A 285308-nucleotide genomic window follows, 5' to 3' on the forward strand; every position below is an offset into this window, starting at 1 on the left:
GGAAGCCTGCTCTGGCCCGGAGAAACGTCAGAACTAGACAGCAGGTCCTTAAAGGGGCCCTGCAACATGGGTCAGACAATGGAGTATGTGGCCTTTAATCATGATTCTGAGTACTGTATTCATGTTTGTGATTTATTATTTGTACTGTGGCAGCACCCCCATCGCAGACCAGGGCCCCATTGTGCTAGGCGCTGTACAGACACAGTCCCTGTCCCAAAGAGCTGATTGCTGTTTTATGGTGGATAAAGGAATGAAAGATTTTTTTTTAAAGATGGGTGTTAGTTTCTGTATTTTTTTCTTCAGCAATAGAATAGGGTCTTCCTGCAGGCCCTGGAGATGTGAGTTCTGATGCCAAGGGGGCTGGGGTATTGACACTTCAGCAAAGATCATCTTTCTCCCAGATGTTTATTAGGCATCAGAGTTACAACAACAGAAAATATCCCAAAAGAATTTCAACTAGTCTGTCTAAAAATCCCTCCCCCTCCTAGCTGATCCCCATTCCCCAGGGAAGCCAAGATCTGGATTTCACTTTCCACTGGTGTGACGGATGCCACAAGGTATAGTGTGATATAGAATCAGGCTTCTAGAGCCCTCCTCTCCCCTCACTCGCACTGGTTTGACACTGATGTAACTCTCGCTGTGAGGTTCGATGGAGTTGCTCCTGATTCACACTGGAGGGAGAGGAGAAGCAGGCCCTGCATTGTGGACTGGTCCATATACACACAGAACAGTCCAGGACAGACTGATCCCCAGACTGAGGGGTAGCAGGAGGGGTTTTCAGGCAGCTGGGGCAAGGCTTAAGCAGAGGCAGTTGGTTCAGGTCCTCATGGTTCTCTGGGGCAGACAGAAGGTCATTTAAGGATCTGTCTGCTGGAGGCAGGGAGTCAGGTTCTGGGGTCTAGTGCAGATGGGCCAAGCAAAAGCTTTGGGCATGAGCGAGGCCCTGTCTGCACTGCTTCAGCTGGGTTAGAGACTCAGCTGGGAGTGACCATCTCCCCGGGCCTTTTGCGGTATTTTGGAGGACTGCCCAGATCAGCTGGGAGAAAGCCCCAGGAAGCCCGGGTGATGCAGCTACAGCAGGAAAGGGTCAGGTCACAGCCAGGGGCTTCACTGAGCAATGTAGAGCCGCACCAGTAAACCAGCCCCTTTGGTTTCGCACTCTTGCTCGAGATCCTGACTGGGTGGAGTAAAGGCACCAGCCCTGAAGCATGAAGGTTTATGTCCGTTCTAATTTCTTTGATCCTGTCTAACATAGCTGTGGATTTTCTCATTAGCCATAAAAATGTGTAATCCTTTTTAGAATCCTATTAAGCCCTTGAACTCAGTGAGAACTTGTGGCAATGAGTTCCCCAAGCTAACTGTGCATTTGTTTCACTTGCCATTTCATCCAGCAGCCTAAGCAGTTCTCGGGGGTTATAAAACCTCCTTAACCACACTCCCAACAAAAAAAAATCCATGACATTTGAGCTTTAAAAAGCATTTAGCACCAGAGCTTTTCTCTTGCTGAAAAATTCTTGGCAATAGACATAACCCATAAAAGGATCCTGTTATGTGTCTCCCTTCACCCTCAGCTTGCTTTTGCAGGGGAGGTATTTGTATGGATTAATTTCTTTTTACAGAGGGTGGAATACAGCTGGAAGAGACACTCGCCTGTGTATGTGTGTGAAAGAGACAGTGCCCTGTTTATTTTTTTCATATCTCCTAGTGCAGATTTACCCCTTTATCCCAGTTCCATTGCCATTCCCCCCGCATAGCGGTTCTGTGCAAACCACCACCAGGATTACAAACCCCCTCTTTGTCTACAGAGCTGCGAGGCTCAAACAATCCCAGCTCTCTCCCTCCGCCTTGCTCCTGGGCTCCTGCCAAACGCCATCTCAAGTGAAAGTAAACAGCTTGCCAGCGAGCCTATCTGCCCAGCTCCAGGTCTGCCTCCTGCTTGACCTACTTAATGCCATATATGGCCAAGCCTAATCCGCAAACTGCCATGGGATTGCATGAGGGGGAGGGAGGAATGGCTGCAAAAATCCCTTTTAAAACCCAATGCACCCCTGACCCATCCCTGGTCTCCTCTGCAGCTGGAAGGAAATGAACCAGACTCATTTCAGAGTAGCAGCTGTGTTAGTCTGTATTCGCAAAAAGAAAAGGAGTACTTGTGGCACCTTAGAGACTAACCAATTTATTTGAGCATAAGCTTTCGTGAGCTACAGCTCACTTCATCGGATGCAACCAGACTCAGTGGCTTTCATTTTTCCGTTGTTCTTCAGCGCAGCAGTGCGGAGATGGGAGGAGGGGGTTTGTAGCCACTGAAAGGTTCAATTTTCCTCCCTCATCTGCTCCCTCCCACCCCTACCCGAACCACACCTGCCCTGCCAACCCATCGCGGCTTTCAGCAGGCGTGTAAATGCCTGGTCCTTGTATCCAGGCAGAGCTAGCGCGTAATACTCCAGGGTGAGCTAGCCAATGGAGATGCTCTGACTGCATCTCCCCCCCACACCATTCCAAGGCGATTGTGAAACGGGTCACGTAGAGCGCAGAGCCAGGGCCTCTCTGCATGGCAGCGAGACAGAAGGAGAGCTCAGCGTCCTTGGCCTGTGTCATTAGCAGGCCAGCCCTGGTTTTCAGTGCTTTAGGAGGTCCTGACAAAAGCGCCCCAGTTGGGGGTGGGGGAGGGTTGAATTTCCATCTTGCCAAATTAGGTGCATGCATGACTTCCATGGAAATAGCAAAGGGGACTTGACCCCCCAAGGGCGCAGAGCCTAGTTATTATTTATGACTTGACTCGCCCTGCAGGGAGAGGAGCTCGTAAGCCAGACAGATCCTGTGACATGAGGGATAATGACACAAGGCCAAAGGTTTGGGATGGAGGGTGGCAGCTAGGGAAGGGGGAGACCAACCACAGGAAGCCAGGGGCAAAGGGAGGCTGCCCCTGGGAGGGCCCTCTGCATTTGTAAAGGGGGAGAGTTTGTTTGTTTCTAATGGGAGCGGCTGCAGTGGTGATAACATGAGCCCAATTCTCCCGCCTTGGTCACACCTGCAAAGTGGGGGTGCTAATCAGAGTGGGAGTGCATCACACCTGCTTTGCACTGGTGTAGATAAGTACACAAGGTGCAAGGTAACAGAGAATCAGGCCCCTGGTCTCCTCTGGGTATGTCTCTGGGTAGTGAGGATTCTTCACAGACATCAGATCCTGCATTACTCCAAGCCTACAAACAGGGCCTTGATGCCATGGAAAAACAGCCCAACATGCAGCTCCAGGTGGGGTTGGGGGTTGAATTCCCAAACATGCGTTACAGGGGGGCCTGTATTACGACTGCAGGCCAGGCCTCCCATTGCTACGTGGGTTTTACTAGTTACATTGAATGGGCAGATTCCATTATTGGGTTTGTATGTGAAAGGACCGTCACCCCCGAGATCTGAGGCGCTATCAATCGGTCCTTTGAATAAAGTTCCCCTCCTGCCAGGCACAATCTGCAGTGAAAGGGGCGTCAGTAATAGCCTCACAATGCAAAGGCTTTCATACAAGGTTAGGAGGCACAGGTGGGCAAAGAAAGCCGTTTGAACTCAGGTGTTGGCTCACCAAAGGGGCCTGATTTTCCCCTGAATTGCACCTTGCACGATCATTCACACCAGTCCGAAGCCGGTGCAGGATACCACAAGTCTGACCTAGGAGTGTTTTCCATCCACTTGGCACTAGGCACTAGTGTAAATGTCTGCACAAAGCACTGGGGTCTTTCAATTGGAAGGATACAGGGATTCCAGTCCCGCCATTTGACTTTCTATAGACATATGCACCCACACAGCACCCCCCTGGCCCTGGACAACCAAGAGCCAGAAGTGCTGTCCGGACTTGTAGGGCAAGATTCTGATCTCCACTCTGTTGCTGCATGTCCAGAGTTACTCCATTTCAGCCAGCATGGCTAGCCTGGATTTACACCAGTGTAATTGACATCAGAATCTAGCCTTTCATTTCCCACAGGCGCATCTCCACTGACACAAACAGGTTTACCACCCGCTCTGCTTTGGATCAGCACCTGGGCGCAGGATGGGGCGTTTCAGGCAAACGCGAGCAGCTGGTTTCCCCGACTTTAGGAGAACATAGGCACTTGCATTGGAAAGTTTACTGCAGGGACACAGGGCAATCAGTGATGTTAGTGCAGAGGCGCATCAGTGCAGCCAAGAATCTGATCCTTTGTTGCTATTTTTTAATTCCTTCTCTGTAATGAGGAGAACACATAGAGATAAACAAAAGAATGTGAGTTACAACTGGGCTTCTATTCATGGAGAAGTGAGGAGGCGTAGGAATGGGGATGGTGCAGGCTGAGATAACATTTATGGGACTAACAAATACATTATAGCAAAGGACGCTGGAACATTCTGCAAAAAGAAAAGGAGTACTTGTGGCATCTTAGAGACTAACCAATTTATTTGAGCATCAGCTTTCATGAGGATGAAGTGAGCTGTAGCTCACGAAAGCTTATGCTCAAATAAATTTGTTGTCTCTAAGCTGCCACAAGTTCTCCTTTTCTTTTTGCGAATACAGACTAACATGGCTGCTACTCTGAAACATGGAACATTCTGGGCATTCTTGCAGTTCGAGGTTCTCTGCAGTTGTGGCTGCTATCTGCAGAACCTCAGGGCTCAGTTCATTGCTCTGCTCCTTGTGTTGTCATTTGCATTTGTGTAATTAGTCATAATTTATAAACCCTAATAATGATACCTATCCATTATCGTCTGTGGATCTCAAAGCACTTTATAAAGGAGGCAAATGTTACATATTTACACATGGGGAGGCCAAAGCACAGAAAAGGGAAGTGACTTTTGCCCAACAGCCCAGTGACGGAGCTGGGAACTGAACTGCGTTGGCCGGAATCCCATTCCGGTGCTTTAGACACCAGAGTGCACTGCAGTGGGCCTGATTCTCCATTGCGCTGCGAAACCAGTGCAAAGCATCATTCATTTTGCACAGGTATAAGTGACTGCACAAGATGCAAGGCATTGGAGAATTGGGCCCCTACATTTCCTAAGATGCCAGATTCAACTCACAGAAGCATCCGCTCAGCCTTTCATTCTTCCACCGCAGATAAACTGTGTTCCTTGCAGTTTGCTGTGTGAGAATTTCAGACAGCACCCTCTTAACCTGAGATCCTATTTCCACTGCATGGACACTAACAACCCTGTGATGGTCTTCGTAGCAACTGAAGTTTACTTCTGGTGTCCTTGGTCAAAAATTTCCTTGCCCTAACATTTGTTATGCTGTATACTGTAGATTGTTGACCTCCACACCAGAGGTGGCTGCATTTCAGGGGATGTGCTTTGCATAGTTGCAAAAGCTTTTTCAGATGAAAGGTGATATATAAATAAATGTGAGAAATGGTTAGATGGTGGCGCAAGGCTGGGCTGAGTGGTGGCTGATGTTTGTGATGATGCAACCTGGCACTTCTAAAAGAGATATTGCCACACGCCCAGATGCAGGCTACAGACAATAACCTGCGTTGCTTCCCTGGGAGGCCTTAATGCCAGAACTTAAGTGTGCTGCAAGGCATCTGTGCTCTAACTACACAAAGAGCCTTGGAGAAAGAGGGCGTGGGATGTTTACCAAGATGAAATAAGATGACGTCTGACTCTGCAGGAAGCCTGGAGACTGCCAGATGTTTCCAGGGTTCCCAAGGGGATTTGATGCCTGCACTCAGCACACTAGGAAAGAACAACAGTTATTGCACCTCACCCTTCAGAAAGTCCTCGGACACAACCGGGGGAGATTACTGGCTTGTGGTGTTTTCAAGCCCCAGAGATTGGTGCTGATCTGAGGCAGCATTTGTGTTTCTATGGATAGAATTACCAGAGCGAGTAACGGTAGTGGACCTATACCAGCCCTTCTGGACCAGTGCTGCCTTTAGCACTGAAATGAAAATCAAGTTGAGCTCAAACTCAATCTTTGCTCAACACAGGGGTTCAGAATCCAAAGTCAGATCACCCCAGAACTTTGGGACGCTTGGAAGCCGTGGACCTGTTCTTGGACTAGATGCGGGAGCCACGGGGTGACACTCTATGGTCTGCATAATGCAGGAGATCAGACAATGGATTCTCAATGTGAGGGTGATGACCTGAGGTCTGAGGGATGGAGTGCAACCAAAATTCCTTCCTTTCTAGCTAGACAGGAAACTGATTTGGGACCCTAACAGGGGCAATGGAACGATGTATTAAACAGGCAAGGGTGGACGAAGAGCAGAACAGAAATAAAACCTGAGCTGGCCAAAGCCAATGGGTCTTTGTGTTGATTGGAAAATGTACTTATTTGCTAAGGCTGAGATTTTGGATGCCTAACACTCGAAGGCTTCTGCAAAAACCTGAGCCTAAATTGCTCCCGAGATCAGTGAATATTCTCCATACTCTTTGTTTTTCTGTCCTTATGGAGAAAGTTGCAAGTAGGGCGTTTCTGATGAAAAGACAGATGGCCCAGATCTACTGCAGCTTCTTCTGAGCTGTGCCGTGGGTCTGTGTCCTTCACTGAACTGTAGCTTTGTACTGTAACTTAGTAAAGCACCACTCCCGGGTAAATCACAGAGGAAATGCAGCCGCAGCAACCTCTCCTGCTACCGCAACAATGTGACTGCGTCAGGGATTTTCACCCTGTAGGGCTGGGTAAACGGCTCCCCTATGAGAAATGGGGAGGGATAAGGGACTGTTTCTCTCAGCGTGCTTAGTACCTGACACAATGCAGAACTGACTGAATATTTAACTGATGGTGCCTTAGATTCTGAATCCAAAGTTGGAGCTAAGAACGCCCACTGTTATGAAGGCAGAAGACTTCATGCAGCAGGGTATAAGCCAGCCGTTACCAGATGGAGATCAGGCAGAAATGTTCCTGATGGGCAGGGGAATATTTCACTGGGAGGAGGGGGGGGGGGCGAGAACCGGGGAGGGGGGGGGAGTGTTGGAACTTGTCACTGTCGGAGATGGAATATTGAACTAGGTGGATCATTGGTCTGATCCAGTCCAGCATTTCCTATCTCCCTAGGCCCCAAGCAATAAAGAAAAATGACCAGGTTACTGAGCAAGTTATGACTCGGCCACTGTGTGAGTCTGTGCAAGTAGCTAAACTTGCTCAAAGAAAAGGAGGACTTGTGGCACCTTAGAGACTAACCAATTTCTTTGAGCATGAGCTTTCGTGAGCTACAGCTCACTTCATCGGATGCATACCGTGGAAAGTGTAGAAGATCTTTTTATATACACACAAAGCATGAAAAAATATCTCCTCCCACCCCACTCTCCTGCTGGTAATAGCTTAAAGTAATCACTCTCCTTACAATAAGAAAAGGAGTACTTGTGGCACCTTAGAGACTAACCAATTTATTTGAGCATAAGCTTTCGTGAGCTACAGCTCACTTCATCGGATGAGAGCTGTAGCTCACGAAAGCTTATGCTCAAATAAATTGGTTAGTCTCTAAGGTGCCACAAGTACTCCTTTTCTTTTTGCGAATACAGACTAACACGGCTGTTACTCTTAAACTTGCTCCGTTCCTCTGTCAAACGGACATACCAGGGACGTCGCAAGTCTTAAAGGCCTTGGTATCTTCAGATGAAAGGCCTCACCATATAAGTGGCAAATGGCTTTACTAAGAGATCCCCCATTGCCTCCAGGGAAAATTTCAGTGGTTGTTTTGCTTCAGTAGGTAATGCTCTTCCTTCTGAGCTCATACAGAACCAATGCCAAGGAGCCAGTGGCTACTGTTGTATTCATCTTTACTAACTGTGACCCTAGTAACTAAGGCTAGAAAATACAGATGTCTTTTACTAGCATGGCTTTGTGCCAACACCGTTTATACATGTTCCATCATGACATTAATGATTGATGAGCTTCTGGAGGTTGTGTCTTACTGATGAAAGCTTAATTATTATAGTATTATAATTGGACTGATTATTTAACATTAATAGTGTACCAAAGACAGTCTGGATCAGGAAGTCATTGTGCTAAGCACTGTAAGAACACAGAAGAGGATACGGTCCCTGCTTCAAAGAGCTCATAGTCTAAGAAGACCACTTGCCATCATTATATGGCACTTTTAATCATATTAGGGTTGTTGTAACTACAGTAATTTCTGATTGGGATAACAAAATACTATTTACAATTTGTTTCAGCAGGCTAAGGTAAATATTCTTCACATCTGTCCTAAACTGATTGTTGGTGCTAGTCAAAGGCTGCCCACCCAGCAGTTGGACGCACTGCAATGGTGGGTAAAGTTATTTTTGCATAGCGTATCTGCAATTCAGTTCGTACAGTGTGTTGGGAACCTGGGATGAGAAGTGCTGTAAATCTCAGCCATTGTTATGGAAACATATCTAATTACATATTATCAGCACACATGTTATGTTTCATTGCCTAATTAATTCTATGACAACATAGAAATCATAGAATATCAGGGTTGGAAGGGACCTCAGGAGGTCATCTAGTCCAACCCCCTGCTCAAAGCAGGACCAATCCCCCATAGTTGCCCCAGATCCCTAAATGGCCCTCTCAACGATTGAACTCACAACCCTGGGTTTAGCAGGCCAATGCTCAAACCACTGAGCTATCCCTCCCCCCAACATGGGAAGTTTGCTGGGCCATTGGCCAGTCCATTACTGAGATATTCTCCTCGTCCTGATATCAACTGTCATGTTATAAAAATCGATCAGCTTGTTGCGAGGCATCCCTGATACACATTAAGAGAATTTCCTGATATGAATAGCTCAAAGTGCCAATTGTGTGGAAAAGACAAACTCGTTACATTGCTAAGCACTTGAAAGCTTTGCCTACAGAATATTATTCCGGAGAGCCTCTGGTGCATCCTCCTTGTTTATGAGCTAACGTGACATATGCTGTTACTAATGCCCTGGGGATCAGCTGGGTGGGAACAAGCGGCTGTTGAGCAAATTAAGCCTCTTGGGAGTGCAAGAAATGGGACAAGGAAACAGTGAGGGGCTATGAGAACCAGCTGGATTCTGATCTCACTGACTGGTGTAAGCCCACTGGTTTCCATGGAATTCATCTTAATTTATGACGATATAAATCAGATCAGAATCAGGCCCTCTGCTTTTGGGCCCAATCCCAAGTCAGTGGCAGTCTTTCCATTGACTTTAAAAGAAGCTGAATCAAACCTTAGGGACCAGATTCTCAGCTTTGGACAGAGCAACACTGATTTACACCAAATCAGGGTCTGTCCCTTGGAGCCTGGGTAGCAGCATTTTAAAGCAAAAAATGGACTGAAATTACAAATGAAAAATCAACTGTTACGTTAGAATAATTTAAGTTGTGTCAATTTTGTACCGGAAACAAACAATGCTTTTCAAAATAGAAGTGGTTTTTCTCCTTTAATATTCCCCAGCCATATCAGAGGCCCTAGGAACAAGAATAAAGACACAGCATTGCTCTTCTTCCTCCCCCATCCCCTTGCCATAGCACCAGTGTCCTACATACAGGAAAATGTTCTACATCTCCACTTATAAAATGGCTCCACACTTCAAGGTCACTTTATCCGCTCTCATCACAAACCAGGAATGTGGATGTTAATGTGTCTCTGATTTAATCAAAGCAGCCATGCTAGGAATTCAAGCTCAGAGCCAGCCTGGTTGTTTTGTTTCTCTTCTCCTCCAAGGGCAAAAATGGATTTGCAATCCCAAACCCACACAAGTCCACCTTCCCCAACCCCAACAAATTTTAAATTATTAGTGATTCTGATGAATGCAAAACCTTATGCAGTATTAGGTAGAATTAAAAGAAATCCATGATGGTTCCATATTTTAAGCCAAGATTTGACATCACTGTATTAAAAAGGAAGTACATGACATTTAAAATCAGCAACAAATGAATGAGTTCTTTGTCGGCAATACTGTACCACTTGTTACTGCTCTTTAGTTTTGATTATATTTATATAATTATATCTCATCATGTTCTTTTTAATTGTTGCTTTAATTGTATTTATTTATTTGTTGCTATTATTATCTATGTTGTTTTATTGCAAAGCATCTTGGATACATTTAAGCACTAAGAGAGTGTATATAAAATATATTTATATATTAATACATATTTAAAATTTGTATTAATTTGCATGGATTACTTGGAGATTAATAATTTTTGCAAATTAATCAGTAAACAAACAAAACACAATAATAAAGCAAGGTTGATGAATCACTAAACATTTTTGATTCATTTATTTGAAAAGAATACTAGGGGTTAGCTGTAGTTATTGTACTGAATACTTCATAGTACAATATACTATTGGTGGTGTATGTTTTGTAGAAGCAATTATGTCTTTCTTAGTACTGTCATATGAGACCTATAGACAGTGGTTTACTGTGAAAGCTTGGTTGAAATGTAGTGAAACCACCATATTTTTGTGTGTAGATGAGGGAAGTGAGTGTTAGTGAGATTCTACTGTATTTTATTATTACTGTACCAACATGGAAAATCTGTTTACGATATGGAACCTCAAAGCAGTTGTCAGATGAGTTCCCTTTTCCTCTGTCCACAGATCCAAAAATGGGGGGGGGGAAGAACCCAATATTTTGACATAACAACAGCAGGCAGACGATTCCTTTGGATTTGATCGTGGTTCCTATTGCTGCTTTTGTTTCCACGTCCATTAGGAAATCAACCGCATTACAGCAGCCCTGATCTAAATGTAAAGTAGAAAGCCGCTCGGATGTTTTTCTCCTTTCTTTGCTCTGACTGGGAATGCTATTAACATTACAAACAGAAGGTGGTTAGGGGAGTGGGGAGAACTCTGTGTGTATGTCTTGATCTGAACAGCAAAGTAAAATGATTTTGAGTCTTTCTTTTGCCATAACAATCTCCATCTCATTTAAAGCTCACCTGAACACCTTCTCTTTTTTCCTTTTGCTTGTATGTCTCTGCCTCCGCTCTGTTTTTTACGTGGCCCAGGATCACTTTATGAATCAGCATAACCCTTCAGTGTAGGGGGATGACTTGCTTTATAAATTATCTACCTGGGCACTAACAGGATGGGACTGGGGAGGTGGAAGTGCTCTATGGTGCTTAGATACGGACACAAGGACATGCCCTGAAAACAGAGACACTCCCAGTTTTCAGACATGTATGGTCACCAGAGTGTGTGTGTTTGTGGTGGGGTCGGGGGACAACACCAAGACACAGGACTGCTTTATAAATCAGCTCCCTGTGCCATGCTTCAGTGTGGGAGATGCATGATGTTTAAAGTGAACCCAAAGCAATTATGTCTCCCTTCCACAGGCATCAACATAAAAACACCCAATTTCTATGGTGATTTAAAATGACAGCCGGGGCAGGGCACTTAGGAGATCATCCTCTTACCCTATCCTGACAGGTTTCAGAGTAGCAGCCGTGTTAGTCTGTATTCGCAAAAAGAAAAGGAGGACTTGTGGCACCTTAGAGACAAACCAATTTATTTGAGCATCCGATGAAGTGAGCTGTAGCTCACGAAAGCTTATGCTCAAATAAATTGGTATGTCACTAAGGTGCCACAAGTCCTCCTTTTCTTTTTACCCCACCCTGTTGCTGATTCTTCTCAGCCACCCTCCCAGTCCCGCACGGAGGGAAGTTGTAGTCTAGTCAGTTTATTATTATTTATATTACGGTAGTGCCTAGAGGCCCCAATCAGGATCCAGCCCCACTGTGCTGCACCCTGCATACACAGACACCCCAGGGTTCCTTACAATGTCAACAGACAAGTGAGATATGAACAGTGTAAGCGTGTTTGGCAGGCTGCAGTTTGGGGGTACAGGGCCTGCTGGGGCAGAAGGAACTGTGGGGGGCACGTGGGGAGTAGGTGGGGGCTGTGCTTTGGGGCAGATGAGGTGTCAAGGGGCACATGGGCTGTTTTGGGGGGACATGGGGTTATGTGGGGGCTGTGCTTTGGGGCAGATGGGGTGTCAGGGGGCACATGGGCTCAGTGAAGGGGCTGTGTTTTGTGTGCACAAGGGGGTTATGTGGGCACTGTGCTTTGAGGCAGATGGGTGTCAAAGGGCAGATGGGCTGTGTTTTGGGGGGCTGTGGGGGTTATGAGGGGCTGTGCAGTGGGAGGGACCTGCAGTGTCAGGGGGCACATGGGCTGTGTTTTGGGTGCACAAGGGAGTTATGTGGAGGCTGTGCTTTGGCGCAGATGCGGGAGTCTGGGGACACATGGGCTGAGTGAAGGGACTATGTTTTGGGTGCACAAGGGGGTCATATGGGGGCTGTGCTTTGGGGCAGATGGGGTGTCTGGGGGCACATGGGCTGTGTTTTAGGGGGATGTGCAGGTTATGGGGGGCTGTGCTTTGGGGCAGATTGGGTGTCAGGGGGCTTATGGGCTGTGTTTTAGGGGGCTGTGCTGTGGGGGTTATGGATGGCTGTGTTGTGGGGTGGACATGCAGTGTCAGGGAGCACATAGGCTGTGTTTTGGGTGCACAAGGGGGTTATGTGGGGGCTGTGCTTTGGGGCACATGGGCTGTGTTTTGGGGCGATGTGTGGGCTGTGCTGTGGGGGGGACATGCAGTGTCTGGGGGCACAGAGGGTTATCCTGGGCTGTGCTGTGGGGCACATGGGCTGTGTTTGGGGGGATGTGCGGGTTATGGGGGGATGTGTGGGCTATGGGGGGCACATGCAATGTTTGGGGGGATATGCGGATTATGGGAGGATGTGCGGGCTATGAGGGGGACAGTGTCTGGGAGCACAGGGGGGGTGTCCTGGGCTGTGCTGTGGGGCACATGGACTGTGTTTGTGGAGATGTGCGGGTGGGGGGGACATGCAGTGTCTGGGGGCACATGGGCTGTGTTTGGGGGGATGTGCAGGTTATGGGGGGATGTGTGGATTATGGGGGTACATTCAGTGTCTGGGGGCACATGGGTTGTGTTTGGGGGGATGTGCGGGTGATGGGGGGATGTGCGGACAATAGGGGGGACATGCAGTGTCTGGGGGCACAGGGGGGGTGTCCTGGGCTGTGCTCTGGGGCACATGGGCTGTGTTTGGGGGGATGTGCGGGTTATGGGGGGGACATGCAGTGTCTGGGGGAACAGGGGGTGTCCTGGGCTGTGTTTGGGGGGATGTGCGGGTTATGGGGGGATGTGCAGTGTCTGGGGGCACATGGGCTGTGTTTGGGGGGATGTGCGGGTTATGGGGGGACATGTAGTGTCTGGGGGGTCAGGGAGGTGTCCTGGGCTGTGCTATAGGGCACAGGGGCTGTGTTTGGGGGATGTGCAGGTTATGGGGGGATGTGCGGACTATGGGGGGCACATGCAATGTCTGGGGGCACATGGGCTGTGTTTGGGGGGATGTGCAGGTTATGGGGGGATGTGTGGATTATGGGGGTACATTCAGTGTCTGGGGGCACATGGGTTGTGTTTGGGGGGATGTGTGGGTGATGGGGGGATGTGCGGACTATAGGGGGGACATGCAGTGTCTGGGGGCACAGGGGGTTTCCTAGGCTGTGCTCTGGGGCACATGGGCTGTGTTTGGGGGGATGTGCGGGTTATGGGGGGGACATGCAGTGTCTGGGGGTACAGGGGGTGTCCTGGGCTGTGTTTGGGGGGATGTGCGGGTTATGGGGGGACATGCAGTGTCTGGGGGGGTCAGGGAGGTGTCCTGGGCTGTGCTATAGGGCACAGGGGCTGTGTTTGGGGGATGTGCGGGCTATGGGGGGCACATGCAATGTCTGGGGGCACATGGTCTCTGTTTGGGGGGATATGCGGGCTGTGGGGGGATGTGCGGCCTATGGGGGGCACAAGCAGTGTCTGGGGGCACAGGGGCTGTGTTTGGGGGGATTTGCGGGTTATGGGGGACATGCAGTGTCTGGGGGCTCAGGGGGGCTGTCCTGGGCTGCGCTATGGGGCACAGGGGCTGTGTTTGGGGGATGTGGGGCTTATGGGGGGACATGCAGTGTTTGGGGGCTCGGGGGGGCTGTCCTGGGCTGCGCTATGGGGCACATGGTCTGTGTTTGGGGGGGGATAGGCGGGCTATGGGGGGATGTGCAGCCTATGGGGGGCACAAGCAGTGTCTGGGGGCACAGGGGCTGTGTTTGGGGGGATTTGCGGGTTATGGGGGACATGCAGTGCCTGGGGGCTCGGGGGGGCTGTCCTGGGCTGCGCTATGGGGCACAGGGGCTGTGTTTGGGGGATGTGGGGCTTATGGGGGGACATGCAGTGTTTGGGGGCTCGGGGGGGCTGTCCTGGGCTGCGCTATGGGGCACATGGTCTGTGTTTGGGGGGGATAGGCGGGCTATGGGGGGATGTGCAGCCTATGGGGGGCACAAGCAGTGTCTGGGGGCACAGGGGCTGTGTTTGGGGGGATTTGCGGGTTATGGGGGACATGCAGTGCCTGGGGGCTCGGGGGGGCTGTCCTGGGCTGCGCTATGGGGCACAGGGGCTGTGTTTGGGGGGATGTGCAGGCTATGGGGGACATGCAGTGTTTGGGGGCTCGGGGGGGCTGTCCTGGGCTGCGCTATGGGGCACATGGTCTGTGTTTGGGGGGGATAGGCGGGCTGTGGGGGGATGTGCAGCCTATGGGGGGCACAAGCAGTGTCTGGGGGCACAGGGGCTGTGTTTGGGGGGATTTGCGGGTTATGGGGGACATGCAGTGTCTGGGGGCTCGGGGGGGCTGTCCTGGGCTGCGCTATGGGGCACAGGGGCTGTGTTTGGGGGATGTGCAGGCTATGGGGGACATGCAGTGTCTGGGGGCTCAGGGGGGCTGTCCTGGGCTGCGCTATGGGGCACAGGGGCTGTGTTTGGGGGGGATAGGCGGGCTATGGGGGGATGTGCAGCCTATGGGGGGCACAAGCAGTCTCTGGGGGCACAGGGGCTGTGTTTGGGGGGATGTGCGGGCTATGGGGGATTTGCGGGTTATGGGGGACATGCAGTGTCTGGGGGTTCGGGGGGGCTGTCCTGGGCTGCGCTATGGGGCACAGGGGCTGTGTTTGGGGGGGATAGGCGGGCTATGGGGGGATGTGCAGCCTATGGGGGGCACAAGCAGTCTCTGGGGGCACAGGGGCTGTGTTTGGGGGGATGTGCGGGCTATGGGGGATTTGCGGGTTATGGGGGACATGCAGTGTCTGGGGGCGCGGGGGCGGCGTGCTGGCTGTGCTGCGGGCGACCAAGCGGCTAACGGGGGCCCGTGAGCGGCAGGCCCAGCAAGACGCGGCTCGCCCGGCAGGGCATAACGGGTAGCGGCACGGACCGTCCCTCCCCCACCCAAGATGGCGCCGCCGCCTCAGGCGGCCCCTTTGTTCCAGCAGCGGCAGCGGGCGCCGCATTGCTGCGAAGGGCGCGAAACTAGGGCAGCGCGGCCGCGGCCGCGGCCCCGCCCCCTTCCCGGCCTGGGGTGAGCCTGTGGGCTGCGCCGGGCTGCGGCTGGAAAGGCCGCAGCCAATCAACCTCTTCCAATCTCTCATCCCACAGGAACACGTCCCCTAACTTTCTCCCCCTCCCATCCAATCAGCACTTTGCCCTCCCCCCCCCCCCCGCACTCCACACCACGTGGGGAATGCGAAGCGTGCATCACCTCCCTCTCAGCATCTTATGAATATTAACCAGGCTGCGACCAATCAGGAGGCGAGGCGGTCCTCGAACAGTCGCAGTTATCTCATTCAGGCCGATGGTGATTTGCATATTCATGAGCAGGGCGGGGGGGGCCAGACGAGGGGCTATATAAGCAGTTGCGCCGCCAGCTCTCAGCGTACATCGTGCTGGGATTTTGAAACGTTGTGCTGCCCTTGCACTCACCGAGGACCGGTAAGGAGCCCGGGGAGAGGCAGGGGAGGGCAATATCGCCTCAGGCGGAGGCGCCCTCTGTAAGGCGGTGTCCCATGGGAGCGCCCGCTTCTCTTACAGGGAGAAGTGGGTAGGGTCGGTCCGCCCGCCTTTATCATCGTATTCAACGTTTTCAACCGCTGGAGTCCCCAACAGGGCGAAGCGCCCCGCTTGGGCTGCTGTTAGGGGGAAGGGCGATCAATTATCGACGACGCGCCTTCGGAAACAAAATGGCGTCCGGTCACGGCCGGCGCAAAATGGCTTCCCACATATGTGTAGCGCGCATGCGCGGAATGGGCGGGGCAAAGGGGAGAGGCGCTGAGGCTTCGCTCCTTGGCGCAGGACGCATGTGCGTCTGCCGCATCCGGTGGAGTGTTTGCGCCTGCGCCCTCCTGGGTGCCTGCAATGCCGCGAAGCTCGTGCGCTCTTCCATGGCGCGTGCGCGGGAACGCAGTGGGCGTAGTGCGGCAGAGCATCTTCATTTCGGGCTTGGGTCCTGGCCTGGCGTCGGGGTCCTGAGGCGCCGGGAGCCGTTAGGCTCATCGAATCTAGCCACAGCCCATTCAGAGGCGGCCTCATTCCGTAAGTGGCGTGGTGCGCTGTGCCATTGGGTCCCACTCTACGGCACCCGAGTGGTATCGGGCCTGATGCTAGATAATCAAAGCCTGAACGGGGTGGGCAGGGCGCTGCCTGGTATGGACCCGCTACGGCTGGAGACTAAGGAAATGGACCATGCAGCTGGATCTGGGTGATAGCACCAGGCCTGCTGTGATACTGTGTATTGGAGAACATATTGGGGGGGGGATGCTGGTCTTGGGGGGAAATGTTGCTTGGCTGCAGGGATAATTCATGCTGTTGGATAAATTACATTCTCTGTGGTCTCCTCATTTCTGTAATCTGGCTAATTTCTTGAAATAAACACTTTTAATCACCCTGTGTTTACATGGAGGCTGACTACCAAATGGATTATCTCTAGATACAAAGCTGTGATTCTCTTCTGTGAATTACACATGGCAGCTTCCTACTAGCAGTTGTGGTATTGGTATATAAGTATTATGGTCCTATTGACACTGGTCTAGTGAATTAATCCCTTGGTCCTGTGTGAGTCCTACATACTGAAGCAACAAAAAATAACTTTTCCTGTGGGATTTAACAGTTGATGTAATGTCTTTGTTTACAGAACAAAATGGCATCAGATGAGGGAAAGCTCTTTGTTGGTGGACTGAGTTTTGATACCAATGAACAGTCACTGGAGCAAGTTTTTTCTAAATACGGCCAGATATCTGAAGGTAAGAACAAAATAAGTGGTTGTGATGAGTTTTATCTTTTTGTGCTAGTGAGTATGTGCCAATGGTGTCTTTGCATTTCAGTTGTCGTGGTGAAAGACCGAGAGACCCAGAGGTCCAGAGGCTTTGGGTTTGTCACTTTTGAGAACATAGATGATGCTAAAGATGCAATGATGGCTATGAATGGAAAGGTAAAGAGATCTTGTGTTCCATTTCTTCAGAGACAGTGTATAGAGCTGCAGAATCATGGTACTATCATTTCCAGAATAGTAGCTTTGTGTTTTTCTTAAGCAGAATTAACCATAGGGGATAGTTAGAATCCTGAAATCATACATGATTCAGGAATTAAAATATTTTGGCAACATAATGGAATATTAAAATTTCTAGGAGCAGCTAAAGTAATGTATATATCTAAAAATATGAATGAAATCTAAATATGCAGACTTGCCCTTTTCCTTATTTCAAGCAATATTTTTATTTTTGAATGCTCTGTAAATAGTTAATGGTGGTGACTTGGTTGTGATTTTGGGTATGAGGGCAAATCATTGTGGACACAAATGAGTAAAACTGCTTCCAATTTGTACCTTCAGTTTGGACAGCTTATTTGGCAAATGCTGTCCTGTTATGTTTTAAAAGCATGTAAATACTGGTACAGTTTATTTTTTTTCTGTTTTGTGTTTAGTCTGTTGATGGGCGTCAGATTAGAGTTGACCAGGCAGGTAAATCATCCGAAAACAGATCCCGTGGATACAGAGGGGGTTCATCAGGTGGCAGAGGCTTTTTCCGTGGAGGCAGAGGTCGGGGGGGCCGTGGCTTCTCTAGAGGTGAGTTAGTGTAACTGATTTTCAATAACTGACTTGACACTGAGAAGTTTTTCAATGTGTTAATTGGTCCTTTATTGTGTCCATTCAAGGAGGTGGAGACAGAGGCTATGGAGGAAGCAGATTTGATTCCAGAAGTGGGGGATATAATGGGTCTAGAGACTACTATAGCAGCAGGTAAACACGATGAAAGTAGACTGCAGGAGTTCAAATTGCTGACTGTTGAGGTTTTTGTCGCGACAGTCCTGAAATAACTGTTAACAACTTGACTGGGATGTAAATTGGCTCAGTCACAATAGCACAGCAAAAGTGTAATGTGTATAGATCACAGCATGTTTCATAAAACAAACCTTTGTTACTTTTACCAGCAGGAATCAAGGTGGCTATGGTGACAGGTCTTCAGGAGGGTCCTACAGAGACAACTATGACAGTTACGGTAAGTTTTAGTTCAAAAGGGAACGAAGAATACACTGCCTTGGGAGCTCTCTAAATCGATTGACCTGTTGAAGTCTGGAAATACTGTAAGGCTCAGTTGGACCATATCACACTCTGTTCTTGCCCATAAGAACCAGTCTATTTGCAACCAGGCCTTGGAAATGTTTGCCACTTAAATTCCTAATTTTAATGCATGTGTAGGACTTGCTTGGATCTAAGGCAAAGCAAGTAGTAAATTCTCTCATTCATGAAGCTCGAGAATTAGGCAAAACTCCAAATGCCCTCTAACAAACTTTAATCAAGGGTGGGGGAAGTTCTCTTAAGCTCTAGTGAACTAGCACTAGCCTCTGAAATAATACAGGGAGTAAAATGCTAGAACTTGTCTATGCTTCGGTGCCTTTACAATTGTGCCTGCTTCTTGTCCTCAGCTACACACAACGAGTAAAAATCCTTCCTGACTCAAGATCGTCCTTCCAATGGCTGTATTTATAAAGATTTTTGGAGCTTCGCTGAAATCGTTATTGTGTAGTACATCTACTTGTATTTTCACTTTTGTAGTATTATCAGTTCTGATCTTGTCAAACACAGCCTGACAGCTTCTGATATAAGATGGTCTGATTAGACTTTTCTTTAAGAAAGCTCTGTTTCAAAGTGTTTTTAATCTTTTTGAAAGCACTACAGATTTTATTTTATCCTCTGTGATAAGCCAAGGTGTTTTTTTAAAAGTTGTGAAGTTGGGGCCCTAATTCAGTTTTTTGAGATAGAAAAGGACCTTTAATTCAATGTTCACTGGAAGCTGAACAAGCTGTGGACTTTTTTTTTTAAAGTGCATTACCTTCGTCTCTTGTAACATTCCTTTAGTGTAGCAAGGTAGGCATGCAGCCTGGGTGTAAATTGGAAGGCAAACCACCTTGATATACTTAAAGAGAAACTTGCTTGTATGTTCAACCTGCATAACGGTATTTTTACTGTATGATGTAAATTACCCAGAAATAGACTCGCAAACTTACCATAAAAGAGGTTCTTGAAAATGTTTATTTATATTGTCCTTTTTTTACTGGAAGAAATATGCATATTCCGTTGATATTGTATTTGAAGTGGTAAAGGATTCTTGTATACAGTTTTCTTTGGCTTTACGAAGCCTATTAAAAGACCGTCTGAAATGAACTCTGCTCCTGACATTTACATTTCATTGCACAACACAGTCCTTGAAGATCTTGTGAACAAGCTAAGTAATAAGGAGGACGACTCTAGAGAAGAGAGCCTAGTGATAGGAGTATTAAAGCAAGCTAGACTTACTGACCATTGGAGAGAATGTAATCTTAACTGGTCTTGACATGTGAATACTGTCAAGATGTTTTCACATAAGAATAGTCAAATTGTCTAGTGGCAGACTACTAAAAGTATACTCTAGGGAATTGTAATCACTAACTTGTTATACTTAAATCATCAAAAGTGGAGGGAAAACCCAGCTGGCCAGTTTAGTCAGAGGACAGTTCAGGATTTTCATAAAATAAGCAGACATTGAAATTTGTAGTCTGAATCAGACTTTTGATAACAAGTAGTTACTGGTTTGACACAGTGTTCCAAGGTAGACAAATTGACTTAATTAGCTAGCTTTGTCATTGCCTTACAAGTTCTAAGAATTCTCTGCTAGCGTATGGAAACTGCAGTGTCCTTGGAGAAAAGAAGTGTTGTGCCTCCAACAGAAACCTCTGAGACGAAAGCTGCTTTCTGGGCTAGTTCATATGTGGAAATAGTCCTGTAATTCGAGGTAACTCCTTTTGCTCATGTCCGCATCCTTCCTCTTGTTGAGAGCTCATTTGAAAGTCTAATGTACCTGTGAAATATTCCTCTGACAGTTTTGGTCAACTAATGGAAAATTTTTAAATCCATGCCTATGCAATCTTTGGTTTGTGGCACAACTTCAGTTCCACAGGTCAGAGTTGGGCACACAGTCATGTCTTGCCTAGTAGGTATGGAAGCAAGATGGGAAGCAGAATTCCCTGACTTGATTTGTGTTCATCTATTGAGACTCTTCCTAGACTCATTAAGTCACTTAATGTAGCTTTCTTTACCATCTTGTTGCCATTAACTTTCTCCCATAGCCCACACTGTTCCTAAGCAGCCATGTCAAAGTGGTTAACTGTTTCTGCTTAAGGATCAAATGAGATATATATTGGCTGGTATATCAAAGGCATCAGCCAGCCCTGGAATTTCCCAGACTGTGCTTCTGTGATGTGATAGGGTTCAGCGAATGGCTTGTGAAACCCTTGTATATGATGTGACTTGTGTTTGGGGAGGTGGGTGGCAGTGTAAACACCATGGTTGGATATGGCTAGTAACGCACATTTGCTTTACCAGGGTGAAGAGAAGATGGACAGTTGAGCCTGAAACAGCATTCCTGAGCATTTCATGAAAGCAGTACCAACAATCAACTTTCTAAGCAGGTACCATCTACAGTGCATTCCCTTGTAAGAAATTACTGGAGTAGAGGGGAGCTCCTCTTGGAGAAATTTGATTTTAGGTTTGGCATATGTACATGTACCAGAATGAACGTTTTGCCTTGTGCTAATATCCTGTGAGAAATAAGTTGGGGTTGATAACTTGGCTAACTCTTGGTCAGTAGCAGTTTTAGATAATTTAATATACGTATGGATCTGCTATTTGTAGAACTCATTGTCTTGTTTTATTTCAGCAGTGAGCTGCATTGAAGAGGATTGATACGGCTGACTGACCAGTGGAGTTCAAGAGCTTTGAGCAGTGTATAATATCTGATATAGATCAAGTGAACAATCTGACTTGTTATAACTGATAGAATAAAGAATTGGACTGGAAAAAGCAATGATTTTTTAATAATTTTATAAATGCAAGAAAGATGGATTTAGTCAAGGCACGATTTGATACAGATTTTGGGTTATATGATGTATAGTTTAAAGCTTTAGCACTGGAAATCTGTCCCTACTTATGAAGGTCCAGTTGATCCATAAAGGGTTAAAGATCATTGAGTGAGCCCCTGTGTAGGATTCTAAGAGGTTTGCTTATGACTGGGGGGATTGAAGGCTCCTCCTAAAATACTTTAGAATCTGTCTGTTTTAATGGCTGTTGAGGGGGTAATGATTTGGTGGCTTACCCCTTCATGACCAAGTCAGAGTTCAAAAAAAACCCTAGTCACTGAAACACCATTGGAACCTTGTATATGGTTGTTCTAGCTACATGTATTCTATCTATTTTGCATTCACAAATGTTACTACCTTCTGATAACTTGAGTTTGAAGGGGCCCTATGGTCATTTGAGCAACTACATAAACACTAGTGGTCAGTATTCGTTTCTGTCCCAAACCTATTACTCTAATAAAACTTGGAATTTTAGAAATCAGATTTACATATTGAAATTTTTGCCTTCTAGATTAAGGTTCATGTACATTAGTCTACAGGTGGTTTGTACCCTCTGCTGATGAATGTTAAAAATTCTAGGGAAAAGTGTCAAAATTGCACTAAATAGTTTTCTAAAAGCTTTTCTACCAAACCTCCATATTGGGTGGCAAATCAGAGCTAACTATTTTGCAACTAATTTTTTGCTATTTATCAATTTCCAGCATCCAAAAAGTTCTACCTAAGTAGTGCTATTACTTCTACAGATTCAACTGTAAAAGCAGTGTTTCTTTGTAGCAGCTGTTCGAGGTGTCTCATACAGTGAAGAGACTTTCACATTTGGGTTTGATTAAATATTTCTAACTTGAGTTTATGTTCAGAGATCTCTCCAAACCCTATTGTGTAAATTGTCATTTAGCAGTTGGGCTACTGAAGGTGACTCAGCACTAGCAAAACCTTTTCTGCCAATCCTCCATATCCACAATAGGAAATTGTCTATCATGGCAGTTGTCTAGTACTGAAGACCTACTAGCTGCTTTAAACTGACAATGAAACTAGTATGTTGAAGCAATACTGACCCACTAACTTACATTGAAGTACTGCAGTCAGGGAAGCTTTTCAGAAATACTTTAATGCTGGAAGAGACTTAATACAATAGTGCTCAAAAGCCTCCGTTACTTTGTAGCCCCATAGTTTTGGTGCTGTACAAATGCCTAATTTTGTACAAAAGTTTAGAATAAGGGCTAATCTAGAGGTTTTGTACTATTCATTTTGTATAAAACAGTACAACCTAATGCAGTTGTAGTTGCTGTTATAAAGACAGACATACAATAGATTAAAGCTTTTCCCTCAGTGCAATTCCCTTATCTAAATAAAGTGGTACAAAAAGACTAAATGAAGGACCAAATCCTACAGGTAGGAGAAGGGTGAGGAAAAATGTTTCACAACTGTTTAAAATGTATAAATAAAAAGATGCCAGTGGCCACCTTGGCAGTTGCCTTCTGCCAGCTTGCCATAGGTGGCATAGAGGTGGGCTTTAATGGCTTCCTAAAGGAGCATTCCAGGAGGACGTTAAATGCATAGGAGGTGGCTCCCCAAAAAGCCTGAAGGTTTGTGGGAGAAATGGACATAGTATTTGATTTAACTATCCATTTCTTTCAAAGCTTTTACAAGTGCATCAGTTTTTATACTTAGCATGTACAAGTACTTTAGAAACATTTGTCTAAAAGTATCTCAAAATAGGATCAAAAGGAATACATTGGCTACAGCCAGTAATAAACACCACCTTGAACAAAATATTGAAGACTTCTTGACTCCAGCCCCTAAAGCCAGGCAACCCAATACCTGTCTTTCCTCAAATGTGTTGACTCAACTTCTCTTACTAGCTTTGTGCTTTTCTATTAGTCTTTCCCAGCAGTCTTTCCAAAATTCCAGGAAAGGGCTACCTTATGCACTCATTGCTTTTGTTTCCTTGTACTTCTTTTTATAGAAAGGTCAAAATTAAAGCCCTGTGGGGGTAAAAAACATAGCCTTGTTTCCATGTGATCTGCATGCTAAAGTTAGTTACTTCTGCTGCATGAACATAACTACAACTTACTCTTTCCCTTGTAGCTTCATCTGGCTGGTGCTGCTCTGAGAACTTGGTTTCAGGTGTGGTTTCCCTAACTGAAACTTAAGTGAATCCTCCAGTTCGTAGCTTGCTTTGTACGTTGTTCCTCATCCTTGAAGAACTTACGCTGGTTACTCTGCTTACTGACTCTGATTTACCAGTGCCTTGCACCATGTGCATTTATTTACAGCAGTGCAAAGTGGATGTGAAATGCTCACAGCTCAGAATTGGTACTGTTTTCACCCACCTTGCACAGGTGTGACAACACACAGTGCAGAGCATTGGCGTTGAACGCCCCTACATCTGAAATCTTCAGTCCCATACTTACCCTAACATTGAGCATTCTGATCAGACTGTAATTACACTTTCTAATCTGCAGCTGGGTTCCAACCATTTGATGAAAGTTGCTTGAAGTAGATTTAATTGCCTTACTTTCATAGAATGTGCCTCATCTAGTCATACTATTTTTTCAAATATGTGAATCCAAACTCTTAGCTTCTAGAACTAAACCAACTTGAACTTGACAAAAAACAAGTCCACCTTTACAATGAGATGTCCCAGAGGCTGACTCCTCTCATTGAGCCACATTGTCTTTGTTTCCCTTTTGTCTTAGTGAGCAGTCTGGATGTAGAGTGCATGCTTGTTTTTGTTCCCATCTTAATTTTCTTCCACTGTGTTAATACAGCCCTTGCTAATTAATGAAGTCAGGTCCCTTGTTTAATCCCTTGAGTTAAATTCTTAGTTTATTATTTCCTGCTCTAAGATGCTTCTACCTGTATATCAAAGGCTCCTTTCCATTAAATATTGCCTTACCTCATTTTATTGTCTTGTCTTGCTGGAACAAGGAGGTGTCCTCAGCTGGTTTCAAGAACTTTGATATCCAATAGCTGGCTGTGAATGTTTCCAATACATCCCTTTAATTCAAACCTCACCTAAGTCTCTGCCCTTGTGGCTGTCATTGATGTTACACCAGTGCCTTGTCATGCTTAAAAGTCATAAACTAGAACTAAAGCTGAGTGCATTTCTTTATTTCCAGCTGTTTGCTGAGTTTTACCTGTATTGATCTGAAGTTCCCTTGTGCTGTGCACTTTCCATACTCTTGGAATGTGTTAGAATTTCATTCTGCTATACTGACTTCAAATTCCTTTTCAGTAGCCAGGGGACTGATTTTTTTTTAGGTGTGCTGAGCACTTACCGAAGTGGCTTCAGTTGGTTCTGGGGTTGCTCCACACTGAAAATCTGGCCCTATGCTCCTTGTTTAACTCCTGAAAAACCATGTAGCTCTGTAAGCTTACAGCTGCAAAGTAGGTTTCTGAGACTTGATAAAGGGAGGAGAGTGCTGTGTGCAGGTGATAATTGAAGGAAGAGGGTTACTGAACCTTTGTACATACACCAGATTTACAAACAAAGGTGCTAATGGGGAAACCCCATTCCCCTTCTCATATTAATAAACAATGCATTTGATCATATCCCAGCCTTCCTTTGCATGCTGCCTCATCTACCTCTCTATTATGAGATTTATGGTAGTGCCAGTTGTTAAATTCTATTGAAGATCTGCCTTTCTAAGAAAGTGTATAAGAGTTTGTACTACATGATGGGCTAGTGAATAGGGCACTAGACTAGGAGCCAGGAGATAAGGTTTCTATTCTTGACTGTACCACTGATTTGCTGTCTGACCTTGGGAAAATCACTTTTCTGTGTCTGCATCTTGGACAGATATGAAAACTTACAGGAACAATTAAAGGATTTATGTGTATACGCAGCAGAGCAAATCCTGAAGTCTACTTATCTTGTACCCCCATCAAACTCATTGAACCCAACGAGAGCAGAAAAAAACATTTAATCAGAATGTTGCCTGATGTATTTAATAATTTCTCTGTTGGTGACTGTGGGAGTTCTGCATGCCCACTGTGGTTAGTGCTGCATATGAATCCTAAACAGCTTGGAAGCCTTCATGATAAATACCCTCTCAGAAGTTAAATACACATAAAGTATGATTTGAAAAACCTGTCTTAAGTTCCTGATATGAAGAGGCCTTTGTGCCCTAAATTACTTATGCAAATAATTGTAGGTGCAAAAATGGAGGCCTGACTAAATTTGATCTACAGCATAACTGGTTTCACAGATTACAGCAAACAGATTAATGAAATGATTCCCAGAATCACTTTGGGATGAAATAGAATAACTGGCTGAAAGGACTTAATAGAAAGTCCCCTGTTCAAAAAAATCCCGGGAAGTGGTTTTGAGATGTGGAACTATAGTGACACCTAATGGCCAGTGTGAAAAGGAAGTGAAATCTTGAATTAGGGCATTTTGAAAGAGCACGCTGTAATCTTCCAGACATCCCACTCTTTTCAAGTGTGTATCCTTTAAAGGTTTCTCTACAGAGAACAGGACTATTAACAACACAATATTACCACCACCAGCCTGCAAAATCTCTTAAAATTGCTGGGGGGGGGAAAGCACTGCTAAAGTGAAATGTTTATTCATTCAATGGACTTTACTGAGATTTCCAATAAAACAATTAGGGCCAGATGTTCCAAAAGAGCTCGGCACTAAACAGCTCGCCATCATGACAAACCCAGATGTCCAAAAGACACCTGCATCTTAAACTTGATGAGCTCTTCAAAATCTAGCACTGACAGCCTGTGCTGAGCTATTTTGAAAACCTGTGGGCAGATCCTCAGCTCGTGTAAACTGACATAGCCGCACAATGGAACTATGACAGTTTATGCCATCTTGGGATCTGCCGGTGCTTCACGCAGATTAAAGTGGTGGCTTTTGTGATGTGGTTGTTTGTTCAGCAGAAGCTGGGCTGAGCCTGTGAACTCCTTTAAGCTGTCATTGGTAACAATTTTTAATTAGTCTGGTCCTGGTCAAATTCAGACCAGTGACTTAGAGTGTGTACCCACGTACGTCATGCGTACGCACATGTGAAACCAGAATGTTTATTCCTGGTTACAGAGTAACAGCTGTGTTAGTCTGTATTCACAAAAAGAAAAGGAGTACTTGTGGCACCTTAGAGACTAACCAATTTATTTGAGCATGAGCTTTCGTGAGCTACAGCTCACGTCATCGGATGCATACTGTGGATACTGCAGAAGACATTATATACACAGAGACCATAAAAGAATATCTCCTCCCACCCCACTCTCCTGCTGGTAATAGCTTATCTAAAGTGATCATCAAGTTGGGCCATTTCCAGCACAAATCCAGGTTTTCATACACATTTTAAAGAGAGTGGTCACTTTGGATGGGCTATTACCAGCAGGAGAGTGAGTTTGTGTGTGTGTGTGGGGGGGGGGGGGGGTGGAGGGTGAGAAAACCCGGATTTTATTGCCTTATTGGAAAGCTCAGGGAAGCGGGCGGGTGCAAGCGTATCTGCTTCTAAAGGCCCCTCCTGCAGCCTTGCAGGAGGGACCACTGGACCCGGGATTCAAACGAGTTTAGGGGACAACTAAGAAATAACAGGGTCAGGAGTGAAGGTCAAAGGTGCAAAACTAGGAATCCAGAAGGGGACACAGAGCGGAGAACCCCGGACAGTGTCCACTGTTCCTCAAAGGTGTCTAGGGAGCAAGCAGATGCCGCCCAGAGGAACTCTGCCTGGATGCGTGAGACCAGGGAGGAGCAGAAATAGGCCCCACAGTCGCAGAGCACCCCCTCGTTCAGCATCCTCCTCCTGGTGTTGAAGATGGTCACTTTGGCCAGGGCCAGGAGGAGGTTGACGTGGTCTCGCGACTTCGTGGGGCCACGGACAGGGTGTGCGAATATAAACAGGTGTGGGGAAAAGTGCAGCCAGAACCTCAACAGGAGGTTCTGGAGGAGCCAGAAGAGGGGCTGCAACCTGGCACATTCAAGATAGGCATGTGCCAGGTTGTCCCTCATGCCGCAAAAGGGGCAGGCATCAGGGATGGGTGAACCACGCCAGGTACATGCCCATGCTTACGGTTCCATGGAGGAGCTGCCAACCGATGTCCCTGTGGCCTTGGGACCGGGGTGGAATAGAGGCTGGCCCACCAGGGTTTCTCATCCTCCACAGGTGATAAATAGTCCCACCATTTGGTATCAGGGCGGGACATGAGGGTGAGGAAGTGAAATGTGTGGAGCATGAGTGTGTATAGTTGTTTCCTTGGCACAGTTCAAAGGAACCTGGCTGCAGGGCATGCAGCTGGCTCAGATTGTGGAAGGGAGGGGGCCCGATGAAAAGGCCTGGAGGGCCTGGGGTGAGGGGCAGGTGGGGAGCACCCTCTCGCAGTACCCGCTTAAGTAAAACCTGAGAGGTGGGCAACAAAGCTGCCCCCACCTCCCGGAGTACACGCAGGGAGGTCAGAAGGATGGAGAGCCCCATGCACTGACCGAGTGCTCGGGTGTCCATCCAGTCCCCCCCGTCGTAGTCCAGGAGGTCTCAGATTCTGGTGGTTTCTATCAGGACAACCTCCGGTGCACCTAGGGGGACTCTGCCACCTGCATACGAAGGTAGGAGTTGTGTAGCCGGGGCTCCGTGAGGAGGTCTTCCCCCTTGGTGGCCACAATGGAGCTGGTCGCCGAGAACAGCATCCAGGTCCGGAAGAGGTCCTGGTTGAAGATTGGCAGCTCGGCGAGATCTCGTGGAAGACCCCTCGGGTGGAGAAAAAAAGGGCTGCTGGTTGTATCAGAGCCCTCGGAGGTGGCGGAGGAAGGCGTGTGCCAACGTGCTCCACGCTGGACTACCTGCACCGTAAAGGATTCTCTGCAGGGCCTGGAGGGGGAAGACATGGTCCTGGCTGTGGAGGCAGACCAGGCCCTGTCCTCCCTCCTCCAGGGGAAGACTCAGGACCTCTGCAGAGACCCAGTGCAGTCCTGGCTAGAAGAACTCCAAAACTACCCTCTGGAGCAGGGCCAAGAGCCCTGGGGCTGGGCTCAGGGTGTTGGGCCAGTGCCAGAGCATGGACAGGACTAATTGGTTCAGCACCAGCGCCCTCACCCTCAGGGAGAGGCACTGGAGCAATCCTGTCAATCTCCACAGCCGCTCACGCACCCTGGCCTCCAAATCCCACCAGTTCTCCAGTGGAAAAGGATGCGTGGTGGAAAGGTAAACACCAGGATAGAGCAGTGAACCCGCACGCCACTGAATGGCTTGAAGTTCAGGTGGGAGGGAGCTCATCTCCCACCCATCCCCGACCATCATGCCAGAGCTCTTGACCCAGTTGACCTGGGCGGAGGAGGCCGCCAAGTAGATCGCCTGGCAGGACTCCACCTGCACCAAGTTGCCTGGGTTCTGGACCATGAGGAGCACGTTGGTGTACACTAACAGGACTAGCTGCAACTCCAGCTCATGGAGCACCAACCCCGTCAACTTCCGACGGAGGAGACAGAGGAAGGGCTTGATCACCAGAGTATACAGCTGGCCTGACAGTGGACACCACTGATGAACCCCCTGCCTGAAGCTGACCGGCTCCGTCAGGGTCCAGCTGAGCCTGACCAAACACTGCACGGTGGCGTACAGCCCCTGGAGAAAACCCACAAATTGGGGCCCCAAACCGAACACCCGTAGAGTGCCCAGGAGATACCCGTGGTCCCTCCCACCTGTCAAATGCCCTGCAGCCCCTTGGCGCATGGGTGGCTAGGGAAGCTCCGTGCGCTGCCCCCGCGCCCAGGCGCCATCCCCGCAGCTCCCAGTGGTCGGGGTTCTTGGCCAATGGGAGCTGTGGAGCCGGCGTTTGGAGCAAGGGCAGCGTGTGGAGCCTCCTTGGCCGCCCATGCACCTAGGGGCTGCAGGACCTGGCGGCAGCTTCCGGGAGCCGCGCGGAGCTGGGGCAGGCAGGGTGCCTGCCTTAACCCCGGCCCCCCACTACGTCACCCACCAGAGCCGCTCGGGTCCCTTTTCCAGGAGCCTGGAAACCCTATTGCTCCCCCATGGCCCCATACCCCTCTACACCCTGGGGTCCCTTTGCACCTTCCTTCTGCTTCCTGATACCCCCTGCTCCCCTCTGAACCGTTTCCCCCCTGTTCCCCTCTGCACCCTAGAGTCCCTTTGCGGGCCCCCACTGCTCCGACACCCCTACCCTACTCTGTAGCCTGCCCGGAACCCCGCGTTCCCGGAACCCCGTGGGCGGGCTCTACAGTCCCCGGCCGGACCCCAGCCAGCGCTGCGCCGGGCCGGGCCATTTCCGGTGCGTTGGCCTCTCTCTGAGGCCGAGGCGCGCGTGTCCCGGTAGTTGCCGTGCGCCCGCCATGGTCCCGCGGGAGCTCGGTGGCCTCCTGCCCCTGCTGCTCTTCCTGCTCGGCGCCTGCGCGGTGTCCAGCTCCCCCGGGCCCGGCGGGACCTCGCCGCCCCCGGGCCCCACCGCCGTCGCCAACGGGACAGGGCCGGCCGGGAACCACAGCGACGGCGGGGTCCGGGGCCTGGACCTGCTGGGCGGGCGGCTGCCCGCGGTGCAACGGGGCTTCTACGTGCTCAGCGGCCTCTGCGTGCTGGCCGCGCTCTACTTCCTGGTGCGGGCGCTGCGGTGAGTGGCGGGCGCGCGGGGGGCCGGGAGAGGCGGCGGGGGGGGGGGCAGACATGGAGCTCCCCGTATTAGGGACCCATCCCAATGGAAGGAAGCTGGTCATGAGACCCTCCCTTCCTTTCCCCTATATTCCAAGGGGATGGGTCCGCTGTAGACCCCCGCCTCCTGGAGCATCTCCTTCACTCCATGGAGTGTCTTTGTGGGGGGGTGTGAACAGGGGTGGGGTCCTTACCCCCATCTCCCCAGGAGGCAGGCTTGGGAACCTCCGTTGCTTCCTCCCCCCCCCCCCCCCCCGCCGTTCCTGGGAAGCAGACATGGGAACATCCTAGACTCACTTTCCCCTGGAATAAACACCCCTCAGCCCTCCCCTCCTCCGGAGGCTTCTGGGAGAGCCATCGGTCTTCCACGCCTCTGTCATCCTTTGTGGATTCTCTGTTTTCCCACGGGGCGCTTTAGAAAGAGTGAGGAAATGCTGGAGCCTTTTGCAATTCCTAGAAAGATTACGCCATGCCCTTAAAACACGCCTGCATTCTTCTATTTCTCTTGGGAACTCTGAAATCTTTCTCCTGTCGCTTGAGAAAGCGGCTTCTCCAAAACCCCACCCTCTTCTGATGAGTGTGGGCTCAGTGAAGGTAGCTCTGTACTTCTGCTGTAAAAGCTGAGAGGAGTCTGGAGGTTGGTAGAAAAAATGTCCCCTGAGACTCTGCCGTCCCCTTTATCCCCGTGCTGGTGTAGCAGGGACAGAGTAGTTGTTCTTTGTGCCTCAGGCCCTGAAGTGAGAGACAGAGTCCAGCATTCCACCCTCTGAAGTGTGTGATATCCTTTCCTGCCTTAATAAGGGTTTGTCTACACAGGAAAGTTTTTTTTTTACCAGTCTAACTGCCTGTATGGACATTCTTATCCTGGAATGAGAGTAGCTTTTTTTGGTTTCGCTTAAGCCCCTTTTGGATGGCTTGTCTGTATTAGAAGAGATCTGCTGGTATAGCTATGCTGGTATAGCTCTGTTAGCAAGCCTTACTGATGTAGACACAGCATATACCCATAAAAGCACTTTTTTTTGTTATGATTGTCTACAATATAGCTTTTACTGGTATAGAAATGTCAAAAAAAAAATCACATCCCTAACTGGCATTACTGTGCCAGCAAAAGTCCTAGGCATAGACCTGGTCAAAGTGACATGGAAACTGAACTGAAAAAAAGGCACTCTGAATCCGGAATAAGAGTACCCACACAGGGAGTTATACTAGTATTACTATTCTAGTCAAAATTCACTCCATCAAAAGCACCAACTAAATTGTTTCCGATACAGTCTTTCTGACTAATATCCCCCATTGGCAATGGTATGCAAATATAAGGCTGATATTTTTGAGCTACTCTACAGGTGATGACCACTGAAGCCAAACTATGTGCTATCCAGGAGCAAACCCGAGAGTATGTAATAAATAGTCCACAGACAAAACATCCCGATTCCCTGTTTTTGTTCATTTTGTCCTTTTGGCTAACCAGGCCTCTCCTGTCCTTATGAGCTCATGACATTGTATGCAAAAGGGAGCCTACATCAGGGTTTGTGAATGAAAGTTCTAGATCAGAAGTACCTGTGAATGAGCTCAAAACTGATTTCAGGTTGAAGAAACCTCAGCGGAAGAAGTATGGTCTCCTTTCAAACTATGATGAAAATATGGAGTTGGGTTCTCTGGACAGCGATGAAGACACAGTGTTTGAAACAAGAAATCTGAGACGGTAGGTGGATGTTTACAAGTAGCTAAATGTTGCTTTCAAAAGATGCTTGACGCTTGGGCACAGAATCTGCAACTGGATCCATACAGGTGAAACTCTGTGCAGGTGCAAGGGTCCAACTGTGTGGATGGATCCAATTGCAGTGTCAGGCATTTGGGTTAACAGTCTCAAGAGAACGACATTGCATAGATGGTCTTGCTTGGGATACTAAAGGGCCTTTATACATGTGAAAGTATTAGAGACATGGATTAAAAATTAGCTTTTACAAAACCTGAGATCAATAATGGGGGGGGGGGGGGGGGAAATGGGATTTTTTTTTTCTGTAACAAGGTTTCTCCTATTGTTTGCCTCAGCTTTGTAGCACGGTGCTAATGCATGAAAACCAGCAAGTGAAACTGAATAAAAGCTTACTAACACCTTCCCTAAATGAAAATGTCTAGGTTATTTTCTTCCTGGGACTGAGTGAAACACAGATAGTAGACAGATTTCAAATCCTTTATTTTAAGAATCTACTAAATGCTTTTTATAAGATAAGACTCTTTCAAATTATTTTTCATGTGATAATTCCCTTTCCTCTGCATCTCATAGTTATTTTAATTCTTCCTCCTTCCACTCTGCAATACTGAATGGACTCTTCAGTAATCAGTTTTATTTTGGTTATTTCTGCAGTGGACACAGTGCAGTACAATAGGTGATCTGTGTTAGATAGTTATGTCGCTCTCCTAGAGAGGTTGCAATTCAGAACAAACACAATGACCCAAGGTCACTTAGAACTGGAATTTATCATAGAACGGTCCTTTATAAAGAAGGAAAAGGGAGGGGGTTTGGCATGCATATCTCTCAGATTCAGTTCCAAGCATATGGAACGCAGTGAAAGACCCAAAGACTAAAGAAGATGAAGGGACTTATCCCCCCGGAAGTTCAGGTTTATTTAAGAAGTGTCTGGAGTACAGGTGGCGTGCAAGAATATGTAAGCGGGTAACGAGTGCTGCATGCTCCCACACAAAGTGGGAGACTGAGAACAGCAGCTAGAGGCAGGCATATTGTGGGTGGACTGCGTGTGAACTTCTCCCTGCACAGCTCTGGCATTGCATGTCCTAAAATCATCTTCCCTGCCCTCCTGACGTCTGTGCATTGTTCTCCAGTCTCCTTCCATCTCAAGGAATCTGCTCCTCATTTTGGCTCCTACCTTCCCTGTTCTGAGAACCAAGCAATCTTTTTGCTGCATCTAAATTAAACATTTCAGACTCCTTTGCATTTAATCAGCTAATGTCTGTAAAGCACTTTGAAGTTAAGTGTTAATCTGGTACTTGGAATTTTGCCGTTTAGAATATGGCTGACTGAACACCTAATAAAGCAAACTTGGCTTTTAACACTGAACTCAGCTCTGCACAATTCTACATTTAGAGGCGCCTCTGGCTTCGTTCAGATATCGCTTTCTCTTCATTATGTTTTGTTCTGATCTCATACAGGGGGGTAATAATACCTAGCTTTTTATCAGGAGTTCTCCAAACACTTTACAAAGAAAGCCAGTATCATCCCCATTTTACAGATGAGGAAATAGGGACATAGAGGTGAAGTGACTTTCCCAGCAGAGCAGTGGCAGAGCTGGGAATAAGCCAGGTATCCTGTGTGCCCAGTCTAGTGCTCCATCCACTAGACCACACTCCCTCCTTACAGAGTGGAAGCAGTTAGTAGTCCGATAGCCCAAACACACACTTCCTTCAGGGAGTCAGAAGCGTGTGCCGTATAGTTGCTTCTGCTAGAGATTCTAAAACCTTTCTCAGTCTTATGTGGAGGAACCAATGGTGTCCTAACTCAGAGCTGTCTTTATCCCATTAGGACACGTGTTAATTTTAGCACTTACTTTTTTGCGGTGGAGTCTTGATAAGTGGGTTTGATTCCTTCAAAGTGTTTTCAAAGAGGAAGAGAATCACATGCACACAGCCCTCCTTCATCTCCCCCTCACTCCATCTCCCTCCCCCACAGCTATTTCAAGGCATGCTAAAGAACTGTCAAGCTGTAAACGCTCATGCTGGTGCTTGGATGTCTTCTGTTTTCCAGATGATGTGGGACCAATGGCTCCAACTCCACAGACTGACCGAGAAGGTGCAAGTCCACCAGCAGAATTGCCTCACCAGTTCTTGGGTTTATTTTTTCTAACTGCTTAAGATGGCTGCTAGCTAACAGCACACAGTTTTATAGGTGTGTGTGTGGGAGGGATCTAAACCTGTTTCCCTTATGTAGGAGAAGGCAGAGTGGTAAAACGATAAGTCCTACTGCCCTGGGTGTTATTGCTTATGCAGGAACCGTTGTAACTCTCTTGATAACGAAAATGTGACTCTCTAAGGTGGGCTTTCAGTTTCTAACATTCCTAGTGATGGACTGAAGTATTGCAGCCACATCAGCCGGCCTACGAAATCTAGTCAGTATCCTGTATACATTTATATCCCACCCTCTAGCAACTATTGCAGTGAAACTGAAGTGGTATCAGGCAGTTGGATTCTGCTTGTTGCCCACACAGTGCTCTTACTTTTTACTTTATAACTGACTCCACGTCAAGCGATATCAGTCTCTGAGGTCTGGAGCTATCCCTTGCATTAGGTAATGGATCTGTACTGTAGTTCAGTCAGCTGGAGAGCGGCTGTGGGGCGGGGAGGGAGCGTTCAGTGCATCAGTGTTCTTGCAGTTGCTATTAGGGCTAATGCTGCAACCCAAAGATGGAAGCGACGCAGTGACAATACAAGTCATTACCTGACTTACAGAATGAAGAAATGTGTTTACAGCTAAGGGATATCACTGAGCCAGGAGGAGAGTCTGAAGTAGTAATAACTTGTTTGGCTAGACTGTGGGATCAACACGTGTTCAAACTCTACTATTTTGTATAGTTGCAAACCAGAGTACCTGCAAAAGACCCCTTTGCCGCAGAGTTGTTTAATATCTACCATGCTATTAGATTCAGTACAGATGGCATTGTCGTCAGACATAGAAAGTCGGAAGTACTTGTTCCCAATGCAACGCATCCAAGAACAACTGTTGGCTGGAAAAAGCAGAATAACCTTGAAGAGGAGTTGAAGCCGGATCCCTGTTGACTGCAAATCTTAAACTGAGGCAGTGCTGGTTCAAAAATAGCTGCTCTTGCGTGTAGGGAGCAGTTTCAGTCCATGCATTAGTGCTCTGGGCTGAGCCATGGAATAAGCCCAGTGAGCCGCAGAAATGTCCCGTTGTAGCCTGGTTGTGTTGATGGTCAGTGACCTGTGGTGAAGGGATCATATGTGAATGTACTAGAAGTGTGCAGCAAATATCTCCTTCCCTGTACCCTCATCAAGTACAGACCCTGCTTATACTGTGATGGAAACTGCTAGCAACAATCCTGTTTAAAGTACACTTCTTGCAAGCGTGTGGCTTCAGCCACAATGCAGATGCAGGGTGCAGTTTATTTGAAAATTAAGGGCCATACAGCCCTGCAATCCTGAAGATCCCACCTCTCCTCTAGGGATCGGGTGCCATTGCTACAAGAATCCCAGCACAGTCAGCCTGTAAGCTAGAAAATACCCTACTGGAGAGGTGCAGCTTTAAGGCTACAGGACTGTATTGTTCTCAATACAGATTGGGTGCTACATGAAGCATCTTTGGGAGAGAAATATGGGATAGCAGCTCCTTTCTCTCGGAAATGAATTCTGTCTTGTTAATGAGGGAGAAACTGACCTGTTACAAAAAGAGCGCCAAGGAGAATGATTAAAAATTGACCATGCTTAAATGGGTTTGCTGCCAGCCAGGCAGCAGAAGTGATCTCTGGGAGCTGAGCCATGCTTTGAAGTCCTGAACCAAGATAGTGTAGAGAGCACCATGTCCCTTGGGGTCATCTACGCAACAGGCAGTATTTCTTGATACCAAGGTATCCTGATTAGAAGTGTTGATTTCCTCTACCACCCCAGATACCTTAGCTCTTAGCTGTAGGCTCCCCAGCCTGCTGAAAGAGGTGCGTACTTGTTTAAGATTGAAAAACAAAATATTTTTGAAAGGACGACTTCCGTATGATCAAAGAGCACCTTGATAGTCACAAATTTCATCTAATTTGTATCTGTTAATGTCCATTTTAGCATCTTTGTATGTTTAACTGATGCAGAGATGAATGTGCTTTCTGTGTTACCCGAGCACAGCTGTAATGGCTGAGTTTGGCCGGTGATGCAGAGAGTTAGCTTGTTTTGATTCATTAGAATGGTGGTGTCTTCATCCCTTCTAGGGCGGTACTCCATAAACACCAATGGTAATGCTTGCCTTAACCCTTCAGCTCCCATCACACCTCTTTTCCTGTAAAGCATCATTCACAGGTCACTTAAGTCAGACGCTGCATTGCAGGCCAGTTAGTTAACGGTTTGGCTCAGGTTTTGTAATGTTCATTGGCCTTGCATTAGCTGAGGCAAGTTATTTTTTCATTCCTTAAGTTCTGCTTCTTTGTTGGACAGAGTGAGTTTGCAATCTTTGATTTTCTTGGGTCTGTTGGAATGAACGATTCTAAGACCGTATTGATTTTAATGTGTTAATGGTTTAATAATTCTGGTGAAAGAAGATGGGACCTATTTTATTTTTATATATAAAATTTTTTTCAATTATTCAGGTACAAACTAGGGGCCTATTATGAAAATGTTCTAAGTGGAGTTTGATGTCCCCTTAGTAATTATTAAAAATCTAGGTGAGGATAGCACTAGTGTATGTAACCTGTGAGATACCAGTTCTGCTGGTATTGAGTAGGTGCCTAAATTCACCCCATTGCAGAAGGCTGGCATGATGCCTCTGTCCCTCTTTAAACCCTCAAAATAAGCTGTGCATGGGTGAATTTTGCCCCCTGGAGAGTAGAAGCAATATTTCTGTGGGTGTAAAGGGGACGCTTGCTACCTAGGAAAAGCCTCTTGCACTTTTTGATCTGAGTCTGTTCTGGTTGGAGACTGACCTGACCTCTGGCCAATTCCATATTAAAAGCTGACTTGTGTAGGCTATTTTTTCTCTTAAGCATGGGGAATGCACCTTAAATTCTGTGTCTTGAAGTCTTTACATCAGCTTGGCTTTGCACGTCACAAGCCAAGATTATCTCCTCACATTCCTGCTCTCAGGCTTTTGGTTGCTCTAAATTATTAATGTACCTTGCGGGAAGAAGTAAAATTGATGACAACAACAAGGTAAGACTCCTTTCAGTGCAGATCTATTGCTCCATGTGGCTTTTGTGCCTCCCCAAGCTGACCCGAAAGAAGAGTGGGAGAGTCAGCACTGTGGCGAGACCCGCTTCTGAGAGCGGTGGAGACGTCTTGGCAATGGACAGTTGGAGTGAGGCCAGCATAGCCCTTGCAGGACTATTACTGATAATGGTGGCTTTTAAATCCTGGCTCTTATTTCCCCCAAAGAGAGGAGCTCAGGCTGGGAGGTGCCTTCAGTGGTTATTTTAATTTTTTTTTTTTTTAAAGCATGTTTTGGGTTCCATGTGGACACCCCGGTAGATCACTCTGCAGTATGCCTCCGGCAAAGCTTTTGGGGCCCTCCTAAAGTGCCTCTGGCAACACCCCCTCTTCTGAAAAATGGTTTTGATGTGTGTCCTACTTCCTGTTGTTCTGGGTGTGAGGGGCCACTCGCTCTGGCTGCTGCCTCTTGCCATGGGCCTTCCCAGTCTGCTCCCTCCAGACTCTTGAGCTTCAGAGCCTGACTCGGTGGTTGCCAAAGGACCTGATTCTCAGGACACCGAGCACTCCTGAAGTCGATGTGAGCTGAGGATGATCAGGACCAAGATTGTGTGATGCTTCTTAATGTTCATGCAGACATTGACCAGCGTGTGCTCCAGGTAACTGCTATAGAGTTGAAACTGTTAGGGTTGTTTAAGCCAAAGGCTAATTAACAAAATTTACATAATTCTCTCTAATCTGTTTGGGGGGTTGTATCGAGTTGTCTAGTACTGGCATTGAACTACTCACTGCTGAACTAATAGGCAAATCGTCTGGGGCTTTGGTGCGGTTAATGAGATTGATTCAAAGTGATACCAGGCTGCAGCGCTCTACTGTTAATACTGTACTCTTGTTTTGTTGCGTTTGCACATGACTTGAATGTGATCTGTAGCACTGAGTTGCTGAGAGAGACCTGTGGTCTGAACAGATTGCTTGGCAGTCAATAAAAAAGCACTCTAGTGCACAGTGGTTTCCCTCCCCCTTGGAGTGTGCTTGTTTTTAAACAGCAGCCAATCCTGTATTGATCTTCCATTTTCCTTTTGGTCACCACTTGTCTCCACCCCTCATATCTTCAAACCAATAAAATAAAACATTCCATTTCAACAGATTCCTCCTTTGTAGCGACGGTGACTGTGACCTTGGTTATTCTGAAAGACTGCCCAGTACCAAGGGCCCAGTGCTGTGCTGATCCACAAGGGGCTCTGTTCTCAAACTCTCTCTCTGCTTGGGTACTCTAAGGCTAAAAGATGTCTTGCAAGCAAGAGGGCCCAGGGATATTAGTGTAAGAGTGAGTGGCATGTGCTAAAGCAGGGGAGAGCACTGCTGTCTTGTCTAGCTACTAGCTGTCATCTGCATAGCATGACATAGCACCTCCCAATCACACATGGATTTTTATCCACGTGTCACCCCAAGAAGTATGCGCAAAAAGAAAAGGAGGACTTGTGGCACCTTAGAGACTAACAAATTTATTTGAGCATAAGCTTTCGTGAGCTACAGCTCACTTCATCGGTATGCAGGATCTGACCAAAACCACCCCAGTGCCTCCACCCCCAGACTATTTACTGCATCATGACAGACTATAAACATTTGCAAATGGGTCCTGAGCCCAAAAAGATTGAGAACCAGTGCACTAGATTATCCTTCCTATCCCCAGCTGCCTTTTAGCCACCAAAAATGGTATAGAGGCTATAGATGTGTTTTGCTTGTTACGATTTTACCAAGTGTCCCTTTACTACAACTCCTTGCTCTGTGCTCTGCTTTTATCAGTGTCCCTCATGCAGACCCTGTGGCTTAAGCCCTGCTCTAGCTTGCCCATTGGTCCTCTCCACTGATGGAATTTCCTTGCATGTCTCAGCTTAACCTTTTCCCTCATTATGAAGATCCTCACTCCCACATTGCACCTTGTTTTCCTTTTCCGCAGGTTAGCACTTACCCTCTTCTCTCCCACTCCCCCCTTCATGCATATCTAGTCCCCGCTTCAGGTAAGAGAGGCCTCACAGCGCTCCTTGTGCCAGCTTTATTTCTTCAAATACTTTTCTGTTCCATCAGCTCAGCAGCAAGCCACCTGTTTTCCCCATCAGTGAGAACAGGGCAGTTGATACCTGGACCTCTAAATGCAATGCTGGCCCTTTTCCCCATAGCTCAACGGCCGAGTTTGCTTATTTGACACCTGATGGAGCCCAAACTTAGGAATTAGTCCAAATCCAGGCCCAGAAAAAAGCTGAAATTACTATGGAATTTTTAAAATACAGTAGTCCACTAGGTGGCAGTCTCACACTGAGTGTGCCTATTAATAGGGGGATGAGGTCAGGGAGGGAATATATTGTATTGGACCAACTTCTGTGGGTGAGAGAGACCAGCTTTGGGGGTAACACAGACCTGTTAATGGGGGGTCCCTTGAGAGTTTGTTACATGCTGGTGCCACTGGGTATCAATAACTTCAGGCACTCTCCAAACACACAAAGACCACTCCCTGCCCCAAATAGCGTTCGGTTAATTATGGCAAGACAGAGACTCTATGGTGGAGAGCGAAGTAGGCTTGTGGGCCCCATTTTGTGAGTTGAATTTTGTAATGGCTGGGTATAAGCTGGGGTTGTTGCAGCCAGTGTGGCCTTGCCCAGACTGAGTTTACAGGTGTGATGTTAGCTAACATGTTTTAAGTCTAGTGTAGACAAGCCACATGGCTTTTAATAACTGCTAAACTGCTTGAGTTAAGCCCTGGGCTCCCTGCTCATACATGCTATGTGGACTTTTTACAGCAAGGGTAAAGCTTGTCTGTGCAGGAGACTGAGCTGGGGGGCTGCTCAGTCTGTGGAAGGAACTCATGCAGGAGCTAAGGGTCATCCCACATCTTCCCACTTCCTCTCCAAGTGCCGGGGTGCTTCTCTCATGGGCCTTCTGAACCACAAGCCCAGGCAACGTGGACATAACATCACCCTAGCAAAACTACACTGCATGTGCAGTTTCCCACCTGGGGAAGAGAGTGAACCACAAGTGTCAAGGTTAGTCATGTTGTTGATGCACTAAGGGAAGGTGCTCGGATACTCCAGTGATGAGGGTGGGATAAGGACGTGTATGGGACAGAACAGTGCTAACCGCACCTTTAAATTCTAGTGCAGAGAACGCCTACATAAGAGATGAGAGGGTAGTAGAGGGAAGGCTGAGCTAGAATGGAGTGGATGAAATCTCTGTACACCCTTCCTACATATCCATGGGAGTGCTAAAATAGTGAGACACCGCCTTGGGGTGGGAAGAGCCAATTGGTATGTTCTCTGGATGGGGAGAGAGACAGCCTGAGCTTGTCTGATGCGGGATTTGGTTCACACATACCAGTCCGCAGTGGTCTGCCCTGATTTTATATTAACGTCCGTTAAAGTGATCTGGATTCAACTTTCGCTGCCTGAAATGGGAACTGCAAGCCACTTTCTGAATGGCTGTAAACTCTCCTGGCTGTACTGTCATCTGTTCACTGCTGGAATGCTGTTGAAACTGACAGCAGCGCTTCATAGAGTGGAGGGGAAACTATTTTTCATTTTTCTTCCATGGTGGCAGAATTACAGAAGTCTGTATGGCAGGGCTCTAGCCATGGTTTTCATGATGCTTATGTATCAAGCGTAGGGAAGAGATGAACAATAGTTTGTGTGTGTGTGAATGTGGTCTGCTAGCAAAAACAAACCCTACTGTAATACTTAACTCTTACGAAGGGGTTTTTGTTCATAAATCTCCAAGCACTCTGTGAGGGAGGGTATATACCAAAGAATCATAGAACTGGAAGGGACCTTGAGAGGTCATCTAGTTCAGTCCCCTGCACTCAAGGCACTACTAAGTATTATCTAGACCATCTCTGACAGGTGTTTGTCCAACCTGCTCTTAAAAATCTCCAATGATGGAGATTCCACAACCTCCCTGGGCAATTTATTCCAGTGCTTAACCGCCCTGACAGTTAGGAAGTTTGTCCTAATGTCCAACTTAAACCGCCCTTGCTGCAATTTAAGCCATTTGCTTGTCCTATCCTCAGAGGTTAAGAAGAACAATTTTTCTCTCTCCTCCTTGTAACAACCTTTTATGTACTTGAAAAACTGTTATCATATCCTCTGTCTTCTCTTCTCCAGACTAAACAAACCCAATTTTTTCAATCTTCCCTCATAGGTCATGTTTTCTAGACCTTTAATAATTTTTGTGGCTCTTCTCTGGACTTTCTCCAATTTGTCCACATCTTTCCTGAAATGTGGCACCCAAAACTGGACACAATTCTCCAGTTGATGCCTAATCAGCGCAGAGTAGAGCGGAAGAATTACTTCTCAAGTCTTGCTTACAATATTCCTGCTAATACATCCCAGATTGATGTTTGCTTTTTTTGCAACAGCGTTACACTGTTGACTCATATTTAGCTTGTGGTCCTCTATGACCCCCAGATCCCTTCCTGCAGTACTCCGTCCTAGGCAGTCATTTCCCATATTCTCTGGTAGAGAGAGGTGAAGTGACCTGTCTTAGGGTCACACAGCAGGTCAGTCGCAGAGCAGGTAATGATGCTCAAGTCTTTGGCTCCATTGTCCCTATTCGCTGCCCCCACAGCCTGGCAGTGAGCATTGCCACTTAGGTTTCTGGAGTCTTGTTTTATTCTGGTGAAGGGAAGTGGCATGGTCCAGTTTTTAGGACGTGTATTCTGGAGACCTGGGTTCTATTCCTGATTGAGTGCGTGACCTTGGCTGAGTCACATGCCCATTATGCCTGTTTCCGGTTCACTAAAACTAGAATAAAAATAGTCACCTCTCAGGAGTGCCTAGGGTAAATGTATTAATACTTGTAAAGTGCTCTAAGATCCTCGAATTGGATGTTACAGTGTTACTGAATAAAAGACAGTGCTCAGACATTGAACAGGAAAATATCTGCATTTTCATGCTAAAATATTGTACTTGCTGCTCCAATTAAGTTATTACCACACACCCTTAAGGCTAAACAAAATGCATAACTTTGGGGTTGTACTAGTGCCCCCTGCAGGCTGCACTTCCACATGCACCGTCTAAATTTTGTGCTTGTAACCATTTTCACTTATGCATAAACCCCCACACAGCAAGGTACAGAGGATATTTGCAGGAGCCATTTGGGGTAGCTGTATTTACTCAGTTCACAGCCGCAAACATTGTTTCTGCAATGAACGGGGAGTATAAAATCTGCTCGGAAATGTTGGCTCGCTATGCATTGGTAATATAGACAGCACGTTCCTCTTCAGCATAAAGATAGCTGGAAATATTTTTAAAGTCTGCTGTAGGTTCTCTGTCGTCTCTTCTGTGCCACTCAACAAAGCCCCTCTCTACAGCTAGCAAGATTCTCTGTAAAAAATTAACTTTACTTAGTTGGCTTTTAGTCTAAATTCTCCTTCTGATCTTTATCTTTCTTCCTTACAGGATGGAAAGGTGAGTGGAAGTGGCATTTCATCCAGGAAGGACTCTCCCTTAGAAATGTTAATTGTTGTTTTTAAAAAAATTTGTAAAGAGGGCGGTTTTGCAGTGTGTGCGTGCATGTGTGTGCTTTTCTCCCCCTCCTCCACCCTGCTTAAGGCGCACTGGGGAATAAGAGTATAAAGGAAAGACATGAACCTAACTCCACTGGCAACAGAACAATATTTTTGTGAGCACCATCGCTAATTGGAGAAGGAATTCACACAACAATTTTTGCCATCTAAGGAGGAGTAAACATTAAAGGGGATGCTGTACTTTTGATGCATGCTAATGAGTTTGTGTGCGCACAGAACAGAGAAGATGCCCCTAAAATTAAACTCGAGATGAATGGCTCAGATGTTACATTTTAGTCTTTTATTTCTTACATCACTGGATCAAAGGCACAAGCCCAAGCCCACGTCCGAGAATACCTGTTGAGGGAAGAAACATCCAGTAGACCTCACAGGTAGTGAAATTCAGTACTCAACTGGAATGGGAGCCTGGTTCAAACCCCATTGCAATTAATGGGAGTCTTTCCATTGGCTTCAAGGGCCTGTGGATCAGACCACTGAATGGCATAATGAAGTTCCAGTCCTGCATGTGGGCAGACTTCTGCGCCTGCGTGGTGGTCCTTGTTGGCTGTGCTGGGGCAGCGTACAGGCGCGGGTGCCTGCCCAAGTGGAATTAGTTACAGGATCGGGGCCACACACTGAATTTGCACTGGATTAGCTAAAATTGTGGTTTAGATGGATTTAGTTAAACTCATGCTAGCCCTTGTGTGCCACGCTTTATAGGTCAGTCATAAACCAGTGGTGGTTCTGTTGTTGGCATTTAAATGCTCCCCTGCCCTGTTTGCAACCCAAATATTCCAACTTCCTGCTAGGTCATGAGCACCAGAAAGTGAAACTGCCTAGACTTGTAGATTTAAGGCTGTTCATCTAGTCTGAGCCTCCCCAGCGGACAGGCCAGTGATTCCTGCCTGGAGCCCAATCATTTGTGGTTAAAATAGAACATCTCTGTTAGAACTTCAGACTTGATTTAGAGTCTCAAGTGATGGAGAATTTACCACATCCATTGGTCATATGGTCCAGTGGTAAATTACCCTCACTGTTAAAAATTTGCATTTGTAACTCATGTAGCTTTGTCCGGGTGCACAACATAAGGACGGTACATGGCAAAACATTGTTTAAACTCCTTGGGTGCTTTTAGCTATAGTACTCTAATGTGGCATTAGTTAACACAGGTATGGAGTTGGGGTTTTTACTTCTTGTGGAAGGTGCTCAGATGCCGTGGTGATGGGTGATTAAAAATCTCGATAAATTACAGTGATTTTTTTTAACTTGACAGTGGCCCCCTTTGTAAAAGCAGTGACCCCTCCAATAATATCTAGTTGCATAGGTTGTGGTGTTCTTCCCCAGCAAATACAATTTTTCCATTGCAATTATTTAGGATATGTATTGTGCTGGTGCCTTAATACATTCCTCTCATGTCAGTGCAGTCTTTGTTAAAGCTTTTATGTGTGTCATGCTTAAATCTTTTGCCCGTATTCAAAGCGGTGTCTGGGTTCGCTTGTTGATATCTCTTCCTGTTGTCACTGTGGCTGCATTAAGGTTTTCATGAAACTGTTTTGGAGGTGACTGAGTATTCCACATGGTTGGGCTGGTGATCTGCCAGCTGCACGGCTTCTCCAGAACTGGCACTTTTTGCTCTGAATTGCGGATTTGCCTTATTTTTAGCCTTATTCTTAATAAACATTTATGTTTTTCGGCACCCAAAAGCCCCCAGTCAGGCTCAGAGCCTCATTGTGCTGAGTAATGTACAGAGAAAGATGGAGGCTCAGACCCTCAGCTGCTGTACCTCAGCGACTTCACTGGAGCTACCCGGATATACACCGGCTGAAGATCTGGCCCCGAATCTCTGCCTCAGAAGGTTTTAAAATCTCTGGATTTAGGATGTAGCTTATAGGATGGTTTAGGTTAAGAAATAAGTAAAAATTAGGTTGTTCTTCAAGTGATGGTCCCTGTGTGCATTCCGCACATGGGACATGCATGTACACTGTACTCCTGAGTCTGGAATTGTTTGTAAGCCCTGTCTGTTGCCTGTACATGGGCTATAGCTCTCCTTGTGCTCTAAACTGAGGGCATAAAAGGGGGTGCAGGCCCACACCTCTCCAGTTCCTTCTGAGCACTGCATGGTCTGAGTCAGAATCTTTGGTGTCCTCAGCTTCGTTTTTTACTGCTATCATTGCTGTGAGATATTTTATATAGTTAGTTTTAGAAGTTAGTGTCTCCCCCTTCCCCCCCCACCTTTTCTTTCTTCCTCACTCAGGGACACCCCCCGCCCCAGACCCTCCTAAGAAGTCCGGAATTATGCCCATGGTCTCAGGGTTCAAAAACTGTGTTTCCTGCCATACTCCTTTTCAGTGAGTGACGAACGAACATCAATGCTGCCTGGGTGAGGCTCATATTTCTGCCAAGTGTGGTATCTGCTGCTCTTTCCCCCCAGAACTCTTGGGGATAGGGAACTGAGACTCAAAAAACATCTCATGGAGAAGACAATGAAGCCCCAATCATATCTGGGCTGGAGACCCCCAGCCCCCATCTTACATCAGTTTCATCAAGCGGACAGCACTTCTCTGAGCATGAGCTTGCGAATGGAGATGAAGACTGTTAAACCCAAGGAGAGGGCTTCACTTGAGAGCAGTGGACACTCCCATAGACATAAGGACAAGTCGTCTTCGTCTAAAACTGCCCTGAAGAGAGAGGATACTTCCCAACTCTCCTAAAGGATATAGGCCTGAGTAAATCTTTTGGATAGGAGAAGGTGACACACATGGGTACGGATCTGATGGTTCTGACGTTGGGTCAGATGGGGAAGCCTTGGGATAAACAGCTCCTACTGCTCCCATCTGCTTCTAGAGCCGATGTGGTACGTTCTCCTAGGGCGCTGACTGCCCCGTTGACCAGGGGAGCGCCAGTTCTGATGGCTCTGCCAGTGGACTCTTCCCAGGGCGATCAGAGACCTACGTCTCTCTGGAGGCCATCTTCACGCTTCCCTATCTGCAATCACCCCTCCCATTGGGATCATCTATTCTGGGGTGTTGTGACACCAGAGGAAGAGACCATCCCGACGAGGCAGAGTCGTTCTCCCATCCTGCCTGCCAGCCTTGAGGTGCAACCATTGGTACCATCGGTTCCACCAGAGAGAAGGGATCCGGCTTTCTCTTCAGATGAGCCAGAGGCCTTGCAGGAGTCTCTGTGGCAGTGGGTGGAAGTGGCATGAGACAGGAGCCCCAGAAGATTAGGGTTCCGGTCTCAACCAGATATGATTGGCCAAGAGACAGGTGGTAACCTATGCCATGGGGTTCTTCTCCACCAGTTGATCCATCCTACTGGCAATATTGGGGACTGTGGGAGCCTTACTCTAGATTCCCAGGATTAGCGTTGGAGTCCTATCTGCTATCGCCTGGACACCCACAACTGGTCCTGCCAGAATGTTCGGAAGAGGAAAGTGAGCTGGGTCTGATAGTTCCGGGAGCAGTCTGATCATCTTCAGATGAGGCGGTTCCTCCAGCCTCTCCGTCTCCGCTGGACAACTTTAAACAATATCAAGAGGTGATATCATGCCCGAGGTGACTGCAAAGCTACAGATTTAGCTTGAGGAAATCCAGGAGCCTCAGCACTGTCTACTAGACATTCTGCAGCCTTCCGGTCCCAGTCGAGCAGCCCCTCCACATCAACAAGGATATCATGGACCCAGCAAAGACAGCTCCCCAAGAGGGCTGAGAAGGGCGACTTTGATTTGCTCAAAGAGAAGAGTTTTTGTTCTCTCAACCACCACTTAGGTGCAGGTGGCTACAGAGTGGTCCAAGCAATGGTATCCAAAGGCTACTCCTTCTGTTAGGGGTCACAAACCACTCAACCTTCTGTGGAGAAAAGGTCGTCTTTTCCACCTCCCTCCAGTTCAGGATCTCAAATTATCAGGCCCTCTTGGCCAAAGATGATTTTATTAATTACAATAAGTTTTTGGAATTTAAGGACAAGCTCCCTGAGAAAGGATAGGGCTGCTTCCAGGCCTTAGTGGATGTGGGAAATTGCTGGTCAAAACTTCCCTCCAAGCCATGGTGGACACAGCAGATACTGCATCTAGGGGGATGGCTATTGTTATGAGGGGATACTCATGGTTACAATCCTCACATTTCCCTAGAGAGGTGTAGAGTGCTATTCAAGATCTGCCCTTTGATACCATCAGCCTCTTCCACAAGAAGATGGATGTGTCTCTCCACTCCCTCAAAGCCTCAAGGACAATGGTTTGTTAAGTGGGCGTTTATATCCCTTCTCTGAAGAGAAAACACCATAGAAGGGTAGAGGGTTAGACTACTGTCTCAGCTGTTTTACCTCCAATGTCCTTAGGAGTCGCCATGCAAGAGACAGAGGTTTTTTAGACTCAGGAACCCAGGCTCTGCAACATCCACCACCACATCATGCTCTAACCCCATGTGAAGAGCGTCTTTGGATGGGACTGTTGAGACCTTTATTTTATCCTTTTATTGATGTTGCTTCATTCCCCTCCGCTGATATTCAGAGGCTGGCTTACCCAATTTGCAAAAAACCGGAGGGCCCCAACTACAGATACATGGGTATTAGAGATTATTCATGGCAGCTATTTGATCGAGTTTCTGGTTCATCCGACCCACAAACCCCCCTCCTGGTTCCTGTTCAGGGACCAATCTCATGAGGAGATTCAATGACAAGAGGTAAACGTCAGGGGAGCTATAGAAAGGGTTTCACCTCAACATCAAGCAAAGGGATTCTATCCCCCTTAATTCCTGAACCCTGAGAAGAATAGGGGATGGAGGCCAATTCTCTATCTGAGACAGCTGAAAACCAAAATTCCGCATGATCACCTAGATAATTCCTTCATTAGAGGAGAGCACGTGGTTTGTGGCTCTTCATACGAAAGAGACACATTTTCACATAGACAACCACCGAGCCCATAAGAGATTCCTCAGGTTCCTCTATGATCAAGAACATTACCAATTTGGAGTCCTCTCCTTTGGTCTAGCTACAGCTCCCAGGATGTGTACAAAGGCTTTTTCAGTAGTGGCAGCTTGGATGAGAAGAGAGGGATTTGCAGTCTTCTCCTACCTCAGCTGGCTTCTGACGGGCGGTTCCTACAGGGAGGTACAGTGGGCAGCCAGTGTTCTTCTCAGCCTTTCTGCCTTCCCTAGTTGTCTGTGTCAATCACAAAAAATCCACATTGGCCCCCATGAGGGTCATATATTTTATAGGGTCACACTGGACTCGACTACAGTAAGAATATATCTCCCCCTTGAGCGGTTTCAGGCCGTGAGTGCTCTCCTACATCAGGTCACTGTCAGTGCCAGGACATCCATCAGAATTTGTCTTTCCCTTCTCGGCCACAGAACGTCATGCACACATGCGGTGCTGTTTGTCAGGTTTCATCTTCGCTGCCTATAAGCCTGGCTTCTCTCCATGTACTCACCAGAGAAGGGCAACATAAACGGCAAGGTCAAGGTGACAGTTCTGTCCGAAGTTTTGGACTTGATCTCATCTGGCAAACAGAACTGGAGAATGGTTTGGGTGGGGATCCCTTTCTTCACACCGACTCCTGATTCAACTTAACTGGGAACATTTCCGCATGAAGTTTACAAGAGATTACAAGAAGCAGCGGACTCCCAGTGGGAGGAAATGTTAACATTGTGGTGCCCACAACAGGCAGGAACTGTCTGTTGCTATAGCACAATAGGATCTGGGGGTGGTCTTTGGGCACCATTGTCATATCAATGTCAAGAACGATACGTAGAAGTTACAGCAGGAACCAGGGATCGATCAGTTTAAATACCAGGTACTAGTTTCTCCCATGGACCTTTTCTTACAGGGTACTTGAGTCACTGTGTTGACCCACTTCATAGCAGAAGGCAGACGGACCAGTTTTTCTCTTCTACACCCAACACTTCCTGTTTAAAGGGTTGGGGTGTGTTGGGTTCCTGCCCTTTGTGATGTATACAGACAGTTGGAAAGGTTAGTTTTTCTCAGAGGGTTTTTAGGCTCCCACCCATCGTAAACGTCAGGATTGTCAAGTCTCATGTTCCCTTTTATTGGTGGATGGCTTCTTAGCTGACTTAAGTGCTTTCGGAGCTCTCTCAGCTGTTCTTAGAAGAGGCAGAAATGGTGCATCCTTAACTAAGAGCCTCCTTCCCTGCCTCCCAAGTGTTTGAGGTAGATAAATTTCAGTAAAGACCGTTCTGATTATGAATAAAATCCTTTCCTTTCTCGGTTAAGGTTATGTTGTGGCAGCACCTAACGGCTCAAACTGAATCCCAGTTGGGCTGGGCGCTGTACAGACATGAGAGACAGACCCTACTACAAGGAGCTCACAAAGGCAGTATTATCCTTTTGTTACAATAGATGGGGAACTGAGGCACAGAGGGATGAAGTGACTTGCCTTAGCCTCCGCAGGGAGGCAACAGCAGAGCTGGGAATTGAAACCAGATCTTTTGAGTCCCAGTACAGTGCCTTTGCCATTCTTCCTCTTTCCAGTTCTCCAGTCACCCGCGGAGTCTTCCAGAGAAGCCAACACCTGACTTTCTAATGTAAAATCCTCTTTTTGAGGGGTAGTCTGGGGACAGATTCAGGCCAACTTCATATCACAGAGCAGGGGACAAAGAAAGCACTAGCATATTCCTCACTCCCTCATCTTTGCAGGTCACCGTTAACACAATTGGAGATGATTTTTCACCCCTCCCCCCCCCCCATGCATACACACTGTTTTTAAAAGCACTCTGCTCTCCTCACTTTCCCACTGCCCTTCTCCCAGCTTCAAAAGGTTTACTAATTACCCTAATGAGGTCAGGAGAGACCAAACGCTTCTGTCACTTAAAAGAGGAGGGGGGAAAGAATATCTTGACTTCTGCCCAAACAGATCTATCTATAAGAAGATTGTGTCTCTCTGTATCTCATAACGCATTGCCTTCAACTCTCCCCCCAACTCCCCCATCTCCAAATCTCCAACAAAAAAAGAAACTATGGACAGAAGATCTCAAATGTATCAAACAGCTTTTAAAAAGAAATTCCTTTTGACTGTCAAAAGAACAAACAGATACACCAAAAACTGTCAGAATTAGTGTTGGAGTAATTGCAGAAGCTCTCCAAGGTTAATGCTCCATTAGTGAGCAGCTCTCACACAGCTAAAAGCCAGGAAGAGACAGGTTGTCAAAGGCTTGTTGGAGATTAAAGAGCTGCGTTCCCAGCCTAAACTCTCTTGTGTGTGTTGTGTAGGGAGGATGGGAAGATGAAGATAATAGCAGCGTTGGTTTGTGCTGTGTGAAGCCACCCAAAGTATTTGACAGCAGTGTCAAGGGACAGAAGCAGACTCAGAGCTGAATTAAGGCTCTCTCAGCCCATGGCTCCCCCCGGACCCCAAAGCTCCCTGGGGCCACATGATCATTGCAGGATCTTAGCTTTCATTACAGAGTAAATTAAAAAAAAAAGTTCTCTAGCCCTCATGGATGCAAAATTAAGCAAAGCTTAAAAACTTGACCCGAGGATACCTTGATGCCTGTCTGAGTTTGCAGACAGCCTAGAGGGATGGCTCCAATAAGTGTGAACTGCCCCATTTATTTGTACTTTGCAATATGCTGCTGCCCCAAAGAGCGAGGGGCCCAGGCAGGGATGGGAGGCAGAGGGGTGTGCCTAGGGCCCTGGATTGCATTAATTAACCCTGAAAACAGACCACATGGGTGCCACCTGAGCCCAGTGGGCAGCTCCAGTGAGCAGGGCCTCAGTTTTAAATGTCACTGGGGCCCAATTCCCCTCTTGGGCCAGTTTAATGCTGTTGGTTTTAAATCCAGGTGACCGTGCTGAATGACTGGAGCATTGTGCCCTGTCTCCCAGAGCACAGCCCCGCTGCCCCTAAATGCACTGTGGTGGGGGCTGGGGCAGCTGGAACGTGGAGGGCACGGCACCACTTGCTGAGCCGCCATCACCTTTTCCTGCTGCAGCCGCCGGGTGGTCCGTGGCGGTCTCCCAGTTCAACGGCAGATTTATTGCTAATACCGAAGACCAGCTCGACGTGTTACGAGAAAGGTACCTATATGAAAATGCAGCTTTCTTGGGAGCACTTTAGCCGTGGGGTGTGTGGATTTTGGATCGTCCAAAGAATTGGGTCTATGAAAACAACACAGAGAGACCCCAAAATGCCATGCTACCAAACAGCCCCATTGCAGCTCCCCTTCATTTAAACGAACACGTGCTCAAAACTAAACCAGCAGACGTTTTCAGAGCTGCTGGTGAACTAAGGGATGAGTCTGGTTTGACTGGGCTCTGGGGCTACTCCAGCGCCGGTGGGGGGTGGATTTGGGTTTTAAATTATTTATTTGTATTATGAAAGTGCCTCCTGGACTCCCATTGTTCTGGGTGCTGTACGCACCCACAGTGAGAGAGTCTCTGCTCTGAAGAGCTTACAAGATAGACAAAACGTGTGAGGGAAAACAGGCACAAAGGGTATGTCTACACTGCAAAAGAAACTCAGTGGCAGCGTGTCTCAGAGCCTGGGTCAACTGACTTCATAGAATCATAGAGGGTTAGTGTTGGAAGGGACCTCAGGAGGTCATCTAGTGCAACCCCCTGCTTGAAGCAGGACCAATCCCCAATTTTTGCACCAGATCCCTAAATGGCCCCCTCAAGGATTAAACTCACAACCCTGGGTTTAGCAGGCCAATGCTCAAACCACTGAGCTATCCCTCCCTCGGGCTCCTGCGGCTTGCGCTGTGGGTACTAAAAATAGCAGTGTTGATGTTCCCACTCATGCCGGAGACCCTCCTCCCTTGCTGGGTTTCAGAGCCTGAGCTGGAATGTCTCTGCTGCTATTTTTAGCTCTGTAGCGTGAACCCCATCAGCCTGAGTCAGCTGACCCAGGTTCTGAGACTTGCGGCTGCAGGGTTTCTCTTGCTGTGTAGATGTACCCTTTGTGCCTGTTTTCCCTCATACGTTTTGTCTATTTTGTAAGCTCTTCAGAGCAGAGACTCTCTCACTGTGGGTGCATACAGCACCCAGAACAATGGGACTCCAGTAGGCACTTTCATTGACCTGCCACATGACTTTGGCAAGGCACTTCCTCTCTTGAAAGTTCAAGGGGTGACTCGATCATGGTCTATATCTACGTGAGATGATTTCTGATAGTAAAGGGTTCTTTGGTCCAGTGTATAATGACATAACGTTGCTAAGTGGCTGGAAATTGAAGCTAGACAAGTTCAGACCAAAAATAAGGCTCAACTTTTAAACAGGATCAGTAACCTTTGGAACAACTTACCAAGGGATGGGGTAGATTCTCCATCACTAAAAGCCTCTAAATCAAGACTGGGTAGCTTTTTATAAGAGATGCAGGAATCACTTCGTGGAATTACTAATATTTTTTATTTGTATTAGTGTGTCAGGGACCAGGCTGCCACGGTGCTAGGTGCTGTACAAACTCAGAATAAAAGACAGTCCCTGCCCTGAAGAGCTGACAATCCCTGTGGGGTGAAACTAGATGATCATAATGGGCCTTTCTGGCTTTGAACTCTACGGGTGAAATCCTGCTCTACGGATGTCAAATGGGGCTGGGATTTCACCCTATAAATCTTATGAAATAGTGAAGAAACCAGGTTTCCTGACTCCTCGTCAGGGGGTTCCATCTGCTGCACCATGTTGCTTCTTTAAAGGATCAAACATGAGGAGGGGGAAACAAACAATGTCATAATTAGAAAATTAAAACTTACTTATCCTTTTGCTGTCTGGATAGAACTTGTAATTATTAGACTTAGGGTACAGCAGAGCCAGGCAATGCAAGAATATTTTGGAACAGCAAAGAAAGACTGCTGCTCAGACCACATTGCTTTAGTGAGTTGATTTGCATTCATAATCTTCGTTTGGGATGATTATTTTTTCCCCTTGTGCTTAGCAAGTGATATTAGCATAAAGTCCCTTTTTTCTTGTTTTCTATACATGCTCAAGGTCAGAGACTTAGCGAGACACCACGGAAAACAATCTCTTCCTCACCCTCTTTTAATTCTTTGCAGAAATGCGTCCTGGGGATTTTAACATAACAATTGCTGGGAAAGGGGAAAAAAGGACCTGAACAGAGGGCCCTTTCTGTGTTGGAAACAGGAGCTGCCCCAAAAAGAGACGCAAATCCACCAGAGGAAGGGAGGCGGGATAGATCCCAGAACAGCGCCAGTCCTGTCTTATTTCTCTGACATGTGTGGGCTAATTTAGCGATTGGAAAGGCAGGGCTCGTAGCGCTGATTTGGAGCAGACCTGAGGCTGGTGGGGGGCACATAAGCAGCTTCTCTGTGGACAGCTTTGCTGAAGCACCTGGTTTGGAGCCCTGCCCTTGCTGTTCCACTGCTAGGCTTCCCCCACTTCCACAGTGCTTTGCCCATACCCCTCAATCTCAACCCGCAGCCCTGCCCTTGCTATATCCAGTCCTGGGCTCTTTCTTCACCTCCCCGCCAAGCTTTGCAAATACCCCTCAATCCCAACCTGCAACTTTCCTATAGTTCCAGTCCTGGGCTTTCCCTACACGCATAGCTTTGCCAATGCCCCTCGATTTCAAGTCGCAGTCCTGGGCTCTCCACACACACAGCTCTGATGATGCCCCTCAATCCTGATTGGGACCTCCCCATACAACTCTCCTATCCATGTACCTTAGTCTTGACCTGCTGCTAAGACTCCACTGGATGGTTCCTGACAGCTCCTCGAAGCTTTTTAAGTTAGATGTCTTCCTTTTGGTTCTGCTAGTGTCCACCAGGGGCGGCCATTTCACTGGGGCAGGGTCCTTCGGTCTGTCCCTTTTCTCGCTCAAAGGCCGTACTTGGGAGTGATCCCGCTGGCCAGGAGAGGCTAAACCAGGCGACCCGGGCATTCCCTCACCACACTGAGCATCAGAGCGATAGAATCAGCACCTGCTCCTTCTGCAGCTGAGCACACTTAGCCTGCCGCTGCCAGTCGCTGTCGAGGTTTAGTGGTTAGAGCCAGGGCTCCTGCTGGGTTCAATTCCTGATTCTGGGAGGGGAGTGGGGTGGGTCTACTCACTTGAGCCATGGGCATCGTGTGCTGCTCATGCAGATTCTCTGTAAGCCAACGGGAGAGCGCTCCCCTCAACTTAATTACTCCAGCCCCTGTGTGCGGTGGTAGCTACGTTGCTGGGAGAAGCTCTCCCGCTGGCATAGCGCTGTCCACACTGGTGCTTAGTTCGGTATAATTTATGTCACTAAGGGGGGGGTGGCTACTCAGACCCCTGCGTGACATAAGTTATACCAACTAGTGTGATATAGCCGTGAAAGCCCTATGTTCTTTTCATGCCTCTGCTGCCAATTTGCTGTGTAATGCTGGGCAATATTCGTAATCTCTCTGTGCTTCGGTATCCCCGTCTGTCAAACGGGGATAACACCACCAACTTAGGGGTGTTCTGGGGCTTCATAATTAATGTTTGGAAAGCAATCCAAAGGCAATAGCTTGAAAGGTCGTTTTTACTGTTTCACTGGGAAAGGCGAGGCAGCGGATGACGGAGCAGCATTGACTCTTCCTACTGGTTCTTGAACAGAGTCAAAAGCACAGCATTTTCCAAGCACAGAAAATTAATCTTACCGACTCTCAACCCTGCTCAGGAGCCGGCAGGGGACTCCTGTGTGTTGCCTCTGGGTTTGTCTACACTGCAGCTGTGCTTCCCAGCCTGGGTAGATGGACACGGGCTAGCTCCACTCTGGCTAGCTGCCCAAATCCAAGCCCATCCCATTCCCTGGGTCCAAGCTTGGGAGGCCATGCTCCATTGTTCACACTGCTGGTTTTAGTGCACTAGCTCGAGCTGGGAGACTGTCTCCTAGCTTCATTGTAGAGGTACCTTAGTGCCCTGTGCTGCAAGAGACAGGCCCTAATTGGAGCCACACCCTAAGGCATGGTTTGTACATATATAGCAAGGCGCATTTCTTCCTGGTTTTAAGTCAGAACTGTATAATCAGTGAAAAGGGCAAGGAGGGAAGATTTACCTTTAATAGCTTGAGATAGTTAAGGTTCAACTTTTTGGGGGGGGAGGGGTGAAGGGTAGGAAATTGATTCTTTTTGTGTAGTCAGGCTGTGATGGTTTTAAAAAAGAATCTATATTTTATATAAATCTCCCGTCTTGGGTATAGACTTCAAGGCAGAATGATTTTCTGTTAAACTACATGTGGGGGTTGGGTTTTGGCAGGTGGCAGCTGCTTTTGCTAATGGCCCAAATGATCTGAGCAATCTAGCCATAGGAATATTGAGAAATTGACTGCAGAAGCTGTTAATTAAACTTCCAACAGCCAGTCTGGAAGTGGAGATGGGAGGGTTGCATGCATCTGAAAGCTCAAGTGTTGTTTCCTAGTGCTAAGAGGTTTTCATGTATATTTTCTTTTGTAGGATTAGATGGTGGGGTGCTTTTTTTTTTTTTTTTTTAAAGGATGCTCCGGGGGGTTTAGATGCTATGATATGCAGTCTGAGTGTTTTCATGGCCCCTGTAACACGCCACTAAATAGTCTGAGATGCTGTCTCTTAATGCCCTAGTCATGCCGCAAATGCGGTAGAGCTGGGCAGAGCAAGCAAGAGAAATGGGAATCGATGAAAAATGAGCACAAGAGAGGTAGAGATAGAGGGGAAGGATGGTGGGGAAAGACTAAAACGGGAAGGGACTTCCTTTCCCATTCCCTGTTTAAATAAACCAGCCAACCACTTTGTCTTGTGGGCAGAGCAGTGGAGTGAGGGTCAGCACTCCTCGGGTCTGTGCCTGACTTGGGGAGAGGAGTGTTCTAGTCCACTGGTTCCCCGCTTTTTCCAGGACCCCATGTTATGGCAGAAGAAAGTTTTGGGATCCTCCTCCTGTGCAGTCATAAAAGAAGGGAGGAAGGTTGTGAACCTAAGGCTGAGAACCCATCTCCTGGTGCTTAGAACGAGGGAGTGACTTCTGTTCCTGCCTCTGGGAAGGAGCATGGGCAAGTGGTTAGAGTTGGAGAATTGGGAATCCGGACTTGTGGGTTCTATCCTGACTCTGGCAGTGATTTGCTAACCATGTCTAGCATTACAGGCACTCCAGCAGGGCTGCTAGAGCGTAGATGCTTTCAGCAGTGACAGAAGGGGTTTCTCCGTTGCTGTAGTTAATCCATCTTCCATCCAGCTACTGCCATTTGGAGAGAATTCTCTAGCCGACCTAGCCGCATCTACCCCAAGGGTTAGGGCAGCTTAACTATGGCGCTCAGGGCTGTACATTTACCCTTGAGCGATGGTGACCTGGGCCTTGTGACCTTGGGCAAGTCACTTCCCTGTTCTGTGCCTTGGCTTCCATCTCTGCATGGTGAGTGCGGTGAGCTGATGGGATGCTTGGCCCATAGTACAACACAGTATTGTTCCTGCTTGCTCAGGGACTCGGGAGCTGTCTGCTAGGCAGGGCTATTTTGGGTGCATATTTTTTTTAGAACAGAGACATTTAAAAGGTGGAGAATGGGGGTGGGAGGAAAAAGATGAAAAGTTTTAATCTAACAAGGTAAAGTTTGTGTCTCTTCCCAATGGCAACTGAGGGGAGTTGTTGGCTCTTGTGTTGTTAATTCAAGTCATTAAATTTCCTGCACTCTGTGTATTTCTCCACAGCACCACTTGCCCCGTCTGTTTGATCTGTAAGTACCAAAAGTACAGCCTAAGGCGGCGACATCAGCAACCTCGCGGTCGCCATAGGAACCAGAGTCTCCTGCTCCCGTATGCCTTGGTCTCTCGTGGCCCAGCTCCTGAGGCTGTGCTGTAATGAGCCTGTGAAGTTTAGCTTATAAAGGCCCGGCTACAAGGCCCTGGAGGCCTGCGTGCTCTGCAGCAGGCTGTTGCGAACCTGAAAGGTAGACTTCCTTTCTAAGCAGAGCGGCACAAGGGCAGAGGTTATTAGCGTCCGAGAACTTGCAGATTGAGAGGCTAAACTGCTATAATATTCTCTTGACTATGGGGCGGGGAGGGAGAGGGGGAGAGCTCGCACAGCGAGGCCCAGCAGCCTGGAGCCAGAGCCCGTTTCCTCAGGCTGGATAGTTCTCCGCCAGGGGAAGGTGATGAGTTATGATCTACAGTAGGCAGGGTGGTGTCATGGCCCTGGACTGGGATTCAGGAGGTCAGTGCCTGGCTCTGCCAGAGAGGTGTGACCTTTGGCAAGTCCCTGCTTCTCTTGAGTCGTCAGTGCTGTGCCTGTAAAATGGATGTAATGATCCATCCTCCCCTGCTTTGTCCATCTGGTCTGCCTAGAGTGTAAACTCTTTGACAGCCCTTGCCCTGTCTACTACGTGTATTTAACTGTGGCTAAACTAAGGGAGTTAGGCACCCAACTTCCACTGAAGTCAGTGGCTGTTTGACACCCAACTCTCTTGGATGCCCTTGAAAACCAGAGCCCATTTGGTTTTCACTGGCTCCCAGAGGCCCTAACCAAGCTGTGCTCAGTTCTGCACAGACATGGAATAAGAGACGTTCCTGCCCCAAAGAGCTGACAGACTAAATAGACAAGACAGACAAAGGGGATGGGGAAAGGGACTTGCCCAAGGTCATCCAGAAATCAGTGGCAGAGTTGGGAATACAACCCATGTCTCCTGGTTCCCCCTCTAGTTCCCATAAAGGGTTTAGTAAGGTAATCAGGTCCTAATCTCAGTGGGCGCTACCATACAAGTCATTGATGATGATGATAATAATAATCTGTGTATCATGTCTTTGGCAGTGTAGTATCCAAGCTCTAGAGATGGTTGAATAATATTGGCAGTAGAGGGGGTGAATTTTTTCCATCCATTAACTAAATGAGGCAGCATGGTCCAGTGGATAGAGCACTGGGCTGGGACTCAGGAGACCGGGTTCCAGACCTGACTGTGTGACCGTGGCAAATCTCTCTGCCTCTGTTTCCCCTTTGTCTATTTACACTGTACGCTCTTATGGGCTGTCTCTTTGTCTTGTCATGTGTCTGTACAGCCCCTGGCACAGTGGGGCTCGGATCTTGGTTGGGACCTTTGGTACAATGGTAATACAGATGATTCCTGTTAGTGACAGTTAATAATCTCCCCTTCCATATCTTGAACAGTTCTGCTATACTTCAAACCCTGTGATGGCAGACCGGGCCCTGAGCAGGGCCCTGGTGGGCTTGCAATCCAAAGGCAGCTGTCACTCCCCTCCCTTTGAGGCAGCTGCAGAGGTGCAGTCCTCTTGGTCCAGAGCTCGCTGCCTCTCTCTCTCTCTCCCTGATTGACACCCCCGAGCAATCCTGACTCCCGTCTATAAACACATACACTTTCTAATTGCTGACAGTTATTTACTGTAAAGAAAGGAACGCATGCACCGCCAACCTTGACATTTCATGTCAAAACCCCGCAGGAAACAAAATAAATATATATATATATATATATATATATATATATATATATATATATATATATATATATATATATATATTCCCCCTCTGTTCCAAACAGTCGGATATATTTCCCCCTTCTCTTTGTCTTGTTACCTTTTGACAGGTGAGCTGTACCTTGGGGTCCCCCCCCATGATAAAATCCAGTCCTGGTGAGGTGCTAAGGAGGGGGAGGAATCTCCCTTCTAGTCCCTCACCCCCTAAGTCCATGGCTGACTGCTCTCTGACAGATGGGTGCAAACTTACATACAGTGAATTCTAACTCACGCCTACTTGTTTATTTGCTGTCTGTTGGACCCTCTGTGTTCAAACATAATTGGTTCTGCTCGGAGCAGTAAACAATGATGTGCAATGCATCACTAATCCCTAAACGGCACCTACATGCAATTAAAATAATTGGGCCCGTACCTAGGTCTGATTTCTCCCCCACCCCCTTCTCTCTTCATCTGCTCTTTTTCATGCTTTCATTCCATCTTGGCAACGCATCACACAAACGCGCGCCCCCTACCCTTCTTTATTCCTTTTAGCCCTCTAAACCAGGTGCAATCACTGAATCTGTTTATGATTGGTGAGTGTGCAAGGAGGTGCATTGTAGAGCACGGGGCGGGGGACGTGCGCGTGCGCGGGAGGGATGGGGGTGCGGTTTGGAGGCTTATTCAGCTTGGCCTTGACACAAGTGCAAAGTGAGTTCTCGAGCACTGAGTGAGAGAAGATATTCCAGTCGAGGTCCATGAAATATAATGAAGGCCCAAGGGATTGTACCAGCTCCTTGGTTAAAAATGATGCTGTTATATTTAGACAAGGTAACTAGAGGCCCCTCTGGACACAGAGGAGTACAATTTTTTGTTTAATGATTCCATAATCTGATATAATGTTGGGTCTGTAAGACATAATGAAGACCTGGGGGAGTTTACATCTTCGCTGCTTTAAAGGGCCCGCACTGGGGGCTAAGCCAGGTGGAGGTTTGAACTTTGGTGCAGTCAAACATGTTTTTCTCTGGATTTGTTTGACGTGATTGAGAGAGAACCTGGCAGCTGTGGGAAGGGGGGAAGACAGCTGTAAACACGGGAATGTTTAAAACCAACCCAGGCAGCTGGTTTGCTGGCGTGTGGCTACGTGTGGGGTTTGTGCCTGGAATGCTTTGTGGCCCAATTTGGAGTGTCCTAACCCCTGGGTGCTTAAGAACTCACAGGATCACCATTGTTTATGGTATGGTAGTGGCCCCAGCTGTGACAGGGAGAAGGGATGGGGAGTGGCAATGGCTCGGCGCGGCACAGACAGAGTCCCTGCTCCAAAGACTTTACAATCGAGACAGGTAAGGAAAACCCTAAAAGGGGCTGATTATCCCCATTTTACAGATGGTGAATTGAGGCCCAGAGGGATTAAGGGGTTTAGCTTCACCAGGAAAGAAGGTGTGTTCGTAACTCATGTTAGCCATACACCTGGTAAAATCCCAGTAAAGATGAAGCAGTTCGTAGTTTTCACATATACTGAGGTCTAGGTAAGGACTGAGGGGGATCCTTGGGGTTTGTCTCAAACTGCTCACTCCTGTGAAACTGACCAGCTGCCTTATCTTTGCTAGGATTTTACCTCAATTTAGCTAACATGAAGTAAGGACACCCCTTTTTTAATCAGTGAAGACCAGGCCTAAGTGACTTGATCCAGGTCACAGGCACAGTCCATGGTAAAGCCAAGAATTGAACCCAGGACTCCCAAGTCCCCCTTTTGGTGCCTTTAAACACAAGACTACAATTCCTTAATCAGGCCCCATGGTGGGAGGCAGCTGGAGGAGTCAACGAAAGGCAGGGAACTTGGTCCTGCTGTGTGTGTTATCAGCCCATCTGCAGGGTTCCAGCCATCTCATCATTGGGCAGAGACATTCCGTCACCGTCTCTGATCAACACAAGAGATGACGGTAGGCTGGGCCTGAACCAAGTTTGGATCCAGACCCGCAAATTTGGGAGGGTGTGGAGGCAGGTTTTGGGGTTGGGTTCATCTCTAGACAGGTAAGGAATCGGAGGGGCACTGCAGTGGTAGGTTATGCTGCACTTGTTACGCAGCGTCCCTGGGTGGGTTCGTGTCGGGGATTGAACCCTGGATCTAAGAGCAGGTGCTGTTACTGCCTGAACCCATGCTCCATAGCTCAAAGGCTGTGGGAGGGTCATGCCCCTGCACACATGGACTAGCTCCTAGAGAGGGGCAGAAAGAGAGGCTGTTTAGGGATGGTGACATCCGCATCACAGCAGGGGATACAAAGTGGGAGACCTGGACAGGGACTGAATGGCTTGGGGAAATAGTCATAGTGCCTTTAGGTGGCCAGTCCGGTTCCAGCCCAGGGCAGTGACTGAAAGTTACCATTGGATAAGGGGTTGGTGGCTCTAGCTCAGTTCCTCAAGGGCCAGTGTCCATATCGTGCACAAAGATCCCCCAGTTGGTTGGTCGCCTCAGCAAAGAGGCCGAGGGCTGCCTGGGCTACGAAGACTGAGCTCCTCTCCCATCCACAGAGGTGGTCACCCTAGCTCAGAGTTGAAGCATGATGGCGGGATGGTGTGGGCAAGGGAGCCCCAGACCAGTGGCTAAGTGTAGGGCTTCAGTCTTCAGAACTGTCGGCTGGCCACCGTTCACCAGCATTACGTTTGTTAAGGAAAAGCTTCTCACTAAAAAATATAAACAGGAAAGAGAGTGGGGTCTAATAGGGAGAGCTGGGGGAGAGGAGATTGGGAGTCAGGATTCCTGGGTTCCCTCCCAGCTCTGAGAGGGGAACAGGGATTAGTGTTTAGAGCAGGAGGGAACAAGGAGGCAGGGCTCCTGGGTTCTATTCCTGGCTCTGGGAAGGGGTGTTCTATTGTGGTTAAAGCAGAGGCTCCTGGAAGTCAGGATGCCTGGGTTCTGTTCCCAAATCTGCCACTGACATGTATGAGCTCAGGAGAGTACTATGACCTCTTTGTGTCTGAGTTTCCCCATATTGTAAAGCAAAGATGATCTCTCCCAGGGGTGTTGTACTGAGAGAAGGAGCAATGTGAGTGGCCAGTAGGATGATAACAGTGATATGCTCCTGGTCTGCAGGATCCCACACAGGCAGAGCAATCCTGTACTGGGAGATAAAGATGACAACCACCCTCCCCCACCCCGTCTAATATAACCAGTTTGTGCCATCTCCCAGATCATCTCCTCCCCTCCTTGTCAGCCTGGGGAGTGGGGATTTGGAGGGACACAAACAACATGCAAATGGCAAAATCCCTTTGCTAGGATACACTGTGATAGAGTGAGGAGCATCTTGGGAGAAGGTGAGGCTACAGCTAAAATTTACTCCCATGGATTATAACGAACCACCAGGTCTGCTCTAGTTAAGGCTAAAACCTACTATCTGTTTAAAGCACGACTCTTTTACGTGCTCTAAAGTCCACATGGTTATTCGGTTTGCCTTGAAATCCACTTGCAGCTTCTGTTTTCCATTGACACTCGTTCTTGGGGGGCTGTATACATTAAGCTGTTGTGCAGGGGAGCACAAGCCAGAGAAACTACAGTGATGAGCCTTATATAAGCTAGCCAGGGGTGTGGTTGTAACATGGTCCTTGCTTCAGTGCTTGGTCCAGGCCAGGATTTAGAGATACCTAGCATGGCGGCACGGGGCAGCATAGGCTGTGTAAATCTGGGAACCAGAGAGGACCTCAGGGTCTGTCTGTGTCCAACAGCTTATATAAAGAATCCCCGATATATTTGTTACAGTTGTCTGTTCTTTACTGCTGTGGATGCACCAGGGCTAGTTTTGCAGCAGATTCTCAGCACCTATGGCCTAATCCAATGGCTAGTGGAATCCATGGAAAGACTCCCATTGACTTCAGTGAGCTTTGGATCAAGGACTTGGAGGTTATCATTAATCTGGAATAATCCCCCCTCCTTCCCCGCTTTCACCAACCCCACTGATTTCAGCGAGAACCGGCTGCATGCTGGGCTGAGCGCACTGGGCCCTTCTGAACTCTGTGGCTGGCTCAGGTTTCAGCATTTCGAAAATAATCTAATCCCCTTTAGGGTATGAGAGAGCCTGCAGATTCCTCCATTAGGAATAGCCCCTCTGGGGGGGGAACTGTAATGAATTCCTATCATTCCAAGTTTTTCCAACACAAAGGCAGCTTGGCAGAAGATATGTGGGTCACTGACCTACTATCCCCTAGAGACATCAGTTGTACACCAGTGATTCTGTGCTCCTGACAGGCAATAGCTCAGAGCTGCAGGGAGGTTAGTGGAGAGCGGAGAAGCAGGACTCTCACTTGCTGGCTCGCTTTCTTCTTATTTCTTTTTTTAAAAAACTTATTTTCTGCCTAAACAAAGGTTATTAAGTACCTGACTGGTGCTGCATTTTCCAGCCCCCACCGCACACTCTGCTCTGCTTGCGAAAGTGCACCCGAGTTATCTGCACAACATGAGGTGGAATCTCATATACCGTGGCAAACTCATGGTGTTCCAGCATGGTGCAAATTATGGTCATGTGCTGTTGTATTATTTATTTGTGTCCCAGTAGCAGCTAGAGCCCCTAACCAAGATCAGGGCTCCATAGTGCTAGATACTGTATAGACCAGAGTAAGAGACTGCCCTGAAGAGCCTACACTATGCATCGGCAAGGCAGGCAATGGGTGGGAAAAAGGAAGGATTATTATAATTGTTACTTTGGAGGACAAGTCACTTTGTCGCTCTGTGCCTCAGTTTCCCCATTTGTAAAATGGTGAGAATAATTGCCACTTCCCTGGGATGCTGTGAGGCTAAATCTGCTCCTGCTTGCAAAGTGCATTTGAGATCCTTCCTTGCTATAGAACAGGGGTTCTCAAACTTCATTGCACCGGACCCCCTTCTGACAACAAAAATTACTACATGACCCCAGAAAGAGGGACCAAAGCCCAAGCCCCTCCACCCTGGGCAGGGGGTCCAAGGCCGAAGCCTGAGCCCCGCACCCCCTGGGGGGGTGTCAAGCCGAAGCTTGAGAGCTTTAGCCCTGAGTGGGTGGGGGCTGTAACCTAAGTGCTGAAGCCCTCAGGCTTTGGCCTCAGCCCTGGGCAGTGGGGCTCGGACTTTTGGTTTCAGCCACAGGCCCCAGCAAGTCTAACGCCAGCCCTGGTGACTCCATTAAAACAGGGTCGTGACCCACTTTGGGCTCCCGACCCACAGGTTGAGAACCACTGCTATAGAAGAACAAACTATTACCCTTCTGTTTCATGTGGTCGTTGGGAATTAAGGGACAGACGCTCCGCCCTAGGCTGTTTGGAGAGAAGGCGCCTGTGCCCCTCCTTGTGTTGCTAGAAAAGTTACTTCCTCTAGAGCGCCAGGAAGTTCTCTGATCTGGACTATCAACAGCAAAGTAGTTTGATCCTTATTCTGAGCAAATCTGCCTCCAAGGGGGAAGGGAAAAATCAGATGCATAATAGAGGTGGTTGGTCTGCGAAGGTTGGACGTTTCTGTGGATAAGAAGAGTTACAACAGAAAGGGTTAAAAGAGAAAGAAAGAGGCTATGACCCCTCCTGGGTGGGGACTATGAAGAAACGGCCCGTGGGTAGGTTATTCCATAGCCGTCCACTAGGGGCCAGACTTTCAAAAGTGTTTGGTAGAAGCAATGAGAGCCGGATTTTCCCAAATGCTCAACACTTTGCGGCTCCCATTGGTTCTCATGGGAGGGGGCAGTGGGGATTTTCCATCATTCCCACTGAGGGCAGAGCGGGATGGTCCATTGTTCTCTCCTGGGTGCAGAGCCCTTGTGAAAGTACTGAGCTGTTGGGTTTTCTTGCAGTGCTGGAGGCAGATATTGGCGAGGATAGACCCCTGTTCTGATCCAGAGTAGCAATTCCGATGTCCCGCTGGGCTTGATCCTATAAGGTGCCAAGTGCACGGATGTCTATGCGACATGCAGGTCCTAAGAGTCATGAAAAATCTTGTCAGGGGCTTGTACAAACCCTGTGTCAGTCTGGGAGAGAGGGGGATTGCATTTCTCCACATATCTTTGGGGTCACCAAGCACATTCCTGCCAGCCGGTGAGCCCACAGTGCATGGACCCTGGCCCCCCAGGGACATGCCCCCCCTCACTCAGGGTTTGTTCCATGTTTCTGCTCTCCCGTTTCCTCCCTCCTTCCCCTCCCCCCCAACATGAAAATGAAATAATGAAACCTGTCCCGTCAGGATGCTCTTTAATATGGTTCCATGTCTCGGGCTTGGATGTTTCACCTCAGGAGCTGCCACTCCATCTCTGTCAAGCTGTCAGATGCAACGTTTGCGCTTTGGCTGAAGCCAAGTTGCAATTCAAAGTGGATTAACTGTTTGGGCTGCCTCCCGCCCCCCCCTTCCAATTCCACTTGGGTGGGTTCTGGCCAAGCAGAATGTGTTTTTTCTTTCGCGGTTTCCATATTCAAGAGGCCGAAGCACAGAGTTAGACACTGGAGGGGCTGATTCTGCTCTCGCCTGTGTAAATCAAGAGTGATTCCACAGCAGTCAGTGCAACCCTATTAGTGTGAAAACAGCACCAGTGAGAGCAAAATTGAGCCCTAGCAGCTTCACTCCAGCATCAATTCTGCCCATTGTATCTTGCCATAGTCACACCCATCCAACTCCATGGACCATAAGAATTCAGTTGGAACGCTGGGATTACTATTCCCCTCCTCTTCTGATACATGACGGTGAGCCTTTCACCTCCTACAGGGATGTTGAGCCAGATCCTCCAATGGTGTAAATGGACACAATGGATGTGCATTAATTGACACAAACAGAGCATCTGGCCCCGTGTTCCTATCCCTCCCTCTGTACGTCGTTCCTGGAGAAGCCAGCCACACAGTTTAAAAGTTTTTGGTGCACAAACTTGATTGCATTTGGTGTGGGGATGGATGGGGGAGGCAGCCTCAAAGGGGCCATCAGGCTTCTGGGGTCAATGCAGCGTTTGGGTCTGTCCAGGTTCATAGACTGTGTCCATCAGTGCAAGATCTGACTTAGACCTAGCCTGTTAACAGGCACATCCCAGCCATTGACTAGGTAAGAGCTGAGAGGGTGGGAAAAGATCATGGCCACTGAGCGTGTGCTTGTGTGTGTATTCCTCATGGGCTTTCATATGGCAGTATCCACAAGTAACATTTCCTACCATCTCCGGTGGGCTAGGAGTCTCCGTCCCATCTTGGCGGATGATGACCTGGCCTTGGATATATATTGGCTGGCCTACTGCAATGCAGTACACCTAGGTACTTAGGAAACCCCACCTGGTGCAGAATGCTGAGGCGCATCGTGTCCATTGTCCGTGGTCTGTGCCAGTTTCCTGTAGGATAGCGAGTCAACTTCAAGCTCTCTGTCCTTATCTTCAAGACTCTGCATGGCTTGGGCCCAGGAGATCTAAAAGATCAATTAAAGCTCAGGGATGAAGACCACGTTGACAACTTCACTGCTCTGCCACAAAGGAATTCTTGGTGATACTGGGGAAGCTCCCAGAACTTCCTCTGGGGCCTGTCCGAGCCAGTGCAATGAACTCCCCAGGCACTAAGGCCCATCGCAAACCTCCCCCCCCGCACCTTCCTCTCCAAGCGCAAGATGCATTTTTTTGACCTGCCTTCTCTGCCAAAAACATATAGCAAGGGGTGTGTCTATACCAAATAAATAAAATCAAAACACTCCACTGCATATGCTTCTCCCCTCCTTGCCCCCCCCTTCCCTGGAAGAGGAGGCGGGGACAGACACATGACAGATGTTTGTCATATATACTAGTGGAAGGTGCTCAGATAGTTCAGGAATGGGTGCTGGAGAAGAATCTATAGAATGGATTTGTACCGGCAGGCAGGTGTTTAGAAAGTGGGGTTCAGGTCTCAGCCATCCTTGTCACATGGATTCCAACATATCCTGCTGTTCTGTGGCCTCCTTTAAAAAGGCCCTCCAGGTTCTTTACCAGAACTCTAATTCTGACAATGCCCCGTGTGCTACAGTAGATCAGTGTTATCCCCGTTTGACAGGTGAGGAGCAGAGAGAGGAAGTGGTTTCAAGTGCTCATGGTCTTACTGCAGGTCAGAGGCAGAGCTGGGAATAGAACCCAGGAGTCCTGGCTCCCTGTCCTCTGTTCTGCCACTGCTACCACAGACCCCCTGCCGGAGTGCTGCAATGTAGGTTTCAAATGTTAATATCCCCATTCACCCAAGACTGTTAGCGCCAGCATGGCAGCTCGCTTCCCAAACTTTGTGATCCTCTTTCCCCATAACTTTCAGTTCAGGTTTCCACAGCAAACAAACGAAATCTGCAGATGTTTGCACTTCATGGGCTGTTTGCCAGGGACAAACTCAGCTTAAGAGGGTGAAATTTGCATCCATAAATGCAAAAAGCCCCATGTGTGCCCCTCAGAGATTCCAGTCTCTTCCAATGTGTGTTTACAAAGCTCCTCTGGACTGGAGAGAAACTACCTTCTGAGCAGGAGGTGGGGTATTCTCTCAGTGAAGCAATTATTACAAGGGGGAACATAACACAGAGCTGCCACTAGGGGGAAGTATTGTCTAAGCGATTGTGTATGTCAGTTACCCCCTGCAGAAAACCAAGGACAGGTTCTTTGTCTTCAGCTGCAGCTTTGGTTAAAAAATGAAATCAAAACTGTAGAAGAATATAACTTTGTATTTTATTTTTTGAAACAATTTAACATTAGTCAGGGAATCACTTCAGCTTGGCAAAGTACATTTAAAATTTAACTTTTTCTTTTTCTTTCTTTGTCGTATATCTCTCAAATTTTCCCTAATACATTATTTTATATATAACTAAAACACCCCTCTACTCTTATGAACTAAGATCTGGATGTGTTGCTGCGGAATGAGGGAGGTATCGGAAAGTCATAGTTTGTGAGGCGAGATTAATTGTTTTCCCCTAATGACGGCATGGCAAATCGCAGTGTTTTGATTCCACCTTTTCTGCTGTGTATAGTGAAGAAGAATAAAAGTGTGAGAATCCCAGACTTGTTCAGTAAATTTGGGTCTCAGAGGATGGGACAGTTCGGGTATAGCTCAGGGATTGTTACTTCTGCTCTTTGCTTGTTCTAAGTGGCTGTTAAGAGCGTCATGTAAAGAGCTGCTTTCATGAAGCCATTGGCAAAGCACATTTGATTGGTCTTACAAACCCCTTATCTTGAGCGCCCTGTACTGGCACCGTATCTGTTAATTTAGAGCTCTACATACCTCTCTCATTTAGAGACCATGTTCATCACAGTGGGCAGAACTTGATATGGGACCCTCTAAATCCCAAGGGAGGTGTTTCTGCACCCTGCCTACCATTGGGCACCGTATTTTATCCTGACAAGCTTCATTTGGTGCCGCTCCCTTTCAGGGGCTCCTGCAGCGTCACACACTGCTGTAAAAGCGTCCGGCTTGTCTGCCATTGGTCTGAGTTATGCTCGCTAAACAGCGAGGATAGCCATTGGTTCCCTCCCCATGGCAGGGAGGAAAGGCCTCATAATTCTTGCTGTCGTTAAAATTAATTGGGTTTCTTCTGCCATGGATATTCATAGTAAAACGCTCATAAAATCTCCACTTGGTTTAGGATTTATTGCTTCCCCCTTCAGAGAACCTTTTTAAAGAGGTGAGTCTAAGAAGGCTGAGATGGCGGAGGTCTCACCCATCCTGTTCTCCAGGCCCCTGTCCCCTGGGAGCTGCCCAGAGCCTGCTGGAGAAGAGAAGCTGTGAGCAGGGCGTTAAATGGAGTGTAGGAAATGTCTGTCAGACCGTGGGCCCAGTGCATCTGCTACTTGGCCTTTGATAGCTGCTCCTGCCTTGTAATGATCCTGAGAGATGGTGCCATGGAGCCTGACTGCACGTGTTTTAGCATCTTCAACTTGATCCTAAACTGGAGCAGCCTATCTGAACCCCCAACTTTGAACTTTGAGCAAGTTTTAAGCTAGAGCCCGATCAACACTTTGCAGCTTTGGACTCATCCTATAATGAATGGGTCAAAGCATAACACTGACCCCCCCCCCAGCACCCCTGAACCTTGAGGAACTTACGGATCAAAGCCTCTTGGCTCTGATCCATCACCCCGTACAAGCCTGGTAGGGTATGTCTGAACTGCAATAAGAGACCCATAGCACATTGGATCAGCTGACTCAGGCTTGGGCTGCGGGGCTAAAAATTGCAGTGCAGACCTTCAGGCTTGGGCTGGTGCCTTGCCTCTGAAATCCAGCCAGGGGGGTGGGGCTCAGAGCCTGGCTGAATGCCTACGCTGCAATCTTTAGCCCCACAGCCTGAGCCCGAGTCAGTTGACCCAGGCTCTGAGATTCGCTGTTGTGTAGACGTCCCCTTAGTGACCAAACCCTGCAGGACGGGACCGGGAGCCCTGAATTCTTACCTAGCTTCTGAAACCTCTGTGGAGATTCCCAAAAAGAGGCTGGAGATTCCTACCCAGGAGCTGGGACAAGCCTTTCTTACACATTTATACCCAGTGTCTCTCACTTCCATCCCATCTAGGACATGCAGGTGCAGCCTCACCCCTTTGTCCTAGGCTTCCTTATTGTCCCCAATAATGAATAATGTCACCCCTCTGCAAGTAGTTGTCATTTTGAGGTGGCCTTGCAGGTCTGTTTTCTGTTGGAGAAAAAACCAGTGATGTGGAGTCAGGTATTTTCGTAGTATAACTTGTTTGATTTACACAAATCCTGGGACAGAGCTGGTCACAAACACCCCTTAGGCACGCCCCTTGTTCTGAACTCTCCGCCCAAACACCAATGCCCAGTTCCCAGGAGGCAACTCTCTTGGACTCTCGCTAGAGATTAAGGCTGGGAGCAAATGCTCTTGCTGCTTACAACAGCTCCCCCAAAAGGGAAACTTCATCACAAAAGTAACAGCCCCATGCTCTCGCCATTAGACCACGTTTGAGTCTGAATCTTGGCCCTCCATAGGGCCTCCGGTCCTGGGCCCTTTTTCACCCAGGAGAATGAGAGGCACCCATCAGGCATTAATGACCCACCATGGCAGCACTGACTAAAGAGCGTGGCTCAGTGCCTCTGTCTCCCTGTTGAAATATAGTCTGAGCTGACCCCTCTGCCCTTTGTAACAGCTTGGAAGGATGGTCTAAAAAGTTGCCTTCAGTGGCTCCCAGCTTCGACAGAAGCTGCTGTTTCTTCTCTCCCAACATGCACCATTCAGCACTTTGTCTTAGAAACTGCAGGACACATTTGTTGCAGGTTTTGAAGCAGCCGCCCCATCTAATCTGGGTGGATGCAGGGAGCCCCAGTCTGGAGTGCTGGCACGTTCACTGCTCACACAGGCATTGCTAGCGCAGAGATCCCAAGTCTTTTGAGTCCCCCGGTGCTGGCTTCATGGCTACGCTTTCCTTCTGCTTTTATATTTTGGGATCAAAATTAGTGTCCATACCCTGCTCTGCACCTTGTTCCTGAGCAGTAGCCCTCTCAAGCCTGCTATTTCAGTTCTGTGCTACTCCTCCCAGCTCTGTTGATGCCACTCAGTCTTGACCCTTAGCCCCTCCCATGGGTGGTGGAACAATTTTTATGGTGGGGGTGCAACAGAAGCTCTGATAAGCACCCCTAGTTCCAGCATCTGTGGCCCCTTCTGCTATTCCAGCCCTGGCATCTCTGCAAAGTCCACATGGTCTGTCTTACTGTGGTTTGGCAATGTGGACTAATGCTCACTAGATAAGATTACCAGAACAGTTTCACTTGTAATTTAAGCCTCATTTGAATCCCTGTCTCTGGCAGTAAGAAGGTTGCATGCAACCCCTGACCCCCAACCTCCCCACCTTACAGTCTCCTCTCTGCAGCCCTTACAACATGTGACTCTTGAATTCCCTTCCATCCTCGCCCATAAAAACGGGGAGGCTGATCTTTTAATAATCCCTTTTACAGAACTTTTTATAAAATCTCTGAATTAAAGGGAACACCCCCCCCCCAACCCTCTTCAATGTTTTATGGAAATCCCTTATTGCATGGAGTAGACTGTCTGTATGTGCAATAAAATGCCTTTTACTGTCCACCTTATCCATAATGCATTATTTTATGTCCTGGGAAAATAGACCTCAGACTGCTATAAACTTCCACTGGCAGGAAGCCTTTGGATTAGGAGCTGGCATGGTATGGATAGAGCCTTCTAGCACAATCCATATCTGTGGGAGTTAGGTACCTTGTGCGTAGTGGTGTCACGTGGCTGCAGCTGCTGTTTTTGTGTGTTACTGTAGCACCTAGAGGCCCAGCTGAAACTGCAGCCACATTGCGCTGTGTGCTGTACAGACACCCAGTGGGTCTGCTGCCAACTCAGCGCTGAGTTGAGTTATCTACACTCAAGTGGCTCCTCTTGTGTTAGCCTCGCTCGCTGCTAGGACCCACACTGCGCAACAGCCCGCGAGTTGCTGCAAGCTTAGCTGGAGTTACTGCCCCCCCTTGGGGGTGGAGGCACGGCTTGCGGGGCACATCCCCTGGTTTGTAGCATGGCGCAGACGAGGCTGCCCTAGGATTTCTTTCGCAGTGGTTTGTGGGAGGACGTGTTTGTCTTTTCTGGGCACCTGGGAGGAAATGGTGTCGTCCCAGCAACTCCCTCAAAGAAAGTGCTTCTGGCTTGGCATACTGCAGATGGCTGTCTGTGACCTCCCTTCTAGCCGGTGGGTAGGCACAGCGCCTACTCTGAACAAAGTCTGGTGCTCAGGGCTAGCTTAGGTAACAACCTAGGTGAGTTTCAGTTTTGGGAAAGGAGGCTGATGCAGGGCCCAAGATGCAGCGGAGGGCATTGTAATCAAACCAGAGATGAGGTTTATTATCCCCATTTCACAGAGGGGAACTGAGGCCCAGAGACATCAAGGGACAGGTTTTCGCAAAGAGCTCAGCTCCCTTTTAGGCACCAAAGTAACTGGCGAGATTTTACCCCATGCTGAGCATGCTTTAGTTGGGGATTGGTCCTGCTTTGAGCAGGGGGTTGGACTAGATGACCTCCTGAGGTCCCTTCCAACCCTGATATTCTATGATTCTATGCTTGAAAATCTGGGGTTTATCTATGGGCCTATATGAGAATATGACCGTTGTGTGCTGAGCTCTTGCAAAGTTAGCCCTCGGGCTCTTCAGGCTTAGCTCCCATAACCTCCTTTGAGCCAGCCTAAGAGGTTTGCCCAAGATCACCCAGGCAGCCTGTAGCAGAGCCAGGAACTGAACCCAACTCTCCTGAGTCCCAGCCCGCTGCTTTATTCACAAGCCCCTTCCTCTGGCTGGAGCTCCCTCAGTTGTGGGAGAGAGGGGGTGTAACCCTGGTAACAACAAGACCTTCCTTCCTCTGTAGCCAGCCCTGGAATTTCTCAATGGCTCCTTTAGAAACTCAAGACAAACAAACCTGGGTGTATAGAAACAGGAAAGGCTCCAGAGTGTGCATCCTACGGGCAGCCAATCTGTACCCAGCAGCCCAGATTTCTCCCCCAGGTGACTTTCCTGTTAGGATGGGGCTGGATTCATGAGCAGATCTGATCCCAGCTCCGATAAGGAATGGTCTGGGGTTTGTCATTTTGTTGGGAAATTGTTGCTCTTAAATGAAGCTTTAGATTCTGAAAGTAACTGACCCCTCTAGGGGGTTTGCCGGCTGCCTGGACAATGCTACAGGGGCAGGAGATTTAAGAGCATTGAAGAAATGGAAGTGACTTTCATAAATAAATAAAGCCACACAGGGCTCTCTGAGCATGGCTGATGGACAGCAGCAGCGTACACAGGAAGGGGTATTTACTTGTGGTTAGAGAGCCGGACTCCTGGGTTCTACTCCCAGCCATGAGAAACATGTGCTCTAAGGGTTAGAGCAGGGGGCAGGGAGTCAGCTTTGGGGCAGGAGAACACACTAATACATGATGTGGAACTGAACACCAGACTCCTGGTTCTACTCCCAGCTCTGGTACTGTGTGACCTTGGAAGAGTCACCGCCCGGTGCCTCAGTTTCCCCCTCTGTAACAGAGGGATTATGTATTGAATTGCACATACAAGGCGTCAGTCACTTTTGTAGCTAGGCAATATGGGGGGATAACTTACCTACCTCCCTGGGAAGGGGCTGAGGTTTAATTAATGTTTGCCAGTTGCTTGGGGAACTGCTGCTAAGAGGGCCTGGGATATTAGCAGTGTTTGTGAATGGCAAAGCTTTTTCTGCAGGAACATCTGCTCAGACGGAGATAAAACACTGGTTAATTTCGCTGCACACCGTGGGGGCACCATGCTGAGCCCTATGGAAAAGGAGCTTCGGGACAAATAAGGGGTGATCTTGATCAGTTCCCAAGGGACCACCCTCCAGGTGTCCTGGCTAAGAAAGCTTTAGGAGGGGGCTACGAGGCAGGGGGCTGGCTGCAGAGTTTTGGGGGTGAGGGAAGGGGAAACTGGAAGAGGGAAACCTAGAACTTCTGACCCCCCCTCACCTAGAAAGGTAGGTAAGTCTGGGGATCTTCTGCCAGAGGCTCCTCTCAGCTGTCCCCATCTCTGTCCATGAGACTCTGCCCTTCTTGCCATAGAGATGGGAACCTGACACAGCATTGCCAACCCCCAATGTTAAAAAACCATGAGTTGGGCTCACCACAAATCATGAGACTGGCTTTAAAATCAGGAGATGATGTAAAGATAATGAATTTGGTGATCTTTTTATTTCCCTTCTGCTTCATGATCCTTTAGGGTGCTCCCAGGTCACATTTTGAAGTTTTCTCCACAGCCATGAGGGCTAGAAATGTACTTTTTCTTTAAGACTGAAGGCTGAAATCATCACTTGACTCCAGGAGCTGGGGCTTTAAGGAAAACAAGAATGATCATGAGACTCATAACAGATGGCAACGCCACCTACATTACCCCTTACTAAACTGAATTCCTGCTGAGCCTTCCAGCTCCCCCATTTAGCAGAGAGAGGCTGAATTTGCCAGCTTGGAAAGAAGCCCCACCACCTTCTCCTCCCAGAAGAACCCACTTCCCACCTGCCCATCGGCTGCCTGTAGACATTCTGCACCATCCACTCTCTCAGCTGGTGCTCTTGCTGGGAAGCCCCTAGTCTGGGATAGGAACTGACCACAACAGGGATGGGATCGTGGTGAACCCCTTCACTGGGGCATGCACTGATGCTGCTGCCTGGAGGATTCCTCCACAGCAATCGCCCCCCTCGGGGAGCACACGGGGTCAGACGTATCCCTGGCTGACACAGATCAGCTTTGCTCCGTTGAAGTCAAGGGGAGCTATGGTCTCTCTCAGCAGATGACGGAAGGTTTTATATGTAGCTGGATTCCTAGGACTGGCATTTTAATGAGCATCGGGCAGCACAGTTCTTCCAGGTGCTGCATTCTGAGGAGAGAATCATAGAAGATCAGGGTAGGAAGGGACCTCAGGAGGTCGTCTAGTCCAACCCCCTGCTCAAACAGGACCAATCCCCAACTAAGAGAGAGAGCCTGGTCCTCGCCCACTGCACTAGGACAGCAGCAGTGTGTTTCACTTGCTTCCCTCCTCTGGCATGGAGGCAGGCCTGTTGCCCCCTGATTACTGGGTCAGAGCTGTATTTTGTGGGCATTCCAGTCTGGCTCGCCTTTCTTCAGGAGGGCGAGGACAGCCTTGTAGTTAGGACTCCGGAGACCAGGGTTTAAATTGCAGCTCATGCTGCGGTGGTGTAAGTGGCAGGGTTTTGCACCGGGGCAGATCCCTACCCCTGTGGCTCACATTTTGTGCAGACCACTTGAAATATTTTCATCAATACAAAGAAAATCACAGCCCCAGCAGGTGGGTGTGAACTCTCTCTAGGGGGATGGGACAGAGAGAAGGAGGCTGCCCACCCAGCCTGCCTTGGGAAGATCTGTTTCTTATGGCTTCTCCTGGCAAACTGCACCCAGGTGTTTTTTACTGCTGGCTGCATCCTGCTGTTGCCCTTTAAGCAGAACTCTCCTCTGAAAGCTCCGCTGCCAATGGCCTGGGGTTATTCGCTCCCTACTGCTGAGTCCTTCCTATGCAACAATCAGTGCGAATGTGTCTCCGAGGGAGTTTTGCTGATGGACAAAACATTACAAGACAAGACATTACACGTCTCAATCCGGGCCAGCAGCTCTGGGTCTCAGCAGCTGCTAGCCCCTTGTGTGCCGGGTCCCTTGTGGCAGCACGGGTACCAACTGGAAAAGGGAATCTCTCTCTCCAGACTGCAGGAGAGAGACAGATCCTGTGGCTCTCTCTGGGTTTCTAGTTCCCAGCCTGTGCTGCCTAGTGTCACCATATGGAGTCTCCCGAGGCTGGCACCCAGCTGTCATAGACAGGAAGGGACCGCTCACAACCACGTGTGATGGGCAAAAAAGGCTTGTGAGCATTAGCGTCTGCCGCTGGCTGGCTGTGTTTTCCAGACTGTTACCTGGTCTGACCTCCTACATAACCCAGGCCAGAGGATTTCACCCGGTTATCCCTGTATCGAGCCCACTGGCTTGTTTGACTAAAGCATCTTCCAGAACAGCAGCCAGTGTTGATGTCAAGACTTCAAGAGATGGAGAATCCACCGCCACTCTCGGTAGTGGGTTCCGCTTGTTAAAAGTGTGGGCCTTATTGCTATTTGCCTTTAGGAGAGGAGGGGCAGTGGTTCTGTGCCAGCTGATCCCTCTTGAACTGGGAGTGCAGATACTTCTCATGCTGCCCGGTGTGGAGCGAAGCTGTTACAGTTCAGGACAACTGGCCTCCCAGCCCGGCGCGGCTTAGGGGAGCGGACAGGCCTGAGCTGACAGGGGATGCTAATAAGCTGGCAGTAATGTACTTGTGGTTGTTCATTACTTTGGGTTTCCTGACATTTGGGTGAGTTAATGGATTTGTCTCTTTCCCTCTCTGTATTCCTCCCCCTCCAGTGTCTGCCTGGCCTAGTTGTAAATTAGCCCTTAATTTCCCACATGTGTCTTCACTTAACTAGCAAACTCCACCCCGCCCTGTAAACATTTTTGGGTGAGTTTGGTATTCATGAAAGTGAGGGACTAAGAGCATTGGATTAAAGCCAAGCCTAGTGTGGGCAGATGCTGGGAAAGCTACTCCCCCACTGCCCCAAATCACACACAGCCCTGCCAGTTGCAACAAGCCCCTGCTGTTTTGGTCCTGCCCTGCCTCCCCCAGCTCTGGTGATGCCCCTCAGTCGTGACCCCTAGTCCACCCTGATATTCCAATCTTGGGTTTGCTGCGCATACCCAGCTCTGCCAATGCCTTCAGTCCTGACCTGCTGTCCCCCTTGCCTGCTACTCCGGTGCTAGGCCCGTTCCTAATACTCCTTCCAAAGCTTCTCTGTCCTGACTGCAGCCCCCCTGCTGTACCAGTCCTGAATCTCCCCCTCCGGCCTGCCAGCTCTGCAAATGCCCCTCAAACCTGACCTGCCTCACCCCTGTCATTCCCATGCTAGGCTCCCACACACACAGCTTTGCCAATGCCCCTCAGTCCTGACCCACAGCACCCCCTGCCATTCCATTTCTTTCCCTCCCAACGCAGCTTTGCCAACGCACCTCACTCTTGACCTTCTGCAGTCCTGGCTCTCGCAGTCCTGAATTTCTCCTGAGCAGAGCTGCCAATCACGTCCCAAATCTGCAGTCATTTTATGGTGCAGATCAACTCCTCTAGGGGCCGAGGCTCCCCCTTCCCCCACTCAGACATACTCATGTCCTGCTAAGGATTTGAATCCAGGTTTGCAAAAACTCCCAGCAAGTCATAAGAGCCCTCTTTTAACTGTTGCGTCTAACAGGCAGTAGCCATATGTGTTATTAAAGAGACAGATTAGTTTCTGTGCCACATTTCACTTTCTTTCTTCCTTTTTTTCTCTCTTTTTCTTTTTCCCCACTAGCAAATATTTTTCCTGTTCTCTGGACCAGCTCTGATGAAGCTAGAGCAAAGAGGTGTAAATTACACTTCCTTACAACCAGCCCTGGCCCCTAGAGTAGCAGAAGGTTGGAGATTTGAGAACTGCCATAATTAAGGTGAGTAGGGGGTGTTTTTCTTAATTAGCATCGTTACAAAGAAAGAAAGAAAAAATCGTACAACATGTTTTTCTTCCAATTACAAAGAACTAGCAGAGGGGAAAAAATATCAAGATATGAAAAGCTGTGGCTGAGCTTTGGGCCTGACGAGGGGACACATAGAAAGTAAAACAGAACCTCAGAATAAAGTAAACATTCGTCTCTGTCGCGGGAGACTGCTAACAAGGAGAAAAGATTACCAGGGCTGTTTCTTGTGTTCTCAATGCTTCTCTTCTTACAAGCCATTTTCCAGTAAATTTGATCCATGACTTTCCTGAACACTGGCGGAGCTGGGTAACCTGTCTGCCCAGGTGCGACCTGGCAGAGCTTCTCCGAACCAGTGTTGTCTAGTGGTTAGAGAAAAGGACTGGAAGTTAGGACTCCTGGCTTTTACTCACAGCTCTGGGAGGACAGTGTGGGGTTTAATGGTTAGAGCAGGGGACAGGGAATCAGGACACCTGGGTCCCTGTTCCCTGGTCTAGTAGAGCAGGAGATTTGGCATCAGGACTCCTGAGTTCTGTTCCTGACTCTGCCACTGACTCACTGCATGACCTTGGACAAGCTGGTTAGCCTAAATTTTCAAAACTGGCCATTAATTTTGCAAGCTTTAATTTTGGGGTCTTAGCTGGGCACCCAAAACTAGTGGCCACTATTGAAAATATTGATGTAAACCTCTCAGTGCCTCTGTATCTGCAGCCACAAAAAAACAGATTAATCCCAAGGGATGCTGTGAGGCTTAAAAGTGTATTAAGTGTCATTATTAATGTCTCTGTTTAGGGGCCTGATCAATGGGAGTCTTTCCATTGATGTCCTGAGGTTTGGATCAGGCTGTAACTGCAGCTGGTACCATAGGAAGTGAAAATGTGCTGAACAATTGAGAGTCCCTGCCCCAGAGAATTTACAGGACAAACCACAGCTGCTGTAAGTAGGTTCAAATCTGTGCATGTTCTGTAGTGTTGCACCCTCACACCCCATGTCTGAATTTGGCTCCCATCTAAGGCACCAGCTGGCACAAGGCAGAGTCCTGTGAAGCTGGACAAAGTGTGTGTGTGTGTGTGTGATCCTGATAGCTGGAATTCTGGGGTTGGGAGCAGGCACGTCTTGAGGAGGAAATGAAGGTCTCGGGGTGGCTATTAAATGGCCAGCTTATCCAAGCATAGCTAACGTTAGTGCGGAGCTGGAGATGCTGGAGAGGAAGATATTGTAGAAAGGCGGGCAGCTATCAGTAAGACCTGGGTCTTTCCACCGCTCCTGTGTCTTTCCAGACAGGGTTTCCCAGTTGCTAATGCTGCTGTTTATTCCTTCAGGGGCTCGGGTTACCTTCTGAGCATCACTGCTGGATTTTCTGTATGGAAACAAGACTAAGGCCTGCCCTCGCCCCCACTCCCCATTGTAACCATTAGCCAGACTCCAGCTGACGTCAGTGGATGAGAGTTGGGCTCCATGTCCTTTTCCTCCAGCTCGCTGTAGCCCCCTGGAGGACGGGGAAATGGGGCAGGTAAGGGCTGATCTGCTGCACCAAGGCCAGTAGGTGACTCAGCTTTTCGAGCAGCTGGTCTCCTGCCCTCAGCAAACCCTGAAGAGACCTTGCGTTTCTGCCAGGGCAGGGTTAGGTATGAACTGGCCTCATTTCGTCTGACCTCCCCGAGCCAGGGAATGTCTCCTGGTGATTTCTGCGTTGAGCCCCAGTCCCTAGGGTGTGACCCAGACCGAAAGTCGCTAGTCCCCATCGTACAGAGACAGAGGCCCAAACAGACCCGCCCGCCCCACCTCCACATGGAACTGTTCTTTTAGGGACCACTCCGCAAAGTGAGCTCCCCCTGCAGACATGACCTAACGAGACCAAGCAACCAGCTCCCCTTGCAGCCAGCCCTGCAGACCACTCTCCTGTATCCCAGGGAACGATTGCGCCAGAGCGAACATTTCCTCTCTTAATAGCTTCCTGCTGACCTCGTGGCCCCAGTCCTCCTGCCAAGGGAACACCTCCGCTCAGATGCCCCTAAACCTGCCCAGACCTATAAAGCAGCAGTACCCTCCTTGTTCAACCCCAGCCCCACTGACTCCACCAAACCCCCCACTCCTTCTGCCAACACCTCCACACTTCACACTTCTGAAATCTGCCAGAAGCACTAGCCCCTCATCCCACATCCTAGCCCACTCAGCCCAAATGTCCCAGCAGGATGGGCCTGGAATATACAGGGGCAACAAAGTGAGTAGGCTGAACTATTCAGGACCCCAGTCCCTCAAAACCAGCCTAGTTACAGTCCTCCTGATTCAGCTGCCTGCATACACCCCAGCAACCCTGGGGCCTCCCCCTCAGGTACTTCCTGCCAGCATCCGCTTCCCTCACCCATTGGCTGGTGGGAAATTGCTACCACACATACTTGTTTCCTCTCCCCCCTTTGCACTGGGTATTAGGTTCCTTTGCAAGCTGTGAGCAGTTTGCTGTGGACTCAACTATTCTTTACCCATCTGCTTGCAGAGCACTTAACCCTTCTCCTCTGCATCCCATTAGCATTTCTGTAATTGGAGCACCACCCAGCCAGCTCCAGGCCAGACCCGTGCTCCTAGACCTCACCCTGCTCCCCATCCAAACCACATGGTGGCTGACCATCTCTGTGGGCTTCTCCCAGACCACAGACCACGGGTTCAATGGTGATTGTGGGGGTTTCAAGTACAAGTTTCAGGCCCTTTAGGGCTAACCAGTATAGAGCAGGGACAGGCGGTATGGTCTAGTGGGCTCATCTCAGGGTATGGAGCCAGGACTGATGAGGTTCACTAAGGACAAATCCAGAGTCCTGCACTTAGGACGGAAGAATCCCATGCACTGCTACAGACTGGGGATTGGCTGGCTAAGCGACAATTCTACAGAAAAGGACCTGGGGATTGCAGTGGATGAGAAGCTGGATATGAGTCAGCAGTGTGCCCTTGTTGCCAAGAAGGCTAACAGCATATTGGGCTGTATGACTAGGAGCATTGCCAGCAGATCGAGGGAAGTGATTATTCTCCTCTATTTGGCATTGGTGAGGTCACATCTGGAGTATTGCATCCAGTTTTGGGCCCCCCATTACAGAAGGGATGTGGACAAATTGGAGAGAGTCCAGCGGAGGGCAACGAAAATTATCAGGGGGCTGGGGCACATGACTTATGAGGAGAGGCTGAGGGAACTGGGATTGTTTAGTCTGCAGAAGAGAAGAGTGAGGGGGGATTTGATAGCAGCCTTCAACTACCTGAAGGGGGTTCCAAATAGGATGGAGCTCAGCTGTTCTCAGCGGTACCAGATGACAGAACAAGGAGCCATGGTCTCAAGTTGCAGTGGGGGAGGTCTAGGTTGGATATTGGGAAACTATTTCACTAGGAGGGTGGTGAAGCACTGGAATGGGTTACCTAGTGAGGTGGTGGAACCTCCATCCTTAGAGGTTTTTAAGGCCCAGCTTGACAAAGCCCTGGCTGGGATGATTTAGTTGGGGGGTTGGTCCTGCTTTAGCACGGGGTTGGACTAGATGACCTCCTGAGGTCCCTTCCAACCCTGATATTCTATGATTCTATGACTCCTGGGTTCTATTCACAGCTCTGCCACTGACTTACTGTGCATCCTCAGGTAGGTCATTGGCCCTCCATGTGAGTGTTTCCTCATCTGTAAAATGGAGGTAATGGTACCTACCCCCCCTACAGGGGGTGCTATGACCTGAATGTTGATTCAGTGCTCTGGGTATGTAAAAGCACCCTAGACAAGCTGAGTAGTAGTATCATTGTATTCTATTTGATGTCTGGAAATTGCCGATAGGTCAGAAAAAACAAGCCGCTCTGATGGGATTTCACACACAGCCAGTTTATTCTCCTGGGTCCCTGGCATTCTTTGTCAGTCTCCACTCATGTGACCCTCCCACTGAAGTGTGAAGTCAGTGAGTGTTTGCTTGGGTGAGAACTGAGCAGACGCCCCCGCTTTGGCCCCAGAGCACGGGAAATCAGTGCTGTCCTGGATTGAACAGTAACTATTCACTGGGCTGCGACTTGGAGCGGTTGGAAAGTGAAAGAGTTATTATCAACAGCAGCGTTATCGAAAGCACCAGCTGGCTGTTTTGGTGCCTTCGTTTTTGGGTGGCCTGACCTGATTCACCCCAGGTCTGATTTTCAAAGCTGCTCAGCACCCATGTCTCGAGTGGAACTCGGGGCTTGGGGGCGGGTGGGCAGCACAACCCTTCCACAACGAGGCCCTGGGGGTTTCCCGTCGAGTGCCCAGAATCAGTGACCACTTTTGAAAACACTGGTCTGAACCCCTTCAGGCTTCATTGCTTTATTCAAATATTAGATGCTGCTACTCCTAGGTTCTTTTCTTGACTCTGCCACTGACTCACTGTGTGATCTTGGGCGAGCCAGTGATGGTCTCCAAAAGTGCTCAGCACCCAGGAGCTCTCATTGGCCTAGATTTTCACCAGTGACGAGTGGTTTGGGGTGCCTGACTTTAGGTACCATAAAGTCACCCGATTGTCAGAGGGCAGGTGCTCAGCACTTTCCAGAAACCAGGCCCCCACAAGGGGTCTCAAGTTGGACCCCCAAAGTTGTTAGCTGTTTGGAACGTTTGGACAATGGGGGGTGCTGGCTGCTGAGCACTTTTGAAAATCTGGCTGCTTCAACTAAGTGCCTAAATGGAAACTGAGCTGTTCTGGTCAGCTGGCCGTTAATCATGTGGTGCCTCGGTTTCCCCATCTGCAAAATGGGATAATAGTCCACTGGCTTTGGAGAGCATGTGAAAGACCTATGGATTTAAAACACCTATAGAAAAGCTAGTGGATGGTTTCTGTCTCCAGGGTTATCCCCATATGTTGCTTTGGTGGTTTACAGGGGGCAAAACTGTGCCATGAAGAGCCAGGGGCAGGCAGGGCCCTGTGCTGTCCTCCTTACAAGCCCTGCCACAGGTGGCATGCCAGGGGTGGTGCTAAAGGTGAGAGGGGGAGTCTTCGTAGCACATGCTGTCCTGGAGTTTCTGTGCTGTTCCAAACTGCAAAGTGACCCGTAGCCAGCTTTGGGGATCTTCCTGTACCCAAGAGCTCCCGGGGGGCTGCTTTAACTTATGCAGGGGACATGGTTACGCTAGAGCAGCCCAGAATGTTGCAGGCACAAAGGGTATAAAGCCCATCCCCACTTCTGCTTCTCCAGCACCTAAGTATTATTTTATTAGAGGCACCGCATGGACTGCACCACACCATCGCCACACATGAGCCACATACATAGGGACAAAGCATCTTGGATCATTGTTTCCTTCATATTGCCCTCCCCTCTCTCCTCCCAGCACTCAAGTGCGTGCGGAGCTAAATTCTCCCAGCACACAACATCTTCCCCCTGTAGGAACATTAACAGCACAGGGCCAGATCCTCCACTGGTGTAAATCAGCATCCCACCATTGAGGCTGATTTATACCAGCTGAGGATCCTGGCTCACTCTGTTTTTTAAAAAGAAAGAATACACCAAAAGAATAGAAGGAAAATACACCAGAGAAATCTGATGTCACTTGGTGATGCTCAGCACAACAATACGTACATGTGTGTTATCCGTTAGAGCCATAGGGCTTGGAATGGGAAGTCTCCTCCCTTTCCCATTCCTTTATTGTTCATATTATAGTAGCATCTAGAGGGCCCAATGAAGATCATTGACCCCATGGTGCTAGGCACTGTACAAACACCTTGCATGAGACAGTTCCTGCACCAGGAGCTTGCAATCTAAATGTAGTTAGCTGCCCAAAGTCATTTAGCAGATCAGTAGCAAAGCCGTGAATAGGTGGCTCAATGCTTCCCATTATAAGATCCTGTTTTCCGTCACTTATAACTGCCAAACTTCAACCATTTGGGCTGACATTTTCCTTGCTGGGTGTCTGTCTGAGGCCGAATTACTCTGGAAAATTTCAGTCAAAACAATTAAGCCATTTCAAAGAATCTGCCTAGGGAAAAATACATTGTTTTGCCCATGCTAAAAAATTCTCGCAACCTTTCCTTTGAAAAGCTTTAATGTCCCCATACTTTAGAGCAGGGACTTGAAATTTGCCAGGCAGTGGCCGTTGTGTCAGGGATGTGCCTTTAACCATCTCTGTGAAAACCTGCCCAGATTTGGCCAAGTTATAAAGCTTTGAAAAATTGCAGTTTGCACATGCTCAGCAGAGCCTTCCTAGATTTTTAACTGCTAAATTTCCCAAAGATTGTGTCTCTAGCGCACGGGGCATGCTCCAGCTCAGGGCTGAGCAGGACTTTCCCTGCAATTGCATCTCTGGACTGCTTCAGGCCATGCTGGTCTCAGTTTGAGTTGTGGCACCTGAACTGCGTGCAGGGAGACTGTCTATCCTGTGTTCTTGATGACTCTCCTGCTGGGCCCTGCAGCATGGAGGAAGAAGCTGTTTAATTCAAATATAGAGGGGACAAAGGCTGGACCTGCAGGGGAGGGAGTGGGGGAGGCAGATCTGATGAGGGGAAAGAACTGGGATTGAGTGGGCCAAGAGACTGGGACAAGGAGCTGGGGGGGGGGGGAGATGTCGGGAAATGAAACAAACTGAGCATAGACAAAAATCCTGGGGAGGGAAATTGGGACTGGAAGCCCGTGGGGATGGGGGAGAAAGACAAATAACGTGAGGAGCTGGGAATGGGGGAATTGGGACTCTGGAGGGGTCAGAGATTAGGACTGGCTGGACAAGGAAACCGGGACTGGGATGAGATGCCGGAGGAGTGGAAAGTGGGACTGGGACAAGGACAGGGTAACGGAGACACAGCAGGACGGGTCAACATTGGAGGGAATGAGTAGAAGACTCTGTGCCCACTCGAGCACGCTCCCCTCCAGGGCCTGGAACGAAACCCAGGATTCCTGAGACTCGCCATTCCTCTGCTGTCAGCAGATATTGGTGTACCTCATCAGCGAAGTGTCCCCCCCCACTCGCTGTAGAGCTCTGTGTGGTGGCTCTGAAGGTTCCAAGCCTGCTGATGAACCGTGTGGGTGTCAATGTGGCCAGGTCTGTACTGTAGAGTTTTGCTGGCATAGCTGTGTCGGCCAGGGGCGTGAAGAGGTGTCAGAGCTGGTGTAGGTGCAGTTACATCAGCAAAACTGCGCTTTGGCTGGCTTACATGGCCCTGGAACTGCACCTCTGACAGTGTAACACCGACACACCCCAGTTGTCGGTGGGCCCGATCAAACCTGGGACCTCTGGAGCTAAATGCATGAGCCTCTACTGCAGGAGCTAAACGCCACAGGGCCCTTAGCTAAGGCAATGGAGCAGACTCATTAATCTCTAAGTGGTCTCGGTGCCACTAGATGGGACAGAACACCACCCCCAGGAGGTGTGTGGATTACACCAGTTTCAGGGGATGGGGGAGGGAGGTGGGGCCTTGTAGCAAACATGGGCAGGGCCACGGCCTGGGCTAAGGAAGGCATAGCCTGTCCTGGCCTTGGATACCCACTGCCCATGCTGGCTTAGCTGATTTCACGCAGAGGTGGGGGAAAGGGTTGGAATGAGCTATGCCAACAAAATTGCAGGTACGAGGAGAAAACGAAATATTGACCAGCTGTTCGTTAAGTGAACACTGTCCATTCTGTGCACTGAATGGGGCAGGGGCCTTGTGGGAAAAATAATACATGGGATCAGTTAATTGAAGACTGTATCCTAATGCACATCCACAAGTGGGCTGAGTTAATGTTGCTCCCACAACCTTAATTCTGGCATTTCCTAACATTCGAGGGCTTGGCTTTGCAACCTTAATAAAGTTCCTTTAATGTAGCTTTGTGTATGCCATAGATAGGGCATCTGAGAGGAGAGAAGGAGGACTTGTGGCGCCTTAGAGACTAACGAATTTATTTGAGCATAAGCTTTCGTGAGCTACAGCTCACTTCATCGGATGCATCTGATGAAGTGAGCTGTAGCTCACGAAAGCTTATGCTCAAATAAATTTGTTAGTCTCTAAGGTGCCACAAGTCCTCCTTTTCTTTTTGCAGATACAGACTAACACAGCTGCTACTCTGAAACCTGAGAGTAGAGAGTGTCCATTCCTGGGTCTCCAGGGCTTCCTGAACTCAAAGGAGATTTGCCAAATGCAAAACACATTCCACATCCAACCTTGAATCAGAAACCCCAACATCATGGATCTTAAATCCCTTACATCATACATGTGTGTGTGTGTGGGGGGTCGGGTCTCAATTTTTGCAAACACACCCCTGCCTTAATAATGGGCTGAGTCCAAATTCCAGATCCCATTGCCAGCGACTTTGGGGTGTTTGAACTCTGGATCCACACCTGAAACCTGCTGCCTGAGCCAGTGTCCGTAGATAAGTTTTTGGGTGCGGAGATGGGGGAAGAAGGTGCTATGAAAATGTATGGTATTGTTAATGATTATGATTAAGATCCTGGATGTCTCACAGACACACACAAAGCAGCTGGGGAATCTAAAGCTGCCGGAGCATGGAGTTTCTCTTCTAATGCCTAGGGAAAAGTCTCTGCCTGACCCCCCCTCCGAGCTCAGCTCTACCTTGTAAGTGTGATAGAACATAAGAGGAGGCCTAAATTTGTGACTGCAGGCGGTAGGGAAATGTGTCCTTCAGCTGATGTGCTGAGAGAGACGTTTCACCTACTTTGCCGCATCCCTCTGATCTTCCTCTGCTGGAGCTGCCTCAGTTCAGCCTTCAGTGGTGCTGAGCTGGGAGGGGCACTAGCATGTGTGGCTCGCAGTTCTGTGGATCCAGCGGGGATGGGAAGTGGGGTAGTCATGGGGGGTGGGTCAGAAATGCAGGGTTTCCTTGGGAGCCAGCACCAGGAAGACGGGAAGGACCAGACCAGCTCAGTGGAAGGATATCTGCAGGAAACCACTGGCCCCAATGCCACCAATAGCTTTTGATCCCCCTGTCCATGTCTTGAGGTGGGTCCCACCAGCACCATGGACCCAGAGCAGCGCTGGAATTGGAGTGGTAGTGAGAAGGGAATGAGGGAATGCCAGCTGTCTCCTGATGCCAAGCTCCCTGCTGGGAGATGGGGTTGTGTCCAGCATTTGGCAATCTCCTCTGAGCCCGCTCTGGGCGGGCTTAGGAACGCAGGGTGACGGAGGGAAGGCTATTGCTCAGTCCCTGCTGGGACTTGTCCTTCTGGTCTGAGTGCGATCCCCTCAGCTGCCACACAGGGCATCATCCTCTTTGGGCTGTAGCTGTGGCAGGCCCTCTGCTTGCTGCCGGCCTGTTGCTTTGCATAACTGAAGTAAAGTCAGCCTGGATCCAGTTGTTGGATGGGAGACCACCTCCCCATCAGTTTTGGTTGGTGCTTCAGTAGATGGCGCTCTTCCCTCTGAATACTGAGCCAGTGGGGCACGAGGGCTATTTTTTGGATGAGCTGTACAGCCCAGATCCTCCCCACTTGTAGCTGTCACCGACCCTGTAGCTAATAATGCTTTGCTCTGCTTTAACACCTTCCGCTGAAGGATCTCAACGTGCTTTGCAAACAGGAATGAATCAATTCTCCCTCAGATCCATGTAGATATTGCCCTTGTCCCTCCGCATCCCTCTGTCCAGAACAGAAAACCGAGACACAGAGCAACTAAGCAGTCACTTAGAAAGTCTATAGCAGAGCCAGATCTCTGGTCCTTTGACTATTGTGTGGTAGCCCCAAGAGAGGTGTTAACATGGCAGCTAGACTGAATATCCGAGTTGGAGTTTACATTCAGCCTCTCAGAATTCTCCTTCTTGCTCCAGTTGTGCTAGATATGCCATTTACCCTCTGTCTGTACGTTTTTGTGGGCAGGCTTGTAGGTTCTCAGTTGCTGTGTTCCACCCCAGGGCAGGCTGCACCTCTGTCCTTGGCGAAGTGTCCCTCCCCGTACGTGTAGCTTGGGATCCTTCAGGATCAGGAGCCCCACACAAAAATGTGAGCTGTGTCGTTGTTATTTTTAGAAGATGGTGTAGCAAGGACAGGGGTAACCCGGATGGGAGCTGGCCGTGAATTTAAAAGAACGCTCTCATCGTTCTGAAAGCTCCCGTGGGGGAGAAAACATTTCTCTCTGTGTTTCTGCTCTCTCGATTGTGTTTGAAGTTAAAAGTTTTTTGATCTTAATTGGCATTTGTAAGCCTCCTGCCAGCAGCCACCATCCAGCTGGGAAGTAACATGGCCAGGCAGCCCGGTGTCAGGGATTGACCATGGGAGGGATTGTGCTTTTTCTCTGCCTATGGTCCCACTAATCCCATCCATGTTAGGGGGGATCTTCTCTCTGTCCCATCAGTCAGCTGGAGGGGGATCCTCCAAGAACACGAGGCTCCCCCTGTCCTCGGATGTCCCAAATTCTGATTTCTGTGGGCCACCTCTCTGTGCTGCAGCTAGATGCTTGGGCAGGTCCAGGCATTTTTCCCCTTTTAGATTTAAAAAAGGGATTGAATATAGCCCTGGCGTAAACAGGTGCAAATTGTTTTGAAACCAAAGGGAGTTGAGAGGAAGGATGACCTTATGGAATGGGACTCAGGGGAGCTCAGATCCATTCCCAGCTCTGCCATGGACTCCCTTGGGCATCTCTCTGGGCCTCAGTTCCCCATCTGTAAAATGGGGATGCTAATCCTTTGTCTCCTTGATTTAGTTAGACTCTTTGGACAGAGACCATCTCTCACTATGTGTCTGTACAGTGCCTAGTACAGTAGGGCTCTGATCCTGACTGAGACCTTTAGGCGCTACCGTAAACACAATCAGAAAGATGATTACCAGCCATGAAATTATACCCTGGAAGTGGTATAACGAAGTTGTCTCCCGTATGATCAGATGCTTCCTTCTCCGGTCCACATCAGAATCTGTAATATACTATATACCAAGCAGCCATCCTGAAATGCTTGAGCTTTCTGAGCCACTTTGACCTGTCTTATCAGCACAAACGTGAGAGGCTTTCTATCAGAGACTGTTTAAGTGGCAAAGGTCATTTGCAAGTTCTCAGCCTGGGTACCTTTTCTGCCTGCTGTCCAAACATATAATGTTTATCCTGGGTTGTTTCTTCGTAGGGACAGATGCCATTGTTTCGCTCCAGCTTTTGACAGGTCAAAGTCATGAGAAGCTTTTCTCCAGTATGAAATCCCCTCTCCCCTTGTCACGGAAAGCTTGTTATCGTTATGGATCACGTGAATGCCATTCCAGAGGCTCGAGGCCAGAGTCAACCTATTCCCAATAGTTCTGCTTCATAAGCTCATTTTGGGCACCTCAGACCATGCTAAGCTATTGATGAATTTATGAGTGGCCAGAGTAACTCACTGTTCTTTAAAGAGTCCTCTCCTGGTTCCCAGCATTCCAATTCTAGGTGCTTTAAGGTCTTGGAAAAATCTCAATTCTAGCTTGACTTGGGGACTTCTCTAGTTTTTACTGAGCCTCCAGCTCACTTCTCTTGCTCTGCTGCTTGGACAAAATATGTTTTTGTTTGGTTTTAGTTTATTTTCCCCTCCCTTGCACTGCAGGCTGCAGTTTTACACAGCCCAACTGACAGCAGCCTGACACTACACCAACAGCGGCCGGTCCCCTCTTCCCAAATCTGTTCTCTTGCTGGCCATTGCCGCTGTGATCATACATGATGGGACCACGTGTGAGCCCCGTTGGTGTGGGGAAAAGGCTTTTAGTGGCTGGGCTTGATGAATGAAAACAAGTAAAACTGATGGACAAGTGGACAGCTTTATGATAGCTTCGTGCTGACAGGAAGAAAGATTGGTTGACAGTGGCTTGATAGAGAAATATCTTGATGGGAGTCAGATAAAGAGATGTATAACCTTGATGACAGAGAAGTCAGTTGCACAGGAGGAGGAAGAATTCTGCCTTTATTTTTGGGGGGTGTAACACCCACAGTTCACTAGCATTTTCAATTGAGATTTGCTAAATAATTATGCAAATCCGTATTGTATTCATACTGCACCTATCCAGAGAATGTATCCAAGGTGCTTTCTAACAGAGCTTGTTTTGTGTTAAAAAAACCACCCCTCCTCCAAAACTAAAGCAGTAGCTGAGATTAAGGGCCAGATTTAAAGAGGTAAATAGGTGCCTAAATATGCCGCTAGCCACCCTAAACATGCCGCTAGCCACCTCGTCAGATGTACAAAAGCATCTGACTCCCACTGACTTCAGTGGGCAGCTCGTCATTTTTAACAAGCCCACTAGGCGCCTATCTGCAGCTTTAGGTGCCTAAACACCTTTATAAATCTGGAGCTTCAGCAATACTAGATTTGAGTGAGGGCATGGCTTTGTCATTTGAGTGGCTAGACTAGACTGGACGGAGCTGCAGGCTCAAATCCCCCCCAGCATCAGCTTATCCTGTTGAGGTGATGATTTGTGCTTTGGGATCTGAAACTATAAGGTGCTGCGTGCCCTCAGCTCTCACTTGAAGTCATTGGAAGGTGAGGGCACTTTGCAGTATCAGGCTTTCATCTGAGGCCTGTAAGTGGCTCACCATATACTTTACTGTGTGTGGGTCTTTTAGAAGAGACCTTAAATAACCAAGCTCCTGTCTGCCTGCTTGGAATATAACGATCCCAAGGTGTTTTTCATACGGATTTGCTCCTGCATTCCTGGCTAAGAGTTCTCCTCCCCTGCACTGGTGTTAGAAAATTATCCTGCAGCAGTGGGTCGAAAACACCGCAGTTGACATCAGTGATTCTGCAGGGTTCGGGGCACGTCTTGCTCTGTCTCTGCTTGAAGGTGGGTGACTGCGTGCCAGCAGGCCACCCCTGTGTTATACAGTCTGTGCGGGGTTTGGGGATGAAAGGTGCTGTGTATAATGGGATAGGGCTATGAATGCAAAGGGCCAACTGGCATTGCAGTGGCTGTATAAGTGTTAAGTATGATTATACATGTTGTCCGTCTACAAGAGCTACGAATGAAAGTGACCTATCAATGCAAACTCTCATATTATTAGATTATTATTTGATTTGATCATGGATGATCTAGAGATAAAAAGGGCTGTATAAACGCAGAGTATTGTATCTGATCTATCACCCCAGGTAGTCGGCCTGGCTTCCTACACCATATTTGGGCCCTTTGACTGTGTTTTTGTGATGCTGATCCCTTGCAGGGGTCACTCAAAAGACCCCCAGGAACAGACGCCTAACTAAACCCACCCAAGCCTTGAGACAGGGCGTGAAAAACGCAGCCCAGGTCCATCCAGCCCAGCCGCTCCGGCTCTCGCTGAGTGCCACTTCCAAGCCTTCCCGCTCGCCCCCCAGAGCTCAGACCGACTCGGCAAGAGACCCCCACCGGCAGAGGTGGGGCCAAGCCCGGGTGAGCTTGGTGCCGGCCAACCAACCTTGAGCCCGGCGCCCCGCCCCCGCGAGTGGGGGGCCGAGCCGCGGGTAGGGTGAGCGCAAGTGGCAACAATGTGAAAAGATCGGTTCGATTCCCCGGCACCCGGCGACTCCGGCCAAGGAGCCGCTGAGCAGCGGGCGGCCCGGGCGGGCGCTGCAGCAGCCGCGGGGGCAGGGAAGAAGGGGAGCCGTTCGCCTGCACATCCCTGCAACTTTGGACTGAGGGATGGGGGGGGCCTAATTGATGATCATGCTGCTCTTGCATTAAAATACAAGGGGGGGTGGGGGGGGAGGGGGAGACGGGACGAGGAGAGGCCTCCTGCCCCCCAGCCCTCACACCCAGCCGCTGCCTTTTGCACTTCATTTCGTTGCCATGTTGGGTCGCTTGGTTTCTGCCCAGTTCAGTCTGAAGTGAAAGAGGGGGAGGATCCTGGATGCAAGAGGGAAGCTGCATATTTCTGTGAGCAAGGGACTGCGCGGGAGTAACCTGTTGTAGGCTGGAGCTGATCTTGGCACACGCCTTTCAGAGCCTGTTCCCCAGATCTCCTCCCATTCTGTTTTTACAGGTGTGGGGAAGGCACCAGGAAAAAAAACAACAACCCAGCAACTCTTTTAATGGGGAAAGAAAGGGAAGAAGGGGCCCTTTAAGAGAAGAAGAACTTGGATAAAAGTTTGCTTTGGCGGTGGGGGGAGAAATTATTCACTCTTGGAAATATTTTTTCTCTCTTTTGCTGGGCCGTGGAAGTGCTGGGGAGGATGGGTTGGCGCTAAGACTCTGAAGGAACCCCCTTTCCCCCCTTTGCACCGCTAGTGCTGAGGGCCAAGGTGCCCGCTCTCTGTTTCTTTCCCTCCTCGGAAGCCGTGGGCTGTGTCCGCGTGGCAGTGCTCTCGGGCACTGAGAGCCACACGCTTTGCCTGCTGACTTTGCTCCCCTTTGGAGAGGGCTGGACCATGACTGCTCAGGAATGGAAAGGGGATCATTTGCAACCTGTCGCCTGATTCTGCCGACTGCTGCTGTTCCTAGCTCTCGTTTTCCTTTACATTTGCACCGGTTGGATTGAAGATTTTTTGTTTTTAAAGACGTGGGATCCTTTCACTTCTCCTGCAGGAAAACCACCGAAAGAGTTGGAGAACCAGGGACTTCGGTGGTGCAGAGGGAATGCACGAGAACAAGGCGAAGGGAGAAAGTTATCCGTGAATTCCCCCCCCCAACCCCATCGGACTTTCATCCACCGCTGGATTGTTTAAAACAAAAATTCCCACAGCCCCACCTACACCAGTAACACCCAGATCATACTGAAGACTGTCAATACTTTTGTTTCCAAAAGATCCGATTGCAACAGACTTTGCAACAAGGGGCGACTGCACACAGGAACTGCACATGCTGCCTAGCAATGATTGCAAAAGGGGATTCACTGCTCTGAATGAATCAGGAGTGTTTAGTTGCATCAAGAGAAAGGGCAGCCAGAGGCTCTGGGAATAAATGAACCGGTTGCATTCTTGGTAAAGCGAAGCCTTGCAGATACATCGGAAGGTGGGGGGAGGGGGGAAGAGAGAAAAGAAGGAAGAAAGGACGATAAAATACGATGGTGCATTTGGAGGTGGCCGTGCTGCTGGTAGCCCTTGTCGGGGTTTGTGTCTGGACTGATGATGCTGGGAAAGTTATCTCGGATCGTTATGCTGTTTATTGGAACAAGAGCAACCCCAGGTAAGATGGACAGAAGCCAAATGCATGCACCCTCCACGCCCGCCCCCCTTCTATGCAAAGCCAGGGCAGCATCAGAGAAAGAGCCAACATCCCAGTGTTCTCCTGCAGCCCTAGTAAAGAGAGAGCTGTGCTGGGGGGAGGGGGCTGGTGGAGGTGGGAGAGAGAATCTGGCTCACATCATCATTTTGCTGTTGTACATGTGTTTGTTTGGTGGGTGGTTGTGTTGGCTGGGACAAGAGGGTCTTTTATTCTCCAGGGATGCGCCAAGCCTGCAACAGAGCAGTTCCTCTTGGGAGATAGATCTCTCTCTATGTATGCATGTAGGTATAGATATATATACACACACACACATTTTCTTCTCCCTCTCTCCTCTAAAAAGCCCAGTGGCAGTGATCAGGACAGAATGCAAAGTTAATGATCCATTCAGGCTGAGTCAGGCTGAGGCAAATAAGGTGAAAGGTGCAAATCAGATGGTGCCTGGGTTTTTCTGTTTGTTCAGGGAGTGGGAGCAGAAAGGGCAGGATTATCATAGACACTGGGGTGATTATTTTATATGAAAGTTGCCACCAACTTTTCAGCTCAGCCAAGGCCTGATTTCCCGAAGAAGTGAGAGAGATGCCTACCTGGAGAGTTTCAAACAGTCTACATTAATTTATTTGTCTAGTGTTTGTGTGTATGTGGGTGGGTGGGTGTTTATTGCTGACTTGTTGCAAAGCAAAGCATTCCTAAATAATGAATGGTGTCAATTTGCTCATTCAGTCTCCTCTGTTGTAAAACTGGGAGTGGCAGAAATACACATGCATACATGTGTATATAGACATAGATTTGGTCTAGCTATTATTTTATTTGGCTTCGCTTGCATAGTGATTTGATATCCTCAGGAAATCAGTATGTTTTATTAATAAAAGTATTTGTTGCAAAAAAAGCAATTCTGGGCAATATCCATTTGCAGTGAATAATGGATTCTTTTATATATATAATAGACTGCAGCTACCAGTAAGTCTCATATTTAACAGGAAAAAAAAACCCCAACCATTATATTTTATTTTATTTACTGCTGCTAGTTTTAAGGGGCTTTGCGAGAGTTTCACTTTTAAACTTGTAAGCCCTTGTTGAAACAAAACTGATGCAAACCCAATAGATATAGATATTAATTTTACAGTTCTGTTTTTTGGCAGACATGGTTCTGGCACCAAATACCCATTCACCCAGAAGCCAATTCTGGGAAGTTGTGAGTCTGCTTAGCCAAGGTGAACAAATTATAGCAGTTTTCAGAACCACTGCAGACTGTAAAATCAATTACACGTCACTTTGGAACTCTCTTCTTGTTGAATTAAACACCGTCCCTCAGATGACAGTTGTTCATCTTTCTTTGATTACTGCCTGCTGGTTCAGGTATATATTGGATGCAGGTAAATATGACTCATGTAGGAATCTTTTTCTCAGTTGCCTTTTTAAAGTTTACAAATGGCTGAAGAAGAAGCCTTGCTCCTGGTCTGAGCTGCAGTAGGTATAAAGATGAGGTCTGTGTGGGAAAGTAATGTTGTTATTACCTGAAGTGCAGGAGGGCTGCAGATTAGTGTGTATTTTTCAGTAGTGAGGATTTCCATTTCTCAGGAAGTCAGAACCTAAAAAGGCCACATTACCTTTAGAGATTCATATTAAGCCCAATAAGAACGCCCTGCCCTGCTCTACGAACCATACCTAGGAGTTCTGCAACCCATGGGTGTGGGTTCTTAAATTTGCCCAATTTCTGTTGTGAGATATTTAAACTCTTCCATATTCCTTGGTGATGAACTTTGGGTAAATTAAAGTTTTCCCTTCCATGCAAGATCCTGAGCTGGTACTATTTGGGGCTCTTGAAAACAGAATGGACCTTCCAGTTTGACTTTAAAAGAAAGCTTAACTGTGTGAAATGTATACTGTGGAGCCATGAACGTACTCTGTGAGAACCCGAAATATATAACAAAAGGCATCTTGTACTGCCACATGATTATTTAAAATAAACTCCCATGGCTGCTTCAGTGGTGAGACTAGAAAATGGGTTATCTGTGTTCAGAGGCTCATAATGGCTTTTGCGAAATATTATTCAGTCTACCAGTGTCTAATAAATAGACCACAAAACAGTGATTACATGTGGTGTGGAAACCTGAGAATTGGGAAACAAGATTTCCCAAATACTGTAAAGGAGGAAAAAAAATTAAAGTTTTTTTTCTCTTTTCATTGCTGTTGAAAAAAATGGTATTTGGTCACTTTAATTTGTCTTTGAATTTAATTCTGCTCTTTTAGAGGTTAATTTAAACAAAACAAAGTTTCAGGTTTGTTGTAATTCTTTTAAGTCTGAATTTTTTTGGAAAACAAAATAGTTTGAGTTTTAAATCAAAATGAAATCATCGCCCCCCTCACAACTCAGGTGACTAAGACCATAAGGATTTCCCCCTCCCCCCCAAACTACTTGAAATAGACAAATAAGTAGACAATTCCATAGAAAGCCTACTTTTTACAATTCAAAAAAAAAAAAGTTCCGCTAATCACAGAAATCTTCTCTATATGGAACTAAATATAATGATCATTGAGTTTGGAGGAACAGTAACTGTACTAATTTTATTCACTAGATGGTTTATATGTGCTGTTTCCTTTAGATCTTGTTTTTTTTATTTGGGTAAAAAGCGTATTTTTCGGCTATCTTCAGAACCTGCAGAGTGTTAAATCCGCGCAAGTATGGAAACATGAACCTTAGCTGATCCTTATGTAAAGACCTGTGCCCCCCTTGTAATCGTGAAATAGACAAATAGGTAGCAAAATAGATGAAATGTTGCTTCTGACATGGGGAGACCTTTTGCGCTTCCAGTGCTAGAGATATTTTCCCCCCTCTTGCTGTGGGAAAGCTCCAAGGGGAACCTTTAATAGAGAACTTTTTATTTTCCAGTTTGGTTCCTGACAGTCTGAATGGACTCTTCATTCTAGAGTTGATCTCCAGTGAAATTTTTTCATTTTATTAGAGCTCTCCCAACTGTATTTCAGTGAGGATCTCTGTCCAAATGAGCATAGCATGATGTACGAAGTGGGTGCTGGTGAGACAACTTGTACATGGGTCTGTGGTGCAAGTCGGTCTGTCTCACTAGTATGTCACTTATATAATGTATCTATAGTCACCTATAGACTGTTAGGTGCACACAGGGTTAGGAGAATGTTAAGAGTCTTCTTACGAGCTTTATTTATCCAGCCATCACATGTTCTCTTGGAGGGATAAACAGGATCCTCAAATGTACAGTTTCTTCCAGCGTCGTGTCTGCTTTGCTCATACGATAACCCTAAAGTTTGGGAATCCCATCCTTTTGTGCGTGCATCCCAGTAATGGCTTCTTTATGGGCCGATTTTGTTGCATATGGATTTTATTATCTCTCTCGCATTTTTGTGGGGGGTTGGAAAGGAGAGATTCCCCCCCAACACCCACCCTTACTAAGTTTTTGGTTACAGCTTCAATTCCTTCCCAGCTTCCACGGCCTTTGCTCTTTTCTTTTGTTCTGTTAAATGCCAAACATGTGCGAGGGCCCTTACAAGACAGAATGGATGTGGCTTTAACATATGTTATCTGACCGATCCAGCTTTAGGATCAAGGTCGTTGGAACTGGGGGACAGTACTGCCAGTTATTTTGGGTCAGTTTCTGTTACTAGGTGCTCAAGTATTGTTACAATAGTACTAAAAGCTGAAATTAATTGATGGTACTTCACTCCCCCTTGATATAAAGATCTCAGTAATGATGCTCACCTTCTGTTATAAGGCTCGTGACCTTTACCTCCCAACTTCATGAAACACCACTATAATTGCCCTTTTTGCCACAGCGCCTCTGTCCAAGCCCCGGGGTGGGGTTATGTAGGAGGGAGTTGGGGTATTTACCACTTAAAATAATGTTTCACAAGGAAAGTATATCTGTAAAGAAAAGAAATAGGGCAAGGGGGTGGAAAAATGAAAAAAAAAAAGCAAAAGGAGAAAAGGAAAAACGAACAATGAACAGCGTCAGTGGATTTTAGCGAGATGCATTAGCAGCATTTGGATCCAGTTAAAGGTGCCGAATTTTCCTGATGCGGTTCTGTCCCGCATTGTGGTGTGCCACACGTGTATGTCTCCATTCTGCGTGACTGAGTGCAGGAAATTTAGGGCAGTTTATTAGATGTAGTAAACACAGACATTTCTGTTGAGTTTTCTGTTCGGTTTTTAAAAAACCAACAAGTGGTGTTTTTATTTATTTACCTCTAGAGGTGGCAGAGGTTTGCTTCAACCTTTAAAAAACTATTTTTTGTCCTTTTCCGTTTTGATTTATGTTCTTTTCCATCTTGTTTAATAAAGGAGAAATGAGAAATATTAAAAAAGAAAGAAAGAAAAGGAACAAAACCATAATCCTTAAAACCCGCCCGCTTGGCTTTGCAATACATGTTTTTCCTTTTGACTTGTATTATAATTTACACTCCATAGAAGCCAATGTTAAATCTCACGGTCCACATGATTTGTCCGAGTTGCACAGTAATTCCACACTCGATAATTGTGACCAAATTAAAAATGAATTGTAAATTGAGACACTATGGTCTACCCGTTCTGTACACGTTTTTAATACAGGTAGTCTCAATAGATTGTGAGGGACATATTTATAAGGGTATTTTAACCATGCATTTGGAAAATGATAGATAAATTTTATTAAATAAGTCTCATATTGGGCAGTATCGAAATACCTGTAGGAGAGATTAGCTAGATCATGTATCTATATCTATATCTAGCTCTAGCTCTCTTTCTATATATACACCCACTTATATACAACATATATGTACTTATATACACACATTTATTTGTGTGCGCGCGCGTGTGTATGTGTGTGTAATATATACACAATAATACTTTTATATAGGCTTAAATGATGGCGGTAGCAGTTGTTCTCATGAAGCTGTCAACACCCCAATCAAGCCGCGTAAAATGGACATATGTGTTTCCCATCCATAGATGTATCTCTACAAATCTATGTCATACTATGTTACATGCATGTTGACTATAATATCTAAAAGGAGGGACTTTCATATTGGTTCACTCAAGCCATTATATGATTGCATGCAAACCCCAACGTACAAACCATGAATGTTTAATTTCTAGTGATGGAAAAGAACCTGATTTGGAACTCCAGTCCATTGCTCGGCCAATGCAGGATTGTTTGCTCCAGTATATTTTCTAGAGTGCTGTACCTTAGAGTTTTAAAGGTCCCGAGCGGGGGGGTTTTCTTATGCAGCACCCACATAGACATTGCATATATTTTTAATCCATTTGGCAGGGAACCCTTATCTGTAGGGCTTGTGAGCCAATTGTTTGGGTTGAATTAAAAATACAGGCAAGGCAAAGCCGATGGAGCGTGGGGAGTTGAGAGAGTTTTGTGCGTGTGGCACGTATGTATCTCATGCCATCAGTTAGAACCAATACTGAAACGCTTCCAAAATCTGTCCTCCAGCTAGCTGGCTCACGTTATGTCCGTCGATTGGAACTCACCTCTACGAACTCTGGTAGCTGCATTCGGAGTACGGCTGTTTAGTGGGAAGGAACGACTTCACTCCAAGAGGGCTCTCTGATACTGTACGGCCAAAAACCCCACCAAGCCCGCACTGTCCTGTGCATGATTGAAAATCTCTACAAAGGCAGAGGGAGGACTGTGGATTTAATATTTGTCTCCGTTCCCCACTCTACCTGCAACTATGTAATAGGCAGGTTATAGTAATTCTAGAGTGACAGCTTTCCTGCAGCAAATGCAGGTCCTGTGTATGCAGCCATATATTTATATATATAGAAAGGAAGAAATGTGCAGCGTATTACGTATTTTCTCTCTCTGTTCCCAGTAGAGGGACAAACACCGTAAATGGTCTAACGTTTACCCATGCCCTGTATTTACCTGCCAAGTTGTTTCTTTGCCTCGGAAGATTTATTTTTTTGATTTTTATTGTGTGAGCGCCTCTGGGGTTTCTTCTCTGCTCTCTTGCACTCCCCCAGTTTTGTGGAAGTCTGGGATCAGCAAGCTGGACAAATAGTCCCCATCAGGGAGGTAAACCCTTAGGATGGGGCAGGCCACGGGGCAGATGACCAACTGCATGGTGATGCTCAGTGACACTCCCCCCAATGGGAAGAGCTTTCTGGGGACTGTCCAGGCACCGATCTCAGCCCTGTCCAGAGTGGGGTTCAGGTGCTCGCAGATGAGTTGGTGAGATGTCAGAGTTCGTCTTGCTGTTTGGATGTGAGTGGGAGGTTCCCTTCCAGACAGGGCAGGTTTGAAGGCTGATCCGCATTCCCCTGTCCCTCAGTGGGGACAAATTCCCCCAATCCACGTATCGTGCACACACTGTTGTCTGTGTTATTTCCCCATAAACGGTGGAGTCTCCTACCTGAAAAGCTTTAGCTAAAGGCATCTGGAAGAGGCACTTCTTTGTACTCCAGGGCGCTGGCTGCTGGCATGGGTCGTGCTTTACCCAGGAGTTCAGTGCATAGCAGCTATGAAGGAGACAAAAAACAAAACAAAACCCCAGAAACTTAGGTTCTTTTGGCTAGTCTGGGATCTGGATGGTTTTGCTCATACACAACTTAGGTGGCAACGGTTAAACTGTGATGGGCCAAATTAATCACCAGGATCTGCTGACTTAGTGGAGTTGCAGCAAAGGTGAATCTGGCTCAGTGAAAACACTTTTATTTAAAGTAGAGGAGCAAGGGGCACACGTCTTTATTATTCTGGGGAGCGGTCGATGCCAGGTAGAGATGATGGGGGATTGAACAGGGCAGTTAGAGCCCACTGGGAAAGCGCATGCATTCAGTGCCAGGCTTCCAGCTGGCCTTGTCTTCAAGATCTCTGCTTGCCAGCACTTTCCGTGGGACCTTGGGGTTGGCGATGGTCCTTTTGGATAATTTCTCCAATATCTCCAGCTCATGCCCCACACAGATTTTTCCAAGCATCGCACTGGGATTTTTGCACCAACCTCTCCAAGGAAAGTGTCTAACTCTACGCTCAGACCTCTTTAAAGCCCAGTTAATTTCAGAGTCCTTGACAGAGTGCAGATAATTGCCCCCACACTCCATTAATGCCGTGCACTGCAGCAGGCTGTCGTATTTTTTGGGGGTGTGTGTGAAAAGGCTTTTTCGGGAATGCTGATTTGAGATGCAAGACGCGACCGTCCGAACTGCCCCGCTCCCCTCTGATACACGTGTCATTCTCCTCTGTTAGCCCTTTTTAGTTTTCATTTATTTTGTTTTCCTTTTGTACAAAGATTGTTTAAAACCTTGCCCCCACCCCTTGCTCTCTCCTTTCCAGGCCGTTAAGCCCTGTTAGCTATTCTTCACTTACCGAGATCTGTAGCAAGCACAGTTAATAAACAGCAGATACAAACAGGTCCAATGTCTCTGACAAGATTTTCTCTCTCTACCTGTCTCTCTCTCTTTCTAGGGATTGCAATTACATTCCCCACTGGTTGCACATTTGGTATCCAGATGCTGGCTATGTACAGAATCCTAATATAAGGCTGGAGCTCGGAGGTTTGAGATGGAGTGAAACTGTTCGCAGGTTCACTACTCACCTATGCACTCCACACATTAAATCCTCTAAGCCATCCACCTGGTCTTTGTGCGAGAGCAAAGCAATAGGGAAAGGAGCCAGAGTGGGAACGGTGGGGAAAAAGCCACTTTGAATTGAGACATGAGGGCTTTATATCTCAGCCAAACGTATATCTACATCTACATACAATACACATGCATATAGAATCTGTCTAGAGGCATGCACGCATAAATTTATCTCTTTGCATTGATATATAATATATACACATTTATCTATAGCTGTCTATGGGTGCACACTCATCTCTATATTTATCTATAATACACACACATGTATGTATATATAATGCGTGCACACGTATATCTATAGGCACACATACATCTGTATAAAGAAAAGGAGTACTTGTGGCACCTTAGAGACTAACCAATTTATTTGAGCATGAGCTTTCGTGAGCTACAGCTCACTTCATCAGATGTTTACCGTGGAAACTGCAGCAGACTTTATATACACACAGAAATCATGAAACAATACCTCCTCCCACCCCACTGTCCTGCTGGTAATAGCTTATCTAAAGTGATCAACAACATACATCTGTATGTATCTGTAATGTGTATAACACATATTTATAACTGTCTGTCTATAGGCACACATCATATCTATGTTTCTCTAAATAGGTGATACTTTCCCACACATGTGTATATGGTTATAGAAATAGTATGTTGTATAAAACAGCCCTTGGTCTCAGAAGGTGAAAATTTTGGCTCTTCTGCATTAGGAGTAAAGCAGGTTTTTAGGGACTGCCCCCCGCCAGTAGAATTAAATGAATCTTTTGGCAGGTGATCACATCTGAGCATTGTCACCCTCAGCACTGATGAGTGTTTTAACATTTTTGAGCTCATCACATCTTATCCCAGAGGCAGCCGCATTCCAAGCCCTGAATTCCACCATTCTCATGTGCCCGTGGCTTGTTAAAAAAAAACCAACCAAACCCACCTCCCGCCACCCCCACAGCCTTTTGTGCCTTCTTGGGTGAGAGGATGAGAGGCGCTTCTAGAAAGGTAAAATATTAATATAATTGCAGCGTCGTGTAGCTGATCCTGCACACTCAAGCCCCTTGCTGCTTGGGTGCTGTCTGGCGCCGTGCAGACACAGCTTGGGAGGTGAGGTCCTAATGTATCAAAATGGGGAGAGAGAGAAAGCAGAATTCTCCTGCGGCCTGTGACACGCTGATATTTAGTAGTTGAATTTGTGGAGCATCTCTAAAATCAGTTTTCAGAGTAACAGCCGTGTTAGTCTGTATTCGCAAAAAGAAAAAGGAGGACTTGTGGCACCTTAGAGATTAACCAATTTATTTGAGCATAAGCTTTCGTGAGCTACAGCTCACTTCATCGGATGCATTCATTGGAATGCATAATGCATCTGATGAAGTGAGCTGTAGCTCACGAAAGCTTATGCTCAAATAAATTGGTTAGTCTCTAAGGTGCCACAAGTCCTCCTTTTCTTTTTTCTAAAATCAGTGACATTCCCTGAGCAGGTGTGGTGATTCACTATGGGGTGCGGTGGGGAAATCTGAACTCTTCAGCCACGTGTTTGCCAGCGGAGTGCAGTTTGGAAAGGCTAGTCTAGAAAGGTCTGCTCCCACAGGCTGCGACTCCTCTTAAAATCTCCCACCATTGCACTATCACCAGGGCAGTGCTAGCAACTGCAGGAGTGTTAGTGTAGACAGGGCAGGGGTGGCCTGGCAGTTGTGCTGCTCTATGCTGCGGTTGCGGTGGGTGGGAAATCTTAAGGAAAAAGCCTAGCACGGGCAAGACCGATGAAGGAAAGAAGGAAGAAAGGAAAGAAAGAAAGAGGAATTGTGTTAGAGTAATGGATAGGATTTATTGCATGCACTGCCCTGGCCTGCTTCCCTTGCTCTGAGTCATCCCAGCTCCATCCAGACAGTTAATCAGCATTTATTAGTAGGTGTTAAAAGTGACTTCATTTATTTATTTATTTCTCCACTTTGGTTGTTGATGCTGTTGCTGCCAGGCTGCTAAACAGCTTGCCATTGTTCAAGGGCTAATTAGCTCTTAATGAACCTCCTTGCTCGAAAGCCAGAGAGGAATGGAAGGGTGTGCTGTGGGTTTTTTCCAGGCGCAAGAGTTGAGGGCAAACTGCGTGTCCGAAAGAAAGCATGGCAGGCCGTGAGTGACTGCAGCATAGGGGTCGATAGAGGGATGCCAGGGAAGGGCCGGGGGGCTCGGTCGGACTCCCAGTTGAAAGTCAAAGAGGGGCGTGCATCACCCCCCAAGATCACGCCCTTCATCATTAAAAAGAAGGGGTTTAGTTTTGCACTGATCCAGGACTGAAAAGCTCCACTCCCCAGACTAGTGACAGTTAAAATATCCGTGGTGTTTACGCTGTATGTCCTCTGCTCCCACTGCTTCAGAGCCTGTTCTCAGAGGGTAACGAGGGGAACAACCTGGCGATAAGTCATATCCTGGGCTTGAACTAGGGAATTTTCGTTTCTGTTTTAACTTCTCAGCTCCAAAGTGGGTTTCAGAAAACATGTGCAGGAATCACAGGGTGAGATTGTCTGGCCTGGGTTACGCGGGAGGTCAGACTAGATGTTGCTAACAATCCCTTCTGACCTTAAGAATCTAGGACAGACTGGGTCTGCTGTGAGGAAAATAACATTTTCAATGGTCGTCATTTATATGTATCACTATCGAGGACAATCATTTTAAAATGATCCATTTTCATTCATATGTGCAGCTGTCCAGGATGTTCTAAGCAGATTGTACAATGCCTAACACAACTGGGGCCTGGTCTATGACCAGTGGTCCTTGGCACTATGGTGATATAAATAATTAATAGCAATAATAATAACTTGCTTACAGCAGCCTCACATATCAGGGCAGATCCTCACTCGGTCCAAGTTCACTCAGCCCAACCCTGTTTTGGTTGACGTCGCCGAGCCGAGCCATCCTGGCAGGAGAAGATCAAGTAGGGCTGTGGCCCATAGCGAAGCTCCGTTGATGGGGAAGTAGAATCAGTCGCTGTGAGTCCTGAGGGGTAGGGTGATGGGACAATGTTTGTATAGGGTAACATGGTTGCGTGTGAAATAAAGGCTTAGACGGTTCTGCAGCACACGATGAGAACGCATGTTCTCTGTGTGTGTGCATGTGTGTCATATCTAGCTTGGGTATTTGAACCAGTATCTTAGTGGTTTCACTCTTGTTACCAAATGGAAGAGGGCAAGAACAAAATAAGGTTTTTAATGTTTGCTGTGTTCCTTTCACCCCATAACTAGCCACGCAGAACTGGATCAAGCCACTGGAGCTCCCTGCGGGTTTGAATGGGTATGACCCATTGTCTTTTAAAAATAGCAGCCAAAGGGGGCCTGATCCCACAACCAGGAAACGCAGGCATTATCCCATTGACTTCGATGGGAGGTGGATGGGGGCCTTTGATTTCAGTGATGCGACTTGCGCCAGCAAAGGAGGCAGGATTGGGGCCAGGGTGGTATATTTCTGCTAGCGAATGTACCGAGATCCCTGAATCTGAAGCATGCTGCCCTCCACTGTGCCCAGGGGACTCCCCTGTGCTGCTTCAGGAAAAGAGCTGGCACTCATTGGAAAGAGATGGCTAGCGCTGAGGGGTGCCGCTTCCTAGCCATAGAAGAAAGTGTCTGGCCAGATCGCCAGAGTGGCAGAAGGAATGGAGTGAGTCCTCTTCTCTCTGCTCATTGGATGTGGAAGAGCAAACCTTGGGTATGTTCACGTCGCGGCCCCATTCAGCCCGACTCCTCTCTCCCCAGCTTGTTCCGGCGGCTGGGGATTGGGAGCGGGTGCCATGGATGCTCAGTCGTGGCACGCCTGCAGCGGCTCACGCAGCTCCTCTCTCTATGAGTCAGCTGGAGAGGCGGACAGGGTTGAAGCTTGGCAGACTTGATGAGAAGAAGGGTCCTCTCCAAAGCGAGTTCGGAATCCACCCCCCTTCCCCACCCACCTCCTGGTCTGACTGAAGCTGGGCTTTGTGTCCTGCTGTGCCCCGGTCTGGGGGCGGGTAGGAGGCTCCGAAACATCAGATGGGGGGTGGAAGGTGGCCAAGCAACAACAATGGAAAAATAAAGGGTGGAAATTGACTTGCTAGAATAATAACTAAGACGGGGAACAACTTTTTATCCCCCCGCACAGCGCGGGGAGCTCCCGGTAATGCGGTCGGGCTGTGCGGAGGGTGGACCTTGCCTCTCCTGGATCTGACCCTATTCTCAGTCAGCCGAGTGTAAATCAGGAGTGACCCTATTTACACCAATGTAATTACACCAGTGTAAGCAAGACCAGACTTAGGCCCTAGTCTGGGGGTGATGGGAATCTCAGGAGCTTCTTTCTAGCCCCGTTTTCCTGACTCGTTGTGGCACGGTGGGTTGAAGGGCCACATCATCTGCTGGGTTAAATCGGCAAAGCGCTGCTGAAGTCAGTGGATCCAGGCCAGTTTATGTCAGTGCAGGATCTGGCTCTAGGCTGGACGGAGCATGAGAGTGATGGGACAGCCCTGACCTCCCCCAGGCCCTTGGGTGGGAGATGGATTGTGGGAGCATTTCCCATCACTGATGCTTCTCGTCCGGTGATGGACAGCCCTGCGGAGATGGGTGGAGGGCCAGGGGAGGTAAAGGAGAGTCCTGCTGTGTGTGGATCTGACAGAATTCTGCAGCAAGGAAGGGTGTGCAGGAGAGAGGGGGGAGCCTGGTGTGCGTTTGATCTTTCCCCAGTTAGCATGTTAATGAATGCACCCTGGGAGATGGGGTGGGGTGGGGGCAGGGGAAAGCAGAGCTGCTGAGTTGGACAGGGCTTTCTGACCCTATAACGGAGATCCCAAGTCCTTGGGCGGCAAGGAGGATCCCCAGTTCCCTGGGTTTCCCTAGTGCTGTCCAAAAGACCCCCTGTAGGTTTGGCGCACCCAGCTCCTGCGCTGTTGGCCAAGAGCAGATCTTGATGCCGGGAAGCAGGGCCCTCAGCATCGCTGGCTGTATTGATCCTGGAGAGAGATTTAAATGCCACAGAACAAGGCTATTGACATCTCACGGCCTCCAGTGAAGCCAAATCAACATCGGGGCTAGCAAGGTCTGAGCTTTCCTTTCCCAGCTCTGCTCACATTTGGTTTGATGTTTCCGTTCAGGTTGTTAATTGAGGAAGGTGGGATGCAGCGGGAGGATGGAAATTAAGACTTTTTAAACACCCCCCCGCCCCAAGATTGGCATTCCAGCACCATGTATCTCCCCGACATGCTAGATGAGACACGGCGCGGTACCACTTACAGGCAGGTTTGGGAGCAAGATGCTGATCTCTGTCCTCCCCTGCTGTTTCAGGAACAGTGTTAGCAAAGTCCCCCCAAACTTTGGTCACTGAAAATCCCCCACTCCTCCAAGCAGGAGCTGTTCCCCAGAGTCAGGCAGCCTTGGTCTCTTTCAGCGCGTTTGCTCCACCCGACGCTCCGATTTTTTCTGCCCCTCTAAATTCTTTTTCCCCCCTGGGCCTGGCTCGGGTGTGCTATAGCAGTGACTCGGAGGTGTACGGTATTGAAGGGCATTGATCTGGCTGCTCCAAAAGGCCCTTCCGAACAGTCCAGGCTTCTGCTTACACTCAAGATTCCACCCGTCTTGCACTATGAAAGTGACAACATGCTGTACCCACCAGAGCCCATCTGTAAATACGAAGGTTATCTCCGCTGAATGCTGCAGTAGCATTCCTGTAAGTGGTAGCATTTAGGACCATTGCTCACGACTCCAGTACTTTTTATTTGAGGAAGAGAGCGTTCTTTTCCGTCCTTTGTTAACAACCTCCCAAACTCCCTTTCCCCCAAGGATGAAACCTTTTTATCTCTGGTTATTTTACAAAACAAAAATCCCTGTCTTTGAATTTTATGATTTTATTTTCTAGTGGGTCCGAGATCAGCTGCTTCTGTTATTGTAGGATCTATACCAAAGGCATATAAACGGCCAAGCTGATTTGTAACAATCAGAGATGGAAAAGACCTATTAGATTGTTTGGTCGGTTCTCCCTCCTGATGTATCAGAATTGTCTCCTAAGTGTGTTTTATTAGCGCATTGTCCAGTCTCATTTCAGAGAGAATATTTGCTGTTTCCCAACAAGTTTGAAACCAAATGTTGTAGGATTTTTGCAAAAGGGGAAAAAATATTTGTATAATCTTATTTGCTCTTTAACATTCTCTGAGGAGCAAACCAGACCCCAGTAAAAACCTCCCCATGGGCTAGGAAATAGACCAAGTGTTTGGACTACTAATAAAATATTTCTGATCAATTGGTCCAGCTACTGAAATTCCCTGCCAGGTGGGATTTCTTACTGTGCTTTCTAGTGGGTTTTTATTTAGGCTGGATTGGGATATTTTTTTAAAGCCCTATTTATGTTTGCAGTGAAATAAAATCCACCAAGCCTGACCCTGTAGAGAAGTTGGAAAATCGCAATTCTTCCTCTTTTCAATCTCGTTTCTACTGAGAAAAGCCACCAGCCCTCATGCCCTGCACCAAATCCAACCGCAGTGGAATTATTTCAGCGGCTGAGATTTCTGAAGTCAAAGGAACTGGTGCGTGTGTGTTGCAGGAGGCGGTTGGAGGGGTAGAATGGCGTCTCCTGATCTGTGGGAGGTGCGGACGTGGAGGATTCTTGGGGGGAATATGCAGGGCTTTTCAAGATCTACTTTCCATCTCGCCGATCTGCCTGTGAAATTCCTAGCGGGGTGGGTTGGGTGTGGAACAGGCAGCCACATAAAGGTCTTTGAGCCATAGACCAAGGTGACTAGGGCATCGTAATACACTTACCAAACCATAGTGCAAAGCACAGAGAAAACACAAAGCGACTGAGGAGTTGCGGGAGTCACAATAGATTCCCCGGCGGGCGAGTTGTGGCATATTGAGCTGGGAGAGTAGGTATTTCATGGCACGGGGGAACATAGATTTCCTCCATATGGATAAACCCGCACCCTCAGTTCTGCCGAGAGCTCTCCAGAACCCTGCCCCGGCATAGAAGGCAGGAGTCCTGCGTACTTTTAGCTTTATTCCCCCAGACGCATTTATATTTGTAAAAGAAACTCTCGCATGTGTGATTTTTAAATGAAGTGGCCACATAGGTTCCTTTGATTCATTCTGCCCCACAACCACCCCACCCCAATCTGGGGTAGAGAGGTTGGTAAAGAACCCAATCGTGCTCTGTATAGATTGTGGCCATTCCCCCTTCTGTCTGCTCACCCTGCTTAGATCTATGAGTTTTGGGGCTTAGCAAATATCCCGTACTGGGCAGTTTAACTAGGGGTTTTAGCCTTGTGACCTTGAGATTGTGGGGGGAGAAGGAAGAGACTGAATCAGGGGGTTCCCACTGTGAAAAACCAAGCTTGCAGTTATCTTAGGTACCAGTGAGGTGTCTCTCCCCGTGAGCCTCACAGCTGGGGTTGGCGTGGAGATGCCTAAGCCATACAACTAAGCCAGCTGCCAAAAAACCAAGAGATATCAGGAGCAGGGGAAGCTGTTTCCCAGCCAGCTCGATAATCCCAATTATTATCTGGTTTCTAGATCAGGATTCTTATTAAATCTGGCACAGTTGGATTTGCTGTTCCGGCCGCCTGCCTCAGCAAAGGGCTCGGAATGGATTTATCTCCCACAGATTCAGGAAGGAAATTGAGTGGAAAAAAACCAGCGCCCCACAGGAATGCTTGGTATTTTGGAGTAAGCAGAGAAAAAGTGGCCGGGGGTTGGGGTGGGGGAGTTAAGAGGGGTGTTTGAATTTGGGGCTGATGGCTTTCCTCTTTTGAAGTGACAATTGAAGCTGATCTGGTGATGGTGTGGGAGGAAAAAGCTCTAAAATGTTTGCGTGTGCACATGTGTGTGTGCATGTGCATAAAACCACATCACTATGGGCCTGACTCTCGGCTGCCCGGCTTCTTCTTGCAGTTATTTACACTAGTGCAAAAGGGGTGAAACAGAACCAGGCCCTGTCTGTGCACCCGTATCTCTGTTAATATATGTACGTGTGTATTTGTATTCCTGTATGTGCCTGTCTACCTACAGCAATATGTGGATAGATACCTACAGCTGTGTAATCAGGAACAGGTTTATTTCAGATTATTTTAAAAATTTGTAAATTGAAAAACGTTTTAAAAAACTTAGTAAAAAGTGGCCTTAAGAAGAGCGCTGTGTAGCTTGAAAGCTTGTCTCTTCCACCAGCAGCAAGTAGTGCAATAAAAGATATTATTCCTCACATTGTCTCTCTCAAAAGTTTTTCGCCCTCGCTGATGAAATTATCAAATAACCCTATACTCTTTCTTTCTTTCTTTCTTTCTTTCTTTCTTTCTTTCAATAGAGAACACCCCTAAAGATTTTTATTTAAACAGAGTTTTCAACCTCTATTTCCCCCGCCTTACATTATGATTTGTTTTTTTCAAATGCATGCATCGGACCCCTCCCCTCTGTTCATTAGTATAAGGGATTCATTTCATGACTGGTCGCAGGACTTTAGTTTTGCAGGGCAATGTGTTTTTATAAATCTGAGCCATTTATTTTGCCTCACAAGGGCCCTGGGTCCCATCCTCTGACTCACCTCTAATTCTCCATCTGCGAGTTTTCTCTACGTGGTACATTTGCAGCGCTGGCTTACAGACCCAAGGGGCTGAGTCCAAGTGACTGGACCACAGAGGGGACAGGTAACACTGCTGAGGGAAATGGTACAAATTGGAAAAGTTTTCCCTATGAAGTTTACTACTTGAAAATAAATCTAAATTTCCCTCCCCTGCTCCACTGAAAAACCAAGGACCTGAGCCTCAGCTGGTGTGAATTGGTGTAAACGTCAGTGCTTGCTGGGGAATTGGCCCATTGGCTTCAGTGGAGTGACGCTGATTTACACCTGCTGGGGATCTAGCCCTAAAACACCTTTTTCTGGCAGCTGGGATTCCAAAACACAATCAACAATGTTGTGCATTCGCCCGTAATAATGAGGCTGACGATTCACGGCCAGATCAGAAACCAACTAGAGCAAAGCGCCCCAAAACCCTGAACCGATCCGGGCGCGGGGTGAGTGTAATTACGTGATTAGCAGCATGGCAACAAATGCAGCCTAAGCCTCTTAGCCCAACTCATTTACAGCACTGGCTGGATTGCAATCGGCACCTCGCACTGGGGCGAGCCGGGCTGCTGGTGCCGCTCAGCACAGAGTTTTGCTAGACCCTAGGCTGGGCTATTGATTCAAGAGGGTGCAGGTCCTAGACCTGTGTGGCCTGATCGTGGGAGGCACAGCTGCTGGGGGCATCCAGCACCTCTCCAGATTGCGCCCGAAAGCGGAGGAGGATTTCAAACTGGCTGCCGAAAGTCAGGGTCCGTAAATCCCCATGTTAGACCCCCGAGTCAAAGTGGCCGGGGGTCTAACATGGGGATTTACGGACCCTGACTTTCAGCAGCCAGTTTGAAATCCTCCTCCGCTTTCGGGCGCAATCTGGAGAGGTGCTGGATGCCCCCAGCAGCTGTGCCTCCCACGATCAGGCCACACAGGTTTTTTTCCCTAGAGGAGCTGGGCTCCTGCTGACCCCATCAAAGCCAGTGTGAGCAAGAGGGGCTCAGCACCTCTGGGAAAAGCCTGGCGCTTTTCCTTCAGTGCCTAAGCGCGGGTTGAAGGAGCGGAGCTTTAGGGATGGAAAAGTTCAGCCTAGGGTTTTTGTGGTTGATGGAAATGGCCTTTGCCCCCGAGACCCTGGCTCTAGATGCCCCGGAAAGTGGACTCTGTCTCATGAAAGAAACATCTGTGTTCCCTGCCCTGCACTGCTCTGTCGCCATGGGCTCTCTCCTTCTGTCTTTCTCGGCAACTGTGTTTCCGTCAGACTCACAGTTCTGTCATTTCCCGTCCTTTTTTAATCCTGTTTTATTGTTTCTCCTCTTTTTCTTCTCTCCCCTCTCCTTGGTCAGTTTTTATCTTCCAGTGTTTCCTCTCCTCCCCAACCCCATCCCAGTCTCCCCCCATCACCCCACTCCCTGTCCCACAGTCTTTCCCTCCATATGTACGCCTTGATCCTCTCTGCCCTCTGTTCCGAGCCGCATCCTTGGGTCTCCGTCCTTCATCCTTCCTGGCAGTTGCTTTTCTCTCCCCCACAACTCCTTTGGTCCTCTTGGGATGGGGGCTAGATCCCAGCCCCCTTCCAGATATAGATGAGGAGAGTGTTTTGGAGGGTGAGCAGGTGCCGGGATGAATTTGCCGGTCTCACCTGTCAAACAGAAGTGAGTTGACAGCCCAAAGCTGGGTTCTGGCCTCTGCAGTCACACAGCCTAGATACTGATGTGAACTATCCCTCTGCTCTGCATTGTTTGGGGCCTTGGACAGGGGATGAATTCTTAGAAGTGGAGGTTTTTTTAGGTATTTTATTAAAATAAATGACTGTTATTCCTGATCTTGACGGTTCTGTTGTCTCGACAGCAACCTCACGCATTGGGGACTGGAGGCCAACTTGAAAATCCCCAAACTTCCTCTTTCCATTCCAAGTTTCCTCGAACTTAGAGGGTGCCGTGACTTACAGCTAAATGGAGTGTTTCCCTCCCCCCGCACCAAAAAAAAAAAATTTCTTTCCTGGCTCTCTCCTCTGCAGTATCTGAGTGCATTTATCACAATATTTCTCTCCCCAGGAGAGGTTCCTGGGCTTGTCCATATAGTCCCTCCCGTTCTCTAGATCCTTGAGACAGAGGGAGTTATGGAAACATTACACCTCTCCTGTGCCTGGAGCCTACCTCGTACTCCCTCTCTTCCTGCATCTCCATTACTGCCTTTCCCGGCGCGGTGAAGCACTGGGGATCTGGAATGAAGCTGTATCCCAGTTGTGCCGCATGCTACTGCATCTCAGATGTTGGCATTTGGAAGCAGATGATTTAAGTGCTCCTGTTTGGACACCTGTTCTCACTCTTTGTGGCTTGTCCTCTCCAGGGACATCGTCTGTAAATACCTGAGCCCCTTTGAGCTGAGCATCGCTGTTCCGGTGCAGAATAACGCAAAAGTCCTGTGGGCACTGGGCCCCCGGAACTCCCCTTAAATACTGTGCCAGCTAAAACTGTTTCTCAGGCCAGCCCCAGTTTGGCTTTTTATTTGGCGCAGGGCAGTGGAATCCAAACCCAGCTCTGGACCTGGATTTGCTTTCAGCTGTTGGGCCTGAAACGGTCTGAAGCAGAACCCCAGGTCCAAACAGCCCTCTGCCTGGGATCATAAACTAAATCTGACTCTGTTATTCCTGGTTCTGACACTCTCTGGTTTGGCTGGTGCCGGACACAGGTGTGTGCCATTCGGACCTTTAAAAACCCCAGGGCCTGGTTCTCTACCTGTCTTGTAGGAGCAGTCAGGTACCTTGCCTGTCCGACCCAGCTGGAGCACCTCTTGGTTCTGTCCATACTGCGCTAGAGACACTTTGACTGGAACCCTGGTTAAACCCAGTTGAAACCTGTCTCCTTATCTCGGTGTCCTGGCTCCAGGATGAGCCGCAAACTCTCGAGCAGAGACTAACCCTACAAGTTTAGTGGGTATTGTGGGATGGCGTTTGGGGTGGGGTAAACAGATGGACATAGAGGGCAGGTCTGTTTCCACAGCATGGGAATGTGGTATGGGGGGTCATGTTCATAGGGGAAGTCGGGCTCTACGGGGTTGGATTTTGCGTGCGCTCTCGCGCTTCTTTTTTATAAACCAGTTACTGTCGATCCAACACGTTTTGGAATTCTCATTTACTCTTTAAATTTCTTGTATAATTACCTTTTATGCCTGCCCAAACTGGACTCTGTTCCCCCTTTTCTGCTGTCCCTGTTGGATGTTAGGTTCTCATGGGCTGCGGTTCTGAGCTCCAAGCCCCAGTGTGGTTTCCGCCTGGTCTGAATTCTCTTTACGCCCCATGAGCCCAATGCCCAGCCCCGTCTAGAATCTTCATTTCTGTTTTCACTCTGGGACTTCACTGATTTGCACAGATTTCCTGCGAACCATGAACTTCAGGGAAAGCCGCCCGTTGGGACAGATCCTTCGCTGGCAGAGGTCACAACAAACCTGCATCAGTTGACACCAGCTGCGGATCTCGGCCCTGTGTCTGTGCTGTAGAGAATTTTTTTAAGTTGATTAAAAATCATCATAATCTCTTCTAACCAAATCAGAAAGTGAGACTTTCAGACAAGGAGAAAAGATGCTCGCCTGGTTAATAAAGACACAGGGCTGGGAGTTAGGTCTCCAAGGTCCTATTCCCAGCTCAGTGCATGAGCTCAGGCAAGTCACTTCTACTCCATTTCCCCACCGAGAGAGTGAGGGTTCCTCGCAGGAGGCTAAATCAATTAATTAACGTTTGCAAAGCGCGTGGCGAGCTGGAGCTGGGTGTTGCTATCCAAGTACAAAGCACTGCATCAGCTGCAGAGAGATGGTCCTTCCTGAGCGGTGTAGGTGTCTTGTTCCGTATCATGTCCTCCCACAATTTAGACGCTGGCCAGACCTAGATTCTGTCGTCAGCACTTGGGGTTCAAGCTGGAGCCAGGGGGGCTCTGGCACTTCTTTCCACAAAGCCTGGCTGGGAGAACTCCTTTATGGGAGCTGGAATCTCCAGCTGTAAGCACTGGGCTCGTAGTCCCACCTGCAGCTCCAGGAATTCCACCATTCCCAGCCGGAGGGAGAAGGCTGGCTGGTGAAAATTGCTGACATGCTTTTAAAAATGCACTCTGTAAACGGCATGCTCCCCTCCCCGCCACTGTGATCCCTGCAGCCTCCGGTGCCCATGTACACTGTAAAACTGGGGAGCCAGTTACAACACAGGGGCAACTTCCGGCGTGGTTAGAACGTTGGTCAGTGTAGCTGGGCCCTAACTGTGTTTTACCCCCATTCCCATGCTGCTGCCTGGGACAGATTGTGTGGTTAGAGCCTCTCTAAGCTGCACGGCCGGGCGCGTTTTAACAACAACGGGGCTCAGCTTTATTAGAACTCCCCAGCCCGGCCGACATTCTTGCTTCTATGCTGTAGACGGGATCTTCTTGGATCCTGGAGGGAAGAATCTGGGCTGTCTGTTTAGTGGATGAAGGTATCCGATTGCAGAGGGTCACCACGAAATGTCCATGTGCCAACGGGGGAGGAGGGCACAGTTACTAAAGTCGAGCCTCTGGGGTGCAGGGGAGAGGCATCCGTCTGATTTTTTTTTTTTAAACCATTTAATATTTGTTTCACCTTATAAATCATCCCACCCAGCCAGCTCGGATTTATGGGCCCAGGTGTAGCTGCAAGGAGATGAACTCGGTTGCTGGCGACCAAACTGGTTTAATGTTTTTATAATGATGGCATTGCAGGAGCGATTTCGTTTAAGCGAGAGGTCTCTCTTGGCCATAAATCCTTCCCCAGACAGGCTGGGAGGCACTGCCAGCTGCCCAGGGAACGTGTGAAAGGAATAAGAATCGGACTCACAGGGAGGGACGGGTCCCGGCAGGACAGAGTGAAATCCACCAGGCCGTATAGTTTTGCACTTAGGGTTTGTTTCTGTGCTGGAACCAGTTACGAAACTGACACCCGGACACAGCATGAGGCTGTCGGGTCTTGTCCAAAGCCGGCTTCCACCTTCCTCTGGATTCTGGGCCACCTCCCCAGTTGGTGTCAATCAGGATAGCTACAAGGGGGCCTGCACCGATTGACAGCATGGGGCATCTGGCCATAGATTTGAAGTCGGCCAAAAACGGAGCCGGTTTTCTGACTCCCGTACCCTCCATTTTAGGGGTTTGGATAAAACAGTCCCTGGATCAGTACCGGCACTGGTGGGTTGTTTTTGGCTTGGCACCCTGACTGCTGTAGATTTGCAAAATCTCAAACGTCCCTCTGAGTTAGTCCTGCTCCTAAGTGTGTCTCTGTTTATCCCCATATCTGTGACATTGGGGGCCAGATTCTCACCCGTAGCTATGTTGAAGCAGACTGCCCCGCAAGCTGTGACATTTATCCAGGGGGAAACAGACATAAACGTCTCCTTTAAATGTATTTTTCGCTCTCCCCTCAGCCTTGTCCGCTAGCTGGAAAATGGCGAATTTAGGGGGAACCTGTCTGTGCTGATTGGGGTTATGAAGAAAGGGATGACAGACACTCTGATCTCATGCTGATTATGACCCATCAGTGCCTAGACAGTTAGGATTTCCTAATGGCTTCAACTTTCCCAGCAAAGAATTTAGCTGGTGTAAATTGACATTGCTCCGTTGTCTGTACTGGGAGCGACACCAGTTCACACCAGCTGAGGATCTGGTGTATAAGTGGAGTGGAAGTGGCAATGTGACTGGCTCTGTCAAATGGTACCAGGAATCCAAATGGGATGATGATTATATTTACTAACTGTGGACTGAGACTGTTGGGAACTCTGCGTTACCACTAAAGAACCAGCCACGCATAGGTGCTGGAAGTAGAGGTGCGGGGGGTGCTGCTGCATCTCCTGGCTTGAAGTGATTTCCATCATATACAGGGTTTACAGTTTGGTTCAATTGCTCTCAGCCCCCCCACTTTACAAATTGTTCCAGCTTCGCAGGCGATGTAAATCAGCAGAACTGTGCCAGTTCACGCCAGCTGCGGGTCTGGCTCTATGAATTAAAACAGCCTCAACGACAGCTGACTCAGAAGCGGTTGTGCTAAAAACATGCGGGTTGTGACGGTGACTGGAGCCGCAGAAATATCCTGGGGAGGGTGGATGGATGGACAGAGGCATGTTTGCGGGTGTGGTTGAAAAACGGGGAGCGAATGACTAGGATCTTGCTTGGAGGGCTGGGACCCCAGGAGTGTGAGTCTCACACCAAATAAAACAAGCCAGAAAGGGGCAAAATTCCTATAGGGCGGAGAAAGGCTCAGTGGGATTTCCCTTGCGCAAAAAGTGGCTCCTACACCAGCACAAACGAACCAAGTAATTGACGAAATTGTAACATTTCGTGCTCATTAGACAGTGGGAAGCAGCTGATGGTAAAGCGAGCCCTGTCCAAAGTGAGCAGAGGCTGGGGAGGAAAGAAGGGGGAAGGTCTCCCCCTTCCTGCACCCTGGGAATGGACTGGGTGGGAGCTGGTGGACTGGAAAATTGCAAACCTATGGCAGCGAGTGCAAAGCCACTGCAGCTCCATCTGCCGGATTGTGGGGTGAAAGTCCTGGGGTGATTTTAAATGCATGGCAATATGCAAATTGCACTTACCCCTGAGCCGAAGGGAAGGGTCTCAAAGCACCACACTAACTGTGCAGAGAGGATTCCTGCAGCTACCTCTGGGGTGGAGAGTGGCAGCTAGGCAGACAGCTGTGATGCACAGGAGGGAGTGAGATTGGGGAGCCCCATATTAAAATCCTATCACCAACTCCGAGAAGTGTGGGAGCGGATGGTGATTCCTTTCTTGCTTTCCAGGACACAGAGAGGGTTGATTATTTGCCCTTCCTTCTCTGGATACTGTTGAAATCCCGCTGCCGGAGGCGACTAATCCCTGGGGGCCTTGTTAAAAAAAAAATTTTGTCTGAAGCGGGTGGAATGGGCCAGATTGCACCAAGTGTCAGGTATTTTGAAATAAATTCCTGAGGGGAGGATCACCTCCCTTTGGGCTCTGTAAACCTTCCCTTCCTCCGCAAGCCAGGCACACTGAAAACCACATGTCAATAGCTCAGAATTCTTCTCGCCAACAAAAGTCTCCACATTCCCAGCAAGTCACTGGGACAGAAGTTTGTTTGCTCAGTGATGCTGCTTCCCCTCCTGGGTTGCAGTTAGGGGAAAGTGCTTTCTGACTGGGAACCAGATGACTAGAGCCCTTCCTCCGTTCGCACCCAGGGCTTCATCACAGGTTAAGGGGGGTTAATTTTTGTCAGAGCCCCTTATAATATCTACAGCACATCCCCTGCTGCCCAGCCGTTCAGAAGGGGGGGGGGGTTGGCTCGCAGGTGCCGGGGAAGGCACCATGGGGATCTTTAAGGCCTCAGCTTGCCAGGTTTTAAGATGGGAGCTGAGTTTGCTGGAGGAGGTTGGTGGGAGAACATCTCTGAAGTGGGGTCCAGTCTGGGAGCTTAAAAAAATCCCGATGAGCCGAACTATGAGAGCGGCTCAGTCAGTCAATTGATTTGCTGAATGCGAAGCGCCGTTGGCCCAGCTGTGCTACTGTGTGTGTGTGGGGGGGAGTGGGGGGGGGAGGTGGTTTTTTGGTTTGATTTTAAGCATCCCAGCAGTGCAGCACCTGCGGAGTTAAAGTGTGAGGAATCAAATCGAGGGCTGGAGGGGACGGACGGGTTTCAAAGTCAGTGGCTGAGGGGCCCAGGCCGTCACTGAGCGCTCTCTCCTAACTACCATAAAGCCGATGGATTAAAACTTGAAACGGCGATTCTCAGCCACCAGCTTTGAACTCCTCCAACCCAGGCATGTGTTGCTGCTAGTCTCCAAGAGGGGTGTCTAGGGGACGCATGAGAGCTCAGTAGCCCCTCTTGGTCCCATCTGGTTCCTGCCTTACAAAAAGAAACAGGGCCTGATTTCCAGAAGGGGCTGAGGCCTGCAGTCTGCCCTCTCGGCGCTGCGGGTGAGGTGTAGTCTGGGTGATCTGGCCCGAAAGGCGGAGGAGGGAGCTACAGGTCTGGGGAGCGAAGCTGGGAGAGATTGCCCCTGTTCTGTTCGCGCCAAGCCAAGGAATTGCTCCGGAAGTCTCAGTTCAGGGCTGGGGAGGGGCTTTATTTTTCCAAGCCCACTGGGTGGAGGTGTCCTTAGCAGCTCGGGAAGCTTGGAGGGATCCTGGTGGGTGTGGGAACATCACTCGCCTGCTGGAAATGGCGAGGGAATAGGATGGGGAGATGGCGGAGCCAAGAAAGGAGAGGGACCTGGGGGGCTGTCTGCCTGGCACTAAGGACAGCCTGTAGACAGAGGGAACAAAGGGGAAACTGATGGGAGATGAGACTTCAGTAGCTAAAGGGAAGGAGAGGGGATTTAGCTTGGTGTGTCTGTCTGGTGTGGGGAGGGAGGGGTCTCCCCATTGGTTGGGGCCCAGTGAAGGCTGTGGTGACGGGGCAAGGGGAGTACCTGCAGCCAGGGGGAGGGGGACAGGGCAGAGCTAAGGGTTGCGTGGTGTTGGGGAGGGCTCTCCGACCAGTTTTCAGGGCAGGGGCAGTACAGCGAGGGAGGGCAGAGCGGTAGCCAGCATGGAGAGCCTGAAGTTCTCCCTGGCTGGGATGCAGAGAGGTCAGAGGGAAGGGACCAGTGGTTCCTTTGCTGAGGAGCTGCAGTCGGTTTACATTGAAGCTTCTGAGCTGAACTACGGATTCCCCGGCTCAGACAAGGCCTCTCTGTCTCTATTCATGCACAGACCCTGATCCAGCAACACACGTAAGCGCCTGAGAACCTCGGGGCTTCACGTTAAGCACGTGCTTTAGTGCTTTGCAGGACCGGGGCCTGAGCCCTCAGCGGTGCCCTTGGCATTAACACCGAGAGAGGGGCCTCATCTGAGTGGCTGGGAAACGCGGGGCCTGTAACTTGCCGGCGGTGGAAGCTGCAGTGTGGGGAGAGCGCTCGGGCGTGTTCTCCAGTGCGTGGCTCGAGGAAGCAGCCGTGCCTGGGCCACTGTGGCTGCCACCGGTGGTGAGTTACGGGCCGTGTTGCCGTTTGCGTAGAGACCAGTAAGAGCATGTGAGCTTTATGACTGTTGTTCTAGTGACTTTATGATATTGTAGCTGAGCAATTGCCTGCTGTTATCTGGATCGATGCAGCGTGATTGAGACCATCCGGCCAGGCCCCTAATTGCCGTTAAACGGCACAGGGTCATTTTCACTTTTGCTCAAACCCCTCGGCATCTTCTGTTTTAATTTTCTGACAGTCTCCTGCTTCTGCCACCAAAACCACAAGCTGCTGGGCTGGGGTTTCAGGCAGGTGTGGAGAAGTGGGTCTCTGTGCTCCCATAGGGGGTGTGTGCGTGTAGATGGAAATAGGTCGGTGAGAGGGTAGGAGATCCTGGATTGCCCTCTGGACTACAGGGCATTGGCCCTGTTTACTATCTCCGTTACTCACTTGTTTGATCTGGGTAGATAATGGGCCCTTCCTGGTGTTATGTCCCTGACCCGCCTAGGGAGGCAAACATGATGCAGGATAACGGCATAAAACAAGGAGGGGTCAGGAGCGCTGAGCCCAGCTCTGATAATGGCCACTTCCTTGTGTGTGAGCCAAGCGCTTCCTGTTGCAACGAGACAGGAGAGCTGCGAGTGAAGCTCCCTGGTATATTCCTGAGGGGCTTGCTTTGCCTTCTGCCTGGCAGTTCACCGGTGTGATGAGTTTTCTGGGTCCTCTGCAAGGGTGGGATCAGTCCTCTGAGGCACTAGAAGAGGGGATTGGGAGCGTGGCCTCCTGCCTTCTTTCCCCAGCTCGGGGAGGGGAGCCGGGCATGCTGATAGGCAGGGCTCCTGGGTTCTATTCCCAACTCCTACGAGTTCAGTATGTGCCTTTAGGCAAGTCGCTTTCATTGCTGTGACTCAGTTTCCCAGCTGTAAGATGGGGATCATAACACTGACCTACCCCACAGGAGGGATTGCGGTGGCTAATTTAAAAAGTGTCTGCAAAAAGCATGCTGAGGTGCCCCAGCTCATTAATGCCCCATCTGCCTGGCGCCAGCCATCACTTGTGCCCGTGCTTGGACTTCACAGGCACCTTCCCATGGAATGTTATTACTGTCCCTAGTCCTGTTTATTCCAGCCGTCCACTTTAACTCTTTCTTCTTTTGGGAGCATTAACAATTCAAGCCGAGGAGTGGGAGACAGGCCCCGCGGGTTCTATTCTGAGCTCTGGGAGGGCGCGCGATCTCGGGAGTAGAAGAGGAGTGGGCTGCAGGACTCCTGGGTTCTCTTCCCAGCTTTGCCTCCGTCTTGCGTTATGACCTTGGGCGAGACACGTAAACTCACTGCACGTCATTTTCTGCAACTGTAAAATGAGGACAGTGCTACCTTCCCCACCTCGCAGAGGGGTTGGGAGGCTTAATTAGTTAATGTTCGTAAAGTGCTTTGAGGATTAATTAATACTGTGACTCTAATTTCTCCGATGGTAAAATGCAGTTTAAATATCTCAGTGACGATACGTTTGCTCTGACCCTATAAAGCGAATCCACAGAGGGTCTTGCCTCTCGGCAGGAGCTGAATGCAGCTCGGTTTCGTTTCTCTCTCTGCCCTGGGTTGCATCATCTCCGAGGTGCTGAGCTGGGAGGCTGCTGGTGCTGGTGAAAGAGGCAGAGCCTTGCCTCAGGAGAACAACTGGGCTGAACAGCAGGACGGCCCAGTTATCAAACACTGCCTGAAGCTGCCCTCCCCCAGTCAGCGCAAGGCCACGCTCCCTCACGGAGCTGGGCCTAGAACCCAGAAGTCCTGGCTCCCTGAGATCTTCCTCTGGGCTGATCCTCCTTCCCTGCAAGGCTTTCCTCTGACCTTTAAAAATTACAACTCACAAATAAGGGACTCCTCGGGTTCCGCCTCTGAGTGACTCTGCTAGAGTTCGAGGGGTGGCGTGGCTGTGGATACCTGCAGCAACCATCTTGTTCTGTTCGTCGTTGCATTCGCAGTCGTGTCTCCAGCAGCCGGGGCTTCTGCGGCGCCACCCAAAGCCCAGAGAGATCAGAGCCCGTCCTGAGAAATCTCCGACCTGCTGTGGGGTTTATGGCAGGCACAGCCGAACGGCGAATGCTTTCTCTCCGTCCAGGGCTCCCGGGTGTTTGTTTCTGGTTGAAATGCTGGGATGTGGATGAGCCCAGGCCCTGAGGCTCCCTGTGTGGTACCAGTGTGGTGGTGGGTACCTCACTGGGGCATGGTGGGTCGCACCCTGCGCCCTGGTGTGCTCTGGCCTGTATCTCTGTCCTGTGCCACTAGGAAAGGAAAAAACCAGCTCATCAGCTTTTACAGGCAGGAATCCGTCGTCCTTCCCTGTGAAAACACGCTGTTGCAGACACACCTGCCTGGGAAGCTGCTGGCAGGGACAAGAAAGTATTTTCTGGTGTCTTAATTCCCATATGCTATTAGCTAGATCGCTGACAGGCAAGTTTTGTTTCCTCTGAGATGGTTTCACAGCCGCTTCTGTGGCTCTGCAGAGCTCTCTCCTCTGCCTGCACTCCTGCTCAGGTCTCTACCAGGTCAGGGAGCATGGGCCGGCACCTGGCAAGCGGCAGCTGGGTTTCTCTATGGATCCCAGGGAGAAGGATGGCTCCAGCAGTCCTTGGGCCAAGCTTCAAAGCCTCAATACGGATTCAGAGAACGAAGGAACTTCCAGTATCCAAGCCCGCATCTCCGACTCGGGGCCAATGAGAATGCATCTGCAGTGCACAAAGACCTATTAATAACAGTTGCAAACGGGACTGCTGGTTCTCCTGACCTCCCATCTCTCAGCTCAGTTAATAATCACTTCCCCAGCCCCATCCATCCGAGGAGCTCAGAGCCTTTCTGCTGAGGTTAGTGAACTAAGACTGGCTGCCCACTGTGATAGCACTATCATTTGCCCTCATTTTCAGATGGGGTGCAGGGCATGGAAACAGCAGAGCTGGGGGATAGAACTCAGGTGTCCTGGGATCAGCCACAAGGCCAGGCTGGCTGGGGTCAGCTGACTTGGGCTTGGGCTGCGGGGCTAAAAATCACTGCGTAGACTCTTGGGCTTGGGGGAGCACCCTCCCCCTTCCCTCCTCCCAGGATCCCAGATGCCAGCCCGAGCCTGACCTTCTGCAACGATTTTTCAGCCCCGGAGCCTGAGTCAGCTGATCTGGGCCAACAGCCAGTTTTTTATCCCTGTGTAGAAGTACCCAAAGGCACTTGAGCTGGGACTGAGGTTTTACTGGTCTCTATCTGCACACAGGGGCCCCTGGGTTTTTCCAACCATTTATGCACATGACACAAGTAGTGCTGTTTTTCGGCAAAACACATGGTGATCGGTTTCAGAGTAGCAGCCGTGTTAGTCTGTATTCGCAAAAAGAAAAGGAGTACTAGTGGCACCTTAGAGACTAACCAATTTATTTGAGCATAAGCTTTCGTGATGCATCCGATGAAGTGAGCTGTAGCTCACAAAAGCTTATGCTCAAATAAATTGGTTAGTCTCTAAGGTGCCACTAATACTCCTTGTCTTTTTGCACATGGTGATCGTCGGGATCCCTTGCAGCCAGGGGAATCAATTGGCTCTGCAATGTGGCATTCCAGCAGTTGTGACGCAGAGTCACCCTGTGAGAGCACGTATGTCCCTTTGCCAATCCCAGCTGCCCTGTAACAACGTGGACACAGGTAGATTCCATCTCTGCCTTTCGAGAATGTTACCTCTCAGCGCCCAGGGGCTCCAGAGCAGCCAGGGAAACTCTCCGGAGAGCTCTCTCACCTGGTCAGTGGCTGCCCTGGTTCTCAGCTGCACCTTGGGTGGGCTTTTATGCCCAGTGCGGAGCGGGTGTAAGGATCGGAATCTGCACCTACGGCCAGGGGTGGATTTTCGGACGTGCTCGATGCCCAGCCTCTCCCGCGCTGGCACTTACGGCCAGAGTTTTGGAAGCGCTCAGCATTCAATCTGCCAAGCTCTGTTGAAAATCCAGCCCTGTGGTTTTGCACAGCAGCATGATGCAGATTTCGACAGGCAGAGTCATACATTTCGAAGGCCAGGAAGGATCGTCGTTAGGATGGAGAACTCCAGATTCCTTCCCCCCAGTATCCAAATCTCTTTCTCACCCAGAATTCGTATCAAAACTGGAATATTTTACAAAGGCTTCAGATCTTCCACCCAGCCTTGGTAAAACCAGAGTTTCATTGTGTGAGATCCAGAAGGCAGTTTATTATTCTTTTGTATTGTGATTGTTGCTCATGTATTAGTATTGATTTTTTTTATGCCTCACCGTTCACCTGCCTTGAGTCCTTTCCACACATATTTAGGGGTCACTTAGCTCACCCTCTCTGTGGTGGAAAGCAGCAGCTACTTAACTCAACACCTCCAAGCAGAGCTGCCCCACAGGAAGGAAATGTTGCATTTACTAAAGCGACACAGGTGACGAATTTAATTCCTCGCAATTGATTTGCCCAAAGTGGAATTTGGCCAGACAACAGGCTGGACCCCCCAAAAATGCCGGGGTGTCTCGGATGACTGAGCGTTCCAGGCCATAGACTTCTCTATGAAATACAGAGCCTCCAAGCAGCATTTCCTTTGGCTTTCCCTTGAGGGGCTCCCATATGCAAGTTACTGAGGGGGCCTGACCTTCCAAAAGCCAACGTGCCCGCAGCCCATGGCAGTGCCCTGTCAGCTCACGCCCTGCAGGGGCTGGATCCAATCTGTTATTAGCATCAGCACGAAGTGGGGCTTTTCACCGGTGCAGGGAAGGGGGCTGTTCCAGAAGGCTCAGACAAGGAAGGCGACTCGCAAGAAGCAGCGTGAGCACCGATGGAATGAATTTCTGGAGCAAAGTGGAACTTGATACCAAATAAATAAGTGACTGGAGGGGCATTCTCCTCTCCTTCTGGGGCCCCTAGTTCTCTCCGGGTTACGGGGGACTCACTATAGACCTGGAGAAGGAATGTGGCATGCTGGGAACGCTCACTTTTCCTGGCTGTGGGAGAGCCCCAATTTGTGATTGTTTAAATGAGCCAGATCCCTCCCTCCATTCCTCCCCCCCGCCCCTCCCCCCGCAAAAAAATGCGGAGCGAGAAAACCCTTCATCAGGAGAGGGAGAGGCTTTAAACTCCGGAGCGAGCGAACGAGCCTCAATCCATCGGAGCGAATCTTGGCAGGCCCCATGGCTCATCTTGCTGCTCGGGAGGCCCAGCCAAGGCCTGTGGCAAACACAAACACACGCAAGAGGCAGGAGTCCCATGGACTTCAGTGAAATAGGAGATGAGATGCTGAGAGAAAAGGTCCCTGGAGCATATTGAATCAAAGAGGAAGCTTCGGCCCTTCAGCTATGACTTTGCGGTTGTCTTTCTCCTGCAAAATGCTTGGTTCTGCGCCCTTTGGTCAGGATGTGAGCTGAGGTTGGAGCCCTGATGGGCCAGCGGGCACGGCTCACGGTCCGTGGGGCAGATTCATGCTCACCTTGCCCCTTGTGCGGCTGGTGGCACGAGGGCAAAGCCAATGCACATTGTTACTTCTGATTCAGCAGTGATTTGTACTCGCTCGGCTCTGGCGTGAATGACCACATGAGGTGTGGGCCCCGGAGAATGGAGCTGTACGTCAAGTTCTGGATTGGCTTGGCTCCCACCCACACTAACTGAGACTAGCTCTGCCCAATCCACTGAGTATGCCAGGCAGATATTGGCCCTGGGGCTGCTGGAAACATGGGATCTCAGACTTGGAATGGAGCCATCCACCGAGCCAGCCCAACCCACAAGCCCTCAGCTCAAGCGATGATTGGACTCCAGGCAAGTTTCCTGGTTTTACTTGAAAACTATCATGTCCCCTCTCAGTCTTCTCTTTGCCAGATTAAACAAACCCAATTTTTTGGGTCTTCCCTCATAGGTCATGTTTTCTAGACCTTTAATCATTTTTGTTGCTGTTCTCTGGACTTTCTCCATTCTGTCCACATCCTTCCTGAAATGTGGCCCCCAGAACTGGACACAATATTCCAGCTGAGGCCTACTCAGAGCGGAGTAGAGCAGAAGAATTACTTCTCATGTCTTGCTTACAACACTCCTGCTAATGCATCCCAGAATGATGTTCGCTTTTTTTGCGATAGTTTTACATTGTTGATTCATATTTAGCTTGTGGTCCACTATGACCCCCAGAGTCCTTTCTGCAGTACTCCTCCATAGGCAGTCATTTCCCATTTTGTATGTGTGCAACTGATTGTTCCTAAGTGGAGTACTTTGCATTTGTCCTTATTGAATTTCATCCTGTTTACTTCAGACCATTTCTCCAGTTTGTCCAGATCATTTTGAATTTTAATCCTGTCCTCCAAAGCACTTGCAACCCCTCCCAGCTTGGTATCGTCCACAAACCTTGTAAGTGTTCTCTCTATGCATTATTGAAATCACTGATGAAGATACTGAACAGAACTGGACCCAGGACAAATCCCTGCAGGACACCATTCGTTATGCCCTTCCAGCATGACTGTGAACCACTGATAACTACTGTCTGGGAACGGTTTTCCAACCAGTTTTGCACCCACCTTATAGTAGCTCCATCTAGGTTGCATTTCCCTAGTTTGTTTATGAGAAGGTCGTGTGGGACAGCATGCGCTGACTCAGTGGGAGAGCTGAGAACGGAACCCAGAATCCCTGACTCCTGGTCCTGTGCGTTATTCACCCGATAGCGCCTCCTTCCTAGAACTGGGACTGGAACCCAGGAGTTTCCAGCTCTGCCCACTAGACAAACTCTGTCCCAGGGCTAGGAATAGAACCCAGGAGTCCTGGCTTCCTGTCCTTTGCCCTCCTCACTAGACAGCCTCCCTCCCACATCCCAGTCCTCAGCCCTCCGTACTCCCTCCTGAGCTGGGGCGAGTATTTAAGGGGTGAGAGGCTGGTTCTGGGTAGAGGAGCTGAGAGAGGAAAGCCATGGCGTCTCAGGGTTAGGTGGCTGGCAGATCACTCTGTCCTCAGCCCTGTGAGCTGGGAGCTTTTCTGGAAGTGGAGTGTGTGCAGATCTGAACAGCAAATGAAGTGGAACAGCTGGTTGGGGCAAGCCAAGTGGCTGGGCTGCCTGCTAGGCTGGTTAATCGAAATTTACATTGCAAAGTGACCAGGGAATTGTCGGAGGGAGAAATCAGGGAGGCAGAAAAGGTGAGCGAGGAAGGTGACAGAGAAAGGCAAACTAATAACTCGCCTCCCCCCACCTCTGCAGTGCCGGCCAGAAGAACCCATGGCCCTGGTGTGATGCCAGGACCTGGGAGAGGGGCCTGCAGACAGGGTCCTACATAGGATTTTCTGGAGAGAGGGTTCCAGCCGGCTGTCTCTACCTGAGAGAGGAGGGATGGAAGGGAGAGGCCGAGAGCGAGAGGAAAGGAAGGCTGAAGGAGTGGGAGGCCAGGCAGGTGAGATAGAGAGAAGCAGGGTGAGGAGAGCTCGAAGGACAGGAGTGAAGGGGACAGACCCCCAGCAGGGGTAAATGGGCGTAACCCCATTGGCTCCGGTGACAGTCCGTGACTCCAGTGGAGCTGCACCGATTTACACTGGCTGGGAATGTGGCCCGAGAACTAACTAACTAGAATGTGCCCCCGGGCCAGTGCAGCATTGTGTCTGCATTGTTCCTAATGGCGTCCTAGACAAGTCCTTCTGAAGTCACCCCCACGGTCCGTGCATCTCCTAGGGGCCAGGCTGGGGAGACAGGGGAGTTTGCCTTGTTAACCCTGGTTTAGGAGCTAGCTGCATGAGTGCACAGGCGTCAGCTGCAGCTGAATCCACTGGCCTTGCTCACCTCTTTCCAGGGTCCGACAGAGCCTGCTGTGTTCCCCGCCTGCCTGAAGAGGTTTGGAGCCATTAGGGATGGAGAAGATCTAGCCAAGTGTAGAGTCCCAGCGGAGCGGGACAGGCTGCACCCCAACCCAAGAGGGAGGAGCTGTGTCAGCTGCGGGAAGGACCCTGCCCTGGGGCACAGCAGAGAGCCGGGGTAGTCTGGGCTGGGATGCTCGGGTTGGGTCTGGAGAGCTGCAGGCTGTTACTGGCCCAGCCGCTTGCCCACCTCCCCTGTGCTTCCCCGGGGTTCAGGTGACCTCCCGTGACGCAGCGATGACATCGCTCCCAGGGGTAGCTCTCGCCAAGGTGCGCTGATCCGCCGTGGGCTCCAGCGGAACCACGGCCGTCAGTGAAGCTGTTCGGCCTCAGGCCAGCTGGGAACTCGACCTGTAGCATTTGGAGATGGGAAAGTCCCCTGCTCCCCCTGCCTCAGCCGCAACGACAAGTGGGGCGCAACCGTCACAGTGACGTCTTTGCAGGAGAGAGGATGCCAGCCCTGGAACCTGCTGCATGTTACCGGGCAGTGAGGACTGTCCTACCACCGCCCCCCGTCCTGGCTTTTGGCCTTTCCCTGCAGCGGGTCCCTGTGGACTCTAACCTGCCCTACGGCTCTGCCGGGGGTGAGGTGAGGCTCTCACGCCAGCCCGTGGATCTCAGGGAACTGCCAAGCTTCGTTTAATGGGGCAGTACCCTGAGACGGAGTTGCATTCAATTCGGGCTGGTTTAATCTGCCTGTCTCACTCCACCCACTGCCCGGCTGCTTGGCTTTCCCAGGAGCAGGGCATTGCAGCCCTGAGGGGCTGAGAGGGGCAAGGGCTAAGCCCCCTTCGATGGGAGGTGTTTCCAGGGTTTGGTGCTTCTGTGTGGTTGGCAGGGTGGGTGGGGAGAGGAAGAAGTGGCTGTGTGGCTATGAGATGCCACGTCCCGTCTGCAAAGGCAACGGCTGCCTCATTTGCTGGACTCAGATCCGGGAGCAGGGAGGGCCCCAAAATTGCAGCCTGGAATTTGTAGGCTGTGGGGGTGGGTCTGAAGCTGTGGAGAGTCTGGGCGCCCGGATCTTAAATCTCAGGCCAGTCTCCAGCGCCCAGGATTACGGTCATTGGGGAAAGCCCCTTGGTTCCAGCGATCCCTTTCCTGACCTCAAAGCGCTGTCAGCATGTGCCCTGCCCAGCCCTGCGCCCTGCCCCAGGCCTGTGTTGTGTCACTTGCCGTTCTGTCAGGTTCCGTTGGCCGCTTCTCTGGAGGGGAGCTCCGTGGGCAGCAGGGCAGGGCTGTCATCACGGACTGACGAGCAGCCACTGCCCCCCGCGGCTTAGTGGATCCCTCAGCCCGTCTGGCTTCATTTAGCTGGCAAAAGCAGGCAGCTTAATTGGAAGGTCTTGAGCCCCCTGCTCCTGCCTTGCCAGGCCCTGTGCGCCCCACCTCTGGGAGGGGATGGGGTTCTCCAGCTACTCTGCTCTTGGCCTTTGGTTGCTGAACTGCACCGTCATCGCAGCACGCTGCTGGGGCAAAGGAAGAATCTGAAGGAACAGTGAGAGGTGAAGTGGCTAGAGCTGGCGGGAGAGGGGCTGGGAGTCAGGACTCCTGGGTTCTGTTGCCAGCTCCAATAAGAGGGAGTGTGGTGTAGTGGTTAGAGCGGGGCTGGGGGGACTGGGAGACAGGACTCCTGGGTTCTGACCCCGCTACTCTCTCCTGCTGGGCAAGTTGGAGAAAGTCTCCAAGCCTTGGTTTTCTGGCTCTTTGCAAAGGGGCCGGCTGATGCTCACCTCCCCCATGGGCCAGCCGTGGGAACCAGCGAGGGCTGGTGAAGAAGGTTGGGGTCCTTGGATGCTGAAGGGGAGCCTGCCAGCTCATCTCACAGGTGCACCCCGTCAGTCGAGCGATCAGCCACCCTGAGACTTGCTTTCCTGGAAGGCCCCGAGGCTGGGAGTCCTGGTTGTCAGTGGGGCTGCTAGTTTCGCACCGGCCCATGTTGACAGGTGAAGAATAGCCCTGTGCTGACGTATCAGCCCATCAGGGCTGCAGAACAGCAGGAGCCCCAAGGCCAGAGCGCCTTGGCAGAGGGCTCTGGGGCAGGAACACACATGCCTTTGTGGGGGAAGCTGTAAAGGGAGTGTGTCAGGGCTGAGTGCATCCGTAGCTGGCGTGGGGGCACCCCCAAAGACGTCGGTGGCCGGCAGGAATGGTGATTCTGGCACAGGCCCAAAGGCCTCTGATCGCCCAGCTGCATTTGTGGCCGTCTCCGAGGGGAAGCTTCTGCCCCTCCTTTGCCCCAGCTGCAGCAGTGATGGAGGATGGGTCGGAGTCAGACAAAGCTGCGACGTGCCTCTCTGCAACTGGCCACTGGGGGGTGGTAAATCGCTGCTGACGTGCTGTGCCCCCCCCCTTCTGAAGGGGGTTGGGGTGTTCCTCCCCCCCCACATCACCCCCAGCAGTAGGTTCTCCAGGTGCCCTGGGACTGGCTGTGGCCCCCATCGTTCCCCCCACTCTCCATTGTCTGGCTCCGTATGGCTCTGAGGGGACCGATCAGATGGCATCTGGTTCCGATCAAGGCTGGTCGAAAGGGCTCTGGGAAGGGGGCTGAGTGGTGGCTGTTTAACGGTTCCCCCGTGGGTGGGGGGGCAGAGCAGTTTCCTAGTTGATGGAGAAAACATGTGGATCCAATCGCTGGCTCCCTGTGTGGGGAAACTTCAGGTGCTGGGCTGTGGGGGGGTGGGGCTGGGTGGGGCGAGGAATCATGTCCCCCTCCTCTATGGGCCAGAGAGGCTTTTTGTAATAGAATCGCCACATCCCCCATGTCCCTCCTCTGCTGTCTGATGGAGGCATCTGGGTTAGGGGTCTCTCCTTAATGGCACACAGTGGGACCCCATCAGTCCTGCGGACAGGATCGCACCATGTCCTCAGCCCCAAGAGTGGTACCCTCACCTGGTCAGCTGGACCGGAGCTCTGTTCTTTAACCATGCTGAGCCCACCCCTGACCTGTCTCAAAGCCCTGCCCCCGTCCTAGTGCCCAGCTGCCCTTCTGGGTCGAAGGGGCATCGCTCCTGTTTCTTCTCAGCCTCGGAGAAACTGACCTTGAGGCTCGCTGGAAAGATCCTGCAGCTAATCACGTTCGGAGGTGCCTGACTGCAGCTTCTTGCAGACCCTACCTGAGTGGCATTAGCAAGGGGGGACACATCGCTCCTGCTCAGGAATGGGTGTGTTTTCTTGGCTCCCCCTTCTGTGAAAGGACAGTGAAGGGACTCGAGGGCCATGGCTCCTGGGCAGGGGGAGAGGAGAGAAGATCGGGGCTGGCTGGTGTCTTATCGGCTGGGCGCCAGAGTGATGCCGCTGGGAAAGGGCCGTCTGCTCACCAGATGTTGCCAGGCAAGGGGACATTGCTGTAGCAAGGCTGGCAAGGGAGTCAGCCACAAACCATGTGCCAGGATCCAGAATGGCGGCTAAGGGGGTCAGCCAGGGTCTAGAGCCCCCTCCCAAACAGTGGCATTCTGTGGACAGACAGCTCCAGGATTAGGGGAGTCCCCAGTTCCCCTAGCCTGCAACACCTACATGCGTACACGCATGAACACACACGTGCATGTACTCACAAGCACACACGTGCAGATACACGCCCAAGAACACACGTGCACACGCACAAGCAAATGCCCCAGCCCTTTGACTGCTGTAGCAGGATGGCTGCTAGATTGGACCCTGGCTGCAGTGTTAACACACCCAGCTCTGTGGACACCTGCCAGCGCTGGGGTGGGGAGAGCTCCCTATCCCAGAACATGTAATTGGCCCAAGGGGGACAGTGAGGACTGGGACAGGGTGTATGTGTGTGTGTGTGTGGGGGGCTTTTATATTTCTAGCTAGATCTGCCAAGTGGCGTAACTAAACCCATCCCTGCTGACCCCCTCCGCTCGTTGCATGGTAGGCTGCTCTTTTAAGGGGACTTCCAGTGAAACTATTAACAGACTGTCAGTGTATATCAAAGTGGAACGGAATTGGAGATTAGGACTCTTGGGTTCAATTCCTGACTTTGCCACTGGCCCACACTAGCTGTGTGACCTCAAGTGACTGCATTCCTGACCTCCTGCGTGCCTCAGTTTCCCCATCCACTAAACAGGGACCCTCCTCAGCAAAATGCTTTGGGATCGACGGATGACCAGAGCAGGAGGAGCATGTCTGCCTTGTGTAGCTGAGTGTTAGTGTGTTGTTCCTTACAGACCTCTCTGGTTCAGAGTGAGACAGGGATAGACTCTAGAGAGAACATTAACTCTAGAGCCACTGAGGACAGGGAGGGGACAGGTGTGACTCAGATTAGTTATTAACCCCTGGTGTGGAAGCCAAAGGCCTTCCCATATGAGATGCTTGTGAGAGCCCAATCACTCCTGCACCTTCTCTTGGGGGGTCTCCCATGCCTCCCCCCAGCTCTGTTTCATTGGGGGTCATGCCACAAGAGTGGGTGTCACTGTTCTTCCTGTCCCCCAGTGCTGGGTGAACCCGCTGGGGCCACATGCATCCTGGTACCAGCAGCCAGTCTCCAGTGCTGGCAGGCCTAGCGCTGCGGTTCCTCTCTCTCTCTCTCGTTAACCCCCCCTCCCCATCATAAAAATGGACAGGGAAGGGGAGAAATTGTGACTTTCTGCCTGGACCCAATTAAAAGGTCTCTCCGCAGAGACGAAAGCCCCCGTGCACCTTTGTGTGCTGCCAGTGGGTGGAAGAAAGCCGAGGCAGCCTTTGAAGGGGAGAAGGAGGTCTCTCTGTTGGGACCCCTCCAGGCTTTCAAAGCTGGTGTGATTGCTTTATTTTTAAATAGCCAAATTAAAGAGGCTCCCGGCTTCCTTTCCTTCCCGTTAGCTAATCACGCGTTAAGTGCGCAGCCCCAGCGAGCTGCGGGGAATTCGGCCCTGGCGAGCTGTGGCGGCAATGTTTGGCATGGAGGCGGCTGCTGGGCAGGGCTGGCATTAGGAGAGCAGCGTGGCCCAGTGGTGAACACTGGGGAGAGGGAGGCTGGCTGGGTAGATGAGCCACTGTGCTGGGACTCCGGGTTCGATTCCTGGCTCTGCCACTGCCTCCCTGGGTGACCTTTAGCCAGTCACTTAGCACCAGGGTTTTAATTGCTCAGCTGCCATTTGGGCACCAAAATGAAGTTGAATGAGATGATTAAATGGAAGGTGAACTTCTCTGAAAGGCTAAATTTTAATCTATCTGCACCTGACTTCCCCAGCTGTAAAATGGGCGTGATAACTCTCCCTTTGCCCCACCCTTTGTTCAGCCTGTCTATTTCGTGTCAAAGGCAGGGCCTGGCTCTCACTCTCATTGGGGCCCTGGTCTCGGAGCTACGAGGCTATAAATAACTGATCATAATAAAGTCTGGGGTCTCTTCCCGGCTTGGCTGCTGACTCACCGAGTGATATTGGGCCAGTCACCAGTTGGCTCTGTGCCTCAGTTTCCCCATCTGTGCTGGGGGTCAGAGGGTAGGGGATAGTGGTACTGATCCAGCTTTGAAAAGCACTTTGAGAACCTTGGCCAGAAGGGGCAGTATAAAGACAAAGGACCTTTATAAATACCCCACCCCTGAGGGAAGCAGGCTTGGGTTTGCTCTGGTGGCCCCTGCAGCTTTCTTTAGGGGCAAGGGGGGTCATGAGGAGTGGGATGGGGTCGTTGGCCAGGGAAGGCTCTCCACAGCGGAGATGTGCCCTGCAGGTCCTTGCACACAGAGCTGGAAGGGGCTCAGCCAGCTGAGGAGCTAAGGCCGGTGGGACCCCAGGGGGTTTGGGTGGCGAGGCCCAGGGGCCTGTCCAGGGGTGGGTGAGGTAGGAGGTGCCCTGGCTGTGTGTGGGGGGTAGTGTGTCAGGTGCGGCGGGGGGGGGGGGGGCGCAGAGCCCAAGCACAGGAATGCAGAGCTGGATTCCAGACCCCTCCCCGAATACGCTGGGATCAGCCCTGGATTTGCTTTCCTCCATGGCGGAGCCAAGGGGCTGTCAGCAAAATCTGGAGCCAGGTTCCATTCTGGATTTCGCCACCCAGCCCCCTCCAAAGACCAGACCCCTGTCCTGTCTTGAGGTGGAACCTGAACTGTCAGCATCCGGCCATTGCCACGCCACACTGCCCAGCCACGGCTTGTCCATTGACATGAGGCTTATAGGACTGATGGATGGCTCAGACAGACAGACTCCTCCCCAACCTGGGACTGTGGCAGGGAAGAAACAGCACACATGCACCCTGCAGGGCCTGGTGGCTTTGACAGACGCTTCCTCCTCCCCTGGGCTGCCTCAGCACACCAGCTCCTTGAACTCAACCAGCCGAATGGATGAGTGGGTTTCTTCAAAGGGACCCCCTTAAAGATCTCCCTCCCCTCCCCGCCTGCCTCCCTTGTCCCCCCACACCACCTCCTTAAGACTTCAGTGAAAAGGCGACCAGAACAAAGCACAGGAAGGATTTAAGGTGGTTTCCGCACAGACCTGAATATCAGATTGTTCAAGGGAAGAAAAAAAGTCTCTCAAGCTGGAACTCTTTCATCCTTTGACAGGAGACTGGCCAATGGGGTGAAGTGGGGAGAGATCGGAACCCCCTCAACCCTTCCTGACACCCCCTTCCTCCCCAACTCCATTCTTTTCTTTTCTTTTCTTTTCTCTTTTCTAATATATAGTCTCTGATTTATTTTTCCACAGTATAATTCTGAAAGACAGCGAAGTATGAATTATTCATTGGCCCCTAACTGCCTTTGCATACAATCCCGGGCTGGGGAGAGTGCCCGTGTCGAATGCATTTGTGTGCTGAGCAGGGCCCCGTTGAATTTCAATCATTTTTGTAAGTTTGGTGGTGGGTATTTGCTGTAAGGAGGGACATGGGCATTGGGGGGGCGGGGGGTTAAAGCAGTAGAGTGGGGGAGAAGTCGAGAAGTTTGGAGACGGTGGAATTTAATGCACAACTTTCCTCCGTCCGTCCGTCCCATCCCGCGGATCCCTCCTTTTGCCAGAGACAGTTTTATTCCCACCCTAAAGATTCCCTTCTATAGGGTCTTGTTTTAAAAAAATCGGAAGTTGCAAAGCCTAGCTGGCCTTACGTGAAAACCTCCTTGATAAAATACAAGCCCTGGGGTTCCCAGGGATAAACTGGGGGTGTGACCTGGGAATATTGATTTGGAGGTGGGCACTGTAAAAGAGGCCCTGGGCTTTTAAATAACAAACCAAAAGTCTGGGGTGTCTGTGGATCTCCCACTATCTGGCTGGTTATTCTCCCCAGAAATTCCCCATGGCAGCAAGAGTACCCTCCGCCTCTTCACCTGGGGCACTGGCCACTGAACTGGCCCTGAGCCATGCCCAGCTTTCAAGCAGCCATCGCCCTTACCCTGGTCTGGAGCCGAGCCAGCCGCTTAGCTGTGAAAGGCCCCCCATGCGCATCGCTCCTCTGCTGAGCCCCTCGGAAGTTGAGCTTTTTGGGTCCTGGTGAAGGGACCTTTAGGTGAAACAGAACCAGGGACAGAGAGATGGGAGGGGAGCGAGACAGCCCAGCAGGCGGAGAGGGATGGGGCTAACCTGGTCTCTCCCCAACATTAGACCCCTTCTCGCTTTGGCCCAGGAAAGCCTAGACTCCGTCATGCCTCAGGACTGGAATCTGGAGGTCAGAAACCCAGTCGGCTCGTCTAGCTGTTAGAACAGAAGCATCGCCCCCCCACTCCCAACACCAGTGGGTTGATTTATTTGCTGATGGTGCCAGAGTCCCAGCTGGCGAGGGAAGAGCAGAACCGCGAGGAAGTTGGCGGGGTTAAGGTCACAGCCTCAGCTATTTCTGCTTCTAAGGAAGCTGCCTGTAGCCTTCAGCTCGGAGCAGTTTGGTCAAGGGCAGCTGCTGGGGAGCGGGAGTTTCTGTCTGGAGAAAACTCCTCTTGGGTGGAAAAAAACATCCTTTTTACTACATTTCTTCTGTTCTTAGATGATCCTTTAGCCTGACTTGAAATGTGAAACATCGCTGAAAAGAGGGGAGGTATTCCCCAAAGAGAGAGTGTTAGGCTTCAGGAGAGGGCTGGCTGCCTGGCTCTTTCTTTCTTTCTTTCTTTCTTTCTTTCTTTCTTTCTTTGTTTTCTTTTTCTCATTGTCACTACCTCCCTTTGCCGTACTTCATTGATGCCCTCTGGGCACTCATGGCCCATCCTCAGCGTCTCTCGCCCATCTTGGTTGGCATCGGCCCATTCCAAGCAGCACCAGCTTCCTACCCTCTTCCCCCTGCAGTCAGGGCTGCTTCCCCCAGCCTTGCTGCCACCCCCAACGGGGTCAGCCCAGGCATGCTCCACGGTGGACCCTGTTGCCAAGGGGGATGCAAACACTGTAAGGAAGGATGAAGTTGCACCTCGAAGCTGAGGGAGCTCTGGCTGCCAAGGGGGCGGGGGGCTTAAAGACAGAGCAAGCGAGAGCGCACCTTTTGGAAAGTCTTTAATCTGATTAGCCTTTGAGTGAATGAAGAAAGCGAAAAGACTTAAACCCCAGTGAAAGAAGCAGGGAGGGGGCTCGGCTGCTGTTGTGTCCTGTGAAGTGGAGACCCTGATAGATCATGCCAAATTAGGTCAGATTTGGCTGGGGGATCATGAGGGAAAGAAATGAAAAAGGCAGGAGAAGAAATAAGTGTGTTTCTGTTGGCCCTGCTGACCTCCCCCAGCTGTGGCCCGGGCCAGGGAGCAGCACGGAAAGTGCAAACAGAGACACTGGCATCTCTCTTGTGGTGGGGTAGGAATTGTGAACAGGGTCTGCCTTGCCTCTGTCCTTAACGGGAGCTGCCTTGGCAAGCAGTGTTCACAGTGCCACACTGTGAAAGGGTTTTTGCTGCTCATTCAGGCCCTGAATGGCCGACGTTGCAAGGAGCGAAACTCCCCTTCTCCTCTGTCTGTGCCCCCTATTTATTAGACCCATTAATTAATTGGAACAAGAGGAGTGGCTTCCCTCACTCTCGCCCTCTTCCGAGCCCTGATCCCCAGCCCAGTGGTTGCCAAAAGGAACATAGGCATCACAGCCATGCCAGAGTAGCTGAGCTGATAGCGCTGTCAGGCCCCCTCCGGCTCCTGCGGAAGCTATGGAAGAAATGCTCTTTGACTTTCAGTGGGAGCGGGGCTAGGGCTTGTTGACACCAAGCTAAGTGTTTCCAGATCTGGGCAGAAGCTGCAGGAAAAGGAAACAATCTTTTGAGTGTCATGAAAAGTTGGAGAGGAGGGAAATTGAGTTTTAGGGAGAGTTAAGAGCCAAAGTCGTGGCTGGCATTTTATTTCCTCTGAGCCCCGTTGGCGTGCCCTTAGGAACTTGTTGAGAGAGGAGAGCAGTTGCTGCTACTGGAGAGGAACATCGGTTGGTAAAAACCAAACCAGTAGATTGCTCCATGAGGAAGGATCTTGTGGTCAGGAAAGCATGAAACAGACCCTTCCCCTCTCGGCAGGCTGCTTCTTTGAACAGGGAACGTTCCAGCCACAGATCAGCCTGGGGAATTGGTAAAACAAACCGCGTATCTGCTCACCACTTATTGATTTCTCATACTGTAATAAGGAGCCTCCTGACCCCGCTGCCCGAGCGCTCTTTGTGTCACATGGATCTGTAACATATTTTTATTATTCATATGACAAGAACGCCTAGAGGCCCCAAACTGACTCAGCTCCCCGTAGTGTTAAGTGCTGCATAGATGAACAGGGAGAGCCAGGCCCCGCCCAAAGGGTACGTCTACACTGCAGTCAGAGGCGTGACTGTAGCATGGGTGGGCAGACCCGAGCTAGCTTTGATTTAGTTAGCTTGGGTACGAGCGGCAGTGAAGCTGAAGCAACACAAGCCAGCCAGGGAGCCTGGGTACATAGTCAGGCTCCCAGGGCTGCTGCGGCGTCCCTGCTCCTGGTACCCGAACTACCCAGGTCAAAGCTAGCTCGGATGCATCCACATGTGCTGCAGTCACGGCAGTGTAGACGTACCGGTAGAGCGTACAATCCAAAAAGATAAGACAGGCAAAGTTGTGGTGAGGGGAAACTGGGGCACAAAGCAGGGAAATGACTTGCCCCAGGTCACCCAGCAGAGCCAGGAATAGCACCTTATCCAGTAGCCCATTATGGTATATGACTCGTTTTACAATAGACTGATCTGTTATAAGGGCACGTGAAGGGCATTGCCTCTGCCTGCACTCCTTCCTTTGCTCCCACGGCGGGAGCTGCGCTGGGGCTGGCAGGGGGTATGTTTTATACTACGGACACGAGGTTTCAGATCCACCAGGGTTGAGAAGCCAGGCAGGGCTTGGCTTTAGTTTCATGGTCAATTGCATCTATTCCAAGGCCAGAAAGCACTATTTGCTTGTCTAGTCTGACCTCCTGCATAACACGGGCCAGGGTGTTGAGCCCAATAGCTTGTGTTTGACTAAAGCATAGCTTCTTCCATTGGAAACACTCAGCCAGAGCTGGAGGGAGTGCTGCATTGTACCTCTTGTACCAAGTTTGGGTGCTGGTGGCTTTGCTCTCCTAAGGCTATGTCAAACCTGGCAGCCTGCCCACCCGCCTTCCCCCTTGCCCCCCAGGCAGCCAAGTGTCAGTGCTCAAGGGCAGCAGAGCCCAGGGGTGCGGGAGGGTCCCCTGGCGATTGTGTTCAAATTTATGCCGGGGTTTCCACCCTCCCTTTAATTATTTCCTATTGTATGGATCCCGTCCCTGATCAATGAGCCTTTCTATTCAGGGATGGGGAGCCAGGGTCGAGGGGGGGAAGTGAGTGAGAAATGACTTTTCAAAAAGCCTTGAACCAGTTCCAGCATCGATCACTAGGCGAGAGAAGAAGCTCGTCGGAGATCAATTAGGCCAGTCATTAGCCGTGTCCAAATGTGGAACCATAAGTCTTGCTTGTGTTTTAAAAGAGAGAGAGAGCAAAAAGAGTTTAAGGGATGGATGATGTGGGAGGGACTCCAGCTGGCAAGGGGAGGCGGCTGGGCGGGCTGGGTAGATGGGAGAATGGGTGACTGGCTCTGTCTTTTGTTAGCCATACAGGGACTGGGAGACGTCTAAGGCAGACCTTGGCCGTTGTGGCTGGCAAGGTAAATGTGCCAGGTTCTCAGCAAGCGTAGATCAACACAGCTCCGGTCAGCTCATGGGAGCTAAGTTGAGGCTCTGGCCCAAACCTGTATTGTGCCGACTCGGCAGCAAGGTGTCCGGGGGGATGTGCTGCAAGCTTCCGAGCTCCACAGAGCTCTTCCTCGGGTCTGGGAAACGGACTCAGAGAGTCACCACTCAATACAATGTTTATTTCGTTTAAAAACGAAATGCTAAACGATCTGTTCCGTCTTGTGTGGAGTGGTGACACTGGTTACCTTTCCCAGACCTGAGAAGAGCTCCATGGAGCCCAAATGTCTCTCTCACCAAGAGTGGTTGGTCCAGTAAAAGATGTTCCCTCCCCGACCTTGTCTCTCTAATGTCCTGGGACCAACATGGCTACAACAATGCTGCATCCATAGAATCATAGAAGATCAGAGTTGGAAGGGACCTCAGGAGGTCATCTAGTCCAACCCCCTGCTCAAGCAGCACCAATCCCCAACTAAATCATCCCAGCCAGGGCTTTGTCAAGCCTGACCGTAAAAACCTCTAAGGCAGGAACATCATAGAATCCTAGAATACCAGGGTTGGAAGGGACATGAGGAGGTCATCTAGTCCAACCCCCTGCTTAAAGCAGGACCAATCCCCAGTTTTTGCCCTGGATCCCTAAATAGCCCCCTCAAGGATTGAACTCACAACCCTGGGTTTAGCAGGCCAAAGCGCAAACCACTGAGCTCTCCCTCCCCCCCTCTTTCAGAGTTGTTAAATGAAGGTTCTGGTCCCTCAGGGAGGAAGGCCAGCCTGATGACTAGAGGGCTAGGTTGTGATTCAGGAGCCCTGGGCTCAATTCTTAGCTCCGTCCCTTAGTTTCTCTCTGCCTCGGTTCCCCACCTGTACAATGGGGTTAACATCACTGCCCTGCCTCTAAATGCATGAGTGTGTGCAGTGCACAGGTGCTGCGATAACGGGTGCTGCCTAGGCACTTGGATAGACGTCGCCAGCATCCGTGGCACTTTGTGCTGGGTGTGAGCCCTGGCCTCTCCATCAGATTCCACTCGACATCATCCCATTCTCCCGAGCTAGTTTCTCCCTGCAGTTACAGAGAAGGATGGGTGAGGCTCTTAAACTCTGGCTGCCTTCCGCCCCAGGGGAGGCTGCCCTGCCGCATGGGCAAAGTGCATGATCAATAGTGTTTAGAAAGCACTTGGGGAGCTGTGCAGATGGAAGGATCTGCATCACTGAGAGGTAACTTTTATGATTACAGCAGCTGCAGAGCTGCAGGGAGGGATGGCAACCAGACGTTTTTTTCTCAGATTTTTTAATAGCGGGAGTTGACAATTAACGCCCTGATGCGGCTCACAGTCAGACATGTGCCCAGTAAAGATCAGCAGGTCTGCCACCTGTCTGTAGTTCAGGGCTTACATGAACACTGACCTGGCCATGGGCTTGTGGAATCAGAACACCACTTAGCTCCAGGCACTCTGCAAAGACTGGACAGTGCCATTGGCCCCATTTAATAGGTGGGGATGCTGAGCCCACTCTCACAGTCCAGGAATTGAACCGGTCTGTGCTGTATCCCAAGGCAGTTCATAGTCCACTGGGCCACAGTGAACATGAGGTAGGTGTGGGGAATGCAGTGATTTGCAACATGGATTGGACACTCCCGTACTGCAAAAACAATAAAAAGTTTAGAGGGGAGACAGGACCAGTGTCATCTTCAAGGGTTTTATTTTTTCAGTCTGAAAACAGAGGTGGGCTAGAAGCTCCTAACATTTCTACGAGGACAGATGCACCTCCCTTATTAAGAATGCTCCTGTGTTAAAAATACCAGAGTGCTACATATGCAGTCAATGATTCTGCAAGGTTACAGTAGTAAATACCCTGTCGGATTTTTAATGCACATTGAAACAGTTAGCAAGGAGAAAAAAAGAACCCTATAGAATTAATTCTGTACTTTTGATCATGCATGTATTACAAGAAAGATGATCTTTTGGTGAGGGCTCCAGTGACGCACATTCCTGGCCCTGCTAGACCCCGTGTGTGACCTTGGTGAAGTCACCGCATCCCTCTGGACCTCAGGTCCCCATCTACAACGTGACCCTTCCTTTATTATTGTCTGTATTGCAGTAGCGCCTGGGAGCCTCAGTCCAGGACCCCACTGTGCAAGGTGCTGTACAAACACAGAACAGAACAGTCCCTGCCTCGAGGAGCTTTGTTGGTCCATTCTATTTTGACAAAAGCTTATGCTCAAATAAATTGGTTAGTCTCTAAGGTGCCACAAGTCCTCCTTTTCTTTTTGCGAATACAGACTAACCCGGCTGCTACTCTGAAATCTATTTTGATTGTAATTGCTTTCTGGAAGAGGTTTGGGGGTTTTATATTATGTGTATGTGCAGCGCCTGGCACAATGGTTCCTCATCTCCGTCTGAGATGCTGTGCACTACTGTATAATAATATCTGTTATCTGTTAATGTCACTACCAAATAATAATATCTGTTACCCGAGGGTTTTCTGTAGTGCAGATCACAATAGTACTTAAGCACTTGACTTTCATAGTGGCAAAATCTCACCTTGTTAAGTATATAGTAAAAATACCGCCTAGTTATGTAGTTAAAAATACAGAGTATTCAGTATATAATAAAAGAATAAACCAGGGTACAATATATAGTGAAAATGCTGCACTAGTGGCCCAAATCCTGCAGTGACACTAATGTGAGCTGTGGTGTTCGGATTGCTGTAGTATTTTTTTAAGGACTCTTCTCACCTGCTTTAACCGACCCAGGTGCTCAGCCTGTGTACGTTGGCCTGGACTATCACAGCACCATGCTGAGGGCTTGATCTGCAGTGTTCTTTCACTGGGGAGGCTCCCGACTAGAACCCGTTGGGATTTTTTGAATAGATTTTGTTGTTGAAAAGTGGTGTCTTTCAGAAAATGGAAAATGTTTGTTTGTTTTTCCAAACTTTCAGCATTTTTGCAATGAAAACGGAAACATCGTCAGGTTTTGGTTTTTTCTTTTTAGCCCTTTCTCTCCCCTCTTTTAAGTGGCAAAACGGATGGAAAAAGGGGAAAGAAAGAAAGGGTCAAAAAGCAGAACCCCAATGTTTTGAACCAATTGGTTTTACTGGGACTCTCTGGCAGCAGTTAGTATTAGGGCTTATCTCATGCCTGCGAACCAGCCACTAGGGGGCAGCATGATCTCTCACACCCACAGCACGTTACACCCTGGGCTCATGAGAGTCAGGTCGAAGTAGAACCGGAGCAGGGGAGTAAGCTGCAAAAGCCCCCTCAGCACTCCTGGACCCAGGAGTCCCGACTCCCAGTCCACTTCTCGAACCCTAGAACAGCCCTTCTCAACCTTTTCAGGCTCAGGACCCATGATGACGAGGGAGGGGTGGCTGGGCCAAATGTGTGTGTGTGGAGTTGCAACCTGGAGCGTGGGGTTGCAATGCCGTTCCACCAAATTTGGCCCAGCTGGCCCCCATCATCATGATGGAGCGGTGGCTGGGCCAAAGCTGAGGGCCTTGAGGGACCAGAGCTGCAGCAGCCCTCTGCAGGGTGAATGTAGGGTGGGCTCTGCAATTCCCCTCCATCCCAGTGCCTTGCCCTCCCCAGGACATGGACCCCAACTTCCCACATCACCCTTTGACACATTCTGGGGAGCCAGTTCTGAAATGTGACCCACAGGTTGAGAAACCCTGCGTTAGAACACAGCCCCTTCCCAGAGCTGGGACAGAGAGCAGGAGTCCTGACCCCCCAGTCCTCCTCCTTCAGCTGCAGCGGTTAGCCAGTGCATGCCTGGGTGGACTGATTTAAGTCCAAGCGATTTAAATCACCAAGTGGAAAGTCTCGATTGAAACCAAGGATTTGAATCAACTTTTCCATTTGTACTTCAGTTATTTTCTCAAGAAAGGTGCATTCTCATGGGTTGAGATAATCATTAAAACATGCTGATTTATAACTAAATAGAGCCTTTTCACTAGATTTGGTACATCTATTTGCTATTTAGGAGCGTACAGTATAACTATATAGGTCTGTTTAAGCAATTATGTAGCTTAACATTTTCAGATTCTTTGAATTGTACATTTTTAGAAGATGGTGAATGATATATTGTTTACTTACTAGCTAGTTAACTCTTTCCTCATGATCTGTGTCACGCTGCATTAGGATGGTAACTGGAATTTAATTCAACTCACAAAACCGCATATAAAACTTATTTTTATTAAACAAAATAACCTCAAATGTTTTGGATACATAAACTTCTCTTCTCAAAGCATGTTTCACATTTACAACTAAATCATACTAAGTTTAGGCCTTCACATGTTTTGTATCAAATTCAGATTCATTTTAAGCAGGCTGATTTTTAAAAAGAAAACGCGTTTTCACGATGGTTTAAATAAAATTTAAAAAATTGGATAGATTTTTTTGAACAAATCACCGATTTTTATCCACCCTGCTTGTGCATGGAGACCCCTGCCTGTCATGCTCACCAGGACAGTCCCTTTGTTTCCTTGGACTCCCCCGCTGATCTGTTGTCTCTTGTCTTATGATTAGACTGGACGCTCTTGTGGGCAGACACTGTTTTTTTGTTCTGTGTCTGTACAGCGCCTAGCGCAGTGTGAGCCTGGGCTGTGACTGAGTGCTACGATAAGAAGAATAGAACACTCTACACCTCTTCAGTGCAGATTGTTAAAGCACAGAAGGGATGAAACGGGAGAAGTGGAAGGCAATGTGGTCTGGAGGAATGGCTTCTGATACAGACAATCCTGCATTCTGCTCCCAAGCCCTACCACTGACTTGTCAACCTCAGGCAAGTCACTTCTCCCTTCCGAGCCTCGGTTTCCCCCTATAAGGCAGGCTTGGTAAGTTCCTCTTGTGCGGATTAATGAGTTAGAATGGCGTTTTAAACACGGTAGGGGATATTAAGTGGAACACATGGCAGCAGAGGCGGAAATAAACATACTTGAGAACCAGAGAGACAATAAACCTTCATGCATGAAGGGGCGTGGAACCAGCAGGGTAGTGGGTTCAAAATCCACCTTGCATGCTGCTGCCCTGCAATTCTTTCTAGTTCTTTAGTCAAAACCCAGCTGGAGAACCAAGCAAAACAAAACAGGCCCCTGGGTTAGGAAAGAAATAACCCAGAGCAGGAACCTTCAGTGACATCAGCCTGCTACCCGGGAGCTTCAGCTTCCAAGAAACAGAAAATAAGGTTTAAAAAAAAAATACGGTCCCCGATTACATCTGGTGAAGTGACAAATCTGCCAAGCAGGTGATTATTCTGTGTACAGACGTGCTGTACACAGATGCTGGAAGGATTAAAGGGGAAGGAAGGAGGGGAAAAAAAACCCACCCTGTTAAACCAACACCTGATAAAAGAAGAAACCAGCCAGAGGAATAAATTGCCTGAACTGCCAAGGTCACGCGCTTCGAGATGCCTCTGCTGTTCTGCGAAGCGGGGGTTCTGAGCTTGCTAACCACCTTTGCCCCTGGTTGCAAGCCGGCAGACAAAAAAACACCGCATCCCTTACGCTCTACACTGGCCCCTTTCCCACTTGTCCCCGGCCCCTCTCCGTGCCTGGCATTCCCACTCTGAGTTCCCTTCCTTCCCCCAAACCACCCTCCGTACCCGGCATGCCCTGGGCTCACTGGTTACTTTCCAAGCACGTTCCGGGCATCCCCTTGGGAAGGCGCAGAAAATTAACAGCAGTTCAGATCTGAGGAACTTTATGACACGTGTATGATAGGACTGAACCAGGGCATAATTGAATGACGGATGAGCTTCCAAGAGCCACATTTCCAGGGAGTAATGAAAAATAGAACTGATATTGACTAAAGGAGCTTTAACTGGCTGCTCTGCGCTGGGCTGGGATGAGCAGGCTGCCGGCAGGGGGAATGCATCAATACACCAAGTAATGGCTCAGTTATTATAACTCTGAAAATGTCATTCAGGCCTAACCAGAGAACACTAGCTATTAACCAGCCTTAAACAGAAAGGACAAGGGGGTGGGGGGGGGGGGGAGGGAAGATGAGCTGGGAGCTCTCCGTAATTATTTTACTTTTGTTCACTGCTCCTTAGCTGTTTGCTTCATCAACCAGTTTTCTTCCCCATGTCCCAACAGGGGCCGAATGGTCCCTTGGCCTTCTGCAGAGACCACTGTCTGCTCCCTCTGGGGGTGTGGCCCCCCTGCGTGTAAGCAGAGTTCACACCCACTCCATCCTTGCGTAGCTCCCACTACGGGTCAGATCTGTTTCAGAGCAGCCTTCGCTGGTTTTACACCCCTCCGTGGATGTGTGCTGGGTGTGATTTGCCTCTCTCTTTGCTCCACTGGCTTTGGGGGGGATTGGCTGCTGATTTACACCGGGGTATGGGGCAGGAGGAACCAAGCTGCGTTGTCACTCCTTGCTCCCCCTCTGCTCACCTAGCAGCGACCTTCTCCTTGTGCCTTCCTGCTCTGGGTGCAAGAGCCTTCTCCTTTGCAGCCCCTTGACCCCTGGAATGGCCTTGCTGTACCCCTCCTCCATGATCCCGCTCTTTATCTTTTCCAGCTTCTTATGTGTCTCATCTGTCTCCCTTTGCTGTTGTTGTCTAGCGCTGGGGAGCACTGTGGGGGCAGGCTGCGTGACAGAGGGTAGGTGAAATAAAACCACGAGTGTGTTGTGTGGTCCCAGAGCCTGCATGGGATGTCAGTGCAGGGGGCTAGACTATAACATGTGTGACTCATAGGATGTTCCCAAATCCCTGTACATGTCAAAGCATGCTGATTGCTGAACTGCATCAGAGCTCAATGGCTTTCGTACAGCATCTTGCATCCAGCCAACACCCGATGCTTTAGCGAGAGACAAGCTGCGTTCCCTCACTCCACCCACACATAACGCACCTGACCAATGGAGGTGTTCCTTCCTGACAGCTACAGGTGATGGGTTTGAGCCCGGAAGCATGCCATTTGATTACCCTTTCCCTAGCCAAGTCCTGTGGTCAGTGCCATTACATTCAGATCTGGGTCCAGACTCCTCCAGAGGTTCAGGGTGTTTGGAGCCAGGGTTCTGGTATTCTCGTCGTTATTGACCCCCCCAGTTATCCAGGCCTCTTGTTCAGATTGTGGGAAACCCTTCTTCCCAGGAGGGCCAGGGTCTCCTTTGTGGGCAGAAGTGGGAGTCTGTCTCCCTGACAAGGCAGTTTGCTCCCTGCACCCACCCACCCTCTGCTGAAGGTGCTGAGGTTACCAGCCAGATGCCATCTGTAATGGACCAGGTCTTGTGTTTCTTTCAGGCGAGCAGGGCATGTGCCAAACCCCAGTGGGATATTAATGTTGCTTTTGCCTCCTGTGGCTGCGAGTTTAGGGCTAAAACACCACTTTCGCCACAACAGGCAGGTTCTGCTTCCCTCTCGAGTCTCTGCAGAGAGACAGATAAACGGTGGAGATTTGATCTGGGATTGCACAGTTTACCCATATCAGGGTATAGTGCACTGCAGACCCCTGAGGTGTAATGAAAGCCTGTGGGGAGAGTATCGAGTGAACCTAAATGGATTTTCTCCATTAACACAGACCTATCATCCAGTTATCAGCTCCTCAGTGCAGCGCGCCAGACCTGTGGGCTGAATGGCTGGCACTGAAGCACTCTGCCGTGGTACAGCAAACAACTGCACACACCTGTTCTCACACATGTCCACACTCAGCCCCCCTCTCTCCCGCACGTGCACACGCTCATGTTCTCCCCCTGGTTCATCCATACAAATGCACTGGATCACACATGTGCACACTCGTGCACCCTCCCGCGCACGGACATACACGCTCAGTCTCCGACATATATAGACACACACGTTCTCACCTGTGCACGCTCACACGCACCCAGCGATGCACATACGTGCCAATGCCGATGTTCTCATGCACACGGCCCTGTACACATGTTCCATTCAGCACATTTTGAGCTGACTTTTTTGGGGGTAGCAGGAACAGCGGCTGACCCCAAAGGGCCGTGTGTTGGCTCACGACCAGCTGACTGACAGGGACGATGGGGCGGGAGGTGGCGTCTGTTTTCCCTCCTTTCCGGGCAGTAAGAGGAGAAAGCAGTGTGGTTTGGAGTCAGTAACAAAGGGCTCAGCTTCTGCTGCACTGGGTGCCCGGTGGGTCTCTGGGACAGGCTGTGGCCGACATACAGATGGAGGGGAAATAGTCTAGGATCCAGTGTTGTTCGGGTTGCAAACTCCAGTGACATATGGCCAACCTTCCCCCTTGCTTACCAACAACCCCACCCTCACATCGGTTCCACCAGTCCTTGGACAACCCCCCAAGTATGGGTGTGGGAGGGCATGTGTGGGCTGGAAGGCTGGGGGGAGAGAGAGAGGCAAAGGAAACTGGCATCATTCCTTCACGCAGCCGCTACCTGCTTTGCAAGTCAGAGTTCATCATTAGCCAGGAAATAATTAATTGTCGGGCAGACAAAAGGCATTGCTCACACCCCCCCCCCCCCCCCCGGGGACCCCGTCAAAGGGAGCTGTCAGGGGCTGGCCTGACAAATTATGGCTCCTTTGACTGTGCAGTCCATCAACATCAGAGCTTGGAAGCAAGTCTCACATTGTCCTTTGGATTTGGGGGTCATCCGGGCTCAGATCACTTCCCATCGGCGTCCCCTTCAAGATGCAAGGGAGGCCAGTGGGGTGGGGTGGGGTGGAGGGACAGCTGAAGGGTGTGCCGCTGGGGTGGAGCGTGGCATGGAGATGGGGGGATAGGAGTGGGAGCCCAGCTCTGGGCCGCCAGGCTCTGTGATGGGAGGGAGCAGGGAGGAGGGATCGTGCGGGTTCAGCTCCAGGGGAGACATAAGGGGGGTAGGGGAGCACAGAGGCCACTCCTCTGCTTTGAGTTGAGGGAAGCTCCCCCTCCTCTCCTCAGCTGCGGTAGGAGGGGCTGCCCCAGAGCTCCCCCTCCCGGCTGGAATGGTGTGCACCCCCTCCTGTCTCAGTCAGTGTGACCTCTGAGTCACCAAGCAAGAGGCCTGGCTGGGACACAGTCTGTTCTGCCCAAGCAGGGGGTGTTGAGATTAGGAGGAGCGATCCTACTCTTCCCACAGTGCCCTGCGGGGAGGCTTGCAATGGCGGTGACCTTAGGGGATGAGTCAGGGGACGGGGAGGGGACTGAGCAGCATCGGCCTTGCTCCATAAAACACAGCTGGACTGGACAGGAGAAGAAGGGGCGACAGCCGGGCTGGCAAGAGGGTTGCATGGAGCCACGTGCTGCAGGGCATAGACCTGGGCAGTTCAGGAAGGGATGCCACTGCCTGCGCCCAGGGAGAAAATTGCATAATTGGAGCCCGTTCCTGATAGGCTCTGAGTGCTACCAACTCCCACTGTCTGGCAGACAGACAGTCAGACAATCAGTCTGTCATACATGCGCATCTATCTATCTATCTATCTATCTATCTATCTTAAATACATTCATATACTACTGTCTGTCTGTCATACATACATACCCACCCCACTATCTGTCCATCCAGTTATCTATCCACTGAACTACCCATTTATCTAGCTCCATCAACTCCCATTGACATAACCACGCCTTGCTAGGCAGAACCTTTAGGCAGCTGATTTCCACGTCTGAGGCATTATCAGCGTGATTGCAAAGCTCTGGGTCTGGGATGCTTTCTATGCTTCCTGCCGATCAAGTTACCGCAGGGCGCATTTGATGGCCAACACATTTAGAAACTACTCCTGTTGCTTCTTTGAAATTTCCTTCGAATTAAAGTGTTACAAGGTTAAAATGTCACCCGTGAAACACGCTGCCCCTCCGCCTCCCACAGTGACCAACCGTGACAAAAGACCTCCCGACGGTAAAGAAACCAGCAAATGAAATAGTAAAAAATGAAAAGCAGCATAAGCCAGTGGAGAGCAATCGCAGTGCGTCCCTAACAGCTTCGTCTGTAATGGGAGCATCTTATCTGTGTCATATCCACTAACATGGACGAAAACCAATAGCTCACTCTCAGGGAGAGACCCAAATTCAATCAGTAGCTCATAGGCCAAATAAGTATGAAGAAGGCCATCAGATCAGCCTCAATAAATCCCACACGCTCTCAGCCATGTTCATTTATGTGCTTAAAACAAAGCGAGATGGTATACTGATACTTATTATTCATATTATGGTAGTGCCCAACCAAGATCAAGGTCCCACTGTGCCGAGTGCTGCAGACATAAAGTGAGAGACAGTCCCTGTCCCAAAGAGCTCACAGTCTGAATAGATGAGATAGAGAAAAGGTGGGAGGGGAAACCGAGTTACAGAACAGGGCAGTGACTTGACCAGGGTCATCCAGCAGGTCAGTGACAGAGCAGGGATTAGAACCCACGTCTCCTGGTTCAGAGTAGGAGCTATATCTTTTCTTTGCTATAAATGGATCCAAATCCCACTTCATCCCACGCCAGAGGTGGTTTTTACCCAGGGATCCCATCAGGAGGGTATTTTTTAAAATTCCTTTAGAGGATCCAGAACATCAGTGGGATGGCCAGACCACTTCTGAGACCCTTACGCTACTAACCTGTGCCATCACACCTGTCTCCCCGGCTACTCCGATCTCTCCCCTCTTGTCTGCGTCATTCACTAAGCCCTGATTCAGCAAGTGCGTAAGTGACTTCAGTGTGGTAGGGGCTTAAGCACAGGCTGGACATTAAGCACAGGCTTAAGTGCTTTGCTGAATCAGGGCCCTGGTGCCTACTGTCTAAATCCTAGACTGTGAGCTCTTTGGGGCAGGGTCTGTCTCTGGGTTGTCTATATGTACAGCCCCAAGCACTCTGAGACTATAGACAGATCAGTGCATCCTGGCTTCTCCCTTTCTGCTTGTCCCCCAACGCTGCTGTTAGTTGGAGCGAACACAGAGGAGCTGGCATGGTTCTGTACAACACAAGCAAGAGCGCTGGCAAAGGGGGCACTGGCATTGCTGAATGAGGGGATCTTGGTCGTTATGTGTCTGGGAGGGCAGTGGTTTCTCCCTGGATCAGCTGGGCCCTGGATGGTGGGTTGTAGGTGGGCTGCTGGGGAGCAGTGGGGACCAGGGGATGGAGGTTAGGCCCAGGAAGCAGGAACTCCATCTTGCTGCCTAGGTGCAGTGCTGCATTTCCCCATGCACATGTGACTCTACAGTTTGGTTGTGTGCCATCCTCACCCGCCTACCATCCCTGCCTATGCCCCCTGCCCATGCTGGGGCTGCCGCTGCATCTCTGGCTCAGTGTCTCTGCAGCATTTGGCAAAGAGCTTTGGCCATGTCTCCAGGCGGCGCTTTGCTTTTCCAGCCTGCTGGGGAGATCGGAGATGGCTTGGCAGGGGCATGTGTGTGGCCCAGGGCCAGCGGTGGCCCAGCGTCCACGAGATCCTTCCTCTGGTGTCTGCGTCCCCCTCCCAGCCCAGGAGCCCTGCACCTGTTAACGTTGGTGCGAGTCCGAATAGCCAAGGGGCTCTGCATTGTCAGGGATCATCCCAGCAGGGCACAGGGCACTAGCCATGGAGCTCCAGGGATGGGCCCATCCGAGCAGCATTAACGAGGGCAGCCCCTGTGTTGTGGCACTAATTATTGATTTCCAGCGGGATTGTTTACCTGTGGGCCCTCCCCCATTTTTGGACAGTCCCAAAACCTGCTCCCCTCTATCCCTTTCCTGATGGATTCCTAGTGAGATGCTGTTCGGTGTTGAGCAGCTGTGGCCTGGAGGGGTCCCCAGCCTGCCTCCGGTAGATAAACTCCAGCAGCTCCCAGCCGGTGCCAGCTATCAACACCCGCTTGCGTTGCCAGACACGTTAATTAGGGCATGCAGCATGAAGAAGCTGGGCTGAGCCAGTCCAGAGGCTGGGGAGGAGTGGCTATGGGGCGGGCATGAATCTGACGTACCCTCGAGACCCTTTATCTGCCCTAGATGCAGACGAGGGGGCCAGCATGCAGGGAAGAGCTGGGACCAATGTGGAACATGTGGTCCATACAGGGCTACTCCAGATCTCACGGGTGAAGCCTGAAATGCCTGATCAGTCCTGTCACTGGGATGTCCTGCTTTCTGTCCCCTGGATCTTCCTTGGGGTGAGGCCCTCTGCCCCTTTCCATGTTGAGCAGCGGGGCGGGGGGGGTGGTCCAGCAGCAGTGCCCTTGCAGCACACCCAGGTTGCGTGCATGTGCGAGCGCCACACCTGTGAGCGTGTGTGGACGGGGGCTTGAGTATGCGTGCGCGTGGCCTTGGGAGCCTGCATGTGGTTGTGGGCACCCATGCACAGGTGTGAGCCCATGTGCACGGGTGTGGGTCAGTGCACATGTACAAGCATGCACATGCGAGGGGCACATGTGACCGTGCATGCACACATGCGAGAGTGTCTTTGTGCGGTGTGCGAGCCTGCATATGGGTGGGTGCACATGCACATGGAGGCATGTGTCCTGAAGCAAGGAAGGAGACTTAAACCGAAGCAGGTTGCCCCTCCGCCCCCCCCCCCCCCCGAGCCCAGCTCTCTCCCTAACCCTTGCAGTCAGCTGCCACAGTGAACACCTTCTGCTTCTCCTGAGCCATCTGGCCACCTGTCCCCCGTCCCTTGCCATGCTCTGAGCTGTTCCCCTCGCTGGCAATGCACCCGCCCCTCTTCACCTTTCCCAGGGGATGGTCTGCAAGACACATGGGTCTCCAGCTGCACTTTTGCATGTCTAGTCCCCCTGCGCAGGAATATCAGGATCCGGGAGTTCATGCTTTCCAGCCTCTGCTCTGGGAGCTACATCTCTCTCGTCCTGTGCCTTGTCCCATCCCTCTGTGCATCTCTGCCTTCTAGGAACGTCAGAGTGACGAGGAAACGCAGCTGACAGCGCTAACGTAATTATCATTAAACTTCCCAGCCGCCATCTTTCTGACAATGAATTTCTGATCTGATTCAATTTGCATGGATCCCGACTTCACATACAAATGGCTGATGCCATCCTCTGAGCAATGCAGCCTGGATTCCCCCAGCATTATCAACAGAGCCTGGCCCCGTCCCTGGACTACGGGCATGGTGGAGTGGGGTGTCAGCAAGGGAGATGGGCAAGATGGGATGGCATTTGTAATCCCTAAAGCCTTTCGATCCAGAGGAGGAAAATAAACGTTTTCCTCTGTGATTTGGGCTGACATGGGCCAGCAACAAAATATTTCACTGTGTTTACAATTAAAGATACAAGCAACTCCTTGTGTGTAATTATACTGATGTTTTTCCAAGTCAGCAGTAAGCATGAGTGAGATCAGTTTGGCCAGCTGTGTAGGGAGAGCTGCCCGGGGGAGGTACCCACTGGCAGGAGCAGCCACCTGAGCCTTACGGGTGAGCCGTGGAAATACCCATAGTCTGATATCACTGGTGCTTCGTAATCCAGCGGATCGACCCGCAGGGCAGTAAAAGCGGAGGTGGGGGGAAGCAGCACAGAATTGACTGGCCACGAACCGGATGCAATGATTTAGACTGTTCTCGGGTTCGGAGCTCCCAGGGGATCTGGGAACGGAGCATGTCTGAATGGTTAAAAATACGGAAAAGATGGGAAGAAAGTGCCCCAGGAGGATATCAAATGGGAGGAGAGGTTCGGGGAGACCTATCACGGCATCTGGGGAATTGGCCAAGAGCCCAGGGCTGGACTAGTGTGGTAGGGTTGGGGGCTCAGGTCGCAGTTAAGGGACATTGGCAGATCTATGTGCGGGAGAGCCTGGGATGGAGCAGCAGAAATGAGGGACAGTGGTGGATGTGGGCTTGTGGGGGCCCAGGGTTGGAATAACACAGAGTGGCATCAGGAGAGCTGGTAGCAGCCAAGCAGGGGGGTGGCGGGTCAGGATTGAAGTGCATCACAGGGGATCGAGGGGCGGGCAGTGTGGTGTAATGGAAACCCCTTTGCCCATGCTGTGCCTGATCACATGGCTGGTATGACCCGGTGGTCACCAGGGGCAGCTGCCCAGGGAGAGTTGCCTGAGTCGTGGACCCCGCTGCTTATTTCTATCCCCGCCAACAACATCAACAAAAAACGGGGGAGGGGAGGGCCTTTATTCCCCAGTGAAGCCAGTTTGTGCCCACCCCTGTCCGTTCTTTGTGCCCATTGAGATGGGCACCATGCCTGGTCCCGGCCTCTCCCCTGCTCCTGAAAGTTGATTGCACGTATCATTCAATTGTCGGCTAGTCAAGCAATATTTATAGATGGGATTAGGTGGGGAGGGGGAAAAAATTCTCTCTTGCTTTATTATTGAGTTTAACCTACAGTCTTCCTTACATGCCACAGTGCCCGAAACTAGTCCAGAGGCTGCTTTTATGTGCAAATGAGCCCTTTTTTTGGGTAATCTTTGACAGAGGATGTGCTGTGTTTACATAACAGAGAGCCCTGGTACTCTGGAGAGGGCCACTGACAGCACTGGCAGGAGATGTTAAGAAAGATCTAACATTTCTGATCTCTGTGTAGCCAGAGGCTGTAAGAGGCAGCCAGGGAGGAGTAGGGGAGGGTGTGGGAGAGGCAACTCTGTAGCTTGTTGCCTTTGGTGCCTTCATGGATTGAGGTGGAGGTACCAGGATTTCTGGGCTGGGGTGGGTGGTCCCTGTCTGTGGCACTCCAGGGGTTGGGGGCACAGCAAAGGCTCATTAAGAGCCAGCCTGGCTTGGCACAGGAAGGATGAGGAATGGCAGATCTGCAAGACCTCTCCCCAGGACCCTCCAGAGCAGGGGTAAAAGCTGCCCCTCTCGGGGGATATTACTGTGTTGTGTTCCTAGGCTAGGGTCTCAAAGCACTGTGCAAACATAAATGAATTAAGCCTCACAACCTCCACTCTCACCCCAGGACAGCGTCATTATCCCTGGTTTATAGATGGGGGTCACTGAAGCACAGAGAGGAGAAGGTCTCAGAGCGAATGAATGGCAGCATCAGGATTAGAACCCAGGAGTCCTGGCTCGTGAGCTTTACCCACTAGGGCAGATGTTAGCAGCTGCAGAGCCTGTGTCCACTGGGACTTTCCTCCCTTGGCTGTGGAACTGAGGTCCTGGCTTTTGGATGCTTGTGGTGTCTGTGGGTTGGATGGTGCCCAGAGGTGCAGGAGCAGTTGGCGATCAAAGGCCAAAGCTGGATATAGCAAAGCATTTGGAGATGAGGGCTCTTTTTAGCTCCATTTGAAATACGCAGCCTGGACCTTTCCGAGATGAGTAAACATCTCAGCTCTCCTGGGACCAATAGTCTTCATCTGAGTCACCTCAGACTTCTCCCGGAAGTCCTTTCCTCGCCTGCCAGCACCCGTGTGAAATTCGAGGGGGGTCGTTTTTCAGTTTGGGCAAAGCGAGAGGACAGAGTGGGCTTGGGAGGGGAAGGTAACAGCTGGGTTTGTGTTGGGAAGCTGGCTTCTCTATACGCACCAACACACACTCCCCATCCTGGTGCCTCTTGGGGTCTGCAGAGGGTTCCCCTCACTCTGATGCAGCTTCCCCTTTTTCCGGATCCCTTCCCATGTTGGGCAGCCTGCTGTGAGAAGTGGGATGGTGTGCCACCCCCAGCTGCTCACAAATCAGGAGTGAAAGGGGAATGAATCAGGGCAATAGGACATCCGTGCAACATCCTATTGCCCTGTCCTACCCTATGGAGCAGACAGGGGCCGGCACGCTGCCTGCTACGGGGGGACGAGTTTTGGTGCTACGGCTAACCTGGATCTTACAATGCCTTTTGCCGACTGTCGGTTACAGATCAGCGACTGAACTGGGAGCAGATATCCTTGGATCTTACCGCCCACCTGGGGGCCTGGCCAGAGAGGGACAAAACCACCCAGATTTGTGTCGCAGTCAAAACAGTTGGGATCCTCCAGGATAGGCCTGGATTCCATGTGTATCACGGAGGTTGCAGAGCTCCTCTGTACAGTTTCGATGCAGGGCTGGATTGAGAACCCATTACGTGAACGGTGCCTTGCAAGTTGGGCTGAAGTTGTGTCATGACTCCCCAAGAGAGGGAGATGTCTGAGACCTTTTCAACGCAGATGTTGGAACTCAGAATGTAGAACATGAGAACGGCCACACTGTGTCAGATCAAAGGTTCATCTAACCCAGTATCCTGTCTTCCAATGCCATGTGCTTCATAGGGAATGAACAGAACAGGGAATCATCAAGTGATCCATCCCCTGTCCCCCATTCCCAGCTTCTGGCAAACAGAGGCTGGGGACACCATCTCTGCCCATTCTGGCTAATAGCCACTGATGGGCCTATCCTCCATGAACTTATCTAGTTCTTTTTTGAACTCTGTTATAGTCTTGGCCTTCACAACATCCTCTGGCAAGGAGTTCCACAGGTTGACTGTGGAATCTAAGGCACTTCATCATCATTACTGACAATCTCTGTCTGAGCCTTCTTCCTCCTCCTTTGTACTGCAGAGCCCCAGTTGTGGGCCAGGACTCCACAGTGCTAGGTGCTGTACAGAGTGCCCCAGAGAGCTTACAGACCCCAGGAAACCATTAGTCTGGACCTGGTAGGGAAATGGGAGAATGATGTAGCAAAACATATCCAAATCTCGCAGCTGGTTCTGTTTCGTAGGATTCAAACCAGACCGATTTTTCACATCATTTTCTGTGACAGTTATTTTTCTCCCAAAAATAGATTGAAATAATTTTTGAAATGTTTTGCTGACTGCAATCAGTGCTTCCGTCTTGGAAGCCGTGTTGGGTGGGGGAGTTTTTTGGGGTAAAGGAAAAATCCTGATAATAATTTCAAAAGCACCGTTCAGAAAAATAGCAAAAAGTTTTTAAAAGTTCTGTAAAACATACAGTGAAAATGGAAACATTCGATAATGTTACTGATTTTGGATGAAAAGTTTATTTTTTTTGGAAATGCTGTTTTTTGGGGGTGGGAGGGGGGAATTTCAACCAACTTTACTTTAGTCTTGTATGGAAGAGGAGGCATAGATGACCAGAAAGCCTAATTAGCTTTGGTTCTGGTGTCACCCCTCTAGGGGGGGAATTGAAAGTGTCTTGCATTTCCTGGGGTACCTTTTTTGCCTTAGACATGATAGATTTCTGTAGGTGCCTAGCAAGCTCTTAGGGAAATAATAATACTTATTATAAATGTGTATGAATAGGGATAGATGAGCATGTGTGGGGATAAATAGATGCCACAGGATACAGGTTTGTAATGGGGTTCAGAGTTTGAACACTTTCAGACATGGGAGTTCGGTTCAGGTCCAGGGCTCTCTACCTCTCACCCATAGAGATAGGTACCCATATATAGAGAAAGACGAAGCATTGTAAAGATACAGAGAACTGCTCACCCACAGCTGAAAATCAGCCACTTCTGGGGTGGAACATGAGGCAGCCATTCTGCGCCAGTGGCAAGTGCTCCATAGAAAAAGTGCAGAGCAGCTTCCCTAAACAAATCCACAGGGTGGGTCAGCAAAACTCAACTGCATATGTGGGAGTTTGGCTTGGGTTTATAGCCCCTGGCCACGCAGAAAGCGCCATGGGACCCATCTGCTTCTCGCAGGAACAGACGCAGCTCCAAAAAGGGAATGTTGTTTAAACGTTTTGTGTCGCGTCACGGCACCTAAGACACATGGCACGAAGGAAGCAAATACACATGGCTTCCATGGGGGATTAATCAACTCTGGGTGTCTGCTTGCATTGTTTTCCACATAGCAGGAAGACAGATGCAATGGGAAGATGCCAGCGATTAGTGGTGAAATGTGGTAGCAAGGAAAGGAGACTGCCTCTCACCAGTCTTGAGTGGTGGAGAGTAGCTTTGTGGTGAAGACACTAGCCTGTGGTGAAGACAACGCTTTCTAGTCCCAGCCCTGCCACAGATTCCCTGGGTAACCTCAGTCAAGTCACTTAATCTCTCTCTGTGTTAGTGCCTTATCTTTCAAATAGGATAATATTTCCCTGCCTCCCAGAGTGTTATGAGGATAAAATCCATTCATGATGTTGAAGGGCTCAGATACTACAGCAGTGAGGCCATGCGAATAGATCAGACTATCATTTCCCCACCCTTTTCATTCAGCTTGAAGTGTTCTTCACTTCCTGTCTCAAACCACTGTGCAGTTTCGTCATGCACTGCGAAAGCTACTGCCATGTTCCACCCCAGAGGTGGCTGCATGTTGGTGATGCCGCATAGCTTGAAATTGCTGAAAAGCAATTTCTGTGTTTTACAGAGAAGGATATGGGGGGGGGGGGAAGGAAGGGGTTCTTCAGAGCAAAAAACCCTTTATTCAGGGGTAATTTAGCATCACGTCACCTCTTTGCACCCTGCCAGGGATCAAGTCTCTTGGAAGATGGAATGTGAGAGAATGAGGTGCTATCTGACAGGGAGTTGCCCGGTGGCAGGAGCCTCGTGGTTTGGGCTCCGATTCAGAGAGGGCATGTTAAGAACATGCTGAACTTTTCTGAATCAGGGCCTCAGTGAGGTACTTGGGGACATGACAGCATCCAAGTTAGTCGGCAAAGGGAGCTCTGGCAAACAGAATGGGTATACGGCCACCACACACAGCTAAGGTTACGTTTACACTGCAAAAAAAACTTACAGCAGCCAGTCTCAGTGTGCAGGTCAACTGACTTGGGCTTGTGTGATGGGACTAAAACAGTTGTCTAGACATTCCCACTTAGCCTGGAGCCCGGTTCTGAGACCGTTTCCCCTTGCTGGGTTTCAGAGCCTGGGCTCCAGCCCAAACAGAATGTCTACCTAGCTCTTTTTAGCCACAGAGTGCGAGCCCTGCAAGCCCGAGTCAGTCGACCGAAGCTCTGAGAGTGGCTGTGTGCACATACCCTGAGAGGGCAGCAATCCGACCTAGGAATCTATGGCAACATAGGTTGGGAAAGGGAAAAAATAAACCTTTTTCATGATCCTAAGGCCTGCCAGGTTACAATGCATTAATTCAGGATAGTTCGTTAATGGCAGTATTGATTAGTCTCAGTGCTTGACTAACGAGCATCCATGTTAATGAAGGGTGAGTGGTGTGAATTACAGCAGCTGGTACAATTCCAGGGAGCTTTGATTGTGGGAGCTAATGATAGCTCAGCTCAGAGAGGGGCTGCAGGTTCAATTACCGTATTTGTGTGGCCTCTTATAGATTTTCTACCTTCTCGGGAAGAAAACAGCAACAGGGGGTAGGGTGTGGAGGGCAGAGAGAAATGGTTAAAAAGCCACTGATTGGCTAAAGGAACTTGGACATGTCTGGGGTTTTGAGAGAAATGTTTGGCATTTGGGAGGCTGATTATTTTTGCCAAAAAAATTATTTTGGGTTTTGTTTCTGATTCTCTCACAGTGAAGCAGGCAATCTTATGAGACAGAGGAAAACCAGTATCTATCTGCCATTAGCAATATATACCCATCTATCTGTGCATGCATCCATCTATTTTATACTGTGCCATGACAGCAGTATCAGACGACAGTCTGATCAGGGCTTGTGTTAAAGGATCTGTGCTGTCAAATCAAATTTGGTCCCAAAATATGTTTTGTTTAAAACAAAAATGAAGTTTTTATGGGACTTCAGACCAATGGAAATATTTCCATGAATTTAAATCCAATGGAAAGGGATTTCTTTCTCTTTCTTTCTTTCTTTCTTAAAACTAAAACCAAAACAAATATTCCCCTGGAAAAGCGTGTGACCCAAATACTGCAGCATGATACTAATGCAAGAGGCCCAGGACATGAAACGAAGCTTGAGGCTGATTTCAAAACAAAACAAAAAACAAACAGAGGCCAATGAGGCTGTTTTCATGAGATTAAAAAATGTAAATGATGAGCAGGTAAAAACACCATTAGCTTTCGCAGATCCTTTCATGGTTAATAATCAGAGCTCAGGCTAGGAAGCCAGTGTTTGGTGGACCGGGCACTGGGCTGGGAGTCAGGAGATAGGGGTTCTTGTCCTTCTATGAAAATGTTGTATGTCTTTGGGCAAGTCTGTCTGCCTTCCCCCTCTGGGTTAATTCAGGCCCTGAGCCTGCAAACTCTTGTGCGTCTGCTTAACTTCACTGCTGGAGCACCCACGGGGAAAGTTAGTGCTCTGCACCCACCGGCCCCGCCTCACCTCACTACCTCCTCCCCGGTCCTCCGCCTCCCTCCCAGCGCTTGCCGCCTCCAAACAGCTGTAGCACGCTCCGGGAGGGAGAGGCAGAAGGCGGGGAAGAGGTGGGGCCAGGGCAGGGATTTGGGGAAGGGGTTGGAATGGGGGCGGGCGGGCCAGGGGTGGAGTCGAGCACCCACCGGTGCCAGAAGAAGTCGTCGTCTATGCTGTGAATAGTTCCCTTGATTTCAAGGGGACTACTCACAAGAGTAAAATGGGGGCCTTGACTCTTCGGGACAGCGACTGTCTCTCACAATGGGCTGGTTTATGTGTATTTTTTGTTCTGGTATAACTGTTGATTAGGAGTGTTTAACCAAAATAGTTAAACCAGTTTGGAAGCAGTTCTCCCTCTATAAGGGTGCCTCCTACCAGTATAGCTTACTGCCCTTCCCTCATGGGTCTAGCTGAACTGGAATAAGCATATTTATACCAGTATAGCAGAATCCACACTAGAGTTGTATCATTTTAACTATACCGATGGAGTAAAAACATTCCAGCTTTTGTGGGTAGACAAGGCCTGCATGTGTGTAGCAGAACTAGTCAACGCTGTTTTCCTATGAAAAGTGGGGGGTTCCCCCTCCTGCAACTGAAAATTTTCATGAAAAGCTTTTGGGTTTTTAACATTTTACAGTTTTTCTTCAAAACTGAAAATTTTCAGTATTTTCGACATTTCAGATTTTTCTTTTTTTGTTGTTTCCCGCTTCCCCCCTTCTATCCTTTATTCCTTTCCCCCACTGAATGCCACTGAATGAGTTATGCCTGGCTTTGTTTCACCTCCCCTCTTTCATTATTTCATTTTTCCTTTTGCTGCTGTGTCACGTTTCAAAAACCTCCCCCGCCTTGGACAAATTTAAAGTGGCAAAACGAAGAAGGGAAGTCTGTGACTCAGCCATGCTGTAATTTTGAAAATTCAAAATTTAAAAATCTGAACATTTGTAATTTTTCACACACAAAAAACAATCACAAAAAATGTTGAACCCCCACCCCCAAACATTTGTTCTGTTTTGAACCAATGCAAAATCAGGGTGCGGGGGGACTTCAATTTTTTGAAAATTTTCACAAAATTGTTTTATCATTTTTTAACCAGCTGTGGTCTGTCTGGCTCCTGGGACAAAGGGCCCATGACTTTGATCATGGTTGGGGTCTCTCAGCGCTATTATGTAACACAGAGTGATCTAAAGGAATAAAGAATTTTCTAGGAGGTTTTTGATTTATCCGTGAAGGACCTGATCCTGCAAACACTTAAGCATCGGCTTAACTTTACCACTGAGGCAACGTGGGTGAGGCAATACCTGGTATTGGACCAACTTCTGTTGGTGAAAGAGGCAAGCTTTAGAGCTTAAGGGTCTTCAGAGCTCTGTGTAAGCTCAAAGGTGTGTCTCTTTCACCAAGAAGATACTACCTCACCCACTTAGTCTCTCTAATATCCTGGGACCCACACGGCTACAACAACACTGCAAATACTTTCACTGCTCTGAGCTCTCCCGTTAAAATCAGTGGTACTGCTCATGGAAGTTAAACATGAGCACAAAAGCATTTGCTGCATCAGGGCCTCAGCCCCCAGAGAAGAGGCTCTGGACATACTCCCCTTCCAGGGCTGAGAATAAAATGTAGGACTCCTAGTCCCCTACTCTAGCTCCTGGAGCAGGGGTTGTCAACCGAGGGTCTGTGAGCCCCACACCCCTCCACCACCTGCCCGGCAGCTGAAGCCCAGAGCCCACACACTGGACCCTGGAGTTTTTATAGCATGGGGGGGGGCAAAGGGGGCTCAGAAAGAAAAAGGGTGAGAGCCCCTGCCCTAGAGCACACTTTCCAGCTTGGGTTGGGAACAGAACCCAGGAGTCCTGGCTTGTAGCCCAGGCTCTAAGCACTGGCTTTGCTCCCTCCTGTTGCCTGAAAACCAGTCATGAGGGAAGAGACTCCATTACGGTTTGGGGTGCCCATGGATTTATTTCAGGATCAGGACTGTGGCCGGGGAGTCTTGCTCCATCAGTATACAACACACAGCCCGGAATCCTCATGCTGGCTGTGTCTGAATCGAAGGAGGAATAATATATGTATAAAAGCCCATTGGAAGAGTTGTTCCATCCAAGTCACTTTGTAGCTTGTCTCAGACATCCAGAGCTGGTCTGCATGATTCAACTCCAAATTAATATGTACGGTTGAGGGCACATCTTATCAGATAAGTGTGTCGTCTGGAGAGCATTTGAGATGTGAGAACGGCTGAGTGCTTCTCTGGGCAAATGAGACCAAGCTGCGATAGGACCCGCCTGGAATTGTTTAGATTCTGCCTTATTATCAATCACCGCAGATTGCCTTGGGGTTATTTTTGTATAAAGAGCCCTATAGGTTGGGAAGGGCTGTTTTCTTCTGTTGCAAGAGAACCGGTGACCTGTGACGCCTTCAAGAAATGCAAGAGCTTAGGGTTGGTCTACATTTCAAAGTTACATGGACGTAGCTACGTTGTTGGGGTGTGAAACAGATACACCACATAGCTAAGCCAAAAAAACCCTCAGTGTAGACGCAGCTATGTCCACTTAAGAGGGCTTCTGTGAGGCTTGGTCTACACTACCGAGTGAGGTTGATGCAAGGCAGCTTATGTCAATCTAACTATGAAAGTGTCTACACTTAGCATTTTGCTCCCGCCGACGTAATAACTCCACCTCCAGGAGTGGTGTAGAGTTCAGGTCTGTGTAGTTAGGTCGATGCAGTGTCAGTGAAGACCCTGCGTTGCTTCTGTTGACCGTTCCTGGCTTTCAGGAGCCTTCCCACAATGCCCCACACTGACGGTACAATCGATACAAGTGCTCCTGGTGAGGACGTGCACCGCCGACACACGGAGCAAAGCGTAGACACGCACAAGCGATGTCATTACTGCGGCGGCTGTGTGCTGACGTAAGTTAAGTTGACATAATTTTGCAGAGTAGATGTGGCCTAAGTGTAGCTAACGTCGTCCAGAGAGTTGGTGTTCCTACACCAACAGAAAATGGTGTTGTCCGTGTCTATGCTAGGGGAAGACGTAGGTGCACGCTGTGTCCGTCATGAAGACGTAGCCTTAAACTGGGTTGGTGGAACAAGGTGCTGAGTACCTTGTTCCAGGTTTCCCAAGCCACTTGGGGCTGGAGAACAAGGCACTGATAGAATGCTCCATGAGTGACTTAGCCCCTTACCGTTTGGTATGTCTACACTGCAAAAAAGTTGTGTTCTGAACTCAGGTTCAAATAGCAGTGAAGACACGGCAACTCAGGTCAGCACAGGCTTGAACTCAAGCAGCCGAGCAGAGTTAAAAGTCAAGTTGCTGTGGCTTCTCTGCAATTTTAAGCTGAGTTAAAACACACACTTTTCTCTCCCCCTGCAGGGTAGATATTTCCTCTGACAGAGTCGGGAGTAGGGGATACGACTGAGACGCAGTGAGACCTCCGCCTTTCAGTCACAGATTCCGAATCGGTACCTGGCCTGTGAGTGAATCTGATTGGTTGTCCGGGGCCCAACAAGCTGCTCCTGGGACGCTCAGACTTTCCCAGTGGGCCCCACAGATCGTGTACAGTTCAAGTTTTCATTAAAACAAAATGTAACTTTCTAGCCCTTTTGTTTGTGAAGGAAATCTGAGCATGACTGATACAGGGCTGTCTTCCTAGGACTGCCAACAATAGCTCTGGGAGATGTGAAGGGCTTCTTTCTTTCTATTGTGGTACCCGTTATTCTAGCATATAAGCATCCCCCAAAAGATGAGGCTGAAAATGAAGTGTAAGTTGGGGCGTTAGCTCTGGAGTGTAATGATGACAATTTAAATTCCAGCCTTAATTGTTCCGCCACTGAGCACTGTAACCAAAACATCCAGCTCCTCTGGGACCATGGACAAAGCTTGTGTGAAGTTGCCTTTGCTCTTCTTTTTCTTTGCCCTGCTTTTCCTTGCAAGTCATTTACAAAAAGAGGAAAAGTCTGTGTGTCAAAATCTAATGGCCTCTTGGGGGCGCGGCCGACCCGGCCTAGAATTAGCATGGTGCTGATAAAAACGGAATGCTTAGGGGGTCTGAAGGTGCCAGCAGGACTTGTGCTGGTATGAAGGGATAGAAACTGAGCTAAGTTGCATGATTAACAAATTCTCATAGGGAACTCCCAGTGCAAGGCAGGACTTTACCAGCCTCATTCAGGATCGGGACATTTTTCTATCTTCTGATTAGATCTCACTTTTTTATTTCTTGTTTGGGGGTGGGGGAGGGGGAAGAGCACGACCCGCCGCCAGATCCTTCAATGTCCCCTCATCTGGTTCATTGCCCCCCCCCCACAGATCCCTTGGTGGCAGTTTTTGTACAGATTTCCCTGCAAATTTTGCACGGCGGGCTGAAAGTGATTACCTTCAGCTTGGGAAAGTAATCACCAGCAGGCGAGTGTCAGTTCTGCATGATAATTTGCATACCATTACCCACAATACCCTGCCCCTTCCAATTCTACTTTGAAAGTGTGTGCGTCTGCTTTTTTTTTTTTTTTTTTTTTTTGCGCTCAGGCTCGCCATAACCTCATTGTGTCAGTGCTAGATAGCTGATGGCATTTATATCACCCACTGGAAAGTTTAAAAAGCAATTTAAAATAAAGTAAATTTAGGAAGTGGTGGGGGGAGAGAAGAAACCATTCCTCGCCACAAGTGTGAGAGTGGTGCAAGGAGTGACCCACTGCCTGAAGGTGCTGGCCTGGGGATATGTGCATTATACAGCCAGCTCTGCATTGCAAGCTTCCTTTGCTGTGGCTGTCCTAGGGAATCTCTGCTGGGTAGGGTGCTAATGCTTGACTTTCAAGGCCAAGATTTCCAGCCTGTTCCAGAGGACGGTTGGGCTTGTGGTTAAGGCATGGGACTATGCCTCATTTTGCCCATGAGTGACCTTGAACAAGTCTCTTTGGCCACCAAGCAGACCAGCGATCTTGGGTGGTACCTGGAAGAGGCCTGAATCTGAGAAGTGCAGAGCACCTGCTCTCTGGGCTACAGGACCCTCGAAGGTGTCACCAGTTGCTTTTGAAGATCTCAGCCCATAATTGCAACATAGAAGAAGAGAGGGAAAAAAATTTCCCCGCTCTCTCCTTTCTCCTCTTTGAGATGTCATGTTGAGAGCTGGTGTTGCCTGAGGCGTGACTGCTTGAGAAACTCAAGTATGCTGGAAGAGAAGTACCAAGGCAACCGGGGGTATGACTTAGTGGTTTAAGTGTCTAGTATGCCATCCTAATGCTGCCTGGAAATGGACGAAATCCTGCCTCAGCCATGTCTTTTCAACTTCTTCTGTGTGTGAATAACCAGGGACACAGGCAGTGTGAGGGTCAGTTTCTTAACACTTCTGCATGAACCAGAGGGCTCTGTTTGTAAGAATAGGGGACAGGGGGATCAATACTCCCCTCTTTCCCACACTGGCATGTCCCCCTCAGAGGGGGGCACTGTGTCTCAGTGGAGTGATCCCCTAGGGTGGCAGGCAGCCTTCTGTTATTTCTAGCTACGTAAACTAAGCTAACAAGGCGAATGGAAATCTCATGCACCAGGGCATAAACTCCTTGCTGCAGAGGTCAGGAAGGAATCTTTTCCCCCTGTGCATAATTATCCAAGTGCTTATGGGATTTTGGAGGGGTTGTTTTTATTCTCCTCCAAAGCATCTGTTCCTGGCTACTGTCAGAGGCAGGATAGTAGGGTAGATGGACTGATGTTTTGATGTGGTCTGGCAGATGCTTTGTTACCAGAGAGGGTGCGAGGGCAGGGCCTCTGAAAACTGCTGACTGCAGAGAGTCCAGACTCCTGTCTGTTTCACTTAATCACCCAGCGCTGCCTGCGCTTCCGTTTCCCGGATGTTGTGCACAACCCCCCAGTTTGGGTAAGTCTCAGGGCTGCCTGGGGTGCCTGGAGCAGATGTGGCATGGGGCTAGGGCAGCTGGGATCCTGGCAGCGAGCAGGTGATACAGATAACAGGCAGAAAGTCGAGATGGCCCTGGGCGCTGAAGGACCTAGATCTGGGTCTGTCCGAACCACTTTGCAAACTCCATCTTTAGTTAGATTAACAAGGCAACGGGGACATGCTGCTCACACCAGCAGCCTGGTGGCATCTTCTTGATACGCAAGTGCCCAGAGGAACCAAGCCAGAGGCTTTCGCCTTGGATACTGGAGCAAGCAGATCCCTCCTTCCTGCCTGGTCCCCTCTGCAACTGCCAGGAAGGAGGCAGCTAATTCTTGGATGCTGAGTCCTTGTCACCATCATGCCTCGGAGGGCCTGTGTAGGGTGAGCAGCCCCCCTCACTGTGCAGCTGTGCGCCGCGGGAGACCCGTCTGCACTGCGACACACGTGTTGTGGGAGAGTCTGGGGAACCCGGGCGGGTTGGTGCATTGCAACAACGCAGGTGCCCGGGTAACACTCTCGCCCCCTGCACGCACACAGGGGATACAGGCTACAGGATGCAGCAGCCTTGGAAACTGCTGTAGGAGGAGCCTCAGAACAGCCTAAGATTCGGCCTCACCTCCTGGTCCCCAGGAGAACTCCCCAGCTACCTGGATGTGCATATGGAGGAGCCAGCCCTAGGGGAGTAAAAGCCACAACTGTGCAGAGCTGGAAGCAGGATAAGGCAGGAAGCAGCGACTGTATGTTGCCTAGATTTTAAAGCAGATTGTTGGGGGGCAGGACTCCTGGGTTCTATTTGCAGCTCTGCTACTGACTCACTGTTTGATCTTGAGCAAGTCATTCTCCTGCCTCAGTTTCCCCATCTGTAGAGCAGACACAGTGATGCCCAGTTCCACACTGGGGTGTTGCGAGACGCAGTTACTAGTTTTTAAAAGGACACTGGGACCCTGTGGAGGAAGAAGCCTGGATCCTGCTGCCAACAGCTCATTTTTGCCAGATGGAAAAACACTAATGCTGAATCCATTCGTGATTTACTGATACTGAAGGTGGGTGGCACAGGATGGGATCGAGGAATGAATCACAAAGGCAGGAAGCAGATTCTGATGCCAAGCTGGGGCACGTCAGGCCGACCCTTGTGACTAATGAGATGAGTGTGGCCCTGGGAGCAGGAGTCCAGGCCCTGGAGCATGTTGTAGCAGGCAGGGTTGGGGCAGGCCATCCACCCAGCTCAGAGCAGAGAGAGAGAATGGGAGAGATATGGAGGAGGAGGAGGAGGAGAGAAAGGGATCAGGACTCGAGAGTGAATGTGCCAGAGGCTCTATGCAGGGCAAGAAGGATGAGAAGAAACTCAAGGTGATAGATATAAACTTCTGGGGTTGGAAGCACAACATATTAAATTCGTAGGTGTCCATAAGCTGTGGGATCCATCAATTCCAAGGACAGAAGAGATCATTCTGATCATCTAGTCTGACCACCTGCTGAGCACAGGTATGGCGGTGTATGCACACCCCATCACCCGCTAGGGTGGATAGTGGTTGTGTGCATACCGTGGTTACTGTCTACCCGACTGTCTCGGACCTTATCACCCTGAGGTTCAAGGGTCAGAGTGAAAGCAGTGGTCCTTGGGTCTGGTGCTGCATGGCCTAGCGGTCAGTCAATACAGCAGCCCTGGTGTTCAGGGCAGCGTGGCCTAGCGGCCAAAATCAATACAACAGCCCTCAGATACAGGGCAGTGCAGCCTAGTGGCCAATACCCGAGGGGCTGGCACTATGGGGGTGGTGGCGGCCCAGGTAAGGGGGCATGGGCCCACGCAACTCCACTGGGTCAGCAGAGAATCCCACCGAAACATGCTGACCTCACACGGGTGGAGATACCACTCGTTCACCCTCCCTGGGTCACTTCCATACTTCCTGAAGCTGCAGTCCATGGGGTATCAGGGTCGCCAGGTTCCTCAGCATGGGCCATTCCCTGGGGCGTCATTGGCCACAGATCTCCAGTCCCATTCTTGGGCTCTCCAGCTCTCATAGGCAAGTGCTGTGATTGCTCCTCAGCTGGAGACTCCACCAAAGGTCCTCCCCCTCTGGCAGTCAGCCCACACTGAGCTGGGCTGCTCCCTTTTATACTAGCATAGCACTTGGAGCCTGCCCACTATGGTCTGAGGGGCGGGACTTCCTCCGCCCATAGTGTGATGTTAACCCCTTCCGGCCCAGCACGGGGTATGCACACCCTGTCACAACAGCCCATTGTATTTCACCCAGCGATCTCTGCCACTAGCCCAGTAACTCGTGGCTGAACAGGAGCGTATCTCTCAGAGAGGCGTCCAGCCTGGATTTGTGAACTCTGAGCTGTGGGGAATCCAGGGAGCGAGTTGGCTGAAAACATTCCCTCTAAGTGCTTTGGAAACTGGCTTTTTGGAGAAAAACAGACATTTTCTTGAAAAATATCTGTTTTTGTCAAATATTGTTGGGTTTTCCTAGAAAAACCAAAAATTTTTTGTTTACAGTTTTTCGACAAATACTTGAAGAATGCCATTTAGACAAAACCAAAATGATATATGCTGACTTTTTGTCATGGGGGGAGAAAAATCATTTCCTACCCTGCTCTACCTTGGTCAGCTGTCCCAGGGGCTAATTATCCTCAGTTGAAAAATTGGCCCTTAATTCCACTTCGAATTTTGCTGGATTCAGCTACCAGCCACTGGACCTTTTTATGCCTTTGGCTGCTAGGCTAAAGAGCCTATTACTATCAGACATCTCCTCCTTACGTAGGCTGAGATCAAGTTGCCTTTTAACCTTCTCTTTGATAAGCTAAATACACTACGTTTCTTAAGTCTCTCATTAAGTTTTCCAGCCTTATATCATTCTTGTAGCTCTTGTGGGTCCAGTATTAAAGGATAGCTAGCTAGATGTATATGGAGGGAGATAGAGAGAGAAGCAGAATTCCAGGAGTATCTAACTACCTGTGCAGATACTGAGTGAATACCAAAGACCTCAGAATTCGATCTGTCATCAACCGAATGCTAGTTCCGCAATGGTTGCTAGTTAAGATGTTGCTGGTCTATCATTTCTCAGCCTTTGTGAATCCACCACTGCTTAGGCCAGTGGTTCTCAGCCATCTGCTTAGTGTGACATCATGTTACAAGAGGCAAAAAAATTCAGGGCCCCTCCGACCTCCTGAGGTTCCAAGCTGAGTGCCCAGGACACGTGCCCACAGGAGCGGAGAGGTGTCCTCCATGGGTTTGGTAAGTATGCATGTGCTTTCCCCCGCTTAGACCTTAGAGGTGGCTGTGATGGTGAGAGGCTGGCATATATTTAGAAGCGTTGGGGGGAGAACAGGTGTTATTCTGACAAGTCATTGTGCCTGTGGATTTATCCTGCACCGTCAGGGAACACTACACCCTGTGGGATTGTTAAAGCTTTACCTGAATGACTTGCCAACAGTGGAAGTCAATGCAGCGTCCTTGCATTAGTGCCACAGGGTGTTTCCTGCTCCCTCTAGGGTCCATTCCAATGCCGTTCCAGTTCTCCTCTTCTCAAGAACTCAAACTGGACTCTAGTGGTGGCCACAGAAATTCAGGTCAGGATCTTTGCTTTGGGGATCCATTTGCTTCCCAGAATCCACTGCAGTAGCAGAACCTTCCTCCTCTCAGAGGCGTTAAGTCGTGTCCATCCAACGTGGGCACAGAAATTCTGGCTCTTCTTTTGCTCTTGGATGGGACCCAGTATCCCTTGCAGTCGGACGCTGCAATCACCTTGGGTTCTGCCCTGCTCTGAACCCAGGGCCTGATTCTCAGTGGTTCTGTTCTTGTGTTAGGGGAAGTGATGGAGGGGAGGAATCAGGGGAACATTAGGGTGGCTTTAAGCTACCTTTGCACTCCTGTATTCTGGGACTGGGCAGACACCTGCCTGGTGTAACTGGAAGAGCCTCCAGGCTGCTCTAAGATATTCTCTGCACCCCATTGCCTCCTATGGGCACTGGCCAGCAGAGCATAGCCAGAGAACAGTGCACCGTGGACACCCCCTCACCTGCCTGGTGCCCCTCTACTCTGGAGGGTGGGTGTGTAGCTCCACGCAGGCCAGGGAAGCCTCCTGCACAGGGCGGATTTTCAGGGGGCCACTTCCATCCATTTTAAGGCCCCTTCAGGCCTTACGGGCTACCAAAGGAAGCCTCACCATCACTGAGAATCAGGCCCCACCCCGACGTCTATTCCAGCAGAGCCCTGGTGGCCCAGTCCCAGTTCTCCTGAGCCTCTGGGAGCTGGCAGAACACAGAGGCCTGTCTCTGGCTGGCTCCAGAGCAGCCCTTTTACCCAGGCCAGGGTTATTTATTGATTTACCGGGCGATTCCCTGGAACTGGTGCTGTCTGGCTCCAGTCGCGCTGAGCGGAGCTCCTGGCCACGAGCTACAGCAGGCAGGCCTGTCAAACAGCATTAAGCCTAAACTAACCTCCCATCTATAGAAGCCGTCACAATCATTTCAGATAACTGTAATCGAGTTGCTGAATATGTAGCTGGGATCAGAGTTTTGTAGTTGAGATAAATATTGATATTAAAGCTGTCAGGGCTGGCGAGGTAACGCTTGACACGGGTTCTGCAGGTGTCTAATCGCCTGACCCTGCCTGTCAGCTTCCTCCAGGCCAGCTGGCGGAATGGCACCAGTGTCCCCACAACTACAGGGAGTGGGACATTTGGGGCCCATCTTTCTTCCCAGAGCAGCCCCCTGTTTCTCCCATCCTTTCCCCTTGTGTGACCCCACAGCTGCTGAGATCATCTGAAGCAAGGGTCTTCCTCCCCTCTAAGGTTTAAACGGGAAGGCGTTTGCTTCCTGGTGCTGGCCTGAAGTTGGTGTCACTGGTGTATTACTCCAGGCACAAAGCAGAATGATCCTTTTTTATAAGACTAAGGACCGGATCCAAAGCCTAGCAGACAGAACACAAGTAAAGTCTCCATGAGAGTGAGAGCACAGTGTGTGTCTCTCCTCTCTTACAATCGGCACTGAGCCACACACAAAATGGTTACATGGCTTCCCCAGATGAAAGGATCCATAAAGATTTAAAGATATAGTACCCTGGACAACATTAAAGCCTAAACACGTCACACAGCGAAATACAACAAAATTGCCAGACTTGTCTCTTTCCAAGGGGGTGGGAAAGTTCTGTGTTGTCAACTCTTGCGATTTTACCACGTCTCACGAGATTTATTGTTTTTCTTAAAGCCCCAGCTGCTGGAATCAAGAAACAGCATGAGTATCTCGGCCTTCATTTACAAAATAGGTACATTTCTAGCTTACATGCAGCGGGAAGCTTGAACATGGGACATGGCGGCATTCTAAAGGCTCAGACACTAGAAGGCTAGTAAAAAGAAATCTATTTTAAAAAATTCTCATGAGCTTTGAGCAAAGCTTGTGATTTTGGGGGCCTGACCCGCCATTTTTTGAAGGTTTGGAGTTGTGGGACTGAGGAGGAGGGTGGGAATGTCATTGTTGGGGCATCAGGAGGGTTTTTAATCCAGGTATCTATCCCATTTGATTTTTTAATGAGTTTATATTTGCAGGGGCTCATAAAGGCATGAGATTTTAAAAATATTTTAGAAATCAAAATTTAATAAATGGGCCTTTCTTTCTTTTAATATTAACCAGCAGATTTGCTGACCTGCTTTAAAATGGCTTTTAAAATTTCAAATGCAAATTCCCCCATCCCATAAGAAACGTCATGAGACAAACTTAGCAGGCTTTTCCTAAACTCATGTGTGTGTGAGAGACCCTCCATTACTTCCGGCCCTTCACGAGGAGGGGACTTTACACGTGGCTTTCTGTCCTCCTATTTTGATTTCTTTTCCCCATCCAGACACCTGTTTTCTCTCTCTGTGTCTCTGTCACACACGCTCTCTCATTCTTTATTTTTTTAATTAGCTGATTTGCTATCTCATGTCGAACTGCATTTCCAGGCACTGCACTCAGGAAACCTCATTAACACAGATCAAAAGCAGCTTTTAATGATTTATAAAGGTGCAGCAGTTTGGAGAAATTAAATAATTTACGTGGAGTGTGTATGGCAGGTCCCTCAAGACCACATTACAGACTTGCTGTGAGATCCAGCCGCACACTGATTTCCTTTCCTCCCTCCGCCTGCCCCAGCGTCCCCTTTTCCCCACCCCTTGTGCCGCACCTCCCACCCTATGACTGCCTAGGCAAGGCAGTGTCATGCTGATTGACAGCTGGTCTGGCAAATCCTTGGGTGATCATCAGACTGGTGAGTGGAATTCTGGGAAATTCCTGCATTCACCCCATTCTGATCCTGGAGGCACGGGACTAAATCCATCCCTTGGCTTTGATGACATTTGTGTTACGGTAGAGCCTCAAGACTGGAGCTCATTACGCTAGGCGCTGTGCTTTCGCATAGAGGAAGGCTCACAGCCTAAACAGACAAGGCAGAAAGGAAGGATTATTGTTCCCATTTTACAGATGGGGAAGCGAGGTATCAGAGAGATGAAGTGACTTGCCCAAGGTTATTCAGGGAGGCTGTGGCAGAGCTAGGAACTGAGCTTCGCTCTCGTAAATTCCCAGCCAATGTCTTAATCACAAGGCCAGCCTTCCTCTTCAATGTGAAATGGCTTCCAGTGGAGACATGCATCTCAGCCCCTTTCCCCAGTAGTAGCGCGTGAACTCTCGGGGGCCAGGACTGCCCCTTCCAAAATGCCTGCACAGCACCCAGCATAAAAAGGGTTGGGACTTGTAGGTGCTACCGCAGAGGTGGGCAAACTACGGCCCGTGGGCCACGTCCGGGCCACAGGACCGTGCTGCCCAGCCCTTGAGCTCCTGGCCGGGGAGGCTAGCCCCCAGCCACTGCCCTGCTGTCCCCTCTTCCCTGCAGCCTCAACTCGCCATACCACCGGCGGTGGGTCCTGAGGGGGGCAGTCAGGGGGGTGGGAAGTGAGGGGGGGCAGATAGGGCTCAGGGGCCAGGCTGTTTGGGGAGCCACAGCCTTCCCTACCTTGCCCTCCATTCAGTTTTACAACCCCAATGTGGCCCTCGGGCCAAAAAGTTTGCCCGTGCCTGTGCTACCGCTCCAGATTGACACCCATTTAACCGGAATCAAAGTTTGCCCCCTCCCTCCCCCCGGCCTCAATTTGATTCATAACCCAAGGCAGAGAATAACAAGAATCAGTGTTGTTATTGTGCCTGGAGGGCCAAAGCGAGGTTGGCGTGCCCCACTGTGCTAGGTGCGGTACGTACACATAGTGAAAGACGGCTGTAAACACGGCTGATTGAGCTGGTACCTTGAGGATTCTCTTGGCAGCTAAGTGTATCTATAGCTGGACACTGAAACTGGAAGGAATATTTACTCCACTTCCAGTGTCACACACATGCTGAGAGGAAGGAGGAGAGTAATATCCTCACTCGAAAGGTGCGGGTTGAATCTGGATTGGGTTCCTAGAGCCTCTGCTAAGCAGTTCCATGAGCCCTCAGATTTCTGTCTGCTGTGCCCTCGGTGCCCCGTCATAGCGATACCCCTTCCTCATCCCCCAAGGACAAGGCTGCGCCCGGAGAATCCATCCTGGCTTTCAGACTGAGTGCAGTGCCCCCCCGCCCCCACCTCCAATGGTGGCCTCCACCTGATGTTTCCAAGGAAACTCTCCTGGGCCCTGGTTAACAGGGAAGTTGTGCAGCACTGTGTGAGTGTGTGTGTGTGCGTGCGTGTGAGTGTGTGATTCAATCCCTCAGGCAATGAGCATACACAATACAGCAAGCAGTACGATCATCCCTATTGCAACATGGACAGCTACACACATGGTTATTGCTCATGTAACCACCCAGCCGTGTCTACAAACCTGACCCCCAGTATCTGACTCTCCGAGCGCCTGGGGCTGTGAATTCCACAGGCTGAGGCATATGCTAGGTCCCTCCACCTTTACCAGTCATTAATTTCACTCCGCAGCTCCTTGGATCTTTTGTTGTCAGGCGCTTTGTGCCACCTTCCCCCCGCTTCGCTTCCCCACATTCCTGGCCTCTTTAAATACAGTTGTGGGGCCTGATTCTCTGCTCTCCAATTTGATACCCCTCGTAGTTCTGTTATGAGCCTCGTTCTCTGGTGCCCAGCAGCATGGGTAGTTATTTCCACCAGTGCAGTTCAGAAGAGCAGCATTTCACACCTTGCTTTGCGGCGGGATAAGCCACCTCACGAGCGACAGGAGAATGGAGAGGCAGCCCCACGGACTTCCGCGGTGTTACTCCTGATTAACTCCCAGTGCAAGTGGAGGATCAGTCTCTTAAAGAGACAGGGACCCCTGGAGTCCTGATGTGGATCCAAACCCTGGGCATGTTGAGAACTGGAGATTTTAGGGGTGGAGAGGAGCCATTTCCAGATGTACAGTGAATATATTTATAGCACCCCCACTTTTTTTCTTCTTCTTTTTTTACTTCTATTGCTTTTGTCTTTAATGCTCAGTCTGAGCCAGTTTCTGTCCTTTGATACAGGCCTCCGGTTACCACTGAGGGCAGGGAAAGACCCTGCAGAGCCAGCAGCAGCAGTGTTAGAATCATAGAATCATAGAATATCAGGGTTGGAAGGGACCTCAGGAGGTCATCTAGTCCAACCCCCTGCTCAAAAGCAGGACCAATCCCCAATTAAATCATCCCAGCCAGGGCTTTGTCAAGCCTGACCTTAAAAACTTCTAAGGAAGGAGATTCCACCACCTCCCTAGGTAACGCATTCCAGTGTTTCACCACCCTCCTAGTGAAAAAGTTTTTCCTAATATCCAACCTAAACCTCCCCCACTGCAACTTGATTTTTTCTAGAAGATACAGATGTTGTTTGGTCAGGACTCCAAGTGCCCAATAGGAAAGAGGCAGGGTTCTCATATACCCAGCTTCATGGGGTCCTTGCTCTGAGGGAGAAAGAGAGGAAATCGTCCTGTTCCCCTCGCCTCCACCGTACTGCGTTGTTGCTGTAGGAGGTGTAGGAATAACGGTGGTAATTCACTGAAGTGCGTTGCTGCCAACAGCTACAAAATAACATTTACAGGAGCTGCAGTGGAACTAGAGAAACCGTCCCAGGTAGGAGGAATAACAACAGCGCTTTCCCTTTGTAAGGTGCATTTCGTGTAGGTGCCTCTGCCCTGGAAAAAACAAACCTCAGTCCCCCTGTTCCCACGAGGCAGGCCGCTGTTCTCACCCCATTTTACAGATGGGGAAATGAGGCATGAAGAGGGCAAAGTCGGGAATCAGAACCCCAATTGTTAGACTCCTGCACTAACCACACTCCCTCCTGGAGCAGGGAGTAGAACCCCGGAGTCCTGATGCCCAGGCTCCTGCTCTAGCCACTACCCCTCACTCCGCACCCTGACAGAACCCAGGAGTCCTGACTTCCAGCTCTGCCTCTGTCCACTTGACCACACTTTCTCCCAGAGCCGGAAGAAATGGTGATTTCCAGCCTCTGTTCTGAACATTAGCCCATACACTCCTCCCTTTCCTGGCGAAGCAAAATTAACTATTAAGCAAAGAAAATTAATCGGTATCCAGGGTATTTTCATAAATACAGAACTAAAATTAAAAAAATCGACTCAGTGTAACCTTAATGGGTTCCGGTCACCTCCTGTCGTCTGTGCAGCAGCATTAGCATTGCCCACAGACACAGGATTTAGCTTCACACAGGACAGGGCTCCAATCCGAGGCATTTTAATACAGACTGTCCAAGGAGAAAAAGAAACAGATGGGATAACTAGCTTAAATGTTCCCGGCATGAAGTCCATTGCGAGCTATGGACATGCCAGGAACCAACAGAGCAACAGGATTAATGGAGAAAAAAAGCCTTAATATTTCTGAAAGAAAGCACATGCACATACCTCCTCCCACGGGAGTAATTCCTGTGCAGTCCCACATAAGAAATGAGGAGCTGGATTTTGCATACTTACTCGGGGGGTGGGGGGGAAGGGGACATGCAACATGAGCTGGGAGGGCGAGTGTTATCTCGCATTTTCATTTTCATGTTTAAAAGATGGTCAGAGTGAGTTGTGGGGGGGTTGTTTTATTTTTCTTTACAATAGGCTTATTACCCACGATCAAGCTGTGACAATTTGAATGAAGGAGATTTCAGGAAAGGCAAGTGTAGGTAAGATTTTTAAGTGTCTCAGTGAAAGATATAGCAGAATCCATGGTTAGCGGGGGCCGCTTGGAAGGAAAAAACTGTCTTATTTAACCCTTGGGACACTGGCTAATCCTGTGCGGTTTAACTAGGGACCAGGAGACTTCTACCCAGTGTTCTGGTATCATGTTTTATCTTCAGTGTCCCAATGTGCTTTTTGTTATTCCTTGTTTTCCAGAAGGGGAAACTGAGGCACGGAGAAGGGAAGTGACTTGTTATGAGTTAGTGGTGAAGCTAGGACTAGAAGCCAGATGTCCTGAGTCCCAGTCCCTCTGCTCTAACATCTCCCAAAGTTGGGGATAGAATCCTGGAATCCTGTCTCCCAGGCTCCCATTCTAACCGCTAAAGAATACTCCTTGAGCTGGGAATAGAATACAGGTTTCTGCCCTCTTTCTTTAGCCATGAGCCCATACGCCCTTCAGCAGAAGGGAAGCAGAACCCAGGTGTCCCGACTCCGTCTTCCAGACCTATGACAAAGAGATTGTGTTTGGATCTGGAGCAGGCACGGGTGCAGGGCTCTGATTTATGGCCAAAGCAGGGTTCACATTTGAGCATGGATTCAGTGGGGCTAGTGGGAAGAGAGATGGGGCCCCATCCCCAGGACAGGGTGGGCCAGTGGCAGGGAAGAGGGAGGATTAGGGTTAGAGAGTGTGTAGGGAAATCATTGATTCTCTATGGAATGCCTTCTCCCTAGTTGTTGATTGTGAGGGAATTCCAGGTGCTGGTGGACTGACCCTTCCTGTGGGTGTTGGGAGAAAGGTTCTTTACTGGAGTTCGTGTCAACTCTCTGGCCCTTTTGTTTGGTTTTGAAGCTGCTTCCTAGTGCTTGGAGCCAGCTGGAGATTTTCAGCCCAAACGTTTTTCCGTTGGGGAAGGGAATGCACCTTTGTTGAACAAGAATGGTTCCTTCCAGATTAACAGTGACCACAGCAAATGGGACCATGTGTGCGTGTGCATATGGAATAAGCCACCGAACACAACCAGGACCTAGTGGCAGAAGGGAGGAGGAAGCAGGGCTTGGAGGGAAGCAGTATCAGCAAAGAGATTTAAACCTTATCTGCCCTGGGGATTTGCCCGAATTCCAGGCTTTGGTGTTGACCCTCTGTGTAGACAGGGTAAACCACTGTTTGCACTGGCGAAGCGCACCTCTGCTTAAAACGTAAGGTGCAAATCATGGCTTGCACTAAGGTGGGTTGCACTGATGCAGCTAGTTTGGTGGCAAACTCGTACTGTGGGCAGAGCATTAGACAGGGAGATGAGCCTAACCATGTTTTGCAAAATGTGCTCAGTCAGGCTTTTAGTTTGCAAAGTTAAGCCCCAGCCCAGGGATTGGATCCCAGTGTAGCCAACTTCTCTGTTGGCTGCTAGCAGGCTGGGGCTTGGGCTTGTCTCTGCTTTGAGAAGTAATTGATAAACTCCTGAATGGATCAGCTGTCCGTGAACCCATCATCATCACCGGAAGTCTGATTTCTTCTGTGCCTGGTGGAGTTGTCCCTCGTTCGATGAGAATGATGCTCTGTGTTTAGAAAGTGAGTGGTTTATTCCTCTTTCTCTTCGCACGCAAACATTTCTGATTCAGTGCAAACCCAATGCTGTGTTGGGCGAACAGGAGGCTTCCATCTGCAGATCATTGCAGGGGCCGTAGGAGCGCTTGGTGACAAGTGCATTTCATTTTCCATTTCCTGTGCTGGTTGGTGAGTGTGCGATGGGCGCTCTCTTGCTCAGGTCATTTTAGGTTCAAAATGTGGGCCAATGCCCTGTGTACCAGACCATGCTTTGTAAACCAAAGGTGCAAAGTGAATGGGATTATTTTTTTAGGGCCTTTCCTGTTTCGATCACAGTAGCACATGTGGCCTAATTCCGGTCCCCTCAAAGCCAATGACAAAACTCGCTTTGGCGGTGCAGGATCGGGCCCTCGAGGTGATACTTTTTAGCTTCCCCCTTTTAAAAATCACAGCTGTTGCTTTTCCGGAGACTTGGTTCCATTCGCCGAGTCAGAGACGTCATTATTATGACCGAGGAAGAGTCAGACGCGATCAGACTCTTGCCAAAATTACTGCGAGCAGCCGCTGAGAACGGAGGGTTCTTTCAAACAAATTGGAAGTAGATGGAATATTTATTTTCTCAGGGTATTTAAAAAAAAAAAAGTGGTGGAAAAAAATAGAGAGAGCCAGTTTGAGCAAAGTCTCCCACGAGGGGCCTGTATAATAGGAAATGTTCTTAGAAGACTTTTTTTTTTTTTTTGGTGAATATCTGAGAGTTAAAAACGTTGGAAGTTAAAAGCTCACAAAGCAATCCCCGAAGAGGAGTTAATTTCCTGCCCCGAGTTTAACACAGGGCTGGCATATAAAGAAGCATCTGTCAAAGGTTGTGTGTAGCGGGGTGGGTTGGGGGGAAGGGCAAGCAAAGTCGGTTCATTAGTTCTAATATTTTATTCCAGGCCATTTCAGTCCAATAGATTTCTGCTCTTGTCTGCGAACGGGGGGAGGCACATGACAGCTGGGCCTGGCGCAGGGAGAGTTATCTCGGAGGGACAGGCCGAAATTGCCCCGGATGGATTAGAACAGGGTCCACAGCCGCAGTGAGTGCTGTTAGCATCCCAGCTGACAGCCGCAGGCCTGCGGGGGAGAGGTTTGCATGTCGAGGATGTGGCATACCTAATAATGCAAACCTTGGTCTTTGAGAGTCTTTCGTGCAAACTGGGGGGGCTGGATTTATCCTTGGTGTCACTCCAGGGGTGTCTTAACAGGTGGCACTGGCGTGGGGTGTCCCCACGGCCTGGAGAGTTAACGAACGGTGGGCAGGAGCCAAAGAAGTCATTAGAAATGAGATGAAGAGTCAATCCAGGTGGGAATACCTGTTATTTCATGGCTGCTGTCTCTTTCTGATGCAGTCTTCTGGTTGCATAGTTCCTTTGTACTGTAGCAAACTAGCATATATGGGCAACAATCAGAACTGCTCGGCTGTGTGTCCTAAGCCCTACACTGTGCAGTTAGCATGGATTTTCCCTTAGCCCAGGTGGTCTGGGCCCGTGCTTTTGGAACAGGAAGATCTGAGCTCTGGCTGTGCTATTGGTGTGAAGTCTTGTCAGCTGGGCAGAGCTGGGAACAGGTAATCAGGACGCGCCAGTTGCAATCCTGGTCCTGCTGCAGACTTGCTTTTTGAGTATGGATTGGCTGTGCCTCAGTTTCCCCATCTGTTAAGTGGGGGTAGTAACACTGACCCCACTCCAGGGAAGAGGATCATGAAACCGGATTCATTAATGTCTGTAAAGTGCTGTGAGGTCCCCTGGTACAAAGCCCTGTCAAACTCAGAGGATTGTATCTACCTCAAAGCAGCGTTCTGTGTCTGTAGTCAGCCTTTACTCTGAATACTTTCCTCCCCTGACGTGAGTGCAACATGGGAGACCAGAGTTAAAATCAGCGAAAAGCCCAGATGAAGCCCAAAGGGAACTATCCGTAGCCGATCCCCTTGTGGGGGAATGACGTGCCCACACCTGACTCAGCTGCCATCTCCATCCCAGCTTGATATTTTTAAATGGAGACTCTGGCAAGTCGGATGCCCCCAAATTTATTGATTTCTATGATCGTTTTTTTCGTCCCCATCAGACTCGCAGCTGGCGTAAATCAGCGTAGCTCCAACTGACTTCAGCTTACACCAGTTTTGCACCAGCTGAGGATCTGGGTCCATAAAAGGGTCCCAGGAATTTGGATGGTTTCCTGCTGCAGTTTCCACGATATGCATCTGAGGAAGTGAGCTGTAGCTCACGAAAGCTTATGCTCTAATAAATTGGTTAGTCTCTAAGGTGCCACAAGTCCTCCTTTTCTTTTTGCGAATACAGACTAACACGGCTGTTACTCTGAAACCTGCTGATAATAAGTAACCCACACCGTTCTGTTTGTTGTACCATGTCCTGCAGGTGGCCACACGTGGGTTTCAGCCACCCTGCCCACTCCCAGGACACAAGCCCCGGGGCAAGATAACCCAGGCCAGGTGCACCTGCAGGGGGCAGGGCAGAAGCCGGAGGGGGAATGTGGATATTTCAGCCCTGGCGTAACTGTGCCAGAACCAAGGGGGCTGCATAAGGGGTATGGGGGGGGGGCAAATGCTGACCTCGGGATAGGCTGCGCTGCCTGCTCCCGTCACGGCGATCACACCTCCCACACCCCCAGTCCCGGTCCCGGTCCCAGGCCTGCAGGGATCTGAGGCCAAGTGCAAGCCACCTGGAGGAACATGATTAGAAAATTTAGTGCATGTCAACATCCTGGCTGCTGCACCAAGGCCGAGCTGGGGATTATTTAATAAGACAGCTGGAAAACTGCCACGGAAGGGGTAGGGGGGCAGAGAAGAGAGGGTTCATTAATAAAGACATGAGGCACATGGGCCAACGTCCTTCATGCCTTCCCGACCCCACCCGAGAGGGGCCTTGGCAGCCTGCGCCTGAGCCAGGCAAGGGAGGAAAATCGGGCCCCACGGGAAAGGCTGCAGTGCTGCTGCCAACAACCTCCAGCACCGAGACTGCCTCCCGCCGGGGCTGGCTGTGCTGAGGCTGCTTCGATTTGGCTCTCGTCTGGATCGAAAGCCGCTGCGCGCTGCTCGCACTTCACTTCGTCGCGTGCTGCAGCCTCTGCTCTCAACAGGTGCAGCCCGAGCAACAGACAAGCTCTCCCTGCGCGGCTAAAGAGCTGGAGCAATGGGAGGAACAATCTGGGACGGACAAGCCTTTCTTACGGACTGGGCCTCAGGACATCTGCTAGGGGATCCCCCGCGTGAATTTGGGCGAGTTGCCTCAAGCCAGAGGTTTCTGGGTGCTGAGCTCTTTTGAAAGCCTGTCTGGAAGTGTCACAGTGGCAGCTGAGCAATCTCCCCTGGGAAGTGGGCAATTTCATTATCCTCCATTGTACAGATTGGAAAACTGAGGCACAGAGCAGGACGTGACTTGCCTAGGGTCACACACTGAATCAATACCAGAGCTGGGAATAGAACCCAGGCGTCCTGATGGCTAGTCTCCAGCTTTAACCACTAGACATCACGCCAAGCTAGTGATAGGACCCAGGAGTCCTGAAACCCAGTCCCCAGCTCTTGCCCCTACAGTGATCACACTCCCTTTCAGATCTAGGACTAGAACCCAGGTGTCATGATCCCCAACACCTTGTTCTTGCCACCAGACCACCTTCCCTTCCAGGAAAAGAACCCCGGAATCACTGGAAGAGAGGAATTGCCAGACTGAATCAGATCCCTGGTTCTTCAAGTCCAGGATCCCAGAGTGACCTCACCAGATGTCTCAGAGGAAGGTCTAGAATCCAGCAGGAGGCAGATGTGGGATAAGCTGCTCCTATGAAAATCTCATCCTAACTCCAAATAGTTAGAATTAGGCTTAAGCCCTGAAGCACGAGGGGCAATTTTAATCCTTCCTGAAACTTTGTGAGCATCAGCTATTATGGTTCTGGAAATTCTTGTTATCCATTGAAACGTCCAGCCTGCCTTCAAATTTTACTTATGTTCTTGACATCAGCAACATCCTGTGGCAATGAGTTCCACAGTCCAGTTACCCATTGAGTGACTGTTTCCTTTCCTGATTCCCAATCCTTTGCTCTCACCACTAGACCATGTTGCACCATAAAGTTGGGGGCTGGAGTGGGGGGTGACACAGACATGCCTCAGTGAGATGGATGGAGAACCCTTCCTTCCTGGATAAGAACTGTGCAGGGGGGCTGGAGGGATGGCTTCATTCCTTCATCTGAACAGCCATATGCAGGGGGCAGGATGTGGGGGAGGGACACGTGACACAGTGACTTACCTGCCCTCAGTCCTCCAAATGCTGACCCAGCGCTGTCTGAAACGCACGCGGCACAGGGTTAGAATTCGTCCAGGTGCCTCACCCAGCGGACTCTCCGGAGAGTTTGAACGCTCCAGGGTTGCGTTGCATTGTATAGAGATGTCAGGAGGGGTGGATTTCCTCCAGATTACAGCCCCTGGGTGCCCTGGCCTGTATCGGGGGGACGTCGTCTAATGGACCTGGGCATTGAGGGAAGGGATTGAAAGGATCAGGAGCTGGTCCTGGTCTCCACCCTATAGGGGAGGGAGAGAAGCCTGGTTGTCAGCCGGCACTAACAGTAAAGAATGCCCCTAATGAAGCACCCAATTAGCCAGGATCCCAGCCTTAATGGTAGCTGACAGAGCTGAAAGCTGCGAGTAGTCAATTGTCAAGCGGAACATCCCCTTGGAGTGAAATGTGGAGGCTGCTCCATTCATCTCTGTCAGGAAAAAACAAAGCAGTACACGTTAACCCCTTTGGCGATGGCCAAGCCCTGCTGGAGGGGACGCTCTGGGGGCCTGGCCATCAGGGGTGGGGGAACAGAGCTCCGGGGAGCTGCAGCAGGCCAGGGCAGCTAAGGCCCATCCTTCCCAGGGAGACGGACTGAGTCCCACGTCTCAGTTCAGACCGTAAAAGTTAGGGCCCCGTCTGCTCCACGTGGACATAGAATCATAGAATATCAGGGTTGGAAGGGACCTCAGGAGGTCATCTAGTCCAACCCCCTGCTCAAAGCAGGACCAATCCCCCAATTTTTACCCCACATCCCTAAACAGCCCCCTCAAGGATTGAACTCACAACCCTGGGTTTAGCAGGCCAATGCTCAAACCACTGAGCTATCCCCATTAAAGATCCCAGGCTGCTTTGCCTAGTATGGGTCTGTCCTGAGCTTCTTGACCCAGACTAGCCCTGCATTTGCTCATGCTGCCTGTTGCAAGGGTGGAGTGAGGGGGGCTCCTGTATCATGAGACCTCATCAAAAATCAAGCACAGATACCCCTGACACAAGCAGGAGTTATCTAGTGTCCATCAAATACCTTGCCCGAGGTCACGCAGTGCATCAGTAGCAGAGCTGGTCCTAGGAACCCGGCAGCCTTGGCTGCTGCTTTGCTGCTCTAACCACTAGACAGCAGTCCCTCTCAGGGCCAGGCATAGAACCAAGGTGTCCTGATGGGATTTGATCCCCAGACCATCCTTCCTGCCTTGTGTCCAGGCACACTAGGGTGACAACACTAGCAACGTTGGGACCCATGGCTCCCTTTTGCAGATGAGGCTCGGCTGCTTCTCCCGCCCTGTGGTCTGGGCCTGCTCTCCACGAGTCAGTCCAATGGGACTACCACCAGGGCACACAGGGCCCTGTTGGGCCCCAACTCTCAATTCCTTCCTCAGTTCCCATGCGTAACACTGTCTGGAGTGAGACCCAGCCCAGGAGTGTCAGGGGTCCTTTCTCCCCATCCTCTCCTGTGGACAGAATATCACTTTGTGAGCAGCCCCCAGGCTTCCCTGCGCTGAAGACATGCAACAGATGTGCCCCAGGGCAGCCCAAGGCGATTCCAGCATGGGATACTGTGTTATACATCGGGCTGGATAACAGCCACTGTCCATCTTCAATCCCCATCTGGGAAAGTACTTCACAGAGATGCGTTTAGAGGTGACTGTTGTACCCAGCTCTTACACTGGTAGATTGCAAAGCACTTGACAAAGGAGGTCAGAATCATTTCCTCCCTCTTGGACAGATGGAAAACTGAGGCACAGAGCAGACATGAGTTGCCCAAGGCCTCCCAGCAGGCATGGGGAAGAGCTGGGAATACAGCCCTGGTCTAGTGCACTGTCCGTTAGGCCACACTGTTTCTCAGTGCATTTGGCCCCGTGTGTTGTGTCACTCGCCCGGCAGGGGCTAGGGTGCTGCGTAAACTGTCCAATCTGACACCCTGCTGTCGTTCGTGACGAAGTCCCGCGCTGCAGTGAGTGGATGGCCTGCCCCGTTTTCCCCCTCACTGGTATTGCAGGGCCCGCGATGCGCTGTCCTGATCCAGCAGCATGAGGCCAGGAACAATGAGCCTTTCCTCTTCTGATTTCTCCATTTGCACAGGGAGTAACTGGGATGGTAACAAGGGGCACCGGGAGCCTGGCTCAGGTCCTGCCGTCATTCAGAAACTGCTGGTTTATTGAGGTGAAAGTGAGTTGAGCATTTGGGAAAGGTGCCACGGGGAGGGCTTGGGAGACCAATGGCTGCTACCCCATTGATGCAAAGGCCACCTTGCCCCACCTGGTCTCTTGCACTTTGCATCGCAACCCGGAGTTGGAGGGACCACGGGCTGGGGGCAGCTCTCCCTTGTGCCCCTTACTGCAAAGCCCTTTACTGTAGGGATGCAGGTCTGCCTCAGCCACACCCCCTGCTCCCACCAGCCTGCCCCCTCAGGGCTCCTATGAAGGTGGCAGAGGGGGCGAGGGGCAGCTTACATTTGTCTCGTGGACCCCTTTGCATCAGACTTGCTAGTGCCATTGGGCACAGCAGCAGAGAAAGCTCCATGCCAGTCGTGCCTCTGAATGCACTTAGTACTAGAGTGCTAAGGGGGGGCATGAGACCCTGCATGGAAGTGCTCATCCCGTCTTCATCCTTGTGTAAAGTGCGGGTAAAATGCCCCAGGCAGAGATTCCGCAAACTCCTTTTGCACAGGCTGCCACAAACAGGTAACAGATTCCAGACCCTCCGAGCCCATCCTGGATTTGAACCAGCAACCTAGAGATGAAACGTCCCCTCTCCCATTACCAGTCCCCTGGCCACTCACCTCCCCTGTAAGTTTCTGACTTTATTTGTGTAAGACAGGGATAATCATCTTCATTATACAACAACACAGGAGCGGTTCCATTTCCAAATGTGGCCTGCACAGATCCCCACACAGGGGCTGTGGGGGAAAATTTGGTTTTCATGGCCAAATGAAAATCCCAAGAAGCCATGGACTGGACCTGATTCCTTGGAAATGCAGGGACTAGGCAGTGTTTCCCCATAGCATATCCTCATGCAACGATGTCATGAGAAAATTCCTTCTCAAAGTTGTGAGGTTTGTGTTATCAGAACCCTAGCCATAAAAATAACACTTTAATTCACTGGTGTGTGGGTGTGTATGTGTAGATCTCATTGCCCTCTGCTGGAGGGAAGCAGAACTACTATATGGTGTGTCATATGCTCTGTATTGCTGATAACTAAGGAAGATTCTCCTTCAGCTCACGTGGCAGGGGCTTGTGCTTTTGTAGAAGGAGACCCTTTTGAGTTCTTTCCCTGCTATCACTCTGTGGTGGCCCCAGGATACATCAGAGTGACAGCTGTGAAGTCTTAATTGGCCTCGATTTGTTACAATAACAATATGTCCTTCCCCAGGCTGAGGATCTCAAAGCACTTTACAAACAATGGGATAAGCCTCACGACCCCCCACTGTGAGACTGAAAAATAGTATTATCCTCATTTTACAGATGAGGAAACACGCAGAAAGAAGAGCATGTGACTGACCCGAGGTCACACAGCGAGTCAGTAGCAGAGCTGGGGAAAGAACCCAGGCATTCTGGTGCCAGAGGTGGCGAACAGCAGACTGCACGGCCTCTAACTGCAGCCATAGATGGGAGAGCTGTGGGTATTTACTCTTCCTCTATGAGAATTACATGGTTCTCCTGTTCAGTTAACAGGTCAGCGGTAGCAAGCAGCTCGGTAATTCACCGTTGCGAGAAATCTTGTCATTCAGGGGTGCGGTGGCACAAGTTTAACTGGACATGCTCAAAAAACCGGTGATTGAAAGTGAAAGTGCAGGATGCAGTCGCGCGTCCGGCCGGGCTGTGATTAAAGGCCGGGAGGAGGAGCATTTGTAAGAAGGGTGGAAACGGTTCCACTCTCGAGTCACTGGGCCAGATCTTCAACTGGTGTAAATCGACATAGCCCTTCCCTCCATTGAAGTGTACAGTTGGTTTCTAGGTAGCAGGAAGAAACACCTTGAAAGTCTTAAGTAGGTTATTACCGTCTGGGATCCCATTAGCCTTATCGCAGGGCACTTGAGCTTCGTCCTGATCCTTTATATCATTATCTGCCTCCCCACAAACCCGAGCAGCTCTAAGCTTTCAACCAGCAGCCCCATGTCTATTAGTCCAGACCCTCCAAAATTCAGGTGCGTGCCATTCGTGATCAGTGGAACCAAATGAATATATAATAATTTGCCCTTCTCTAGCAAATTACACCAAGGAGTTCAAAGTGCCTGGTAAATATTGATGATTTAATTCCCGCGATTCCCAACTCTCCCAGGATACGGAACGTCATCTTTATTTTGTAGAGGAGGGAACCAATTGGAGAAAGAATGTATAAGAGGAAGGGCACTGGGCTGGGACTCAGGAGATCTGGCTTCAATTCCCAGCCCTGCTGCTCGTTCCGTGTGTGACTTTGGGCCAGTCACTCTCTTGCTCTGCACCCTGTGTAAAAGAGGGTAATAATCATTCATCTATCAGTTGTGTTTATTTCGAGTGTAAGTTCTTTGGGGCGGGGACTGGCGCCTATTATACATCCGTACAGCTCCTGGCACAGCGGGGCCTCTAGATACTACTTCCCTACACATAGTCATATGGGGAAAGAAATCTGTCCGAGGTCAAAGGGTGAGTCAGGACTAGAACCCGGGTGTCCCACCAACCTCCCACAATGAGCTCCCTTCACAACAGCTGGTGCGACTGCTTTTTCCGATGCTAACTGAGATCCCCACCTGGGCTGGTGGGAGAGTGCTCCTGGCAGAGCACGAAATGCATTGCTCCTGGAAAACAATTAGAGTCCCCTTGAGTTGTTGCAGGCTGACCCGTGGAGAGATTATAACCCTGTTTCCAGCACATCCTCTGGAGCACACATTATTTCTGTTTTCATGAGCATTTAGCTCGCGCCGTTGAGGGGCTGGTAATTACACCTTAACTGCTGGCGGAGCAAGGCATAATTACCTCGCCGCTTTCTGGAGTTCCGCAGACCTGCATAGCAATTGCATCTCCGTGGGGCCGCGGGTGCTGAGGTACGGTGTGTAGGGAATGTGCCCCTGTGCTTTCCCCGGGGCCTAGTGCGTTTCTGGGGTGCCAAGCACCCTCCACTTCCTGGAGTGGGACTTGAGAACTCGCCCCACCCTTACCTGATCAATAGACACCTGCAAGGGCCTCGCCCCAGCAGAGAGAGCCAAGAAAGTGACTTAGAGGAAATGTTTTCTAGCAGTTGGGGGGAGATGTCAGGACTCCTGGGTTCTATTCTCAGTTCTGAGTAAAAATGTGGCCTAAGAGATAAAGCAGTGGGTGCTGGGAGCCAGGATTCCTGGGTTCTATTTCCAGATCTGGGGAGGGAGTGTGGTCAAGTGGGTAAGAGCAGCAGTGGGGCTAGGTGCCAGGACTCCTGGGTTCCATGCCAGCTCTGAGAAGAGGGCGAGGGCTCTAGTGGGCAAAGCACAGGTCTGGGAGTTCCTCTGTCCAGCGGTTAGAGCAGTTTATGGGGTGCCAGGACTTCTGGATTCTGGCCAGATAACCGTACAGGGGGACAGGCAGACCCTTCTCCATGGGGGTCAGTCCTGGATGGAGTGCAGACTAGTCTCCTCTGCAGGTTTTATTTTTTCACCCACATTTAATGGACTTTACCAGCTCATGTGGCTACCCCAGCCCTGAGTGCAGTCAGAAGAAGCCCCCTCTCCAGGCCCAGCTTCTCCATGGCCCCATCTGAGCAGCGAGGCAAAGAACAGCTCCCTTTGTGTAACCCAGGCAGACCCCATTCTCCGGCCAGGCCCGTCTGCAAGAGCTGGGAGCCCGAGCCGGGAGCCTGAGCCGACCAAGCACAGAACAAAGGGAGGTGCTGTTTGTTGGATTTGGTAGCTCGTGTATTTGGGGTGGCAGTTAGGATTGCTCTCTGCCTGCCGTGGGAGCGCCCCGACATGACTGTTGGTGCGATTGGCCCCCCCGTCCCCACGGTTACATTCATTGTTATTAAAAATTAAAAACATTTGTCTCCTTGGGGAGCTGGGAAAAAGTCTTTTGGCAGAAACGCAATGTTGAGGGGGCAGAACAGCACCTGGATGAGCTCTGCACATGCATTCCCCCATCCCCACCCCGAGACAAGTCCCACGGCACCAGAAAAGAACGGCCGAGTGTCTCATAGGAGGCTGGGGGAAAAGGGTGTGGGGAGTTGTGTGTGGAAGAGAGAGACGGGTTGTGTGTCCCTCTGAGACACAGAATATATGCTGGGGTGGGGGAGTGAGGGCCTGTGTGTGTTGGGGGGGTTCGTGGGGATGTGTCTGTGATACAGTGATTTCTAAAGGAAGGCCCATGCTGGTCCACGTCCCCATGCAGATGTCTAAGTGCTCTGATCTCGCCTCTCTCGGTGCCCCTACTACACAAAATTATAAAACAGTGATGAAACAAAAAAGCCTGGTGCCAGCCAAGGCCTCTCCCAGCCCACTCGCTATCCCCCCACCCTGCTTGGGAAACCCCAGGACAATGGGCCGCCTTTGCAGCGTCACCAGACCTGGCCGCTGGCCAAGAGGGAGGGCAGGAGATTCCAGAGACAAAGACCCCTGCCAGAAGCCCCCCTCCCTGTAAGCCATGGGACCACGGGTTAGTGGCAAGTGTGGAAGGTGCACTTGTGAGAACATGTGCGTGTGCATGTGGGTGTGTGTTCATCCTTCGCTGCATGGGCTAATGCATGTGGGTGCTTATGCATAAGTGTGTGGGGGTGAACTTGCGGGGGTCAGAGTGTGTGGGCATGGTGCCTGTGTGTGTGGGGGGGTGCAGGCCTGCATGGGTGCCTGCAGAACTGGGCGTGTGTTTGTGGGCGCATATGGGCGTGGGCTCAGGGTTGCCTCTGTGGTCCTTGAATGAGTGTGCTTGCAGGGAAGCCTGCCTGTGTGCATGGGGCCAGTCAGGGAAACTCACCAGGCTTGGTTAATAACCGAAACTCCCCCCACCGTTTGCAATTGGCAGGAGAATGGGGGGCTGGGGCTGGAGCAACCTTGGGCTGATATTTTGTTTTCATGGGAGGGGTGGGGAGCAAAATCTGGTGTTTGCTTCAGCTGCCTTTCCCTTCACCCCGGGGAGCTTGACCAACATGTGCTCCAACCCCTCTGGGAAGGCCCATCCCAACGCCGGATGGTCAGCAGCCCCCTTCCCTCCCCCAGCCTGTCTCGGAAGGATGGGCAGAGCTGAGGAGCTGGTGTGTGGGAATCAACGGAGGGAAACAAACAAAGAATGAAGAAGAAATTATTAGGTGCGGGGGGGGGGGGGGAGAAAAGTTCACATCCATCGCATCAGGGAGGAGCCGAGATGTTCCTGTCGCCGTCTGGGAGGGAGAGGTTTGCTGCTGCATGGGGTGTTTTTCTGGTTTTGTTTTTTTCTTGTAAAGGAGCTAAGTGGCATGAGATTTATGAAGCCCAGACAGGGGAACACTCTCTCCCTCGCTCCTTCCAAAGTGCTCCCTAATCACAGGTTGTAGCTCTGCTCTGGAGGAGGAGGCTGCATCTTAGCTGCTTGATAAAATGCAGCCCTGAGACAGCGCCTTGGCTAACCCAGCCCTGATGGCAGATAATAAAGGGGCCGTTTGACAAAGGGCTGCCGCAATCCCAGCGGCACGATCAGTCTCTTTCGCTGCCTGGGATGGCCATGGGCGTGTGCCCACGGGGGCGTGTGCATGCGTGGACGTGCAGGATTGCATGTAAAAGCGTGTGTGTTTACCTAGGTGCATGCACATGTGAACACGTGTGTAGGTGAATGTGGGTGCAAACATAGCCTCCGTGTTTTCTTGGGTACGTGTGCGGGCATGCATGTGTATAAATGGAGGGTGCACATGCCTGTCTGCTTGGCCGCATGGGCATGTAAATCTGTATGAGTGCACGTTTACATGATTACATGTGTGCATATATATGACTTTGTGCATGCATGAGTCCATATATCTGGAAATCGGCATTCATGCATGTTCGCATGGCTACCTATGCATGTATTTGTGTATGGAGGTAAGATGTGTCAGGAATCACTTGTTCCCCTGGGGATTGAGGTGGCCCCCGCTTCCCTCCCGACCCCCACATTCCTCCTGGCAGCGGAGGGGTCAGGGAGTGTTGTGCCCTGTCCTCAATGGGGCAAACTCTGGTCACCACCCTTTAGAGCAGATCCCAGCACTGAGCCGACAGCTGGCGTGGTCGGCAAGCGAGCTGTCATGCGGAGAGCAGTGATAGGGCCTTGGGGGAATGGATGAACGCTATTTATGCCCTTGCTCCAGCATCTCCCTTCGCGTTGTCCCAGCTCCTCCTTGGACACTGAAATGCAACCATCTACACAGGGCTTGGTCTGCCCTCAGTGAGGTGAATGGAGGGGCATGTGCACCTCGTGAGGGGGCCAGAATTCCTTAGTATGAGTCCCCTCTAACGCTCATCCACGAGCAGGAACATGGGCCAGTAGTTACAGCAGGGAACAGTGAGTCAGGACAGCTGCATTCTATTTGCAATGCCAAGAGGGGAGAGTGGTCTAGTGGTTAGAGCAGTATCTCCTGGGCTTCTGTTCTTGCCCTTGGGCGGTGCGTGTGGGCTAGTGCTTAGCAAATGCACTGGTAGCTCAGGACTCCTGGGCTCTTTTTGCAGTGGTGCCTCAGACCCCCACATCTCTAAACTGGAGGTAACAATATAGAATTGTAGGACTGGGCAGGACTTCTAGAGGTCATCTAGTCCAGTCCCCTATGCTCATGGTAGGACTAAATGTTATCTAGAGCATCCCTGACAGGTGTTTGTCCAACCTGCTCTTAAAAGTCTCAGTGATGGAGATTCCACAACCTCCCTAGGCAATTTATTCCCGTGCTTAACCACCCTGACTGTTAGGAAGTTTTTCCTAATGTCCAGCCTAAACCTCCCTTGCTGCAATTTAAGCTCATTGCTTCTTGTCCTAGCCTCAGAGGTTAAAGAGAACAATTTGTCTCCCTCCTCCTTGTAACAACCTTTCATGTACTTGAAAACTGTTCTCATGTCCCCTCTCAGTTTTTCTCTTCTCCAGACTAAACAAACCCAGTTTTTTCAATCTGCCCTCATAGGTCATGTTTTCTAGACCTTTAATCGTTTTTGTTGCTCTTCTCTGGACTTTCTCCAATTTGTCCACATCTTTCCTGAAATGTGGCGCCCTGAGTTGGACACAACACTCCAGCTGAGGCCTAATCAGTGCGGAGTAGAGCGGAAGAATTACTTCTCGTGTCTTGCTTACAACACGTTCCGACACCTTTCCCACCACGGCACTGAGATGTAGCCGCCTCTGGGCTGGAGCCGTGGCACAGCAAGTGCTTGGCCAAGACATCGAGACAAACCTTTGGTGCCCAGTGTCCCCAGCCTGGGCCTAGGCCCCATTGTACAGCTTAATCAATGAGTGCACAGGGCCTTGGGAGCCGGGGCTGAAAGGGGCAAGAGAAGGGCAGAGAATTACACTCTCGTTATGCTGCAGAGGAAGGAAGGGTTTGCCATTGCGGTGCTGGCCTGGGGGTCAGGAGTTTGGGGTTCAAGTTCTAGCTCTGCCACACGTTTTCTGGGGGACCTGGGGCAAGCCACTTCCGCTCCGGTTTTCAATAGCTCAGTTCCACCAAGATACAGGGCCAGGCTTTCAGAAGAGCTCCGGGTGTTGGCTCAGGAGCTGTAAGTGTCCCAATGAGCAGGGTTGCTGAGTGATTGAAAGTCTGGCCTGTAGCCCCCCTCAGCCTCAGTTTCCCTGTCTGTAAAATGGGAATAACATCCTTTTCTTTGTCTGCTTAGCCTGTAGGCTCTTTGGAGCAGGGCCTGTCTCTCGCTCTCTGTGCACAGGGCCCTGACCTGGGTCAGGAACTACTGTAATGCTGTTATTGGGAGTGTTTTCAAGCTAGTTGGATCAAGACATTTGGAAAGCGAAAGAATGGAGTGGGAATTCCCCCTCTCCTCCCCCTGCCAGTTCCGGTACCAGCCCCACCCCATTCTCATTCCTTCTGGCTGAGTTTTAAAGCAGATGAGTTTTTTTAGCAGACGAATTAGTGATGTGCCTCATTGAGACAGTTCAAATCCCACTCATTTTAATTATCGCAGCCTGGCAGCCCTGCTGTGGGTATCACACGGGGTGACAGGGAGCTTGCCAGGTGGGGGTTTTATTTTAAACGCTTTTGACATTTTACAAACTGAATGACTTAAATGATAACAAATGAACAGACGGCTCCGTGCGTGCAGGTGAGGCTGTGTCTGTCTGTCTCTGTGTGTGACTCTGCGTGCTTGTGTGTGAGTCTCTGTGTGTGTCTCTTTCCCTCTGTGTCTGTTGCTCTGGGTGTTTGTGGCTGGGTATGTGAGTTTGTGTCTGTCCCTGTGTGGTTATGTTTTTTTCTGTGTATGTGTGTCTCTCTCTGTCTCCACATGTATATACGCACATGTGTGTGTGTTTCTGTATGTATCTCTGTGTGTGTCAGTTTATGGGTGTGTGTCTCTCTCTCTGAATCAGTGTATGTGTGTGCATGTGTGCCACTCTCTGTGTTTGTGCATTTGTATGTCTGTGATCCTCTGTATCTCTGTGGGTCAGTCTGTGTGTGTCTCTGCCTCTGTGTTTGTGCATTTGCGTGTGTTGTGTGTTTGGGTGTCTGTGTTTGTCCGTCTCTGTCTCTCTCTGTGTTTGTACATTCATGTCTGTGTCTCCGCCTCTCTCTGTGCCTGCGCGTGTGTGTGTCGGTCCATCTGGTTGTGTGTGACTTTCTGTGGCCTGGAAGGCGCTGAGCTCTGGGCAGGCAGCACGGATCACATTCTTTCTCCCTGTTACTACAGCGTTAGGGTCCTGGTGTCATTGCAGACTTCGCTCCCCTAACAAGCTCTGACGGTGCCTTCCAAACAGCTGCCTTTGCAATCAAAAGTGCAGTGAGGTTATTTCATACACGCAGACAATCCGAGTAATAAATCCGAGAGTTTCGGGAGTGGAGCTGAAGAAGAAGAAAGCTTTTCAGTCCTCTGGGGGACCCAGAGATCAGACACGTGAGAAAAGTCCAGGGCATGATCCCCCTTGTTGCAAATTGATCTGATAGCCACTGGTCTGACATGGGAATGGCACAGAGATCTATCAGAAAGTCTGAAGAGCCTGCCGAGTCCACGCTGCACAGGCCCTGGCTGAGCATGTGATGAATGCAGCCATATCAGCTCTTCCTCATGTCTCTCCACCCTGGCTAGAACACTGGACGTCGGTGAGACCTTAGGGAGTGCCGCGCCGAATGGCCCTGGGAGTTTGTTCAGAGTGGTTAATGCCAGAGTACCGCAGAGTATTAGTGTATCTTCCGGTGTATTCCAGCCAGACATACTCCGGGTCACTCTGGCATAAAGTATGTCTGGCTGGAATACACCGGAAGATACACTAATACTCCATGTTACTCTGGCATAAAGTATTAGTGTATCTTCCAGTGTGCTCCAGCCAGAGTGACATGGAGTATTAGTGCATCTTCCCGTGTTTATTCCAGATAAAGGTACTTAATGCTGTAGTAACAGAGAGTATTAGTGTAACCTCTGGTATATTCCAGATTAAGGTACTTAATGCTGGAGTAACACAGAGTATTAGTTTCAGAGTACCAGCCGTGTTAGTCTGTATTCGCAAAAAGAAAAGGAGTACTTGTGGCACCTTAGAGACTAACCAATTTATTTGAGCATAAGCTTTCATGAGCTACAGCTCACTTCATCGGATGCATTCAGTGGAAACCTCTGGTATACTCCAGATAAAGGTGCTTAATGCCAGAGGAACATGAGGTATTAGTGAATCATTCGGTATGCTCCATGCCAGAGTAGCGTGGTGTATTAGCATGCCGTCAAGTGTAGTCCAGCCAAATGTACTTAATGCTAAAGTAAGTGGGAGTGTTGTATCTTCTGGTGTACTCCAGCCAAATGTACTTAATACTAGAATAATATGGGGTTTTAGTGTATCTTCTGGTATATTCCAGAGTAACTGGGAGTATTGATGTGCCTTCCAGTGTACCCCAGCTAGCGGTACTAAATGCCACAGTATTGCAGAGTATTAGTGGAAGGGTCACTGAAACTCCCAGGACTCCTTGGCCTGATCTAGCTCATGCTGGAGCAGTGTGACGTGTAACTGTAGATGAAGGTGGAGTAACAGGAAGTATTAGTGGCTCCTCAGGTGTGCGCTGGTTCATTTGGATTTGGTGGTGGGGGCAGGCTCGCTCATGACTGACTGTCACCCCAGCTCTCTGTTTTGTTCTCAGAGGGAGCTGGGTTCCAAGCTGCCTGGGATCTGCATGGACACTAGTCCCATGAGATTCTAGTTTTCCATGTGCTGCTCCTCTCAGTGGCCAGCGGGAGGCGTTGTTCCCAGATAGGCTGTGTCGGGGAGTGGGGACACCATGAGTGACTGGGCTCTTTAGTGGTCCCCCCTGTGAACACAGTGCTGGCTGAAATAGCAGCCCTGGGACTGCTCATCCCTGGAACCGGAGAGGCACGCCTGGTGCTGCCCTGCCTCGGTGCCTCACCCTTGCCCTGGAGACACCGTCCCATGTGGTGCTAAGATTGCTCAACTCTGCGGGAGGGCCTCCCTGCTGAGGCTGTTAGCACCAGCTGGGCCTCTCACTAAGCCGCTGCGGCTAGTGGCCAGCCTGACTGTCTGGATCGTCTCCATCCACAGGAGCTTCCAAGCATGTTGGTGCTTCCTGAGGCTCCTCTGGGGGAGCCGTGACATCTGTATTCAGTGCCATGCTCGGCAGCCTGGGCTAGACCCCAGGCCTGGGCGCTGCATTGTTTACGTTTGCCCTTTGCTCCCAGGTGAGCAGGGAAGCAGCTGAGCTCGAGGATCAGGCACAGGCCACACATACACACACAAAAAGAGAGAAGCTGCTTTTAAAAACCAATTGGGCCTCTGGAATGTGCTTATTGCAGCGTTCAGCAAAGCCATTGGGAGGGAATATTTGATCAGGCCGAAATGTAATATTTATAGGAGGGGGCGAATCAGCAGGGGAAACAGATACATAAATAAAAATGCGCTGGCAAAGAAAAGTCAGGACAGACACGCTGAGAGCATGCACACAACCCTGGAGAGGTCCTGCAGCGGCAGAGGTCCCCACAGGAACATCGCCTCCCCATCCTCAAAAACTCCTGCAGCTACTAGCAGTGGGGGCAAAAGACCTATCTGGCTTCAAGATTAAGCTCGATAAGTTTATGGAGGAGATGGTATGATGGGATAACATGATTTTGGCAATTAGTTGATCGTTGATTATTCATGGTAAATAGGCCCAATGGCCTGTGCTGGGATGTTAGATGGGGTGGGATCTGAGTTACTATATAGAATTCTTTCCTAGGTATCTGGCTGGTGAGTCTTGACCACATGCTCAGGGTTCAGCTGATCGCCATATTTGGGGTCGGGAAAGAATTTTCCTACAGGGCAGATTGGAAGAGGTCCTGGGGTTTTTTTGCCTTCCTCTGCAGCATGGGGCACGGGTCACTTGCTGGAGGATTCTCTGCACCTTGAAGTCTTTAAACCATGATTTGAGGACTTCAATAGCTCAGACATAGGTGAGAGGTTTATTGCAGGAGTGGGTGGGTGAGATTCTGTGGCCTGTATTGTGCAGGAAGTCAGATTAGATGATCATAATGGTCCTTTCTGATCATAATAGTCTATGAGTCTATTGGGGTGCCCTGCTCAGACAGAGACCATCTTTCGTCTCTGTAGCACTTTCTGGCTTCCAGGGATGCTCAGCACCTGGCAGCTCCCCCTGAGGACAATGGAGCACATTCCTTGCTTATAGGATGTTTCTAATGCAACGGGCTGGGAGGGGTGGATTGGACCCACAAGTGGCCGTGATAAGCTTTGAGCATGTGCAAGGTACGGGAGCCCCGGGGCAGCCCTGCGGGTCTGGTGCATGGCCCGTTTCCTTTGGAGTGTGCTGTCCATCTGACCTGTCATTCCAATGGTTGATGGTCCAACTAGGCATGCTAACAACTGAAGAACAAGGGTGGCTAGGGCTGCTCGAGAGAGGGCACTGTGCGTCCACCAAGCCACACCTCACATCGCGGTGCCTCTGATGTGACCTGACTTCCCAGCACTGAGGGGACATGGTTCAGGTGAGTCCCTGGCCTGAATGACTACCTGAGCTTAAGGACCTCTCTGTATCTCTCTAGGGTCTTAAGTTGCATCTGTTCTCATGGGGACTGAGTGCCCGTTGCAGCTGGGTATCTAGCTTTTGGCTTGCGTCTCCATGGATTCCTGCTGGGCCACCTGGGCTGTGCTTTGGGCAATGCAACCTGAACCGTCCCAGGAACCAGTGGAATTGGTTTGCAGCAGGGTGGGATGATCCAAGGAGCTGCGGATGAGGTTGAATTTGCTGGGAAGCTTAATCAATCCTCTCTACTGTACTTTATCATGACATCCCAAGGGGCCAATTAATGTGTCTCAACATCCCAAACCAATACGAATCATTTCAAAACCACCTGGACGCCATCTGCCACTCAGAGCCCTGCGCCATGGGTCAATACTGCCTGTCAGTCCCCAGCAAACGGGGCATCACGGCTGATGGTGCCGGGGGCAGGGTACGGAGAGGGTCATATCTGCTGGGGTTGGACTTAATAAATAATCATAATGCATCTGGCTGGGTCCTTACATGGTGTAAATTGGATCAGAGCCGCTGAAGTCAATTGAGTTATGCTGTTTTCCATCAACTGGGGATCTGGCCCATTGACTCCCATGGAGCTGGGCTGACTCACGCCAGCCGGTGTTCTGAGCCCTTCACACCACTGGCGCTCGCCTGATTTACACCAGCTGGGGATCTGGCCCCATTCTGCCTTTCACCGGAGGGTCCTGACTCCTGTAACGTAAAGTTTAAGTGTCATTCTCCCCAGCGTATGTTTCAGTGGCGGTGAAATGACTCACCAAAGGATCAGGGCAGCACGGGGAATAGAAACCTGCCTCTAACCAGAAGACTGCACTGCCTCCAAACCCTGGTAACCTTTCCCTAAAGCAGCTGGGGCATTTAGGCTGTGTCCTGGAAGAGCACCGCAGTGATCCAGGGTGTGGGGAAGGAGAGCGTGAGTTACACACACTAGGCCCCGGGAAGACAAACCCCAGCATAAGGGGGAAGCTTTTGGATCAATGCTGAAGCCTATAGGAAGGCTGGGCTTGTGGTTAAAATGCTGCTTTGGGCTCTGAAGGGTTAGGGGCAGTTCCCAGCTCTGTCATAGATTTCCTGTGTGACCTTGGGCAAGTTGCTTATCCTCTCTGTGCCTCCACTTGCCATCTGTAAAATGGGGGTAACCCATCCTTTATCTCGATTGCAAGCTCGTTAGGGCAGGGACTATCTCTTACGTGGTGCATGGTGGGTGCCTAGCACCCTGGGGGTCTGATCTCAGTTGCGGCCTCTAGACGATACTGTAGAAGGAATACTCCTGAAGTCCAGCTGACATCTGGAAGCCAGATCCAGGAGCACTGGAAAGAGGCTCTTTTTGCTGTGTTGAGCCAGAAGTACAGCATTCCTTGGCCTCGTTCGCGGTCCCTGAGAAGAAAGGAGTGAGCTGCAGTAGAACAGGCTAGGCAGCTGCCTCCGTAAGTCCCCACCCTGGCTTTGCCCCATTAGCCCTGGGAGATCCTGGCTGCTCCCACCTTGTAACCCATCGAGGTTCCAAGTTAGGGCAGGGACTTTGCTTAAAGGCTCCCAGTGCTGCGGGACTGCGTTGGGACCAGATGACTGGCAGTTACCTCTGAAATCAGTAGGGCAGTAGGTTAGATGTCGGGACCTCACAGGGATCATGCTGGAATGGGATGGAAACGCCCACATTTTGTTGTCCTTCTGTGGCTGGAAAACCAGCGAACCTGGTTTCCAGGGCTTCCACCCCTTGATGAAGGACTGGATCCCATAACCCACAGCTGCTGCTACGCTCAGGATCCGTAGCAATGAGAGGCCGGGCAGGGTACCCAGGTTAGGAGCAGTGTTCATACCTGAGGGAGGCATCTGGAACACAGATGGCTTTAAACTCAGGGAGAGAAAGACAGTGTGCGGCACTCCCCTGGCTGGCTGATTCACACACTGCAAGGGCATAGCTCTGCGAAGCCTCTCTGAGGAAAAAGCCTGGAGAGAGACATCTGAAGGGCCAAACGCAACACATGGGTGTAGGGAGCGTGTGCAGTGTAAGTCACAAGCGTACCTGGCATATATGCACACATGGCATGACAGACCGTGGGCTTTTAGTTGTGCGAAGGGATGTCAGAAGTCAATAGCTAACAGCAACAGAGACAGGTAATAAAAAGTATAAGGAGGTGGGGGAATGGGTTGGGTTGTGTGATGTCCTGAATGATAGACAAGGCCTCGTTTTTATGCCTAACGTATAGGGCTTAGATCATCCTTTCGCTCTTCCTCATTGTCCTATCGGAGCACTGGCAGGATTTATATCCTTATGAGGTTGGGAGATATTATTTCTGTTTTTCAGAATGGGGAAACTGAGGCACAGAGAGGGACGACCTGCCCAAGGCAATGACAGAACCAGGAATAGAAGCCAGGAGTCCTGCGTTCTTATGCCATTTGGAAGTCAAAGAGCTTGCTACAGACAGCGTCTCCCCTTGTAGGCAGGGGCTAGGGGAACAGTGGCTGACCAGATCCCTTCTGCGGGCCGTATGTGTCCGTCCCAGATGCCGGATGTGGGTAAATGGAAACAGGGTGCCAAGATCAGGACGGGGTGGCTCAGGATAGTTGGGATGGTGAGTCTCACCCCTGAATCACTGCCCCAGCTCCTGCCCAGGTTGGAGTGACCAGGAACCGTTCCCATCTGGTGACAGGTTGTGGAGAGTAGGGGGGGTCTCAATCCAGCTTCTAGTGGGCACTGAAAGCATCATCTGACTTCGCATGAACTGCCCCTCCACACACCATGTGCCCTGTCTTAGCAGAAGGGACTGAGAAGCCTTTGATGCTATTCCATGCAGCGGGGTCCTTCCAGCTCAGCCTTGGCTGGGGGCAGCGTGGCCGGGAGAGATCTGCAGGTGTGGGAGCACCAGCCCACTTGCAGCCTCAGGATCAAGCACAGCTTCCCAGTTGTGGTGCTCCCCTTCTCCTGGACTCCCTGGGCGAGACGCAGGCTCCGTGTGCTTGCCCCTGGGTTTCTGCAGCTCCCTTTTCCAAAGGGGGGGCTGCACCCTGGAATTTGAATGTGCAAAGGAAAAAAAAAAACTAACAAGCAAGGGCTCCATGCCACTGACCCGCTCGTGTGGAGAACCAGACAATGGGCTGTCTGTTGTCAGTGCGGTTTCAGGCTCAGATCCCAGCTGCAAGATACAGGCTATACAAGGCGGGGAAGAATGTTATCAGGCGGCTATCTGCTGGCTACACTGAAATGTAATCCTAGTTTGGGGTGTTGTAAGAGACATGAATAGAATCTGAGCGAGGGAAAGGACAGAGCTTACCAAGCGCTGGGAAATTTCAGAGATTCACCTTTTCTCTCTCCTGCGGCGTGGAGGGGGGAGCGGCGCGCAGGGCAGACATTAGATGCATGCAGCCGACTAACGGTTAGATATTAATAAAGACAAGTGCAAAATACTACACTTAAGAGGGAAGAATCAAACGCACAGCTACCAAATGGGGACGAACTAGGTGGTGGTACTGCGGAAAAGGGGCTTCTAGGAGATCACACATTGAATCTGAGCCAACAGTGTGATGCAGCTGGGGAAAAGGCTAATATCATTCTAGGGTCTGTTAACAGGCGTGTCGTATGTTAGACACGGGAGGTGATTGTCCCCCCCTCTAAGCAACACTAGTGAGGGTCAGCTGGAGTCCTGTGCCCAGGTCTGGGCGCCGCGGTTCAGGAAAGATGTGGATAAATTTGAGAGGTTCAGAGGAGAGCAACAAAAATGATCAAAGGATCAGAGAAGCTGGGCTCCGAGGAAAGGTTTAAAAGAACTCGTCATGTTCAGTCTCGACAAAAGAAGACTGAGGAGGGACCTGATGACCTTCTGCACATGCACTGAGGGCTGTTATCAAGAGGACAGTGAGGTCTCCATGTCCCCTGTCGCTAGGACTAGAAGCAATGGGCTTAATCTATAGCAAGGAAGATTTCAGTTCAATGTTAGGAATAAGGGGTCTCTGGAACAAGCTCCGAAGGGAGGTTGTGGAATCCCCGTCACTGGTGGTTTTTAAGACCAGGTTGGACAGACCCCTGTCAGGGATGGTCTAGGGTTACTTGGTCCTGCCTCAGTGCAAGGGGCTGGATGCGCTGACCTCCTGAGGTCCCTTCCAGCCCAACACTCCTGTGATTCTGTGATCAGATGCCTGCAACTGACTGAGGATGAAGCTTGTCAACTGCCTCATTCCAAATGCAGTTGGGTCCCTTTAAGACCCCGAGCAGCCCCTCCTTTGCCCAAAATACACAGCATGATACTAATCAGGGCAGAAGGCCTCCTGCTGTGGGGAGTGTTTGGCAAATGGGTCAGGATAGAAGCAGGGGGAGGGGAATCCAGGGAGGGACTAGCCTTTGGCTATCTCAGCAAAGGAGCAGAGAGCCTCCTTCTCACTGTGTTAGTCCAGGACAAACAACCTCTCACTCATCCCTTAAATCCACCCTGCCCCCTCCAGAGTGCTCACTACCCCATTTAATATTGTTCTGCTGGATGGGATCCCTCCTTCTCAGGGAGCATCTCATTCTAATATTGGAGAGGAAGGAGAGCACTGGCGTGGGACTTAGGGGATCTGGGTTTGGACGCCCTGTGTGACCCTGGGCAAGACATTCCACCTCTCTGGGCCTCAGTCTCTCCATCTGTAGAATGGGGATAATGATCCTTCCTTTCCCTCTCTTGATTATCTCAGCTCTTTGAGGCTGGTACCATCTTTGTTTGCACCTAGCACAGTGGGATCCTGGTCTGTGATTGGGGCATTTAGGCACTACTGTAATCCATCTAATAAATCCTCCTCCTCATAATCTTATAAAGTGCGGGAGGGGAAGGCAGTGTAATGAGTAGGGCCTTGGGCTGAATTCCCAGCTCTGCCATGTGACATTGGGCTAGTCCCTTCGCTGGTCTGTGCCACCGCTTCGCCCTCTGTAAAATGTGCAGACTGACCCCCCCCATTTGTAATGTGCATTGAGTCCTGTGTGTGGAGCGTGCTAGAGAAGCCCTGAGTGTTATATTAGTGAGCAACACCAGTCCCGGGGGCGGTTCTTGGTACATTGTCCAAACACCAGAGAGCTGCGGGGAAGAGAGAAAGAGCCTCAGGCCCTCACCTTTCCAGCAACCTATCGTGTTGTGTGACGGAGCAGGTACTGTCTGCTTCGAGGGAGCCGGGGTTTGGAAACTCAGCGCCGAGTGGCAGGTCTCCAGGCAATGAACAACCCCTTCCCTGGTTTTTAAGGTTGGGGCACGTCTCTCTTTAGTTTTTAAAGTCTTGAAATGGTCCAAGAAACCAATGTCAGGGGGGAAAAAATATCCTTGGCTAAGCCTGGCTCCCCGTCCTGCAGCCCTTGTCACCCTTTTGAACGCTCTAGGAGCCCACACAGAGGTCTGGCCAAACCGATCAGATTGCAGGGGGGCCCACTCCTGCTGCCAACTCTGCCAGTGTGGTGCCTCATTGAAAACAAAGGATTTTTGCGCAGGCATGGGGGACCCCCCACTTCTCAGAGCCAGCTGCAGGATGGCCCTCGTCAAGCCATGTCCCCGCCCCATTCCTCAGTTTCCCCTTCTGTAAAAATGAGGATCATGCTACTGAGTTGGTTTGCAAAGCCCTTTGAGATCCACGGATGAAAAGCTCTAGATAAGAGCCAGGGATTACTGTTATTTTCACTTGGTGATTTCATCACCTCCACCTCAGACCTGAAGGCTAAACCTTTCACACACACACCCCCTCCCCATACCCATCAATCCTCTCATCCACCCCCCATTTATCACAGCTGATCGGTTCTAATTCAGTAGCTTGTCATCCAGCAAAGGCCCTCTGCATTATTTGGACTTTTTTTTTCCAAAAACCCCATAATAATAATTATTCCCTGATAATCCTGTTTTCTTCCTTTCTTCCTTCGGCTTTAATAACAATCATCAAAATAAATAAATAAATACCTTAAAACAAAAAAACAAAAACAAAGGGAGAGAGGAGAGGTGGGATTTTTTTTCTTTATTGTGTGTGCGCATTTGAAAATTGTTGCCCAGTGAATCACGGCCCTCGGTATTAATTTTACATTTTAAAATGTTACCTTGCCAGGGGCAGGGCTGGCATGACTGAATCGGAAAAGGAGAGAAAGAGAGAGAAAAAACCCTTCTCCTTAATTAGCGTATTTCACTGTGTGATCAGAGTGCTTATGAAGTGAGTAATGAGGTGTATAGTAGCTTAAAGACTGCAAGAGAGCTGCTTCAGTGATATTCAGGGAACAGCCTTCCCCTTTCCTGCTCTCCATTTGTTCTCTCCTTCCTCCTTTTTTTTTCATTCCCTTTTTCCCTTTGTGATGACTGCATGTCTTTTATGTCATCCTCTTGAATCCCCTGATACATTTCCTGGTGGTTCGGGGGGGGGTTGCACTCACACACACACATCCCTATCATTGTCCGTACATTTCATTTTTTTCTTACCCTGCTAAGGCTGTGGGAATCACAGTGTCACCAACTATCTTGCCAGTCTATCAGTAGTTACGCGGTGTTTGGTGCTTTCCTTAAAGCCCCACCTCCTGGAGTCATGAGATTTTCACAAGAACCTCAGCTTTCACTTACATTTTCTAGCTGTCTGAGTTGCAGAGCTTGAAAATGCCTTTGAGTGTGTGTATGCCAGAGAGTGCAAGAGTTATGGAGTGTGTGTATGCATTTTCTGTGTGTGTCTTTGTGCACGCATTGTGCATGAGTGTGTGTATGTGCCCGTGTGTGTGTATGCCTGAGCATGTGCATAGTCTGGTGTGTGTGTGTGTGCATTGTGCATGAGCATGTGAAAGTGACTCTGTGTGTGTGTATATACCTGTGTGCGCGCATCGGAGGGAGGGAATGGGTGTGTATATGCTTCTGAGTGTCAGAGTGAGTGACTGTGTGTGTGCGCACACAACAATGGGAGAGTGCGTGTGTGTCAGAGTGTGTCTGTGTGTTGCATCTCCCTGCTGCCCCACAGAACTGACCCCTGCCACTGCCTGGATTTCCATGACACACACAAATCAGCCAGACACACTTTTGTGCAGACAGCAGGGCCAGCCAGGGGAGCTCCACTCGCCTCCTGCTGCAGGCTGACCGCTGGGCCAACATCTCCCCCACACCCTGCCCTGTGGGAGGGAGGACGGCCTGTCCCTTTAAACCTTCCCACTCATTGGCCCCATTACCATGCAGCCCCTCTCCCTCCCCCTGCCTGGCTGTATTACACACACAGCAGTGTGTGCTTGGCTCACTAGCTGGCCAGGGGCTTGGAGAAGGAAGCTCATCCCACAGCGCTGAATTGCCACTTAGAGACCCCGTGGGGCTCTGTTTGTCCACTGGGCCATCTCCATCTAAATGGAGATGCAGCTGCATCTTCCCCCCAGGAGAGGGGAAGCAATTTGTCGATTGGGCAGGGGAGGGAGAGATGAATTATCCTCTGAAACCGAGGCTCTTTACCCAGTTGCTGCAGAGTGGCCACCTTCCTGCACCTCCCACCACACACACCCCGGGGCACAGCATGGGGGAAGCTCAGGGAGATGCGGGAAGTGGAGATGCAAAATTCGGAACAAGGTCCGGATCCTGCAGCTCAGATACTGCAGGGGTGAGTGCAGGAGAGACAGAAGGAGAAATTTCATACACCAGGGTTTGGGGGGCAGAGGCCTGGGGTTTTGGTTCAGGCCCATTATGAAGCTGGGAGGCCACTTGCAAAATTCAGATCTGTATCCGGATCCAAATTTCGAACCTCCCTAGACTTGGGAGTGCTTGGATCTTGGGCAGAGCTCCTGGCCTGTGTGTAAACAGCTCTGGGGGCTCTGTCCCACCATTTGACCCCCAGCCCCCCGTCTTCCGTGACAGTTCCACCCCCACCTCCCAGTCAGTAACAGTGTGTGTGGTTCAGTGGCCCTCATGGGATGAGTTTGATGGGTCTCAGCCCAGCTCCCTGCGGCACAGGGGCCGGGTCGCAGTATCCACTGTTGCATTCGGTGGCTGTTCCTGGTGGACAGATGTGGCAGAGAGACTACGGACTGAGTGGGCCACGGAGAGTGAACTCCCTCCTGGCCCCCAGCACGGGCTCCTTTGAGGCAATATGGACCTAGGGATGGAGGTCAGTGCATATAGCTCGGCCTCTCTCTGCGGTACAGAAGAGAGGCCCCCGGGCACATCTGCATCACAAGGGCTACAGTGGCAGCTGCAGCTTCCTTCAGCGCTGGAAGGGGGTTTTTCCGATGACGTCGGTAATTCACCTCCCCAGGCGGTGGCGGACCTAGCCACATCTACACCGGGAGTCAGGCCAGCTTACCTACAGCACGCAGGGGTGTGAATTTTCCACCCCTCTGAGCAGCGTAGCTAAGTGTAGACCAGGGCTCAGGCCTCATCTTCACTGCAGACTTAACATGGGTTCAAACATGGGCTTTGCCTTTAGCCCATTCTACATTCACACACTCACATGCCTCTCTCCCTGCCCCACAACAAAGCAGCCCTCACGCCCTGAGCTACTGGTCAGACCCCGAGTTAGCTCATCCTGCGTGTTGCTAGCCCGAGATAACTGCAGTGAGAATGTGCAGCCAGGGCCACTCACAGGAATCAGTACCCAATGGTCCTCCAGGACGCCCCTTCCCACAAACTTTCTTGCCATCTCCTTTGCTCAGACCCCTGACAGAAGCAGTCTGCCTTCATGTGCCTCTGCTCAGCATCCTCACTCTCACCCTGCTCGCGGTTCCTTTAGCCTCCCCATCTCCAATGCCCAGCAAGAGGCCCATGTACCAGCGGACAGGCTCCGGGTGCTTTCCACCACTGCTGAATTCACAGTGGCTGTAAGAGAGCCAGACTCCCCAACACAGATCCTCACATTGCAGGCCACAGGGAGGTTCCAGGGGGTGCAACCACCCCATTTTTAGGGCTAGCTAGGGGTGGGGTCCTTGAAACGCGTGGAGGGATCCCTGAAAGTTTTCTGTTGTTCCACAGGAATACAGTCTGGAAAAGGCTGGCTACCACTGGCAATAGGGAGACACCCGGGTTGTTAGCCCCTAAAGAACTATGGGCCAGATCCCCAGCTGATATAAACTGGTCAGTGGAGTGACGCTCATTGAAACTGGCAGAGGATATGGGTTTTATAATCTGGGTTGGTTTCCCACAGCTCTGGGCCCCCTTTGCAGCCGAGCGCTTGGCTCAGTAGCGGTGGGACACATGGTTCCCAGGTGGCCCTGGCCCAGCTGTTGGTCATGTTCCATCGGTTCCAGTACCAATTCACCGGTTGCCTCCCGGCCCCGGGGCTGCACCAGGTCCGGCATGCATTGCAGCGGGGCACAGGCTGGAATCTCTCTCACACACACACACCCTGCCACTCATGCTGCCCTCCACTCACAACCCCCCAAACTTTTGTTGTTTGTCTTTTAAGGCTCCTCCACCCGGCGTTCATGAATAATTCCTCTTTTGGCTGCCTGAGTGTCAGTGACCTGCCTGCTGCCTTCGCAGTGGGGTGTCTGCCCGCTTTTTTGTCTGCCGTGTTTTAAAGAGAGACTGACAGCTGACAAGGCTTCCCGTAGTGCCCGGCCGCCTCCTGTCCCTCCCACAACAGGGGGCCCGTGTACTGCTGTCAGTTTCACCAGATGGGGAGTCCTGGGGCTGGAGGAGAGCAGGCCTGAGGAACTACAATGGGGACTGTTCTTGGCCTGCTCTTTGCTTCAGGGGGCCCTAGAGGTTCTGTGAGAGGGGGGCACACCCAGCATCACGCTGAGCGGCCAGTGTCCCAGGTGTGAGCCTCTTGGTATCCCTTGCCCCTTACCCTGGTATCTGGTACCATCCTGACAAGGGAAATCTTCACTGGTGCCAGGACAGCGATGTAGCAGGTCAGGGTCGAACTTCTAATGGAGACACACTGTGCTAGTCGCTTCTTGGGCTCAGTAGCATCAGTGCCGCGTGTTTACACTGGAGGGGCTTGCGCTGGTGTGGCTACTTCAGTGGAAATCTCCCCCCCACTCCTACCCCAACACACACTACAGACCAGGCAGGAGAAGTGACTCACCCAAGGTCACACAGCTGGGCAGTGGCAGAGCCAGGGAGAGAGCCCAAGAGGCCTGGTTCCCTGTTGCCCGTCACCGCGCGCAGTCAGTGCAAAGAGCCGCGGGGGTCGTGTTTGCCACTGATTTTGGCCTGCTTCAGATGACTGCAGCTTGCCCTTCGTGGCTCTCATAGCTCTTTGAGCACTGCTGTCCCTGGTGGGGAGACTGAGTCACAGAGCGGTAGATAGAATGCAAGCACGCTGACAAATACAAGCGGAAGAAGGAACAGTTTTACTTTAAGTGTCTCCTGGCATCTCGTGAATGCCCGTGTGCACACACGCACACACACGCATCCACAACGGCCCCAACTTTTATTCCAGATGTTCTGTGCTCTCTCAGCAACTTGGAAGTGAATCAGTCCCCCACACCTGCCCTAGCCTTGCTGATGTCGGCAAGAGAATTTCTATTTGAGGGCAAGTGCCTCTGTAGGAACTTCAAATTAATTAGCAGAGAAAACCCATTCGGTGTGGGGAGAAGTCAGGATCGCTCCTGAGGGGCTCATGCATTTGACAGCAGAGTCTTCGTCAAACACGAGGGCCAATCAAATCTACACAGCAAGTTATTTTAAATTTTCCCAGAAGGCGGGCATGGGTTTGGAAGGTGGCAAACGGAGCTGGCTGGTCTTAGGGGACTGTGGTGTATCATGGTCTAAAATGGGAATTGTTGAGGTATTGTGGAGTCATTTTCTAGCTCTGCTAATCCCTTAATCTCTCAGATAATCAGTACCAAAAAACATAAATTACAATAGGATTGGAGCGCACATCTGCAGTAATACCAAAAGGGTTTGATGGTATCGCAATGCATAATGATTTTTTGCTACTTATTACCAAGTGTTGCCAGTTTATTCCTCTTAAAACAATGAGGTACTGAATTTAATCTTGTAGAGTGAATGCGGATTCAGGGTGTTTGACTGGTGATTAGGGCAGAGGACCTGTGTGTCAGGATTCCTGGTCTCTGCTCCTGGCTTTGGAAGGGAGCGTGGTCTAGTGGTTAAAGTAAAGGGGAGTAAGAGTCAGAAATCCTGGGGTGGTTGGATGGCAGTTGTGGCCTATGAAATACAGGGGCTCAGACTAGAAGATCTGGTGGGTCCCTTCCAGCCTTAAACTCTATTCCCAGATATACCACTAATTTGCTGTATGGGCTCAGACAAGTTGCTGAAAGTCTCTGTGCCTCGGTTTTCCTTCTGTAAAATAGGGTGAGTCAAACTCCCCTCCTGGGGCTTTTCTTGGGGTCCATTAATTGATGCTTGTAAAGCGCTTTGAAATCTAGGTCAGGAAGCATTGGATAAGGGAAAAACTCCTTTACTGTCTGTTTCCCTTTTTTTCTGTGTAAGGGTTGGGTGGTTTGACACAGTGAAAAGTAGAATCAGAAAAGAAGAGGTAGGTTCTCTATGCTTGTTACAGGTACCAAAAAGGAAGAGGGAAAAAATTTAGGGCCCGATTCTCCATGGCTTGGCCCCATGTGCAGTTGTTTATATATGAATCAGCATGGTTGTGTTCTCCACTCACTTTGCACAGCTGCCAGTGGCTGTCCAAGGAGAAGGGTAGCAGAGTCAGGCCTTAAGGTCAAGCTTTTTATGAGTGGCTAGTGATTTTTTTGGTGTCCAGTTTGAGACACCGAAAAGGGTAGTGATTTTCAAAGGGTGGGAACTTGGCACTGTCTGGAAATCAGAGCCCTTTAAGGTGTCCCAAGTCAGGCTCCTGGAGTCACTAGTCACTTCTGAATTTCTTATGCCCGAAGCATCCCATGACTCATTGCATGGACCCCACAAAATGAAGCCTTGGCAAGGCATGTAGTCCGCTGGTTCGTGGGAGCCAGGACTCCTGGGTCTTCTTCCTGGCTCTGCTGCTGGCTTGCTGTGCAGCACTGGGCATGTGGCTTAACTCAGAAATCTTTCAGAAGTGGACACTGCTTTGGGTTGGTCCACTTGAGCCCCTTCGGGGTCTGAGAGTCACAGGTGCTAAGCACCTGCAGTGCCAAGCAGGCACATCCAAAGCTCTGCTGCCAAGGGCCCCTGAGCTGTCATTTTGCAGGGAGCCTGATGTTCTGACTGACACATGTCAGGCTGGCCAGTCTGCCGCGGTCCTTCCCTGGATCCCCTGCTTCTCACCCCTGCTTCCTCCTTCCATTCCCTGCAGGTTCCATCGGGGGGACTACACGGTGGAAGTGAGCATCAATGACTACCTGGATATCTACTGCCCTCACTATGAGGACCCCTTCCCGGTGGACAAGATGGAGCGGTATATCCTGTACATGGTCAATTACGAGGGCCACGCTTCCTGCGACCACCGGCAGAAAGGCTTCAAGCGCTGGGAGTGCAACAGGCCCGACTCCCCCAGCGGGCCCCTGAAGTTCTCAGAGAAGTTCCAGCTCTTCACTCCCTTCTCGCTAGGATTTGAGTTCAGGCCAGGGAACGAGTATTACTACATCTGTGAGTATCCCGCGCTGCAGACGGGTGGTGCCCTGCACCCTCTTGGGGAACGACCCTTGTGCACATTGCTGACCGTGGCACTTCCTGTTCCTAACAGGGCGAGGGTGACTTGAAAAGCCCGGTGGAAGGCCTGGTGCAGAACGTGCAAATTTGCACAGTGAGTGGTTAACAGAGCTCGGTGCAAGCATCTCGCTTAGCAGCCACCCAAAGACCAAGGTGGAAGCACATTGTAGTGAGCTGGAGCGTGGGTATGTGCAACCCTGCCCGCTACTGGATACAGTCAGAACCGTTCAGCTGTGTCACATCCCGGACACTGCTAGCAGCTCTAGTGGCAGGGGCTGCAGCTTTGGAATAGGACAATTCGGGCTCTATCGCGGCTGTCCCGGTGATGTTTCAGGCGGCTTCTGCGTGCCACGTAGTCCCAGCCCTGACGCGGCAAGCTGGCTACAATGTTGTTTCCTTGCTGACTCTGGGCTTTATGAAATAGCTTGTAAAGCCACAAAATCCACAAAATAAACCATGCAAAGATTCAGGGAGGGCTGGGACATTTTGCTCTAGGTAGAAATTTCCACTGAAACACACATATATTCCAACAGAAAAACACATCGGTAAGGCAGCGGTAGGTCTACAGTCGAGTCTGTACTTCAGTGAATAATACTGTTCAAGAATCTTCGAGTTCAAATAGTCAGTAAGTAGCCCCGTCGCATCAGGAACCCAGGGTGCTCTTGTCAAACCAGGTGCTCAGACCGCTTTACCTCTGCCCCCATGAGAGGTCAGCTGACCACCTGCCCTCCTTTGCTGACGGAGTATTGAAAGCTTGGCCCATGCCTGCGTCTCCAACTCTCTGCTTTGTCACCACACCCACCTTTGCCCTGATTGTGCTGTCCAGACACATGGAGTTTTTATATGGAGACGGGCTGGCTCTGGGTCTAATGACACTTAGAGAACTGTCTGCCACATGGAATCCCAGGCCCGGATCCCCTGGGAGCACCTCCTCTGAGATACTCAGTTCTCTCAGCATCTCCCAGGATAGGGCTCTCAGGGCTCCATCCTGCCAAGTGCTGAACACTCTGGCGCTGTCCCAGCAAAGCATGTACAGACACGCTGAACTTCAAGCACATGAGAAATCCTATGGACTTGGGTGACGGACCCAGCGCTTAAAGTGAAGCCCGTGCTTGATCAGGGAACTGTTCGTTGTGGGTGGATAAGGAGTTTTGGATCTTCCCAAGCCATAGCTATGGAGGCAGAGCACAAGGATGGGGAGTAGCGTTGGCAGGGAAGCTAGCAGCATTGTGGTGAAATCCTGTCATTTGGGCCTCTTCCCTCCTGCAAGGCTAAAATTCCTTTTAGAAAAAGAAAACACCACCAGAAAATACACAGTCTGAACGGGAGCCAGGTTCTGCTGGACGTGGTCTGTCTGCTCTGTGCTGCTCCAGTGATGCAAAGCAGCTGTGAAGCCATCTTAAGCAACCTCTTCTAAACCCTGCTTTATGGCTGCGTTGCAATACCAGAGGTGTGCAATGGAACCGGAGTGTGCTGGGCGAATCTGGCTCCAAATGTCTCAGCTGAAATCTGGAATAACTCTTAGTGCTTTTCACTGTCAGAGCACTTAGCCCTTTGCAGCACTCCTGCTAGAGGAAGGTGAACGGGGAGACAGGCAGAGCAACTCACCCAAGGTCACAGCCAGAATCAGAGGTCAAGGATCAATGGCTCCCCAGTCCAACATTCATACCCCCACTGACTAGAAATCTGGGTCAAGTGAAAACCTAGCGGGCTGGTCCAATGGGAGCCTTCTTATTAACTTCAACGGGCTGGGCTCAGAAGAAGATCCAGGGTCAGGTTTGAATGGACCTGTCCGTAGCATTCTAGGAGGAATTCTGAATGACTCCCTGGTCTGCTGGCTGTACGGTAACCCCAGACCTGAAATCTTGCTGGGGCTCTTCCTTTCCCTTCAGGATGGGGCCTCTCTTATTTCCATGCACCAGACTTTGCTGTGTTGGTGTGCTACGGTCATGTCAGTCGCCTCTGGGACCAGTGTAACCACTGCCTGCTTGGGTCTGCCGAGGTCCTGAAACAAGAACCCCAAGAGGTGTGAACTGCCCCAGTCTTCTTAACTCCGGGGACGGCTGTGAGTGAGCGTGCTTGCGGTCCTCGGTTGCCTTCATTTTGCCTCTCCCGGGACACAGCAGCTTCCCGTGCAGCCAATAATAATACCCAGCTCTTCCCTAGCGCTTTTCATCAGTAAACCTGAACATGCTTTACAAAGGTGGGCAGTATCATTAGCCTCATATTACAGATGGGGAGACTGAGGCACAGAGCAAGAAAGCATTCCTCAGGGTCACAGCCAAGACTAGAACCTAGGTCACCTGAGGCACAGCCCAGCACTCCAGCCACAAGGCCCTGCTGCTGGTCAGAACAAAGCTCACCTTTTTGTGGGGTGATGGAGGGTTTAAAGCAGCCACTCCGTTTACTGTCCACGGATCATGCCAGAATCTGACACACTAAAGCTGGCATTAACTGAGCCTTCGTTTAAGACCTGGGCCAGCTGAGTGCTCTGAAAAATAGTAAACCAAACACCAAACACACAGAGAGGCTCCTGGGTGAGTCAGTTTTCCTCCCCGAGAAGCCAGGGATGAGAGCATCAGAGCTCATTCTGCCCCTGCCCCATGGACCGTTCGCCTTGTAAAATTCAGAGCTCCAGCTTCCTGGGGGGTCTCCCCTGCCGGGGGCTCCCAGCAAGCAAAAATAATCAAGTGACTGTAATTAGCCGCCCGACCACCCATTGGGGAGGCTGGTTTACGTCTCTGTTTTAACAGAGCCCCACTTATCTTGATTAGAAGCAGGGCTTTTGTCCTGCATTTCTTTTAACGGAGGCTGGAGCATCGCGGAGAGGGACACCTAGCCAAACTAAAGACACTGCCCTTGGGGCTAGGACAGAGGAGAAGGTTCCATCCAGGCCTCCTCATTCGGAGGGCCAGGTTGGGGGCGGGCGCAGGGGGAAGCCGTTGAGTCCCTAGTTCAGTTGGAGAACTGATCCCTGGTGGAACTCCATTGATTCCAGCCTGGGAAATTCTATCTGCACCGGTGGGGGCCTAAAATTGGGGGTCTGAGTCAAAAGCGTCCATTGAGTCAGGTTCCAAACCAGCCCCCCCCATCTGTATCTCCCAGTGCTGTCACGGCTGGTGGGGTCTCCAAGGACTAGGAGATGGGGGTACAGCCTCAAAGGGACGTATTTGGCCTTTGAGAAGACACGGGAGGCTGATCTTCCTCCTTGGCCAGAGCTGCAAAGTTTTGGTGGATACAGAAAGGCTGGGTCTTGGTTTCCAGGAGACGGTGAAGAGTCAGAGGGTCATGTGGCTCCCCAGTATCTGTCATCAAGGAGGTGGTACTAAGGGCTGTCTCTCGCCTTCCTCCTGTCCCTTCCCTTCGGGGTGCTGAGAGCCATTAAGCCTGCATATAATGGAAACCACTTCAAGCCAGGGGGTGCTGTAGCACCCCTAGTCCTAGCACCTATGTTTCCTTTGGATTAGACCCACGTAGCAGAGAGCAGGTTTCAGCTCACCCGCACCTCTGGCCCGACCAGCGCTATATAGAGCGCTGCTGATTTAGGGACTGCTCTTGCCCTACACACCACAGGAATGGCTGAGATCAGCTGCAGCTACGTTGGCTTGTGGCCCTGGAAGCACGTGCTTGGGGACTGGAGTGAGGCCATTTTCAATAGAGCATCCCAGGTGTGAAAAGTTTTAGATAAGGATATAAATCCTCATTCTTTACGGCATGAGCCAGCCTAAATAAGAGGATCAGGAGGGAACTTTCTATGGAGGCAGGTTACCCCCTCACTGCCTCCTGCAGGATTTCTTACACCTTCCTTTGAAGCATCTGGTGCTACCCATTGTCAGAGAGAAGACACTGGGCTAGATGGACTTCAGGTCTGATCCTGTCTGGCAATTCCTACGTTCTTGTGAATCTCATTCTTTTTAGAGTTCTGGCCACCTCCAGAGTTACAGCCTAGCCCAGTTTACAGCATTTAGCACCCTGACAGGTCCTTTACAAACAGCCCAGAGAGTTACTCCTGATTTGCCCCACTCCAAGGCCCTGATCCTGCAAATGTTTAACCACATGCAGAATTTGACTCACATAGTTAACTGAAATGCGCTGCGGGACTCCTGTTCTTAAAGCCAAGCACACGTGTACAGGATCAGGCCCGAAACAAGAGGAGAATTGGGCCCATTTTTAATTTTCAACCTCCAGAGTGGATGTACACAAGACAAAAATCAAATAGGGAAAAAGAGTTGCATGATGGGGCCTGAGCCAAAGCTGATTGGAGCCAGTGAAACAATTCCAACAGTTTTGCAATTAAAGGTTAAAATTAAAAAAAATTAAAAATCGTGACCCAAAAGCACTTGATGGTGTCATTTGAAGCCAGGCGCCCTTCTCCTTTTGTGTGGGAACTACCAGCACCGTTATCTTTCTTATTATTTTCCCCCTTTTTCTAAAGCATCTGTTTGGAAACCACTTAATTTGTTCCTTTTATCTAGATTAAATTACCATTCTCCCTTCCCCCATAAAATGTCACTTGTGAAGTAACTGCGTCTACAACTCTCTCTTTTCGTATTCTGTTTTTTATTATTATTTTTTAATGTCGTTAGGGACAGATTACACAGGAGTAAATGGTGAAACTGATCATTGCTAAACCAGTTAGAATTCATGTCATGCGGAACATTAGAAATTATGCCTCTTTGAGGAACCGTATTTAGCAGACATGAAAGAAAAGAAATTACCTCCTTCTAGAGCTCACAAATTGGAATTCCATTAACCTCGCAGGCATAGAGATGAAGCTTTGTGTTCCCAGTTCTGGGTCAAGGTTAAGAGCCGGCGCTGGGGACACGAGCAAATGGTGAGATCCATTTGCCGATTCGTACTGGATCAGAATTTACAGCAGGGGTCAGAAGATCTGGAACTGGGTTACTTGGTCTCTCCCCAGTTTAGGAGGTTAGTTCGTGATTGGGATGCAGCATGAGTGAGACAATGTACTGTATGACTCCTTGGGAAAAAAATCATTAGGCATGGGAATCAGAGTGGAGTCGAGAGCAAGAGTCAGATGCTTCAGGATTTCAGCCCCCTGTTTGTTTCAGTTTAGGGTACCTGTTATTCCATTTAAAACAAAGATTCATGGGTAAGGAGAGAAAAGCAAAACTATCGAAGAGGCCAAGAGACTGACACATCTTTCCCAGTCGGAGACAGGTACTTGGATGAAGTAATCAGGTTGCTAAGCCAAAGAAAGGTGATTTGGGGACCTGGGGGGAGAAAACGATACATGGGCTGAAATAGGAAAGTCAAGTTAATGGGGAACTTTGCAAGATTGGGGGAGACCAGAAGTGTGACCTGACTTCTACGCTACGTTCAGTTAAACATTATGGTTAAAATGGTTAATTTGTGTTACAGTAAGACACAGGCCCCAACCTAGATCAGAACCCCATTGTGCTGGATGCTTCACAGGCACATAGGGAGAGGGAATCTCTGCTGCAGAGCAAATCTGAATAGACAATGGGTGGGAGGGGAAACTGAGGCACAAAAAGGGGAAGGACCTCACCCAAGGTCACACAGCAGGTCAGAAGCAGAGCTGGGAAGGGAACCCAGGTATCCTGAGTCCCAGCCCTTATCCACTAGATCAAATCCGCTGGAAGCTGCAAAGACAATTTATTTGCTGAAAACAGATAAACAACATGAAATGTGCTGGACCCCGTAACAAGAAAGCAACAAGCAGGGGGCCTGGCAGGTACGTTACAGATGAGCACTAAGAGCTGGAGCTCTTGGTAACATTTCACTCTCCCGCCCGCAAACAAGCCTGTGGAGCAGACAGGCCCAGCAGGGGGTGGACAGGAACACGCACTCACACACACACACACACACAATTACAGGAACGGCAAGTAGGATGCCGCTTGGTGTCTTACGAAGCTAGGCTGCGTCCCTTTAGACTGTGGAGTTAAGAAATAGCCAGTGACTCGGAGGCTTTGTCTGCGCTGGGGATTTCAGCCATCGGCGGCCAGTTGTCAGCGTAGCTGCATCATTGCAAATCCCTAGTGTGGCTAGACAAAGCTGCTACAAGCCACATTTCGCCTTGGTGCTGTCTGGCCCCAGCCTGTCTGCACTTGAGGTTTGCACTGATGCTGCTATGCCAGAGGCTGGCTACCAATGGTTGTGACAAGGGCAAATTCCCAGTGTAAATAAGGGCTAAGTTCAGTCTGCAGGGTCTTTTACTCCTTCCCTCGGTCCGCGATTTCAGTTTGGATGCAGGGTTGGAGTTCAGGCTGCATATCAAAGAGACAGTCACGAGTCCCAGAATTCAATGGTGGGACTCTAAGCAAACAGAGATTATCCATGCAGCTGGGGCAGGCTATGGACACTCCATCTGGGACCCCGCCCCCCTCCATGCATCCTGCCACCTACCAGCATGTGGCTCCCGCCTGGACCTTCCTTCTCTGGTTTTTGAGGCTCCACAGCATCTTGCGATGCTTCTTAGCTGACACCCCCTGACAGGGGGCAGCAGCGGAGGAATGAACTAGTTGGATCTATTCCCAGCTCTGCCACTGACCTGCTGGGTGACTTGGGCACATCACTTGGCCTCTTGGTACCTCCATTTCCCTTCTGTCCTGATTTCACCTGGGGCCTGTAGGTCCTCCTGTACTACAATAATAATGGATGTGAAGTGAGTGATGAGAATCAGACAAGAGAGCACCAGAACCTGGACTAGCATGAGAGGAGATCCAGAGGGAAGAACAGAATCAGGGGGCAGAGAAGATGGCTGGACGGGACTGTCAGGGTACGTCTGCACTGCAGTAGGGAGGTGTGATTGTGGCATGTGTAGACACACCCAAGTTAGCTTTGATCTAGTTAGCCTGCAGCTTGAGTAAGTACCCAGCATTGTGGGCTGGGCTTATACTCAGGTGGCTAGCTCATATTGTCGCCCGTGTGGCCACAGCTTGGCCATTGCTTTTAGGAAGCTAGCTAGATCAAAGCTAGCTTGGCTTTACCTACGTGTGCAGCAGTCACCTCTGATTGCAGTGTAGACGTGCCCTCAGTGGCACTGTGTATATTCTGAGTATGTTCATGGGTGTGTCTGAGTGGGCAGATCCCCAGGTTGTGTGGACAGAGTGGTGGATCTGCACACTCATTACCGTTCATTTGTCTCCTCCACCTGGCATGTCTTGTCTTTCAGACTATAAACTCTTTGGGACAGAGTCATCGGGTCACCAAGTCTTGCAATAATTTGGGGGTTTTCTTAAAACTCCAGCTCCTGGGGTCATGTGAGAATCTCAGCTTCCCCTTTACAACAGAAGTATGTGTCTAGCTGTCATGACTCCAGACGAACGCTTGAAAACGTGGTGCCTTGAAGGCAATAAAATCCAGAGGACAAACAGAAAGGAACCCAACCTTTAAAAAAACCTTATGATTTTTAAACCAGTCTTGTGATTTTGAGGAGCCCGACTCAGGATTGTTGAACAGTTGAGTGAAAGATAGTGGGACAGCCATTGACTATAAGTATCTACAGCGCCTCGCGTAATGGGGCCCAACCGAGCTGACTTCCAGGCAGTATTGTAACAGATGTTAAATGATAACCATTAACAATTATAAACAATGCTCCCTCTCCCCATCAGGTTACTCATGAACATGCTATTTATTAATTCATAGTTATCAAGGCCCCAGCAAGTATGCCCAATGCACACAAGACACAACCGGTCAACCAGTCCTTGTGCCACAGAGCTTACCACCCCAGCTAGCCAGCCCTACAACAGGCTGGGAGCATGGTCATGTCTGCAATAAGATACTGCTCATAAAATTATATTGTGGCTTGAATGGAGAGCGTGCCTGGCAAGACATAACAAGGGAAGGGAATTAAGATGAGGCTGCGTGTCTGGTGCTGAACAATGGAAACCACTAAGGGGTAGTAATGATTTTGAGCAGTTCCTCTAAAGCGAGGGAGGTGGGCAGAGGGCCCAGTTCTGAGCTCACCGTCCGCAAGTTTAGATCAGTCAGTCGAGTCGCTTCTGAATTATACTGGGCTGATTGAGATCAACCCCAGGCCCAGAGACAGGATGGCGGGGGGCGGATCCAGAACCTCAGCCCTTCGCAGCCAAGGCCCGGTCCCTGGCGAAACGCCCTGGCAGTCGGGGTCAGGGTGTACGTGCGTGTGGATTGCCTTGAGTACATGGAGCAGGAGGAGGAGAGCTGGAGCGGGGCCTGTGCTATTAAGAGCTTTCAGAGCCACTGGGGAGAAATGAAAATCAACCTAGCACTTTGTGGGCAGCCAGCAAAGAGCTCAGAGGGCAGGAACACTGGGGATTGCCCCTACTAGAGATGGGCTACTGCAGCGTGAGCGAGACGTGGAGGGGCAGCTGCGGCCAGTGGCACATCCCGAAGAGTGCAACGCTTGGGATGTTCAGCCAGGGTTGTCAGGTCCCCTCCCTAACAGCTGGCATCTGCAGGGTAGCTGCCGAGCCCATGTTAGTTCACCCTTGCAAACAGGGAGGGGAACTTGGAGGTATTTTCCTCATCAAAGTTGGGGCAGGGGAATCTCTTTGGAGAGGAGAGGGGTGTGGTTGTGTGCCCTGGAGAGGGCTGTACATGTCTCCACCTAGAAGGACATGGGGGGATCCATCTGGAGAGGGGTGTGTATGTTTCCCCCGCCCCCATTTGGAGAGGAGAGGATTGTGTGTATGCAGGGGGTGGGACATGAGAGGCCCATTAACATTAGCAGTTGGGAGAATCACACCTCCTAGGTCCATCTGCTTTAACTTTTAAATTAAACTTTATTGAGAATAATTTTCCCCTTCCCTTTTTAATTAAAAAATAAATAAGTTCTTTTTAAAATGCACATAAAAAATTTCCATTTTCCATTTGGAGAGGGGAGTTTTGCCAAGATAATTATTGCAATTACGCATTTTATCTCTCCCAATGAGTATTATTTTTATTAGGTGCTTTTATCTTCGTTTTCTCTGTTAAGGGGGAAGGGCACACAGACCGCCACTCGTAACAGACAACAGCATGAAGCCCCCAAGGAGTCATTGCAGGGGTCGAGTTCTCTCACCTCCTAAAGGGAAGCCCCTCCCTGCTAGAGGCGCCGGAAGGGCTGGGAGGGAATGATGAGAACTCTCCTATTGTTAATAAGTGTCATTGTAAATTATCAGTGTCACCGCACAGGCCACGGAACAATATTGAAAGGTACTGGCAACAGCTGGCTTTGGTCATGTCACACAAGGGGGCAAAGGGATTCATGTCGGCTCAGCCAGACCCACACTCTCTGCTCTAAGTGGGATACTTTGCAAAAATGCAGACTGATTAAGTTTTTCCATCACCACAACATTCACACATCACCAGCCTCCTTCCGCTGCAGGGGACACAAAAATTGAGGGGTGATAAATGAGGAGGAGGACAAGTCACTGCTGCAGAGTGATGTGCATGGCTTGGTAAGCTGGGCTCAAGCAAACAGTGTGTTTTAGTACGTTTAAATGTACACCTCTAGGAACAAAAAGACATAGGCCATACTCAGAGAATGGGGAACTCTATCCTGGGAGGCAGTGACTCAAAAAGATTTCAGTATTGTGGTGGATAATCAGCTGAACATAAACTGCCAGTGCAAAGCTGGCCAAAAGAGCTAATGTGATCCTTAGACATACAAACAGAAATCTGGAGGAGGCGGAGAGAGGTTATTTTACTTCTGTATTTGGCACTAGGACAACTGCTGCCAGAATACCATAGCCTATTCCAGTGTCCACAATTCCAGGAGGCTGTTCATAAATCAGAGGAGATTCAAAGAAGAGCCATGAGAATGAGTAAAGGATTAGAAAACCTGTCTTATAGCAAGAGACTCCACGAGCTCAGTCTATTTAGCTTAACAAAGAGAAGGTTAAGGGGTGACTTGATCACAGTCTGTTAGTACAAACCTGGGGAACAAATATTTGATAGTGCAGGATTCTTCAACCTAGCAGCTACATGGTGAAGACCCAGTGGCTGGAAGTTGAAGCTAACCAAATTCAGCCTAGAAATAAAGCTTTAACCAGCAAACCACATTCATCTAGACTTCCTTAGGGCCCCAGCAGAGAAGTGTTTCATGTCTCTTCCTCTACAGTCCTTAATACCTGCCTAATCCCCACAGCCCACAGCCCCACCCAGCAGCAGAAGCCTGGTTGTACCTAGAGCCAGCTTTTTATAGCTTTCCTGGGAGTGGGTGTGGTCTGAGGCATGACTCCACCCCCTGCTTCCTCCCTATATAATAGCCTTTGCACAGGGCCTCTAGCTTTATAGGGGTGGCTATTTAGAATTTGTAGGTAGATGGTCTCCTATGAACAGTCCTGCCTTCTCTCTGGAAATTGGGTAGGTTTTTGGGGCCCATGAATCTACTCCTGCTTTTCCTCAAGCAAATGGAGTTTCCTCTGGGTTCCTGGCCCTAAGGAGCTGGCTGCTGTTTCCTGGATATTAGACTGCATTGCAACCTCAGGCTGAGCTGCCCTCCAGGCTGTATGGGAGCCAGCGTGGCTCCTTCCTTTCCCAGAGCGGCTCCTTCCTTTCCCAGAGCAAACAAAGAAGAGCTTGACACTCAAGTGCCTCTCCTTCCTGGCATTGTACAGCAGCTCTGGTAGCTGCATTTTCAGGGTCTCAGCTCTGCCCCTTGAGCCCTGGTTCAGGGAGTGATGAGCAAACCATGCCCCAAACACACCTACCTTCTGATGTTCTCTTAATCCCTTGTTAGTAGAAAGGCCTTTCATTCCCACCCTGTCCCAAGATCTCCAGGGGGCATTTGACTAACCTGTGTTTTGGGGGCTGCCCTCCCCTGAAATGCTCCTGTCTGGGATTGGGGAGGGCAGGGGGGCTCCTGTCTGGGATTGGGGAGGGCAGGGGGGCTCCTGTCTGGGATTGGGGAGGGCAGGGGGGCTCCTGTCTGGGATTGGGGAGGGCAGGGGGGCTGTCCGGTCCTCACTCAACTCTGTTTCAATTGTTGTTGCCTTGGTCTTTTGATCCACTCCTATACCCTGAGTAACAACATCCTGCACAGACTTCTCTGGGGTGTGGGGGAGGCGGTAATTCTGAGGGACTGGGGTGCGGGGCGGCTTCCATCCCCATGTGCCAGGAGGCAGTGGGACAAGCATATCCCAGGCTGCACCTTGGGGCAGCTGGATGGTCTGTAGTCAGAGCTAAAGCCTTCAAAATATTTGACTCCCCAGGCCCTTAAGAGGAGCCCCCTTTGGGGCACTTCCCTGGAGTTCCCAGTCTCTGGTTTGGGAGGAAGTGGGGAAGATGGAGGGGAGCTCCTGCCCCTGTGAACTGGGCTGCTTGGCTCTACCCGGGGTCTGCGTGTTTCGTCCCCTCCCCCAGGCCCAGGTGACTTTGTGCCTCAGTGACTCAGCAGGGCCAAGCACCCACACAGACCCCATCCTCTCACCTTTTTCTGTGGGCTCTGATTATTTTGTTCCTGGCAGCCGCTTGTTCCTCTCCCCTCGGTGTGAAACGTGCAGCGCTGGCTCCCGGCTTTGTCGAGCCCACACAATGGAGAAACGTTGGTCATTTCCTGCCTGTCTCGATGCCAGCTCCCTCCCCTGCCATGGAGGAGGCGACTGGGGAAAGGCTCAAGGCGTTGCTGCGTCCCCACGGGGCACTGAAAGCACACACGCACGTCCTTAGCTGAGCTCTTGGGGAGGCTGCGGTGGCTTGGCAGCGCGGCTCGTGGGGGGAGCCTGTGGGTATAACGTGGAGAGGGAGAAATGGCATTCATTAGGGGCTGAAAATGCATCACAGAGTCAGCTGCCGCCTGCCCTCTCCAGGTTTGGATCGTAGACCTGGGGGCGGTGCTGATGTAATATCGCTCCTCATGTGTACAGGGCTAGCCAAGGAGCCCTCACAGCAGGGGGAAGCTTGGGGAGCGACTCGGCCGCAGATTGGAAGCCGGCGACAGAGGTAGGGTTAGAATCCAGGGGTCCCTGGATCCCAGGTCTGTGTTTAAGACGCTGCTGCTTTCAGGCCTATGTGGCATGTCATTCTGTGCTCTGGCCATTCATTCAGATCCTAGAGTTTCTCTGCTTCCTTTTTCCAAGGTCCAGAGAAAAGGAATCCAGGGTTAGCTGGATGGGAGCCAGTTTCTAAAGGGAAGGGAGGGCTGCCTGCTCCGGGGAGTTTGGGGAGGGGGGGGAAGGCGTGGAGAGACCGTTCCGCTGGAGGCCACTTGTTTACATCCTGCCCACGTTGGCAGTAACTGCAGGTTGTTCCCATTGGATGGGGCCATTCAATGCCCTGTGTGAAGTCAGTTGCATGGATCTCATTCCCTAACGCAAAGGTGCCCTTCTCAAAAAATCCACCTGCCCCTTTAGGGCTGATCCTTTCATGCCTCTTCATACCTGATCTCAAAGAGAGGGCGTGACTATGCTGCCATGAAACCCGGGGGTGGCAGTAAATTGGGAGGAGTTTGATCCTGAAGCAACTTCTGTATCCAGTTCTGGTCCCACACTTCCAGAAGGGGGGTGGTACATTGGAGAGGGCTCAGAGAAGAGCCAGGAGAAAGATTAGTGGGTTAGAAAACCCGCCTTGTCTCAATCTATTTCGCTTAACAGAGAGAAGGTTAAGGGGTGACTTGATCACAGTTGATAGTTTTCCCCCCATGTAGGTACCTATGTGATAATAGAGGGGGCTCGTCAGTCTAGCATACAAAGATCTAAGATCCACTGGCTGGAAGTTGAACGGATTCAGACTGGAAATACGTTGCAAATCTCTAACAGTGGGAGTAATTAACCATTGGAACAACGTACCAAGCGCTGGGGTGGATTCTCCATCACTGGCCATTTTAAAATCAAGATTAGGCCCCCTGCCCCCCTCCTCCCTCAAAAGCTCTGCTCTAGCTCAGAGGAATTAATTCAGGGAAGTCCCATGGCCTGTGTTATACAGGAGGTCCGACTATGTGATCACAGTTGTCCCTTCTGGCTTTGGAATCTCTGAATCCATGAAATGCTGATGAGGACAGAGAAACAATGAAGTGCAAAGGGACACTGAGAGATTAGGAATATGGCCAGGCAACGACCAAATGAGATGTAGCTTGGGAAAATGCATCAGAGAAAAATGAATTCCTGACACATGGAGTTGAAGGCAGAGCGGAACTGGGGAAGTAGTGAAGAGGAGAACTGAGAGCAGGTTAGTCAGGAGGTCGCAGTGGGATATGGCTGCAAAAGAATCCAAGACTGGTTTTGTGGTTAAGACACTGGACTGGGTGCAAGACCGCATCCTAGCTGGGCCACAGACTCCTAGCATGACCTTGGGCAAGTCACTTGTGTCTCTGTTCCCCAGCTGTCAAATGGGGATAATAGCACTTCTCTCCCTCTCAGGGATGAACTGATCAATGTTTAAGAAACGTTTAGATGCTGTGGTGAATGTAGATAGAGACATACATAAAAACATTATCTTCAGTTAGTCCCATGGTATTAATGCGATCCCGCTTGGGACAGTGTTTGTTTTCTTCACACAATGCACAGTCAACCTGTGGAACTCCTTGCCAGAGGATGTTGTGAAGGCCAAGATACTAACAGGTTCAAAAAAGAACTAGTTAAATTCATGGTGGATAGGTCCATCAATGGCTATTAGCCAGGATGGACAGGGATAGTGTCTCTAGCCTCTGTTTGCCAGAACCTGGGAATGGGCGACAGGGGGTGGATCACTTGATGATTCCCTGTTCTGTTCATTCCCTCTGGGGCACCTGGCATTGGCCACTGTCAGAAGACAGGACACTGGGCTAGATGGACCTTTGGTCTGACCCAGTGTGGCCACTCTTATGTTTCTGGGCTCCAGAAAGTTATTGACAAAGTGCTCAGAGAAGAGCAGTGAAAATGATCGGAGGAGTGGATTACAAGGCTCATGTCTCTGGCTGTGTGTTATGCAAACAGTTCCCTTCCTGCTTGTGGCTGGACCTGGGAAACAGAGGGGTTCAATTCCTAATGGATCATAATACCCTTCTTGGGGGAGTCTCCCTCTCCCATGGAAAAAACACTGCTTGGTTTTGCTAGCATAGTATGTAGGGTGTGGGCCAGGTGCAGAGAGGACAGTCCTGGTGCTGGTGGGAGGAATGTCCACACTCAAGGGCCCTGCCCCCCTGGTGAACATGCTCACAATCAATGGCTCAAGCTGCTTTAACATTTATTTGAGATGACCCCGAGAGAGGGGGGATAGCAGGCTTTTCTCATCAGCACAGCTTGGGGTCGGGGCTGTCAGAGAGGATCAGTTTCAGAGCGAGTTAAACCCCCCCCTTACCGTGTTCGATTCTGCCCCTCCCCCAACACACGCTCTCTACCCGTCACTCTGGCTTAACCCCCTCCCCAACCTAATCTCTTCTCCGCCTCCCCCCACCCCCATGCTTTTCACATGGCACCCTTTTAATTGCAAACTGTTCCCCTTCAGTAGCTACTCAGACCAACTTCAACGAGGCTTTGAGGTGCCCCCTGTATCCACTTGCGTCTGTAGTTCTCCCGCAGCAGGGGTTTCACACACAACCCCCCTTCCCTTCCCTTCCTTCGGATTGAAGGAGTCTGTAACAAGCATGAAATCTGGCTTGGCAGACATTTTTTTGCAGTTAGAACATGTATCCAGGGACAGTGCGGCAGAAAGGCACAGCCCGGGGTCGGGCAACTTTTGACACCAGTTAAGTGTTGATCAAAGAGGCGGTTTAAGTGGCGGGGATCACTTCAATAATGCAATTGATGCCTTCAAACTTTTAAGCTCCTTAAAGGGAGCTGGGAACAGCTGGAGGTCAAGCAGAGATGGCTGGGTGTGCATTCTCTCTCCCAGACTAGCTTGTCTCCCCTTTTATAGCCCTGGATCCCAACCCATATGGAAGCTCGGTAGGAAGCCCCATTATCTCAACGACTTGAGAGCCAAATAGGTTAGAGCCAGGAAAGCACAAGGGAGACTGGACTGCACTTCTGTGAGGTGTTACTTTCTACTGCCTGGAACCTCTCTGGAGCTGCAGACGCAACAGCTGCTGTGACGACACCAAGCCTAAAAAAGATCAAGTCAAAAATTAAACTCACTGAAAGATTTCACTGCTGCATGCACAAAAGGCACGTCAGGGACACAGGGACTAACCTACCAGAGCACACCAGCGGTCAGTCTGTCTGAGCCCTCTGACCTGTCTCCAGTAGTACCAGAGCAAGGTGCAAGAAATCGCACAAGGGGACAGGCTGCCCGAGTGAGTCAGTTGTTGATCCATCCTCTGAGCATGAGGGTTTGTGTCCCATTTTACATGTTCAGGCTATGCAATATAATTGTGGATGTGTTTATGGTCCGTATAAATGTCAAATCCCCCTTGGAATCCCTCTAAGCCTCCATAATATCATGTGGCAATGAGTTCCACTGGTTGATTAGGCATTGGGTAGAACACACAAAGTATTTGACTTCATCAGTTTTTAATTCGTTGCCTTTTGAAGGCAAGTTCCTTTGCTGGGAGAAAGGAAATAGGAGAACCCAGATGTCCTCCTCCACTCAGTAAAAAGCCACAGAAAAGGCATTTCTTACGCACACGCCCTTTGCAGTCGCTTTGCAAGTGGCAGTTTTAAAGGAAAGTTGCACCCTGTTTTGTATAGTGCCGAGAACCTCAGATTATGAGCAGCGTCCCTGGATAGTCTGTAAACTGCCGGATATTTGAAAAACATCCTGGCCCTAGAGATCCCAGCTCTGATCATGGCCTTGTCGTGCTAGGTGCTGCAGAGACACACAATGAGAGACAGCGCCTGCCCAGGAGAGCTTGCAGTCCAAACCAACAAGGGGTTGGGGAAAGAAAAGACGCTTACCCCCACTTGACAAATGAGGAATTTAGGGAGATTGAGTGATTTGCCCAAAATCACACAGGGGAATTGGTGGCAGGTCCAGGCCTCCTGAATCCCACTTGCCAAGATCCCATGGGCTGGTGCCTCAGCCCATTTCCCAGCTGTCCACCTCGCAAAAACCGGCACACAAAGGAGCACAGGGCCCCCGCAGCAGAGAGGCCAGGGCTGGAAAAGGGTGGATCGTTGGCATTCAGAGACCTCAGCGCCAGTCTTTTTGAGGTCTGGGCTGAGCCGTGTTAATGGGGCTGGGTGAGGGAAGTGTGCCGTGCTCTAAGCCATGCTTGGGTGACCATATTTCCCAAAAGGGAAAATGGGACACCATGTGGCGCTAGCCTGAGGTCCATCCCCCCCCAGCCCCCTGTGTGTGGGGCTGGCCTGAGCTGCTCGCCCGAGCCTTGCACGGCCCCCCCACCGCCCCCGGCTGCTGGCACGGAAGCTCTGTCCTGGGGACTCCAGCAGCACCGGAGACAGGGAGAACATTGCTGTCCTGTGTGGATACGGGCGTAGCGACCTGATTGCTAAAGACTGAACAGAAAAGGGACCCCAGGAGAGTATGGATTCCCCACCTCCCAGCTGGGGTACAAAGCAATAGCAACAGCTCAGCAGGTGCCACAGAAGGAAAATCTGTGTGCTTAGCTGGAACTGCTAATTATAGGCCAATTCCGGAGGGGTTAGAACTAGATCAGTGATCCTGCAGGCTACTGCCCTCTGCAGATACCTCTCCCACGCCCAGCTCTGGTGCGAAGCCCCTAAGAAATCTGCCGAGCAACACTGGCTTGAGGGGCAGGTGGGGGGCGCTAGCCCTCAGTCGTTTAAAAATTGCAATGACACGTATGTCTATAAAAATCGCACCTGCCTGACCATCTCCCTCCTCCACCCACACCCCTCATTTGTCGCTCGTCTGCTTAGGATGTAAAGATCTTTGGAGCAGAGGCTCTGTCTTTATATGAGTTAGTCACACAACCAGTTCAACGTGGCCCTGACCCTGAGTTGTGCCTCTGGGAATGATGGTTGGGAGTTGCAAAAGTGCCTAAGGGAGTTAGGTGCCCTTCTGGCCTATATTGTCGTCAATAAACTGGGTTATGTTCAGTCCGCCGCAAGCCGGGGGAGTTGCAGTGAGAGATGCTGCTGATTTAATAGGTAGCACTATGCTGGTTTTTGTTAAGGCAAACGGGACGGGATGTCACGCTCCTCTTCTAACACCACTGTGTTTTCTCTCTCTCTCCTTTGTGTTTCTTCCAGCTGCTCCTCCCCTTAACATGGTGGACAGGCCCTGCTTAAAGCTGAAGGTTTATGTTCGACCAACGAGTAAGTAGCTCAAGTGTGTTGCCTGCTCCCATGTGGGCGATGGGAGCTGGGAAGCTGTGTATGCAGGAGGGGAGAACTCGTCGTACAGAGCTTAGAACCCATGGGTTCTCGACATAGAACCGGGCACGGAGTCTGCCGAGCTTCCCGTTCCATGTGGCTAGGGCGAAATGCAAGCTCTGAGCAGCTGTGAGTTTATTCATGGTATTTCCCCGACCAGGCTAGGAGCAGGGTGGGAATCTGCCAGTCAGTGATCTTTTGAGTTTGCCCAGCGTGGAGCGCTGGGGGGGTGGGGATTTTACTAATTAAATTTCCCTTCAAGTACAATGGCTTAAACGAAGGGAAAAAAAGATTTGGCAAAACCCCATGCTAGAGACGGAACTGAGCCAAGTGCTCAGATCTAAACAGCCCTAAACTTTGCGCAAGTTCTGACCCAGCCCCAAACGTTCTGGCTCTGCCCCACTTCACCCCAATTCATCGTTGGCTCCTTCAGTCCCTGCTTTGTAAACTCTTTTGTTCTGCCCAGGCTCTTTGAATACTGTAGGGGGCTGTCCCTTTGCGGGGTGCATGATCCACGCCAGGACTTGGGCAACCCCCTGTGTGGTAACATTGGGCAGCCCAGGTGGGAGCTAGAGAAGTAGAGGGGACCGCATGGTGGGTCTGTGTCCAGCACCCTCGAGAAAAGAATCCCTGTCATGTTCATTGCACCGGAGCCCTGTCTCTTCCCTGCAGTGTGGAGATGTTGATCTGGCCCCTTGTACCAGCACAGAAACACACTCAGGAAATACTTCAGAGGATCCTGAGAAGGGTCTGATAAACCTCCCTGCCATTCTGATGCGCGGGGAAAGCTCCTGATCCTGCCTTCCTGGGCCAGATCCTCCTCTGATGTAAATCAGTGCTGATTTCAGTGGTGTTACACTGGTTGACACCAGCTGAGGAGCTTGGCACTGTGTAGGTGCGATGGGTGCTTTGCTCTGCATTCGTTTGCTCTTCCTGGTTTCATTTGCGATGTAAAAAAATCCCCACAGGTCCTCAGGGCAGCCTTAAAAACATTTGAAGGTGGTGGCGAGAATAAAGCCATCCCCATATATCGACCTTGTGCCCACGGGTCACTCGGATGCAGTAGGTTAAAACCCTGGCTATTGTCACAGCTTTGAAGGCGCACTGATGTCACCCTTTTGCCAGGATTTTTGTGTAGGAAGAACGCTCCCGCAGGAGCTCCTCTACCAGCTGAATGGCACCTGAATTCCCAGCACACCAGCCCCGCCAAAGCCTGCAGGAGGCTGCGTGGTACCTCATTCATGCCAGGCACATAACCTGCAAGATGGACGTTTGCCGCTGAGTTCCAAATGAGGGGGAAAAAACAATAATCTCGGCACAGTGGTGACTTTTCAGAATCGAATAACTCAGGCGTTTCAAAAAACAAATTAATAATTTTCTTCTCCTGTTAACATGTAATTAGTGCATGGCAGCAGCTCTCGCTGGGGAAGTGAGGGACCGGCTGCCCTGGTGAAAAGGACATCGTTTCTCTTTGTCATTCGAGCGGCTTTAAAATAAAACCCAAAATAGCGAAGCCACCTAAAAACACATTCTCGTTTTTGGTTGACCTTTGTAGAATGAAAAAAATCTCGATCGATATTGTTAGTATTTTCTTATGCTACCACCAGGGAGCCCCAGCTGAGATCGGGGACCGCACCATGCTAGGCGTTGGACCGGTACTTAGTCAGAGACTCCCATTGACTTCAGTGGGCTTTGGATCAGGCCCGAAGTCAACCCTTTAGTTATTGTTAAGCGAGATCAAATGAGGATCTGAACTGCCAGCTTGTGCCACGGGGTCCTGATTCCAGCAGGTGGATTCTGAGCCCCTGTATGTTCAGAAGCAGCCACAAAGTCTTTGAATGCTTCTGTTCTCTGGGAGGCCGACTTGAGGCAGGGAGCAGGCCTGATTTTTGAAGAGGTGCTGAGCTCCTGAACGTTCCCCCTCCCGTTGATTTCAGGTGGCGTTATGGGGGCTCAGCAGGCCACGTGCTGGGCAGCCCAAAACTTTACCTGGCTGAAGGCTCCCCACTAAGTGGGAGTTCGCAGGGCAAGGGGAGTACTCAGTGCTCGCAGGACAGCACCCCACTGCATGCCGACTTGAGTTACTTAGACTGCAGACTCATGGAGGAAGAACCTGTAACTAGGTGTCTGTGCAGCATCGAGCAGGTGGGGGCCCTGCACTTGCGTGGAACCGCGAGGCGCTACTGTAACCCAAACAATAATGGCACAAGTGTGTAAAACCCTGCAAAAGAGCAGCAGCAAAGGAAGAAGAGCAGAGGAAAAGAAGAGACACAAGAGGGGGAAGGAAATAAGACAGCCAGGAGCAAGAGAAAATTGCACCAACGGCTGGGGAAAGCTCTGCTTTTCCTGGCTTCAGGTCTGTGAGATCCTTAATCCAGTAATAAACATAAGAGAGTGGAGCCCAGGGAACATGTTAACAGCTTTAGTCATAATTTAACTTATTCCCTTTAATGCACTTTGCTTTGCTGCCTGACTAGGGTTTTGGATGCTGGATTATTGGAGTGTTATTAAGCAATTGCCCTTTGACCTCCCAAACGTTGGTCCAACTCCAGCTCTGGCCAGAATTACAGGGCGTCAGTCTCCCAGGCTTCTTACAAGTTGGCAACAGCAGTCGGATCTAATCCATCCTGCACAATACCACCCGCATAGTTGGCATACCCTGCTGTCAGGGAGAGGCTTAGGAGAGAATCGGGATGAAATGCCTTCTAATCCCATTTACAGAGCAATAACCCTACCCCTACCCCCAGGGTCAGTGCGGGGAGTTCCCGGGCCCCCTCTCCCACGCTGCACGGAGGCTGGGAACAAGAGCAGATAAGAGCATGCCCCGGGATTCAAAGAATTTGCCTCCCGATTACCTGTTATTCAGCTGTTTATATTACAATAAAACATGTGGGAAAGACAGATGCATCGTACTGCGTGTGAAATACAGACAGACACATGGCCAGGGATGCATCGTACTGCGTGTGAAATACAGACAGACGCAGGAAGAGAAATAATGGAAATCATAGAAATGTAGGGCTGGGAGGGGCCTCAGGAGGTCATCTAGTCCAACCGAGAGGCAGGATTAAATAACCCAAGACCAGCCCTGACAAGGGTCTGTCTAATCTGGTCTTAAATCCTCCAAGGACAGGGATTCCGTAACCTCCTTAGGTAACCTGTTCCGGTGCTTCACTTTCCTTACAGTCGGAAAGTTTTTCCTAATATCCGATGTAAATCTCCCTTGTTGCACATTAAACTGATTCCTTCTTATCCTAACTTCAGTGGACATGGAGAACAACAGATCCTCCTCTTTATAACAGCCTGTTACATAGTTGAAGACTGTTACCAGGTCCCCCCTCAGCCTTCTCTTCTCCAGACTAAACCTGCCCAATTCTTTCAACCTTTCCTCACAGCTCAGGTTTTCTAAACCTCTGATAATTTCTGTTGCTCTCCTCTGAATTCTCTCCAGTTTACTCACATCTTTCCAAAAGTGCGGCACCGAGAGCTGAACACAGGACTGCAGCTGCGGCTTCACCAATACGGGACAATCACCTCATGTCTTGAGCAGTTACCTCATATGTTTTGAGAGGTTGACGGCTGTCCGGTTTGTGGCTTTTTCTCAAGTCCTCAGATCACCAGACTGACAGTCCAGCACCCAAGACCCAGTTGGACACCTCTGGGTCCCAGCCAGCTTTTGAACAACATCTTTGGCGTTGAACTCCATGGGGCTGTCGGGGACTTCATTCCGCAAGGCTCACTGTGCAGGCAGGCAGATATTCCCATAAGTCTGTCAGCCTGGTTTTAATGAAGCAGAACAAAAACATCCTGCACCGCGCACCTTGAGAACATCAGCCCATAAAGGCAGCGATAGAGCCCAGCCAGGGCTGAGCTTTCATACCTGCCCAGCTGGTATTTTCATTTTGCATCATTCCCTCCAGGCCTTGCTGAGTGCCCCACTTTCGCTGTCCTGTAGCTGCTGGCTCCAGTCAGCCTCCAAACTCAGCAGCTGCAGTTCCTCGCTGTGGTTTAGCTTAGCTCTCCCGTCTGGCCAATGTGCACAGAACTCCCTTTGCAAGGGCCTGTGTTTGTCTTGGAACTGGGGGTTCCTACGCATGCCAACATTGCTGCCGGGACTGCACAAGAGTAGGACCGGGTCTCTGCTTCGCTAGCACCTGTCTTCACGCTGCACCGAGAGCCCGATTCAAAGCCCTTCCAAGGAGAGATTGAAAAGACTGTGACTTTTCAGCTTGGAACAGAGACGACTGAGGGGGGACGTGATGGAGGTCTGTAAAATCATGCCTGGTGTGGAGGAAGTGAAGAAGGAAGTGTTGTTGTTTATTCCTTCACATAACAGGAGAACCAGGGCTCACCCAGTGAAATTAATAGGCAGCCGGTTGAACAAACAAAAGAAGTATTTCACACAACACAGTCACCCTGTGGAACTCATTGCCAGGGGATGTCATGAAGCCAAAGGTATAACAGGGTTCAAAAAAGAACTAGATACATTCATGGAGGACAGGTCCATCCATGGCTATTGGCCACGATGGGCAGGGATGCAACCGCATGCTTTGGGTGTCCCTAAACCTCTGACTGCCAGAAGCTGGGACTGGACAACAGGGGATGGATCACTCGATAATTGCCCTGTTCTGTTCATTCCCTCTGAGGCACCTGGTACCAGCTACTGTCAAAAGACAGGATCCTGGGCTAGATGGACCCTTGGTCTGACCCAGCCTGGCTGCTCTTATGCCCATGGTCTTCTGTGGGCTTTGGATCAGGCCTCACCTCAGAGGTTTTGCAGAACCTGGTTGCATGGGGAATTAAGCAGCGAGGTTGACTACCAACACGGGGACTAAGGTGCGGAAGGAACCGTTATCATTCAGTGACGGTGCCCAAGGGCTAGGCAGAGCCTGTCTCGACTAGACGCTGTCTCCCATTCCTCTGGCAAGGCTCCAGTGCCTCACGCCATTTTTACCCGCGTCTCAATTAAAGGGAACTGCTCGCGGGAGAAAAGTTATTCACCTGCTTAAGCGTCCCCAAGAGCAGAGCCATAGCTATTTTCTGGGCTAGCACTTGCCAGGTACACGTTTGCAACCCCCTTGATTTTCTGTTTCTGTGGGCCAGATTTTGCCACCTTTACTCAAGCTCAACAGATCTTTCCTGGCTGAAATCAGTGAGCGAGGATGTCGGATCTGGACCCATTGTTTCCCCTCTTGGGTCTCATTGCTGGTGCCGGGCTCTTACTATGGAATTGCTTTTCCATTCCTTTGATCCAGCACTGCCAGTTCTCACGATTTTACCACGAGGCTCACAATGTCTGAGGTTTTTCTGATTCAGAGATTCCTAGGCCAGAAGGGATCATTGTGATAACAAAATCTGGCCTCCTGTGTCTAGCACGGGCCAGGGGACTTCCCTGAATTAATTCCTGTTTGGTAAGTTGCTAGTGTGGTAAATTACTCTGGGTGTCATATGATTATATGAGGATGTTGGCTTTCATTTAAAAACAAACAAAAAGACCCGAAGCTAGAATTCCAGCCCCCGTGGTGGCAGAAGAAAATTAGAAGACGGGACCTGTGAAGTTTCCGGCACAAGAGGCCAAATAAAAAAAGAGCCTAGCGTGCGTTCTTCTTTTTTAAATCTTAAGAGCGTTAAGCCAGTCTCATGACTTCTGAAGGCCTCGCTCTTTATTTTTGAATGCTTGAGATTGACTGTATTCTTGCTCTACAGCCTAATCACTTTCCGCATGCTGGTTGTATGTTCCTGTTCCCTTTGTTGGTATTTCTATGGATATAATAAATCAAATGAAACAAAGAATAATAACTGACCAAACGAAGCCAGGAGAAAGTGGCAGGTGAAGGAGGGAAGCTCCATTGAAATTAAATGCAGGGGGGGGGGGATCAAGGTGTGAGCAGCTCTAAAATGCAGCAGCCGTATTTTCTCTCCTTTTTTAAAGTGAGTTTAGTTTCCCGGTGTGGATATGATCTGGAACGCCATGTGTCTGGATCTCTTGAAGACAACAAAATCAGTTGGGAAGAAGTTTTCTTTTGATGTGCCCTAGAAGAAAGGATTAGAAACTACAGTGTGTTATGCACACAGCTAGCTACTGACCTTCCTAGATGAAGAGCATGTCTTTGATTATGCAAATTGATTAATGACGCCAAAAATTTATGAAGGGACCATCAGCCTTCAGGGCTTAAGCCAGTCACCTGATGTAGGGAGCAGATTATCCTACATCATTAACCAATGTCTGGGTTCCTACATCTTCCTCTTATTGTCTGGTATTGGCCACTGTGGGAGACAACATACAGGGCTAGTTGGTCTTGGATCTCTTCCTGTCTCGCAGTTCCTATTAGGATGATTTATTCTTTCATGACATCCATAAGTATGTACTAGGCTCCTCCCAGGGCAGCTAGAAATGCTCATAGTCCTAGCTCCAAAGACCTTTACAATCTCAGACACCAATTCTGCAATCTCAGTGTTGCGTTTATCGCCACTCTTCTAATATTTGGTGGGTTTCTTTAAAACCCCAGTTCCTGGAATCATATGATTAGGCAAGGCTCTCAACTCATTTAAACACCCTATTAAAGTACGGTTCTCACGTTGCTAGCTATGGAAAAAAGCTTGTAAGTGTGTCTCTCACACACACACACACACACACACACACACACTGAAAAAAGAACCTAATAGTTGTTACTTCAAAATTTCATGATTTCTAAGCCAATCTCAAGATTTGTTGGGAGGTGGGGGCTGACTCCTCATTTCAGAACCCAGGGGGTTGACAACCTTGCAGTTGGATCAGGTCTCTGCAGGCACCACAGATACGATCCAATGCAAGAGGAGCACAGCTCAGACCCCTGGTGGGCCTGATCCTGGGAGAGAACCAAACAATTCTTTGAGGTGCCAAGCGCCCCCTGTTGACCATGCTCAGCACATTGCAGGATCAGGCCCTACAGCTTCCCAGGTGGGCATTTTGTGGTCTGACATGTCTCTTTTCCTCCCCCTTCACAGATGACTCCCTGTACGAATCTCCGGAGCCTATTTTCACCAGCAATAACTCCTGCTGCAGCCTCAGGGTCCCGCACCTCATCCTCGTGGTACCGGTGTTTTGGACTATTCTCACCTCCTAGCCCCGAGAGGAGAAAACAAAGGAAGAGGGGAGTGGTTTGGCAGGGAAAGGAGGAGAGAGATGGGGACACGCAGGAGAAGAGATGCGTTCTCTCTGCCTCCGGGGAGAATGAACCCTCTCGAGCCAGCCTTTTGCTTTGTTTTTAAAAAGTTTTCTCTTTTTCACAATAACCTTTGAACTGCGACTCCTGAGCTGGGAGGTGGGTTGGGCAGGGACACGAAGAAGGATTTTTTTCCTATCCCGGCCTTATTCCCAGCTCGGAGAATTTTTGTTCCTGGCGTGGATTCACTTGGAAGAAGGCTGCAAAATTTCTACCAATGTACAAAATAACACCCCTGCCCTGCACCCCAGCACTCTGGTTTGAGGGCGGGGAATGACAAAATACCAGTGGAAAAGAGCAGTGGGGGGATCGGCGCTGCTTTCCTGCTTCTGGGATGGCCCACTTTTCATGGTGCTGACGCTCAGCTCACTTTGACCCTCCTTGTAGGACTTTGCTTTTGAAATTTCTAGACCAAATATTAGAATCCTTATTTTATTTTTTATTTTTTTTTAGTGCTTTTCTCGCACTTCTTGAGACTTAGCCACACAACGAGACCCCCTCCCCCATCTGTGGTTCAGAAATCTCCATGAGCAACGTTCCCTTCCAAGCCGTCAAGGAATGCGGGATCAGGGGCTAGCTTGGGCTTTCCTTCCCAGGTTTTCCGCGATGCTCAGACAGATTCAGTCCCTGGCTGCAAGCAGGGGAGCTGGTGGCTGGCAAACAAACAAGGTGCCCGGACTCTGGGACGTGCCAGATGCAGGCCGAGAACGGCAGTGCTTACACTGCATTGGAGTCTTTCCCAAACTAGCCCAGCTGTTTGCCGTTGCTCGTACCGCTGGACTCAGGGCCACCTGGACAGAGCGGTGCTAATACCTTAATGCTCCTTTCAGGCTTATGTTTTGGAGGCGGGGGGCCAAGATGGAAACAGGCCATCGAAAGCTTTATGGAGGAGCGCTGACCTGGCTTGGTTGTCAGAACCTTGTGGGATGACTGTACTGTTTTCATAGATATGTGGGTTGTTTCTTTGGGCGGGGGGAGGGTCGGTTTTCTTGTGGGAGGGATGGGCAGGTATACACCTAAGCCAGCCAAATGTAATTGACCCTGCAATTGACGTCCTTGGAAAACCAAGGAGCAACGCCAGCAGAAGGGTTACTGGGCCCAGTGAAGACAGTGGGTAAATGCGGGGGGAAGGGGGGTTGCCACTGAGGTCACTGAGAGCAGGATAAAAAATCTAGTTTGGGAAAGGGGCATCTGGAAGTTGAGCAGAAAGGCTTGGGGGGGGGGGTGTTAATGTCAGGAATGTAACCAGTCTCGGGTGGGGCTAGAATTTAGAAGAGGCTCTGGCTGGTTACCACCTCCCCATGGCGCAAAGGGGAATTAAGTGGGCAGGGGATGCAGAGGGAGCCTGGGGCCTTTGGAGGGCATCTGGGTTGAACTCACTCTTGGGCAGAGCCCTTCCATGGCTCACGCGAGCCACTAAACTAGGCCGTGTGCAGGTGAAGGTCACCATCCTGGGTTCCCAAAGCTAAAAATTCCGCTGGTTGACATCAGCATCGCTCCACTGACTTACGTCCGTTTACACCAGCTGAGGGTCTGGCCCCAAATCTTTGCCTAGTACCTTCCTCCTCTCACATCGCTGACTCCGTACTTAGGTTTTAATTCGCTCCCAGCACTGACGGCAACCTTTCCCTCTCCCCTCCCTGCTTCCTGCAAGTCCCTTTGAGAAAGCAGTGCCCCTTCCTCCATAACCCCACTGATCCATAGATTCATAGATAGATATTTAGGTCAGAAGGGACCATTATGATCATCTAGTCCGACCTCCTGCACAACACAGGCCACAGAATTTCACCCACCCACTCCTGTGAAAAACCTCTCACCTATGTCTGTGCTATTGAAGTCCTCAAATCGTGGTTTAAAGACTTCAAGGAGCAGAGAATCCTCCAGCTAGTGACCCGTGCCCCATGCTACAGAGGAAGGCGAAAAACCTCCAGGGCCTCTTCCAATCTGCCCTGGAGGAAAATTCCTTCCTGATGCCAAATATGGTGATCAGCTAAACCCTGAGCATATGGGCAAGATTCATCAGCCAGATACTACAGAAAATTCCCAACACGGATCTGCATCACCAGTGCTGCCATTCCAATTCCCTCTCCTGTGGCCACTGCTTCTAGACATTTGGAGCAGAGCAAACCCATCTGTCTTGTCCTTACCACCCAGCTCAGTGATCCCGGGCTGTATTACACATGCAAGCGAGCTGCTAATCGGGCTGAGACAGCAGTAAAGAGAATGGAGCTGACCTGAGGGGGTGGATCTCTATGAAGTTTTCCCTGGGGATCCTTCCTTCCCTTTACGAGTCTCCTTCGATCCTGCACATCCTGATGGCTTGTTCCTCTGTTGCGCTGTTACTTGCTTGGAATAACTGCTGGCTTGGCTTTCTTTGCTTCCTTCTCCACTTTCAAATAAAGCCGCCGATTGGCCCCACACTTTGGAATTCAGATGATTAGATGGGGCCCGTTTTGCAAAATTCAGATCCCCATCCAAGCCTGGATCTCAGCCTCTCCTGTCCTTACATCCGGGGACAGTCTGCCTGCGTCTAGTGTTTTGGCACAAGCCCATCTCCTAATAAAACCCCACTTCCTAATTTCTGCCCCTTCTCCTGTGCTCCAACCCCTAATGGAGGCTTTTGGTGACAAAAGGAAGTTACATTCCAGGGAATAAGAACTAAGAAAGCGGGACAAGCAAAGGAACATGGAAGAGGTCGTGGCAGTGGTGGGGGAAAGCGAATGGCTGATTCTTCCTTGCACATACCAGTGCCCATTAGAGAGGAGTCCAGCAAGGTGCTGGCAGAATGCTACCGTCTCTCTCCAAGGGATGCAGTGGGTGGGTTTGGGGTGGGGGAAGAGTCTTTGGCTGGGAAGAAGGGGCCAGGGGTGAGATTTGCATCACCTTCTAAAGCAGGAGCCCTATCTGCAGGTGTCTCCATTGCTGCCCGGCTCGCCCCACCATGAGGGCAGAACTCAAGTCGTCTCCTCCATTCCAGGAAATAAAGCTTAGATTTAAAATCACAATCCTAATAATAGTACAAAAAACGGTCTTTCTACGGATGTCTTTTTCAAACGCGCACGGAAACCGTCAGTTTCTACAGCATCTCTCCGTGAGCCCCAGGGACTGAACCAGAGCAGGTCTGGTCCTTCTGTAAATATGGCCAGCAGGCATTATACTGTGACAGGTTTTTTTTTTTTTAATGTATCGTTGAGAATGAATTTTATGGAAGGTTTTATGTTAATTTTATTTTGTTTTTATTTTTTAGACTAGGAAGCTAAAAACTCGCAATAAGCTCATCTTGATTATCAACAATTCCAGCTCCGCTTCCCCTCCCTCCCGGCCCCCCCACTGTATCTAGACCAGGGAACGTTTCTTAAAGGCAGACGAAAGTACCACATTTATACAAGCGTCACCCTCCTCCCTGTCCGTAGGGGCCAGGCTTTGCTTCCCTGGCTCAAATCGAGTAGCCTTGTCCCAGCAGTCAGCCAACGGCGTAAAGAGGGAAGGGAGGGTGGCCTGGCACCCAGGAGACCAGATTCTGGTGGGACCTTTGGACCGGATTCAGCAAGCGACGTAAGCACATGAGTGGTCCTGGAGGCCAGTGGAGCTACTCATGTGCCCGTGTTTAAATAACTTGCTGACTCAGCTGGGATTTTCAAAGGAGCCAGAAGGATTTTACGTGCCCAGCTCCCATGGACAGTCAGTGCCTCCTTTAAAAATTCAAGCCTCAGTCCCCCAGCTGGTAAGAATACTTCCTTTGTCTATCTTGTCTGTTGGGGCTCGATCTTGGACAGACCAGCTAACCCAGAGCCTGCTTTCAGGACAAGGGGCTTAGACTGTAAACTCGTTGGGGCAGGGACGGTGAATGTCCAGCATCTAACACCATAAGACCCCCATCTCGTTTGGCTCTCCTAATATAAATAATCTTGGGACCGCAGGCAGTGCAACGGTGGCAAAATCGGGCCTTTGGTCTGTGGTATATATGTTATATATATATATAGTACAGCGACGGTGAGAGAATAAAGAAAAAGCAAACAAGGAAGCAGCATTTAAGTGAAGCTCTAAATTTAAAAAATGGGGTTTTTTTGTTTGTTGGGGGGGGTTGGTTTGGTCTGGGGGTTTTTGGTTTTCCATTCGGGGATGAACCCATCTTACGGGAACTGTTTTTCGCTTGTGGGTCTCAGCTCAGCCTAGCTTGGTTCTTAGACATGCAGCTTTCGTTCTCGACGTCGTGCTGATGGTAAACCCGATCCCTTCATCTGGAGTCTGTATTTTTTTATAATAAAATAAAAATAAATGTCGTGTGAGTCCGTTGCTTTTGAGGCCTCCTGCCTTTTCCTCCACACACCTCTTCGGCATGTACTGTTTTCTGCTCCACTTGCTGACAGACAATATCTGCCAGGGCCAAGAGTAAGTGAGTGGGAGTCAGGCGTCCTGGGCTCTTTTCCCCGCTCCAGTGGCCAAAGCTGGGAACAGGGAGTTAGGATTCCTGTGTTTTATTCCCTGCTTTGGAAGGGGAGTGTAATTGACTTTTTTGAGCAAGGAATTTGGACTCGGGGCTCCTGGGTACTGTCCAAGCTCCCACCCACCCCTTGACTTGCTGTCTGACTTCGAGCAAGTTACTTAAAAGCTCTGTGCCTCAGTTTCCCCTTCCCCCCAAGGTGCTCAGCTTTTATTGGGCCATATAAATTCCTTAGATATTTAGGGATAATATTTCCCTACCTGGGAAAGGGGTGGAATGATTGACTGTTAAGGGCTTTGAGATCCCCAGGTGGGAGGAGCTTTGAGCAGTGCAAAGTGCTGTTGTTTTCTAGTCGATCCCTTCACGTCACAATGAGCTAGCGCAGTTAGTTAATTAGACTTCGAAAGTCAGAGCCACTGGATGAGCCAAGAAACGAAATTCCCAAAGGATCAAAGAAACCAGGAGCCCACGAGAGCCAGTGATATTGCGGGAGGCAATGAAGCGGGAGTGAGGCAGACGCTTGTGAAGGTCACACTGACAGCAGCCATCACCTGGAAAGGAAATGACTGCAACTCCCGTGCTGATGGGCGCAATGCTGTGAGAAGAAGTGTGGCCTTGGGGCTAAGGCAGTGGGTCCACACTCAGGAAATGTAGTTGCAAATCCCAACCCTGCCCCAGGCTTCCCAGGCAAGTTTCTTTGTGGCTCTGTGCCTCAGTTTCCCCATCTGTAAAAGAGTGCTAATCTCCTGTCTTGTCCACGGAGATTGTAAGCTCTTTAGGGCGGGGTCTGTCTCTCACCGAGGGCAGCACCTGGCACAAGGAGGCCCTGCTCTCGGGGGAGCCTCTACAGTACAAACGACAAGACAGTCCCAGGCAACTATACCAATGCTGTGGCTCCTGCCTCATGGGGGTGCTTTCTCCAGGACTTGGCTCCTGAGGGAGCCTCCTGCCTCTGAGCTCTAACACGCGTCCCTGCAGCCTGGGAGCCCTGGTTCTCTTTGGCATCCCGTGTTTTATATGGTAAAGAAACACAAGGAGCTCTCCTTCCCCACCACAGACGCATGGTTACATGTGGCCTCCCTACCTCATTTCCCTTCCTCTCCCAGTCACTGACACGTCAGTTACCATCCAAGGCTGCTTAGCCCTCATTAAACACTCCAGAGAACAGTGCCATCCTGCAACTCACGGGTCACGCAGCACAGAACCTGCCCCGTCTCCTCCCCACTGCCTGACACTGGGGCCGGGAGTGGCCATCACCCAGGGCCCAGCCCTGCCATCCTTGCTCAGGTGAAATCCCTGCCAGGGCCCGATTCCCTTTGTGTTTACACTGGTGTGAATCAGCAGTCACTCCACAGAGGTCGACAGGCCGGTTTGCCCAGCCTGCATTGTCATTGACATCTTCGCAATGGGGTGGGGTGGAGGGTGGGTGTTGGAGTTTATGACAGCACCGAGTGCTGGAGACCCCGTGGTGCCAGGTGCTGTACAGACACAGTAAGAGGCAGTCCCGGCCCCCCAGAGACTTTTATTACTTGGATTTGTTTCAGAAAGAGCTTATTTCATTTACCTAAAACTTGTTCTCATTCGACTCAAGCTAAACCAAAGCAAGCAACTCTTCAACTGAAACAGGAGCGTCCACACAGGGCTTGAATGAAACCAGCTTAAATTCCCACCCTTCATTAAAGTGGTGCAATTCTTCATGTAGGCCAGGCCTAAATAGACAAGACAGACAGACGGTGGGAGCAGGTAAATTGAGGCACAGAGCTGGGACGTGACTCCTCCAAAGTCACACAGCCCTACGCAGTGATGTAAATAGCGACACAAGAACCAGGGCTGTTTCAGACTCAAAGCCAGCTGCACCGTCAAGAACCTGCTTTGCATTGGGACGCCAGTTCCAGCCAATTCCCTCCTGCGGAAAAAAAATTGGGTTTTTTTTTTTAAGTGCTAAATAATTTTTTTGTGCAGCCCATGTTAATTTCCAGTGTTTAATGCATATTTCAGCATAATTAGCAGAATAGGAACAATCCGCTGGTAATTAATTCAGCCTAATACCGCTGATCCGAGGCTCTGAAGTTTGCCACAAGAGGGTGAAAGACTAATTTTGCTTTTTAATGAGGGCCATCTGTGCGCCAAGAGTGGTGAGAAATAATAAAAATGCCTGGAGAGCAAGCGGATGGAAAGCCAGGGTGGTACGACTTGCTGAAAACGTGGCTCACCTGCCTGCCCGAGCCCTGTTCTGAGGGCGGACGCTGTGCGGGCTCTTTCCTCCTGCCTTTGCTGCCCCTGCTACGTTTGCTGGCACTATTGGCTTTTGTTTGCTGTTTCATTCCGCTCTTAGCCTCTTTCAGTGTTTTTTTCAAGCTGTTTGCAAGCCCGGATTAGCTGCCAGTTTAGGTCCGAGGCCAAGATTCGGAAGCTGCCATGTATCTGGACTGGAGCGGAGCCTGTCTGTGCAAAGCACAATGCAAAGTGGAGTTGAGACGGGGAGGGGGTTCATAGCATGATAGCCCCCACCCCGCCCCTTTAGCCCTCGGGGATCCAGCAAGCTTAGGGAATAACGCAGCACGGTTACGCACAGGCTTGATGGATCGCTTCCTCTTCAGGCTGGCTGCAAACTGGGTGGCAGCATCATTTGCGAAGTGGTGGGGTGCAGACAGCAATCCCCAGACTAAACAGGGGTGAACGCTTGGGACCCGAACCCCCGCTCAGCACATGTTTCCAATGGCAGCAGATGCTCAGCACACGCTCCTTCCTTGCCCTGCTGGGTGAGAACAAAGGGCGTAATTCAGTGACTTAGCGAACAAGGTTCCCTCTGGTTGGGAAACAGGATAATTCAGGGGCTGGCGCCCACCCAGCCATGAACGTGAGGGGAGGTTGGTGGGCACTCTGACTGCACAAGAGGGGCTGTTGTTGGGTGTACCCCAAAACCCACCCTCTTCTGAAGAGCAGAGTGATGGGGCCAAGCTGCAAAATTCAGCTGGGGCTCAGGGATTCGAGTGCCCCAAGGTTCAGGGAAGGCTGGGCCATGCGTGTGTGTCTTTCAGTCCAGCGAGAAGCCGGGAGGCATTTGCAAATGTTGGAGCTGGATCCAGATTTTGCACCCTTCACAATGCAGAGGTATTATGATCCAGGGTTTTGCTACAAGTCCAAACATAGCCAGTCTCCACCCTATCAAGGGACCCTGATTCTCTGTGACTGCATCCTGTGCTTGGGACAAGGACCAAGGGTCGGCAATTAAGGTAGCTTTAAGCTACATTTGTGCTCCCTGCATTTGGAGGGTGTTCAGAGGCCTGTCCGTTCCCCTGGTGTAATTTAGAGCAGCCCCAGGGCTGCTTTAACGTATGCTGCTTCCCATGACTCCCTTTGGGGCCTGGGAAGCATTGACTTGCCAAAGAGCAGTGCGCTCCAGCCTCAGGACAGGATGGGGGAGCTGGGCTTCCACAGGGGAGGTTTTCAGGAAGCAGGTTTCACCCTCTTTAAGGCCGTAGCATAGCAGAGAATATACAGGTGCCTCACAGGTAACAGACATCAATGGGCTAAGCTTATGGCTCAGTGCCCCAGACCGGAGACTAGCTCTCGAACAGGGCGCATCCGCACCAGCTGGGGCCCCATCAGCCGCGCTCTTCTGCTGCTATTCGCGTCCCTGCCAGCTCTTCCACGGGCTACCACCTGGCCCCACAGATTTGGCAGCAGGGACCCGCTTTTCTGGGTGAAGATGAGGATTCCTATGGCTGTTATGCCTCGCCTGACCCCACCGAGGGCCTGCACAGCCGTCTGTCAGGAGAGAGGCTGCGGCGAAAGCTGCCCTGTCCACCCCACTCCTTCGCTGCACTAGCTATTCCACTCTACCCGCTGCCTCGCCTCCCCTCCCCACGGCAGGCAGCGTCTCCCAGCCAGAAATACAGTCTTTGGGCTCCCCTCTCCCGGGCTGGCATTAAGCGCTGCTCAGTCATCTGTGACCTGAGACGTCCTTGGCACCTAGTGCCGGGTGGTGGTGCTGACTAATCCCAGCCTGAGGGCTGCCACCTGGGGCGAGGGTTTGAGGGTGCTGGTGGGTGTCGGGGTGGGGTTGCCCGTCAATGGGCTGCCTTGGGGGAGGGGCGTCATGAAGCCTGAACTCTGGTGGCGCTGATGAAAGCCCAAGCTAATAAATGTTTAATTATGAGAGACTCGCTCATCAGCGGGGGAAATTCCTTTGAACCGTTTAACTCTCGCTGCCCTGGATTACAGGGAGTCACTGTCGGAGCAGCAGCCGCCCCACCCCCCACCCCCGAGCTCCTCTTTGATGCGCTGAAAGAGTCAGTCACCGAGACCATCTGCAGCCCCATGTGCTCCCAACACATCGCTCGGAACAGCTGCAGCAGAGAGGTGGAAGCGGCCTCGGCCAGGAGCAAACACGTCTGCGTGACGCCCAGCCTGCCGTGGCCAAGCCGCCCCGCTGGCCCCCTCTGGCATGAGGCAAGCCGACGCTGGAAGTTACATGACGCTGCCCTGGCTGAGTGTGGGACCCCACGGTGCTGGGCGCTGCACACGCAGCCTCTGCCCCAAAGAGCTCACAAGAGAGGGAGGGGAAACAGAGGCAGATGCACTCGCCCGCGGTCACCGACACAGCTGGGACTCGACCCCTTGAGCCCTAGACCTCTGCCTTATTTAAGGGACTGGAGCAGGGGCACAGGTCCCCCCCTCGGGCTTCCCCTGCCCCTCTCCCAGCCGGGCTGTCACCGCAGCTCCGCCTTGTCGCAGGTCTGGAGGCTGCTGCTGAGCGAGTCCTGCGGGCAGAGCAGTGGGCTGCTGGGGGAGGGGGCGAGGCGGGGCTGCCCTGGTGCCCGGCCACGGGGCCAAACCTGCAGTTAGGCGGCCAGGGCTGCTTGGCCTTGCCGCTGCCGTGGGGCCGGCTCCTGCACCAGATGTGCGAACTCCCTGCCCCCGCCCCCTGGCACTGAGCGCCAACAGGCACCCTTGGCATGGCTCAGTGCCAGGGGCAGGGAGTGCTTTGAAAGGTGCCCGTGTAACTGGCCTCCTTTCCTGATGGTGCCTCCCCATTGGCCTGAGCTGCCTGTCTCAGAAGTCTTGGTTTCGGACGGTTCGACAGGGCCCAGGGTCGAATGGCGCTTGGCTCCCATATGCTGATGGTCACAATGCTTGGCCCGGGGAGGGCCCGGAAATGCAGCCTCTCGGCAGAGGGTTTAAACTATTTTGCCTTGATGGAGAATGGTAGACGAGAAGCAAAACAAACAAACAAACTCTGCTTCCCTTGCAGTGAAACATTTCAGAGGCTTCTTATCTTGTGGCGAGCGCCACAAAATTCAGCTGAGATTGATTTCCCTCTGTGGGAACACACTCCATGGAGGCTGGCTCCAGGGCTGGGTTTTTTTGGTGGGTGGGGTGTGTTTATTCCCCCAGGGGTGTATTATCTTTATTGCTTCCTCTTGAAATGGCATGTGTCATCAGGCAGGTCTCCAGTGGCCTTAATCAGAGAGCCCGATAAAAAATGAACCTGGCTGGCTCCTTTGCTCCAAACTCTCGCTAATTTCCAACCACAAAGGAGCTGTGTGACGTGCCAAACAATAGGGCAGGAGGGAGTGGTAGCCATACGTACTTGAGAACACTAAAGGGCACTTCGTGAGGGTAGCTGCTGGTGGAGAACGGGATGGAGCCTGCCACTGTGTCCAGTCCAGTCTCACCATGACTGGGCCACATTTTTGATCTTCGTGGCAGTGAGTGAAGCAGCTCCAAGCCCAGTGCAGCTGGCTCTGTGCCGGGGCTCCTCCCTGCTGCCAACAGACAATCCAGGGCTCAAGTCGCAGCTCTGTCAAATCTTTGGAAATCGAGACATGTGGCAAGAGGAGTGGGGTTTGGCCGGCTTTTAACAGGCTCCGGGAGCGGAGGCAGCCCGGCTGAGGGACCCACCAGGAGCAGAGAAGGGGTCGAGTTCGGGTGACCTTGGCTTGATGGGCGTCATGTGGGAAGGCAAACGGCTCCAGCGGTGAGCCAGAGACTAAGCCAGTGCTGCAGCTCTGACCACCTCCCTGCCTGGGCGGGATGCTGACTCCACAAGTCAGCGTGAGGCAGGGTGGCCTTGTGGGACAGGCACCAGCTGGGGACTCAGGAAACCTGGCTTCAACTCCCAGCTCTGCCACAGACTCCCACTGTAACCTTGGGGAAGTCACTGCCTCGCTCTCTGCCTCAGTTTCCCCCGTGTAAAATGGGGCGAATCAGCCTGCCTTTATCTTTCCCACTGGGGTTGCTCAGAGCTGCACGGAGGACATTGCTGCAAAAGCACCACAGCAAATATTGTCAGACCTACTAAACCCAGGAACCTGTCGATTTATTGAGCCCCATCTCCCGGCACCTTATCACCAAACTATTTACACGTATGCAGGCCTCTGTCCTGGAACTTTCACGTCTTTCACCACGTGCGTTCGCAGCTGCTAGCAAAATGAGGCCCTGATCTTGATTCGGAGACAATACGAATGAATCGAGGGCTGGCTAGAAAAGTGAAAGAAAACAGCCAGGGGCGGGCGCGCTACGTACAGTGCCTAGCACAGAGGGGCTTCCGACTCGGGCTCGTGGGCTTGAGCTGCGTCACTAACACTAGCCGTGTAGCTGTTTGGGCTCCCAAGCCCGGGGGGGAGGGGTGGGGTTCAGAGCCCAAGTTCCAGCCTGCACGCAAATGGGCTACCCGGCTGCTTTTAGCGCTGTAGTGGGAGCCCGAGTCTGCAGACCCCGCCTCTGAGGGGCACTGCCGCGGGTGGGCTTTTGCTGTGTAGACGTACCTTTAGGGCACACTTACACTGCACACTACTCCTGGGCTCTGAGTCAGGTTGGAGCCCAAACCCCACTTCCGTCCACACACAACTCAGTCTGACTCAGGTCAGCAAGCACTCGGGATCTGGGCCCTAGGATCCGGCTAGGAGGAGGGACGAGAGTTAGAGTCCTGCTGGGTCCAAGCCCTGTCATTGTGCAGTGTGGATGCTGCTCAAGCCACAGACCTGAGTCAGAAGAGCTGCGGAGTGCAGTGTGGATTCAGTAGTCCGGCTGTAAGACCTGGGGGCTGGCAATCGTTAACCCGGCTTAACAACGCAGTGTGGACGCTCAAGTGCAGGCCTGGAAACACCAAGTCCACAAGCCCGGGTCCCACAGGCAGGGTTTAGTGTGCAGTGTGGACACATCTTTTGGCTATATCTATATTGCAATAAAAGCCCAGGGGCGTGGCTGTGGCCAGCCCAGGTCCTCTGACTCACGCTTGTGGGGCAAGTTAAAACCACAGTGTAGACGCTTGGGCTCAGGCTGGAGCCCAGACTCTGAGACCCCACGAGGGGACAGGGTCTTAGAGCCCAGGCTCAAGGTCTACGCTGCAATTTTATAGCCTGAGCCCAAGCCAGCTTACCCGGGCTCTGAGACTCTGTGCTGTGGTTTCAGAGTAACAGCTGTGTTAGTCTGTATTCGCAAAAAGAAAAGGAGGACTTGTGGCACCTTAGAGACTAACCAATTTATTAGAGCATAAGCTTTCGTGAGCTACAGCTCACTTCTTCAGATGCATATCGTGGAAACTGCAGCAGGCTTTATATATACACAGAGAATATGAAACAATAAATGGCCCACCTGATGATCACTTTAGATAAGCTATTACCAGCAGGACAGTGGGGTGGGAGGAGGTATTGTTTCATATTCTCTGTGTATATAATGTCTACTGCAGTTTCCACGGCATGCATCCGATGAAGTGAGCTGTAGCTCACGAAAGCTTATGCTCTAATAAATTGGTTAGTCTCTAAGGTGCCACAAGTCCTCCTTTTCTTTCTGTGCTGTGGGTTTTTCAATCGCAGTGTTGATGTCCCTTAGTGGGAGACAGTCCCTGCCTTGAAGAGCTCATGGTAGAAACAGACAAAGGGCAGGAGGAGAAACTGAGGCACAAATCAGCAGCATCACTCAGCGGCTTCTCCTCCCCCTCCTGATGGGGCGTAGCAGTTACCAGCACTCAGGGGTTCTGTCTAGAACCCAAGAGTCCTGATTCCCAGCTGAAGCGGGAATGAAGCGGAGAGGCTGAGCTGCTGGTGTCGAAAGAGCTTCCCTGCTCCTGTTGTTTATCCCCATCAGGATTCCCTCCCCCTCCTCCCCCCAGTCAGCATCACAGCCATTACCCCGGCAACGCGCTGTACCTGTGAATTTGTGAAGGAAGGGGGGGTCACGGTTCGGAGGGGGGCAGAGGAGAGGCCAAGGCGTCTGGCGTTTGCAGGCCCCGCGGCCTGCGCTTGGCAAGGGACGCGCCTGCCCCAAGCTGTGGGCTGCTGTGCGCTTGTCTCTTCGCGGCTGCTGGGCAGCACACGCGCCTGGCCTTAAAATCCGCTTCCACAAAGACGCTCTTTGCCAAGCCTTCTCCTGCAGCTTTGCCTCGCTTGGTTCTGGGGCTCGGCTCCGGGGCCTTGTTTATACCTGGGATTAGCCCTGCCGCAGCCCAAACTGGCTGCCTACCCCAGGGGTAGCTGCGGACGGGGACAAAACCAAGTGCAGACGAGGACAGTTCCATTGGCTCCAGCTGAGCTTACAGCTGGGCGATGTTTTTTGGAGGAGCCCCATGCAGATTCGGTGACGCCGCCCTGGCGAGCGCGACCGTCTCCGTTTCCCCAGGCTAGCTGGGGAGAAACAAACCAAATGCCGAAAATGTCACAGTTGTTTCAGTTTTTCGGGATGAAACGACCTTTTTGTTTAGAAATGTCTTTCAATGGTATTGAAAAGAAATGCAAAACCCCCCTCAAAATCGAAACAAAATGTCTTGTGTTGGGGCAAATGAAACATTTCGTTTGACCAGAAATGTTTTGTTTTCTTTGGTTTTTTTTACTCTTTGATTTGTTGGAAATTTGGGGAAATTCCATTCCTGGATCGATCCGAAATGCTTCCCCCCCGATTTTGTGGCACTTCCAGAGAAGCAAAAAATCTGTCTTTTGCCCAGTTGTAGTTGACCGAAGCCCAGTTTCGCGCAGGGGTCAGGTCATCCGATAGCCACGTGCCCAGGAGAACCAGCTCTCATTGGCGGAGGTGGGAGAGCCTATTATGTGTTAAATTAGGGTTTTTTCATTTTCAAATGTGGGTGGCATTTGCACCATTTACTCCCCTCCCTCCTGGTGTTCACGATGCTGGTGATCACTGGCGGTAGTGTTAGACCAGCCCATGGTCCTTATTCAATTTTTACTCAGTCCTTATCTAGGCAAAACTCTCATTTGAGCCTAATTGTCCCCTTATTTAAAGGAGCAAAGCAAATATGTAGATCACTGCTTGATGCAGAGGCCACACCGGTGCCAGAGGACAACTGGTTCCAGTGAGAGTTGGGCCTGAATAAAGGCTGGGTTAAAAATTGAGGCCCAGATCCACACAGGCCTTTAGGCTCCTAACTGTCACTGATTCCAGAGATTGACTGGCTTACTCGCTGTGAGTAGCAACTTACACTGCACATGGTTCTCCTTCACATTAATGGATTTAGGCCTGGAAGAAAAGTGCTATTCCGTATAAAGGAATCAGAATCTCGCACTGAGTTAATTGGTTATTTATTATTAAGGCCCCAAAATTTGTCTCATTTACACTGGTGGAGTAACTACACAGAGTCACTCCAGATTTACACTAGTGTAAACAAGATCAGAATCAGTCCCTTCGAAAATCACATTAAGGGATATAATTGGGGCCAATCTTGCTGCCCTTGCTTATTTGAGGAGAGGAGTCCCATAGAATGACTCACATGAGTAAAGACGGAGGCTCGGACTTTTTCCTTCTTCTGGGTTAGCTTTCTGTGTAGCCCTCTGCCTGAATCCTTGCCCCCTCCACCCCCATCTGTGGCATCGGGATTGTTTTGCAGGGGAAATGAATGCCATCCCATAAACTGAGGATTGTTACGACCCCAGCTGGGGAAGAAACAGCAGAAGCCGATGGACTTTTAAGGAGCAGACCCTGTTTCCATGTCCCTCTTGTTCCTTATTGAAAGGTGTCTGGCTCTGTTGGGAAACAGAATTCTGCTCCGGAACGACCTGGCGAAATGAAACACGTCTTAAATTTCGTTTTCTCTTTAATGCCAAACCATATATAGGACCAGTGACTAAAGCTAGAGGGGCCACAGCCTCAGCTAGTGTCAAATCAATGTCACTCCCTGTTCTCTAGAGCCCTGACTCAGGGAAGTCCTTAAGCAGATGCTTCTCCTTGCACATGTGAGTAAGCCCATTTCTCTTCAGCGTAACACTAAAGCCCGTGCTTCAGTAGAGGTGCACACTAGAATACTTTCCTGCATCCTATGCTCCAGGTGCTTTGCTGAACCGGGTCCCAGACGATTTCAACATAAGGGATTAGACTCGATTCTCAATGACACTGCTGTCCATCTAGATTTGACCAGCTGAATAGAGTCACTCCAGATTTAAACAGGTGCACTCTATACCAGAATCTGCTCCTTCTTACAAGACAGGGGGTGAAACTCCCCCCTAGCAAAGAGGGGCCAGTATGAAATGTATGCACTGCTTAAGTCCCCTTTCATCTCTATGGGATGTAAGTGGTGGCTGGTCTTTTGCACAGAGGGGAATTTTCCCCAGATGCAATGGAAATGAAAGGGTAGGGGGCTAAACTCTTTGCCATCAAGCCCTTGGTTAATGGGGAGGCCAAATTTTGTCCTTGGTCACAGAACTATCTCTCTGTCTCAGAGTCGTTTTCTGCTGCCCATCACCGTGCTATCTGGGTGCCTTCTGTCATGTTCAGTGATCACAGAATCATAGAATTGTAGGACTGGAAGGGGCCTTGAGAGGTCTTCTAGTCCAGTGCCCTGCACTCAAGACAGGACGAAGTAGTATCTAGAGTCCATCCCCCACTATTTTCAGGAGATCTGGTTTGTTCTGTGTCTGTGCCTAACAACCACAGCTTCACAGTGCTCGGCCCCACACTCTGCCTGGGGAGCTCAGCCCTTAAAGGCTCAGTCCCCGACACCACACCTTCCACTCCTGTCAGGGTGCACCATGCAGTCTTCCCCCCCAGTGCTCGACTTGAAGGAAAGTTTTACTGGACAAGAGCAAGGGTTTTTGACCTGCTGGCGTACAAAGGATTTGCACGGGTGGAACCAATGGCAAAATTTGGCTTGTAAGCTATTAACCAGGCAGACAGAGATCTGTCCAGCAAAGTGCCAATAGCTTTGAAACACTCCCACAAACACACACTCGGATCTGCTCCTCAGAGGAGAGGAATTCGGGAGTGACAGCCATTTCAGAAGAAGGGGGTAACCCATCCCACTACTAAAACACCCACCTTAACAGGGGCCGGCAGCTTCTGGTGAGGCACAGCTGAGCCGAAACGCCTCAGAAGTTCTTTCAGTCCCAGCATTAGCTTTCATCCAATGTTTCTCAGTGGGTGTTAGACCCCAGCCATGTGATCAAAAGGACCCCCTGAAAATTATTACCACTGGCTCCAATCTGGATTTCATTCTAGCAGCGGTGGTCAGGGCTGGCAGCTGGGCGGGGAGGGGAGAATGAGGGAAGGAGAGGTGTGGGCAGGCACAGAACACGGGTGGTCCTAGGGGAGAGCCCGCCGATGGCTGATCACTATGAGGATCAGCAGTGACTCCTGCTCTGGGGACTTCAGCTTTGCTTCTCTCTTTGAAATGACTTCCAGATGTGAGGGGCAGCGTCTCTGCAAGGACATGCCAAGAAAGAAAGAAAGAAAGAATCCCCCCCCCCCCCCCAAAAAAAAAAAAAAACAATTAATCCTTGGGACCTCTCTGTTCCCATTACAGAGACGTTCAGCTGGGACAGATGAAAAGTGCAATTACACTTTGAAGTGGTGATGAAATGCTGCCAGGGTGAAGGCAAAACCAAAAGAAAAAAAAAAAACCCCAAAACCCAAACTCCTTTTTACTGATTTCTTTTAAAAACTCTTCTTTTGTGAGATGGACTTTTTAGGAGCCATTCGCTCCTCTTTTTGAGGGGGAGGCCAGGATTTGTACGTTTTGATCCTTCTGCCCTTAGTTCTCCCTAACACTCCCCCCGCCACTCCCCCGTTTATTTAGGACACCTCTCTGATGCAAGGCAAGGGCAGAATATCCCCGGACCCTGTCTGCAAGCTGGAGCGGACCCCGTGCAGTGCACCGTTGCCAGGATGAATGACGGGATGGAATGGCCCATCATGGAGATGCTCCCATTTCTGCTCTATCATGAGGAGGCTGGCGGTTGTTTTGCAAAATATGGCCCAGATGTGCATTAGTCAAACACAAGCTGCTGGACTCAAAACAGGGTAAGTGGGCGAAATTCTCTGGCCCATGCTAGAGAGGAGCTCAGACAAGATGATCTAATGGTCTCCTCTGGCCATAAAATCTACTCCAGTTCTTTTTATTTATTTTTACCAGCTGGGGGAGAACCCCCATTTTTTACGTGTTCATGTGATCAAATAGTGGGATGTGGGATTATTAGTTAAACCCTCTCCCAAGGCCAGAGCTGGAGGCTTCCATGCTTGGGATGTTTAAAACGTGGGGCTAAGATGCTCTGGAGGAAAAGATCCTGCATTGGTCTTGCACCTTTGGATTGGAGGCAATTTCGTGGGGCTCTCCTGTCTCTCAGTTCTGGGATCGTGCAAACAGCCATGCAAGAATATACGCTTGAGGTTTTCAAAGGGACCTCTGGCTCTCAGAAGCTGGAAGGGAAGACGGGGGCCAAAATTGCTCTTCGATCCCAACTAAAGTGAATAGGAATTGGGCAGCCATTCAACCCACATAGGTGAGTTTCAACATCTGAGACTAGTTGTCTGTCTGGTGCTGGGACTAGCTGATAACGTAAAGAGCTGAAAACGCTCTAGCCCGTTGCACTGGGATATTGTCTTAGCTCCCAGAGTAGCCATCTGAGCAATCACCATGAAGTCCCTAGCCTGGGCTGGTTGGCAGAAGAAACACATCCAGTGTCTGGCAGCGCTTGAAGCATGTTTGTAAGGGCCTGATTCTCCTCTTACACCAAGTGCAGGTCCGTCAGTGTAAATAGAGTCACTCCTGATTGACACTAGTGACAGCTGCGCTTCTTTCCCTCCCGCCCTTTGTCTAGCTTGTCCGTTTCATTGCAAACTCTCCCGGGCATAGACTGTCTCGCCCTCTGGGTTTGTTCAGCACCTGGCACTGATCTTGGCTGGGGCTTTTCCGTGCTACTATAATTCAATAATAATGACCATTAGTAATAGGCCTGGTATGGGGCCCGCAGTGAGAGGCGGATCAGGCCCTGTGAATGCCACGGGCCTGATTCTCGTTGCCCTGCATCTCGTGCAGTCACTGACACCACTGTAAAGTGCTCTTCTAACACGGCGGCGTTTTACACCCCGTTTTTTCCTGGGGCAAACAGCTGCACAGGACACTCAGGCTGTAAGACAGCAGGCTTGACGGGCCCTGGCTTTCAGGTGACCTTTGGCAGGACGGTCCTGCAGTTATTGCACTGCGGAGACCGGGCTTTAACCCCCTGCTCTGCCACAGACATCCAGTGTGACCGTGGTTCCGTGCCTCAGTTTCCCATCTGTAAAAGAGGGGTAACAGCACTGCCCCGCCTCCCAGGGGGGTTGGGAGGATATATACATTGCAGGCTGGGAGACGCTCAGATACTCTGGCAACGGGGTCCAGGTAAGCTCCGAAGCTAGATGGTAAGAAACAGAGGTGGGCCTGGGGATTGTGACCCCGGTGGGTGGGGATAGGTGAGCGGGTGGCTCTGAAGTTTCTGCACATAGCAGAAATGGTGGGATTCTGGGGGAGCGGGGTGAGGGGGGGAACTTAATGGAGAGAAATCTGTCTGGCTTTCTGCTCCTGGGCCCGGCTGATGTGAGTCAGAAGCGGTAATGGCAGGAGACAAGGAGGGACTAGCAGGGGTCTGAGGCTGACGCGTGTGGGCTGAGCAGCATATATGTGGACCTGCTGCAGAGAGCGTCCTGATTGACAGCCTTCATTCCTGATGGGTGTGCACAAAAGCCTGGGCCCGGGGGGGAGCCCACGCAGCTGAAACCGGGGGCTGCTGCTTCGTGGAACCGATTTGATCACAGTCCAAGCAAAGCCTATGGGCCAGATCCTCAACGGGGTGTAAGCTGACAATAGCTCCTTTGAAATCCTGGCCCCATTGAAGTCATGCCCATTGAGCTGTGCCAATTTTCGCCAGTGGGGGAGCTGGCTCCGTGTCCTGTTAGAAGCTACCCTGCCCTGCTCTATCACGAGGGGCAGAATTAACCTTTGAAAGCGCTGCAGGGCTGCATTTGGGGAGGAATATAATGATCGGCCTTTCTAAGGCACTTTTCATTCCCAGATCTCAAAGCATTTGACAGCGGGGAGCGCGGTTAGTGCTCCGTTGCCCAGGCGCAGCCCAGCAAAGGGACATGACTCACCCGAGGTCGCGTAGTGAGGCAAGACGAGAACCCAGGCATCCTGACGCCTCGAACACGGCCGCCCCCGCCCTGCGGAGCAGGCATCCCATTAGTGCCAGGGACATGCTCTGGGGTAGGAGGAAAAGTGGGGCAGTTGTAATGTGATTTACTGCCTAATCGGGACCCTCCCTTCTAACCAGCAGCAGTTACCTGGGATGTGGAATTCCGCTGGTCCGTTTCATCTCACAAGCTGTCAGAGGATCATGGAATGACTGTTCTGAGGGGGACGCGGACCCAAGGTGCCCAGAGCCGAGCCGGAACCACCTTCTTGCCCTCCAGACCACATGTGTTTCAGAGCAGGTTGGACAAACACCTGTCAGGGATGGTCTAGATAATACTGAGTCCTGCCATGGTTGCCGGGGACTGGACGAGAACTAGATGACCTCTCGAGGTCCCTTCCTGTTCTATGACTCTGTGTTGGAGAATCAATCTGGTAACTCAGGGCTTTCGGGACTGGTTCTGTGTTCTAGCTTCCCCCTTCCCTGCTGTGTGCTGGCTCCCAGAGCATCACCTCTACCATTTGCCATCCCACCATGCACCTGGTAACTCCCCACGGCTATTGCTCTGCCCATGAGATTCTGGTCTGGGATGATCCGCTCTCCATGGTGCCCACAGCTGCGTGGCAGACACCAGCCTGGCTCTGCACAGACAAAACCTGTCTGGTTGCCTGATAAAAACCCTGGGAAGGGTTTCCAGCTGCACCAGCCATGGCAACGCCGGAGGTTTACAACTCCCATTAGGCCCCATGGTGGAGATTTCAAGGCTGATGGATATATGGCTTCCACCTCCTCTGGCCGCAATGAACGATGATTTACGCTGGGAGTAAAGCTGGGCCAATTAATCAGGACCACACCGCTCAGCTTGCTGGCGGTACGGTACGTGACCGACAAGCCCGCTGCTGTTATTCCAGATGTTAGGGTGCCGGCAGAACGAAACCAACGTCTCCAAGGCTTATGGAAACAAAGCCAGTTTAGACCCCAGGACCTCTGCTTTCTCCACGCACCATAAATCCTCCTCTAATAGGCAACAGGGACTCTCTGAACACAGCCCGGCTTGAGCGAACACTCTCTGTTCTGTGCCCTCATCCCCCGCCCTCCCTGAGGACGTACCAGGCCTTCCACGCTCTTCATCTTCTTCTAATTGATGGGGTGTCCCGTGTGAGTAATAAGTCTGGCTGCTGGGGCTGCCCTATTAGCTGTTGATGGAAAGTGCTGGCGACCGCCGCACATAATCCAGCCACCCCCCTCTTGCCAGGCAAGCGGCCACCGGACAATTAGCAGGTAGGCGCGTCAAGGGGAAGAGGGCTTGAAACGTGTCTTCGGTTCATGGGTGGACGGACGTCGGTAGCTCTGCAAGGCAGGCCTCGTACAGGGACACAAATACGCCCACACGCGCACCGTGTAGATCACACCCGTTCTGCTGGGCCGGGCACCGTCTCTCTGACCATGGGGGAGGAAGGGGAGGATTATGCCCAGGTAGGCCTGTGCACTCTGACCAGGATCTGTAGGGAAGGGGCTGGCGGGGAATAGGAATCCAGAGCTTTCTGTTTCCAGACAGATCTGTGGGGAGAAATGCAGCTGTTGAGGCGTTCCCTCCCTTTGCTCTGTGAGTATGCTACCACCCTGGGGCTGCCAGTCCCAGCAGGAATGGATCTAGCTCTGATCGGGGCCATGCTGGATTCGCTGCACTGCCTGTGTGCCCTGGAGCAAGCCACTCCCTTGCTGTGTGCCTCAGTTTCCCTGCTTGCCTTGTGAATTTAACTGTGAGCTCTTTAGGGCAGTGACTGCCTCTCGCCCTGTGCATATACAGAGCCCAGCACAACAAGGCTCTGGTCTCATTTGGGGCCATGACGGTGGCTGGACTGCTGACGTGTCAAGGCCACTCACTGCCTGTCAGTCCTACGGCCCAATATTGACTCACTGGTTCCTCATCCTTCCCTGACTGTCTGCAGCCGTCTGACTCTTGTCTTACATGTGGATTGTCGGGTCTTTGGTTCTGTGTTCACACAGCACCTCGCGCCAGGGGGTTCTAGGCCGCGACCGGGGCGCCTTGGCAACACAAATGGTAAATCAGCATCATAGTAATATCAAGTCGCCCTTCATCACAGTTTGCCAGGATAAATCATAAGCGTCTTCCTGCACAGAGCGTGTTCCAGGTTCAGCATCCCTCTCCATGTGCCTTTCTGAGAGGAAACAGCTCCTGTTTGTTCTTGAACAGTACGTAGCTACTTGGTCAATTTCAACATCTCGGCATTAATTTTTTTCACCCTTTTAATCCCTTAAAGGAACTAAGCACATTACGCTCTGCTGGCAGGAGGACTATCCTGTCTGGCATGAAAGGATGGTGGGTTTTGCATTACAGGTGCATACAACATAGGGAACCTGATTCTGATCTTGCTTATCTCTTGCTAATTCCGTTGACTTCAGTGGTTTTAGCTACAATTCGCACCAGGGCAACTGAGATCAGGATCGGACCCAGCGGCTGTGCTCTGCTCACAAAGACTTTTATTTTCCTTCGCCTGTCGGAATTCATCAACAACAGAGTTTTAAATGGCGTTCACCAAAATAAAAGCAGTGGTCCCGATCCTCCAACGGTGCAAAGCCATGTATGATTTCAGTGCCCATTTGCACCAGCTGAAGATTTGGCCTCCAATCCTGAAGGCTGGGAATGAAATTTCAGCCCCTCCTCCGAGCAAAGTTTTTGAAAGCTGGGGTTTAAATGCAGGGCTGAAGGGAAGCTCTTAAAGCCATGTATGATAATGGAAAGGCTCACAACTCACAGAAAGAAGAGCTTTCCTTTCTGCAGCTGCTTTCAGGAGAGGATCTCCAAGCACTTTATAAACCTATTTGTGAAAAGTTATAGTTCCCCCCACCCCGGAGGTCAGCGATTCATTTTATACAGAGAGGTTAAGTGACTCACCCAAGGCCATACTGTCAGTGGCAGAGCTGGGAACAGCACCCAGGAGGCCTGATACCCAGTGCCTGCTGCTCTAACCACTAGACACCACTCCCCTCCCAGAGACAAGGGGGCGGGGTAGAACCCAGAAATCCCTATGCCTAGACTCCCCACCCCCATTCTCTACCCACTAGACCCCACTTCTCTCCCAAAGCTGGGAATGGAACCCAGGAGTCCTGACTCCCAGCCCTTCACTCAAACGCATTGCTGCTGCTACTTTTTGTTTGTTAACACTCATGTGTGTGCTGAGCAGCTGCTTAGAGAGCGAGCCGCCCCATGGAAAGCCTCAGCATAAAGTATCTCTCAGCGTGAGTAAAGAACTCCGAGTTCGGCCCTCGGTGATTGCGTACCTCTGCCTTTCCCAAGCACAGACTCCAACTCCCCCTAGCCACAGCTGCTAGGCCCCTTGTAACAGCCCATTAGGGGCCTGGAAAGAAAGCAAACCTGACTCCTTTATGTAACTGTTTGGATGGGGTGGGGGGTATAACACACCGACCAAAGTGTGGATTTTGTTCAGTGCTATAAATATCCTTTGTATCCAGGCTGCTTGAATCCCCAAAGTTCCCGGCGCTTTGAATCCCACTTGCTATGCTGGTGCGTGGGTGGGGAGTCAACGTGGCGAGAATTCACGCCTCGACCTGTTTGCTGTGCTGAACCCTGGCGGATGTTAGCTTTGCACGGAGGCAGATTTGACGCAGTCCCCTGGGCATACAGAGGCAGCGTGGAACGTAGGCCGGCGCGGGAGAGGCGTTTACCCACGATCCCTCCAGGGTGCCACTGGGCTAATGCGCCCCAGTGTGTGTGTGTGAGCCATGGGGCAATCCTTGCTCTGGGAGAAATTCACCCCTGCTCAGAGAGGCCTGCCCCCCACTTACGTACTTTTGCTTCCCAAGGGTGACCTTCATTGCCAAGCAGAGGACCCAACGCCAGGTGTAGGCCCCCCTTAAATCCAAAAGTTTGGTTCCTAAGCCTCACGCTGGCCAGCCAATGGCATAAGCCTTTATGCTAATTCTCCAGGGGGGCATTTGATGCCTGTGGTGTATAACGTTCACAGGGTGTGACGAAGTGGGACTGTTCTTAATGTTTCCTCTGAATAGTGTGGGGGTGCCTCAGTTTCCCCTAGGCAGTTCTTAAGTATCTAGGGGGTGGAGTAAGGGTGTATGATCATTGCAGAGCCCTAGAGGGCATGTGTGTGCAGGAGTCTGGACACAGAGAATGGCCGACACCCTGTTTCCTGGCAACTGATGGCCTGGGTCCTTCCCCCCCTGCAAGGTGAGAGATGAAGGGTTGGAGAACGAAGGAATCAGGTGACCACCTGGCCGGGAAAGGAACAAAGCCCAGAGGAGGAGGGGCTGGAGGGGGTTTTCAGTTTGGGGCTGGCTGGGACATGGAGTGAAGTGCAGACGTGGTTGTCTGGCTCACTGCCCCCAAAATGGACCCAGCTGAGGGGTCCCGTTCTCTGCACCTGCAAGCTCTGTGTTAGACCATGTTCCTGTCGTCTAATAAACCTTCTGTTTTACTGGCTGGCCGAGAGTCACGTCTGACTGCGGAGTTGGGGGGCAGGACCCTCTGGCTTCCCCAGGACCCCGCCTGAGCGGACTCGCTGGGGGAAGCGCATGGAGGGGCAGAGGATGCTGAATGCTCCGAGGTCAGACTCAGGAAGGTGGAAGCTGTGTGAGCTGTATCCTGCAGACAGGCTGCTCACAGAAAGGCGACTGCCCCAGAGTCCTGACTGGCTTCATGGGGAGCCGTTCCAGAGCATCGCCCGGGGACTCTGTGACACAGGGGTTGCTCAGAATGTACAATAAATGGCTTGGCACGTTTGGCTGGCTGCAGTTTGTGGGCTCGTAGCATTTGTGATTCGTAATTAATATAACCACTGGATTTCCGGGACATCCTGCCTGTCAGCCTCTGTCACATCTGCTCACAAGCGGAGCCCGTGTAGCAAATGAAACCCAAGAGGGCGGGGAAGTTAGAGGAACAGGGTCAGATTCCCAACAGGGCCGTGGCTCGGTTGGAGTTTGGACGGGGTCTTTTTTTAGCCAAGCCTTATTGATTATTTGTAGAAGCCAGAGTCCCCCAAGCCCAGGTTAGGGCCTCCCAGATACATGTTAAGAGAGCGTCCTTGCCCGGAAGAGCTTTACAGTCTGAACCGACAGGACAGACCCAGCCTGGGGGAAAGGAGGTATCATTGTTCCCATTTCACAGAAGGGGACCCGAGGCCTGGAGAAATTAACTCTTTCAGTCTGTGTATTGTCAGAACAGTCACTCCTATGCCTTTCACTGTTACCTCCTATACCCTGATCCCTAGCCCTGCCCAGTTGCGTGTGCGCACACACACACTTGCATGTGTACACATGCATATTCTCACACTACGCACGCCCATGTGTACACACACCCATTTTCCCCTCCCCTTCCAGCAATGCGCGGCTCCCATCCGAGCTCACTCCTTTTGCCCCAACTCCTTTCCCTGGACGCCCCCTTACGCTCTCTCAAACAGGCTCTGTGTGTAAGCCCTGGAGCTCCGTCTCTCTGCAAGCCCAGTTCCACCCAGCCAAGAAGCTGTGCCTGAAGGAACAATTCCTAAACATCTGTGGTGAATTTCCTTCACTTAAACTCCCATTTCTGCTCCCGCCATCCCAGCCTCGGCCCTGTCAGTTCTGCAGAAGGCTGAGCAGGGCTGACGTGGTGTCTCTATAATTCAGTTTAATCGTTTAGCCCTTGCTTTGCAGGCTATTTAGGCTGGAGTTCTCAGCATGCACCTCAGAGCTGCGACTTCTGAGAATCGCCTCAGTGTCCTCTGGAGCCCTGCAGAAGCAGCTATTTATACGTCCGCGGTTACACTCTGAGAGCTGGTCTTTGTAATCAGAAAAGTCCCAAAAGCCAACGGAATGGTAGGAGCTATTTGGAAAGGGATAGACAATAAGACAGAAAATAGCATCATGCCACGATATAAATCCATGGTACACCCATAACTTGGATACTGCGTGCAGTTCTGGTCACCCCATCTCAAAAACAGAGTGGCAGAAGTGTAGAGAAGGGCAATAAAAATGAGTAGAGATATGGAACAGCTTCTGTAGGAGGAGAGATTAATAAGACTGGGACTGTTCAGCATGGAAAAGAGGTGACTGAGGGAGGATATGACAGAGGTCTGTAAAATCATGACTGGTGTGGAGACACTGAATAGGGATGTGTTATTTACCGCTTCACATAACACAGGAACCAGGGGTCACCCAACGAAATGACTAGGCAGCACGTGTAAAACAAACAAAAGGGAGTATTTCTTCACACAACCCACAGTCAACCTGTGGAACTGCTTGCCAGGGGATGTTGTGAAGGCCAAAATTATAACTATGTTCAAAAAAGAATTACATAAGTTCAGAGGATAGGTTCATCAATAGCTATTTGCCAAGATGGCCAGGGATGCAACCCCATACTCTGGGTTTCCCTAAATTTCTGACTACCAGAAGCTGGGACTGGCTCACTTGATAATTGCCCTGTTCTGTTCATTCTCTCTGAAGAATCTGGCACTGGCCACTGTCAGAAGACAGGACACTGGGCTAGATGGACCTTTGGTCTGACCTAGTATGGCCGCTCTTATGGTCTTATAATCAAGAACATAGAGGATTGGTTTTCTTTCCCCTTATCGGCTCCTCATCCGTAGTTTCGTATACTACACACCCCGTCTTCCTATGCCAGGTGCCGTCTGCCCTGAGCGCAGCCTCAGTGCAAAACTAGGCAGGGCCCAGTCTGTGCTTTTCCATGTGCACCTCTAGGGCTCCCTCTGGTCAGTTTCCACCTTGACAGGCTCTCGGTGAATGTCCGTAAATCCGTGGAGGAACTGCTGGATCCAACAGTGTCACGATGGGGTCCTCCTGGGATATTCTGCCTTTGCCCTCCGGGTAGCTCAGCAATCACTTTGTCCCTTTGGGTAGGGAGCTATGGTAACAGGGATCATATAAGAACCATGTAAGAGCATGGGTAGCTATACAGAGGGATCTCTGTGGAGATGGATAGATAGATGATAGTAACGACTATGCAGGCACCAGGCTGTGATCACTTCTCCTGCGAACTCTGCACTCCCTCTTTTTTTGGTTACCCTTTGTGTCACCCCCTCCCCCCCGTCCTCCCCACCATCCCGATCTGCTCGCTCGTCTCGTCCACCCATTGGGCCTTGTCCCGTAGCCTGTCATCTCTGTGGGGCAGGGACTGTCACTTTGTGTCACAACAGGGCCCTGACTTGCCTGGCCTCTAAGCACCACTATAATATAAAATGTTAATTCCTCCTCCAAACAGACAGACAAACAGACAGACTGTCGTCTTGGTGTGTAAGTACTGGTAAAGCTAATGGAAAGGCAACCCACTGCCCCCTTCCCTTTATTTCCCGTAAGCCTATTGTCTCCATCATTTTGATTCTATACTTTATCCCACGACTTCTCTCTCTCTCTCTTTCTCCTCATCCTTATCTCTTGATAGGTACAAGTGATACAACCAGAAATGTTCATGTAACAAGCTGCCTGCTGTTAAACGCCCAAGAAAACACCAGCTCAGTAGGATGATGTATGAAAACAGAGCGAGGGGAAAGCAGGGAGCGTAGCAGTGCACAAGTCATAGGCAATAATGAATGCCAGGGCCACAGCTCCTCTGGCGGAGCGGCGAGAGCCCCTTTGAGCCCCAGCTGATCTGAATGCACAGTCTCCTGTGCTGCCAGCAAGCAGATGAAATATGCACCGGCGGGGCGAGGACGTTCTCACACATCATGGGAGACCAGCCAGTGTGTGATACTGCAGAGCCCCTAATGCGATCTCCCTGCGCGGCCATTGATTTCCATGGAATAACCCAGCCGTGTGTGTAATTGTGTACAGATATTGTAGCCTCTTTTACATGCTATTCTGCAGGGCCCTCGCTTGCAGGAAATGAAACTTTTCAGGCCATTAGACATTTATTTTGTTTCTTGAGCTGTTAATTTTTTTTTCTTGAAAGACAGATCCAGGGGGAAAAGACTTTAAAAAATATGGGGGGAGGGTCACACTTCATAGGAGATTCCCTATGTAAGTGGTTTATAAAGGGTTAATAGCTGTTATAAGCATGTTATGGGCGTGAGTAGTATGTTACAGATGGTTCTAAGCACTTCAGTAGAAGTTGCTATATAGATGGTTATAAACCATGATGCATCTGATGAAGTGAGCTGTAGCTCAGGGAAGCGTATGCGCAAATAAATTGGTTAGTCTCTAAGGTGCCACAAGTACTCCTTTTCTTTTTGTGAATATAGACTAACACGGCTGCTACTCTGAAATAAACCGTGATTGTAAGCAACCTATTGACCTATTCCAGGGGTTCTCAAACTTCATTGCACCGCGACCCCCTTCTGACAACAAAAATTACTACATGGCCCCAGAAGGGAGGACCGAAGCCTGAGCCCCACTGTCCCAGGCCGGGAGGCCAAAGCTAAAGCTCAAGGGCTTGAGCCCCAAGCCGGGGGCCTGTAATCTGAGCCCTGCTGCCCAGGGTTGAAGCCCTGGGGCTTTGGCCCCTTGCAGTGGGGCTCGGGCTTTGGCTTTGGCTCCAGACCCCAGCACCTCTAAGCCAGCCCTGGCGACCCCATTAAAATGCGGTTGCGACCCACTTTGGGGTCCCGACCCACAGTTTGAGAACTGCTGACCTATTCTATTCTATTCTGCGCTTATCTGAGCACCTTCCAGTCATGTATTAACCATGTAGTAAAGCATCTCTTACTCACGAAGTAACCATTTATACCATTACTATGCCATACTATCATCATTATCTTCATCAAGCCAAATCCCAGCGGGACATAGTTTCCTTGCAGACTGAGCATGTCCTGGCTCCATCTCTAGCTGGGTCCTTAGGTCTGGCTGGATGGTCCGTCTGTGTCCACCATTGGCGATCCTATGGTGCCATTGAAAAGTCTGGCAACCATGTGATCACTGGCCATGTAGCGCCATTCCTTGGTAAAGACGCTTCGTAATTCGCGGGTCTTCATCCGACTGTACTATACTATTTATAAATGGGTCCATAAAATAAAATGTGACCAGATTAGGTGTATATAATGTGTTGACCACATCACCCCACTCTGTGTATCCTTCTGCTGGCTCCCCTTCTCCACCACTTCAAAAACCAGCTACTTGTCTTTGCTTTTAAGGCCCTTCACAGCCTACCCTTGTGCTGTGTTCTCTCTCTGATAGTCTGCAGCCTATGGCCTATCCGCCAATTAGCTCTCACTCAAGCTCATAGGCCCATGTACCACTGAAGAGCCACTTAATCCCAGAGGTGTTAAGTGGGACGTAAGTGGCACATAGACCTTGGGCAGGCTCTCTGCACAGCAGAGAATTTCTTCCCCCAGTGATTAAGTCATGTTTCCCGCAGACGCTTGCCCAGCGCAGGAGCTAGAGACTGCCACAGCCTGACAATGTTTGGCTCCGGATTATGATCAAACCCAACTCCTGACGGGTCTGGATCTCAGGGGTGGGGTGGTTGAGGCTCCTCTGGATCATTGTGGCCTTTTTTTTTGGTCTCCTGCTCCCGTAGCCTGGCTGATATCAGGAGACTTGAAGAGGGGGCATCAGAACTCAGTTCTCCCCAGGGGATGGGGTCATGCATTGACTTTGGGGTGGGCAGGGCTGGCCAAAAGCTTAGTGTAGATGGAGCCTGCTGGGAGAAATTGCCAGACTGGATCAGAACCCAGGTCCATGTGGGATCCCGAGAGCCCCAGAGCTTGGGATCCAGCCTGAACCCAAACGTCTACACTGTAATTTTATAGCCCTGTGGCCACTGACCCGGGCCAGCTGCGGGTGTTAAATTGCAATGTAGACATACCCTGTGAGTCTTTTTCGCTCTCTTTCTCCATCCCCACATCCGCCTGTCCTGCTAGAGTGACCCGCTCCCTTCAGCCCACGATCTTAATGTAGCTCAGCCCAAGGTGCTTTGGAGAGACGCAAAGACCCATTTGTATCCACCTCCACGACTCCAAGCTGGTACTTGATTCCAGTCCTTTTCCAGCCCAGAGAGCTTTAATAGGGAGCGATTTCTCTCCGAGTCAGAGAACGAGCCTCCGTTCTCTCTTTGTGCACTCCTCTCGCTCTAGGTAACCGGCATTATATTCGGACCAATTGCTCCAGCATGAACCTCATGAAAGTTGCACAGCATGGACGCGGCGTGTTATGTAAAATACATGCCCCTGCGCAAACCTCTTAATAGGAATGTCTCCTACCCAACCAGGTGGGGGGGAAGGAACGCTCTGGCATCTCGATGGCAGAGGACGATTGAACCAAGCTAGGGCTCTCCATAGGAAACACCCCACTGAGGAGAGCAACGTATTTTCATTTCACTGCCAGGTAACAAATGAAAAGAATTGCAATGAATGCTAATGACTGAGACCGCCATGGTCCTTTTCCGGTGCATTCAGTCGCAAGGCGGGGGCTGGGGATGGCATGACGGAGCTGGCAAGGGCCTGGCCATACAGGTTTGATGCAGACAGGAGGTGGCCCTGAGTCAAGTGCCCAGATCCAAACCATTGAGACTTGGATGGAATCTTAACGGCCAGCCCCTGGTGAAGTCAACAGGATCCTTTCCAAAGAACCCACCTGGTCTGGAGGCCAAGGGGAGTCAGCAAAACTTACTGCATCCCAATGCAGGGAGCTAGATCCTGTCTCCTCATCACACAGAGTAACCTAGGATCACATGTACCTGAGATGGACAAGGCCCTCTGTGTAAGTTTAGACTCTGCTTTCCTGGCCAATGTTAGGCTGCCCCAATGCAGTCTGTTCTCCAGCACTCGCACCGGGCCAGCTTGAGCCCCCTTTCACTGTCTCATGTATTTATTTACACACGCACTGGTCTCAGAACCCAGATACAGAGCCATGACTCATGTCCTGAGCAAACACATGGTTTTTCTACCAGGGCCCAAAGGCCAATGAGCTCATGGTTCTGCCAGCCCCAAAGGGAAACAAGGATTCCCAGGTCAAGAATCAACCACTGAGAATATCCAGCTGTGGCTGCAGCATTGGGATGTTAAAATCAATGGCAATATCTCATCAGCTGACCTCCGGTCACACAGTGCTGAAAGGGCAGACTTCCATCGCTTTACTCCTGGCATCAATGGGAAGTGAATCAGAACCAGCCTCTGTAACCATTCAATAAATTATTCTCTTGTCCCATGAATGAGTAACGGGACTGGGGTCAGGGCTTCTGGGTTCCATGCCCAGCTGTGTTGCTATCTAACTCTGTGACCTTGGGCATATCACAGCCCTGCTCTGTGCCTCGGTTTCCCCATCTGTGACGAGGGAATAATAATTACTCACCCTCGCAAGGCTGTTGGAAATCTCTGGGTAAAAAGTTGGCATGAAGTGATATTATTGTCTGCTTAGTTCTCATGCTATTTGGGGCACAAGATAGTGAAATGGGTCAAGTTTGGCCCCAAAATTAGGTTTTGTGAAAATAAAAAAACAAAAACAAAGAGCAAAAAAAAAAAAAAGTGTTTCCATGACTTTATTGTTTAATTCCATAATTTTTGCCTGGATTGAAATTTATCTGCATTTCCAGCCAATATCCCAGAGAGAGATTTCTCATAAGAACCTGAGAAACAGAGATCGAAAATCGCCTTGCAGGGTTTACAGCTAGCCTGGTGCCAGTGAAAAAGAACCAGCAAGTGAAACTGACGACAAGTGAATGTGACTTGTCTCTTTCAATCATTCCAGATGAGTGACCTACAAAAAGCAAACAAACAGTGGTAAACAAACCAGGGAACAGGAGAGTGGGATTTTAAAAATTCGTCCAGGTTTTTTGGCTACGGTTAGGGACAGAGCCAAAAGCCGTTTGGGGATTTTTTTTGCTTTTGTTTTCGCTTATTTTGAAAGATAGCGAGCCAGTGCCGCGGCTGGTGCAAATTCTACACTAGGGGTTTGCTCTGGTACAATAAAATCCAGTTAATCCCTGCACTCAACAGTGTCCTTCGAATGTCCGGCTGAGTCAAAGCTAGCACGCGCTCAAATTCTACATTCCAAACACACGTTTAAGTCAATGGGATCAAAGTTAAGTATGTGCTTAAATGCTTGCTGAATTGGGGTGGGGGAAAGCGGGAGGGAGATTGGGGGTGGGTGGGGGGGAAGAATGTGAAAACGGAGCAGGTGAGAGCGTCCTTACAGTTAAAGAACAGTGTAGCTACAGGAATACGGTAGTATCACTTTAAATAGTTTGTGAGGCTTCCAGTGGTGCTCACTGTGTTCTATGGGAGCAGCGCCAGCTGAAGTGTCTCTGTATTTCGTAAACACACTGTCCCACGTTGTCTTGGTTCTACAAAGAGCAAAAGATACAACCAAAAGAGAGACAATAAATAAGCAAACAGATGGGTTACGTCAACGGGGCTCAAAGGTCAGTATGTGCGTAAGTGCATCCCGAATAAAAGCCCCCAAAGAAAAATAAAATACAGCAAAAATATTTTTCCTTTCGCAACACGCAAACCAGCTTCCGCCACCCTCCCGTGCAGCCTCCAGACACTTCGCAGTGGAAGCTACACCTCAGCTTGTGTTTATTTCATTTAAGGCCCCCCCCCCGCCCTTTTCTGGGGGTTATATCCTCTCCTTCACAGCCCCGGCTAGGCAGGGAGCTCCGGGATTTTAATGGATGAGCCCTGCCACTTAACCACGTCTTCTGCCTGGACACCTAAGGGCTGTGCCAAGCGGAGCTATTTGTAAATGTAGCCGGTTTGCTAAGCGGGAGGGTAAACACGGATGAGCAGCCTTCATCCACTCCAGTAAATATTTTATGTCGCGCACCAAGAAAAGACACTCCTATTTAAATGATTTATAAAGGAAGATCATGTAGAGGTTTCTATAAAATATGTAGGGCTCCTAATCCTGACAGCATCAAGCAAAGAGGACTAGACTCATATATTACCTTCTGGACAGGCTTGCAAGCTGCAGGGATACAACTGACAAATAAAAGTGTGTTTACAGCTTCTGGGCGACTCCGGGGAGCAGTAAATCAAAGTGAGGGTGGGGAAGGAGGGGCGGGAGGAGAAAGCTGGAAATTAAGTGGCAACTTCTGTCCGTCACAGTCCTCAAGGCTGGGGGCAGGGGCCAGATTCTGAGCTTCCCCACGGTGGGGATGATGGCATCGCAGCGCTTCCTGATTTACACCACTGCCAGGGAGCACTTTGTTTCTCCAGGAGGGGAAGGCTGGCTTGTTAATAACTAGGCTAAGGGCCAAGTTCTTACTCCACTGATGTACGCAATAGTCTTCGGTCTGGGTTTGTAGCGGGGGGGTGGGCCCTGGGCCATGACCGGGGCTCCCAGCCGCCATGGTAACACACTCGATAAATAATAACACTAATATTTACTATAATGGCCATAGCACCCGGAGGCCGCAGTCAGCATCAGGGTCCCACTGGGCTGGGCGATGCTCAGATGCATAGCCAGGCCCTGTCCCTTAGAGGCTCACAATAGGATTGCTGGCCCCATGTCACCCAGGGGGGAAGAAGGCCCTGTGAGATCAGCCTGTGACGAGCTTGGGTGTTTGTAGCAGAGCCGAGCGCTGACCGCAGCGCTCCTAAGCCCCAGCTCAGTGCTCGAGCCACTAGCCCGACGTTCGTCATCTCCCATTGCCTGTTAGGGCCGGGGGAGGTCTGGAGCCAGGGGGGCGGGTTCGATTTGTTACGCAGTTGTGTGCCTGGTGTTTGGTTTTGATTTGCGTTAGATCATGCGGATTTTACACTGCGACTCCCCTCGCTGGATGACCACCACCGGGCCTGCTAGAGCCTCAGCGGGGGGCCGCGCGATGGGGAAGGGCTGGGCTGGACATGAGGCGCCGGCTCCTCGGCTGGGAGAGCTCTGAGAACGACTATGATTTACACCAGCCGAGGATCTGGCCCTGAGTCCTAAGAATTGACTGAGGGACATGAGGGACTGTTGCTATAGATCAGCCAGTTCCCAGCAAGCAGGGAGCCACCTCCCCTCCACGGCTGGCATTGATTGCTCCCTTTGCCGGTAGGCTCAACGGAGAACCCCAGTGCTCAACTGGCCACAGGGCATGAACTCCCCTCTTGTGCCTCAACGGAGCCTGGACGAGTGCTGCAGAGGACAGGTGCCTTGCTTATGTCTGTTTCTTGGATAAATCATCAGATGCGACCGGCCGTGCTGGTGACATGGGCCCATGCACCTGCTCAGAGCTGTCCCACGAAGTCCTCATTCAGTTTTCACACCAGCAAAACTCCCGGTGACTTTCATCGCAGGCATGTCCCAAGAGCTGCTGAGGGCCCCCAGCTCCCAGTGACGTCAACGGGGAGCTGTTGGCTCTTCTCAGGATTTGACCCTTGTGAAAGGACCTGTCCTGTTCTCACCAGTGTAAATCAGGAGCGACTCTACCGGCACCAATGGAATTACACCAGGGTGAAAATCCGTGCCTGGAAGATCTGGAGCAAGCCAGTTGGCATTTACATCAGTGTGAAAGGGGGATCTGAACCAGGTTCGGAGTAAGGGTTTCAGGCCTATTTCTCCTCTCACCACAGATTTAAACCAGGCTCCGGGTGTGATCCTGCTCTCGGTACGGGTGGTTTTTGCACTGCTGGAACGCCGTGACGTCACTCGCGTTGCTCCTGATTTACCTCTGCGTAGCTAAGGTCAGAGGCAGGTCCTTCCTGGGCGGCAAAGCCACGGTGTGCGTTGCTTTTAGATTGGACGGTCACCTGCAGAAACGGCGGATGCGTAGCCCCAAGAGAACGCAGCACCCATCTCCTTCGGCCCCCTCGCAGTGGGTGCGTCCCCTCGGCTGTCTCCGTCCTTGCTCCCAGTGCTCAGGGAGCTGGGCCCGGGAGGCCCAGACAATGGCTCACATCGCCAGTCATTGCTTAGGAATTGCTGACAAAAGAGCAGCAGCTGGAATAATGCACCCGCACACACGCACACACAGACAGAGAGCGAGACAGACTTTGGCAAGCCAAGTAGCAATTTCACAGGCAGCTGAGGGAGCCCCGAGAGCTGCCAGCCAATGAGGCTGGAGATGTGGCATTATTAAGGGATTAGCAAGTTGTCTCGGCTCTCAATTGTAGATAAGTGCCCCCGTTTGTATTATCTTTTCACGCCGCACCGCGAAGGATGACAAAGAAACAACATGGGTGTCATGGCCTTCAGAATATTATTAAGCGTAATTTGACTTGCGGGGGGAAGGTGGGGGAGAGAGGTGGAAGAAGGAGAGAAAAGGAAGAAGAGGAGGAAGAGGGAAACAAAACCAGCCCAGGAGGAGTGAGTGGGATTAAAACTAAGGAGAGAAGATTAGGAGTGAAATATGAACTCTATTCAGAGTCAGTCAATCAGGGGAAACGAAGATCTAAGAGGGGGTGGCTGGGCCATTCGGAGAATGCCAAAGGCAGGCTTAAGCCACCAGCAGCTGTTCTGAGCCACACGAAGGGCTCTTGGCAGGTAGCAAAAGCTCTGCTGTGCAGATGATACCCAGTGGCAGCCACAGATTTGGTTTTTGTGGCTCTCATTCGGCCCCCTTTATTTTTAGTAACGGAGATGGGGGGGGTTCGTTTTCCCCCCGTGTTGGGGCTGGGTGGGGATGGACTGCGTCCGTGGAACCAGGCAAGGGCTAGATCCCCATGGCAGGCAGGGGAATGGGACCTGATCCTATGTGCTCACTTAGCCAATGTCTCACTGAGATACCTGGCCTGACCCGGCCGGCACCCTGGGGTAAATCTGGAGTAACGCCCCGGAAGGCAGCAGAAGTTACCAGGGTGCCAGAGAGGAGGCTCAGACCTGAGCCAGGAGACCAGCCCATCAGCCAAGCACAGCGGTGACAGCAGTGCCGCTGTTCGGATTCTGGGAGCTCCGGGAGGCCCCGTTGCGCTTGGCGCTGCACGTGCTAGAGAGCTTGGAGAATGCCTACAGAGGGGGAACCACTTAGCACTTGGTACCTAGGGTTCTTACACTAGCATCAGTGCTGGGGGCCCCCAAGTTATCTCCTGGGAGACTGATTCTGATCACACTCATGCCACTGGGAATCAGTGTGGTCACACTGGTGTAAAGCCAGGGCAAGGCCCCAGAATCAGTTCTGATGAGTTCCCTCGGGTCTCAGCCTTTTCCCTATGAGCAGGTTCCTGCTTGGAGCAAGGACAGAGCCTAAAACAGAGCCTCAGCTGGGGTAAACTGACTTCCATGGAGCCAGGCTGATTCAGGATCTGACTCTCCGTTTTGTTCCTGTCTTAAGCTGATGGATGGATGTTTGTTTTTTAAGTAGGATTCTGACTCAAGTCAACTTCTGGTGAGGCTCAGCTCAGTGGATGGATCCCGGCCTGGATTTATTAGTCACTTTCTGATGTGATAATGCATCCGATTCACTCACCCAAAGATAAGATCAGGCACAGCTGGTGGGATGGATAAAGGCTGCACGGCCCTGGGAGCTTTTTTCTTCCTGGCATAAAAGAATTCTGAATCCACCCTCAGCCCCATACCGCCTCGGCCTCAGTCGTACGTATTAATCTATAATAATAAGCAGCCATTCTGCCCTGTGTCAGCTGCAATAAGATGCACAACAGAGAAATTGAGTGAAGCCATTTTCCCCTTTCATGACTGACTAACCATTTTCATCATTCAGGGACCCTGGGGTTTGGCTGAATTTGCAGCTGAACAGGACAGCCCCCTCTTGCAATCCGCAGGAGCAACCCAGTGTGAGTGGCCCACCGCCCGGAGATGGGAAAGGAGGAAGGTCTCTCTCTCTTTCTCTCTCTTTTCATGGAGGTTGAGGTGCATCTTCGCTCCTTCCTCCTGGGATGATCAAAGGGAGTTAGTTTTTCTTCACAAGCACCTGTTGGGGATGGTCTAGATACTAATTAGTCCTGCCACGAGTGCAGGGGACTGGACGAGATGACCTCTCGAGGTCCCTTCCAATCCTACGATTCGATGATTCTATGTGCTTCAGTGACTGGGAAGTGTTTTGTTTTTTTAAAGACCACAGTCTGCTCTCATTCTGGAGTGACTCTACTCAGTTCACTGGGGAGTGACTCTGGATTTAGTGGTGTGACTGAGAGCAGTATGTGGTCCATGATTGCAATCTAGCAGGCATTGGACCTCCACTTACTTATTTCAGTCACTTACTCAATAACTCCACTGACTTACCTGGCATTATTGTTACACTTCACTGGGGTGAGTCAGAGGAGAATCAGGCCCATTAATCTCAGTGGAGTTACTCCTGATTTACACCAGGCTGAGTGAGAGGAGATTCAGGCTCCACATACCCATGGAAAGGCAACAATGCAAACAGGATGCCGATTGCTCAAAGGCTGGCAAGACGCTGACCTGGCGAAATCAGACCTGCCTCCGAATCTAAGGACTGAAGCAATCATGTCTTCTGCCTGGGGGCCGTCGCGCCTGAACTCCGCCACACTGAGCGTGGTGCGCGAGCCAGGCCCGGCCCCAAAGGGTCTACAACCTAAACCACCAAACCTGAGAAAAGGCAGTCTGCTCGTCCCCCCTGGACGCAGAGAGGCCACGGGTGCCCTTTTCAAAAGCGCCTCCGTGACTTAGGAGCTGAAGTGCAATTTTCAAAGGAGACGTCGGCATTTTTTGAAAGCGCCTCCCAAAGCTCAGGCCAGCAGACCATGCTAGAGGTGAGAATTTAACCCAGCTTGCCAAGCCCGAGGCCCAGTGCTTAATTTGTGCCAGGGCTGAGCCCCGGCACCTCTAGGCTTGGCAGTTTCTAGCCTTGGAACTTAGGCGGTTCATAGCCCCGGCACCTCTGGGCTTGGCGGTTCCTGGCCCTGGCACCTCTGGGCTTTGCTGCATCAGTTAGGAATGTAAAAAAATTCCTTGAGCCCTGGCACCTCTTTCGTTACAAATTAAGCCCTGCCAAGGCCAGTGCCCTAATCACCAGCGCTCTCCCCGCTAGTAATTTTCACCCTACCTTGCTGACCTGGGGAGGTTTGGAGGCAGAGGCAGTCAGCTCCTGCTGGAGAGACACGGCTGAGGACTTGCCAGAAGGTCCTACACTGGTGGCTGCAGCTGCCGGGAGTAAGCAAGGGGGGTGGGGGTGGGGGGCAGGTCAACAGCACAAGACCCGACTTTGGCAGGCAGAAAAAAAAATTCCTTTTTTGTGTTCTCCCCTCTTTCTTCTTCATCTTCTATTTCCCCCCCACACCCCGCCCCTTCCTGGAGCTTTATTGTAGCCACGATGTTATTTCAGCGTTTGCATATTATTGGCAGCAGTGGCTCTTGGCTTCCTCGCTTGTTAGTCACAGCCTGACAATGCGAAATCAGTAATGAAGCATGACAGGTTTCATCCAGCTCAGAAGCGGTCGTTGCAGCTGCAGAGTTCCAAGAACCACGCGGGGGAGAAATACGCGCCCAACTTCTGGCTTCTCCTAACTTTCCTGCCTGGGCTTGGCAGGTTGAGAACATGAAGGAAGCAGCCACAGATGGAGACCGTTGCAGAACTGAGCCCCGAGCAGGGAGGGTAGATGGGTTCCTAAGATGGGCGGTGGGGTGGGCCATCAGGCAGTCAACAGAACGGAAATGATGTGCGGTCTGTACATGCTGCTACCCCATGCAAACAAATTGGCTGGGGCCAGGAGCGAGGCTGCGCTGAAGCCTGCAGCCATGTCAAGAGGAACGTCAACCAGCTCATAAAAGTTCTTTTGGGAGGAGTCATGTCCCCCTTCATCCCCAGCCAGCAGCTCGTTCTCCGTCGGCCTCGTGTCCTCATTTGCATAGTTGCAACGTGATGGGTGAAGCGCTACCAGTCTGAGCTGGTTGCATTTTGCGCCCAGTGGAGCAAAGGACTGCGAAGTGCAGGCCAATGGTGAATTAACCAGCTGGCCGGGGAGAGGAGCTCAAGAACCCAGGGCCCTATTCTCTGTTGTCGTATGGCCCCTTTGCGTCAGCTAGATTGGTGGAAAGAGGCTGTAGATGAAGCATAAGGCCTCCCCAGGGGAATACCCACCCCCTGGCGCATGGAGCCCCTGAATTGTCTCTGCAGGAAGTCCAGACACATGGGGCATCCTGAGGCAGAGGTGGAGTGAAGATGTGGCCAGGACAGACCCAAGTCCTTGCAATTCTGTGTCTCTGTAGTGGCCCCATAGTGGTCACCAGAGTTGCGGGTGCAATGTAGGTTAGTCACAGGGGCAGCTCTCTCCTATGCCAGGTGCCACACTGGTCCTCACAGACCTAAACAGGGGAGGTGCAAGCTGGCACCTCTGCCAGCACAGTGAAGGGTCAGCTGCCCACCCCGTGCCTATGTTTCCAAGTGTCGCCGCTGAGCGGTTATCTCTCAGCAGACTCAGACAGGCCATTGCAGGATCAGGCCTTCGACTGCCAGCGGGCTTGACTTGAAGCCAGGGATTCAGGGCGCTCAAGGATCTGGCCCAGTGAGCAGCCTGACATGATCAAGGTGGATCATTTGCCAGGGGGTTGGGGCATTTTACAAGCAGATCAAATCCAGCCCCTTCCCCCAGGAAATATAGGCTAGTCTGGGCACCCGGCCAAAAAGGGGGGAAAGCCATAAGTTACTCAGCCTAGTTTTGGAAGCTTGGGTTTGATTTCTGAGTGACAATTCACACCGGGCAGAGCTTAATCCAGCACTAATTCACATCAGCTGGCATTCAGAGGAGCCCAAGAATTTAGGCACCCAACTCTCATGGGGACTGAATTGCTTGCTTCTGAGTTGCCATGGCTGGCAACTGCTAGATAACTACACCGTTGTAACAAGTGATGAGCCTGACCCAACCCCCTACCTCCCCAGTCTGAACCCCTACAGGGCTTTTTCACACCTGGACCTGGATCCAAATTCCACAACTGGAGCCTCTGTCTGAGTACAACAGCTTGTTTTGTTGTGTGTTATAAAATTACTCCACCCCAGGAGCTCTGACATCCTGTGTGCCTTCCTCTCTCTTCCGCCATGACCTTGGTAGCTTGCTTATTTCTCATGTCTTCCAACGGGCGGGCCTCCCCTTCCACCTCCACCCAGCTTCCGCTGCCTGCATGGCAAATGAGGCACTCAGGCTGCCTTCCACCCCTAGCCTGCCTCTCTCCCCTCAGGCAATCCACCCTTCCATCAGCTGAGAGCCGGCGGTTCTGATTCCCCGTAACCGCTTTATGAACCGGTGGAAGAACTTAATTGAAAACGTTTTGGCTCGGACACAGCAGCCTGCTTTCCGTGGAGCTTGTGAAGGCTGATTTCGTAGCTAAAATCCCTCCTCCTTTCCCCCGCAGATCCCTGAGGCAAGAACCTTCTGGTGTTTGCTGTCATTTGTACTAGCTTTGCGTGGACAATTATTTTGCATTCCATCCTGTTAGGTGCTTGGAACGGTGCCTTGGGAGCTTGGCCTGTTCTACACAATATTTAAACCAAAAATAGAACAAAGGTCCCCTGCTCTAGGAAACCACAGGGCGGCTCCATGGGGTTTTATTATATTGGTCAATCAGTCAATCAGGAAATAGGAATTTAGCTGCAGCTGGAAAATAGAGGCCCCGGTATTGATTGGGGAAGATGGCTTTGCAGGGGCCGGGTAATGGAAATATGCATCTGGAGACACAGTCAGATGGAACAGCTAATACCGAGATCACTGATATGAGAAGATGAGTATCTTATTTGCAGGAGGAGAAATCCTGTTATGATATTTTACATTTAGCCAAAATCCATTTCAGCTGGTGCCTCCTTCCCCCCCCCCCCCAACCTCCCTCACACCACAAGCCTCAGTGTGGCAAAGCCGCATGATTGTTATAATTGGAGTTGAAAACTTTTCACAGCCTGATCCAAACACCGTTGGAATCAATAGATGAGATTCCCATTGACTCCAGTGGGCTTTGTTCAGGCCCTTACGCAGACAGAGAGTGAGCAAGACGTGGGTATAAGAGATACATGGGTATTCAGCCCAGTCTTGCAGTGGGCACTGGCAGACGGGTGTGACCCGCACAGGCCATCGCAGGATTACAGCCTTAGACTACAAGCGCTCAGGACCTGGCCAATGTCACGGGGTGGTCAATACTTCATGGCTCCAAATAACTAGCTCTCCACTCCCGAGAGCTGCATTCTCTGCCTGCTGGGTGACCTTGGACTAGTCATTTGCCCCCTCCTTGCCTCAGTCTCCCCATCTGTAAAATGGAGATTATGATACTGACCCCCTTTGTAAAGTGCTTTGAGATCTATGGATCCTAGGGGTTATTAGTGCACACGCACACGCGCCCCCGCTTTCTGAGCTGAATTTAGGCCCCCCCCTTTTATAGTCGAATTATGGATCATTTTGCTGCTGCCCCAGAAGGACATCACAGCTGCAAAGAGAGGGGTTTACCCCATCCTGAACAGAAAACTGGATTTAAAGGGCCATGCATTCATTTTTATGCCTCGGTTGAGCAGGCATCTCAGCCGGGCGGGGGGCAGGTGGGGGGTGCTGGGGTGTCCACATTTCCGTCAGGAAGCCCCACCCTGCCTCCCTCCCTCCCCCTTTTTTTTGATAATCTTATTTTTGAGCCAGGGGATTACGATCGATACTTCACTCCTAATGCTGCGGTAATACAGTGTTACACTGGGAATGCCAGTTCCCCGCTGAAACACTTAAGGTAGTTTAAACCCATTTGTGCTAGGCAATACAGTGAATTCACAAAGAGCCTTCTAGCAGCTGACACAGCCCAGCAGTGGCTGGGAGGGTGGGGGTGGCGGAATGGACCAGCCAGGACAGCTGCACTCAGGGTGGCTGATGAGATCATAAAATCATAGGACTGGAAGGGACCTCGAGAAGTCTAATCCAGTCCCCTGCACTCATGGCAGGGCTAAATATTATCTAGATCAGTGCTACTCAAAGTGGTGGTCTGCGGACCGGTGCTGGTCCGCAAGCCATCAGCTGCCGGTCTGCGCGCACACTGGGGAAAAAAATGCTGGTCCCCCACATCAGATAGCTTGAGAAGTACTGATCTAAGACCATCCCTGACAGGTGTTTGTCCAACCTGCTCTTAAAAATCCCCAATAATGGAGATTCCACAACCTCCCTGGGCAATTTATTCCAGTGCTTAACCGCCCTGACAGTTAGGAAGTTTTTCTTAATGTCCAACTTAAACCTCGCTTACTGCAATTTAAGCTCATTGCTTCTTGTCCTATCCTCAGAGGTTAAGAAGAACAATTTTTCTCCCTCCTCCTTGTAAGAACCTTTTATGTACTTGAAAACTGTTCTCATGTCCCCTCTCAGTCTTCTCTTCTCCAGACTAAACAAACTCAGTTTTTTCAGTCTTCCCTCATAGGTCATGTTTTCTAGACCTTTAATCATTTTTGTTGCTCTTCTCTGGACTTTCTCCAATTTGTCCACATCCTTCCTGAAATGTGGCATCCAGAACTGGACACAATTCTCCAGTTGAGGCCTAATCAGTGCGGAGTAGAGCGGAAGAATTACTTCTCATGTCTTGCTTACAATACTCCTGCTAATACATCCCAGAATGATGTTCGCTTTTTTTGCAACAGCGTTGCACTGTTGACTCATATCTAGCTTGTGGTCCACTATGACCCCAGATCCCTTTCCGCAGTACTCCTCTGTAGGCAGTCATTTCCCATTTTGTGTGTGTGCAACCGATTGTTCCTTCCGCAGTGGAGTCCTTTGCATTTGTCCTTATTGTGCTGGGCCTGTGTTTTTCCAGCAGCGAGGTTGCAAGTGAGAATCAACACCAGAGACAGAAGCTGCATTTTCTCTCTTTGCTGCTCTTTTCTCTTCTGTATGTTTGGTTTGTTTCGTCTTCTAGGAAACAGGATCGGATTTTAACAACCACTCCAGCTCATCTCATCTAACTTCTTCTCTTTTCCCAAAGGCACAGTAATTGCCATCTTTAATACTTTGTAAGAGATTCACAAACAAGGGTTTTTTTCCTTCTAAAAACTCTCCAGCTAGAGGGAAAGGAAACAAGGGATGTTGGTAAAATGAAAGCCTGCCTTAATACTTTACATTTCAAATGCTTTCATTGTTTCCCACTCTGTTCTGTATCTTTAATAACAGGCTAAAAGGAATGTGTTTGCCATGGTACCAAGCAGGCTGAGGTCCCAAATCCCAAACCTCGTTTAACACTGGACAGGGTTGGACAGTTGCAGTCATGTTAACAGCTTTGACTCTGTGGGTCCCTTAATTCCATCTAAATTAAGACAACAGATTTTTGTTCTGCCCAATCTATCAGTGGCTGCTTCCCTTCTTCATCCTCGCCCTTGCAGCTGCGGATGCAAATGTTGGATGGGTGATGCGCTGGGGAAATTTTCCACCCGCCAGAGCTGTCCCTTTGTGTCTCTGCTCACTTTTCTTTGGTTTTAAACCTAGGAACGCCAAGCCCATGGCAGCCAGCTGGTGAAAACCAGCCCCTAAGACATCTGCAGAAGCCTGCCAGGCTGGAGGGCATGGTAAGGACCCCAGCATGGCAAAAGCAGATGTGCCTGGAGAGTCGGGCTGGGACTTCGGATTCTTGCAGCCTCAGAATTATAGGCCTCTTATAGAATCATAGAATATCAGGGTTGGAAGGGACCTCAGGAGGTCATCTAGTCCAACCCCCTGCTCAAAGCAGGACCAATCCCCAACTAAACCATCCCAGCCAGGGCTTTGTCAAGCCTGACCTTAAAAACTTCTAAGGAAGGAGATTCTACCACCTCCCTAGGTAGCGCATTCCAGTGTTTCACCACCCTCCTAGTGAAAAAGTTTTTCCTAATATCCAACCTAAACCTCCCCCACTGCAACTTGAGACCATTACTCCTTGTCCTGTCCTCTTCTACCACTGAGAATAGTCTAGAACCATCCTCTCTGGAACCACCTCTCAGGTAGTTGAAAGCAGCTATCAAATCCCCCCTCATTCTTCTCTTCTGCAGATTAAACAATCCCAGTTCCCTCAGCCTCTCCTCATAAGTCATGTGTTCCAGACCCCTAATCATTTTTGTTGCCCTTCGCTGGACTCTCTCCAATTTATCCACATCCTTCTTGTAGAGTGGGGCCCAAAACTGGACACAGTACTCCAGATGAGGCCTCACCAATGTCGAATAGAGGGGGACGATCACGTCCCTCGATCTGCTGGCTATGCCCCTACTTATACATCCCAAAATGCCATTGGCCTTCTTGGCAACAAGGGCACACTGCTGACTCTTCCCTTTCGAGCTACTAGAGAGCTGCTTTAGTGGGGAGAAGCAGACGGTCACATCTGTTTTCTGTGGGTCCAGCCAGAAGAGGTGCTTTTTTCATCCCCCTCTCTCGCACGAACGCACACACACGGCTAACGAGTACATTGCAACGTCGCACCCTTGCCACACGCTTCTGGGCCAACCTTGGCAGGGTTCACCCAGTGCCGTCTGGCATGCTGGGCCAGGGACAATGAGGAGCTTCAGGGCTGGGGCTGGGGCTACTCTGTTCACCCCCTTCTTGTAGCGCTGACAGCAACCAAGCGACATCGCCCGGCACTCACCTGACAGCGAGGGAAAAGTCGGTCTCTGTTCGTGCCTCAGCCTCTGCTCAATAGGCCAGTCGGCACCAGCCAGGGCCTGGTTTTAGACAGGAGGACAGAGCACCTCTCATGTCACAGTCAATGCTACGGTGGAGACTTCTGCAGCGGGAAGGACACTGAGTCATCACAGCCATGGCCGGGCCCCCTTTCCGTCCAGCACCGCCCACTCTCTGAACTAGCCTGCCCCCTCTCCAGCTGCCCCCCTATGGAGCCAAAGTTGTGGCCACTTTCTCCCACCTCCAGCCTCCTTCCCCCATGTTGGGTCTTTGGACCCTGCTGCTTTTAGCCAGGGCAGAATCTGACCAGCTACGACTCTCTCTATTCATGATCTACCTGCTGGGATCCCTCCCAGTCCCAGACCCAGACCCCCATCACGGTAAGCTCCCCACACAGCCTCTGGCGACTCGGGCTGCTGGCACAGAGGTGGGGGAAGCCCGGTGGTAATTTCACTCCAAATTGGCTGAGGGGCTTCCGAGGCAAACTCCCTGGGAATAGAAACACAAATATTTCCATCCAGCGCTATAATTATGAATTAGCGCAAAGCTCTGTCTCTATTAGGTGTTAATAGAGACAAAGGGGGGGTTGGGAATGCAAGGCACAGCTATATAAATGCTAATTCACCCAGAGACCTTCCTCTCTATCCAGGACACAGAGAACGGAGGTTTCAAGGCAACTTTCAAGCAAACTCAGGGCAAAGCCATTTCAGCCACTGAATTCCGTTTGTGTAGGGATGCAGCAGATTCCCCACCCCACCCCTTCCCCGCCCTGTGGACGGGATAATGGAGCACCCTTAATGGCTCGTGCTGTATCTCTTCTCCCAGGCTGGCCTGTTACAACAGCAGCACCTAGGTGAGCAGCCTGGCCCTCAGAAAGAGGAGAGGGGTGCAAAGGTGGGAGCTTCTGGAGATTGGAGGGCCAAACACTGTTGCCCACTGGAGCCAAAAAGAGCTTTGCCATTGGGCTGCGCTCTGGTGCAGCTCCACAGTGACTCCAGGAACGTTGGTGGGGTCCGCCTGGATTCCCACGGGTGCCAGTGAGAGCAGGGGGCAGGCATCAGACCGGCTGGATTTCCTCCGCTGGAGCTGAGCAGCCTGATTGCTGAGGTCAGCAGTGAAAATTCCAGGTCAGGAATTGACCCCAAAGGGACACCGGGAAGCAGCAATGGAAAGACAAGGGAGAGCATCACTCGGGCTTTCACATGGATACTACAGAGCTGTATTCAAGGGGGCAGAGGAGTTGGCCTGGGGGGCTGACTTTAGGCTGAGAATAATTAGGCTCCAGCTCTGCCCCTGGCATTACAGTGACATAGGCCATATTTGACTCATACATTTAAAATCCCGGAAGGGTTCTTTTAGCAAGTCGCCCTGCTGAGGGCCATGCTGAGGTCCACAGGCTGAAGTCCTGCCAGACCAAATTCTGGTCACCACTTTGCATGCAGGAAAGATCTCAGGCACTTAGCAGCTTGGTTCCAGCTTCCAGCAGCCAGCATCAGGGCTCAGGTGGTGTATCTGCTCCAATTTTCCAACCCCCCGCCCCCAGCATCTCATTCACACTGAGGGGAGTGGTATAAGAACCATGGATGGATGGCTAGATAGATAGACAGACATCACTTGGAGCACCATGGATATCACAGATCAGAATTTCCCCTCTTATGTTGCTTATAATCATTGCCCAAAATACTCAGTGGGGTTAAATAACAAACATTAGGAGAATGAGGGAAGAGCTAAGAGCTGTAGAGAGGGGAAAAAAGATCCATGAGATGTGGAGAGAGGGACTGGGGAGTCAACGAGGCGGAAAGTGACAGGCAAGATATACTTCCAAGTATAAAATTTGCTCTCTAAACACATATGCCGCACTGGTTGGATGTAGCTCTCCAGAAAGACCTATAAAGCAAATCACAGCACAGGGCTGCACCCAGTCAGGTCCTACGAAGCCTCTTTCCGGTAATAGCAGAGCCTGGGTCACAGAATCCTCAATTTACTGTAGCTTTCGGATCTATAAAGCTGCAGGAAATGGCTTCCCTTCCACTTCCCCGCCTCTCTCCCTGGCCATGCCATGCTGACATATTTATTGACCGATGACTCTTGAGGTCTCGCGTGCAGGCTGTGTGCCTCACGGCATCTATTTCACACACACACAGGCTCCGTATTTGCCTGGCTGGCTAATGATCTGATGCTCCCCGGCCCATACTTCACATAGAGCACGACTTACACTTGAATCTACGCTCACGTTGTAAGGTGTGTTCATGAGCGTAAACGCTAGTATGGACGGGAAATAGACTTTTGCCGCTAACTGCATTGAACTCTAGGCTGAAGGCCAGTGGAGAGGGCACTGCCCCCACTAGATAGAAAAACTGGCTTCTATTCCTGGCTTTGACCTTCTGGGTGAGCTTGGGCAAGTCACTCCTCCAGTCTGCACCAGTTTCCCCTCCCAAACTTGGTCTGTTCACATTGTCAGCTCTTTTGGAGCAGGGACTCTCTCTCACCAGGTCTCTCTGCAGCGCCCAGCACAGCTGGGGGGAGAGGGGTGTCTCAAAGCGCTGCTATAATCCAGATAATAACAGGGTTCCACATGACTACAAACAAACATTTATATCACGTCTACCCTAGAATTTACAGTTGTGTTCAAACAGGACTACACATTCCAGCTTTGCCCGATGCGCCCTGGCGGGCTGTTGCATTCACCTGCTGCTTTGGTGAAAGGGATGTTTTTCAAAAGACTCCAAGTCACGTAGGAGAATGAGTCCCACGGGAGTTCAATAGAACTCCTAAATCAGCTGGTGCTTTGGAAAACGCCTCCCTCTTGTCTTAAAATTAGGATTGCAAGCTCTGCAGGCAGGTCAGAGATTTTAAGGCCAGAAGGGAGCATTAGATCAGGTAGCCTGGGCTCCTGTATAGCCAGAGAATTTCACCCCGTCACCCTGGTGTTGACCCCAATAGCTTGGATTTGGCTAACACATCTTCTAGAAAGGCACCCAGGCTTGATCTGAAGATTTCAAGAGATGGAAAAGCCACCACTTCCCTTAGTAGCTTGTTCCAGTGGTAAACAGCTCCTCTCTGTTCCAATGGGAATATGTCTGGCTTTTCCTTCTAGCCATCGAGTCTTGCTATATCTCTCTCTGCTACATCAACGTGTGCTTTCCATGGTATATAAGTATACAGCACCTAGCACAATGGGACTCAGTCCCTTGCTTAGAGCCTCCAGGCACCATCACAATACAAATCAGAAGTTAGAAGAACAAAACCATTCGTACGGACAGCATTCTGCAAACTCCCTTTGGATACAGCTGCGTCTGCTACTGCGGACACATGCTAATTCTCAGCCTCAGCCTTGTCCTCTCATCTTTTGTTTTTTAACTTTACAGCAGTTAGAAGAAGAAGAAGAAAAATCCCCTCCACCAGGGCCTGAATTTCAAACACCCATTTATCTCACTACAGAGGGAGAGGCAGAGGGGAAGAATGGAGGGAAGGAAGGAGGTGGACTTGTCCGATGAGTAAAAGGAGAAAAAAAACCCCCCAATTTTAGCCCACTGCTGATCTAATCAGGATTTGATTGGGGAAAAGCAGCAGACCCTTAGCAACAGGCTCATGCCTTCAGCAGGGCTCTAAGTGCTTAAAAGCTTTCAGGGTGGGTTATTAGGGAAATGAGTGGCATGGATCCTAATGAAGGGAAAGCGATGCTTTATAGCCTTCATCCCACTTTTTGCAATCAACCCATCAATCTATTACTTCCTTTTTACTTCCTGGCTTCCTCCTTTCTGGATAACTTTTCTGGTGGGTGGAAGAGAAAATGTGATGTACTTATTTATTTATTGGCTGGGTGTAATAAACCAGTAGCAATTAACCCCATGGGTCTCGCTCTGGTTGAAGTTCTCCCCTCCCTCCACGCCCCCCAAATATGTATTTTTCAATTTTCTTTTGTATTGATTTTCAGTCTGCTACAGAGAAACAAGACTATCCAGGATGAAATATGCCAGCTTTTGCCTCTGGTCAGCGGAAAACTAATCACTGCAATTAGCGGCTGACCTAGATGGGCAGTTAACAGGTCAGCTTTCTCTCCAAGCCATGGCTTCCAGCACCAGCATGTCATTATCACTGTAGAATCTCACAGTCATTATTTATCTGAGTCTTAGTAGAGCTGAAAGGCTCTGACTGAGATCTGGGCTCCATTGTGCCAGGTGCTGTGCAGACACATGGTGAGAGATGGCCCCTGCCCCAAACAATTTAAATGGACAAGAAAGACAAAGGAAGGATCGCTACCCCCATCTGGGAAACTCATGCATGGAGTTTAATAGGCAGCAGGTTTAAAACAAACAAAAGGAAGTACTTTGTCACCCAACGCACAGGCAACCTGTGGAACTCATTGCCAGGGGATGTTGTGAAGGCCAAAAGTATACTGGGGTTCAAAAAAGAATTAGGTAAGTTCATGGAGGATAGGTCCATCAATGACTATTAGCCAGCATGGGCAGGGATGGTGTCCCTAGCCTCTGTTTGCCAGAAGCTGGGAATGGATGACAGGGGATGGATCACTGGATGATTGCCTGTTCTGTTCATTCCCTCTGGGCACCTGGCATTGGCCACTGTCAGAAGACAGGATACTGGGCTAGATTGACCTTTGGTCTGACCTATGTGGGCATTCTGATGTTCTTATTATGTTCTTGTGGAGAGATGAGTGACTTGCCCAAGGTCACCAAGGACATCAGTGGCGGAGCCAGGGATGGATCTTAGATCTCCTGATCCCCCAGCCAGAAGTGCAGGAGATGGGGAAGGATGGACCACCACGGCCCAACCAGATTGTGGGCTGCTGTGGTGGGGCTGATAGGGTGCCTGACAAAATGGAAAACAGCTTCTGGGACTGCTCTCACTGACAACAGCCTCCTCATGACTGTCTATGGACATGCCCCCTACCATCCTTGCCACTGCCCCTACATTGAAGCCTATGTGGTGACAACATAGGGCTGGCCATGTTGACATCTGCCCCATGCTATTCAGGGGTAGAAGGAAATCTCACGCTGCCCATGGTGGCTCAGTTTATAGGGGTAGGGACAGGATCAGACCCATGGTTTTGATCCAGACTAGAGATCCTGTCTCCCAGTGCCATTTTCTCATCCAAGACCAGGTCCCCATATGCCCGAGAGCAACTGGCCAGCTGTCAGTTGTCATTCCTGGCTCCGGTCTCTCTCTCAGTTCCTCTTTGTTCTTGATCCATCGGATCAGAAAAGCTGAGAGGTACATTAGTGGCCACACTATAAAGACATCTAACAAGGTGTTCTAGTTAATTAGTTTTGTCTTTCTTCCCCCCTCCGTGAATACAATCATTTTCTACCTGCAAACTGAGATCGGACTGGAGGGCAGTGATAAAAAACACAGCCCTTGATTGATGAGACACCTCTGCCTTCCAATTTTGCTTTATTAAACAGGGACAGAGAAAACATAGCTGGGAAAAATTTTCCTAAGGAAGGTTGAGATCCCAGTGTTCCCGACAGCCAGAGTCCCTTGCAAAGCAACAGTATAAGAGCTTCAAATTAAAGATGCGGGCATGATAAACGAATGCGCGGGGTATAAAAGTGATGAATGGAATTACAGGGTTTGAGAGAAGACAAACGTCTAAGGGAAGAGACACCATTCATCGTTTATGCATCTCCTGCAACATTAAAGCTCCTCGTAACTGAAAGAAGGCAAATGAAACCCATCGATGAGCTCTCTGAGCTTGTATTTTAAGAGACAGACGGCTGGCAGAGAGGCAAGCAGCCTTTCACAATTCCCAAACTCTATATTCATGGTTTGGGTTTTTTTTGTTTTTTTCTAAATAATAGCTTTTGCTGGAAGGCAGAGGTCTGTGAGACACACAGAGATAGATTTGAAATGCCCAGGGCTCAAGGGTTTGACCTGCTGTAGAGAAACTGTTGCCAGCCCCAAACGTTAAAAAAAAACCCACAAGGCCACAAAATATCATGAGATTGGCTTTAAAAACATAAGAATTCTTTTGTTTTTTAATAATATACTTCGGTTCTTTTTCTTTGCCATTTGGATTCAGAGCCTTTAGGCTGCCCTTGAGTCCCGTTGCCAAGTTTTTCTCTGACACCAGGAGGGCTAGAAACGTACTTGTTTAAAAAAACGAAAGCAGAGATTCTGATCTCATCACCAAGCTCTAGGAGCTGGAGCTTTAAGAAAAACACCTTGTGAGACAATCGCAGGAGTTTGCAAAATTGAAACAGCCAGGGTCTGCTGCAAGATTTGGATCCAGATTCAGACTTATTCATGTCTGGGGGGCTTGATTTTTTTGTTTGTTTGTTGGTGGTTTTTTGGTTCACACTCATCTCAAATGCACAGTTAAAGGAGAGGAAACCTCTCGCCAGCTTCTCTCCTACTCTCCGCAGAGTTAGTAGTCTTAGTAATATATGTATTTGTATTTTGGCAGAGCCCCCCCTGGAGATCAGCCCCATTGTACTAGGCCCTGTTTATACACAGAGCGAATTTGTACCATGCCACAATTCCCCTTCCCCAAAAGCAATCGCTCCTCCCTTCAGGTCACTTTTGGTTCCGATTTTTAGCCTTAAGGGAACTCCCTGCCTCCCCTTCCATTTTTGTCTTTGCACTCTGCTCCTCTCCCTTCCCATTTCATCCGATTCCCTCCTCCTGGCTCATTCGTTCCCAGGTTATCTAGTACTTTTCCCAAGCTTCACACGCTCTCCCCTTCTCCAGTAATTTATTCACTGCAATCAGATCTGAATTTTAACTAGGAGCAGCAGTGATTTTGTAAGGGTCCTTTCGCCATCCAGGCTCTTGGCAAAGCTCTCATTGGTGCAGCCAGGAAGGAAACCTGTATTAACCCCCCAGATTCCATCAAGGTACAAAGCGCTCTTGACTTGGGCTGGAATTGAGGCTGCTCAGCACCCCATAAGATCTGACATCAATCGTCCTTACTCCCAGGGCTTCAGCGTTTGCAGGATCAGGCCTCTTATTTTGAGGGGAGGGAGGAATATATTGGGTTCATTTAACAGTGCTAATTAAAGGAAATAGACCCGTCCTTGCAAACTTGAGTGACTCCTGCATTCAGGTAGCGCCTGGGTCCCAGTCTCCAGCATCAGGCTGCCTAGATGAGGGCTTTGGATGTGAATGGTTTTTAAAGGTCCTGTGGACAGAGCACAGGCCCGGGACTCAGACTCTGTTCCTGGGTCTGCCGGGTGACCTTGAGCAAATAATTTAATGCCCCTGGGCTGGTTTCCCCTGTCTGTCTTGTTTATTTAGCCTCTGAACCTGCAAAGACCTAATCAAGTGCTTAAATTTAAGCACGTGAGTCCTTGTATTGACTTCAGTGAGATTATGCATGTGCTTAACATTAAGCACCTGCTTAAGTCTTTACAAGATTAGGGTCTTAGACTGTAAGTTCTCCTGTGGATGCCCAGTGCCTAGCACCCTGGGGACCTGAGCCTATCTGGGGCCTCTAGGCATTACCATAATGCTACAACTGAAACTGCATGTCCGAGAGAGAACCATTTTTTTGCTAGTGACTGACTCTTGGATTTAAACATGGGGGTGGCCTGGAGGATAGCGCACCAGCCCGGTATGCAGGAGACCTGAAGTCTCTTCCTGGCTCTGCCAGTGTCCTGCTGGGTGACCTTGGCCAAGTCACTGCAACGCTCCGTGCCTCAGTTTCCCCATATGTAAAATGGGGATAATTACAGTGACCGCTTTCATAAAGCGCTTTGAGATCCATGAATGACAAGTGCTAGGTAAGAGCTAGGTGTTATTACTTTACAATCGATAACAATAGCTCTGGGACTAATACAGAAGCCATCAGCTGTGCAGTGGGGGTTATGAAGCAATTTCCACCCTTCCCAGTCTAGTTCACCTGGCTTCCCACCCCGTATCTACCTGAACACAACCGTGCACAATTGGCCACCTGTTTTGGCAGGGATTGGGCGAGCCCTTTTTTTCCTCCATGGCATCATGGACAGGCTATTGCCATAGGTAGACAGTGACCAGACTTAGGCACTCAACAGCCCAAACTGCTACTGGAAAGCCAATAGCTCGTCTTTGCTGGGGTTAAAATATCTGTCCTTGGTGCACTGGTGTTTTCCTTTCCAAGGGTAATTCTGTTCTGAAAAGTGACTGTAAAAATGCTCCCCTCTGACTCAGTGGATTCTGCACCTTTGCGAATGGGAGTCCGATCTGCTGACTTCAGTGACAAAAATAGTGGCTTTTACTTTGCTGGATTTTTATTGCAATCCCTGCAGAATTAACATCCTGGAGAGGCAGGAAACTGGGCTCTTGTCCTGCTTGTGCATCAGCACAATTGCTTACGGCCCGTTATACCTGTGCGAACCCACTGACAGCAATGGACTCGCACAGGTGTCACTGCGGACATCTTCTGAGCTACATAGCCTCTGTTACTGGAGGTGATGTGTAGGAAGGAAAGAACCAGCTTGAATGTCAGATCCCAGGCTACGTTAGCAGGCCTGCCATTAGGAAGAGCAGGCTGGATCCTCAGCGTCTGTAGACGGGCACAGCTGCCTTGAACTCATTGGAGATATACCAGTTTACACCTGCTAAGGATCTGCTCAAGCACCTTTCTATTTATAAATTGAACACTGGCTCTGGAGTCTTACAATACACCTGGAGCCCCTGATGCCACATTTACAGTCAGTTTTCAGAGCAGAACTGTACTTTTAGGCTCATCACCTGCCTGATTTCACATCTAACCAAGCTCCATTGACTTGCTTTGCTAAAAAGCAAATCTGGAGCAAAGGCTAGGTCTGGCCTCTTTGACACGTTTGCATTTGTCTATGGCCAAAAGTCTCCTGAAATGACTGGCCATCAACCCCCCACTCTTCTGACTTTGACACTGAGAAAATTCCCCAGAGGTCACCATGGAACCAACGCGATGGCACATATATTAAAACCTGTTAACCGCAAGGGGTCCCATATTGATCTCAGTGACACCAGTGTAAAACGAATTCCAACTAATGGAGTTAATCCAGATTTTAACCACCATCACAGAGAAAAGAATCCAATTCTGGGAGGGATCACTGGCTCCCATGCAGAGCTGTGCACCGTGACTATTTAAATTTCTATTTCTTTTTGCCAGCCAGGAGGGGGTGAGCCGCTTAACATCCTGCTATTGTACATAGTTTCATCTGAGCTCACTTGAGCTATTGCTCAGTGGCATCCAACTTCCCGATCGGTTAAGCCGTAGCGAGACTCATGCGTGCAGAATGCCGGGAAAGGGGCAGTGGCAGAGCCGGACACAACAGGCCGCGCTTTCCGCTAGTGGAAATGGGCATTGGTCTATTGAAACTGACATAGCGGTGCTGATTTACTCCAGCTGCGGATCTAGCCCCTCTGAGTTCGGAATAGTTTTCAATTAAAACGAAAATATCCTATAATAACCCTCTGAGGGTTTTTTTTTTTTTTTTTAAATAAATCCATTATGAAGAGCTTATAAATGTATGTAAAACCGGCCAGGGACAATTCGGGGATTAGGAAGCTGAACTTTCCACGTGTGACAAGCAAAGAAAAGAAAATCCTGCTGGGGGAATAAAAAGCAGAATATTGCATCCAGTGAGAGAGGGAGGAGAGATACCTGTCTCTGGCGCGGAACAGAAGGGTTCAGGAGAGGTTACAAAGAAGGAGATTACTCCTTATAAAAGACAAAGGAGCAGCAGCCCCTACCTCCGCTCCTAGCACCGGACAGAGCGCTCGGAGCACTGGAGAAGCTGGTCTCCGCCCAGGGCGGGACAAAGAAAAGACGGGGGAGGCGCGAGTGACAGGTCAAAGAGTCACAAGCCCCCGCCCTCCGTACCTCACACCCCAGGGCCTCCTATACCCCACATTGGGATATTGAGGGCTCTGCAGGGAGCAGATATATAGACCCACCTGCCGTGTGTGAGAGGGGGCTCTGTGGGGTGATTCAGACGGAGCTCTGAGGGTGAGAGGGGCAGAGACAACCCCTTCCAGTGTGGGGCAGAGAGGGATCTGGGGGGTAGAGGGCATGAGGTATGCAGAAAGCCCTTCCCAGTGTGTGCTGTTGAGTTCCAAAGTGGAAACACGGGGAGACGAGGCCACATCTGCCCCTGGAAACAAGCCCACCTTGACAACAGTTTCCAAGCACAGCTCCTCCCTTCTCCACCCCCTGCACTATACTGGGCCATGACTAGCTGGCCTGGGTAGGCTGGAACCTAGTGAGGGTTCGAGCCTTTGTCCACAAGTCATTCTCAAGACCTAGTATGGGGCCCAGGGTGGAACTGGCTGTGAAACATGGTTGGTCCAGTTTATGTGGGTCTGGCCAGCCAGCCATGGTCCAGTTCGACCTATTCCCAAACACAAACCATTTCTGGAGGCAGACAAGGCACATGAGCCAGGTTGGCTCCATCTCTGGTGAATCAGAAAGCGGCCATCTTGGGACATAGACACCCGCCACCATCCTCCAGTGCTCCCTTTCCTCCCCTGTGGAAACCAGTCAGGCTTGGGCCCATTCAACAGGTAAACAGTTAGTCATAGACTCATAGAAATGCAGCACTGGAAGGGACCTCAAGAGGTCGTCTAGTCCAGCCCACTGCGCTGAGGCAGGATCATGGCTGCTTCTGCAGCTCTGAGGAAGGTAGAGGATGACTCCAAGCAGGGCAGAGGATTAAGACCGAGGAGAATCTTTGGTGGACGTGGTACGAGATGCATCCCCACTTTCTGCCCCATCTGTTAGACTCTCTGACGCTTTCAGTGCCCATCTGTGGTGAAGGAAGGGGATCAAGTGTCAGAGCTGACTAATGTGCCACTCAGTTGTCCTTAGATGGAAAGGAGAACAACGTCTCCGTCATTCCCTTGGTCCACAAAAGCAGTGATAGAAGGGCAGACGGGGTGAGGTCCAGAAGTCAGGGGCAGGGTGAAGGGCAGTGCTTAATTTGTAATGAAAGAGGTGCCAGGGCTCAAGCAATTAGGTGCCGGGGCTCAGCCCTGGCAAGCCTTGGCACAAATTAAGCACTGGTGAAGGGGGTAAAGACATCAGCAGTGGAGAACATGACAGATGCATCTTAAATCACTGGCTGTGCCCTGAGGAGCTATTACAGGATGCCGTGTGGCACAAACCTGCCAGCAATACAACATGAGGCTTGCAATGCAGCATGGGGTGGGATGTGTGAGGTCTGCTTGTGATGACCAAGGAACATAACCTATTGTGGCATTGTTGCTCAAAGCCAACCCGGCAAAATCAAGCCCAGGGTGACCTCAGGAGCTAAAGAAATGCCCCTACATACACATTCCTGATCTTTTGATTGGCCTAAGAGGACATGAGGATTCTCTTTGCTTTGGGTGGAGAGAATTCATCACCCAAAACTGGCCCAAATTGAAATCCTGCAGCCAACCACCCCTACCATTTGAAAGTGTCCAGAATCAGAACACCCATCTAGAGTTTGCAGCTAGCCCCTTATCTGTCATGGGCTGAACCAAAACCCCTTGAGCTTTAAGGCTGTCAAGCCAAAGCTAGCTCCAGATCTGGATATTGCAGCTGGCCCCATAATTCTCAAATGGACTGAACCAAAATTCCGGATCTGAACATGGGGTGTTCCAAATCTGGGTGTTCTAAGGCTGGATTTTTGCAGCTGGTTCTTTAATGGACTCAGATAAAACCCCACATCCGGATACCCCTCAGTGTTCAAAACTTTGGGCCGAGTTCCGAATCCTCTTCGCCCTTCTTTTCCGGGGAACAGAGATGGGAGGGATGAAAATGGAAAGAGGAGAGGGCAGTCCAGCTGAAGCTAATTCCATCCACGTTCAATCTGTTCTTTCTACCCGCTAATGGAGAGCAACGGAAATGCCCAGCCAAGGAAAAGTACGTCATGGTCTCTTACATGGGCTTCTAAACTTGCTTTCTGACTGAGAACATTCAGCAGCACCATTTAGCATAAAAGTAATTTTAGTTCAGGCCCCCTGTCTGCTACTCACTTATTTACAGGCGGATGATAACTTTCTTGAACATGGAATGAAACCCACTGGCTCGGTGCAGATAGCTGTGCAGGGTGAAACGCATTTGACCCCCTCCGCCAAGGATAATCGGCGTGTTTACCATTTTTCTGACCCCCAAAAAGACAATAACATTGTGCAAGAAACCAATAGATTTTAGCCACATGCCTGCGGTGTGAGTGGATATATAAATAAAATATAAGTACAGAATTGTACGGCAGGGATGGATAATGACTCCATAATGTTCGCCGTGGAGGGGGCAGTCGGTAGAGCTGTCTGTTCCCTGGAACTTCAGTCAGCTTAGCTGCCCAGCACAATTCCCCTCCTTGAAGCAATTGCCCGCTGGAGGTGCCATCTGGGAGAATGCCCCTCGTGCACCTTTGGGTGTTCCGATGGGGACGCTTAAGGGTGGACATGCCAAAGAACTCAGCTCCCAGAATCCGCCACCAGCATTAGTGGCTGGATGCTCAGCTGACTTATGTTGGTGTCTACACAGCAGACAAACTCTTGGGGGGAATCTTGCCCCGTTTATGGGGGCTGAGCACTTGAAAAATCTGGCCATTGAGATTTTATCTTGCAAAGTGCTGATGGCTCCCACTGGGGGCCGAAGATGCTCCTCGGCTCCAGGAAATGCTCCGGGTGCCATCCTGTAAGGTCCCAGGCCCACATCACCCATCGACTTCAACAGCAGGAGAGGGTGCTCAGCACCTTGCAGGTAGGGTGACCAGATAGCAAGTGTAAAAAATCGGGATGGGGGTGGGGGGTAATAGGTGCCTATATAAGAAAAGGCCCCCAAAATCGGGACTGTCCCTATAAAATCGGGACATCTGGTCACCCTACTTGCAGGAGGTAGTGAGACTGATCCCCAAAGGCATTTGGGTGCCTAATCCCCATTGAAATTAATGGGAGCTGGGTACCCAAACCCCTTAGGGGATCTGGGCCTTAGTGTTTTGCTGGGACCAAGGCCTCACCATGGGAGGCGCTGAGCACCTGGCATCAGTGAGAGCAGCAGGATCCTGAATAGGGCCCCCAATGCTGTGTCAAAGTCGTTAGCAACACTCCCATTCGGGGCAGCAGCAGGAACAAGGGAGACCCGATGGTTAGGGCACTAGCCTGGGATGTGATTCAACTAGATTCAACTCTTTGCCGCAGGCCTTCTGTGGGACCTTGGGCAAGTCACTTAGGATGGAAGTTAAGAACCTAGCTGCTTGGGGGATTCTACCCGTAGCCTCTCTATGCTTCAGTTCTCCTTCTGTAACGTGGCAATATCCCCCTCTCTCACAAGGGCGGTGTGAGGGCAAATATATTGAAGACTGTGAGGTGTTCTGGTAATGGGGGGCCAGATTAGTAGCTTAGCTAGGTCCTCAGCAACACCGTGTTAGGCAGATACAAGCAAAGATTAAGGAACAGGTGGTGTCCAATGGCTGCAAGAACTAGTCAGGACTTTGAGGAAATTCCAGGGGGAAAAGGCAAAGCATTTGTTGTGAGCAATGGGAGAACCAACCAGAGAGTTGGCTGGATTTTTTCAAGTGTCTACATTTCGAAATTTGAAATTGAGGGAAGAAAACTTGAAAAAGAATGGCACGTTTCTTTCCCCTCCTCTCCCCCATCCAGCTCGAGATATTATGGCGTTGGATGAATCTGAAATCCACAGACAGAGCATTGATGTTAAACAATTAGCCTTGGTTTCCTCTTCCTATCCACAGCAAATCTGATTTTTTTATCATGCTATTGATTGTTTTAGTACATTTGCCTCCCTGGCTCTAGCTGCTCGCTCTTGTTCATAGAACACACTGTTAAGGGAAAAACCCTGGCACGTTTTGTTTTTTTGGCTTCCCACTCCTACCCTTACAAAGCAGTGAACAGGGACTTTCTGGTGTTGTCTCCTGTTAGAGTCCACGGGCCATTATGTAGCTAAGTCCCTGTGCGCTGGCTGGAGAACATTTGTGGGTAAGCCTGAAAAACTATAAAGGCACGGTTTTAAGAATGTTAAGAACCTAAAAATTTTTCCAGATGAGTCAAACCAATGACCCACCTCATCCAGCATCTTGTCCCCTTCAGTGGCTAATGATGAAGGCATCGGATGAGGAGTAGACCAACATCCATCTGCGCTGCACAGAGTCTCATCTCAGAGGGGAAGGATGGTCTTATGGCTAAAAGTGTTTCCAGTGCAGCATTCAGTTCCTGGCTCTGGTATTTATGTGCCGTTTGACCTAGGGCAAGTTGCTTGGTCTCTCTGTGCCTCAGTTTCCCTTCCGTAAAATGGGGATAATACTCTCCCCTTTGCTTTACCCGTTTAGATTATAAACCCTTTGAGGGCAAGGATCATCTCCGAGGCCCAGATTCAGGAAGGCACTGAAGCATGTGCTTAGCTTAAAGGACAATCCTCTGCTGAATAGAGATGGATTTAACCACATGCTTCAAGTTAAGCCAACACTTACGTGTTTTTCTGAACCGAAACCTTGCTGTGTCTGTACAGCGCCTTGCACAACGGGGCCTTGATCTCAGATGGCACCTCTGCTGTAGTAATGATGCTAATCTATGTGAGGTGATGAGGGTCAGATGAGAAGAGAGAGAGCAAAATATGGGCACGACTGGAGTATTAATACTAGACTGTGAAATCTCATACCCTGAGGGTTACATTTTCCCCAGAACATGATGACCAAGAGCCATTATTAATTTAATCCAAGTGTATGTGTCTGCCCGTGTTATTCTAATAGCATCAGTTTCATTCTTGGG

The 285308-nt window shown here is 50.2% G+C and overlaps 3 protein-coding genes and 1 long non-coding RNA gene across 10 annotated transcripts; 3 read left to right on the forward strand and 1 right to left on the reverse strand.

Moving 5' to 3' along the window:
- The first annotated feature begins 15627 nt into the window (after window positions 1–15627).
- Window positions 15628–21136, forward strand: CIRBP (cold inducible RNA binding protein). 6 transcript variants are annotated; one of them, XM_073324640.1, is made up of 8 exons: window positions 15628–15735; window positions 16934–17042; window positions 17124–17230; window positions 17722–17863; window positions 17953–18037; window positions 18229–18296; window positions 20660–20745; window positions 20994–21136. In XM_073324640.1, the coding sequence occupies exons 2-7, from the start codon at window positions 16940–16942 to the stop codon at window positions 20662–20664; spliced, it is 510 nt and encodes a 169-aa protein (XP_073180741.1). In that variant the 5' UTR covers window positions 15628–15735; window positions 16934–16939; the 3' UTR covers window positions 20665–20745; window positions 20994–21136. The 6 variants fall into 6 exon arrangements, with proteins under 6 accessions (XP_073180741.1, XP_073180740.1, XP_073180742.1 ...); XM_073324639.2 differs by having other exon boundaries at window positions 18232–18296; window positions 18724–20745; XM_073324641.1 differs by having other exon boundaries at window positions 18232–18296.
- Window positions 21137–29409: 8273 nt separating this feature from the next.
- FAM174C (family with sequence similarity 174 member C) lies at window positions 29410–37820 on the forward strand. Its single transcript, XM_073324586.2, has 3 exons — window positions 29410–29766; window positions 31390–31506; window positions 33568–37820. Exons 1-3 carry the CDS (start codon window positions 29492–29494, stop codon window positions 33569–33571), a joined length of 396 nt encoding a protein of 131 aa, XP_073180687.1. The 5' UTR covers window positions 29410–29491; the 3' UTR covers window positions 33572–37820.
- A 37492-nt stretch (window positions 37821–75312) lies between these two features.
- EFNA2 (ephrin A2) lies at window positions 75313–229781 on the forward strand. Its single transcript, XM_073324585.2, has 6 exons — window positions 75313–75508; window positions 76325–76468; window positions 89386–90527; window positions 202645–202937; window positions 220037–220102; window positions 227144–229781. Exons 3-6 carry the CDS (start codon window positions 90406–90408, stop codon window positions 227260–227262), a joined length of 600 nt encoding a protein of 199 aa, XP_073180686.1. The 5' UTR covers window positions 75313–75508; window positions 76325–76468; window positions 89386–90405; the 3' UTR covers window positions 227263–229781.
- LOC140903368 (uncharacterized) lies at window positions 207337–214734 on the reverse strand. Of its 2 annotated transcripts, XR_012156234.1 has the most exons (4): window positions 214378–214734; window positions 209533–209624; window positions 208531–208624; window positions 207337–208234 (listed from the first exon to the last, which is right to left on the reverse strand). It is a non-coding gene; the product is annotated as an uncharacterized LOC140903368 (long non-coding RNA). The 2 variants fall into 2 exon arrangements; XR_012156233.1 differs by having other exon boundaries at window positions 207337–208624.
- Window positions 229782–285308: the final 55527 nt, after the last annotated feature.

Source organism: Lepidochelys kempii, chromosome 25 (genome assembly GCF_965140285.1).
Source record: "Lepidochelys kempii isolate rLepKem1 chromosome 25, rLepKem1.hap1, whole genome shotgun sequence".
Taxonomy (NCBI): domain Eukaryota; kingdom Metazoa; phylum Chordata; order Testudines; family Cheloniidae; genus Lepidochelys; species Lepidochelys kempii.

Bases quoted from the DNA above. Each gene is read 5' to 3' on its own strand.
- CIRBP (XM_073324635.2), top strand. From the start codon at position 16,940: ATGGCATCAGATGAGGGAAAGCTCTTTGTTGGTGGACTGAGTTTTGAT. The intron at 17,043-17,123 runs GTAAGAACAAAA...TTTGCATTTCAG, and splicing joins ATACGGCCAGATATCTGAAG to TTGTCGTGGTGAAAGACCGA. The intron at 17,864-17,952 runs GTGAGTTAGTGT...TGTCCATTCAAG, and splicing joins GGGCCGTGGCTTCTCTAGAG to GAGGTGGAGACAGAGGCTAT.
- FAM174C (XM_073324586.2), top strand. From the start codon at position 29,492: ATGGTCCCGCGGGAGCTCGGTGGCCTCCTGCCCCTGCTGCTCTTCCTG. The intron at 29,767-31,389 runs GTGAGTGGCGGG...AACTGATTTCAG, and splicing joins TTCCTGGTGCGGGCGCTGCG to GTTGAAGAAACCTCAGCGGA.
- EFNA2 (XM_073324585.2), top strand. From the start codon at position 90,406: ATGGTGCATTTGGAGGTGGCCGTGCTGCTGGTAGCCCTTGTCGGGGTT. The intron at 202,938-220,036 runs GTGAGTATCCCG...TGTTTCTTCCAG, and splicing joins GAACGAGTATTACTACATCT to CTGCTCCTCCCCTTAACATG. The intron at 220,103-227,143 runs GTAAGTAGCTCA...CCCCCTTCACAG, and splicing joins GGTTTATGTTCGACCAACGA to ATGACTCCCTGTACGAATCT.